Source organism: Rhineura floridana, chromosome 3, assembly GCF_030035675.1.
Source record: "Rhineura floridana isolate rRhiFlo1 chromosome 3, rRhiFlo1.hap2, whole genome shotgun sequence".
Taxonomy (NCBI): domain Eukaryota; kingdom Metazoa; phylum Chordata; class Lepidosauria; order Squamata; family Rhineuridae; genus Rhineura; species Rhineura floridana.
The window spans coordinates 209384482-209669842 of record NC_084482.1 but is presented as its reverse complement, the minus strand read 5'-3'; the positions used below and the strand labels follow the sequence as shown (position 1 = coordinate 209669842).

At 44.3% G+C, this 285361-nt stretch overlaps 11 protein-coding genes and 1 non-coding gene across 18 annotated transcripts in view; all 12 read left to right on the top strand.

Annotated features, from left to right (window-relative positions):
- LOC133381471 (zinc finger protein 420-like) overlaps positions 1-32004 on the top strand; it is a 37393-nt gene extending 5389 nt beyond the window's left edge. Inside the window, exons 6-7 of the mRNA XM_061620630.1 lie at positions 1535-2760; positions 30373-32004. Of these exons, the coding sequence (XP_061476614.1) occupies positions 1535-2760; positions 30373-31311 (2165 nt within the window). The 3' untranslated portion in view covers positions 31312-32004. The remainder of the gene's footprint in view (positions 1-1534; positions 2761-30372) is intronic.
- On the top strand, positions 1112-1230 carry LOC133382596 (5S ribosomal RNA). The gene has a single exon (XR_009761993.1). It is a non-coding gene; the product is annotated as a 5S ribosomal RNA (ribosomal RNA).
- A 1641-nt stretch (positions 32005-33645) lies between the features above and the next one.
- On the top strand, positions 33646-86821 carry LOC133378922 (uncharacterized). Its single transcript, XM_061613535.1, is given in 18 exon segments — positions 33646-33756; positions 36130-36276; positions 36516-36642; positions 37905-37987; positions 38245-38371; positions 40783-42557; positions 47715-48176; positions 48315-48414; positions 48938-49020; positions 49295-49421; positions 55446-55528; positions 55767-55893; positions 56997-58468; positions 80010-80450; positions 80624-80744; positions 81120-81202; positions 81838-81955; positions 82689-86821. Coding segments are annotated over 17 exon segments (6678 nt in total). The 5' UTR covers positions 33646-33756; positions 36130-36216; the 3' UTR covers positions 83978-86821.
- On the top strand, positions 62772-75126 carry LOC133381450 (uncharacterized). 4 transcript variants are annotated; one of them, XM_061620581.1, is made up of 7 exons: positions 62864-63025; positions 64609-64691; positions 64956-65082; positions 67162-67668; positions 71033-71146; positions 71478-71546; positions 73663-75126. In XM_061620581.1, exons 2-7 carry the CDS (start codon positions 64617-64619, stop codon positions 74013-74015), a joined length of 1245 nt encoding a protein of 414 aa, XP_061476565.1. In that variant the 5' UTR covers positions 62864-63025; positions 64609-64616; the 3' UTR covers positions 74016-75126. The 4 variants fall into 4 exon arrangements, with proteins under 4 accessions (XP_061476563.1, XP_061476562.1, XP_061476565.1 ...); XM_061620580.1 differs by having other exon boundaries at positions 62955-63021; XM_061620579.1 differs by lacking the exon at positions 64609-64691 and having other exon boundaries at positions 62772-63025; positions 73705-75126.
- Positions 86822-88731: 1910 nt separating the features above from the next.
- Positions 88732-97549, top strand: LOC133381430 (zinc finger protein 586-like). Its single transcript, XM_061620538.1, has 6 exons — positions 88732-88863; positions 91578-92081; positions 92429-92549; positions 92887-92969; positions 93229-93355; positions 95890-97549. Exons 2-6 carry the CDS (start codon positions 91665-91667, stop codon positions 97059-97061), a joined length of 1920 nt encoding a protein of 639 aa, XP_061476522.1. The 5' UTR covers positions 88732-88863; positions 91578-91664; the 3' UTR covers positions 97062-97549.
- A 4712-nt stretch (positions 97550-102261) lies between these two features.
- On the top strand, positions 102262-111423 carry LOC133381447 (zinc finger protein OZF-like). The gene is made up of 5 exons (XM_061620574.1): positions 102262-103413; positions 103572-103692; positions 104913-104995; positions 105241-105367; positions 106317-111423. Exons 1-5 carry the CDS (start codon positions 103303-103305, stop codon positions 107273-107275), a joined length of 1401 nt encoding a protein of 466 aa, XP_061476558.1. The 5' UTR covers positions 102262-103302; the 3' UTR covers positions 107276-111423.
- A 1848-nt stretch (positions 111424-113271) lies between these two features.
- LOC133378921 (zinc finger protein 93-like) lies at positions 113272-141347 on the top strand. The gene is made up of 12 exons (XM_061613534.1): positions 113272-113461; positions 115518-116024; positions 116623-116704; positions 117722-117807; positions 118445-118571; positions 120334-120967; positions 122411-122469; positions 129234-129847; positions 130360-130441; positions 132527-132609; positions 136547-136673; positions 138651-141347. Exons 2-12 carry the CDS (start codon positions 115626-115628, stop codon positions 139694-139696), a joined length of 3339 nt encoding a protein of 1112 aa, XP_061469518.1. The 5' UTR covers positions 113272-113461; positions 115518-115625; the 3' UTR covers positions 139697-141347.
- A 4414-nt stretch (positions 141348-145761) lies between these two features.
- Positions 145762-202149, top strand: LOC133378920 (uncharacterized). Its single transcript, XM_061613533.1, has 23 exons — positions 145762-146164; positions 147360-147962; positions 148126-148252; positions 149357-149439; positions 149688-149814; positions 153570-155059; positions 156328-156409; positions 158007-158063; positions 166237-166385; positions 166789-167280; positions 167479-167596; positions 167908-167987; positions 169481-169607; positions 171901-173444; positions 180702-181151; positions 181782-181863; positions 183896-184171; positions 184460-184549; positions 193145-193629; positions 194096-194177; positions 194471-194553; positions 195779-195905; positions 197816-202149. Exons 2-23 carry the CDS (start codon positions 147435-147437, stop codon positions 199105-199107), a joined length of 7971 nt encoding a protein of 2656 aa, XP_061469517.1. The 5' UTR covers positions 145762-146164; positions 147360-147434; the 3' UTR covers positions 199108-202149.
- LOC133381438 (zinc finger and SCAN domain-containing protein 31-like) lies at positions 179060-186882 on the top strand. Of its 3 annotated transcripts, none has more exons than XM_061620549.1 (6): positions 179060-179167; positions 180723-181250; positions 181782-181863; positions 182344-182426; positions 183041-183167; positions 183896-186882. In XM_061620549.1, the coding sequence occupies exons 1-6, from the start codon at positions 179111-179113 to the stop codon at positions 184729-184731; spliced, it is 1713 nt and encodes a 570-aa protein (XP_061476533.1). In that variant the 5' UTR covers positions 179060-179110; the 3' UTR covers positions 184732-186882. The 3 variants fall into 3 exon arrangements, with proteins under 3 accessions (XP_061476533.1, XP_061476530.1, XP_061476532.1); XM_061620546.1 differs by having other exon boundaries at positions 183866-186882; XM_061620548.1 differs by lacking the exon at positions 179060-179167 and adding an exon at positions 179500-179682 and having other exon boundaries at positions 183866-186882.
- LOC133381457 (zinc finger and SCAN domain-containing protein 23-like) lies at positions 190001-218279 on the top strand. The gene is made up of 6 exons (XM_061620605.1): positions 190001-190086; positions 210196-210703; positions 211050-211131; positions 211431-211515; positions 211911-212037; positions 216718-218279. Exons 2-6 carry the CDS (start codon positions 210287-210289, stop codon positions 216799-216801), a joined length of 795 nt encoding a protein of 264 aa, XP_061476589.1. The 5' UTR covers positions 190001-190086; positions 210196-210286; the 3' UTR covers positions 216802-218279.
- Positions 218280-220970: 2691 nt separating this feature from the next.
- LOC133378919 (zinc finger protein with KRAB and SCAN domains 7-like) lies at positions 220971-253831 on the top strand. Its single transcript, XM_061613532.1, has 11 exons — positions 220971-221043; positions 223281-223812; positions 225410-225491; positions 225843-225919; positions 226008-226134; positions 228648-229634; positions 246757-247232; positions 248826-248907; positions 249259-249335; positions 249424-249550; positions 252064-253831. Exons 2-11 carry the CDS (start codon positions 223396-223398, stop codon positions 253062-253064), a joined length of 3453 nt encoding a protein of 1150 aa, XP_061469516.1. The 5' UTR covers positions 220971-221043; positions 223281-223395; the 3' UTR covers positions 253065-253831.
- Positions 253832-258209: 4378 nt separating this feature from the next.
- On the top strand, positions 258210-274277 carry LOC133381440 (zinc finger protein with KRAB and SCAN domains 7-like). 2 transcript variants are annotated; one of them, XM_061620555.1, is made up of 6 exons: positions 258210-258295; positions 267141-267672; positions 269269-269350; positions 269702-269778; positions 269867-269993; positions 272507-274277. In XM_061620555.1, exons 2-6 carry the CDS (start codon positions 267256-267258, stop codon positions 273505-273507), a joined length of 1704 nt encoding a protein of 567 aa, XP_061476539.1. In that variant the 5' UTR covers positions 258210-258295; positions 267141-267255; the 3' UTR covers positions 273508-274277. The 2 variants fall into 2 exon arrangements, with proteins under 2 accessions (XP_061476539.1, XP_061476538.1); XM_061620554.1 differs by lacking the exon at positions 258210-258295 and adding an exon at positions 264832-264904.
- The last annotated feature ends 11084 nt before the right edge of the window (positions 274278-285361 follow it).

Below are 285361 nucleotides of genomic sequence, written 5' to 3'. Positions count from 1 at the left end.
AAAGTGACTTACAAAAAAATCTCAAAAACATATACAGAATAAAGATAATGGTACAAAAAGAAAACAAACCAATATACCAAGCCAAACCCAGAAAACAGTACAATGAATAAATAAATCGCAAGACAATATTCAATACAATTCAAATACAGTACAGCATACAATTAGGAGTCATCCTACAAGCCTAAGCAGATAAAAGTAATTAGATAAAGGGGCATCCTCATGGATACTCTTACAATTAACCATGGTAGAACAAAAAAATATAAAAACTTAAAAGGTATAACCCTAAAGTAAAAAGAAAAAAAATATAATAAAATATTATTTAAAATCTTTTAAAAAATTACAAACAAGAAGATTCAACGTGTGAAACAGTAATGTGAAAAATTAGATGCTGTTTCTTCCCCATTTTCTCATGAATTACATAGACACTGCATTTAGCACCATCCATGGCCCTTTCCTTTTTCGTATAGTCATATTTGTATCCTTCCATCTAACCGTGCAGAAGAAAATGCATTCGGTTGTTACATTGACCTGATCAACAACTCTGTGAAGTTGGCTAGACTTGGAGAGAGAGCGGTCGGCCCAAGACAACCCAATGAACGTCACATTTGAGCATGAATCAGGTTCTCCATAGTCCAGTTCCAGGAGTCTATAACATCCCGGTGATCAGTTATCAGTAGGCAAGAGAGGCAGTTAGATACATGGTAAGAACTGCCTCTCATCTAAGTCTTATCATTTCTTTCGTTATGACAGTGGTGGGAAACCTCCAGCCTATGGACCTAATTAGCCCCGCCACATCTCTCAGTGAGCTCCCGTGAATTGGTTTTGACTAACCCATGTCCAACTATCAATCACATGATATCATATGACATCAGGCATGGAGATCTGCTATGTCCCCCCAAAACACCATAGTGCTAACATTTATCTCCAGTTTTAGTGGTAAGTACCACAGGGCTAAACTAAAGATAAGGAAAAAGCAAGAGGGATCCCACAGTAGTATAATTAGAGATAAGAAAAAGGCTGCTTTTAACTCTTAAAGATGTCTGCTGCATGTGTGTGCATATTTTGAAATATTATAAAATATTTTGTCTTTGGTCGCACCCACTTCAGCCATTCTTACGGCCATACTACCCTGAACACGCCCAAACTCGTCTGATCTTGGAAGCTAAGCAGGGTCAGACCTGGTTAGTACTTGGATGGGAGACCACCTGGGAATGCCGGGTGCTGTAGGCTTAGGAAGGCAATGGTAAACCACCTCTGAATACTTCTTACCATGAACACGCATGAATAGATCCAAAAAAGATTCATAGGGTCGCCACATGTCGTAATCGACTTGAAGGCATATAACGACAACAAAACTTCAGACATGCCCACCTTTTGACCCTCCCACCTTCAGAAGATTGGCCAAATTTGAATCCAGCCTTGAGGCCCAAAGAGGTTTCCCACCCCTGCTTTAACACTGTTAATTTGAGTTATTCAGTGATCTGAGGCTCTGTTTCTTCTTCAGGCTCTAATTGGTTTCCTGTCTTCATTGCAGAAGTTGACAAAGGCGGTAGCTACCATGAAATTGCCATCCAAAAAAACCCAGATGGAAGACAGGAAACAAGTCAATACCATGTGATTTGGAAAACTTTCAATTCAAAACCAGAATGTAAAGCTCATTGCAAAATCTACACAGGTGAGAAACCATATCAATGCTTGGAATGCGGTAAGAGCTTCAGAAAGAAGAGTTATCTCACTTGTCATCAAAGAATTCACACAGGGGAGAAACCATATCAGTGTTTGGAGTGTGGAAAGAGCTTCAGTCAAAAGATACATCTCATATACCATGAAAGAATTCACACGGGAGAGAAACCATATAAATGCTTGGAATGTGGAAAGAGCTTTATACAGAAGACAGAATTCACTTTTCATCAAAGAACGCACACAGGGGAGAAACCATATAAATGCTTGGAATGTGGAAAGAGCTTTATTACTAGTTCTCACTTAATTAGGCACAAAAGGATCCATACAGGTGAGAAGCCTTACATATGCTTGGAATGTGGAAAGTGCTTCATTCAGAAGATACAGCTCATTTACCATGAAAGAATTCACACGGGAGAGAAACCATATAGATGCTTGGAATGTGGAAAGAGCTTCACACAGAAGACAGAACTCACTTCTCATCAAAGAATTCACACCGGGGAGAAACCATATAAATGCCTGGAATGTGGAAAGAGCTTTGTTAACAGTTCTCAGTGTATTAGGCATAAAAGGATCCATACAGGCGAGAAGCCTTACATATGCTTGGAATGTGGAAAGTGCTTCACACAGAAGACTGATCTCACTTCTCATCATAGAATTCACACAGGGGAGAAACCATATCAGTGCTTGGAATGTGGAAAGAGCTACCATCGGAAGACACATCTTGCTAGTCATCAAAAAATTCACACAGAAGAAAAACCACATACATGTGCAGAGTGCGGAAAGAGCTTCAGACATAAGACGAGTCTCACATATCATCAAAGAATTCACACCGGGGAGAAACCATATCAGTGCATGGAATGTGGAACGAGCTTCACTCGGAAGACACATCTTACTAGTCATCAAAGAATGCACATGGGGGAGATGTTTAGTTGCTTAGAGTGTGGAAAGAGCTTCACACAGAAGATACGTCTCACTTACCATCAAAGAATTCACACAGGGGAGAAACCATATCAGTGCATGGAATGTGGAAAGAGCTTCAGTCGGAAGACACATCTTACTAGTCATCAAAGAATTCACATGGCGAGAGAAATCATATAAAACCTTGGAATGTGGAAAGGGCTTCTGTGAGAAGATGACACTCAATTTTCATCAAAGAATTCACCAAGGGGAGAAACTATATCAGAGCATGGAACGTGGAAAGAGCTTTCGTCACAGTTCTTACTGTATTGTGGATAAAAAGATCCATACAGGTGAAAAACCATACAAATGCTTGGACTGTGGAAAGAGCTTTACACAGAGGATAACTCTCACTGTGGAAAGAGCTTCAGAAAGATGACTTATCTCACTTCATCAAAGGCAGTTTCAGTGCCATGGCTAGGCCTGAAGCCAGACTGGAATGCATCCAAGTAATCGGTTTCCTCTAAGGATGCTTGAAGCTGAACCGCCACCACCTTCTCAAGCACCATGCTCCAAAAAGGGATATTTGTCATTGGGCAATAGTTGTTTAACACTGCTGGGTCCGGGCAGGTCCTCTTAAGGAGGGCCCGCACCACCGCCTCCTTCAAGGCAGATGGTACCTCCTCCTCCAGTGAAGCATTAATCACTCCCTGGACCCACCCAGTCAACCCCCTATGGCTAGTTCTAAGAAGCCAAGATGGGCAAGGGTCAGGTGGTCAGCCACACTTCTTCAAGCAACTTGTCTACATCCTCCGGCTGCAATAATTAGAGCATCATATTTTGAAGACTTCAAATGTGTGTGTTTGAGTAGGGGAGGGAAAGAGAGAAAAACAAAGTTGGTATTTGGATGTTTCTCTTGAGGTGTGTATGGGGAGATATAACAAAGGATTGTGGAGAAGGAAAGCCAATCCATAATTTTGGGGCTGAGGGAGTGCATGTCTGTGGCAAAGAGTTCCATTGAACCTGATGGTTCTTGCTGCCAAATAATGTGATCAGAATTAAGGCGCAGAACTCTCTAGTGTACTTTGATGTTGGAAACCCAGGCCCAAGTCTCTGCTCAGCTAAGATTTCCAACTTAACCTACCTGTCATAACTTCAACTGGCTCCCCATCAACCTACATTAAGAAGAGAAGGTTTCGGGGGCAGAAGGCTGGTTTTTAGGTGGGTTTTAAGACTGCCACTGTTCATCTGAGTTATGCTAAGTCTCTTGACTCTTGACAACTGATACATCTCCACAAAGGCCAGTGGATTCACGCTGCTGGTTTTGGACAGGGTATAGACACACACAAAAAGACAAACCTCAAATGTAGAGATGAGCGCACATCTTAGGAGCTGGTTACTCATTGGGCCAACTGGCTGGCCACTGTGAGGATGCTGGACTCGATGGGCCCTTGGCCTGATGCAGCAGGCTCTTCTTATGTCCTTACGTTTTTATGAAGCAGGAGAGATCCTTCTTTGTGGGCTTCCCAGAGGCGTCCAGTCAGTCGTCGTGGTGTTGGATTAAAAGGGCCTGCGGGCTGGTCCACTTTTGTAGCTCAGAATGTCAGTTTGCCCTGTGTCAGCTTTGGCTGCTTTCACACATGGGGCTAATGGCGCTAGTTTAATAGATTAAAAAGGTAACGCTTCTGTCCCGATTTCTAAAATCCCTTTCACACTGCAGTGCCTCTTGCGATTAGGAGCAGTACTTTTTCAGCCGATATAGCGGCATTTCACTCAACTGTCTTTCACACAGCTTGTTTTTGTCCCTCACCCATGCCCACTGTTCCCCACTGTGTAGGAGGTCTAAGATCTCATCCCGTCGCCATGCAAGCCCTCTCCCTTTAGGATCTGACTTTTTAAATTGTTTTAGTTGTATCAAGACGGGTGTGTGGGGGAAATGCTGCTGCTATCTGTGCAGATGCCAGAATACCGGTACAACATTCGTCAGGCAAAAAACAAACAAAACCCACACGACTAAAGGGCGGGAACACACTGCATGCTGGGATGCCTGTCACATGAGCGGCTGCAGCTAGCAATAAACTCCTGCGATCTTCCAGGTTCCCAGCCTTGCTAACAGATTATTTCTGGTATCATTTATTGTGGAAATTAGCGCTATACTTGCACTACATTCCACCAGAATTCCAGAGCTACCCGGTATGTCGTGTGAAAGCTCAGATATAATGTGCAAATTACCAGGTAAGAAATCATCAGAATAACGGAATAAAGTGCAGTGTGAAAGCACCCTTTGTTAAAAATGTTTCAATGCCATCAGTTCCCAAGGCATTTTTGAAAGCGTTACATTTCTATAGAAATGTACAATTCTAAAATATGTACCAAACCGTTCCGAAACACACAAAAGTGAGGATTAAAAGAAGAAAGAAAACAAACTATAAATCATCTTTACATAACACTCTGCTTCTAAAACTTAATCCAAAACAAAAAGCAGAAAGCCACATCTTTTTAGCCTATTCCTCCCATATGAAAGACAGTGTGGTCTAATGGTTAGAGTGTTGGTCCAGAGCAGAGGAGCCCTGTATTCAAATCCTCACTCAGCCATGAAACTGACGAGGTGATCTTGGGCCAGACATTGTCTCAGCCTAGCTGACGTCGCAGGATTCTTGTGAAATAGAAAGTGGGGATAATGTGTGCCACCTTGAGCTCTCTGGAGGAAAGATGGCAAAGAACTGTAATAATAAATAATACTTGATGTCTCATGCCATCGGTTCTCTTAAGTATGTTTCCAGAAGTACTCCCACCTGCCTATAAAAATGCTAGGAATTTTCTCTAAAAGACTGAAAGCTAATTTTATTATATCATCTTAGCTTGTGTGATCTTACAAGGGGGCATGGCATGACAGTGATGAAGGCCCTCTGCACTTGTGGATTTGCCACTATGCTGTTTATAACTAACTTTTATGGGTGTTCTGGGTCTTTTATGCTGTAACTCTTAATGAGCTATTTTTAATAAAGCTATCTCTAATTCCCTGGTGTGTGTTCTTTCAGATACTGTAAGCCTTGTTGCTAAGTCCAGCATCTTGTCCAAACCTGGCTACCTGCTACTGCATAACTGGCTTTCCTGGGGCTCCTGAAAGTAAAGAGCCTGGGTTTTGCTGCTTTGGAATCCCAGGGACATCTGTTTAACTTAATGTTTGGGAATCCGTTGGCCAGATGGACAGAAGGAGTGGTGGCAGCCTACCGCCTTGCGGGGTTGGTTTTGGGCTTTTTTCCCCTAGCCCTGGTAGGTTGGCAATTACCGGGTGCCTTACAAGAGCTGGTTCCCAGTGTTCTTGGACCCAGTGATCTTCATACCATACAAATGCTTAGAATGTGGAAAATGTTTTTGTTAGAAGATGCATCCCATAAAAAAAATTTCCAGGGGAGTGTTGTGTCCTTTTTGGACTTATTTTCTGTGTTCTGGGGTGCTATATAGGAAGAGCAAACCCACCAAAATGTGAACCAGCTCATCTTCCAGGCCTTGGCCAGAGACCGTCAGAGCAAAAAAGATGCTGGCCAAGCGTTCTTGAGCATGGGGTCATTCCTGCTGTAAGACTGAGATTAAACATAGAAACAGGCCCTCTCCTTTCCTGCCAATGGAAACAGTGGCAAAGGGACTCTTAGAAAATGCAGGTCCTTCCTGTATTCCAGATAAAGGAAATGAGAGAATTTATCTCTGTGATCCTTTCAAGACTGTGTCAGAAGAACACATAATTTTTTCGTTAATTGAAAATGAAATATTAAGTCGTAAGGCTAATGGTATCTGAGTTTTGTTTTATGACCTGGTCAGCATTGGCTCATGTCAGGAATGGATGCTCGTTTGCTAAGTGGAGAAAGATAGTTTGAACCCTAAATATCTCTTTTATTCTTGGCATTGTCCTGATGGGTGAAAGTGAATTATATTATTCTATCTCTTCATTTTTAGCAGAACTTGGAGCAGGAACTGGTTTCCTATTACTTTTGAATATTTACTTGTTTGTTTTTATTCCTAGTCCAGCCCTGCTTAATTCTGGAGAAAGCCTATGTTAAATCTTTTCATTTATTTTATTTCAGGCCCCGTAAGTCAGTACTAGATCTTACTACTTTGATCCATTGGTATCTCTGGGAGTCTTTTGACTTGGCATGTTTGCTGTTTAGAGCTACCTATGTTTTTGTGTGATTTAAAGTGGAACTCAGCACATTAAAGTATACGATCCAGAGGTCCAGAATGTACAGGAGAAAGGTGACAAAGTCTGGCATGAAAATGAGGTTCTTAAATTGCTTCAATGGGCGAAACAGTAGTGACCAGTCAAGGCTCAAGAGGCTAAAATCTATTTGGAAAAAAATATTTTAAATACATCAACAGGAGACCAGTGAACACATTTCAGTTTATGAAAGATATGGGTATCTTCGAGAAGGGAAAAATAAGGAACTGTATATGCAAATAGTAAGTATATGGAACTTAAAACTGAACACTATGTTGGGCTGGTGACCAGTAGGCATTACTGTCTCTAGTAGTTTTCCATGAAGCCTGCAAGTTTGAAGACGTAACTGTGGTTAAGGGGGAGTTATGTCTTTGACCTGTCTGGGAATGGACTGCCAGGGCCGTTGCTATGGTAGCCATCTGATAGCGACTGGGAAAGTTCTAACAGAGTCTATGTGTTGTCGTCTTCTGAATTATGCCTCTGAGCTGAGAGGCTGTCTTTTGTGTTTTATCTATGGAGAGAGATGTACCAGAAGGGGGGTGACTGAAGAATCTCTACATGTATTTACTCTTAAGCCTCTGGCCTTAATGTCTTTCAATAAAGACTCTTAACATGCTCTGAAGAAGTTTCTTGCTCAACTTAACTCCAACGTAATGTATGCTGTTTCACACAACAACGCACACATGCCAACACACTACTCGGAACAATAATATGCAAGATTGAAATTAACTACCAGTTGCTGAATCCTACATTGGGCCACCTAAACTCCACCAGCCGTCTAGTTCAAGCTTTCTACATTATGCCAGCTGTCCTAGCTATGGGTAAGTGAAGAGGACAGCTACAATTCCAGAGTGACATTCCAGGAATCAGGCGTCTGTGGCCTTAGATGCATGATAGTAGAGCTCAATCTGGTGTCCAGGATATAGGATCCAGGGGAAAAAAATCCAATTAGAGAATTAGCCCAGGTAAAATAAAAGAGTAACATTAAACCCCACCCACCACAAAAGAATCAAGAGCTGTACAAAAAAAGGATATGGAAAACTCAGCAGATAAAAATTCACTCAGTGTAAAGTTACTACAAGCAGTAACGAGTGAAATCTAAAAGCAGTTTTCTTCACTATGTGTGCATTCCAGGGAAGAGATCAATTACGGCACAAAAAGACATCAGAAAAACCGGTTTGTGCGGGAAAGTTATGAGGCTCAGTTGGAGTCTCTCTGTTCCCCAACAACCCAAAAACCTTTTGCTGATTGGCTCCTTTTAAATTCTTCCCTTGCTCACAACTCACACTGGTTCTGTATTGGTAAATGGCAGGTCACAAGGCAAACACCTACAGAAACAGTACAGAAAAAATTGTTTTGGGAGCTGATGTGATTCGAAGCCTTATCAAGGCACAGGGGTACTCATGAGGGACACCCAACGCTGTTAGCCACATGAAGTAACAGATCTTGTACCTTCTTCACACAAGTGCATGGGCATTCTCTTAGCTCAACTCAGGCTTCGCCAGCATTTTGACTCCTTGCACACTTCAGACAGAAAAACGTTTCTGTCCTCCAAACCGACATTCAGGCCTATTTCCGTGATGAGTCAGAGTCTCTTGACCAAAGTTTTCTTCCATTCCATAGTCTCTGGGTGATCACCTTCACCATGCATGCAGATTTACCCCCAAAATTGAGCTCATTAACATGACATAACTTAACCCAGCAGGAAAAGGTAGCATTGAACGACCTGCAGAAGAGGGATGCTTATGTTTTTTAAACCGGAAGATAAGGGTGATGCAGTAGTCATTTGGGATATCAATGATTTTTTTAAAGGACGCACACAGGAAGTTAGGAATGTGAGCACATTATGCTCCCTGTAGCCTGGCTCCAGCTATGGAGGTCAACAGACAAATAGCAGAAATTGTGGACAAAGTGTATTAGAAAGGGTATCGACAGAAAGACATATGATTTTTTTCCCTACAGTCAGACAGCAAACCCCCTGTGTTGTAGCTGCTATCAAAAAGCCATAAAGGGGTCTTCTTGGTGCCTGGAGTCTGATTATATCAGGTTGTGTTTCCAAAATTCTGATAAAGCTCACACTGTCTTTGTTACATTAGGGCAGGGGTTCCCAAACAGTGGTTCATGGACCACCAGTGATTTGTGAGCTTCATTCAGGTGGTGTGAGCATGCCTGTGGATTTGTGGCTGAACATGGGAGGCTGTACATCCGTGGTATTAAATATTCATAATTGAATTTTAATTGAATTTTTATTGCTTCTTTCTGAAGTTTTATTGTATTACAATCTGAATTCTGGAATTAAATTGTAATGCAATGAAATACAATATACAAGTAATAAAAGAAGCAATAAAATATAGCTATAGTTTGCCACCCTGGAGGAAGTGTGGTATATAAATCAAAAAATAAATAAAAACCAGGAGCTAGCAGAACACGTTACAGTTGCTACAAAAGGCAGAAACTTTTATGTTATTTTAATTTATTAAATTGATAGTTGCTTTTCTACACAAATATGTGCACTCAAAGTGACTTACAGTTAATAAAAATTAAAAGATACATATATACACACACACAGTTTTTTTAACAGTATATAATGTGGTGCAGCAACCCCTCTTAGGAAGGCTATACAACAGAAGCCCTCCAAAAGCCTCCCAGAGTTCAAAAGCAAATGTCTGGGAGAACAGACATGTTTTTGCGTGGCACCTAAAGATGTATAATGATGGCACCAGGCATACCTCCCTGGAGAGAGTGTTCCACAAACAGGGGCCACCACTGAGAAGGCCCATTGTTGTGTTGCGCCTCTTTTGGAGTTCAATGAAGCTGAAGCTGGAAGATTCAGGACAGATAAAAGAAAGCCCTTCATGCAGCGCAGAGTTGAACTGTGGAATTCTCTCCCGCGAGAGGCAGTGATAGCCACCGACTTGGGTGGCTTTAAAAGAGGGTTAGATAAATTCATGGAGGAAAAGGCTATCAGTGGCTACTAGCCATGATGGCTGTGCTCTGCCTCCACAGTTGAGGCAGGGTGCTTCTGAAAACCAGTTGCCGGAAGCCGCAGGAGGGGAGAGTGCTCTTGCGCTCAGGTCCTGCTTATGGGCTTGCCAGAAGAGGCCTCTGGATGGCCACTGTGAGAACAAGTTGCTAGTCTAGATGGGCCATTGACCTGATCCACAAGAATCTTCTTATGTTCTTATTTACTCATTATTCTCCAAGGCTCTGATATTTATCCCAATATTAAGGATTTATGCTACAAACCCTGAATGGAAGAAATCTAAAGCTATTTACATTAATTGCTTAAAAAATATTGAGACCTAGAATCTTTGTGCCCAGGCATTGCCTAACTCATAAGATTGGACCCTGTTTTACGTGGTTGAATACCCTGAATTCCTGTTTTATGTTTTGATATTGCTGTTCCGTTGGTTTTAGACTATTTTTAATGATCATGTTGTTTTAAAACGTACTGTACGTTGCTTGGAGAGTGTTAAAATATTTAGTGGTCTGTACATGCGTTTAATTAAATAAATTCAACCTTGTACAAGTGAAAGGAACACCCAGTTCTTACTTTGGACTTCCCCCACATCTTCTGGGCAATGTTCTTTTAGGTTTGCCTCTCTCCCTCCTCAGTCCTGAAAGAGGAGAGGATTGGAGGCTCAGAAGGGCTGATGTAACCCAAAAGAATGGGACGTGCTTCCGTGTGTGTGTGTGTGTGTGTGTGTGTACATACAGTATATATATATGGCTTTGAGCCAGCACAGATAATACTCCCAAGCAGAAGCTCTGAGCTTCTCAGAATCCACAGAGGACACCCTCCCATTGGCTTGGGTGTATGATTTGTGTTGGGCCAAAGCACATTTTAAGGTGGACTCTCCCATTTTTTTCTATATCCTTGGGCTATTTTTGTTGTGTATAGATACCCTTGTCCATGCCATGCGCCCACTGGAAGCTCTGGACTAGGCGAGATGCGTTTGCATCTCACAGAGGATCCCTTCCTGTTTGCTTAAGTGTAAAATTTGTCCCGGCCCAAAGTACATTTTGTGGTGGGCATACCAAGTTACTTCTTTTCCTGTGGTTTTATGATGTCATCATGCATTCTCAAAAGTTTCACAAGCTTGATAATTTTGATACAACAACTTTTATCAATGTGCTTGAAGTTGGGAGACCTCGATCATGGAGATATATGATATGGGCTATACCAGCATTTATTTGGGTGTGCTGATCCCTTTGATTTCCCCAAATGCGAGAAACTCAACTGCATAATTTTGACTGTATTACTTTGGAGATCAGGGAGCTGTCAACTTTCCTTCTTTTTAGTGTTTCAGACTTTTGAGCAAATAAGGGACTGAAAACCAAATCCAGCATTTCATCCTTTCCTTCGTTTCTCTCCTTTCCCAGTGTTTTCTTTCCAGGGAAAACTCTCCCAAGGCCACTTCAGTTTTATTTCTGTCACTTCCTTCCGAAGTAACAATGCTTCAGCAACTTGTGAGTGCTACGCATCGCTGGATCAAGATTGACAATCCCCTTGCATATCAGCCAAAGAGGCATGGTCGCAGCTCTCTGGAGCCCTCAGTGGAGCAGAGCCACCCAAACGCAGCCTTTCCATTTGGTGGGACAATGACTGAGATGTCAGCAGAATTCTTAGTGAAGAACATGACAGTGCCTAATAGGAGTGTGGATCAGCAGAGCGTGTCCTGTAATAGGCAATCCATTATAGTCAATCAACCCTCTCCAGTCTACCGCAAGTTTCCCCAGTCACTCAAAATACCCTTAGGGGTCAGGTGAGGACAGACTGAATGGCCTCCAGACCAGTACATCCACTAACGGATGAGAGGTCACTGGAAGATGAACTGCACTATTCGTATTCCAGAAATGGAAGAAGCATCAGGTGTCCACATGGATACTTGAAGAATTTCATTTCAGGCCATTGCTTATGAAGGGCATGATAATGCTAGAATAATAATAATTTGAAAAAAATACCCTGCTCTTGAACTACACCCTACCATTTCGTCCGAGGTGGCAACCATATTAACAGTTCCCAAGCCGGTGGGGGACGGGGGGCAGGAAACAATTGCTTGAAGAGGAAGAAAAATGTCATAGCTCCAGGTTGTTTCTGGGTAGTCCCTCCCTTGGACTTTCAGTTTCTAATTTCACTCAGCCATTAAGAACATAAGAACATAAGAACAGCCTGCTGGATCAGGCCAGTGGCCCATCTAGTCCAGCATCCCGTTCTCACAGTGGCCAACCAGGTGCCTGGGGGAAGCCCGCAAGCAGGACCCGAGTGCAAGAACACTCTCCCCTCCTGAGGCTTCCAGCAACTGGTTTTCAGAAGCGTGCTGCCTCTGACTAGGGTGGCAGAGCACAGCCATCATGGCTAGTAGCCATTGATAGCCCTGTCCTCCATGAATTTGTCTAATCTTTTAAAGCCATCCAAGCTGGTGGCCATTACTGCATCTTGTGGGAGCAAATTCCATAGTTTGACTATGCGCTGAGTAAAGAAGTACTTCCTTTTGTCTGTCCTGAATCTTCCAACATTCAGCTTCTTTGAATGTCCACGAGTTCTAGTATTATGAGAGAGGGAGAAGAACTTTTCTCTATCCACTTTCTCAATGCCATGCATAATTTTATACACTTCTATCATGTCTCCTCTGACCCGCCTTTTCTCTAAACTAAAAAGCCCCAAATGCTGCAACCTTTCCTCGTAAGGGAGTCGCTCCATCCCCTTGATCATTCTGGTTGCCCTCTTCTGAACCTTTTCCAATTCTATAATATCCTTTTTGAGATGAGGCGACCAGAACTGTACACAGTATTCCAAATGTGGCCGCACCATAGATTTATACAACGGCATTATGATATCGGCTGTTTTATTTTCAATACCTTTCCTAATTATCGCTAGCATGGAATTTGCCTTTTTCACAGCTGCCGCACACTGGGTCGACATTTTCATCGTGCTGTCCACTACAACCCCGAGGTCTCTCTCCTGGTCGGTCACCGCCAGTTCAGACCCCATGAGCGTATATGTGAAATTCAGATTTTTTGCTCCAATATGCATAATTTTACACTTGTTTATATTGAATTGCATTTGCCATTTTTCCGCCCATTCACTCAGTTTGGAGAGGTCTTTTTGGAGCTCTTCGCAATCCCTTTTTGTTTTAACAACCCTGAACAATTTAGTATCGTCAGCAAACTTGGCCACTTCACTGCTCACTCCTAATTCTAGGTCATTAATGAACAAGTTGAAAAGTACAGGTCCCAATATGGATCCTTGAGGGACTCCACTTTCTACAGCCCTCCATTGGGAGAACTGTCCGTTTATTCCTACTCTCTGCTTTCTGCTTCTTAACCAATTCCTTATCCACAAGAGGACCTCTCCTCTTATTCCATGACTGCTAAGCTTCCTCAGAAGCCTTTGGTGAGGTACCTTGTCAAACGCTTTTTGAAAGTCTAAGTACACTATGTCCACTGGATCACCTCTATCTATATGCTTGTTGACACTCTCAAAGAATTCTAATAGGTTACTGAGACAGGACTTTCCCTTGCAGAAGCCATGCTGGCTCTGCTTCAGCAAGGCTTGTTCTTCTATGTGCTTGGTTAATCTAGCTTTAATCATACTTTCTACCAGTTTTCCAGGGACAGAAGTTAAGCTAACTGGCCTGTAATTTCCAGGATCCCCTCTGGATCCCTTTTTGAAGATTGGTGTTACATTTGCCACTTTCCAGTCCTCAGGCACGGAGGAGGACCCGAGGGACAAGTTACATATTTTAGTTAGCAGATCAGCAATTTCACCTTTGAGTTCTTTGAGAACTCTCGGGTGGATGCCATCCGGGCCCGGTGATTTGTCAGTTTTTATATTGTCCATTAAGCTTAGAACTTCCTCTCTCGTTACCACTATTTGTCTCAGTTCCTCAGAATCCCTTCCTGCAAATGTTAGTTCAGGTTCAGGGATCTGCCCTATATCTTCCACTGTGAAGACAGATGCAAAGAATTCATTTAGCTTCTCTGCAATCTCCTTATCGTTCTTTAGTACACCTTTGACTCCCTTATCATCCAAGGGTCCAATTGTCTCCCTAGATGGTCTCCTGCTTTGAATGTATTTATAGAATTTTTTGTTGTTGGTTTTTATGTTCTTAGCAATGTGCTCCTCAAATTCTTTTTTAGCATCCCTTATTGTCTTCTTGCATTTATTTTGCCAGAGTTTGTGTTCTTTTTTATTTTCTTCATTCGGACAAGACTTCCATTTTCTGAAGGAAGACTTTTTGCCTCTAAGAGCTTCCTTGACTTTGCTCGTTAACCATGCTGGCATCTTCTTGGCCCTGGCGGTACCTTTTCTGATCTGCGGTATGCACTCCAGTTGAGCTTCTAATATAGTGTTTTTAAACAACTTTCAAGCATTTTCGAATGATGTGACCCTCTGGACTTTGTTTTTCAGCTTTCTTTTTACCAATCCCCTCATTTTTGTGAAGTTTCCTCTTTTGAAGTCAAATGTGACCGTGTTGGATTTTCTTGGCAATTGGCCAGTTACATGTATGTTTAATTTAATAGCACTGTGGTCACTGCTCCCAATCGGTTCAACAACACTTACATCTCGCACCAGGTCCCGGTCCCCACTGAGGATTAAGTCCAGGGTTGTCATCCCTCTGGTCGGTTCCATGACCAACTGATCTAGGGAATAGTCATTTAGAATATCTAGAAACTTTGCTTCTTTGTCATGACTGGAACACATATGCAGCCAGTCTATGTCCGGGTAGTTGAAGTCACCCATTACTACCACATTTCCTAGTTTGGATGCTTCCTCAATTTCATATCTCATCTCAAGGTCTCCCTGAGCATTTTGATCAGGGGGACGATAGATCGTTTCCAGTATTAAATCCCTCCTGGGGCATGGTATCACCACCCACAACGATTCTGTGGAGGAGTCTGCCTCTTTTGGGGTTTCGAGCTTGCTGGATTCAATGCCTTCTTTCACGTATAGAGCGACTCCGCCACCAATACGTCCTTCCCTGTCCTTCCGATATAGTTTATATCCAGGGATAACCGTATCCCACTGGTTTTCTCCATTCCACCAGGTCTCCGTTATGCTCACTATATCAATGCTCTTCTCTAAGACCAAGCACTCCAGTTCTCCCATATTGGTTCGGAGGCTCCTAGCATTAGCGTACAGGCACTTGTAAGCAGTGTCTCTCTTCAAGTGTCTTTGGCACTTGTGGTTAGGCCTGTGGTAATTTTGCTCTTCTGAATTTATATCCTGTGCCCCTGCTCTCACAATGCCTACTTCTAGGCCTACCCCTTTTAAAATTTCATCATTTCTTTGGATTTTATCCCAGGGGGGAGGTTTATTCCAAACCGGACCTTTCTCAGCTCCTGTCGGGTTTCCCCCCTCAGTCAGTTTAAAAGCTGCTCTGCTACCTTTTTAATTTTAAGTGCCAGCAGTCTGGTTCCATTCTGGTTCAAGTGGAGCCCGTCCCTTTTGTACAGGCCCGGCTTGTCCCAAAATGTTCCCCAGTGCCTAACAAATCCAAACCCTTCCACCCGACACCATCGTCTCATCCACGCATTGAGACTGCGAAGCTGGGTCTGTCTGGCTGGTCCTGCGCGTGGAACCGGTAGCATTTCAGAGAAAGCCACCTTGGAGGTCCTGGCTTTCAGCATCCTACCTAGCAACCTAAATTTTGCTTCCAGGACCTCACGGCTGCATTTCCCCATGTCGTTGGTGCCAACGTGCACCACGACCACTGACTCCTTCCCAGCACTGTCTACCAAACTATCTAAACGACGGGCGATATCCGCAACCTTCGCACCAGGCAGGCAAAACACCTTGCGGTCTACACGCCCATCACACACCCCACTGTCTATGTTCCTAATGATCGAATCACCCACTACAAGGATCCCTCCAACCCCTGGAGATATATCCTCGGCACGAGAGGATAGCTGCTCATCCCCCAAGGAATGGGTCCCTTCTAAGGGATCGTTTCCCTCTTCCTCAGCTGGATGCTCTCCTTCCCCGAGACCATCATTCTCCATAATAGCAGGAGAGCTATCATCGTTGGAGTGGGACACAGCTATAACGTCCCTGAAGGCCTCCTCCACACACCTCTCTGCCTCTCTCAGCTTTTCCAGATCTGCCACCTTGGCCTCAAGGAAATGAAGTCGTTCCCGGAGAGCCAGGAGCTCATTGCACCGAGAGCACACCCACGACTGCTGTCCAACAGGCAGATAGTCGTACATGCTGCAGGCAGTGCAAAACACTGGAAAGCCCCCACACCCCTGCTGGCTACTTACCTGCATAGTTTTGTTTAAGGTTTATTACGTCAATGGGTTGGAGACTGCGGTTTAGTTGAGGTCAGGGAACAGACGGGCAGAGTAGGGGGCCCTGGCCTCCTCGCCCTGCTGCCGAACTCGCTCTGCTGCTTAACTCGCCTTGACGCTTTGTCAGCTGGGGCTCCCTCTAGCTCGTAGATTCAGACAAGTGTTACTACATCACACAGTACAGTAGCATGACACTCTCCAGAGTTCCAGGAATTTATAGTTGGCTCAGCTATACTACGTGCGAGAAGGAACTTGGAATTGTTGTTGATCACAAGCTGAATATGAGCCAACAGTGTGATGTGGCTGCAAAGGCAAATGCTATTTTAGGTTGCATTAACAGAAGTATCGTTTCAAAATCACATGAAGTATTGGCACTCCCCTCTATTTGGTACTGGTTAGGCCTCATCTTGAGTACTGCATCCAGTTCTGGTCACCACACTTTAAGAAGGATGCAGACAAACTGGAACAGGTTCAGAGGAGGGCAACAAGGATGATCAGGGGACTGGAAACCAAGCCCTATGAGGAGAGACTGAAAGAACTGGGCATGTTCAGCCTTGAGAAGAGAAGACTGAGGGGAGATATGATAGCACTCTGCAAAGTACTTGAAAGGTTGTCACACAGAGGATCTCTTGTCAATCATCCTGGAGTTCAGGACATGGAATAATAGGCTCAAGTTATAGGAAGCTGGAGGCCTTCAAGAGGCAGCTGGACAGCCACCTGTTGGGGATGCTTGAACTTGGACTCCTGCACTGAGCAGGGGGTTGGACTCGATGGCCTTACAGGCCCCTCCCAACTCTACGATTCTGTTATTCTGTGATGTTGTCATGCATCCATGAGCATTTTGCAAGCTGGATAATTTTGAAGGAATATCTTTATTGACATGCTTGAAGAGGGGAGTCCCCAAATTATGCAGATATAGGATACGGGGTATTCCAACATTCTGGGGTTCAGGGACATATAAACTTTAGGACTTCAGGAAGCTGTGAACTTTCCTTCTATTTTAGCAGCAAATAAGGAGCTGACAACTAGAAACCAATTTCAGCATCGCAGCCGACAGATCCCTCTGTGCGCCTTGCGCGTCTCCTCCACGGCTCTTGCTTTGAGAGCTGAGATTCGGCCTTCTTAGGGTTAAAATGAGCTCCACCGGATTCCTAGAGCGGGAGGAAATTTGAGGAGCGGGAAGGACTCTCCCGAGCTAAGGCACTTCCGTTGAAAGCCTCTTCCGGTCCAGCCCCTCACGTGGAGGGAAGGGGCTTCTGAAGTTATCTCCAGGGCTCCATCGGTGGCTTCTTCTGGGATCTGGTGAGAGCCCCCCCTTTCCTTTTGCATTGGGGTGCAGGGGAGGCCCAGGGGTGCAGGGAAAGGTGCCTGGGAGGGACTGCGGGGCAGAGGGGGCGAGGAGACCCTGGGGGAGATGTGGATGCCAGCCAGAGAAGGGGGGCTGGCCGATGGGGAGAGCGTAGGGGCAAAGGAGGGAAAGTGAGACCCTCGCTCCCCGCCACACAGTCCCGGGGGCGAGGCCTCTTTCTTTCCCCCTCCCTCCAAAGGGACTCCATGTGGGTCTGCAACGCTGGTTCAGTCTCGGAAGTGAATTTAGTGTTCGTGACCCCATTAATTCGGCGGGAGTTAAGAACATAAGAACATAAGAAGAGCCTGCTGGATCAGGCCAGTGGCCCATCTAGTCCAGCATCCCGTTCTCACAGTGGCCAACCAGGTGCCTGGGGGAAGCCCGCAAGCAGGACCCGAGTGCAAGAACACTCTCCCCTCCTGAGGCTTCCGGCAACTGGTTTTCAGAAGCGTGCTGCCTCTGACTAGGGTGGCAGAGCACAGCCATCATGGCTAGTAGCCATTGATAGCCCTGTCCTCCATGAATTTGTCTAATCTTTTAAAGCCATCCAAGCTGGTGGCCATTACTGCATCTTGTGGGAGCAAATTCCATAGTTTGACTATGCGCTGAGTAAAGAAGTACTTCCTTTTGTCTGTCCTGAATCTTCCAACATTCAGCTTCTTTGAATGTCCACGAGTTCTAGTATTATGAGAGAGAGAGAACTTTTCTCTAGCCACTTTCTCAATGCCATGCATAATTTTATACACTTCTATCATGTCTCCTCTGACCCGCCTTTTCTCTAAACTAAAAAGCCCTAAATGCTGCAACCTTTCCTCGTAAGGGAGTCGCTCCATCCCCTTGATCATTCTGGTTGCCCTCTTCTGAACCTTTTCCAACTCTATAATATCCTTTTTGAGATGAGGCGACCAGAACTGTACACAGTATTCCAAATGCGGCCGCACCATAGATTTATACAACGGCATTATGATATCGGCTGTTTTATTTTCAATACCTTTCCTAATTATCGCTAGCATGGAATTTGCCTTTTTCACAGCTGCCGCACACTGGGGCCAAATTTTCATCATGCTGTCCACTATAACCCTGAGGTCTCTCTCCTGGTCGGTCATCGCCAGTTCAGATCCCATGAGCGTATATGTGAAATTCAGATTTTTTGCTCCAATATGCATAATTTTACACTTGTTTATATTGAATTGCATTTGCCATTTTTCCGCCCATTCACTCAGTTTGGAGAGGTCTTTTTGGAGCTCTTCGCAATCCCGTTTTGTTTTAACAACCCTGAACAGTTTAGTGTCGTCAGCAAACTTGGCCACTTCACTGCTCACTCCTAATTCTAGGTCATTAATGAACAAATTGAAAAGTACAGGTCCCAATACCGATCCTTGAGGGACTCCACTTTCTACAGCCCTCCATTGGGAGAACTGTCCGTTTATTCCTACTCTCTGCTTTCTGCTTCTTAACCAATTCCTTATCCACAAGAGGGCCTCTCCTCTTATTCCATGACTGCTAAGCTTCCTCAGAAGTCTTTGGTGAGGTACCTTGTCAAACGCTTTTTGAAAGTCTAAGTACACTATGTCCACTGGATCACCTCTATCTATATGCTTGTTGAAACTCTCAAAGAATTCTAATAGGTTACTGAGACAGGACTTTCCCTTGCAGAAGCCATGCTGGCTCTGCTTCAGCAAGGCTTGTTCTTCTATGTGCTTAGTTAATCTAGCTTTAATCATACTTTCTACCAGTTTTCCAGGGACAGAAGTTAAGCTAACTGGCCTGTAATTTCCAGGATCCCCTCTGGATCCCTTTTTGAAGATTGGCGTTACATTTGCCACTTTCCAGTCCTCAGGCACGGAGGAGGACCCGAGGGACAAGTTACATATTTTAGTTAGCAGATCAGCAATTTCACCTTTGAGTTCTTTGAGAACTCTCGGGTGGATGCCATCCGGGCCCGGTGATTTGTCAGTTTTTATATTGTCCATTAAGCTTAGAACTTCCTCTCTCGTTACCACTATTTGTCTCAGTTCCTCAGAATCCCTTCCTGCAAATGTTAGTTCAGGTTCAGGGATCTGCCCTATATCTTCCACTGTGAAGACAGATGCAAAGAATTCATTTAGCTTCTCTGCAATCTCCTTATCGTTCTTTAGTACACCTTTGACTCCCTTATCATCCAAGGGTCCGATCGCCTCCCTAGATGGTCTCCTGCTTTGAATGTATTTATAGAATTTTTTGTTGTTGGTTTTTATGTTCTTAGCAATGTGCTCCTCAAATTCTTTTTTAGCATCCCTTATTGTCTTCTTGCATTTCTTTTGCCAGAGTTTGTGTTCTTTTTTATTTTCTTCATTTGGACAAGACTTCCATTTTCTGAAGGAAGACTTTTTGCTTCTAAGAGCTTCCTTGACTTTGCTCGTTAACCATGCTGGCATCTTCTTGGCCCTGGCGGTACCTTTTCTGATCTGCGGTATGCACTCCAGTTGAGCTTCTAATATAGTGTTTTTAAACAACTTCCAAACATTTTCAAGTGATGTGACCCTCTGGACTTTGTTTTTCAGCTTTCTTTTTACCAATCCCCTCATTTTTGTGAAGTTTCCTCTTTTGAAGTCAAATGTGACCATGTTGGATTTTCTTGGCAATTGGCCATTTATATGTATGTTTAATTTAATAGCACTGTGGTCACTGTTTCCAATCGGTTCAACAACACTTACATCTCGCACCAGGTCCCGGTCCCCACTGAGGATTAAGTCCAGGGTTGCCGTCCCTCTGGTCGGTTCCATGACCAACTGGTCTAGGGAATAGTCATTTAGAATATCTAGAAACTTTGCTTCTTTGTCATGACTGGAACACATATGTGGCCAGTCTATGTCCGGGTAGTTGAAGTCACCCATTACTACCACATTTCCTAGTTTGGATGCTTCCTCAATTTCATATCTCATCTCAAGGTCTCCCTGAGCATTTTGATCAGGGGGATGATAGATCGTTTCCAGTATTAAATCCCTCCTGGGGCATGGTATCACCACCCACAACGATTCTGTGGAGGAGTCTGCCTCTTTTGGGGTTTCGAGCTTGCTGGATTCAATGCCTTCTTTCACGTATAGAGCGACTCCGGCACCAATACGTCCTTCCCTGTCCTTCCGATATAGTTTATATCCAGGGATAACCGTATCCCACTGGTTTTCTCCATTCCACCAGGTCTCCGTTATGCTCACTATATCAATGCTCTCCTCTAAGACCAAGCACTCCAGTTCTCCCATCTTGGTTCGGAGGCTCCTAGCATTAGCGTACAGGCACTTGTAAGCAGTGTCTCTCTTCAAGTGTCTTTGGCACTTGTGGTTAGGCCTGTGGTAATTTTGCTCTTCTGAATTTATATCCTGTGCCCCTGCTCTCACAATGCCTACTTCTAGGCCTACCCCTTTTAAAATTTCATCATTTCTTTGGTTTTTATCCCAGGGGGGAGGTTTATTCCGAACCGGACCTTCCTCAGCTCCTGTTGGGTTTCCCCCCTCAGTCAGTTTAAAAGCTGCTCTGCTACCTTTTTAATTTTAAGTGCCAGTTCTTCCAAGTGTCCCGGTGAGGCGTGAAATGGCTGCGTGCATCTCCCTTTGTAAAAGGGACTTGATTGACCATATAGATGGTACTGTAACAGTCCCAGTTTATACTCATTATACCTGAGTATAATGCTGCAGTGCAGACCTCTGCATTCCGAAGTAGTCTACCACATCGCAAACATAGCAAAGAGCTGTGACTTTCTTTTACACTCAGTCATACAACTATAAAGTAAAATCGTTTTCATCAGAAATGTAGACTTTATGTAGATGAGGATTCAATGGCTCTGTAAGCTGTATCCTAGCCAGACACTGACTCAAGTAACATTCCTTAATTAAACCAATGTCCAGGTAGTTTAGTTTCAGTGAGGCTGAAGGAGATTTTGGCAGCAGCAGAAAAGGGGATAGGGCAGGGGTGCGGACGAGGTCTTTGGGTGAAGATGGGATGTGGTATCAATGGAAGGCAGACATTGGGGTGAATTATTTTTCAGAGACAGACTAGAGCATGGATGCTGCATCTTTTGAATAAAAATTTTGATCCACAAACCTCCCAAAATTTTATTTGTGTATTTAAGATTACTTACCCACTGTTCACCCTAAGGTCCCAGGACAATTCAATGTTCCACATGAAGGAACCTCCCCCACAAGTTTCTAGTCATGCACCTGCCTTTCTTTCTGGGAGGAAACTTGGGTGCTAGCCAGACACGTCCATATTTGGTCCGGCAAAGCCTTCTTGCCCCAGCATTCACCTACCCACCAATGTCTTGGCTCAGGGCGCTCTTTGGCAGAAAAGGAAGGAGTCTCTTGTAACCCGTTATAGACTTTCCAGGAGAACAGTTCAGGGATGGAAGAGGAAGACTCAGCTGGAAGAGGGTCTTGTATAATCCAGGCTGGAAGCAGTGGGGAATTCTGGGAAAGAACAGTGTGGAAGATTCCGGTTGAGAACACCCTCAGGTCAGATGTGCAGCGCCACTTTTTCAGGCATTTCCGCTACCAGGGGGCCAAGGATCCCCGAGAGGTTTGCAGCCGCCTCCACCATCTCTGCCATCAGTGGCTGAAGCCAGAGCGACACACGAAGACTCAGATCCTTGACCTCTTGGTCCTGGAGCGGTTCCTGGCTGTCCTTCCCCCGGAGATGGCAAGCTGGGTGAGGGAATGTGGAGCGGAGACCAGTTCCCAGGCGGTGGCCCTGGCAGAAGGTTTCCTCCTGAGTCTGGCTGCAGACAGGAAGCAGGAAGCGCAGCAGGTGAGAGCATTTGCTCCTGAAAGTTCCCAGGGGCTCAGAATGTGTGTGTGTGGGGGGGGTATCCCCAAACGTTCTACTAATTGCCAAACTCATTGTGGCAGGGATGTCCCAAACCTTCAAGGCCATTGCCTCTGTCATTCCTTTTTTGAATCCTTCTCCATTGCATGTTGTTGATCGTAATTGTGGTTCCAGGATTTGCCTGTAGAAGTGGCCACTGACTTCTCCATGGTCAAGAAGCCTCCATCAGACCCCAGACAGAAGCCACACTTCAGATGGATCGTACAGGAGAATGATGGAGGGGCCACTTTGCATGGTAAGAATGAATGGGGCGCCTCTCACTATGGTTTCCCTCCATGATGCATGCAGGAAATCCATGAGATGCTTTCATGTTCTCCTGAATCATTCTGCAAGGAAGGACAAACCAGCACTTTGATTTGTGGTTTTCACACACCTGAATTATAAAATTGGTATGTTGTTATGTGCCTTCAAGTCAATCATGGCTTATGGCGACCCTATGAATCAGCGACCTCCAAGAGCATCTGTCATGGACCACCCTGTTCAGATCATGTAAGTTCAGGTCTGTGGCTTCCTTTATGGAATCAATCCATCTGTTGTTTGGCCTTCCTCTTTTTCTACTCTGTTCTGTTTTCCCCAGTATTATTGTCTTTTCTAGTGAATCATATCTTCTCATGATGTGTCCAAAGTATGATAACCTCAGTTTCAACCTTTTAGCTTCTAGTGATAGTTTTGGTTTAATTTGTTCTAACACCCAATTATTTGTCTTTTTCGCAGTCCATGGTATGCACAAAATTCTCCTCCAACACCACATTTCAAATGAGTTTATTTTTCTCTTATCCGCTTTTTTCACTGTCCAACTTTCACATCCATACATAGAGATCGGGAATACCATGGTCTGAATGATCCTGACTTTAGTGTTCTGTGATACATCTTTGCATTTGAGGACCTTTTCTAGTTCTCTCACAGCTGCCCTCCCCAGTCCTAGCCTTCTCCTGATTTCTTGACTATTGTCTCCATTTTGGTTAATGAGTGTGCCAAGTATTGATAATCCTTGACAAGTTCCATGTCCTTGTTGTCAAGTTTTAAAGTTACATAACTCTTCTGTTATTACTTTAGTCTTCTTGATGTTCAGCTGTAGTCCTGCTTTTGTGTTTTACTCTTTAACTTTCATCAGCATTTGTTTCAAGATTGGTATATACATCAGTAATATATAAAACTGGGCATTTTGTAGCACCTGTTTAGACATGCACTGTGTAAATTGTAATCCTGTGCAAGTCTACTCAGAAGTGAATCCCATTGGATTCAATGGAGTTTAACCTTAGGTAAGTGGAGGTAAGATAGCAGCCTTAACCTCTGAGGCAAGCACGTGCTGAAGGCTTCCCACCACATTTGTCTCTCACAGCCGTTGGAGTGATGCCGGCAAGACCTACTCAGCCGTCTCTTCTTTCTGGCAGAGGGGAGGCAGCTGCTGTGGCATCAAATCAGGTAAGGGGGAAGGATCACCATAGAGAGACAGGCTGGAGGCAGCTGGGGTGCCTCTGTCCCCTGCTCACCTCTTGAATGAATGAGCGTCTCCCAGTCTTTTTGCTTCTTTCAAACCTGCCTGCACCAAAGGCTTTTCATGCCACTCAAGACGGCTTCAGCCCTGAGAAAAATGACCAGCCACCTCCCCTTAACTGGCCTTTTTGATGCAGCTAGTAGGAACATTGTTCTATTGGAGGGGGAAATGTTTTCTTTTTCCTTTTCTCCTTCTGTCAAAGTTGCCCAGTAGGGAGGCTCTAAAAAGCCACTAAAGAAGGTTTCAGGTCTGCAGGATGATACCTATCTATGTTGCCTTTATGAGTCTTCTGGCTAGTAGATAGGGTGGTATTATACAGCCACAGGAATGGCTATATACTATAGCCAGCATGGATTTTTAACATTCCTCATGTGAAATTGAAAATACCCCCTAAAAATCAGCCATGTTCACAGAGTGTCTGTAATCCTATTACTAACCTTGTCCCATACTCCGACCTTCATCTTCTGCAGTTTAAAAGTTAGAAAAATGCATGACTGATTTTTAGTTAATTTAAGAAAATTAACTTTGGAGGCTATGATAGCACAGGCATACTCAGAATCAACTGTCAGTATTCTAAAAGTGCAACTAACAGCTGTTTGGTTTGGTTAATCGGGGGTCACGCCCACACCAGACATTTATTCCTCTTTAAACAGGCATGGCTTCCCCCAAAGAATCCTGGGAAGTGTGGTTTGTGAAGGGTGCTGAGAGTTTTTAGGAGACTCCTGTTGTTTTGACAGAGCTCCAGTGGCCAGGGTGTTTTAACAGTCAGCCCCTCTTCCCAGAGAATTCTGGTGATTGTAGTTCTGTGAGAGGAATAGGACGTCTCCTAGCAACTCTCAGCACCCTTCATAAACTACATTTGCCAGGATTCTTTGGGGGTAGCCATGCCTGTTTAAAGTGGAATAGATGTCTGGTGTGGATATGGCCAGTGACATATTTGGTTTAAATCTGTGTGGGAAACTACATGTGTCTGTTGTAGAATAAAAAGGTGGGGGACCCCCCCCCAAATAATACTTTTTAACAATGCTTTCCTTTTGGAAAGGGTATTTCCCTTTGCCCAGTGCCCACCCACCCAGTCTCTTCCCCTTTTCCCCTCTCCTTTCTCTCTACCCTTACCCTTCCTCCTCTCCCTCTCCCCCTCCCCTTCCCCCAGTCAGTTTCACCTATCCTAAGCACGATTGCATGGGAGTAAATCCCACTGAATTCAAATAAGCATGCAAATGATTGAACCAGCCCCCCTCCTACTCCCCCCCTCCTGCCTGCTCCTATCTCCCCTCCTCCCCTCTGCCCTGCCTGTTACCAAATTTTTGCAAGCTACACAGGAATTGGATTGGACTGTGAAAGGCCAACTCAAATTTTGTTTGCATTTTTAGAGATTTATAGGGCAGTCAGTATCTCAGAGAGGAGGTCAGGTCTCTTGCTCCCCTGGTGCACTCACTATAGCTGCCCAGTCTCCCTGCTTTTTAAAGTTTGATAGAAATATCTATTGGCTATACTATAGGCATGTTCTTAAACTGCAAGGTTTTTTAATTTATTTATTTATTTATTTTATTTTATTTATAGACCGCCCATAGCGAATAGCTCTCTGGGCGGTGAACAGCAGAGTTAAAATACAAAGTTACAATAAAACATACAAGGTCACAACAAGGTAGAGTAAAAAACATTGAATATAAAACATGAACGTTAAAATGCCTGGGAGTATAACCAGGTCTTAACCTGGCGCCTAAAAGAAAGTACCGTAGGCGCCAGGCGTATCTCCTCAGGTAAGCTGTTCCATAGTTCGGGGGCTGCCACAGAAAAGGCCCTGGATCTAATAACAATCCTCCGGGCATCCTGATGGGTTGGTACCCGGAGGAGGGCCTTAGATACTGAACGAAGTGAACAGGTAGGTTCATAGCAGGAGAGGTGTTCCATCAGATATTGCGGTCCCACACCGTGTAAGGCTTTATAGGTCAAAACCAGCACCTTGAATCTGGCTCGGAAATGAATAGGTAGCCAGTGCAAACGGGCCAGGACAGGTGTTATATGCGCGGACCAATGGGTCCCCGTCAACAACCTGGCTGCCGCGTTTTGCACTAGCTGAAGTTTCCGAACGGTCTTCAAGGGCAGCCCTACGTAGAGCGCATTACAGTAGTCCAATCTAGAAGTTACCAGAGCGTGAACAACAGAGGCGAGATCTTCACTGTCCAGATAGGGGCGTAGTTGGGCTACTAAGCGAAGATGGTAAAACGCATTCCGCGCCACCGAGGCCACTTGAGCCTCAAGCGACAAGGAAGGGTCAAAAGGACCCCCAAACTACGAACCTGTTCCTTCAAGGGGAGTGTAACCCCATCTAGAACAGGCTGAACATCCACCATCTGGGCAGGTAAAGAGCTCACCAACAGTGTCTCAGTCTTGTCTGGATTGAGTTTCAGTTTATTAGCTCTCATCCAGTCCATTATCGCGGTCAGGCAACGGTTCAGCACATCAACAGCCTCACCTGAAGAAGGTGAAAAGGAGAAGTAGAGTTGCGTGTCATCAGCGTACTGATGGCAACGCACTCCAAAACTCCTGATGACCGCACCCAGAGGCTGCATGTAGATGTTAAAAAGCATGGGGGACAAGACCGACCCCTGAGGGACTCCACAATGGAGAGTCCAGGGTGTCGAGCAGTGTTCCCCAAGCACTACCTTCTGGCGACGATCCGCTAAGTAGGAGCGGAGCCACTGCCAAGCAGTGCCCCCAACTCCGCGAGCCTCCCCAGAAGGATACCATGGTCGATGGTATCAAACGCCACTGAGAGATCAAGGAGAATCAACAGAGTCACACTCCCCCTGTCCCTCTCCCGACAAAGGTCATCATACAGGGCGACCAAGGCTGTTTCGGTGCTAAAACCGGATTGAAACGGATCCAGATAATCGGTTTCATCCAAAAGCGCCTGGAGCTGGCCGGCGACCATCCGTTCCAAGACCTTGCCCCAAAAAGGGACATTCGCCACCGGCCTGTAGTTGCTCAGAACATCTGGGTCCAAAGAAGGTTTCTTCAAAAGAGGTCTCACTACTGCCTCCTTGAGACTACCAGGGACTACTCCCTCTCTCAAGGAGGCATTTATCACCTCTTTGGCCCAGCCGGTGGTTACAGCCCTGCCGGCCTTCACCAGCCAAGATGGGCAAGGATCCAGGGCGGACGTGGTCGCCCGCACCATTCCAAGCACCTTGTCCACTTCCTCAAGCTGCACCAACTGAAATTCATCCAACAATGAAGGACAAGACACTCCAATGGACACTCCAATGGAATCATCTGTAATAACATCAGAGTCTAAGTCCCGACGGATGCAAGCAATCTTATCTTGGAAGTGCTCTGCAAATTCATTGCAGCGGGCTTCTGATGTTTCTTTAGTATCATGAGGGGCAGAATGTAAGAGCCCTCGTACCACCCTAAAAAGCTCCTCTTTTTTGCTTATTAGTGAATTCAATGCTAGTCCTAATCAGAGTAGACCCATTCAAGTTAATGGATGTGACTAACTTAGGTTCATTAATTTCAGTGGGTCTACCCTTGGACCCATAATGTTTGTTATCTATAAAAAGGAAAACGTTTTCTTGCCTTTCAGGGTCCTGTGTCCTTTGAGGATGTGGTTGTGCATTTCACAGAAGAGGAGTGGGCTCTGATGAATCCTGACCAGAGAGCGCTGCATAGGGCAGTCATGGAGGAGAATTGGGGGATCGTGGCCTCTCTCAGTAAGGTTCCCTGTTTCCCTAGCTCAGCTCGTCCAGACCCGAGACCCACCTCTGACTCCCAACCTATAACGTGGGACCCCCTCTCACATTTTCACGTTTGATTTATGCTTAGTAGTGCTAATGATGCACAGTATCAATCCTAAGATGATAATTCACAGAGCAACATACATAGCATTGCTAATAAGTGAAACCCAGTAGTTTTTACACAATCTTAGCAAAAGGCCAAGAAGCATTGAAAACCAGTGATTTTTTTAAAAAAAGAGTCATGATTTCAGTTTGACAAATGGGCATGTTTGTTCTTCCAGATGTCATTCCAGTGAGGGGTGATATTAGAAAGGCTCGCTCACATCTCAATTCATCTGGCTGAACCGGTTTTTTGGTCTTGTTTTGAGGGTCACCATTGTTGAGAAGCCTTTCTCACAAAGATAGGTGGTACTCAGTGGCAGCAGATGGATGATAGTTTCACTGGCCAATTCTAGATATTATTTACTACTTGAACTTCAAAACTTTGGCAACATTAGCTACATTTCTTCCCTGCGCTGAGATATTTTATTCAAACAGCTAAGCATATCTGCAAGGTATGACAACCTTAAGAGGCTGAATGAGTCTTTGAATAAGCATACATTGTATTTCAAAAGCACACCAGTACGACATGTTGGAATTTGAACAACCTTGTGAGTACTTTTGCATGTGACAATCATTTAATTCTAGACGTAAACAACAGAGTTTTGTGTTAAGAATCCATTTCTTTGTAGAGAAGTTGCATGAAGCTTTGATGGAATTAACAATTTTCACACATTTTTGTAGAATAGATTGCAGAACTTCACCAATATGTTTGGAACCTAGTGCTTCTCTGTGGAGAAAGCAATTCATTTGTTTTGCATGTTCAGGGACTTTGTGAAAAAGCTGGAATAGTCCCTCCTATCAATGATGAAGCTGTTTTTTGTTCTTCAAAAACTTGTCCATTCTTTGGGGTGGGGAGTCAAGCAGATCTTTTTTATCACTAACATGCTTTGTTTCTAAATGCTTCTATAGGATTTAATGGTTTAAAACTTTCATTTGTTAACATCTTGCCACATTTCACACATTGAGATATTAGCATGCTGTTTTTTCCCAATACTAATGAACCTATGTTTCATGTATTGTGGGTCATATTTTCAGATCCTTTTAGTAATTGTGTCCTCCCTTTGATTTCTGGGTTTTTCTCTTCAGTGAAATCTCTTTCATATTGAGCAAGAGGGCCACTCCTTCAGATTAGAGATTCAGTGTGTGAAATAGTAATGTGAAAAATTAGACACTGTTTCGTCCCCATTTTCTCATAAATTGCATAGACATTGCATTTAGGACAATCCATGGCCTTCTCCTTTTTCATTTAGTCATATTTGTATCCCTCTTATCACACCTAACAGTTCAGAAGAAAATGCATGCGATTGTTACATTGACCTGATCAACAATCCTGTGAAGCTGGCTAGGCTAGGCTTGGAGAAACAAAGATTTGCCCAAGATGAGCCAATGAACTTCATGCTTAAGCATGAGCCTGGACTCCGTGGTCACATTCCAGCCCCTTCTGTAGCATCCCAGCTGTCAGTTATCACCACGGAAGAGAGACAGATAAGTGAGAAGATCTGCTTCTCGTCTCAATCTTATCAGTAATTGGCCCAAGACAACCCAATGAACTTAATGCCTGAGCATGTATCAGGATCTCCATGGTCCAATATCAGCATTCTATAGCATCCCAGCAATCAGTTATCACCAGCCACCAGAGATGGTTAGATATGTGCTAAGAGACGTGTGCCTCTCATCTGTCTTGCCTCTCATCCAGGGCATATGGAGTTCAGGGAGCTGCAGAGTTTCTTTCTTTTTTAGTGTTTTTAAGTTTCCAGAAATTGAGCAAATGAGTTGGAAACTAGAAACCAACTTCAGCATGGAGGCCAACACACCCCTTCTATTTAGCACAATCCTCATTTAGTCATACTTGTATACCTCCATCACTCTGAACAGTTCAGAAGAGAACGCATGTGGTTGTTACATTGACCTGATCAACATCCCTGTGAGATAGGCTAGGTTTGGTGAAACTGAGTGGCCCAAGACAACCCAATGAACTTCATGTTTAAGCATGAGCCTGGTCTCTGAGGTCCCATTCCAGCAATCTATAGCATCCCTGCTGTTAGTTATCACCACGGAAGAGAGACAGACAGACAAGTGGAAAGATCTGCTTCTCATCTCAGTCTTATCATTTCATTATGATAGTGGTGGGGAACTTTCAGCCCACAGTGTGAATAGCCTTGTTAAGCCTCTTGGTGTGCTCACATGAATCAATTTTGGTTAGCCCATGCCCATCTGTCAGTCACCTGACATCATATGACATAATGGAGATCTGCTATCTCCAATCTAAACACCATAGTGCTAACACTTATCTCTTATTTTAGTGGTAAGCACTACAGTGCTAAAATAACAGTAAGTAAAGAGCAGGAGGCGTCCCACAGTAGTAAGGTTAGAGATAAGAGACAGGCTGCCTGCATGTGTGTGCATTTTTAAAAATATTGTAAAGTATTTTGTCTTCCGTTATACCCACTTCAGCCATGCCCACTTCTGCTTTGGACTCTCTCACTCTCAGAAGGTTGGCCTAATTTGAATCTGGCCTTTGGACCAAAAGAGGTTTTTCCTCTGCTTTAAACCAAGTGTTAATTTGGATTATTCAATTATTTGAGGCTCTGTTTTTACCTCAGGCTCTAATGAGTTTCCTGTCTTCATTGCAGAAGGTTACAAAGGCAGTAACTACTGTGAAACTGCCATCCGAAAAAACCAAGATGGAAGAAAGGAAACAATTCAATACCATGTGAATTGGAAAACTTCCAAAATCTACACAGGTGAGAAACCATATCAATGCTTAGAATGTGGAAAGAGCTTCAGAAAGAAGACTTATCTCACTTGTCATCAAAGAATTCACACAGGGGAGAAACCATATCAGTGCTTGGAATGCGGAAAGAGCTTCAGTCAAAAGATACAGCTCATTTACCATGAAAGAATTCACACAGGAGAGAAACCGTATACATGCTTGGAATGTGGAAAGAACTTTATTCAGAAGATACAGCTCACTAATCATCAAAGAATTCACACAGAGGAGAGACCATATAAGTGCTTGGTGTGTGGAAAGGGCTTCACAGTGAAATCAAGTCTCACTACTCATCACAGAATTCATACAGGTGAGAAACCATATAAATGCTTGGAATGTGGAAGGAGCTTTGGTAACACTTCTCATTTTATAATGCATAAAAGGAGCCATACAGATGAGAAACCATTCAAATGCTTGGAATGTGAAAAGAGCTTCAGGCATAAGATAAGTCTCACTTCTCATCAAAGAACTCACACAGGGGAGAAACCATATAAATGCTTGGAATGTGGAAAGAGCTTTGGTCAGAGTTCTCAATTTATAAGGCATAAAAGGATCCATAAAGGTGAGAAGCCATACAAATGCTTGGGCTGTGGAAAGAACTTCATACAAAAGGCAGATCTCATTTCTCATCAGAGAATTCATACAGGGGAGAAACCATACAAATGCTTGGAATGTGGAAAGAGTTACAAGCGGAAGACACATCTTAATAGTCATCAGAGAATTCACACAGGGGAGATGTTTAGATGTTTAGAGTGTGGAAGGAGCTTCACACAGAAGACGGATCTCACTTCTCATCAAAGAATTCACACAGGGGAGAAACCATGTCAGTGCATGGAATGTGGAAAGAGCTTCAGTCGGAAGACATATCTTGCTAATCATCAAAAAATTCACATGGGAGAAATCATATAAATGTTTGAAATGTGGAAAGGTCTTCTATGAGAAGGTGACTTTTACTTGTCATCAAATAATTCACCTGGGGCAAAAATATATCAAAGCTTTGAGTGCAGAAAAGCCTTCCATTTGAACAAAGACCCCACTACTGATCAAAACATGGACATAGGGGAGAAACCATATGTCAAGAAATCCTGAGGTTTTTTTGGCCTAAGAATGTGGCTCTGCCATGCTGAATTAGGGGGTAAGATCTTCTTGCTGGGAAGCAGTTTGTTCTCATCAGCCATGTCATGATGTTATTACTGAAGCCACCTGTGATATCTGGGTGAGAGTGGCACTGAAGGTCCTCCACTCCTGTTAGCTGTGAGACTGCATGCACACTGTGAGGAAAAGGTACTGGAATGTGTTAGCCAGGGAATCTGTTACGCTTTTTTCATTAAGAATTAGTCTTTTCCTTGGTCTAATCATGCTTTGCATGTTGCCTCACCCCTTCCCTGACTCTTGCAACATCTGGGTGATGCATTGTGCTGTTCCTAGCGGGGTCAACATTCCTAAGGTATGCTGGTTTCCATGGAGCTAGGCTTAGTTTTGTTGTTTTATATTTTCCTATAATTCTCAATACTTTTCTTATTGATGGCATTTTATAACTAACTTTTATGGGTGCTCTGAGTCTTTTTATGCTGTAACTCTTAATGAGCTATTTTTAATAAAGCTACCTCAAATTCCCTGGTGTGTGTTCTTTCAGGTAAGTCTTGGTACTAAGTCCAGCATCTTGGCCAAACCTGGCTACTTGCTACTGCATAACTGGCTTTCCTGGGGCTCCCGAAAGTAAAGAGTCAGGGTTTTGCTGCTTTGGAATCCCAGGGACATCCGTTTAACTTAAGGTTTGAGAGTCCGCTGGCCCCAACTGGTGGACAGAAGGAGTGGTGGCAGCCTACTGCCTTGTAGGGTTGGTTTTGTTTTTGTTTTTTCAGCCGTGGTAAGTTGGCAGCTGCTGGGTGCCTTACAAGAGCTGGTTCCCAGGGTTCTTGGACCCTGTGATCTTGATACTGTAATAATACTTGGAACATGGAAAGAGCTTTTGTTGGAAGATGGATCCCATTTTAAAAAAAAAACCACAAGGGAGTGTTACATCCTTTTAAAACTTATCTTCTGGGTACTGGGGCACTGAACCAGATGATTTTCTGTGCCTTGGCCAGAGGCTGTCAGAGCTGAAAAGATGGTTGCTAAGAGTTCTTGAGCACAAGGAGCTATTCTTCTTGCCATAGGACTTTGAGATTAAACCCAGAAGCAAGCCCTATATTTTCCTGCCAATGGGATGTCTGAATGGTGGGGAGAGCTCTAATAACAGTGCCAAAGGGATCCTTAGAAAATGCAGGTCCCTCCTATATTAACAAATAAAAGAAAGGAGAGAATTTATTTCTGTGACCCTTTCAAGCCTGTGACAGAACAACACAGGATCAAATCAAATATTGAGTCATAAGTCTAATGGTGTCTGAGTTTTGTTTTATGACCTGGTCAGCACCGGCCCATGTCAGGAATGGATGCTTGTTGGCTAAGTGGAGAGAGATAGTTTGAATCCCAAACATCTTTTATTCTTGGGCATTGTCCTGGTGGGTAAAAGTGAATGGTATTCTATCTCTTAGTTTTTAGCAGAACTTGGAGCAGGAACTGGTTTCCTACTACTTTTGAATATTTACTTGTTTGTTTTTATTCCTAGTCCAGCCCTGCTTAATTCTGGAGAAAGCCTATGTTAAATCTTTTCATTTATTTTATTTCGGGCCCCAAAAGTCAGTACTAGATCTTACTACTTTGATCCATTGGTATCTCTGGGAGTCTTTTGACTTGGCATGTTTGCTGTTTAGAGCTACCTATGTTTTTGTGTGATTTAAAGTGGAACTCAGCACATTAAAGTATACGATCCAGGGGTCCAGAATGTACAGGAGAAAGGTGACAAAGTCTGGCATGAAAATGAGGTTCTTAAATTGCTTCAGTGGGCGAAACAGTAGTAATCGACTTGAAGGCACATAACAACAACAACATTCGCTGTGAACCAGAGAGGCAGGAAAGGAAAGAGAAGACCCAGACCAGGACTTCAGGGACCCGTGGGTTGGGGAGGGAGGAGCAACGCATGCTTCCCGGCCGGCTCCCATCCATTGCCATCACGGGGAGGGGAAATGTCTGAGCCGCCTCGCGTGCCTCCCCCCCAAACACCCTTCTGAATGGAATGCACGTGACCTCCTTGCCTCCTGCTTGGCGAGTGTTGCTGCTCGGCCTTCTAGGGGTTAAAATAAACAACTCGATTCCTAGAGAGGAAGGGAATTTGGAGAGGAAGCGGGGGTGGGCTTCTAGAGGAAAGGCTCCCCCTCCCAAATCCTTTCCTGCCCGGCTCCTCACGTGGAGAGAAGCGGCTTCTGTGTTACCCAGGCGGCTGCATCGGTCGCCGTTTCTGGGATCTGGTTGGTGAGACCCCCTCTTTTGTGCATTTGGGGTGCAGGGGAGCCCCAGGGGTGCAGGGAAGGGGGCATCGGAGGCACTGCAAGGCAGGGAAGCGAGGAAGGGGAAGAGGTGCCCAGTTTCCAAGCTAGGCAGCTATTGGGGGGAATCAGGCGATTGCTGGCGTGCCCAGGGTTGAGAAGAGCAAGCGAGACCCTCGCCCCATTTCACCCCTACGGGGAGGTGGGCTAATCCATTTGGGACCCCCCCCAAAAAAAACAGGGAGCGGAGCTTCTCCCTCCTCTCTGCAACCTCAGGAAGCCCAGTTGACATGCCAGGGGAAGGTTGTAGGTGTCACGCATAGGAGGAATTAATGGCTTAATAAATTCTGCCCAAGCCTCTACCTGCCTGGTTCTTGTACTGGAGCAAAAAGGCCTCGGATTTTCCCACAGGCTGCTTCGGTGGCCCCTTCTGAGTTTTCCAGGCTGGCCACACTCTCTCCCGTCCCCCCAATTGTGCATTTGGGTGAAGGGGAGTCAGTCCCAGAGCTGCTGGGGAGGTTGCCTAGGAGGAATAGGAAGGCCGGACAGTGAGGAGTGGGCTAGGAGACCCCTCAGGAGATGCGATTGGAAACAAGGGAGGGGATCAACTGATTGCTAGGGTGTAGGGGCTGAAAAGAGCAAATGAGACTCCCTTCCATTTCACCCCGAAAGGCTGTGGCCTGCTCAGCTGATCTGGCCAGGATCCCCCGCAACACCCACAGCAGGGGACAGAGCGTCTTTGTTTCCTCCTCAGTGCTGAATGAATCAACAGTTGTACTTCCATGAGAATTAGCGCCCACTTTGATCAGGCATGGGTGTTAATAGGCAGGGGGGTTAATAGTGTCCTGGCAGGACATTAAACGGTTGCGGGCATTTACGGGGTCAAAACGGAGCTTATCAACCACAAATGATAAAGTCCTACTTAGTTTCACAGGAATAGGTGTTTAAATTTAAATTTTCTAAATTGTGTTTTTAAATTGTTTTTTAAAAATGTGTTTTTAAATTTGTATATTTGTTTTTAATGTTTTTTTGCTGTAAACCGCCCAGAGAGCTTCGGCTATGGGGCGGTATAGAAATGTAATAAAATAAATAAATATACAGAGAACCTCCAGATGAAGAAGCAGTCTGCTGGTTCTCAGATGCAGCAGAGAACTGTTACATCAATTTACATTCAATAATGAAAAATATTTCTAAATAAAGAAAAAATAAAGAGCTAACAAACCACAGATGATAACAATCAGGTGAAGGAATCCAGCTCGGGAAGCAGGCGTAAGTGGTGCCGGTGCAAGAGAAGCCAGCGTAAAGTTCTACCGCATCCAGTTACCGTTCAGGAGCCTCTGGGTTGTCTGAATGCTGGCTTAGCTGGGTGCTGTGCACAGGGACTAGAAGGTAGAAGCCTGCTATCCCAAATACCCCTACTGGGGAGTAAGCCCCCTCTATTGACTTCTATTGTGTTTGTTTATTATTAGATTTATATCCCGCCCTTTCTCCCAGTGGGAGCCCATGTTCATAGATCTACCTTTTCCCAGTGTAACTTTTGTCTGAATTGGGACCTGCAGGAGTGCTCCGAACACAAGTTGGATGTGTCCCAAGTCCCCTCACCTTGGGCCCTCTCCTGACATGCCCCTGGAACTCCCCTTTTTCGGGACTTACGCCGGCTTCACCTACACTGAACCGGGCTGAGGGACTTACGCCGGCATAGCCAGACTGAGCCGGGACCCAGCCTGCTCAGCTGCATCCGACTCCCCTAAGCCTGGTATAAATGCGAGTTGCATTGTGCCCTTACTTAGTGATAGAACAGTGGTTCCCAAACTTCTCACCTCTCCCCAACGGACCACTGGAAAATTACTGAGGCTCTTGGTGAACTACTTAGTTATTTTTTCTGCCTGCTGTAGCAAGTGCAATGCGCTGTGCTAGATGCTGTATGGTTTTTAATTTAATTGCTGTAAACCGCCCAGAGAGCTTCGGCTATGGGGCGGTATGTAAATGTAATTGATAAATAATAAATAAATAATACATTTTTATTGCTTATTTTATTGCATTGCATAGAATTCAAATTGTAATGCCATAAAATACAATGTAAGATATATATGAGAAATACAAGAAGCAATAAAAATACAACTAAAATTCAATATGCATATTTAATGCAAACATGCCACAGACCACCTGAATGAAAGTCACAGACCACAGTTTAGGAACCCCTGTTGTAGAGGAATATGATGGCACTTTGAAGACCCTCCATAGGCAGGAGCAGTCTACTCGCTCTCAAATGCAGCAAAGAAACCTGCTTTTCCTTCTGGGAGACTTGGTTGCTCTGGTAAAATATTTCACTCATCCAACAATGTATTTGGCTTTTCAGGACTTGGTGGCACCTCCTGTCAGGGCAGCCTTTGGAAGAAGTGGCTCTTGTGCCCGGTTGAAGGCTTCCCTGGAGCACAGATCAAAGATGGAAGAGGAAGACTCACCTGACCCTGAAGCAAGAGGAGGCCCCCATATCATCCAGGCTGTGAGCAGTGGGGAACTCTGGGAAAGAAAAGCCTCTCCTGCTTACCTCCCTGGGCCAAAATGAATCCATCTCCTTTGCTTTGCTTTGTCAAACTTGCCCTCTATGAAGGCTTGAACGCCACTCCAGAAAGCTTGCATTCTATGGGATAACACCCACTTACCTTTCCTTGACGAGTCTTCTGGATTTTGCTAATAGATAATGTCTATATTATCCATAAAAAAGAAAATGTTTTGTTTTAGGGCCCAGTGTCCTTTGAGGAGGTGGATGTGTATTTCACAGAAGAGGAGTGGGCTCTGCTGGATCCTGACCAGAGAGCTCTGCATGGGGAAGTTATGTGGGAGATTTGCAAGATCATCACCTCTCTTGGTAAGGCTCCGTTTGCATCATTGATGATAATATTTATAAAGAAATTATACATAATTTTAATATCTTTTTGTAGAATTCCAATATTTCAGTACCTCAGAATGTGATTGGTTTAAAAAAGTTTTTTATATATATGTTTGCCACCCTGAGCTCCCTAGGGAAGAAGGGTGGGATATAAAATAATAATAATAATAATAATAATATAGTTATTCAATAATCATAGCCCTCCTTATTTTCATCCATAAAGGATTTTTTTAATGTCTACATGACACTTCTTACACTCAAGGATATGTTTTGTCACCCTTTTATCAGTTGAAAATGCATATTTCATTTGACAGTATTTGCAAATCACTTTTTTCTCTCAGAAAAACCTGTAGTGTGGAAATGCTTCCATATGGTACATGTTGGTCTCACCATTTTGCTGAGTGAAGGGGGAAAAAGAATTGATTTAGTGGCTAGCTTGCAACATTGAGCTACGGTTGTGTGTGGGGATTTTGCAGCAAAGTATCGTAATAGTAGGAAGTCAGTTATGAATTATGTTGGGGTTATGAAGAGAAAACAGATCTAGCTAAAATATAGTTCAGTTTTCTGAACTCAGATAAATTTAAAATCTGAAGTATACTTTGTTACTTTGTGTTGCTTTGTGCTGTCTCCCACACCCAATCTAAGGCCCAGAAACAGATGCACCAGCAATACCAACAAGAGGACGCCCACAAGCTAAGAAGGCCCTGAATCCTTCTTCCTTCTCTTTTGATAGTGGCAGTGCCCCCTAGAGGCAGGAAGGCGTCTTGCTTTGAGTGTTGTTGTCTCAGAGCACAACTCAGGACATGACTTAGCGTACAGGAATTGTAATCGTCTCATACTGTACATAATCCTAAACAAAAGTCTTCCAGTTCCATAGTTTTTACAAATCATTTGGGGGGAGGAAATATACGAGGGACTTGTTTTGAACATTTCTTCATTGTTCCAAAAGAAAATATTTCATAGTCTGTTCTGATTTTCAGAAAAGGCGTCTGGGAAAAAAATGAATTATTCAGTGTTTCCCACCACATCCCCATCTCTATACTTGATAACTTAAACAAGTACTTGGATTTCCCTTCCAGAGCTCAAATGGGGTGTATTGCATTTTCACACAACTGAACTATATAATGAGTACAAACATTCAAAACATATACTAGGGATGAGGTGTGTTGTAGTGTCAGTGTTTACTTAACCTGTCAGGCAAGCGCCTACTGATGGCTTTCCACCATCTTTGTCTCTCACAGGAGACAGAACGATGCTGGCAAGACCTATTCAGCCATCTCTTCTTTTTTTGGGATTGGAAGCAGCTGGTGCGGCACCACATCAGGTAGGGGGAGAATCACAAGGAGACTGCTGAGTGGAAACCTGGATGCCTCTGACCCACTTGCTTACCTCCCTGGGCCTAAACTAATCTCTCTTCTCTTTCCTCCTGTCAAATCCGTGTACCAGGAAAGCCATGAATGCCACTTGAGAAGGTTTAAGTTCTGTGGAATACTACCAAGCCACCTTTCCTTGACGAATCCTCTGGATTTTACTAGTAGTTCATGTTATCTATTAAGAGGAAAATGTTTCCTTCTCTTTCAGGGTCACTTGTCCTTTGAGGATGTGGCTGTGTATTTCACGGAAGAGGAGTGGGCTATGCTGGCTCCTGACCAGAGAGCTCTGCATAGGGAAGTCATGGAGGAGAATTACCATCTTGTCGCCTATCTCAGTAAGACTCTCGGTTTCCCTAGTGGATAATATTTATTTAGAAACTATATATAACTTCAGTATCTTTCTGCAGAATTCCAAAATTTCAGTAGCTCAGATCCCCCTTGCCGTCTAGCGGATAGCTATTTTTATGGATTAAAACATTTAGTATTTCTGTTTAACAAAAATCCAATCTCTGTTTAACAAAAGCCCAGTATTGCCTGCTCTGACTGGCAGCATCTTTCCAAGTTTGATGCCCAGCCTTTCTAGGGGCTCCTTCCAAGATCTTTGGCTGGAGAAATCGGGGATTGAACTTGGGGTCTTTGCATTTTTATGACATGGTCTGCCACTAAACGGCTTGACCTCTCCTCTTTTAAGACATTGTACTTTAATTCTGCCATTGATCTTCATTGATGCAGATCCTGTAAAACAACTCTGATAATCAAGGGTGCTTCGTCTTCTTCTAACAGATGGCAATTAGGATTTTTGCCCCTAGTTTATAACCCTTTCCGGATCTCTGCTCGGGTAACAAACATCCAGTTTGGGAGCTTGATCTGACCCCCGCCCCAGCAAATTCCTCTGCCCTTGTAGAATGATTTTGGTGGTAGATCAAACAATGGAGGCGAGGAACCAAGTACATGCAGCACTGTTATGAAGTGTACAGTTTGCACACAAGCCTACAGGTCTTTCCTGCAACCCTGACACTTCTTTGGGGACCTTTTGAGATTAAGACCTGAGTGTGTCTTGAAATGGGCACTTCATGGAGTCAGAGTAAGCACTCCACCTGGCTTTTGCTTATGGCTTAGGCTGCTACTCTTTCTGTGGCCAGAATTTCAGCCCCCATTCCCTGCATAGGCTACCCATAAAAAAATAATAATACTTGGGTTGTTCTCACAACAGCACGCTGCCATGATGAAGATGCAAATTGCCCCTTCCCCAATCATCAGATGAATAATTTCACGAGTAAAGAGAGGGCAATAAACGTCACGGATCACCTGCAGAGGGATTGTGTGTCTTTGTGCACATAAGAGCGTGCACAAGAGAGAGAAAGGGGTGGCCACATCTACCACTGAAATGTGGCCTCCAGAGGGAGATTGCGGCCCTTGAGCCGAAAAGGTTTAGCCATCCCTAATCTGTACTCTCTGCACATCCTTCCAAATATTTCAGTGATATTTTGATGGGTTCATTTGGGATATCATATCTGTTGTTGTTTTTATATATTTTTATTTATTTTCATAAAACCAAACATAAACATAACAATGTAAATGGGGCAGATTCCATGCCACTGAAAGAGGAAGGCAAAACAAATGAACCCCCATCCTCTAAAATAAACGTAACAAGAATAATTTGAGCGATCAGTACAATAAGGACATAACACAAGAGCACTAATACCTGGTTTTTGGTTTAATATTATTCAGTCCTGGACAAATGTTTACTTTCTGCTTCACCACACTGCAGATATTTCTTGCACTCAAGGATTTTGGTACGCCTCAATCATACCTGTTTCAACAAAATGCTATATCATGTCCTTCACATGGGCATGTAAATGTATTTGTTTACATTCGTCCACATTCCCTAAATTTAAGCACACCATCAAATTAGAGATTGTACATATGTAATAGTATCATGAAAAATTAGATATTGCTATGCCCCCACTTTTCCATAAATGACTTATTGTATTTCATGCAACCTGAGACTTTTCCTTCTTTATTCTTATCATTTTTGCAATTCTCACTTCCTCATTGCTCAAGAGAGAATGCATTTGATTGTTGCATTTACCTACTCAACAACTCTGTGAGGTAGGCTAGGCCCAAGGTAAACTGGGAGCTGAACCCAGGTCTCCATGGCCCAAGTCCAAAACTATAGTATTCCAGTTGTCTCTTAAGGCCAATTAAACTGCAATTAAAATGTGTCTTCCATCTAAATTAGAATTTTTTAAGTAAAAAGTGATATATAAGTGCTTTTAATTAACTATATTAATTATCATCTTATCAGGAGGTCCACACTGCATGACAAAGGAAGTGCTTTTAGTGTTGTGGCACCTAGCCTTTGGAATTCACTCCCCTTAAATATTAGACAGGTGTCATCTCTTTTGTCTTTTCGGTGCCTACTGAATACATTACTCTTTCAACAAGTCTTTTAAGTAGAGACTATCCCAGTCTGCATCTGTATTGGAAATTGTTTTTGAAGATGTTTTTAAAGACTTTCTTTTTAAAGATGTTTTTAACATGCATTGTTTTTAAAAGATGTTTTTTAGTATTTAATCACCTGTTTGCTGCCCTGGGGTCCTTCTGGGAGGAAGGGCGGGATATGAATTTAATAAATAATAAAATTAATACATCTTTTTAATTCTTCATTGCAAGCATTGATTCAACTTGATCTGAGACTCCATGTCTTCCTCAGGTTCTAATTAGTTTTCTGTCTCAATTGCAGGAAATGACAAATGGGAACCCAAGAATAAAGGAGAACTGGAAAGAGACACACCTAAAAACAGGGAACCACAGAGCAGGAAAACAGAAGCAGATCAGAATGGGTGGAATAAATCCTCTGCTTCTCAGGAAAGTAGCTACCATGGAATTGCAATTTTAGAAAAAGCAGAAAAAATACAGGAAAAGAGTATATACTGTGTGTATCAGAAAAGTTTCAATTGTAAATCAGAATGTGAAGCTCACTGGAACTTCCACACAGGGGAGAAACCATATGAGTGCAGGGCATGTGGAAAGAGCTTCAGACTGAAGATATATCTCACTTCTCATCAAAGAATTCATACCGGGGACAAACCATATGAATGCTTGGAATGTGGAAAGGGCTTCCGTCAGAAGATACACCTCACTTTCCATCAAAGAATTCATACAGGGGAGAAACCATACCAATGCTTGGAGTGTGGGAAGAGCTTCATTAGAAGTTCAAACCTTACTTCACATCAAATAATTCACACAGGTGAGAAACCATATAAATGCCAGCAATGTGAAAAGAGTTTCATTAGATGTTCAAACCTTACTTTGCATCAAAGGATTCATACAGGGGAGAAACCATATCAGTGTATGGACTGCGGAAAGAGCTTTAGTCAGTGTAGTGCCCTTACTACTCATCAACGAATTCACACAGGTGAAAAACCATATAAATGCTTACAATGTGCAAAGAGTTTCACGCATAAGATGACTCTCACTTTGCATCAGACAACTCACACAAAGGAGAAACCATATCAGTGCATGGAATGTGGAAATACCTTCAGTCATCGTTATACCCTTACATCTCATCAAAGAATTCACAGAGTAGAGAAACCATATAAATGCTTGGAATGTGGAAAGGGCTTCATGCAGAAGATAAGTTTCACTGACCATCAGAAATCTCATACAGGAGAGAAACCATATACATGCTTGGAGTGTGGAAAGAGCTTCATTAGAAGATCAGGCCTTTCTTCTCATGAAAGAATTCACACAGGGGAGAAACCGTATCAGTGCATGGAATGTGGAAAGAGCTTCAGTCATCGTTGTAGCCTTACTTCTCACCAAAGAATTCACACAGGGGAGAAACCATATAAATGCATGGAATGTGGAAAGAGCTTCAGTCAGCGTAGGGCCCTTACAACTCATCAGAGAATTCACACAGGGGAGAAACCATATAAATGCTTGGAATGTGGAAAGAGCTTCAGTCAGCGTAGGGTCCTTACTACTCATCAGAAAATTCACACAGGGGAGAAACCATATAAATGCATGAAATGTGGAAAGAGCTTCAGTCATCGTTATACCCTTACTTCCCATCAAAGAATTCACAGAGTAGAGAAACCATATAAATGCTTGGAATGTGGAAAGGACTTCACACAGAAGATAGGTCTTGCTGATCATCAAACATCTCATACAGGGCAGAAACCATATACATGTTTAGAGTGTGGAAAGAACTTCATTAGTAGATCAGGCCTTTCTTGTCATCAAAGAATTCACACAGGGGAGAAACCATATACATGCTTGGAGTGTGGAAAGAGCTTCATTAGAAGATCACGCCTTACTTCTCATCAAAGAATTCACATAGAGCAGAAATCATATAAATGCTTGGAATGTGGAGACAGCTTCACTAAAAGATCAAGCCTTATTATCCATCAAAGAATTCACACAGGGGAGAAACTATATAAATGCTTGGAGTAGGGAAAGAGCTTCAGCAGAAGAGCAAGCCTTACTTTGCATCAAAGTACTCACACAGGAGACAACGTATATAAATCCTTGGAAGTGTGGTAACAAGTACAATAATATAAAAATAATCAAAGACTTCACAAATGTGCTTTGAATATGCAACAAGATTCACAATTTAACTCCTGGAGAATCCACATATCCACAGATGAATGCTAAGACAGAAACAAAATTCAAAGGGACCTTGATAGGCTGGAGCACTGGGCTGAAAACAACAGAAAGAAATTCAACAGGGATAAGTGCAAAGTTCTACACTTAGGAAAAAGAAACCAAATGCACAGTTATAAGATGGGGGATACTTGGCTCAGCAATACGACATGTGAGAAGGACCTTGGAATTGTCGTTGATCACAAGCTGAATATGAGCTGACAGTGTGATGTGGCTGCAAAAAAGGCAAATGCTATATTAGGCTGTATTAACACAAGTATAGTTTCCAAATAGTGTTTAGTATTAGTTCCCCTCTACTCAACATTGGTGTCATCTTGAATACTGCATCCAGTTCTGGTCCCTGCACTTCAAGAAGGATGCAGACAAACCGGAACAGGTTCAGAGGAGGGCAACAAGGATGATCAGGGGACTGCAAACAAAGCCCTATGAGGAGAGACTGAAAGAACTGGGCATGTTTAGCCTTGAGAAGAGAAGACTGAGGAGAGATACGATAGCACTCTTCAAGTACATGAAAAGTTGTCACACAGAGGAGGGCGGGATCTCTTCTCGATCGTCCCAGAGTGCAGGACACGGAATAATGGGCTCAAGTTGCAGGAAGCCAGATTTCGACTGAACATCAGGAAAAACTCTGTAACTGTTAGAGCTATAAGACAATGGAACCAATGACCTAGAGAGGTAGTGGGCTCTCTGACACTGGAGGCATTCAAGAGGCAGCTGGACAGCCATCTGTTGGGAATGCTTTGATTTGGATTCCTGCATTGAGCAGGAGGTTGGACTTGATGGCCTTATAGGCCCCTTCCAACTCTACTATTCTATGATTCTAAGTAAAGAGCCATATAAAAATCTTGAGCAAAGACAACAAAGAAACAAGCGTTTTCTTTTTAGGCTTTTCCACTTCCAATATGGAGTGAAAAATAATTGCTGCTCCCCTCTGCCCCCCCCCCCGCCTCACTTGAGGTAGTGGTGCTTTTTTGTGGGAACATTCAGCTCCTGTCCTTCATTGGAGGGAGGATGTCAAATTAGATCTGCCACAATGCATTGCCTGACATCAGTGCTCTTATCATTGGTTGATTGGGGCTCTGTTTGGACATAAGTTAACTGTATTTTCCCATTATAGCACGTTCCTTACAAATAAAATAAAATAAATGGATTTTCCCTGGCCATTTCTTCACTGTTTCCCCAATGTTTCTATAAGGGACAACATTCGACACCCCAGGTAAGGAATGGGATATTGTTTGATCTTCCCAGTAAAATCAGAATAAATCCCACTAACGGAGTGAGATAATACCAAACACTTTGCTGTTGTCTCTCCTTCCAATCTGTCTACTTGAGAGGATCCTAAAGGCACCCTCCCTGTTCCAGCAAAACAAAGAATCCCTGAAAGGGGAAATACTTCTGGAGCTCACACAGAAGGGACCATCTCAGCTGTCCTAACTCATATAAGAACATGGTCACATCCACACCATATATTTAAAGTACATGGCTCCCAACCAAAAAATAAAGAATCATGGGAACTGTAATTTGCTGGGAACAGCTCCATGAGGGGTAAACTACAGTTCCCATGAGTCTTAGGGGGAAGCCACATGCTTTAAATGTATCGTGTGGATGTGACGCATGAGAGGAGCAATGGTCTGGATTAGATCCGAGAGGTCTATGTGGTCTACCATACCATCCCCACCATGGAGGCCAGCCAGGTGCTGCTTAGAAGCTCATAAGCTGGGCTTGTCTGAAGACAATATCCTTCCCTGGCTGTTCCCCCTTCCCCAGCAACTGGACTTGAGATACACTGCCTCTGACCATGGAGGTTCTGTATGACTATCGTGACTACAACCCGTTTATGGACCTCGCCTGCTGCTGCTGGAATTTGCCTACCCCCTCTCCCTTTACAAGCCACCTGAGCTGGTGTCCAACGCCACAGTTTTGTGGCTCTGAATTCCAAACGTCAGGAAGGCAGGATGTGAAACTGTGATGTGACTCTCCATGTCTTGGATTTACTTTCTTCCGCTCCCCCAAATAAGGTTGACACGCACGCCCTCCTCCGATAGAAACTGGAGGTTTGGGGGATTGCAGGGGGGTCGTGCAATGGAGACAATGGGCGTTTGGGATCCGCTTAGCAATTGCATTGAGGTTGCAGGAAGAAGCTTGAAAAGGGGAGTTTGGCGTCTTCTCTCTAACCCCCCCACGCCCTTTTCACCAAAAATCAGTTTCACTCCTCCCCTCCCCCGTCTCATCCCACCCACCCAATTTCACTTTTCTCCGGGGGGGGGAATAAAGAGCTGCATTCTCGATCAGAGAGGGAGGCAACCCGGGACTTCAGGGTCCAGCAGGGGGGAAAGCAACACATCCTTCCCGCCGGCTCCCTTCCTTTGGCATCCCCGGGAGGGAAAATGCCAGGACCCCCCCCCCCCCCCCGTGCAGGGCCGAATTGCGCCTTAGATCTGCTTGGAGAGAGTTGCTGCTTGGCCTTCTAAGGGTTAAAATGAACACATCTCGATTCCTAGAAAGTAAGGGAATTCGGGAGAGGAGGAGGAGGAGGGGTCTTCCAAAGAAAATGCTCCTCCCTCCCCCAAACAGTCCTTCCCTACCGTGCTCCTCGTGGGGTGAAGCCGATCCTGTCTCTCGCGAGCGCTGCGTCTGCGGCCCTTTCTGGGATCCGGTGAAGCTGCTCTCCCCATTTCCTGCATTTGGGGTGCAGGGGAGGGTGTGTCGGAGGAACTTCAAGGCAGGCAAGTGAGGAAGGGGAAGAGACCCAGTTTCCAAGCCAGGCAGCTATTTGGGGTGGGGGGGAATCAGGCGATTGCTAGGGTACCGAGGGCTTGAGAAGAGCAAGCGAGGCCCTCGCCCCATTTCACCCCTATGGGGAGATGGGTTGGTCCATTTGGGACACCCCCCAAAAAACAACAACAACAGGGAGCGAAGCTTCTCCCTCCTCCTCCTCTCTGCAGCCCAAAGAAGCCCTGCTGACATGCCAGGGCAAGGTTGTAGGTGTCATGCATGCCGGGGGGGGGGCGTGAAACGGCCTCGGTTTTTCCCACAGGCTGCTTCGGTGGCCCCTTCTCGGTTTTCCAGGCTGGGCACAGTCTCTCCCTCCCGTCTTGTGTATATGGGTGAAGAGGAGTCAGTCCCAGAGCTGCTGGGGAGGTTGCCTAGGAGGACTAGCAAGGCCGGACAGTAAGGAGTGGGCTAGGAAACCCCTCAGGAGATGCGATTGGAAACAAGGGAGGGGATCAACTGATTGCTAGGGTGTAGGGGCTGAAAAGAGCAAATGAGACTCCCTTCCATTTCACCCCGAAAGGATGTGGCCTGCTCAGCTGATCTGGCCAGGATCCCCCGCAACACCCACAGCAGGGGCCAGAGCGTCTTTGTTTCCTCCTCAGTGCTGAATGAATCAGTTGCGGGCATTTACGGGGTCAAAACGGAGCTTATGAACCACAAATGATAACAGTCCTACATAGTTACGCAGGAATATAAAGGTGCAACAGAGAACCTCCAGATGAAGAAGTAGTCTACTTGTTCTCAGATGCAGCAAAGAACTGTTACTCCAACTTACATTCAATAATGAAAAATATTTCTAAAGAAAAAAGTTTTCATATTTATATTGCGTCCATTTACATACCACTTATATTTAAATAAAAGTCATCAGAAATGTAGGAGGGGTGTTTTGTTGCACACGTGGGTTCAGTGGATCACCACACTGTCTGCAAGTCAGATATTGACTCAACTAACATGACTTAACTTACACTGATCTACCTTTGAAATTGGTTTAAGTGCCAGCAACAGAAAAGGCTTTAGAGACGGGTTGTGGCCTGGGGTCTTTGGGTGAAAAGGGGATGCTTTGTCAATGAAAAGCTAAGATGGGGGGAAGAATTTTAAGGGGTGGACCAGTGGATGGATGCTGCATGTCGAAGGAAAGTTGTCATCCATGGCCCTCCCCCACAGATCTTTTGTTTTTCCTTGAATCTTGTCATGCACCTGCCTTTCCTTTTGGGAAGAGACTGTCGAGAACACCTGATTTCTAAAATGGCTTTGAGGCAAAGAATTGTGGGGCACATTTTATCTGAGATGGGGCCTCTGAGAGGCATGACTTTGCAGTTCTCCTAGCTGAAGCTAGTTAATTAGGCTGCAAGCAAGAACACCTGCTTATCAGTGGAGACTGATATTCTAGGCCACAGTCCGGGAAGGTTCGGGAGTGAGTGAGCATTAGGCATGAAAACTTCAGAAATGTTTCATCATCTGAAAGACCCCTGATTGGCTAATTAATTCCTGGCTGTTGCTGGGCATTTTCCTATAAGAATAGGATTCAGACCTTAGGTCATTGTTCCCCACTGTTTCCTATGGTTGCTGATGTTACTTAGGTGGCGTTACATCTTCCACCCGCTATCCAGACTATACATCTCTGGGGAGATATGGAACCACAAAGTTATTTTGCTGTTTACCTCTTTGTAAATATAGACTAGGCTAGACAGTTTTGTTGTTTTGTTTTGTGACTGTATATTTTACCTAGCCCTCAGCAGTGTGGGTTTTAAGGAACCATTTTGCTGCTGTAATTGTGCACTTACATTTTATTTAACAAAGCTGCTTCTTATTTACAAGTGTGTGTTCATTGCAGGAAGGGATTTGGCTCTGAGTCCAGCACCTTGGCCATTTGATCATGGGCTACCGTATATTTGGATATTTTGCTTGAGGCTCCAAGACAAGGAGTGTAGTTTGGCTCTTGGCAGCTCTATTGCTGGCACTTTGGGTTTCCCCTTGGCCCAGAGCGGGTGACCAGATTAAGGGTGCTGGCAGTCTACCTACTTTACAAGGTTGTTGTTGGTTTACTCAGCACTAGTAAGGGGAGGGACGGGTTTGTGCCTTGTCAGGATCAATTGCCTGGGTTTGGGAAATTGAGTCCTGGGACTGGAACGGTTCATGACAGAGACCTGGTGGCTAGCCAGAGTCATCCGCATTCCCTCAGGGAATCCTGATAGTGTAATAATTGACTCACCCAACAACGTCTTGGCTTTTCAGGACTTGGTAGCCCTTCCAGTCAGGGTACCCTTTGGCAGAAGAGGCTGTTGGGCCCTGTCGGAGGCTTCCTTGGAGTACAGAGCACAGATGGAAGGATCAGCTATCCCTGAAGCAGGAAGAGGCCCCCGTAGCATCCAGCCTGGGAGTAGTGGGGAATTCTGGGAAAGAACAGAGGAAAAGATCCTGGGTAAGGAGGACACCCACAGCTCAGATGTGCAGCAGCGCTTCAGGCAATTCCTATACCAGGAGGGTGAGTGGCCCCGAGATGTTTGCAGCCAACTCCACCATCTTCGCCGTGAGTGGCTGAAGCCAGAGCAACACACGAGAACTCAGATCCTGGACCTGGAGCTCCTGACTGTCCTCCCACCAGAGATGGAGAGCTGGCTCAGGGAATGTGGAATGCAGAGTGGAGGCCAGTTCCTCCTGAGTCAGGCAGAGGATAAGAACCAGGCAGAGCAGCAGGTGAGCGCATCATTGCCAAATTCTTTGTGAAAGTCCTATAAGCAGGAATGCTGCTAGCCGCCGAGGCCTTTGCCTCTATCATTCATTTTTCATCCTTCTCCCCACTCATTGGCTTTGGGGCCCTTACTGCTGTTTCAGGTACAGGATCTGTTCACAGGAGCGAGTTCCAATTTGCGCGAGGCAGAGAAGGTTCCGTCAGACAGTGGAAAGAGTCCGTTGCAGAAGGGGAAGGTGCAAGGTAAGATTAAATTGCTCTTTCTTTCTTTGTTATGCAAGAAATCCTTCAGATGCTTTTATGTTGTATTATAATAAGCAATAAAAAGAGAAGCCCTTTCTGTTTACCCAGGCCTTTGGTGGTGCTTATCTTTTAGTGTGGTGGGTCTTAAATTCTTTCTCGTTTTCAGTTATTTTTATGTGTTGCATTTTTATTTTTGTCAAGACGCTTTGAGACTTTTTATTGTAAAAAGTGAATGATAAATGAAATAAATCAATAATAATGAAAAATGATGTTCTCCTGAATCTTTCGGGGAGGAGAATGCTTGTTTTCCGTCTTTTCCCCAGTTCAAAAAGGAGTTCCTTTTCAATACTTGACAACTTAAACCAGTACTTGGATTTCTCTCCAAGAGCCTAAATGGGGTGGATTGCATTTTCATACAACTGAAGCATACAATGTGTAGGAATGTTCTATATATATAAATATATATTAAAAACTCTTAGACAAGCACATATTGATGGCCTCCAACCACCGTTGTCTCTCGCAGGTGACGAAATGATGCTGGCAAGACCTACTCAGCCGTTTCTTCTTTATTTTGGAGCGGAAGCAGCTGATGTGGCACCAGATCAGGTAGGGAGAAGGATCACTGGGGAGACAGTCAGTGGACAGCCTCTATCTAGGTGCCTCTGTCCCCTGCTCCCCCCCCCCCGGGCCTAGGTGAATCTCCCTCCTTCTCTTTGCTTCTATCCAAACTGCCCGCCAGGAAGGTTGTGCATGCCACTCAAGAATGCTTGAATCATGCAGCATAATACTCAGCCAGTTTCTTTGGTGAATCTTCTGGATGTTGGTAGTAGATAATTTTTATGCGATCCATAAAGAGGTAACTGTTTTCCTTCTCTTTTAGGGCCCGGTGTCCTTTGAGGATGTGGCTGTGTATTTCACCCAGGAGGAGTGGGCCCTGCTGGATCCTGACCAGAGAGCTCTGCATAGGGAAGTCATGGCAGAAAATTATCATCTCGTCACGTATTTCAGTAAGACTCTCTGCCTCCCTGGTGGATGACAATATTTAGAACCCAGCAAAATGTGGACATTTATCTATTATGATCGCCCATGCCATTCTTAATATTACTTGCATTGTCAGTTTAGCAAAGCAAATTCTTTACTACTCCCAGTCTTTTGAAGGATTTCACATATTTTACAACTGATGGGCTCTGTAGCATGCCTGATCTTTCATGTTTCATGGCTGCTGTTCAAGAACTGGTTGAGGTGTTACCGCAAAGTTTATAATTCCTTCCCCCCCTTGCATTTGTCCATCCATCTGGATGGACAACAGCACATAGCGTTCTTCCTTGTGCAGATTCCATTGTTATGTGCCTTCAAGTCGATGATGACTTATGGCGACCCTATGAATCTGCGATCTCCAATAGCATCTGTTATAAACCACCCTGTTCAGGTCTTGTAAGTTCAGGTCTGTGGCTTCCTTTATGGAATCAATCCATCTCTTCTTTGGCCTTCCTCTTTTTCTACTCCCTTCTGTTTACCTGTTCATATTCTAACTCTAAAAGAGTCTTTCTCAAAGAATGTCTTTAGAGGAAACGGTATGATGGTCTTAGTAATATAAAAGCTTCCTGCCGACATGCATTTTCAGTTACTGACAACGGGGTTCAGGGCTAATATATTGATCTTACAAGAGCTAGGTCGCTTTTTTATCTTCAGGTGTCTACAAATGAAGTTATAGAGAGGTGGGTTTTTTTAATACAGTAGTCCGCAATATTTCTTTGCTTGAACTTAAGAACATAAGAAGAGCCTGCTGGATCAGGCCAGTGGCCCATCTAGTCCAGCGTCCTGTTCTCACAGTGGCCAACCAGGTGCCTGGGGGAAGCCCACAAGCAGGACCCGAGTGCAAGAACACTCTCCCCTCCTGAGGCTTCCAGCAACTGGTTTTCAGAAGCATGCTGCCTCTGACTAGGGTGGCACAGCACAGCCATCATGGCTAGTAGCCATTGGTAGCCCTGTCCTCCATGAATTTGTCTAATCTTCTTTTAAAGCCACCCAAGCTTGTGGCCATTACTGCATCTTGTGGGAGCAAATTCCATAGTTTAACTATGTGCTGAGTAAAGAAGTACTTCCTTTTGTCTGTCCTGAATCTTCCAACATTCAGCTTCTTTGAATGTCCACGAGTTCTAGTATTATGAGAGAGGGAGAAGAACTTTTCTCTATCCACTTTCTCAATGCCATGCATAATTTTATACACTTCTATCATGTCTCCTCTGACCCGCCTTTTCTCTAAACTAAAAAGCCCCAAATGCTGCAACCTTTCCTCGTAAGGGAGTCGCTCCATCCCCTTGATCATTCTGGTTGCCCTCTTCTGAACCTTTTCCAACTCTATAATATCCTTTTTGAGATGAGGCGACCAGAACTGTACACTGTACACAGTATTCCAAATGTGGCCGCACCATAGAGATTGTTTGTTGGACAGACCTTTGGCATGATGCCGATAAGACAGTAAGCTGCCTTATACTGAGTCAGTCCATTGGTCTATCTAGCTGAGTACTGTCTGCACTGACTGGCAGCGATTCTCCAGGTACAGGCAGAAGTCTTTCCCAGCCTTCCCTGGAGGTGCCAGGGATTGAACCTGGGACCTTCTGTGTGCAAGGTAGATGCTGTACCACTGAGCTACAGACCTTCCCTGTGTGTTACAGAAGGACCAGAAAGAGTTTTGGCATGAAAATGTTGGGAAAAGCTACTTTCATTATTGACTTTCAGGAAGAATGTAACAACCTTCCTGTCTGCCCAGTCGTTTAATGACTGAAAGATCAAATCAAATCTTTATTTACAGTCAACTGACCACAAATACAGAACATAACATTAGATGTTATGAAATACAAGCTACATAATAACACAACCTACAACCAACAGTATACTAGGTTGTAAAAACAACTCAGTTAATTTAATTGCAATTAACAATCATATGGGGTCTGGTCAAAATGGCCAAGTTCAGGAATTTTGCCACTTGCTCAGTAATTTCCTTATCTGACCCCTCAAGTAAAACAGTCAGAAGGGACTCAGAGGAACGGCCTGGGAATAGCTGCGTAATAGGGTGTATTAGATCTTTTCTGGCCCCTTCGTAATAACTACAATTGAACAAGACATGTGAGATAGACTCCATCATTATCACAGAGGCAACATCTGTTGTTGCTTGGAATTTTTTTGTATCTGCCATCCAGAAGTATGGAAGGTAAAACATTAAATTGAGCCAGAGAGAACGCCCTCCTATACTTGGGAATAAATAACCAACTTAGGTAGGGCATCGAATCTTTGCAAGGAAGACCTGGTAGACCCAATGACTGGGGGGAACAGGGACCTTGTGCAGCTGCAGAGAGCTCTTGGATATCAGTATCCACTAGCCTTTGTTTGACAATCACTTTAGCGCTTTCAAGTTCCATGGAGAGCAGATCAGAAGGAGAGAGACCTATTATTATTGACTTTCAGGAAGAATGTAAAAACCTTCCTGTCTGCCCAGTCATTGAATGACTGAAAGATACTGTTCCCGGCAACTCTGAGATTATTGGCTGAGAGAACATGATTATTTTAAACTCTTTTTAGAATGTTTTTAATGATATTTTTATTGATGTGTTTGCCACCCTGGGCTCCCTTGAGAGGAAGGGCGGATATAAATTGAATAAATAATAATCATGTTCCTCACATCCATGAAGGATTTTTAATGTCTATAGGACACTTCTTACACACTAGGATGTGTTTTGTTATCCGAGTAGCAGTCAGAAATGCACATTTCAGTTGAAAGTGTTTGCAAAACATTTTTTTTCCTCAAAAGAGCTTGCAGTGTGGAAATGATCCCATATAGTAGATCAGTGGTTCCCAAAGTTTTTTCCCCACAGACCACTTGAAAGTTGCTGATGGCCTTGGTGGACCACTTACATGATTTTTCTGCCTGTTGTCGCAGTTGTAATGCACTGTGCTAGATGCTGTATGGTTTTAAAATGTATTTTATTTCTTCTTTTATTTCTTATATTGCATTTCAATTTGCGTCTCACAGAATACAAATTATAATACAATAAGAAGAGACTGCTGGATCAGGATCTACTTTGATTTTTACTACAACCCCAAGGTCCATCAACCAGAGTCTGCTCAAAATAATGGCTAGTGGGGTGGGGGGTCATAATAAGGACTCTGGAGCTAGGTCGGGCCAAAAGGGGCCCATCTTGTCCAGCATCCTGTTCTCACAGTGACCAACCAGATGCCCCAATGGGAAGCCAGCATTCAGGACCTGACAGCAAGAGCATTCTCGCCCCCTGCAGTTTCCAGAAACTGGTATTCAGAAGCTTTATCCGATTTATCTAATCCTCTTTCAAAGCCATCCAAGTTGATGGCCATCACTGCCTCCTCTTGGTAGTGAATGCCATAGATTTATTTATGGAGTATCTGACCTGAATCATCCAACATTTGACTACAATAAAATACAATATAAGAAATTAAAGAAGCAATAAAAATGAATACTTCATGTGGACATGCCACAAACCACCTGAATGAAGCTTACGGACCACCGGTGGTCCATGGACCACAGTTTGCGGACCTCTGTTGTAGATGTTAGTCTCACTATTTTGCTGAGTGAGGTGGAAAGAAAGAATTAATACACTGGCTGGCAGGGCTGGCGCCAGGCATGACTGGGCCCTTGGGCACTAGCCTGCCCCAGGCCCACAGTGCTCACCCGCTTGCCCTGCCTACCTCTCCCGTTGCCTCACATGCATGCTGTGCGCACTGCGCATGCATGCGTGCCTGTACCTGGCCTGCAAGCAAAAGTATAGCTGCTATAGCCTAGGGAATGGCTGCCTTGAGGCTTGGGGGCCTGTATTCCCCCTCCAGCCTTAGTTGTCTCTAGAGTTTAGCATTCAGCTTAAGATGGGTCAAAAGGACGGGCAATGTGAGCTCAGAGCCACCTGGGGCCTTGCCTGAGCTTGCTAACCAGCTTACATTCCAGGAGCTTCTGATGCTCGGCCAGGGATGCTGTGGGATGCTGGGAAAGTGCCTCCTTAACCGGATAGTTTATACCTTGCAGCAATTAACTCTCTGCCGGGGAATTGGAGGCTTTGCTTATCAGCTGTTCTTATGCTGGGAAAGAGCCTGAATCACTGGAGTGCTATGCTGGGAAAGCAATGACTTAATCCTTTGTAGTAATTAGTTGCTCACCACTGTGCTTGTAAACACGTATCCTGTAAAAATGTTCTTGTTACCCAGTTCATGGTTCAGACTGACAATGTTTGTGCAGAGACATGCAGTTTGTTCCACTTTATTGGGTACACCTGAGCGTTGGGAGTTACTCAATAAAACTCTCCTTTTAAGTAAACCTGCTGAATCTGCCTTATTCATCTCCTTGGTATCTCCAAAACCTGGAAGCCCATCGGCCGGGGCAATACAGTGCCATCAACCAAGATGGCGGCAGGGGCTTCCATAAGGGCTGGTACCTCCACCGTCATCTTGGTGATGGCACACATGCGTGCACCGCATTCACAGCAATGGGAGAGGTAGGTGGGGCATACGTGCTTACTAAAGCCCACGTGGTCTATATGAGGGGAGTGCCTGGGAGCTTCCTGTCTGATCTGCGGCAGGGTTGAGAAAAGGAGCTCTACCCCCCCACTGTAAGGAGGGGCCCTCCAGGGGCTCCTCTGGGCTGCAGGGGCCATCTGCCATGGCCCAGCCTGGCCGCCCTCTGATGCCGGCCCTTGTGGCTGGCTTGCAACGTTAAGCTACGGTTGTGTAGGTGGGATTTTGCTACAAAGCATCAGAATAGTAGGAATTCAATTATTTACACGGGTTATGAAGATAAACGAATGCAGCTAAAATATCTTCCCTTTCAATTAAAGATAGGTTCAGCTCCTTTGTGTTGCTTTGTATTTTCTCCCACTCATAGGCCCTTGAGGCCTAGTCAAGAGAACAGAAACAGATGCCAACAAGAGAGAGCCCACAAGCAAAGAAGGCCCTAAATCCTTCTTCTCTCTTGTGTCAATAGCAGTGCCTCCTAGAAGCAGAAATGCATCTTGCTCTTGCATTTTCAGTATGGAGCTCAAGACTTGCTTGGCAGGGCTGTGGAGTCGGAGTCAGAGTTGGAAGCAATTTTGGGTGGAGTTGGAGTCGGTGTTGGTAGAAATGTACTGACTCCGACTCCGGCTTCAAAACAAATTTTGACTGACAAATTTTTTAAAATATAAATTCAAAATGTCAAAGAAGCTTCCCATGAAGCCAGCTGTAGTTGAGCATTTCACCATAACTCAGGATAGAAAACATTTTGTGTGTCAGTGTATGACACAGGACCCAGGTGAAGACAAATGCTGTGATGCCAAGATCAGCGCATATTCTGGCAGCGATAAAAATGCTCCTATGAGAGCTTCCAATTTAAAAAGATATTTACAGCCCTTTCCAGGGCTGTGGAGTCGGAAGCAATTCTGGGTGGAGTCGGAGTCGGACAGTAGAAAAATGGAGGAGTCGGAGTCGAAGGTTTGGCGTATCGACTCCACCGCCCTGTTGCTTGGCCTCACTGTATAGGAATTGTAACTACCTGATGCTATATGGAGTCTTACAGAAAAGTCTTCCTCTTGCATTGTTTTTAGAACTCATTTGGGAGGACTAAACTTCTCAACACTTTGACCTCAACATTTTATTCATCGTTCTAAAAGAAATGATTTCATAATCTAAACTTTTTCAAAATTTTCAGAAAAAAAAGAAACAAAAAAAAGGCACCAGGAAAAAAAACTTTTTTTTCTCCTGAATCTTTCAGGGTTTTTTGGGGGGTGGGGGTGGGGGTGGGGGTGGGGGCTTCACATCCCTGTACTTGACATCTTAAACATGTACTTGGATTTCTCTCCCGGGCCTAAATGGGGCGAATTGCATTTTCACACAACTTAACTATTTAATGTGTAGGAACATTAAAAATATATACAGTGGATGGGGCATGTTGCAGTGTCAGGGTGTACTTAGACATGTGTCTCTTAACCTCTGAGCACGTGCTGATGGCTTCCCACCACCTTTGTGTCTCACAGGAGAGGGAATGATGCCGGCAAGATCTACTCAGCCGTCCCTTCTTCATTTTGCAGGGGAGGCAGCTGCTCTGGCACCGGATCAGGTAGGGGGAGAATCACAGGGGAGACTGCCAAGGGGAAGCCTGGGTGCCTCTGTCCTCTGCTCACCTTCCTGGGCCTAAGTGAATCAATCTCACCTTTCAGAACTGCCCAGCAGGAAGGTTGCAGGTGCCACTAGTGAAGATTTCAATCATGCAGGAAAATACCCAGCCACCTTTCCTCGACGAGTCTTCGGGATTTTGCTATTGCCTATAAAGAAGCAAATGCTTCCTCCTCTTGCAGGGTCCCGTGTCCTTTGAGGATGTGGCTGTGTATTTCAGCCAGGAGGAGTGGGCCCTGCTGGATCCTGGCCAGAAGGCTCTGCATACTGAAGTCATGAAAGAGAATTATCATCTCATCACCTCTCTCAGTAAGAATCTCCGTTTCCCTACTTGGATGAAAAGACATTTAAAATTTATATGTAATTTTAGGATTTTTTTTCAGTACCTCAAATCCCCTTCTAGTCTACCTTCTGTTTTTATGATTAAAACATTGATATCCCGCATTTCTATTTAACAAAATATCCAATTTGTATTTCACAAAAAAGGCCAGTATTGTCTGCTCTGACTGGCAGCATCTTTCCAAGGTCTGAAGCCCAGCCTGTCTAGGGGCTTCTTCAAAGATCTTTTAATTGGAGAAGTTGGTGATTGAAGTTGGGGTGTTTTCCATGCAGATGACATGCTCTGCCGATGAATGACTTGACCTCTCCTCTTTTTAAAAAAAATCATATGCTTATCCTGCCATTGATTTTAATGCACTCAGATCCTGCAAAACTACTCTGATAACCAAGGGTGTTGCTGCTGCTTCTAATAGAAGGCAACTGGTATTTTTGCCCCTAGTTTGTAACCATTTCAATATCTCTGCTGGGTAACAAATACGCAATTTGGGAGCTTGATCCGACCACCCTCCAAGCAAATTTTTCTGCCCTTGCAGAAAGATTTTTGTAATAGATTAAAAAAAAGATGATGCAAATCAAGTACGTGCAGCACCGTTATGAAGTGTGCAGTTTGCACACGAGCCTACAAGTCTGTCATGCAGCTCTGACACTCCTTTTGGGACCTTTTGACATTGAGACCTGAGCATGTCCTGAAATTGAAGAAGCCCACAGAGTGTCATTCAAGCAATTTATTGTAATGTAAGGAAATCAGCATGTGCATTAAAAAGAGAATGACCCTGTGTCTGTGTGATGCCTAGGCAACATTTCAGGGTACGTGTTCTCCCAGGCTTTTTCCTGTGGCTCAGGCTGCTCCTATGTCTTTCGATGACTGGACTGGGTGATCAGATGTGCCTCACATCTAAATTAGTTTTTTTTCAAAATATGACGTGGTATATGAATGCTTTTTATCTAATTAATTAAATGAATAATAAAATTAATGTCTTTTTAATTCTTCCCTTGTCACAAGCATTGGTTGAACTTGATCTGAGACACCACGTGTTCCTCAGGTTCTAATTAGTTCTCTCTCTCAATTGCAGGAGGTAACAATTGGGAAACCAAGAATAAGGGAGAACTATGCTGGGTGTCACTAGAAAGAGACGCACCTAAAAATAGGGAACCATCAAGAAGGAAAGCTGAAGCAAATTGGAATGGGTGGGATAAATCCTCTCCTTCTCAGGGCAGTAGCTACCATGGAATTGCAATGATAGAAAAAACAGAAAAACTACAGGAAAAGAGTACATACCGTGTATATCAAAAAAGTTTCAACTGTAAATCAGAATGTGAAGCACATTGGAAAATCCACACAGGAGAGAAACGATATCAGTGCAGGGAATGTGGAAAGAGCTTCAGACTGAAGATATATCTTACTTCTCATCAAAGAATTCATACAGGGGAGAAACCATATAAATGCTTAGAATGTGGAAAGGGCTTCCGTCAAAAGATACATCTCACTTTCCATCAAAGAATTCATACAGGGGAGAAACCATACCAATGCATGGAATGTGGAAAGAGCTTCATTAGAAGTTCAAACCTTACTTTGCATCAAAGAATTCACACAGGGGAGAAACCATATCAGTGCATTGAATGTAGAAAGAGATTTAGTCAGCGTAGTGCCCTTACTTCTCATCAAAGAATTCACACAGGAGAGAAACCGTATAAATGCATGGAATGTGCAAAGAGTTTCACACATAAGATGACTCTAACTTTTCATCGGACAACTCACACTGGGGAGAAACCTTATCAGTGCGTGGAATGTGGAAAGAGCTTCAGTCATCGTTGTACCCTTACTTCTCATAAAAGAATTCACAGAGTAGAGAAACCATATAAATGCTTGGAATGTGGAAAAGGCTTCACACAGAAAATAGGTCTCACTGATCATCAAACATTTCATACAGGGCAGAAACCATATAAATGCTTGGAGTGTGGAAAGAGCTTCATTAGAAGTTCGGGCCTTTCTTCTCATCAAAGAATTCACACAGGGGAGAAACCATATAAATGTTTGGAATGTGGAAGGAGCTTTAGCCATCGTTGTAGCCTTACTTCTCATCAAAAAATTCACACAGGGGAGAAACCATATCAGTGCATTGAATGTGAAAAGAGCTTCAGTCACAAGAGAAGTCTCACTTATCATCAAAGAATTCACACGGGAGAAAAACCCTACAAATGCTTGGAATGTGGAAAGGGCTTCACACAGAAGATAGGTCTCGCTGCTCATCAAACAACTCATACAGGAGAGAAACCATATAAATGTGTGGAGTGTGGAAACAGCTTCACTAGAAGATCAAGCCTTAATATGCATCAAAGAATTCACACAGGGGAGAAACCATATACATGCTTGGAGTGTGGAAAGAGCTTTAGTAGAAGGGCAAGCCTTACATTGCATCAAAGAACTCATACAAGGGTCAAAGTATTTAATTGCTTGGAATGTGGAAACAGGTACAATAATAAGATAAACCTCACTTATCACCAAAGACTTCACAAAAGTGCTTTGAATACGCAACAAGATTCTGTCACTATTTAACTCTTGAGTGGGTTGTGCCTCGGCGCCATTGTGACTGTAATACTTAATTCACTAAGTCATGGGGTGGGTCAGTGTATCTTTTACTCGGGAGAGGGAATTTTATTTGGAATTTAGTGCTGACTTTACTGTATGCTGTGTTGAAATATGACTTGTTATTTTAATATGTATTTTTTATTTTCCTTTTACATGTGATGAATTGTGGTAGCCTCTGGCTCTGAGCAATAAAGATTTATTTCATATTTAACTCTTGTTTATACTAGAGAACCCACATATCAAATGCACTGAATATGTGAATGCCAAGCAAGGTGCCATATAAAGATCTTGAGCAAAGGCAGGAAAGAAACCAAATCATTTTGTTTTTAGGCTTTTCCACTTCCAGCATGAAGTGAGAAATAATTGCTGCTCCTGTTTGCCCTCCCCACTCTACCAGCCTTACCTGCATGGATAGTGGTGCTTTTGTATGGGAGCATTCAGTTCTGTCCTTGGTTGGTGGGAGCCGTCTTAGGTCTGCCACAATGTATTGCCTGATATCAGTGAGGCCTGAGGCTGTTTAAACACCAGTTGGCTATAGTTTTGTTCCCCATTATAGCATCAGTGGGTTGTAATGTGTTATAGAGCTGGCATGGTCCAGCGGTTAGAGTATCAGACTCGGACCTGAGAGACCAGGGTTCAAATCCTTGCTCGGTCATGAGCTCACTGGGTGACTTTGGGCCATTCACTGTCTCTCAGTCTAACCTACCTCACAGGGTTGTTGTAAGGATAAAATCGGGAGCAGGATAACCATGTTCATATGCCACCCTTGGAGGAAAGGTGGGATATAAATGTAATAATAATAAAATAATCTCCTTTATGAAAATAACAATAAATGGATTATTCCTGGCCATTTCTTGAGTTTTCCAGATCTTTCTAAAATCGTTTTGACAGTCAAGGAACATAGGATCTTGTTTGATCTTCCCAGTAAAATTTGAATAAATCCTGCTAACAGAATGAGATAATGCCAAATGCTTTGCTGTGGTCTCACCAGTCTACTTTAATGTGGGGAAAAGGAATCCTGAAGACTCCATCCCTGCTCCAGAAAAACATCCAATCCCCAAATGGGGAAACACCTCTGGGATGATGGAAACAAGATCAATAGCTCACACAGGGCCGAACCACAGATATGACCATCTCAACTCTCCTAACCCATATAAGAACATGGTCACATCCACACCATACATTTCATGCATATTTAAAGTACAGGGCTTCCCTACCACCACCACCAAATCCTGAGAACTCTTATTTTGTTAAGGGTTCTGAGAATTGTAACTGTGAGAGATCATAGAATAGGGGAAGGGGCCTATAAGGCCATCAAGTCCAACCCCCTGTGGAATGCAGGAATCCAAATCAAAGCATTCCCAACAGATGGCTGTCCAGCTGCCTCTTGAATGCCTCCAGTGTCGGAGAGCCCACTACCTCTCTAGGTCATTGGTTCCATTGTCATATAGCTCTAACAGGAAGTTTTTCCTGATGTTCAGTCAAAATCTGGCTTCTTGCAACTTGAGCCCATTATTCCATGTCCTGCACTCCGGATGATCAAGAAGAGATCCCAGCTCTCCTCTGTGTGACAACCTTTCATGTACTTGGAAGAGTGCTATCGTATCTCCCCTCAGTATTCTCCAGGCTAAACATGCCCAGTTCTTTCAGTTTCTCCTCATAGGGCTTTGTTTCCAGTCCCCTGATCGTCCTTGTTGCCCTCCTCTGAACCCGTTCCAGTTTGTTTGCATCCTTAAAGTGCAGAGACCAGACCTGGATGCAATATTCAAAATCAGGCCTAACCAGTGCTGAATAGAGGGGAACTGATACTTCAGGCGATTTGGAAACTATACTTGTGTTAATGCAGCCTAATATAGCATTTGCCTTTTTTGCAGCCGCATCACACTGTTGGCTCATATTCAGCTTGTGATCAACGACAATTCCAAGATCCTTCTCACATGTCGTATTGCTGAGCCAAGTATCCCCCATCTTATAACTCTGCATTTGGGTTTTTTCCTAAGTGTAGAACTTTGAATTTATCCCTGTTGAATTTCATTCTGTTGTTTTATTTATTTATTATTTATTTATTTATTTATTAAATTTATATACCGCCCGACTAGCAATAGCTCTCTGGGCGGTGAACATAAAATAGCATAAAAATACAATGAATAACAAAATAATACTAAAATACAATCATCAATCCAATACAATAAACATTTTAAAAAGTAAATCAGTGTAACTTAAAATGCTTCAGAGAATAGGAAGGTTTTGACCTGGCGCCGGAAGGAGAGCAGAGTCGGTGCGAGGCGTACTTCCTCGGGGAGACTGTTCCATAGTTCGGGGGCCACCACTGAGAAGGCCCTAGATCTTGTCATCACCCTCCGGGCCTCCCTGTGGGTTGGAACCCGGAGGAGGGCCTTCATAGCAGAACGTAGTGCACGGGCCGGTTCATATCGGAAGAGGCGTTCCGCAAGGTATCGTGGTCCCGCACCGTATAAGGCTTTATAGGTTAATACCAACACTTTGAATCTAGCCCGGAAACATATTGGCAACCAGTGCAAGCTGGCCAGAACAGGTGTTATATGCTCGGACCGCTTGGTCCTTGTCAGCAATCTGGCCGCTGCATTTTGCACTAGTTGTAGCTTCCGAACTGTCTTCAAAGGTAGCCCTACGTAAAGCGCATTACAGTAATCCAAACGCGAGGTTACCAGAGCATGTACCATTGATGTAAGGTCCTCTTTACTCAAATAGGGACGTAGCTGGGCTACCAACCAAAGTTGGTAAAACGCATTCCTAACCACCGAGGCTACTTGAGCCTCAAGTGAGAGGGAAGAGTCCCAATGCTCCAGCCTATCAAGGTCCCTTTGAATTTTGTTTATCTTCCACGGTATTAGCTATGCCCCCCAAGTTTGTATCATCTGCAAATTTGATAAACTACTGTTCCCAGGATTCTTGGGGGGGGAGCCATCTGTTTTAAATGTATAGTGTGGAAATGATCCCTGAGGGGAGCAATTCTGGATGAGAGCCAGGAGGCCCATCTGGTCCAGCATCCCATCCTCAATAAGGAGGCCAGCCAGGTGCTTCTCAAAAGCCCATCAGCCGGCCTTGAAAGCAAGCTCCTTCACTTGCCCCTCCGTTCTCAGGCAAGTGGAATTAAGAGGTACATTGCCTCTGACCATGGAGGTTCCATATAGTGACTAATACCAATTGATTGACCTCTCCTCCTGGAAGTCGTCCTTCCCCCCTCCCCTTTAAAAGTCATCTGAGCCTGGGTCCCTCGCCACGTTTTGTGGTTCTGAACTGATAACGTGTGGAAGCCACTCTTCATGTGTTGAACGTCTCTACCTGGAGACCCAGGGCCTGCAGGAAGAGAACATTGCCGCCCAGGGAAGGAGAGTCTGCTGCTGCTGCTGCTGTGGGATCACCACCTCCACCACCCTTCCCTGTGGGACTTCTGCCTGGCAGACCTGCATCCTGCAGGACCAGGCCCCAGGTACCCAGCCAGCTGGGACTGATTGCTACCACCTGTCCCTCTTTGGAGGGATACATAAGCCGGCTGGCTGGGGTGGCCTGGGTGTGTGTTTGTTTTTTGTTTGTTTTTTGTGTGCTGCTTTTTTTTTTTTTTGGTGGGATTAAGGAGGATTAATTTTATGATGTTTTAATTGGAAATTGGTTTTAAATTGTTTAGGACTGTGGTTTGTTTTTGTATATGTATATTATGTATAGCTTTTTGTTATTGTAAGTCGCCTAGAGTGTCCACTAACCTGGACAGATAGGCGACCAATAAATAAAATATTATTATTATTATTATTACCTCTCCCCCTCAAGGTTGCTCCCTTTGCACCAGGCCACCACCACCCCGGGACTGCAGAGATGGGGGCTTGCAAAGGGGCCGCGCCATGGAGTTTAGAATCCGGTTTGCAGTGTGAATGCAGGAGGAAGCCCCAGATCCTGGAAAGAGGAGTTTGGAGCCTTCTCTTTCCCGCCCCCCTTTTCACCCCAAACCAGTTTCACTCCTCGCTCTTCCTGCAGTCTCATCCCACCAACCCAATTTCACTTTTCTCGGGGACGGGGTAACAAAGAGCCGCCTTCGCTCTGAACCGGAGAGGCGGCAAAGCAAAAACAGACGAGCCCGGCTGCCGGATCAGGCCAGTGGCCCACCTAAGCCGGCATCCTCGCCTCACAGTGGCCAACCAGTTGCCAATCACGGGAATAAAAGCATTCTTCGCCGGCGGCTTCCTCCCATTTTCATCACCTGGAGGGGAAATGTCGAGGCTGCCTCCCGCCCACCCCGACGCGCAACGCGCATTTTCTCCTTGTCTCCCGCCTGGAGAGATCGCATTGCTTCTAAGGGTTAAAATGAACTGAACTCGATTCCTAGAGAGGAAGGGTATGACGGGGGAGGGGTCTTCCAGAGGAAAGGCTCCTCCCCCACCCCAAAAAGTCCTTTCCTGCCCGGCTCCTCACGTGGAGAGAAGCGGCTTCTGTGTTACCCAGGCGGCTGCATCGGTCGCCGTTTCTGGGATCTGGTTGGTGAGACCCCCTCTTTTGTGCATTTGGGGTGCAGGGGAGCCCCAGGGGTGCAGGGAAGGGGGCATCGGAGGCACTGCAAGGCAGGGAAGCGAGGAAGGGGAAGAGGTGCCCAGTTTCCAAGCTAGGCAGCTATTGGGGGGAATCAGGCGATTGCTGGCGTGCCCAGGGTTGAGAAGAGCAAGCGAGACCCTCGCCCCATTTCACCCCTACGGGGAGGTAGTCTGTTGGGCTGGTCCATTTGGGACTCCCCCCCCCCCCAAAAAAAAACCAAAACAGGGATCGGAGCTTCTCTATCCTCCTGCTTCTCCGCCCTGCAAACCCCTGAGGCTCCTTTCATATGACAGAGGTGGAGTGGGGAAACTTAAAGGAGCGCACTTGAAGTGAAGGCACAGCTTTTACTCCAGTAGGGAATTAAAAAAAACAATTAAGGCATCCCCGGTAGCCGGCATTTCCTGGGTGCAAGCGATCGAGGGTGTTCCTCACCGTTCCTCATTCCTTAGCAATCAATGGATATGATGGTGGGCAGCGGCGGGGTGCATTTCTCTCTGGCCGGTGAGTCACTGTCACGGGATATGCATCCAGAGTGGAAGGGGAATAAAGAGATGGATCGGGACCTTGTCCAGTTAGTAACCTACTACTGAGGCAAGGATACCACAAATGGGCAGTGCGTAAGACCAACTGGAGTAGTCGTGGTAAGGGTGGAAGCTTCATATTCAGAAGCAGTCCAGCAGATCTTAGATGCGGCTAAGAAATGTTAACTTGATTTTACATTAAAAATACATAAATAAAATGTAGATCTATGTCAGAAATGAAGATTTTCCGCATAGGCAGATTCAATGGACTAATAAAACTATTTTGCAAGTCTCTTCCTGCCTGCATTTGGCTCTGAAGGAAAGTAGCTTCTGTGTTTCCAAAGGTTGCTTCGGTAACCCCTTTCTGGATTCTCAGGCTGCCCACAGTCCACCCCACCCCACAGTGTATTTGGAGGAATGGGAGTCCCAGTGCTGTTGGGGAGGTTGCATTGGGCTAGATTTTATCTTCATTGTTTTTAGATTTTTAATGTCTAGGTATTGTATGCCTATTTTGTACGTCACCCAGAGTCGCTGGACAGCCAGCCAGATGGGCGACTAATAAATTCAATAAATAAATAAATAAATAGGAAGAATAGCAATGCTGGACAGTGAGGAGGGGGCTAGGAGGCCCCTGGGGGAGGCGCGATTAAGAAAATGCAGAGGGGATTGGCTGATTGCTAGGGCATATGGACTGCAAAGAGCAAGTGAAACCCCCCCCTTCCATATTACCACAAAAGGAGGATCCCCTTCAGCTGATCTGTCTGGAATCTTCCACAACACCTGCATCAGAGAAAATCTCCTGCAAAGAGGGAAGGTGCAGGGCAAGATTTAAATTCCTTTATTCATTATGCAAGAAATCCTTGAGATGCTTAATGGGGTATATTGTATTTTCACGCAACTGAACTTGTACAGATGTTTGAAATAGATACGACGGACGAGGTGTATTGGCGTTTCAGTGTCACAACCTCTGAGCATGCACTGATGGCTTCCCACCACCTTTGTCTCTCGCAGGAGGTGCAATGATGCAGGCAAGGCCTACTCAGCCGTCTCCTCTTTGTGGCGGAGGGGACGCCGCTGCTCTGGCATCGGATCAGGTAGGAGGAAGGATCACAAGGGAGACTGCTAGGGGGAAGCCTGGGTACCGCCTCCTGCTCCTCTCCTGGGACCTAAACTGATCTCTCTTCCTTCTTTTTGCTTCTGTCAAGCCCACCTGCCATGAAGGTTGTGAATGCCGCTCCAGAAGGTTTACATTCTGTGGGATAATACCTAGCCATTTTGCCTTGAAGAGTCTTCTTGATTTTGTTAGTAGATCATCTTTATGTTACCTATAAAGCGGCAATTTTCTCCTTCTCTTTCAGGGTCCCGTGTCCTTTGAAGATGTGGCTGTGCATTTCACAGAAGAGGAGTGGGCCCTTCTGGATCCTGACCAGAGAGCTCTGCATAAGGAAGTCATGGAGGAGAATTATAATCTCGTCGCCTATCTCAGTAAGACTCTTGGTTTCCACTTGAAAATTGCTAAAGGCCTTGGCGGACCACTTCATGATTTTGTTGCCTGTTGTATCAATTACAGTGCTCTGTGCTAGATGCTGCATGTTCTTTAGCTGTATTTTTTTTGCTTCTTTTTTCATATATTGCCTTACACTCTGAATTTTGTGGAATTCAAATTTTGTGATACAATGTAAGAAATAAAAGAATTTCATAGAATTCAAATTGTGACCCGAATGAAGCCCGTGGACCACTGGTGGTCTGCAGGCCACAGTTTGGGAACCCCTGACATAGGGTTTAAGATACCTGAATGCAGCTAAAATATGGTTCAATATTTGGATTTTGGATAAAGTTAAATTCTTCATTTTTTTTGAAGTAAATCTCTGAACAGCTTGTCTTGAACATTTTACTCATCATTCTAAAAGAATTTTAGGGAAGGTGATTGAGAGGGTTGTGGCGCAGCAATTGCAAGTACTCTTGGATGAAACAGATTATCTTGACCCATCCCAGTCTGGGTTCAGGCCTGGTTATGGGACTGAATCGGCCTTGGTCGCCCTGATGGATGACCTTTATCGGGAGAAGGACAGGGGGAGTGCGACCCTGTTATTCTTACTTTATCTCTCAGCGGCTTTTGATATCATTGACCATGGTATCCTTCTGGGCCGACTTCGTGAGATGGATATTGGAGGCACTGTTTTACAGTGGTTCCGATCCTATCTCCAGGGTTGCTCTCAGAGAATAGCATTGGGTGACTGTCTTTCTGCCCCCTGGCAGTTGTGCTGTGGGGTGCTGCAGGGTACCATCTTGTCCCCCATGCTGTTTAACATCTATATGAAGCCCTTGGGAGCAGTCATCAGGAGATTTGGGGCGAGTCTGAATCCTAGCAAGATGGAGGCACTGTGGGTTGGTGGTTCCCGAGTTCGGATAATTGGTCAGTTGCCTGCTTCAGATGGGGTCGTACTCACTCTGAAAGAGCAGGTCTGTAGTCTGGGGGTGCTCCTGGATCCATCTTTGTCGCTAGAGGCCCAGGTGACCTCCGTGGCTAGGAGTTCCTTTTACCAGCTTCGGCTGATAAGACTGCTGAGACCATTTCTGGACCGGGATAGCCTGACTACTGTTGTCCACGCACTGGTAACCTCCAGGCTGGATTACTGTAATGCGCTCTATGTGGGGCTGCCCTTAATGTTGGTCCAGAAGCTGCAGCTGGTGCAAAATGCGTTGGCGAGACTGCTCACTGGGGCAGAGTATTGCCAACATGTCACCCTGCTGCTGAAAGAATTGCACTGGCTGCCCATTTGCTACCGGGCTAAGTTCAAGGTTCTAGTTTTGGTGTACAAAGCCCTATACAGCTCGGGACCAGGATACCTGAAAGATCATCTTACCCCTTATATACCCAGTCGATCACTGCGCTCTGTGGGTGAGGGCCTCCTGCAGATGCCATCTTATCAGGAGGTTCGTTCTGCACAATATAGGAAACGGACCTTTAGTGTGGCAGCACCTACCCTGTGGAATTCCCTCCCTTTGAACATTAGGCAGGCGCCATCTCTGCTATCTTTTCGGCGCCTTTTGAAGACTTTTCTTTTTCAACAAGCCTTATAAGTTGAGACCTATCCCAGTCTGCATCTGTGTTAGAATTGCTTGTTAATATGTGTGTTTTTTACTATGTTTTTAACCCTTTTTTAAAAGATGTTTTTAAAGCTTTTTTAAAAAAATGTTTTTAGCATTGTTTTGTTTTAATGTATTTTAAGGTCTGTTTATGATGTTTTAAAGTGTTTTTAGTGTTTCTGTTTGCCGCCCTGGGCTCCTGCTGGGAGGAAGGGCAGGATATAGATCAAATAATAAATCAAATCAATCAATCAAATATTTCATAATCCAATTTTTTCAGAAAAAAACAAAAACAAAAAAACTTTTGGGGAAAAATCCTGTTTATTTTGTGTGGCCTTTTTTGAGGGGCCTTTACATCTCTATACCTGACAATTTAACAATTTAAATTGCCAGTTTAAACCAGTACTTGGATTTCTCCCCAAGAGCCTGAAAGGGTGAATTACATTTTTCATACAACTGAACTCCCTCCTCTAGAATGCACATCATTGTCGGACATGCGGAAAAGTGGACGTGGCGTTTCATGGCGTTACAGAGAGGTTTTGGATCTCCTAGATATATGGGGTGAAGCCAAGATCCAGGACATTCTTAAGGCCAGCTACAGAAACATAGAAACATTTGAAGATATAGCTATGCAGATGTCCTGCAGAGGACACAACAGGACCGGAGTTGAATGCAGAAATAAAACAAAGGCTCTGCGCAGTGAGTACCGCAAAGTGATTGCTCACAACCGAAAGTCTGGGAATAGCAAAGTTACATGCCCGTTCTATGAGGAACTGCACAGCATCCTTCGTGGGGATGCTAGTATAACCCCAAAAAGAATTGCGAGATGTATTCACGGTCTTCGTCGCACAAAGCAAGCACCCGCGGCACCAGCGGCTCCAGAAACATCAGCTGCTAGGCCGCCACAAAGGTCCAATATCAAATCTGAAGGTTTGCTCACAGTGGATGTTGAGGGCTACCTTGGAGAACAGATTTGTGTAGGTGAGTTGCACCAAACCCACTGATTACTTATGCTTTGTTTCAATCGTTTTTTGTTTGTTTGCTTGCTTTATATCGGTGAATGGGACCACCAGTTATTTTATTTTATTTGGAAATGGTCTGTTTCTGGCACTAGCACAATTCTTTGGGCAGCATTTTAAGGAAAGTCAATTGACCTCCATTTACCATTTCTTCCTTGCAACTGTGTGGCATTTACCTCTCCCCTTTTTTAAATTGGGCAAAAGAAATCAGTGTTCTAAGATCGATTACCTGTGCATCCATCAATCAGACATCATGAACTGGGGTTGGGGGACATGATTCTGGTCAGCCAGCATCTGACTGGCCACTGTCAATTTTGGGGTAACACAATTGTGTCTACAGAACACTGGCAGAAAAGTAATGTCAGTTGCCTGTTTTTTCACACTATTATGCCAGGAAAACCTTTAAAGTCCCAGCAGGGTTTTTTAGCGCGATCAAATTCACCGAGATGTGTAAATTGCCTTTCTAAATCATGATGATTTCATGTATATAGATAGGGATATACAGATTGCACCCTTGGGGGCTACATTTCCAGTAGGAATTCTGTTCATGGTCTGGAACTATGCATGTGGGAAGGAGTCAGGAACTATGCATGTGGGAAGGAACTTACAATGTAGGCATAATGCATGAATATGTGTTGTTTATAAAAATCTATCTTTTACCAAAGAAGGGAGCCTGTGGGTTTTTTGAACCAGCTGTATAACTGAACAGTCTGAATTCAGACTGCTCAATTGAGTCTACTGGTAAAGAACTTCCTAATAGCAACAAGTGTTTTCCGGATTCCAAGGCTCAAAGCCTTGGCGGTTGCCAGATTGGAAGCAAATGCGGTAGTGCTTCTGAATGAATGGGTCAGTCTCTGATGTTACAGCAGTCTCAAGTATTTATTGCTTCATGGAAAATATTTGTGGAAAATATTCATGGCACAAAATATTTTGGAAGACAGCATAGATAAAAGATGTAAAAACACGAAACAATGATACTTCGCAGCATGGCAATTTGCAAGTACAATGAATGGCGGCTATACATTCGCCCATTTAAACTGCTTTTCTGGGTTAGCGACGCCAGTGTCATGCCAAGCAGTTCATTGAGAAAAAGGGACACACATGACTTTTTTCTTGAATCGCTTGCTGCTACGGGAATATATTCCATTCACGTAGCGTGGCATAGGGTTTTCTGAAGGCTCCTAAGGTAAATGAATGATCACATTATTGCACTTGGTTTGTAGGTGCGGGAAAGACATTGAGTTGGTTGTGTCCCTTAACTATGAAGTGGGATTTTTTGGACTTGAAAATGTGTTTGGCCGCACCTTGCACCTGTAGTCATGCAACGGTGAAATGGCAGTCCCCGTTTTTACCCCTCACTTTCCCTTTCATTTATTGCAGACCTTTCACATAAATAGCAAGTACATTGACACCTTTGTTGTCCCTTGCCATTCACAGAAATCTTTAATGAACAGTAGACCATAAGGGTGCAAGATATATATCCATATACAAATAACATAATAAAGACTTGGATGGGCAATGTAAACATTGAATACCTGTGGATTTCGCCTAACAAGCAGAATATAGATATGGCTACAAATATATTGCACCTTGATGGTACACTTTTAAAGATTGAAATCTGTGCATGCTCTGGAACTATGCCGGTCGCACGGTGCTTTGAATGCATGTGCCATGTGGCATGTATGTGTTTTACATTGCCATCTACTTTTAACTTAAAAGCCTCGGCGGTTTCCAGTTTGTAGGCCAATGGGACCATGCATGTGAACGCCTAACTATTTAACGTTAGTGTGATCAACATTGTCAGTTGGTTCATTGATAACATTGGTTTAAAAATGATAAGGGTCTTGCAACAATTTGGGGCAGAGAGGGGGCATCATAGCCGAGAGAAAAGGTGGTAAAGAAAAAAAAAGCATGATGCTTCGCAGCATGACAATTTGCAAGAGTGATGAATGGTGGCTTTACATCCTCCAATGGGAGGTGCTTGTCCTTTCTAGGTATGCCCAGGGCTTGCCAAGCAGTTCATTGAGAAAAAGTGATGGATGTACATTTTGTGAATGAATCAAATTCTGCTGTATGCCATTAACAGCGCATTGCATAGTGTTTTCTTTAGGAAGCTGACATCCAACCTGTATTCGCACACCATATCAACGACTTTTTTTTCTCGTGAGCCACCTTTTGAGTGAGCATTCCCAGTGTTGCATGGTAATGATTTACGCCCCTGCCCCGTCTTTTCAGAAACGGAACACTTTTTGAAATAAAAACGGGTCTGTTTTAAATAGTAAGGAATGATCTGTGTCAACAGTAGTTTTCTCATGTGGCAATTTCCGCTCTGAAAAGTGACTGTTGTGTTAAGAGTAAGCAATGTAGACCTTTTTTCTTCCCCCCACCCAAGTTTTTTGATGTTATTGAGACGGCCATACCCACATAATGTTATGGATTGTGAAAGGCGCACACACAGAACATCATAGCTTTATAGGTACAAACTCAAGTTACAATGCTCAGTTATAAAAACGTTTTTGTCAGTGTGCCCAAGAACCCCCAACCCCCAAAAAGAGTTTATGTGGCTTTTATTTTACATGTTAACCTTGTTGATATTTCAATCAGTGATGTGTGTTGTTATTATAATAAAAAATAACAACAATGCTAACATTTATTTCTTTCCGTTTCTACATTTCCAGCAAAGATTTACCACTCTACAGGGAACTAGTAACCAGAGTCAATGTGTCCATGTTCCCCACATTCCACGTCAAAGCCTTGCATAGATACAAGGGTCACCGTAGTTTCTGTGTTATTTGCAGGATGAGTACACCATTAAACCTATCAGACAGAGCTTTCTTTTGTCATGCAATCGGAGGGAAAATGAGGAAACTTCCACTGTGGATATCTGTTATAGACTTGTGTATGTAGATGTATTAATTGTATGTGCAAAAGAAGAGATGGATTGATTCCATAAAAGAAGCTGCAGACCTAAACTTACAAGATCTGAACAGGGCGGTTCATGACAGATGCTCCTGGAGGTCACTGATTCATAAGTTCGCCATAAGTCGAAATCGACTTGAAGGCACATAACAACAAAAATGCGCAAAAGACAGAACAGAGTGTAATAGTGCTAACCAGCTATTTATTCTCCTGAAATATTTGTATTTGAAACAAGAGGAGAACAAATTAAAAATTAATCTTACACACCGCTATTATATGAAAAAGGGGGCTTGTATACATCGATAGTGTTCGGGCATGTACATAAAGACAATTCATCTTGTGATGTTGTTACTGTGTATTTCTTTTTCCTCCTTACTAAGTATCAATCTTCGTTTTTCTTCACACAGGGACAGACCGCCATACCCTTTCTTCTGCTGTAGATCATGCCGTTCCAGCTAATCTATTGAATGAAGAAAAGGATCCGCATTCCTTAGGAGAAACCAGCAATGGAGTAGATAGTTGTGAGTATTTAAAAAATCATGAGCCACTACTAAACCTATCTTGCCAAACCTTGCGCACTGTAACTCTTTTCCTGAAAGCAATGGGCAGAAAATGCTCCATTTGTGGCACATGTGTGATAGTTTAGGGGAATTGAACATGGTTCTGTTTTTGCAACAGACAGACACATGGAATGTCCAGCCATGCCTTTGGAGTCAATGATCTCCAAAGTAACTTGGAGACGCCACTGAATAGGCATCCTGCTTTCACGTTTTTCTTTCTTCGCCACAATAGCAAGCATTTGCCATCAACGCCCTTGTAGGAATATTACTAATGAATGTTTTCACACCACAGGTTTGGCCACAGTACAAAATATCAGCGCTGGTGACACAACAGTACCAGAAGATCCATTTGCCTCTGTTGGTGTGTATATATATGTAAATTTAATGTAAATGTAAATTTAATGTTTTGGTCGCCTATCTGGCCGAAGCCACTCTAGGCGACGTACATATTAAATTCCAATAAAATACAATAAATACAGTAAATACAATAAAATATTATATACTCAGCAATAACAAAATAACAACATATGCAGTAGATAACAACAGGCATTCAGTATGTAAATTAGCCCACCCCGGCGGTCCCAAAGGCCTGTCCAAACAGCCAAGTTTTTAAGGCTCGGCGGAAAGTATCCAGGGAAGGGGCATGCCAAAGATCGAACGGGAGGGAATTCCAGAGAGTGGGGGCCGCCACTGAAAAAGCCCTCTCTCTAGTCCCCACCAACCTAGCTACTGTTGTTGGTGGGATTGAGAGAAGGCCCTGTGTGGCTGATCTTGTCGGGCGGCATAATTGGTGGTGCTGGAGGTGCTCCTTCAGATAAACTGGGCCGAAACCGTATAGGGATTTAAAGGTTAACACCAACACCTTGAATTGGGCCCGGAAAACTACTGGAAGCCAGTGTAGATTGAATAATACTGGTGTAATATGATCACGGCGACGACTGTTTGTAAGTAAACGAGCCGCTGCATTCTGTACCAGTTGAAGTTTCTGGACCGTTTTCAAGGGTAACCCCACGTAGAGCGCATTGCAGTAGTCTAATCGAGAGGTGACCAGGGCATGTACTACCAGTGGGAGCTGATGAACAGGGAGGTAGGGTTGCAGCCTACATATGAGGTGTAATTGGTACCCGGCTGCACGGCTCACTGCCGAAATCTGAGCCTCCATGGACAGCCTGGAATCAAGAACAACCCCAAGGCTGCGGACCTGGTCCTTCAGGGGTAATTGTACCCCATTAAGCCTCAGGTCAACAGAGCCCAACCTTCCTCTGTCTCCCACAAGCAGCACCTTGGTCTTGTCAGGATTTAGCTTCAGCCTGTTCCTTCCCATCCATCCACTCACGGATTCCAGGCACTTGGACATGGTCTCCACAGCCAACTCTGGTGAGGACTTAAATGAGAGATGGAGCTGAGTGTCATCTGCATATTGGTGACACCGCAGCCCAAATCTCCTGATGATGGATCCCAGCGGCTTCATATAGATGTTAAATAGCATGGGAGAGAGGATAGAACCCTGTGGCACTCCACAAGTGAGAGGCCAAGGGTCTGAAACCTCATCGCCCAATGCTACCTGTTGATGCCTGTCAGAGAGAAAGGAACGGAACCACCGTAGAACAGTGCCTCCTATTCCCATTCCTTCCAGGCGATCCAACAGGATACCGTGGTCGACGGTATCAAAAGCCGCTGAAAGATCCAGGAGGACAAGAAAGGTGAATTCTCCCCTATCTAGTGCCCTCCTCATATCATCCACCAGAGCGACCATGGCTGTTTCAGTTCCATGTCCAGTCCTGAAACCCGATTGGTATGGATCCAGATAATCCGTTTCATCCAAGTGTGCTGACAATTGGTTAGCCACCACTCGCTCAATGATCTTGCCCAGAAATGGCAAATTCGAAACTGGGCGAAAGTTGTTCAAAATTTGGGGATCCAAGGAGGACTTCTTTAAGATAGGCTTTATAATTGCCTCCTTGAGGGCCAGTGGCATTACACCCTCCGCTAAGGATGCGTTTACCACCGCCCTAATCCCTTCGCTCAGTTTCTCCTTGAATATATATATTCATAATTTTGGCTCAATAATTGCTTTAATGAAGAAAAAATGTAACAATAAAATAGCCTTTAATTATAAAAAAAATTATCTGGGAAAAACAGAAGGGAGTAGAAAAAGAGGAAGGCTAAACAAGAGATGGATTGATTTCATAAAGGAAGCCACAGACCTAAACTTACAAGATCTGAACAGGGTGGTTCACGACAGATGCTGTTGGAGGTCGCTGATTCATAGGGTCGCCACAAGTCGTAGTTGACTTGAAGGCACATAACAACAACAAATTATAAAGTGGTCATGTAACCATCATCCCGCTATGGAAAACGTTTGACGTTAGCCCAAGTTGTACAAGACGGCCATTTGTTTGATGCCTTATGCTTTTTCAGTGCCAAAGCAACTTTCCTTTGTTTTTAATTAATTCCTTTGTTGTTGTTGGCAACAGACACCACAATCCCAAATCCAATGGCAACTCTTTTCCCAACAGAACGCCTAACCCTTCTTCGAACACAAAAAAATAAGGGTGGACGCATTGAATCGCTGCTCATGGCCATGATGGAGCAGTCCAAAAAAGAAGCAGCAGTTTCCTCTAGGCAGCGACAGCAGTTCCTTGATTTAATGCGTGTGGACCAAGCAATGAATGCAAATATGATGCGGTTGCTACGGAAAGAGTTCTCGGAAGCAAGGAAGGAGAGATTGCTCTATGAACAGCATATGAATGCAAAGGAATCTGCACTTGAGGGACTCCTTCAAAGTATTAACCTACTGGCAGATTATGTGTGCCAGGAAAAGGTCTAGACCAGAACAACAACAGCTTCACCAAATAGACCCATTGGCATCCCCCCATGTCTGACCCAACTCCCTTATCCAACCACAGGGACATCACTCACTTGCAGATGACAAATTTTACATCTGAAATTGCATTAAACACACAGAAATAGAGAGAGAGCACACTTGACAATAGGGAACCACAAGTGGACAACTGTTTGTCAACCTCTGTGGATAAGGAAGAGATTATTCCATCATCATAGTGCATACTTTCTGGCATTCCTCCAGGAACGACATGCAACCCTTCTGGGTTAGATAACAACTCCATGGGAGTACATAGCCCTATTCTACCTACTTCCCACTCACAAATGTATACTATTGACAGCCAAAGCTCATCAAGCATTGCGGCACCCCCAAGGCAGCCACTGGGTTCAACACAGACCATGTCCCCGCCCCTCATGCACAATTTGCAAAAGGGTCCCTTACAGTCCATAAGCAGAACACTCGCCACTCATAGCAGTTAAAGGCACTCGAAGGACCACATTGGCAGTCTCGAAATACCGGACGATATAGGGAAGGAACCAGAAACTGCAGCTCAGATCTATCTGATTGGTTTTTGGTGGACTATCAACAGACAGGAGAAATGCACAAAGTTGTTTGTTGTGTAAATGCAACTGAAAAGAGTGTGTTCTCTCCTTTGCTGTATCAAGGAAGTTGTATGGGGGTATTTAGGCAAAAAGTTACAGTACCAATTTATGGTGGTCCTGTGCAGATGGGCATGGTCCGTAAACAGCAACATTGGCAGGCCATGTTTTTGGCATAAAAGCGAAGGCATTTTCCATCAGGAGAGTCAAAAAAACAAAAACAACTAGGATTATTGTTGTCAGCTACACATGCTGGACACTCAGAACGAGCTGCAAACTAACCGTTTTTTACGCAAGGGCAATATGTAATATTCATGTGAATTAGATATATTTTATAACTCATATTCTTTTTTTGTTTTGTATATGATTCACTTTGTTTTCATTTTATGTACATTGTTTAGAGATTTATTGCTCAATTATGTTACTTAAAATGTGGATTATTGTTCTTATGATTAGCAACTGTATTGAATGTAGAATTTACACTGATTTTTGTTGAAATGCAAACCACTTTGAGATTTTTTGAAATATAAAGTGGTATACAAATTAAATACATACAAATACATACAATAGGAATGGTGCTTTGTGTCAGCTGAGTCAGTTTTTACTGATGTGCCAAATAATGTCACATCAGTAAAAGTTCCTGACATCAATAAGAAGTGGCATTCAGTCAATGTGCCCACAGAAGCATCATCAGCTTCAAAATAGGCACAAGGGGGCATGTGTGTTCTGTTCTGGTGTACCTTCACCGAGAGGCACTGGATGAGTAATGTGCAGTGTAAATTTGTATAACATTTACTTCATTGTCCAAAACTGCATCCAGTTCTGGTCTCCGCACTTCAAGAAGGATGCAGACAAACTGGAACAGGTTCAGAGGCTACTGTGCTGCATTTGCAGTATTTTAACTTTTTTGCATCTCAGGGGAAAAGATGGCAACGTGTGTGTGTGTGTGTGTGTAAAGTAAAATAATTGGTTACTTTCAGAGCAATTGCAATTGTAATGGTAATTACTACTTTTTGGGCCATGTAATTGTAACTGTAATTTATTACTTTTTAAAAGTAATCTTCCAAGCTCTGGACACTCCTCATGTCCATTGGAAACTATTCTGCAGAACAGTCAGTGCCATTATTCCACAATTATTTTTGGAGCTTTTTTTTAGTGTTGCAAATTGTTGCTGTACTTCACATACTCACAGAAACAGAAGCAAAGGAGAATGATTTACTATAGGAAACTTCACTAAAATTGCAAAGTAAATCAAATGTATTTAAAGTGACTATCTCAACTATATCAACTGTTTTAATATTGTTGCTTCCTCCCTGCTAAAACAAGACCAGCACAGCACATGCCTTGTTTCTGTTATTTGGGCTGATTGCAGGGGTTTCATGCTTTTTGGCTCCTAGGCACATCTGTTGTTGTGAGAGAAGGCATTGACAAGGATTTCATTCTCTGCCCAGCAGGGAAAGGGGGCAAGGGGGCGTGGCTGTGACTATCATGAAGGGCCCCTGTACTTCTGAATTTGCCGCTACACTACTGTGCACAAAAAAATGGAAATGGACTGTCTTCAACTCAATTTCACCTTACGGGGACCCTATGAACAGGGTTTTCATGGTGAGCGGTATTCAGAGGGGTTTTTACCATTGCCTTCCTCTGAGGCTGAGAGGCAGTGACTGGCCCAAGGCCACCCAGTGGGCTTCCTGTCTGTGTGGGGGATTCAAACCCTGGTCTCCCAGATCATAGTCCAACACTCTAACCACTACGCAACACTGCTTCCCTACCTCTTTGGTTCCCTGCCCTGTTCTCCTACCCCATGCAGTTCAACTGTCAGTGGGGAACCTGAAGCGTCACTGAGTTTAAGGAGCCCTGAGGCCCTTCGACCCTTAGAGCGCCAGGCGAGGGATCCAGACGCAGAAGCATTTTCCTCTCTACCTTGCGAGGAGATGGGGGGGGGGGACACGAGATTTCCTGCGCGCTGGGGGAATGACCGAACATTAAAACAGAAACAGACCTCTCACTGACAACTTCTCCTAAATTTCATCGGGGTGGGAAAATATCAGAGCCGCCCCCCCCCCAGGCCAAAACACACCCACCTGGGTGCAATGCACGTTTTTTCCTCCTCGGCTCCGGCTTCCAAAGACGCGCAGAGAGAGGTGAACCAGTGCCTTGGCCCTCGAAGGGTTAAGATAACCTGAACCCGATGCCTAGAGAGGAAGGGAAGGGGGAGGCTTCCAGAGCGAGTGCGGCGTCTTTCCCCCGCAGGGAGGGGGCTTCTGTCTCTCTCCAGCGCTGCATCGGTGGCACCTTCTAGGATCTGGTGAGTCCCCCCCCTTTGTGCATGTGGATGAAGGGGGGTCGCAGAGAGGAGGGTGCCCAGAGGAATTGCAAGGAAGGAAAGGGAGGGGGATCGAGGTAGGAGACCCCCGGAGGAGGGAGAGGTGCCCAGACTCCAATGCCAAGCTCTGGAAGAAGAGGAAAGGGGGGTCTCGAGCAGAACGGGAGGGCGCAGGGGCGGAGAAGAGCAAGCGGGAGCCTCCCCCCATTTCACCCCATGGGAAGTTGGCCTGTTCCGCTGAGCCACCTTGGGAGAGAGCCTCTCTCCGAACGCTGAGTTGATCCTTAGGGATCCCTTCCACTTAGAAGACCCTCAGGGAGTGAGAGAGGCCCACCTGATGAACGAGAGGGGGAGATCAGGAGGTGATCCCCATAGGGAAGGGGGCCCTTAAAAAGCAGGAGAAAAACCTGGATAGATAGATGGATAGATAGATAATGGCAGCCACTGGAGGCAGTTCCAAAGGCAGTTGGACAGCCACCTGTTGGGTAGGCTGTAAGTTGGATGTCTGCATTGAGCAGAGGGTTGGGCTGGATGGCCTTATGGGCCCCTTCCAACTTTTCTAGGATTCTAGGCCACTGGTCCCTGGAGCTCAGTATTGTTTACCCCAACTGGCATTGGCTTTACAGGATTTTTGACAAGCAGTCTTTCACAGCCTTACCTGGAGAGGTGGAAGACTGAACTGGGACTCTGTATCTGAGCCACAGCCCTTCCCCAAGGAGGAAAAAGTTAGGTAGATCAAAAGATAAGAGAAAGGGGGAAAGGTGGGGAGGGGGAACCAAAAGATAATTAAAAATCTATCTCAACAAAGCCCAGTCTGTGGGTCCCAGCTTTCTTTTGGAGGGGAGCAGGAACATCCTACTCATTACATCTTCCCTCCTTGGCTCCTGCTTGGTGCACCCCAGAGAAATGGCTCTGCTGCTTGGCCTAATTGCAGTTAAAAGGACTTTGGCATCCCAGGGATGCAGGGGAAGATGCGGGGGGTGGAGGCTGTGGGGAAGGCCGGACAGTAAATGGGGAGAACAGTGGGGCAGAGCTGCTGATTGGGAAGGTGGAGGGGGCCATTAATTGGGTGTGGGTCTCCACCTCTCCATGCCAACCTGTGTCCTCTGGTGTGTTTTTGTATGTAGCTGATGAGAAGGGGAGACTATTCAAGCAGGGTATGAAAGCGATCAGAAGTGGGTGCAACAAGTTTAGAAGGGATGGGGCGGAACAACGTGAGGAAACAAAACGGAGCAGAGCTGGTGGATCCCAGTTTCTGTTGGGCACAAAGCTTTTGGGCTCCTCGGAAGGAAAGACGGTACTGCTGGCAACAAGAAGCTGCCCTGAGTGAAACTTTGATCTGTCAGAGCCCTTAGCTGGGAGAGGGGTGGAACCTCCATGTGTAGAGGAAGTATACCAGACACCAGATACTGCAGAGAAAAGTCACTAAACAATTAAAAATGTCTGAATAAAAAAAAAAGGTTATAGTTTCATCTCACTTATGCATGAAATTAAAGAAATGCTAGTTGATTAAAAGCAAAACGTTAAATTTCAAAGTCATTAATAGCAGCACTTCAAACAGTAGTACGTTGGTGGAAAACACTGTGAGGATTAGACTTAGATGTGTGGTATAGAAATATATAGAATATAGCAGTGTTAGATAAAATTAAACATGATCTTTGGTACCTGCAAGGTAGGGTAAAAGCAAAGGCTTTTGGTGCCTTTTGGTGGAAATTCATGACGTACATAAATAAAAATGATTTATGTGGACAACTATCAGATGCTGCCAGAATTACTTAGGTTTCATAATGAATTTGAGGTAATAACTTGTCAAATATTTTGATTTGTAAGATATACTTGCTGTCTATGTTATTTTGATTGTAAAGGATAATAATTAAAATTTATATGAAAAATCTGGCATTTTTTTGGTTTTTTGGTTGAAGTACACCTATAATTTAAACCAACTTCACGATAGTTTAGCTTGGGGCTTTTAAACTTAGATAGAAGGCTATGAAAGAAGAGGTGACAGAGGTGTGAGAAATTATGCATGGTGGATACAGAGTTTTTCTCTCTCACTTATAACTCAGAACCCAGAGATTTCCAGTGAAGCTGAACTGTGGAACATTCAGGACAGGGAAAAAAAAGTAAATCTTGACATGCTGCATAATTAAAACTACTGAATTCCACCAACTTCAATGGCTTTAAATGGGGATTGGAGAAGAGCTTTGTGGATACCATGGACTGCGAAAAAGACAAATAATTGGGTGTTAGAACAAATTAAACCAGAACTATCACTAGAAGCTAAAATGATGAAACTGAGGTTATCATACTTTGGACACATCATGAGAAGACATGATTCGTTAGAAAAGATGATAATGCTGGGGAAAACAGCAGGGAGTAGAAAAAGAGGAAGACCAAACGAGATGGATCGATTCCATAAAAGAAGCCACAGACCTGAACTTATGAGATCTGAACAAGGTGGTTCATGACAGATGCTCTTGGAGCTCACTGATTCATAGGGTCGCCATAAGTCGTAGTCGACGGAGGCACATAACAGCAAAAGACAAATGCATGAAAGGTAAAGCTATCAATGGGTCCTAGTGATGGTGGCTACATTACTGCCAGCATTTGGGGCTGGATGCCTCTGAACACCAGTTGATGAGGGTCATGAGAAGGCAACTGCTGTTGTGCTCATGTCCTGGCTTCTGGGTTTTCTAGAGGCATCTGGATGGCCACTGTGAGCCCAGGGTGCTGGACTAGATGCACCATTGGTCTGATCTAGCAGGCTCTTCTTATGTTCCTGATTAGTTGTGGTGGGACAGGCCACTGGGAGAGATGTTGCATCTGGTGATTCTCAACCAGACTGAAGGCTTTAATCCGTGTCCCTCACTTGACCCCACAAGTCTCTTTATACCTTGTCTTTCAACTGCCTTTCTTTCTGGGACAAAACCTGCTTGCTAGAAAGACTCATTAATTCACTTACCCTACGATCTCTTGCCCTTTCAGGACTTGGTAGCACCTCCAGTTACGGCACCCTTTGGCAGAAGAGGGACAGAGCCTCCTGGGGCATCTTAGAGGTTTCCTTTGTGTCCAACAAAGATGGAAGAGAAAAACTCAGCTGACCCTGAAGCAGGAAAGGGCCCCTGTGCAATCCAGACAAGGAGCAGTGGGGAATTCTGGGAAAGAACAGCGGAGAAGATCCTGCATGAGGAGGAGACCCTCATCTCAGATGTGCAGCGCCAGCAGTTCAGGCAGTTGTGTTACCAGGAGGCTGAGGGACCCCGAGAGGCTTGCAGCCGACTCCACCATCTTTGCCGTGAGTGGCTGAAGCCAGAGCGACACACAAAGAACCAGATCCTGGACCTGGTGATCCTGGACCAGTTGCTTGCTGTCCTTCCCCCGGAGATGGCGAGCTGGGTGAGGGAATGTGGAGCAGAGAGCAGTTCCCAGGCGGTGGCCCTGGCCGAAGGTTTCCTCCTGAGCCAGGAAGAGTACAGGAAGCAGGAAGAGCAGCAGGTGAGAGTTTTTTGTACCGTTACTTCCAAAGTGCTCAGCATGTGGGGGAAGATATCCAAATACTCTCTAGAATTGCTTAATCATTTCCAGAAATCATCCAGGCCGTCCTGTGCCTCTGTCATTCTCTTTCTAATCTATTTCCTTTGCAACTGTCTTTGGCATTGCTGTTTCAGGGTCTGTTTGCAGAAGTGGCCACTGATTTCTGTGGGGCAGAGAAGTTTCCATCGGATGCCAGGGAGAGTCCCCTGCAGAGTTGGAATATGCCGGAGGGCGATGGAGGTACCACCTTGCTAAGTAAGGGTTAAGTTGATCTATTGTGATCTATTATGCAAGGATTGGATTCATGGGTCTAAGTGATCAATTAGAGGGGATTCTTTTATCTGATTCCTGATTCTTTTGGGGGAAGATCCTTGCCCTTGGCATTTTCTACAGTTCAAAGAGGAGCTCATTTTCAGTGGGTGACAACCAAAACCAGTACTTTGATTTCTGGCCATAAGACCAATTGGGGAGAGATGTGTTTACAAATTACTGAAATATAAAATGCGTATGAACAGCCAAAATATATACGATGGATGAGACATTTTATAATGTCAATGCGTACTTAGACATGAGTCACTTCATCTCTGAGACAAGGACGTGCTGATGGCTTCCCACATTTGTCTCTCACAGGTGATGGAAAGATGCTGGCAAGACCTACTCAGCCGTCTCTTCTGTGTGGTGGAGGGGAAGCAGCTGCTGTGGCACCAGATCAGGTAAGGGGAAGGATCATTGGGGAGACAGTCAGTGGACAGCCTCTGTCTAGATGCTGCCTAAACTAATCTCTCTGTTTGTTTCTCTCAAATCTGACCACTAGGGAATGATTCTCATGAAAGTGTTGAGTTTGTTTATTTATTTATGTATTACATTTATTTACCACCCCATAGGCGAAGCTCTCTGGGCAGTTTACAGTAATTAAAACATTATAAACAAATATACAAATTTTAAAACACAAAAAACAATTTAAAACACAATTTAAAAATAATATTTTTTTTTTTTAAACACATGCTAAAATGCCTGGGAGAAGAGGAAAGTCTTGACCTGGCACCGAAAAGATAACAGTGTTGGCGCCAGGTGCACCTCGTCAAAGAGATCATTCCATAATTTGGGGGCCAAAACCGAGAAGGCCCTCTCCGTTGTTGCCATTCTCCGAGCTTCCCTCGGAGTAGGCACCCAGAGGAGGGCCTTGGGTATTGAGTGTAGTGTACGGGTGGGTTCATGTCGGGAGAGGCATTCCATCAAGTTCTCGTGGAGAATACCCAGCCATCCTTCCCTGATGAATCTTCTGGGGTTTGCTAGTATATCATGTTTACGTTATCTATAAAGAGGCACATATTTCCTTTTCTTTCAGGGTCTGGTGTCTGTTGAGGATGTGGCTGTGTATTTCACCGAGGAGGAGTGGATTTTGCTGGATCCCAACCAGAGAGCTCTGTACAGGGAAGTCGTGGATGAGATCGTTGCCTCCCTTGGTAAGTCTCCTTGTTTGCATAGTAGAAAATATAAAATGAGTCTTTTTGCACATTTCCTATAGTTTAGCAGGATTTCCTCTATTAATTATTTATATTAAAACATTTATATCCTGCTTTTCGATTTAGCAGAAAAGTACAAGGGGACAAAATGTTAAAACCACAACATAATGCCAACAATTTAACAGCGGCAGGAAACAGGAAGAGTTGCAATAAATACAAATACTATCCAGTATTGCCTGTTCAGACTGGTAGCATCTCTTCAAAGTCTCGTGCGCAGCATGTCCAAGGGCTCCTTCCAAGAAGCTTTGGCTGGAGTAGTCATGGATTGAATTTGGGATTTTCTGCAGGCACATGACTTGCTCCGTCACTCGGTGATAGGACATATCTTTCTCATTCTTATCCTATCTGTATCCTGCCATTGCTCCAAACAGTTCAGGAGAGAATGCATGTGGCTGTTCTGTGGTTTTCTCACAGCAGAACCCTGTGAGGTAGGTTAGCTGGAGCGTGATTGCCCAAGACCTCCCAGGGAGCTCCATGTCTGAGCTGGGAGAGGATCTCCCGGAACCCAGTCCAACACTATAAAACAGAGGCAGATAAATGGTTGGTAAGAGCGGCCTCCTAGCAGATCTTTTCAGTTCTTCCACGATCACAAGTGTTATTTGTGATTGTTCAGTGATTTGGGGCTCCATCTCTGTCTCAGGTTACCAGTAGTTTCTTTTCTTCTTTGCAACAGGTCATGAACTGGAAACCAAGAGTAAGGGAGAACTACATGGGGTGTTCCCAGAAAGAGACACATGTATAAATGGGGAGCGTCAGAGAAGGAAATTTGAAGAAGAAGAGAAGAGAAGGCATGAATCTCCTACTTCTCTGGGCAGTGCTTCCCATGAAATCCCAGTTCAGGAAAACCTGGAAAAAGGAAAAGAAACAAATACATGCTCTGTGTGTCAGAGAGGTTTCCATTCCAAATCAAAATGCAAAGCTCATTACAAAATCCACAAAGGGGAGAAACCATATAAATGTTTGGAATGTAGAAAGCGGTTCTGTCACAAGGCGGCTCTCATCAGTCATCAAAGAATTCACACAGGAAAGAAACCATGTGAATGCTTTGAGTGTGGAAAGAGATTCCGTCAGAGTTCTCATCTGATTGCCCACCAAAGGATCCATACAGGGGAAAAACCATATAAATGCATTGAATGTGGAAAGAGCTTCAGTAGAAGAGCAAACCTTTATTTGCATAAAAAAACTCACACAGATGAAAAACCACATCAATGCTTGGAATGTGGAAAGAGCTTTAGAAAGAAGAGTACTCTCTCTTCCCATCAAAGGATTCACACAGGGGAGAAACCATATAAATGCATGGAATGTGGAAAGAGCTTCGGTGAGAAGAGAAATCTCACTTTCCACCAAAGGCTTCACACAGGGGAGAAACCACATAAATGCTTGGAGTGTGGAAAGAGCTTCACACATAGCAGAAGTCTCACTGTTCATCAGAGAATCCATACAGGTGAAAACCCATATAAATGCTTGGAATGTGGAAAGAGCTTTCGTTGCAATTCTGACCTTCTTGCCCATCAAAGAATCCATACAGGGGAGAAACCATATAAATGTCTGGAGTGTGGAAAGAGCTTCTCACACAGGACAAATCTCATCAGACATCAAGGAAGTCACACAAAGGAGAAACCGTATAAATGCTTGGAGTGTGGAAAGAGCTTCTCACAGAAAACAAATCTCACCAGACACCAAGGAACTCACACAGGAGAGAAACCATATCGGTGCTTGGAATGTGGGAAATGCTTCTCTCAGAAGAAAAATCTCACTAGACATCAAGGAAGTCACACAGGGGAGAAACCATATCAATGCTTGGAATGTGGAAAGAGCTTTTGTGACAATAGAGACCTTATTACCCATCAAAGAATCCATACAGGGGAGAAGCCATATAAATGTGTGGAATGTGGAAAGAGCTTCAGTTGCAAGAGAAGATTAATTTCTCATCAACGAATTCACATGCTGGAAAACCCATAAAATGCTTGGAATATGAAAAAATACTTCTAACTTCTGATCGAAGAATTCACACGGAGAAACACTAGAAGCAGGTGGAGGTCTGCAGAGTGGGCCTCTTGCTAGTTCTATCGCTTTGTTGTATCTGAATCAGGAGAGGTGGCTGAAGTGTTACGAGCGGTGCTTGGAGGTGGTGATGGGCTGTATGTGGGCCAATAAATTGAAGCTGAATCCCAGGGGGAAAAGGGATGTTATGTGTCACAAGTTCGGGGAAGTGGAGAGACATCCCCACAGCTTTGGGCTTCTGGATTCAATCTTGTCGCTGGAGGCTCAGGTTGCCTCAGGTAAAAGCAATGGCTTTCTCCAGCTACAGCTGGTTCACCAGCTATGATCCCTTTTGTACAGAGATGACTTGGCTACTGTACTCTAGGTTCTGGCAACTTCCATTATTACAATGTGCTCTGCATGGGGCTGCCTTTGAAGATGACTCAGAAACTTCAACTGGTCCAAAATGCAGTGGCCAAATTATTGGCTGGATTCCCATTTAGATTTCACATAACCCCTGTTTTAAAAAAAGTCTTCATTGGTTGCCAATTGGTGCTTACTCTTGTGTTTGAATCTGTAAATGACTTAGGCCCCAAATATCTGAGAAAATGCCTCCTTCCCTATAGCTCCTCTCGGGTGTTGAGATTGACAGAGGGGGCCTTTTTGGTCATTCCAATGTCCTAAGTTCAGGGGCAGGGGTTGGCCATTCTCTATGGCAGCCTCTAAGTTGTGGACTTCAACCCACAGAGATGCGTCTCACACCATCATCATCATCATCATCATTATTCTTCTTGTTATTATTATTAATTAATTACACTTGTATACCGCCCCATAGCCAAAGCTCTCTGGGTGGTTTACAACATAAAAATCAATATACATTTACATGTAGTACAACTGCTAGTAAAAAAAAGAAAAACAATAATTCACATTTTAAATAAACATAACTGAACAATAAACCTCTAAACAATATACATAACATTATACAGCTTTCATCATAAGCTGAAGTCACACCTCTTCATCGTGACCTTTGACACTTGAGACATATATTTCTAGGACTGTCTCTAGTTGTGAATGTAATTTATTTTAAACTGTTTTAAATATTATATATTAAATGGTGGTGACCTGCCTCGAACCTGCTGGTGAAGGGCAGGTAAAAAGTATTGAAGCAGGAGGAGGAGGAATAGGGAATGAGATTCTTTTACAGGGTCATTCATGGGCAATCACTCGTGACCGAATAAGATTGTCTTCCAAAATAAAGTCTTAACGGTGGGTCCATAAGTGACTGTGGAGGCCGATTCTGGATCCACACAGCCTCCCACAGTGAGGACATAGGTTTCCAGATGGAAGATGGTCACGATGAGGATTTGCTTGATGTGCCTTCCACTTAGCTCGTTTGTCCCTTTCACTCTGTATTCGTGCTTCTTCAAAGTCCACCATCACTACAAGGTGATGATCCAGCAAGGGGTTTCACGGTGTAACCCCATTTCACATTGGAGAATCCACTTTTGAGATCTGCTGTATCAATCAGCCTTCCTCAGCCTAGCGCTCTCCAGATATTTCAGGCTACAATTCTTATTAATTCCTTGACAGGTCTGATGGAGGTTGTAGTCCAAACCCTCTGGAGGGCAAACTGAGAACCCTGTTTCAAAAGCACACAAATTCATATTGATCCATTTTTTAGAAGTTACTAAATCCAACTTTTCCATCCTTGCCATTTAGTGATGGCATGACCCTGCAAAAAAATTCATGAGTGGTCATATGCTGTCCAGGCAGTTTCTCTAAATTCAGAATATGCTCTCAGACACATACCCCGTAGGCTGCCATAGATACTCTCAGACTGTAAAAGAAATAGAAATACTAAGATCCTCTAATTTACTAAACATGTTTTAATGGGTTCCAATTCTCCTCTCAGTCTTAGCAGAAACTTCTTTACTTTCCATCCATTCCATCAGGCTGCTTCCCCCACTGTCATCTAACTGTAGCCATTCCATCAGGCTGTAGGAGACTGCAAGGCCTCTCCATCCACTCTGCTGAAAGATGAGCAATGCTTGCATCTTCTTCTCCTTGACCTTTTTGTGTTCATCTGGTCCTCACAAGAACTCCGTAACTAAGAAATAGTTCCTGGGTTGGTTTTTCCCCCTCCTCCCTCCCAATACTTGACTCCCAGCTGTCCATGGAGGCTCAAGTCACGGCTGTGAGCCGGGCGGCGCTGTATCAACTCCATCTGATACGGAGGCTGCGCCCCTACCTTCCCAACCATCTGCTCCCACCGGTAGTACATGCCCTGGTCACCTCTCGCCTAGACTACTGTAATGCGCTCTACGTGGGGTTACCCTTGAAAACGGTCCGGAAGCTGCAACTGGTACAGAATGCGGCGGCTCGTCTGATTAAAGGCAGCCGCTGGCAAGATCACATCACTCCAGTGCTGAAGGAGTTGCACTGGCTACCGGTTGTTTACCGGGCCCAATTCAAGGTGTTGGTTTTGACCTTTAAAACCCTATACGGTTTTAGCCCAGTCTATCTGAAGGAGCGCCTCCAGCATCGTCAGGGATGCCGCTCAACAAGATCAGCCTCAGAAGACCTTCTCTCGATCCCACCGGTTAAAACAGCTAGACAGGTGAGGACTAGAGAGAGGGCTTTTTCAATAGTGGCCCCCACCCTGTGGAACTCTCTCCCAAATGATCTCCGCCATGCCCCTTCTATGATGAGCTTCCGCCGGGCCTTGAAAACCTGGCTCTTCAGGCAGGCTTTTGGGGTGGGTTAGGTTTTTACTGTTATGGTTTTAAATTTAACGTTTTAATGTATTGTTTTTTATCTTGTACATCGCCCAGAGTGGCTGGACAACCAGCCAGATGGGCGACTAATAAATTTAATAAATAAATAAATAAATAAATAAAAATACCTATTCCTTTTGTGCCATGTCTTTTAGATTGCAAGCCTGGTTGCAAGGTTGCTATTGATATTTCCCTTTATCAGGAAAAGGACAGGGGAGTGTCACCCTTTCTTCCCTCCCCAAACCCAATTTTATTCCTCCTATCCCAACTTTCCCTCCTTTAATTCTTTACTCCCTCTAATCTCACCAACCTAATCTCACTTTTCTCCGAAGAGCTGTATTTACTGCATCAGATATGCAGAAAAGAAAAGGGGGAGAGAGAGGCATGCACTAGTGATGAGGGAGAAATTCGATTCAGTTTGCACTTACCTGAATTTATCAAATTTGCATGAGAACCCAAACACAGCCAACCTTCAAAGTTGGCACTTGTCCAAACCAATGTTTATAAAAATGCATATAGTCGGAGAATATTTATATGAAAAAATGAACACATTACTGAACATAACAAACAAAAATTCATTACATTAGGAAATATGGCTAGCAAACAGTTGCTCCAGAAGAAGGTATGCTAAACTCTGGCCCACTTTGGTCAGTTCCATTTCACCCTATTCAAAATTCCTTTCTAAAGGCAATTACACATCCATTTGCAAAATCTCTTACAATTTGGGAAATTTAGCAAGCTAAATTATCTCCAGTTAGTTTCCCCACTGATGCCACTTCAGGCATATCCACAGAAAGGAGGTGACACATTGAAAAGATGCATTGCAAGATAGGAGGGCCATGGTTACTTCTGGTTTATTTTTATTTATTTATTATTTGATTTATATCCCACCCTTCCTCTCAGCAGGAGCCCAGGGCGGCAAACAAAAGCACTAAAAACACTTTAAAACATCACAAAGATGTTAAAATACATTAACCCAAAACATCTTTAAAAACCTTTTTTAAAAAGCATTTTTAAAAAAAGGTTAAAAACTTATTCCCCCCCCCCAAAAAAAGGTTAAAAAGATATTAAAAAGCAATTCCAACATACACAGACTAGGATAAGGTCTCGACTTAATAGGCTTGTTGAAAGAGGAAGGTCTTCAATTGGCGCTGAAAAGATAACAGATGGTGCCTGTCTAATATTTAAGGGGAGGGAGTTCCACAGGGTAGGTGCCACCACACACTAAAGGTCCATCTTCTATGTTGCGCAGAACGGACCTCCTGATAAGATGGCATGTGCAGGAGCCCTCACCTGCAAAGCGCAGTGATCAACTGGGTATATAAGGGATAAGACTGTCTTTCAGGTATCCTGGTCCCAAGCTGTATAGGGCTTTGTACACCAAAACTAGAACCTTGAACTTGGCCCAGTAGCAAATGGGCAGCCAGTAGAGTTCTTTCAGCAGTGGGGTGACATATTGGTGATATCCTGCCCCAGTGAGCAGTTTGCCTTTTCTTGAGTCACGCCAAGGGTCCATCTAGCTCAGTAGTGTCTGCACTGACTGGCAGCTCGCTTCTTGGGGGGGGGAGAGAGAGAAGGAAAGCGTACTTCGTGGTCACCTCCTTCCGAGTTTCATCAGGGAGGACAACTGTCAGAGCCCTCCCCACCCAGTAGCGGATAAAACACCCATCTGAGTGCAATGCAGGTTGGTTTTGTTTATTAAATTTATATCCCACCCTTCCTCCCAGAAGGAGCCCAGGGCGGCAAGCAAAAACACTGAAAGCTCTCTAAAACATCTTAAAAGCAAAAGACTTTAAAACATATAAGAGCAAAACATCTTTAAAAAAAAGAACTTGAAGGACATCTTGACCAGGAGATTTCTCCCTTGGCTCCTGCTTTGAGGCAGGCAGAGACAGGAGCTGCTGCTGCTTGATCTTCTAGGGTTAAAAGGAAGCGAAGGAGATTCCTAGAGAGGAAGGGAATTGGGTGGGTGGAGGGGTCGGGTCTTCCAGAGCCAATGCGCCTCCCCCGCAAAGTCCTCTCCTGCCTTGCAAGAAAGCGGCTTCTTTTTTCCTCCCAGCGCTGCATCGGGGCCCCTTCTGGGGGGATCTGGTGAGTCTCCCTCGCCCACCCTCTTTCTGCATTTGGGGGAAGGGGGGAGCCCCAGGGCCGCAGGGGAGTGTGCGGAGGAGGAATTGCAAGGGAGGAGGGGGCTGGAAGGAGATCCGTTAGTATGGGCGGCACGGGGGGGGAGATGCCCAGATTACAGCACCAGACAGTGAAAGGGGGGGCGCCCCATAGGAGGGGGGGCTTCTGTGATAGATCCCACTTGGATCCCCCACACACACACTCTTCTTTCCTCTTCTCTGCCAAGCCAGGAGGCCCCTTTGCTCTGCAGGTTGTGGGGTGGAGGGGGAGATAAAGGAGGCTTGCAATGCTGAGTCAGGTGGTCGTCAGTTCTACACAGAAAACTCCCCCCCCCGGGAGGAAGAGGGAAGCCCATCTAGTCAAGGGAGAAAAGCGGGGAGGGGGATCAGAGGTGCGTGCGCCCCATAGAAAGGCTGAATAGGAGAGATAAACGGGGAAAGCATGACCAGGAGAGGGGCAAAACACCCCACCTCAACAAAGCCCAGTCTGTGGGTCCCAGTTGGAGGGGGGAGGCGGGAGCATCCTACCCACCTGCATTTTCCCTGCCTGAAGGGCCCCCAAAGCACAAGGGCCCTGCTGCTTGGTCTGACACGGCTTACAATAGCTTCATTGAACTCAGAGTAAAAGGCAGGCGTGCTGCTAGTCCATACGAAAAAAAAAGCTGCAACCTAAATGAGGGCCCTGCCATTTTTGGTTGCGCCCCTCAAGATATCGCCTTGACAGGGATTGAACTCTACAGAAGGGAATGGTGGCATGGGGCGCGGGGGAGGGAAACGGCCTCCATAGCACCACACGCCTTCTCCAAGGGCAGCATTTGGGGTGGTGAGCTCCATGCGGAGGTGAAGAGGAGCCTCAGGCGGGGAGGGGGAAGGCCTGCTAGTAAATGAGAAGACACGTGGGGCAAAGTTACTGATTTGGAAAGAAGGAGGGCCCGATTCCTTGAGTGTCTCCTTCTGGTGCATTTTTGCATGTGGCCAAGCACTGATTAGAGGGGAAGACTGCTTAAGCTGGACATAAAAGCGTTTGGAAGTGGGTGCAACCAACTAAAAAGATGGAAAGGGGGGGGGGAAGAGGTGAGAAAATAAAACCTCCACAGAGCAGAGGTGGTGAATCTCAGTTCCTGGCAGGCACAAAGCTGAAAGTCTAGGCCCTGCTGGGAACAGCCCTGAATGAAATTTTAATCTGCCCCAGGAAGACAGTGCTCAGCTGCGAGAGCAGTGGAACCTCCATGTGTAGAGGAAGTATACCTGATCCTGCAGAGATATGTTTCATTGTAAAGAGAAAAAGGTTGTAGTTTAGCTGGAAATGAAGGTGTTATGCATAAGTGAGATCAAAAGATTAGCTGTATACAAGTCTGAAAATTATCAATTAGCCTTTCTTTAGTTGAGGGGACACTTTCAATTTAAACCAACTTCATGATAGTTTAGTTTGTGCTTTTACTTTGAGGTATTTTAACTTCAAAGGAAACAAAAGGGGAGATGATAGGCGTGTGTAAAGTTATAGCTGGTGGATACAAAGAATTTTTTCTCCCTCTCTCATAATACTGAGAGTCAGGGACATCCAATGAAGCGGAAACTAGTTGGCCACTGTGAAAACAGGATGCTGAACTAGATGGGCCATTGGCCTGATCCAGCAGGACTCTCCTTATGTTCTTAAGCTGAATGGGGGGAGATTTAGGGCAGAAACAAAAGCCTTTCTTCACATGGTGCATAGTTAAAACTAGGGATGGGATCTGTTGGCTGGTGCCGGTTCAAAAGCATTCCGTCAGCCTAACAGGCTGGTATCGATTTGATTTTGTTCTTTGTCTAGAAGTCACTGTTTTTAGTGATCTGGGGTTTTCCCCTCAGAAAAAAATATTAACACTAATACCGATATTTTAAAAGGAAATATCAACATTTTTAAAGGAAACATTGATATTTTGAAAGGAAATGTTGACGACATATCGATAAATTGGAAGGAAATAGCGATACATTGAAGGAAATATAGATAACAATATTGATATTAATATCAATATTTTAGACACGGGGGGAAATCCATTTCTGAAAATAGCTGTGGAAAATCAGTACATGGAAATCCAATCTGCAGGAATAGCGAATAAGCAAAGTAATGGAAAATTTGTACCAAATCTGAACTGGATGGAATTCTAGCACGTCCCTAGTTAAAACCATGCAGTTTGCTACCTCAGGATGTAGTGATGGCCACCAGCTTGGATTTCTTTCAATGGGAATTAGACAAATTCTGAAAGGATAAAGCTATCAGTACACATTTGTGACGATGGCTGCATTACCTCCAGCAGGAGGCAAGTGCTGTTGTCCTCATGGCCTGCTTGCAGACTTCCCATTGGGGCACCTCTCTGGCTTCTGTGAAAACAAGATGCTGGATTAGACAAGACTTTTGTCTAATTCAGCAAGGCTCTTCTTATCTTCCCAATGAGTTGTAGGGGACAGATCTTGGAGGCATTTTGAAATCTTCTCATTCTCAGCCAGATTCACTTGTGGGGCATGGAATTAAAATCCATGCCCCTCCAATTAAAGAATCTCCCCCACAGAGTCTTTAGTTTTTCTATGAACCTTGTTGTTCCTTCCAGACTGCTAGAAGGACTCATTCAGATTTGCTCAGGCAAAATCTTCCTGTCCTGACGTTGTAATTCACTACCCAACAATGTCTTGGCTTTTCAGGACTTGGCAGCACCTTCAGTCAGAGCAGCCTTTGGCCAAAAAGGGAGGCGTTCCTTGGGCCCTATTGGTGGCATTTTTGGATCACAGATGGAGGAGCAAAGCTTGACTGGCCCAATTTCAGGAAGAGGCCCAGATGGCATTCAGGCTGCAAAGGGCGGACGATTCTGGGAAAGGATGGTGCCCAAGATTCCGGGTAAGAAGGACACCCTCAGTTCAGATGTCCAGCGCCAGCATTTCAGGCAGTTCCACTACCAGGGGGCTAGGGCCCCCCGAGAGGTTTGCAGCCAACTCCACCACCTTTGTAGTCAGTGGCTGAAGCCAGAGCGGCACACAAAGGCTCAGATCCTGGACCTGGTGATCCTGGAGCAGTTCCTGGCTGTTCTTCCCCTGGAGATGGAGAGCTGGGTGAGGGAATGTGGAGCAGAGAGCAGTTTCCAGGCAGTGGCCCTGGCCGAAGGTTTCCTCCTGAGCCAGGCAGAGGAGAAGAAGCAGGCAGAGCGGCAGGTGAGATCGTTTTATGCCAGTAATTCCAAGTGGCCAGGAAAGTGAGGGAGGGTATCCTAGCACTCTCCCTAACTGTCAAACCCTTTCTGGGAATAATCTACAGACTGCAGCATTTCCCAACCAGTGTGCCTCCAGATGTTGTAGGACCACAACTCCCATCTTCCTGACCATTGGCAATGCTGGCTGAGGCTGATAGGAGTTGTGGTCCAACAACATCTGGAGGCACACTGGTTGGGAAAGGCTGCTACAGAGGAATGACCCAAACCCCCAAGGCCTTTTCCCTCTACCATGGCCTTGCAAACCCTTTTCTGTCTCAGCTGTTTTTGGTATCCTCATTCCTGTTTCAGGGTCTGTTTGCAGAAGTGGCCACTGATTTCCGTGAGGCAGAGAAGTTTCCGTCGGATGCCGGGAAGAGTCCCCTGCAAAGCTGGAACACGCAGGAGAGTGCTGGAGGTGCCCCCTCCCTGGGTAAGGATTAAGTTGCTCTATTGATTATGCAAGGAGTTCACGGGATTCTTATACGGAATTCCTGATTCCTTTTATGGGTTTCCTGAAACTGGGGGTGGGGGTGGCGGGGGAGAGATGCTTGTCTCCAGCCTTTTCTACAGTGCAAACATCATTTAATTTTCAACTTGTGAACGTCTTGCCTGGAGGCCAATCGGGGAGAGATGAGTTTGCAAAATACTGAAATATAAAATGTGCATCAACCGCCAAAATATCTATGATGGATGAGACATTTTGTAATGTCGATGCATACTTAGACAGACCCGTGCTGATGGCTTCCCACCACCTTTGTCTCTCGCAGGTGATGGAATGATGCTGGCAAGACCTCCTCAGCCGTCTCTTCTGTACAGCAAAGGGAAAGCAGCAGCTGTGGCACCGGATCAGGTAGGGGGAAGGATCACAGAGGAGATAGACAGGGACATCCTCTATCCAGACTTCTCTGTCCTCTGCTCACCTCCATGGGCCTAAATTAATATCTTTGTTTCTCTCCAGTGTGCCATCAGGGAGGCTGTGAGTGATTCCCACGGAAGTTTAAGTTCTCCTGGATAATACCCAGCCATCCTTCCTTGATGAATCTTTTGGGGTTTGCTAGTAGATCATGTTTACATTATCTATAAAGAAGCAAATATTTCCTTTTCTTTAGGGTCCAGTGTCTGTTGAGGAGGTTGCTGTTTATTTCATGGAGGAGGAGTGGGCTCTGCTGGATCCTGACCAGAGAGCTCTGCATGGAGAAGTTATGGGGGAGATTTGTGAGATCATCACCTCTCTTGGTAAGGCTCCCTGTTTATATAGTTGATGATAATATCCTTTAGAAAGTATAAAATTAGCATGTTTGCACATTTCATTTATTTTAACAGCTCAAATCCCTTTCTTCCTGCCTGCCAGGGTTCACCTATTTTGATTTTTTATTAAAACATTTATAGCCTGCTTTTCAATTTAACAAAAGAGTACAAGGGGCCAATACGTTAAAAGCACAACATAATGTTTTGTTGTTGTTACGTGCCTTCAAGTCGATTACAATGTATGGCGACCCTATGAATCAGCAACCTCCAATAGCATCTGTCGTGAACCACCCTGTTCAGATCTTGTAAGTTCAGGTCTGTGGCTTCCTTTATGGAATCAATCCATCTCTTGTTTGGCCTTCCTCTTTTTCTACTCCCTTCTGTTTTTCCAAGCATTATTGTGTTTCAACATAATATAAACAATGTTTAATGCCAATAAATAGATATGACCCTTTATTGCCTATTCTGACTGGTTTCCAAGATCCACCTCCATACCTGAGGACTGGAAAGTAGCCAATGTAACTCCAATCTTTAAATATAGCCCAGTTCCTGGGAAATTGGTAGAAAGTATTATAAAAGATAAATAAACCAAGCATGTAGAAGAACAAGCCTTGTTGAAGCAGAGCCAGCATGGCTTCTGCAAGGGAAGGTCCTGTCCCACTAACCTATTATAATTCTTTGACAGTGTCAACAAGCACATAGATTGAGGTAATGTAGTGGACATAGTGCACTTAGACTTTCAAAAAGCTTTTGACATGGTACGTCACTAAAGACTCTGAGTAAGCTTAGCAGTCATAGAATAAGAGGAGGGGTCCTCATGTGAATCAGGAACTGGTTAAGAAGCAGGAAGCAGAGAGTAGGAATAAATGAAGAGTTCTCCCAGTGGAGGGCTGTGAAAAGTGGCGTCCCCAAGGATCAGTATTGGGACCAGTGCTTTTTAACTTGTTCATAAATGGCCTAGAGTTAGGGGTGAGCAGTGAGGTGGCAAGGTTTGCTGATGACAGTAAATTGTTCAGGTTTATGAAAACAAAAAGGGACTGTGAAGAGCTCCAAAAGGACCTCTCCAAACTGAGTGAGTAGTCAGAAAAATGGCAAATGAAATTCAATGTAAACATATCTAAAGTAATGCATATTGGAGAAAAACATTAATTTCACATATACGCTTCTGGGGTCTGAACTGGCGGTGACTGACCAGGAACGATACCTTAGGGCCATAGTGGATAGCTCGATGAAGATGTCGACCCAGTGTGCGGCAGCTGTGAAAAAGGGAAATTGCATGCTAGGGATTGTTAGGAAAGGTACTGAAAATAAAACTGCCAATATCATAATGCCATTGTATAAATCTATGGTGCGGCTGCATTTGGCCTACTGTGTAGAGTTCTGATCACCCCACCACAAAAAGGATACTGTAGAGCTGGAAAAGGTTCAGAAAGGGCAACCAGAGTGATCAAGTGGATGGAGTAACTCTCCCTGTAAGGAAGGATTGCAGCATTTGGAGCTTTTTAGTTTAGAGAAAAGGCAAGTCAGAGGCGACATGATAGAAGTGTATAAAATTATGCATGGCATGGAGAAAGTGGATAAAGAAAAGCTTTTCACCCTCTCTCGTAACGCTAGAACTCTGAGACATCCAATGAAGTGGAATGTTGGAAATTCATTGGAAAGAACTTCCTCAAGCAGCGCATAGTTAAACTACGGAATTCGCTTCCACAAGAGGCAGTGATGGCCACCAACTTGGATGGTTTTAAAAGAAGATTAGACAAATTCATGGAGGAAAAGGTTATCAATGGCTGTATACTTCCAAGTATTAATGGTTACTAGCCATGATGGCTGTGCTCTGCCACCATAGCCAGAGGCAGCATGCTTCTGAAAACCAGTTACTGGAAGCCACAGGAGGGGAGAGTGCGCTTTTACTCAGGTCCTGCTTGAGGGCATCCCATGGGCACCTGGTTGGCCACTGTGAGAACAGGATGCTGGAGTAGATTGGTCACTGACCTGATCCAGCAGGCTCTTCTTATGACTTGTGCCTAGCATGTCCAAGGGCTCCTTCAAAGATCCTTCGAAAAGTTTTGAACATGGAACTTCTGCATGTGTGTGACGTCCTCTGTCACAATGACAGGGCATCTCCTTTTCGTTGATTTCGTATTGTTATCATATTTGTGTCCTGCCATTGCTCCAAACAGTTCAGAAGAGAAGGCATATGGTTGTCTTGTGGTTTACCTGCACCACAACCCTATAAGATAGGCTTATCTGAGAGACAGTGATTGCCCAAGACCTCCTGGTGAGCACCATGTCTGAGCTGGGAGGTGAACTCCAATTTCCAGGGATCCAGTCCAACATTCTATAAAACACTGACTGTCATTTAAGGTGTAGACAGAGAGCGGATAAATGGTTGGTAAGAACCGCCTCCTAGCTATGGCTTTTCAGTTCTTCCATTATCACAAGCATTGTGTGTGATTGTTCAATGATTTGAGGCTCCATTTCTATCTTGGGCTCTTAACAGTTTCCTCTTTTCTTTGCAACAGGTCATGAATGGGAAGATGAGAGTCAGAGAGAAGTACATGGAATGTTCCAACAAGGAGACACATGCATAGAGAGGAAGCAGAAGAGAAGGAAGACTGAAGAAGACAAAGATGAAGAAGAGGAGAAGGAGGGGGTGAAGAAGAACAGGAGGCATAAATTCCCTGTTTCTCAGGGCAGTAACTGCCATAAAATCCCAGTCCAAGAAAGACTACAAGAAAAAAAAGGAACAAATACATGCTGTGTGTGTAAGAGATGTTTCCATTCTAAATCAAAATTTGAAGCTCATTACAAAATGCACACAAAGGAGAAACCATATAAATGCTTGGAGTGTGGAAAGAGCTTCACATATTACAGCAGTTTCACTTATCACGAAAGAATTCACACAGGTGAAAAACCATATAAATGCTTGGAATGTGAAAAAAGTTTTCGTCTCAGTTCTGACCTTATCGTCCATAAAAGAATCCATACAAGGGAGAAACCGTATAAATGCTTGGAGTGTGGAAAGAGCTTCAGTGAGAAGAGAAATCATGCTTTCCACCAAAGGCTTCACACGGGGGAGAAACCATATCAGTGTTTGGAGTGTGGGAAGAGCTTCACACATTACAGCAGTTTCACTTATCATGAAAGAATTCACACGGGTGAGAAACCATATAAATGCTTGGAATGTGAAAAAAGCTTTCGTCACAGTTCTGACCTTATTGTCCATAAAAGGATCCATACAAGGGAGAAACCGTATAAATGCTTGGAGTGTGGAAAGAGCTTCACGCAACGCGCAAGTCTTGCTTCTCATCAAAGAATTCATACAGGGGAGAAACCATATCAGTGTTTGGAGTGTGGAAAGAGCTTCACACATTACAGCAGTTTCACTTATCATGAAAGAATTCACACAGGTGAGAAACCATTTAAATGCTTGGAATGTGAAAAAAGCTTTCGTGACAATTCTGATCTTATTGCCCATAAAAGGATCCATACAAGGGAGAAACCGTATAAATGCTTGGAGTGTGGAAAAAGCTTCACACAACGCACAAGTCTTGCTTCTCATAAAAAAATTCACACAGGAGAGAAACCATATCAATGCTTTGAGTGTGGAAAGAGTTTCACACAGAGATCTAATCTCACTAGACATCAAGGAAGCCACACAGGTGCGAAATCATATCAATGTTTGGAGTGTTGAAAGAGCTTCAGAAAGCAGACACATCTTGCTTCTCATCAAATAATTCACACAGGAGAGAAACCATATCAATGCTTGGAGTGTAGAAATAACTTTTCTAGAACCTTCTTCTAGAACCACAGACCTCCTTCATCATCAAAGAATTAACACGGGAGAATCCATATCAATGTCTGGAATGTGGAAAGAGTTTTCATTACTATTCTGACCTTATTACCAATAAAAGGTTCCATACAAGGGAGAAATTATATAAATGCATGGAGTGTGGAAAGAGCTTCAAACATAGAAGAAATCTCGCTTCACATCAAAGAATTCACACAGGTGAGAAACCATATATATGCTTGGAATGTGGAAGGTGCATCTGTCAGAAGAGAAATCTCGCTACTTATCAAAGGATTCATACTTGACATAAATCATATAAATGGAATAAGAGAAAATCTTCCGTTTCAGTGAAATACTTAATTTCACATAAAAAGAATTTACACATGGGAAAACTATGTGTGTAAAGTGCTTCAGTTATAAGATATTTCTTACTTCTGATCAAAGAATTCACACAGGAGAGAAACTATAGAAGTGGGTGGGATACAAAATGAAATTCTGTGACAGTGTAAATCCTATTTCAGATTAGAGAACCCACCTATGAGATCTACTGTATCAGTCAGCCTTCCCCAACCTAGGGCCCTCCAGATATTTCAGACTACAACTCTTATTCATCCCTTGACAGGCTGATGGAAGTTGTAGTTCAAAGCATCTTTGCGGCAGCCAGGCAGGGAAGGTGGGTATTAATTAGGGTTGCCAGGCTCAGGGCCTGAGACTGATCCTGTATCTTTAGGAGAAGAGAAAGTCAGCCAAGTGCAGGTGTTCTTGCAACACTGTAATGGCAAAAACCACAAAGTGGAATTCTCCCTTCCCCCTGCACAACTTTTAAAGATACAGAAGACCTCTTAGAGGCTGGGCCTGGCAACCAAGAGGTCTTTTGTATCTTTAAAAGTTGTGCAGGGGGAAGGGAGAATTCCACCTTGTGGTTTTTCCCATTACACTGTTGCAAGAACACCTGCACTTGGCTGACTTTCTCTTCTCCTAAAGATACAGGATCAGTCTCGGGCCCTGAGCCTGGCAACCCTAGCATAAATGAATGCCAAGGAAGGCGCTATGATAATGTCCTGAAACAAGAAAAAAGGAAGTATGGTATCCAGTACTAGTCTTACTCAGAGGAGATCTGCTGAAGTTAATGGACATGACTAACTTAGGTTCATTAATTTCAATGGGGGAGTAGAACTCAGTTGGGTACAACCCTTAGAAGATTTTTTTGTTTCCCCCACCGTTACATTAATACATAATGAGAAAAAGGTAGTATTGTATCCAATGCTAGTCTTACTTGGAGGAGACCTATTGAAGTTAATGGACATGAGTTTTGAAGACATTCTAAAGTTCTTTTAATGTTTTTGTTTGCCGCCATGGGCTCCTACTGGGAGGAAGGGCAGGATATACATTTAATAAATAAATAAATAAATAACTTGCGTTCATTAATTTCAGTGGGGGAGTAGAATGTAGTTGGGTACAACCCTTAGAGGGTTTTTTGTCCCCTCCCTCCTTACACTGATCAATACATAGTGAGAAATACTGCTGCAGGTGCCACAAGGCTTTCCTAGCCTTATTCATTTGAGCAAACAGTGGTGGTTGGGACCACTCCACCCCTATCCTGGGTCGTGGTTGGCCATCTTAGATTCCCCAGTCTGCACTGCCTGATGTCAAGATCAATTTAGGGTGGCTGCTTTCTGCTAAGCATGACGTCTGAGTGGCTCCTGTATCACAATAGTGCCTGCCCTGGTGAGTATGTCCGGAGGGGAATAGAAATAGAAGTGGAGCCAGGAGGGCAGGGAAAGGAAAAGAAGTGCAGTTGAACTACAGAGTGAGAAATCAGGCTCACGTACTCATAAAGTACTCCTGCATGCACACCAAGAAGGCACCCCGCATATGGAGATCTTTCTTGAAAAAGCATGGAACTTCATGTTGATCCATGTTTTTGAAATGACGAGATTGAACTTTACCTTCCTTACCATTTTGTGACAGGCCAGCCTCCTGCAGAAGTGTCATGATTGGTCAGACTTTCCCCAGGCTCTTTTTCTAAATTCCAGATGTGCTCTCAGGCCCCATAGATACAGCCTGACTGCAAATCTGAAGGAATTCAGATCTCCTCCCTAGCAGGTTTTACTGGGTTCCAGTTGCCTTGTTACTGTTAGCACAACCCTATTTCCTTAACATGGATTCTGCCGGGCTGCTTTCTCCACTGTCACTTAGTAGTAGTCATTCCATCAAGCTGTAGGAGTGGGGAGGCTGCAGGGCTTCTCCGTCCCCGCAGCTGAAAGACAAGCAATGTTTGTCTCCTTTCTTCCTTGAACTCTTTCTATTCCAGCTGCTCATCAAAGGAATTCTGGAACTAAGAAACAGCATCTGGGTTGGGGGTTTTTCTCTTTCCCAGTACCTTTTCCTTTTGTGATTTGTCTTTTAGATTCCAAGCCTGAGTGCAGGGGCATTCTTATTACTTATATTTGTAAGTAAGTTTTTTTTTTTTGGTCTGAACAGCATGATAAACATGCTTTTAGGATTTTTTTTTAAAATCCCAGTTATAATAGTTTCTTAAAACCTGTTTGGTCTCTTAACCTCTCCCCTGGAGATGTAGTCTTGTCGCTTGATAGGAGAAATTGGTTGCTTCTGCCTCCAGTTCTGGCCGGCAATTTGCAGGCTCTCCCTGCTGAATATATGCACATCCCCAGCTGAGCTTAGTGGAAGAAAGATGATTTCAGGAGAAAGTGACCAGTAGGAACTGCGGGAAGATCTTGCAACGGAGACCATGGGATTTGGGATCGCTTTGCATTGGACTGCAGGGAAAAACCCTCAGATTCTGAGGGGAAATTGGAGGCTTCTTCCCGTTTCCCCGTCCGTCTAATCAGCAAAGCGTTTGACAAAGTCCCCCACGACCTTCTGATTAGCAAACTGGTCAAATGCGGACTAGATGGAAATACTGTCAAGTGGATTGACAACTGGTTGGAAAACCGTACTCAAAGAGTGGTCGTCGGTGACTCTGCTTCGAACTGGAAGGAGTTTTCGAGTGGAGTGCCACAGGGTTCTGTCCTGGGGCCGATACTCTTCAACATTTTTATCAATGACTTAGATGACAGGGTGGAGGGAAGCCTAATGAAGTTTGCGGATGATACGAAACTGGGAGGGATAGCTAACACAATGAAAGACAGGAATAAAATCCAAAGGGACCTGGATAGACTAGAAAATTGGGCTGAAATTAATAAAATGAAATTCAATAAAGACAAATGCAAGATTCTGCATTTAGGCCACAGAAACAAAATGCACGGGTACAGGATGGGAAATACCCGGCTTAGCAGTAGTGCGTGTGAGAAGGACCTTGGAATTGTAGTGGATCGCAAGTTGAACATGACCCAGCAGTGTGATGCTGTGGCAAAAAAGGCAAATGCAGTTTTGGGCTGCATAAACAGAGCTATAGTTTCCAGGTCGAGGGAAATAATAGTCCCACTATATTCTGCATTAGTCAGGCCTCATCTGGAATACTGCGTTCACTTCTGGGCGCCTCATTTTAAGAAAGATATAGACAAGTTGGAGCGGGTTCAGAAGAGGGCGACGAGGATGATAGCCGGTATGGAGAACAAGTCTTATGAGGAAAGGTTGAAGGAACTTGGCATGTTCAGTCTGGTGAAGAGAAGGCTGAGGGGTGATATGATTGCACTCTTTAAGTACCTGAAGGGCTGTCACATAGAGGAGGGTACAGATTTGTTCTCTGCTGCCCCAGAGGATAGGACTAGGTCTAATGGTTTTAAGTTGCAGGAGCGTAGATTCAGATTGGACATTAGAAGGAACTTCTTGACAGTAAGGGCAGTTTGGCAATGGAACCGACTGCCTAGGGAGGTGGTGGGATCCCCTTTGCTGGATGTCTTCAAGCAGAGGCTGGACAGCTATCTACGGGAGATGCTCTAGCTGTGGATTTCCTGCTGTGAGCAGGGGGTTGGACTCGATGGCCTACAAGGCCCCTTCCAACTCTATGATTCTATGATCTCACCAACCCAACCTCACTTTTCCCAGGAGAGTTGCATTCTCTACGAATCAGAGATGCAGGGAAGAAAGGAAAAAAGACTTGCAGCACTGCACTTCAGGTTCCCCTTTGAGCGCTGTCATGTGCAGGGTAGGAGCTAACATGCACAAAGCAGAGGAGAGGTGCTTCTAAACAGTGCCGGCTGGTGGCTCCACGTCAGTGGGGCAGTGGAATCCACTTTAGGTTTTAGTCTGCACTTTCGAGGAGTTGTCCATGGTGCTGAAACCTATTCCCACAACAGATTCAGCACCTTGGACAGCTCTTTGAAAGTTTGGACTACAATCTGGAAAGGATGCCATTGCTCCACCGCCATGGAGCCCCGAGCCGCTGCTTCCAAACCTTGTTTACCTGTCCTGTTCCTTTGCGTAGGTTCCTTCCCCCGCCCGCCCCTGTATTCCCATGTCAGAATGGGAACCTGAAGTACCGCTCACTATGGGGCCCCTTGACCCTTACCGCTCCAGGGAACTGCGGGAGAGCAACGCCTTTTCTTGAGTCATGCCAAGGGTCCATACAGCTCAGTAGTGTCTGCACTGATTGGCAGTTTGCTTCTGGGGGTGGGGGGAGGAGAGAGAGGAAAATAAAGCATACATCGCTGCCCGCTCCTTCCAAATTTCATCTGCAAGGAAAAATGTCAGAGCCCTCCTCACCCAGGAGTAGATAAAACACCCATCTGAATGCAATGCAAGTTGGGTTTTATTTATGTATCAATCAATCAATAATTTGATTTATAACTCACCCTCCCAAAAGGAGCCCAGGGCGGCAAATAAAAACACTAAAAGCGCTCTAAATCATCTTAAGAACAAAAAGACTTTCAAACATATTAAAACAAACATCTTTTAAAACAGTCTAAACCAAAAGGTTTAGACATAAACTTTTTATTTTTGTAAGCTGCCCTAAGTGCCCTATTATAGGGTAGAAGGGTGGGATAGACATATTTTAAATAAATAAAAACATTTTAAAAAAACAACGTTAAGGACATCTTGAGAGGTTTCTCCCTTGGCTCCTGCTTTGTGGTCTTGTAAGGGTTAAAAGGAAGCAGAGGCGATTCCTAGAGAGGAAGGGAATTGGGTGGGTGGAGGGGTCGGGTCTTCCAGAGCCAATGCGCCTCCCCCGCAAAGTTCTCTCCTGACTTGCAAGAAATCGGCTTCTTTTTTCCTCCCAGCGCTGCATCGGGGCCCCTTCTGGGGGGATCTGGTGAGTCTCCCTCCCCCACCCTCTTTGTGCGTTTGGGGGAAGGGGAGCTCCATCTTGGGGTGAAGAGGAGTCTCAGGCTGAGAGGGGAGGGGGAGTCCAGCCAGCAAATGGGAAGAAGAGTGGGGCAAAGCTCCTGACTGGAAAGGAGACCCCCATTCATTGGGTGCTGGCCTCCACCCCACAACACCAACCTGTGCCCCTCGGGTGCACTTTAGCATGTCACAAAGCCCTGATCTGAGGGGGAGGCTATTCAAGCAGCATATGAAAGCATTAGAAAGTGGGTGCAGCACATTAAAAAGGTGGAAAGGGAGGGGAGGAAGGTGAGAAAATAAAACATCCACAGAGCAGAGCTGGTGGATCTCAGTTCCTGTCGGGCACAATGCCTGTGGACTCCTCAGAAGCAAAGGTTGGGCACTGCTGAGCACTGGAAGCTGCTCTGTGTGAATCTTTGATGTGCCCCAGGCAACAACCCTTAACTGTGAGGAGTGGAGCCTCCATGTGTGTACTAGATACCAGATCCTTCAGATGAATGTTACATTGTTTATACATTAAACAATTAAAAATATGTCTAGATAAAGGGGGGAGTTATTGTTTAGCTGGAAAGGTTGGTGTTATGCATAAGTGAGATTAAAAGATGAAGCAGCAAGACTTGGCCAGCCCGATTTCAGGAAGAGGCCCAGATGGCATCCAGGTTGCAAAGGGCAGAGGATTCTGGGAAAGGATGGTGCACAAGTTCCTGGGTAAGGAAGACACCCTCTGTTCAGATGTCCAGCGCCAGCGTTTCACTACCAGGGGGCCAGGCTCCCCAGAGAGGTTTGCAGCTGGCTCCACCACATTTGTGATCAGTGGCTGAAGCCAGAGTAGCACACAAAGGCTCAGATCCTGGACTTGGTGATCCTGGAGCAGTTTCTGGCTGTCCTTCCCCCGGAGATGGAGATCTGGGTGAGGGAATGTGGAGCGGAGAGCAGTTCCCAGGCAGTGGCCCTGGCCGAAGGCTTCCTCCTGAGCCAGGCAGAGGAGAAGAAGCAGGAGGAGGAACAGGTGAGAGAGAATTTCATTCTGGTATTTCCAAGGGGCTCAGCATCTGAGGAGGGTATCCTAACACTACGACCCAAACCCCCAAGGCCTTTTTCTTCTATCATGGCCTTTCAAACCCTTTTCTGTCTCAGCTGTCTTTGTTATCCTCATTGCTGTTTCAGGGTCTGTTTGCAGAAGTGGCCACTGATTTCCACGAGGCAGAGAAGTTTCCATTCGATGCCAGAGAGAGTCCTCTGCAAAGGGGGAACGTGCAGGAGGGCAATGGAGGTGCTACTTCCCTAGGTAAGCATTATGTTCATCTATTGATCATGCAAGAAAGTTGTTATTTTATTACTATATTATTTTTTATGTATTAAATTTATAGCCTGCCGTTCCTCCCTGAAGGAACCCAGGGTGGCAAAGAAGTGATAAAAAGCTAAAAACATCTGTAAAACATCTTAAAAAGAAAACAAATCTTTAAAACCTTTTAAAAAACATCTTTAAAACATCTAAAAACAATTCCAACACAGATGGCCTGTTGAAAGAGAAAAGTCTTCAATAGGCGCCAAAAAGATAACAGAGACAGTGCCTGTCTAATATTTAAGGGATGGGAATCCCTTACACTAAAGGTCCATTTCCTGTGTTGTGTGGAACAGACTTCCTGTTAAGATGGTATCTGCAGAAGGCCTTCACCTGCAGAGTGTAGTGGTCGACTGGGTATGTAAGGGGTAAAACGATCTTTCAGGTATTCTGGTCCCAAGCTGTATAGGGCTTTATACACCAAAACCAGCACCTTGAACTTAGCCCGGTAACTACTGGGCAGCCAGTGCAATTCCTCATCAGTGGGGTAACATATTTGTAGTATCTTGCCCTAGTGAGCAGTCATGGCACTGCATTTTGCACCAGCTGCAGCTTCCAAACCAATCTCAAGGGCAGCCTCACATCAAACCTGGAGGTTATCAGTTCATGGACAATTGTCACGCTATCGTGGTCCAGAAACGGCCACAGCTGTCTTACCAGCCAAAGCTGGTAAAAGGCACTCCTAGTCACTGAGGTCATCTGGGCCTCTAGTGACAAGGATGAGAAGCGTCCCCAGACTACAAACCTGCTTTTTCAGAGGGAGTACGGCCCCATCCAAAGCAGGCAATAGACCAATTATCTGGACTCAGGAACCACCTACGCAGAGCACCTTCATCTTGCTAGGATTCAGTCAGATTATTAAAGGGATTCTTTTATGTGATTCCTAAAAAGTGATTCCTGAAACTTTGGGCAGGGGAAAGATGCTCCTCTCCAGCCTTTTCCACATTTCAAAAATGATTCAATTTCCAATTTGTGAGTACGTCTGGCCCAGAGGCTAACTGGAATGTGTTTGCAGAGTATGGAAACATAAAATGTGTATCAACAGCCAAAACGTATACAGTGGACGAGGCCTGTGCAGTGTTAGTGCTTACTTAGAAATGTGTCACTTAACCTTGCGAGACAAGGATGTGCTAATGCCTTCCCCCCACTTGTGTTTCTCACAGGCGATGGAAAGATGCCAGCAAGACCTACTCAGCCATCTCTTGTTTGCAGTGGAGGGGAAGCAGCTGCTGTGGCACCGGATCAGGTACGGGGAAGGATCACTGGGGAGACAGACAGCAAGAGTCTTTATCTAGACGCCTTTGTCCTCTGCTAACCTTTCTTTGCCTAAATTAATCACTTTGATTCTCTCAATTATGCCATCAGAGAGGTTGTGAATGATTCTCATGAAAGTTCTCCTGGATAATACCCAGCTGTCCTTCCTTGATGAATCTCCTGGGGTTTGCTAGTAGATCGTGTGTTATCTATAATGAGGCAAATCTTTTCTTTCAGGGTCCAGGGTCCTTTGAGGATGTGGTTGTGTATTTCACCGAGAAGGAGTGGGCTTTGCTGGATCCTGACCAGAGAGCTCTGCATAGGGAAGTTATGGGGGAGATTTGTGAGATCGTCACTTCCCTTGGTAAGGCTTCCTCTTTACATATTTGATAAAATCTTTCAGAAAATAGAAAATAAGCATTTTTGCACATTTCCTTTATTTTAGCATGTCAAATCCCATTCTTGCTGCCTGTTGGGATATACCTATATTTGTTTATCAAAACATTGATTGTCTGTTTTTCAGCTAACAAAAAAGAACACAGGGACAAAATGTTAAAACCACAACATAATGACAAAAATTTAGCAGCCACAGGAAATTTGAAGAATTGCAGTAATATTGCCTATTCTGGCTGACAGCATCTCTCCAAGGTCTCCATGATCCGCCTCCATATCTAAGGACTGGAAAGTGGCCAATGTAACACCAGTCTTTTAAAAGGGATCCAGGGGGCATCCTGGAAATACAGGCCAGTTAGCTTAGCATCTGTCCTGGGAAAACAGGTAGAAATAATAATTAAAGATAAATTAACAAAGCATATAATGCACAGGATGTCCAAGGGATCCCTCCAAGATCCCTTGGCTGCAGAAGTCACAGATTGAACCTGGGATCTTCTGCATGCACATGACATTCTCTGTCACTCAGTGATGGGGCATCTCCTCACTGTAATCATATATGTATCCTGCCATTGCTCCATACAGTTCACAAGAGAATGCACGTCGCTGTTCTGTGGCTTACCTGCAGCAGAACCCTGTGGGGTAGGCTAGCTTGACAGAGATTGCTCAAGACCTCCCATGGAGCTCTATGTCTGAGCTGGGAGATGAACTCAGATCTCCAAGGACCCAATCCAATATGTTATAAAACACTGACTGTCATTTAAGGTATAAACAGAGGGAAGATATATGAAAGGTAAGATCTACTTCCCAGCTAAGGCATTTCAGTTCTTCCACGATCACAAGCATCATTTATGGTTGTTCAATCATTTGGGTTTCCACTTCTACCTCAGGTTCTCAGTAGTATCCTTTCTTCTTTGCGACAGGTCATGAATTGGAAACCAAGGATAAGGGAAAACTACATGGGGTGCTCCCAGAAAAAGACACATGTATAAAGGGGGAGGAGCAGAGAAGGAAAACTGAGGAGAAGGAAGAAGAAGAAGAGAGGAGGGGGTATAAATCCCCTGTTTCTCAGGAAAGTGACTCCCATGAAATCCCAATCCAAGAAAAACTGCAAAAAGGACAGGAAACAAATATATGCTGTGAGTGTAAGAGAAGTTTTCATTCTAAATCAAAATGTAAAGCTCATTACAAAAACCACACAAGGGAGAAGCTATATGAATGCTTGGAGTGTGAAAAGAGGTTTGCGCATAAGACAACTCTAATTTCTCATCAAAGAATTCACACAGGCGAGAAACGATATAAATGCTTGGAATGTGAAAAGAGCTTTCATCAGAGTTCTGACCTTATTATCCATCAAAGGATCCATACAGGGGAGAAACCATATAAATGTTTACAGTGTAGAAAGAGCTTCACCCATAGGACAAGTCTCACTTCTCATCAAAGAATTCACACAGGTGAGAAACCATATATATGCTTGGAATGTGGAAAGAGGTTTCCTCACAGTTCTGCTGTTATTGCAACGATTCATACAGGGGAAAAACCATATCAGTGCTTGGAATGTGGAAAGAGCTTTTCCCAGAAGACCAATCTTACTTCTCATGGAAGAATTCACACAGGGGAGAAACCATATAAATGCTTGGAATGTGGCAAGAGCTTCTGTCAGAAGACAAATCTCACTAGTCATCAAGGAACTCACACAGGTGAGAAACCATATAAGTGCTTGGAATGCGAAAAGAGCTTTCGTCACGGTTCTGATCTTATTACCCATAAAAGGATCCATACAGGGGAGAAGCCATATAAATGCCTGGAATGTGGAAAGTGCTTCAGTTGCAAGAGAAGACTAATATCTCATCAAAGAGTTCACATACAAGAAAATCCATAAAATGCTTGGAGTGTGGCAAAAGCTTGAGTGATAAAGATATTTTTGACTTCTGATCAAAGAATTCGCATGGGAGAAACTATAGAAATGGGTGGAATACAGATCCTTGCAGGCGTTAAAATCAGGAGAGGGAGCCCTCTTGGTAGTTCCACCGCCTTCAAAAGTTCAGGGTGGTGGCGGCCCAGGAGAGGGCGTCCTCTGTGGGAGCCCCTGTGTTGTAGAATTCCCTCCCCACAGAGCTGCAGGGTCAGCATCTGCAGACCCAGCAGCGTCATGGATTAGCATCCAAGATGGTGGAGGAGGGCAGGTTGACGCCCTGCCGCCATCCTGGGTAATTGCAAGCATGTATACATAGTGTGCTGACACGCTGCTGTGGCACCATAGAAATCTGTGCCAGCAGTGGGGGGTTCCTAGTAGGGGTGGCTGCCGCACAATGATCCGCATCAGCTTTGGGGCATGGAGTGCACGCTAGCACGAATCGCAGAGTGGGAGCTACACCCACCCAGCCCCAGCAGCAGGGGCCTCTCTCGGCGTCTGGGGCCCTTAGCCAGTGCACAACCTGGCCCTTCTCCGTTGCCAGCCCTGTGCATCTGCCACCTTCACTATACAGTTTTCCGTGAATGCTGAAGACACACCTATTTATCCTTGCCTTTGACACCTGAGATGTGTGTTTTCAGGACAGACCCTATTCCTATGACTGTAATTTGTTTTAACTGTTTTTAATATTGACTTTTAAATTGTTATAACCCGCCGTGGGACCTCCTGGTGAAGGGCAGGTAATATATTAACAACAACAATATGGAATGAGATACTGTCACAGTACAACTTCTATTTCAGATGGGAGAACCCACCTATGCGATCCGCTGTAGCAGCCTTCCCCATCCTGGTGCCCTCCAGATATTTCAGACTACAATGCTCATTACTCCCTGACAGGCTGTTCTAGTGGAACAGTTCTAGTCCATCTCATCTAGATGGAAGGTCTAATCAAAAATGTCTGCAGGGGACCTGGGCAGGAAGGCAATTATAAATGAATGCCTCTGAAGGAGCCATGTTAGTGTTCTGTTCTAAGTTAATGCTAGTTCTACTCTGAGGAGATTCATTTAAGTTAATGAACATAACTAATTTAGGTTCATTAATTTGTGTGAGTCTATTGGGTAGAACTGAGTTGAATAGAACCGTTAAAAATGTTCCTCCCCTCTTACATTCATTAATACTTTTGTGAGAAATACTGAGCTGCAGGTGCGTTTGGACCACTCAGCCTCTGTCCTCGGTGGCCATCTTAGATTCCCCAATCAATTTACAATGGCTGCGGCCTGGTGAGGATGGGATCTGGGTGGCTTTCCTACAGAAGTGCTGCCTGCCTCGGCGAGTACAGCCTGAGGAAAATGGAAGGGAGGAGGAGGAGGAGGAGTGGAGCGAAGTGAGAAAACATACACAGAGTCCTATGTGAACTTTTGGTCTTGCTCCAGCAAAGTAGCTCTTAGATGTGAATGAAGTGGAACCTCCTTGTGCAGAGGCAACATACCTAAACTCAGACATTGCAAAGAAATGTATTTTAATATTTTAAACAAAGTAACATTTACAATAAAGATTCCCCCCCTCCGGTAAAAAATATAAACTTCCTGTGATATGTCTGCTGATTTCATAAATGGTTGCTTCTTAATAAGTTGGAAAATTCATCATCTGCAATGGCTTTAACTGTGGCTTTGGGTAAAGCCGCATTGGACCCCCTTTAAACGGCCATGGCTTCCTCCAAAGAATCCTGGGAACTAACATTTGTGAAGGGTGCTGAGAGTTGTTAGGAGAGACTCCCATGCCCCTCAGAGAGCTACAATTCCCAGAGTTCCCTGAGAAGAGGGATTGAGTGCTACATCGCTCTGGGAGTTGTTGCCGTGTGAGGGGATCAGCTCCTTGCTGATCCTGATGACTCGGGGCACTTTTTAAGGATTATGGCAAAATAAGAACTTTAAAAGACAAAAAAAAATTATGAGGTGGATGACCCAAATTTTAGCAATAGAACAAAATTATTTCTCTCCATGGGGGGTGTTGGCATTGGGACTCCTGTGATGTGGCTCCACAGCCAGAGATGGGAGGTTTGGAGGCTTGCAGGGAGTGGTGCAATGGGCTTTGGAGGGCTCCAGATATTTCAGACTACAATTCTTTTTAATCCCTTGACAGGCTGATAGAAGTTGTACAGTAGGGCCCCACTCATACGGTGGGTTCTGTTCCGGACCCCTGGGGTAAAGCGAAAACCGCTGTAAAGCAGAACTCATTGAATAGAATGGCACGTGATGCCCAAAAACCGCCATAAAAGCAGAACAAGTGCCGTATGAGTGGGGCTTTAGTCTAATTGCGTCTAATTGAGACCGCTGTATTAGCGAAGTGCTGTAAAGCGAAGCGCCGTAAAGCAGGGCCCTACTGTAGTCCGAAACATGTTGGTGGCAGCCAGATAGGTATAAGTGTCTGTCAAGGAAGGAGCCATGATAATGTTCTGTTCTAAAACAGGAAAGAAGCAATATTATATCCAGTGCTAGTCCTACTCAGGGAAGACCTATTGAAGTTAATGGAGTAGGACTAGCACTGGATATAGCACGGAGGGCACCAGGTTGGGGAAGGCTAGTTGATACAATGGATCCTGCAGATGGATTCTTCAAACTGAAACAGGAGTTATGCTGTGAGAATTTATTTATTTATTTTATTTATTAGATTTTTATACCGCCCGACTAGCGTAGCTCTCTGGGCGGTGTACAACAAAGTGCAAAAATACAAAAATTCCATAGTAAAATACAACAACAATATAAAAGAATAAGAAAACTAAAAACAATTACAACATATATTAAAACTAAATTAAGTTAGATTAAAATGCCTTAGCAAAGAGGAAGGTTTTGACTTGGCGCCGGAAAGACAGTAATGTCGGCGCCAAGCGCACCTCATCAGGGACACTGTTCCAGAGTTCGGGGGCCACCACTGAGAAGGCCCTAGTTCTAGTTATCACCCTCCGAGCTTCTCTATGAGTCGGAACTCGGAGGAGGGCCTTCGATGCAGAACGTAGTGTACGGGCAGGTTCATATTGGGAGAGGCGTTCCAGCAGGTATTGTGGTCCCGCGCCGTATAAGGCTTTATAGGTTAAAACCAGCACTTTGAATCTGGCCCGGAAGCACATTGGAAGCCAGTGCAAGCAGGCCAGAACAGGTGTTATGTGTTTGGACCGCTTGGTCCACGTTATCAGTCTGGCCGCCGCATTTTGCACAAGCTGTAGCTTCCGGACTGTCTTCAAAGGCAGCCCTACGCAGAGCGCATGGCAGTAATCCAATCGCGAGGTTACCAGAGCATGTACCACTGATGTGAGGTCCTCCCTGCTCAGGTAGGGACGTAGTTGGGCTATCCGTATCCCCCCCGCTTCTATAGTTTCTCCTCTGTGTGAATTCTTTCATCAGAAGTGAGAAATACCTTATTACTGAAGCTCTCTCCATACACAGACATTCCAGTTTGCCCTCGCCTGGCCTTATTCATGTGAGAAGGGTATGGTGCTTCAGACCACTCGGCCCCCATCCCGGGTCGGAGATTCCTCCTGAAGAAGCATAAAAATGCATGCTGATCCATGTTTTATGAAATGGCTAGATCCAGATTTTACCTTCTTGCCGTTTTGTGCCTGGCCAGCCCACTGCAGAAATGGCACAATTGGCTGTACTCTCGCCATGCCCTTTCTCTGCATTCCAAATGTGCTCTCAGGCCCCAGAAGGTATTCAAAGACGACAGAAGGAATAGGAATATTTAGATCCTCTGCCTAATTTAAGAGTCGGTTCACGCTCATGTCTCAGCAGAAACTTATTTTCATCAGGCTGCTTCCTCCGCTGTCATCTAGGAGGAGGCATTCCATCAGGCTCTAAGAGAGTGGGGGGACAGACAGACTGTTGGGTCTCTCCATCTACTTTGCTGAAAGACCAACAGTGCTTGGTTCCTCCTCTCCTTGAACTCTTTCTGTTCCAGCTGGTCACTGCAAGAACCCTGTAACTAAGAAATAGTGCCTTGGTTGGCGTTTTTTTCCTCTTCCCTCCCGAAACTTTTTCCTTTTGTGTCATGTCTTTTAGATTGTAAGCGTGAGAGCAGGGACTACTGTCTTATTACTGGCATTTGTAAGCCACTCTGGGAGGCCTTTTTTTTCTTTGAAGAGCAGGATAAAAATGCTTTTAGTAAATAAATAGAAAATGTATTCCCAGTTATGTCACTCATCAGTTTCTCAGGGACTGTTTTGTCTCAACCTTTTCCCTAAAGAATCTTCATCTCGCAAATATTCATGCCAGAGTGGATCACCATGTTGTTGTGAACCGTGTTATATGACAGGGTGCAATTATTGACCTGAAGCAGACTTCCTCACTACATGTTATGTTCTCTTTATTTTTCAAAATTGCTCAAGTGTTTGAAAGGATTGACCCTGAGACTGCGGAACTGACTCCAGAACTTGGTTGCAGAGGGTGGAAGAGGAGGGAGGGAGGGATTGTTTTGCTTATAATGTTCTTCCAGTTCCTTTCCCTTTTTCCTGATTGGGACATTTGCTGCTTTCCCACTTGCCGCAACCTCTCCTAGAGATGTTTGCCAAGTGAGAAGATTCTTTGGCAGTTTTTAAGATTATAATGCCACAGGCACTAAAATAATAATAAAGTGGATGATCCAGGAGGCTCTACCAGTAGGAGTAAAACTTCCGTGCTGACACAGGACAGTGGTGGAGTAGCCTGGCAGGAAGTTTAGGGGAATAAATGGGAATCAAGGAACTGGTATCAGGCAAATGTGAAACAAAATCATAGAGTTGGAAGGGGCCTGTAAGCTATTGAGTCCAACCCCCTGCTCAAGGCAGGAATCCAAGTTAAAGCATGCAGGACTCAAGATGAGGCTTGACCAGTGCAGAATAAAGTTGAACTGGTACTTTACGTGATTTGGCAACTATACTACTGTTAATACAGCCTAAAATAGCAATTGCCATTTTTGCAGCCACATCACACTGTTGGCTCATATTCAGCTTATAATCAACAACAATTCCAAGATCCACCTGGCATGCAGTATTACTGAGCCAAGTATTCCCCACCAAACCAACCAAACTGTGCATTTGGTTTCTTTTTCCAAGGTGTAGAACTTTATAATCCATCTTCTGGACACCACACTGGACATCAGTTCTGGACATAATACTTTAAGAAGGATGCAGACAAATGAACTGATTCAGATGAGGGCAACAAGGATGATCAGGGAACTGGAAACAAAGCCCTATGAGCAGAGACTAAAAGAACTGGGCATATTTAGTCTTGAGAAGAGAAGACTGTAGGGAGATAATATGATAGTACTCTTCAAGTACTAGAAAGGCCAGGACCTCTTCTCGATCATCCCAGAGTACAGGACATGGACTCAAGCTACAGGAAGCCAGATTTCACCTGAACATCAGGAAAAACTTAAATGTTAGAGCGGTATGACAATGGAACCAATGACCTAGGTAGGTGGTGGGCTCTCCAACATTGGAGGCCTTCAAGAGGCAGCTGGACAGCCATCTGTCGGGGATGCTTTAATTTGGATTCCTGCATTGCGCAGGGGGTTGGACTTGATGGCCTTATAGGCCCCTTCCAACTCTACTGTGCTAGGATTCTATGTTAAATTTAATTCTGTTTGCAGCCCAATGCTCCAGCTTATCAACATCACTTTGAATTTTGTTTCTGTGTTCTGACATTGGGGGGGGGATTTTTCTGCGCCAAGTGTTTCTGTATTAAAAACCTCCCTGATTAGTAGTAGTTCATTTAACCTTCGGATTAAGAAGAAGAAAACGGGACCGCTCACACACCCCAACGTCTTTGTTATCCCGTTCCAACCATTCACTGCCAGATTCCTTCTATTTTTATAACGGGAAGGAAAAATGTCAGAGCCAGCCCTGCAGGTGAGGACAAAGCACCCATCAGAGTGTAATACCCCTTTCCTCCTGGGCTCGTGAGAGAGGCAGAGAGAGAGAGAGAGAAGGGATCCAGCTGCTTGGCCTTCTCAGAGTTAAAATGAACTCGACTGGACTCCTAGAGAGGAAAATGGTTTGGGGGGAGCTGCGTCCTCCAGAACAACCGCGCCTCTCCCCTCTTCTTCTCCCCCTCCTCACGTGGAGGACAAGAGCTTCTCTCTTCCTCCAAGCGCTGCATCGGGGTGCCCGTCTGGCAAGTGGTGAGGCACACCCCCCCCCGTTGCATGCGCATTTGGGAGAAGGATGCATGGGAGGAATTGCAAGGGAGGAGGGGGCTAGGAGACCCCCAAGGGAGATTCCAATGGCCGGCAGAGAAAGGAGGGGGGGGTTGGCCGATTGAAAGGGCGCAGAGAAGGCAAAACGAGGCCCTCCCCCAGTTCGCCCGGCAGGGCAGGGCAGGGGTGGGTAACCTCCGGCCCGCGGGCTAACTGCAGTTTCCCTCCTCATTTCTCCCCCTCCAGGCCGTTTTGGAAGTAGCGATCCTCCCCCCCCCCTCGCACGCGCCCTACACCAGGTGTGGGGTAGATGAGGGCGGGGTTTCCAAGGAACCATCGGAAGCTTAAAAGCGGGTGGTGCAAGAACCAGGCATGCTCTCAAGAGCAGCCCTGGGGAGCGGAGAAATAATAATTCTTTGCTGCCTTCCACCCTACCTCCCTCACCTGTCACATCCGCCCCAGACATTTCCAGTAGGGCCCCGCTTTACCGCGCTTCACTAATACAGGAGTCTCAATTAGACGCAATTAAACTAAAGCCCCACTCATACGGCGCTGGCGGTTTTCAGGCGTTGTGCACCATTCTATTCAATGAGTTCCGCTTTACAGTGGGGGTCCGGAATGCAACCCGCCGTATGAGTGGGGCCCTACTGCAGGCCTGCCCTTAGCATGTGCGGGGCCCGGGGCAAAAGCATAGTTGTACCCCCCACACACATTTTCTCTCTCTATATATATATTTATAGAGAGAGAGATTTTACGAGTATATGTAATTATAATATTTACATACGAGGCTAACAACCTATTAAATACAAATACGATTACCTTCACTTCAGGGAACCTGTTCCATATCCATTTCTTATTCATTCTTGTCTTCGTCCAAGGCTGTTATCTCAGCGCGTACTATGAAGGTTTTAGTGTTTAACTTACGAAAGTTGTGTGTTGACAGAGGGGTTCAGTTTACCCCCCCTTCTTCCTTCACCTTGCATTTTCCATTTTCCTTACAGTTTACTGTTTAACTTCTGTTGTTGTGAGAGTGTGTGTTGTGACTGGGGGGTTTGTTTGGTTTTGCTTCCAGTTTTCCCCTCCTTTTTTCCCTTTGAATTTTCTTTTGAGATAGTTTTGGGCGGGTTGGGCCCCCCACCCCTGTTCTTTTTTGTCCTGCTTTATTTTTGGGGATTGCGGGACTGTTTGTGCCGCCTCTGCTCCTTGGTTTCCCCCCCCATTCATTTTGCCCCAGGGGGACAGCGGGTGGCGACTTCCTCCTTTTCTGAGCCATTACGTCACCCACCATCTGTCGGGAATGGTTTGATTTGAATTCCTGCATTGAGCAGGACTTGATGGCCTTATAGGCCCCTTCCAACTCTACTATTCTATGATTCTATGAAATATTTCCAAATAAAAGAAAAAATTCAACAAAAATACAGGTTTTATGCAGGTGTGGATTTAGTGAATGAATAAATTGTCTACGAGTCAGACACTGAATCAACAAACATTTCCTCAGTTAAACCAAACTACCTGAAAAATTGGTTTTAAGTGAGGCTGATGGAGATCTTGGCTTTTCCAAATATCCTGACAGGGCATTGAATGGTTAGAGGTTATCCTTTTTTTAAAATGAAGTGTGAAAACTATAGATTATATTAGAATATAATGGCACAATCCATTCCCCCCATCCCACCAATTTCTTTATTTATAAGATTTCTTACTCACCATTCACAATAAGGTCCCAGGGCAGTTTACAACGAATAGGATATATAATTATAAAAACAAAATTATGGCAATTATAAAACAAATAAAACAGTTCCAAATGAAAGAGCCGCCCCACCAAGTCTCTAGCTTCTGCGTGAATCTTGTCATTCACCTGCTTTGCCTTTGGGAAAGAGACCTTGTGGCTGCCCAGATACATGCACATTTGCTCAGAGAAAAACCTTTGTCTCCTGACAGTGTAGTACTTTTCTCAGACAAAAGTGTCTTGGCTTCGCAGGACCTAGTATGAATGAATGAATGAATGCATTTTAATTAATTGATTGATTGATTTTCCTCCCAGAAGGAGCCCAGTCCGGCTTCAGTAGTGCCTCCAGGTAGGTCAACCTTTGGGAGAAGAGGGAGGAGGAGTCTCTCCGGTCTTGTTGGAAGCTTCTTTGGAGCACAGAAGATGGAAGAGGAAGACTCAGCTGGCCCTGAAGCAAGAAGAGACCCCAATACCATCAAGCCTGGGAGCCCTGGGGAATTCTGGGAAACCGCTATGCCAAAGTTCTTGGCAGAGGACACCCTCAACCAGCATTTCGGGCAGATCCACTACCAGGAGGCCAAGGGCCCCCAAGACATTTGCGACCAACTCCACGATCTCTGCTGTCAGTGGCTGAAGTCAGAGCCACACGCAAAGAATCAGATCCTGGACCTGGTGATTCTGAAGAAGTTCCTGACTGTCCTTCCACCGGAGATAGAGAGCTGGGTCAAGAAGTGTGGAGCACAGACCAGTTCTCAGGCAGTGGCCCTGGCCAAAGGTTTCCTCCTGAGTCAGGCTGAGGGCAAGAAGCAGGCAGAGCAGCAGGTGAGAGAGTGTTTCATCCTGGTTGTTCCAAGTGGCCCAGAATGCAAGGGAGGGTATCCTAACACTCTCTAGCAACTGCCCAATTTTTACTGGAGATCATCCAACAACGTTGCCTCTGTCATTTCTTTAATAATATTTCTCCCCATATCATCATACAGAGCAATCCAAACCACCCTCACGCTCACCTTGCTCCAGGTTGGGGAGGGGACAGAGTTTGGATTCTGCGGAGGGAGCCCTCTCCAGGCCTGGGTGGTGATTTGGCCAACCATCACTGATGTGTGCATCATGCTGTCACTACAGCACTCCCCGTCCTTCCCACTGAACATGCGGGGGGGAGGGGAAGGAATGCTGCTGGTGGGATCCCCAAGGAGAGGCCCTGAAATAGGGCACTGGAGGCGGGGAGGGATTGAGCTGGCAGAGAATGCACTGGATCCTGACCCAGTCTACATGATGTAGCATGACGGCATTAGACCCAACGCAGGTTTGATCCCTGTGCTAGCTCCAGGATGGAGCAGGGAATGGAGAGCCCCCACCTTCCACCCCAGCCACTCTGAGCTGTGTTTAGGGCTCACCTCTTAGATTCTTGTTGCTTTTTCAGGTAAAGAGTCTTTTTGCAGAAGCGTCCACTGATTTCTTGGAGACACAGAGGATGCTGCCGGACACCCAGCAGAGACCACTGGGTACGGGGTTAAATTTATTTATTTATTTGTTTATTACATTTCTATACCACCCCATAGCCGAAGCTCTCTGGGCAGTTTACAGCAATTAAAAACATTCTAAACAAATATACAAATTTTAAAACACAAAAAAAAATTTAAAAACACAATTTAATTTTTTTTAAAAACAATATAAAAACACATGCTAAAATGCCTGGGAGAAGAGGAAAGAGGCTGTATTTCAATTTCCTCTCCTTCTTGTCATGAGGCAAGAAATCCATGGACTGCATTCCCAAGGGGGAATTCATTGGCGATCACTCATGGCCAAGTAAGATTGTCTTCCAAGATAAGGTCTTTAACGGTGGGTTCGTAAGTGACTGTGGAGGCCAATTCTGGATCCACACCGCCTCCCACAGTGAGGACATCGGTTTCCAGATGGAAGACGGTTGCGATGAGGATTTGCTTGACGTGCCTTCCGCTTAGCTCGTTTGTCCCTTTCACCCTGTACTCGTGCTTCTTCAAGGTCCATAGCACCTTTGATAATGGCCGACCTCCAATTGGGACACTCCTGGGCCAGGGCTTCCCAGTTCTCGATGCTCATGTTACATTTTTTTAGATTAGCTTTGAGAACATCTTTAAATCTGACTTTTCTTTGCAAGGCATTTGCAACCCAGCTTTTTCAGACACTGGAATTCAAGTTACAGGAAGCCAGATTTCAGCTGGATGTCCGGAGAAACTTCCTGTTAGAGCAGCCCAGGAATGGAACTTTTCTACCAGAGCACTTAGAAACTTACTTTATTTTAAAATGAAAGATCAGGTTCTGGGGTTCCTGCTGGCCCTGGGACCAGTAGAAAGTGACCCTTTCTACCTTTGTGTCGGGAGCCCTGCTGCCTCTGAGAGTGAAAGTGTTACCTAACCAACATGGCTAGTAGCTAGGGATCACTTTATCCTCTTGTGGGAGCGGATTCCATAGTTTAACTGTATGCTATGTGAAGAAGTAGCTCTTTTCCTTTGCCCTGAATCTTCCACTTTTGTCTCTAGCAGGCGACGGAATGATGCTGGCAAGGTCGACTTGGCCGTCTGCTCTTTGCGGTGGACTGCAAACAGCTGTCGTAGAACCAGGTCAGGTAAGGGAAAAGGTCAGTGGGGAGAGACTTCTGGGTGCCTCTGTCCCCTGCCTCACCTCCCTAGGCCTGGGTGACTCTGTCGCACTCCTTTGTGCTTCATTCAAAGCTGCCTGCACCAAACGCAGTTAATGGCACTCAAGACGGTTTCAGTCCTGAGAATAACGACCAGCTGCCTCACCTTAACTAACCCTTTAGATTTTTTTATTTTATTATATTTAATAAAAGTATTTATATAGTACAATCTCGCAAAACATCAGGGCAGTATATAACAATATAAAAACATTTAAAAACAATACAAGTCGATCATTAAATGACTGGCTACTCAAAAAATATTTTAAACAGCTGCTTAGGCCCGTCAGCACAAAAACTCTTCAAGGGACACCTGAAAGTCAAAAAGGGAGGGTGCCTGCCCAAATCTCTGCCAAAACAGTGTTCCATAGCACGGGACCGGCGCCACTAAAGGCCCAACTTCTGATTGAGGCCAATTGGGCCTCGCTAACACTCTAAGACTGCTCCTCTGAATGATCTCGGGCTTGCGTTGGGATATAAGCGCTCCTCAAGGTATCCTGGACCCCCATTGCTAATAGATAAATGTTTATGCCATCTATGAGGAAGAAATGTTTTGTTTTTCTTTCAGGGTCTGGTGACCTTTGAGGATGTGGCTGTGTATTTCACGGAGGAAGAGTGGGCCCTGCTGGATCCTGACCAGAGAGCTCTGCATAGGGAAGTCATGGAGGAGAATTGGGGGATCCTGGCCTCTCTTGGTAAGTCTCTTTGTTACGCTAGTGGATGATAATATCCCGTTAGGAATCATATCTTGCACACAGACACTAATATTACAGAACTAATAAATCAAAGAAAGACTAATTGCATATAGTATTTTTTTTTTTGAAGTTTCCTTCTACTTCCGCTCTAGTAGGATGAGCAGAGCAATGCAGACCCCTGATCTGCCCTCAGGGCCGGCTCCAAAGGGCGGCCAGGTGGGGCCCCCTCTGCTCCCCTTCCATGATTCACAGCAGGTTTGCTGCCGCGTATCTCAGGGTGGGAGCTTCGGAGCCCCCACCATTCCCTCGCTCAACCTACCTTTCTCAGCTGTGTTGTGCGGCTGCGTACGCTGTGCACACAGAGTGCGCAGCGCTGCCCTTAACCAAGATGGCGGCTGAGGTTTCCCTAAGAGGCTGAAGCCTCTGCCGCCATCTTGGCTGATGGCAGGGATGTGCACACGTAGCACACATGTGTGCCATCAGCCAAGATGGTGGCAGAGGCTTCAGCCCCTTAGGGAAACCTCGGCTGCCATCTTGGTTAAGGGCAGCGCTGCTCACACAACACAGCCAAGCCAGGTAGGTTGAGCGAGGGAATGGCAGGGACTCCGAAGCTCCCACCCTGCAATACACGGCAGCGATCCTGCCGTGAATCGCAGAAGGGGAGGGCCGGGGCCCAGGGCAGGCTTGTGCCCAAGGGCCCTGGCATGCCTGGGGCTGGCCCTGTTTGCCATGCTGGAGGGGGACTGTATGTGGCATAGAAGTCCCTCCCTGAAGCAAATCCCATCTGGGCCAGGCTGTGCCTGTGGGCACGCTCCGCTGCCATGGAGGACCCGCTCCACCCACCAAAAGTGGAAGCTACCAAGGGCAGTGTCAGAAAAGGTGTGTGTGTGGCAGGGGAGGCAGCCAAGTCTCCACTGGTTCCTAAGCCGATCCAGTGAGCTCCATGTTGTGACGTATTACAAGTGAGGGAGCTACAAACATTGGCTGGTGAGGTTGGAATTGCACCATAATATGTATTGATAAAAACATTTCCATCTCGCCAGTCTGTGTGCCGTTGTTTAGTTTTCCAGATTTCTTGACCGATTTTTGTCAAAATTTGGACAGCTTCAGTCTCAGTAGCTTGTAGCAACTCTATTGGTATTCCATCTGATCCTGGTGATTGGTTTCTTCCAAGTATTTTAAGAGCAGCTTTCACCTCGCGTTCTAAAATTTCTGTTTCTTCTTCATATGGTGCCTCCATGAATGAATCTGTCATCCTGGCATCTCTTCAGTGTATTGCTTCCATCTTCCTTTTATTTCATCTCGGTCAGTCAGTGTGTTCCCCTGTGGATTATTCATCGTCCCTACTCTTGGTTTAAATTTCCCTTTCATTTCTCTAATCTTTTGGAACAGGGCTCTTGTTCTACCCTTTTTGTTGTCCTCTTCTATTTCTATACAATAACTATTGTAATAGTTCTCTTTGTCCCTACGTATTAGTCGCTGTATTGTTGCATTCTAATATGATTAGCAGCCTCTCTCCATGGCTAGCACATGCAAAGTCTCCTGCTAAGATCCTCTAGCTGGAGAAGTCAGGGATTTAGCTTGGGGATCATCTGCATGCAAATGACTTGCCGTACCACCAAATGGTTTGACCACTCTTCTTTTTAAAAAAATAAAATCAATTTAAAAATCAGCACAGATGTACACACAGAAAAAAAGAATTCAAGGGGGAAGATATAGTACATATTTCATGAGATTGGTTAAGAGAACCTTTATTTTTCAGCAAACAATGAAACCAGTGTAAAGCAGGAAGGAGGGGAGAAACCATATAAATGCTTGGATTGCGGAAAAAACTTCACTAGAAGCCTTGGCCTCCGTCGTCACGAAAGAATTCACACAGGGGAGAAACCATATAAATGCTTAGAATGTGGAAAAAGCTTCAGTGAGAATACAAATCTCATTTTCCATCAAAGAATTCACACAGGAGAGAAACCATATCAGTGCTTAGAGTGCGGAAATAACTTTGCTAGAAGCACAAGCCTCCGTCGTCATCAAAGAATTCACACAGGGGAGAAGCCGTATAAATGCTTGGAGTGTGGAAAGAACTTCACTAGAAGCACAGACCTCCATCTTCATCAAAGAATTCACACAGGGGAGAAACCATATCAATGCTTGGAATGTGGAAAGAGCTTTCGTTACGGTACTGACCTTGTTACCCATAAAAGGATCCATACAGGGGAGAAACCATATAAATGCTTGCAGTGTGAAAAGAGCTTCACACATAAAACAAGTCTGTTTTCTCATCGAAGAATTCACACAGGGGAGAAACCATTTCAATGCTTGGAATGTGGGAAGTGCTTCTCTCAGAAGATACATTTGGTTACTCATCAGAGAATTCACATGGGAGAGAAAACCATGTAAATGGAATATGGAAAGAGGTTCAGTTTCAAGAAAAGACTTAATTTCATATAAGAAGTCACACATTGAGAAAAACTATGAAATGCTTGGAGTGTAGAGAGAGCTTCAGTAATAAGACACTTCTGATCAAGGAATTCACAGGGGAGGAACTATAGAAGTGGATGGGGTATGGAATCAGATTCTTCACAGTATAACTCCTGTTTCAGATGAGATCCACTTTATCAGCTAGTGTTTCCCAACCTGGTGCCCTCCAGATCTTTCAGACTACATTCCTCCCATGAAGGGCTGATGGAAATTGTAGTCCGAAACATCTGGAGGGTGTCTGAGCAGAAAGGCGGTTATAAATGATTCCCACTGAAGAAGCCATGTTCGTATTGTGTTGTAAAGGGAAAAAGCTTAGTGTTGTATCTAACTATAGTCCTACTCAGAGGAGACCCATTGAAGTTGATAGACATGGCTTTGGTTAATTAATTTTAATTAGTCAACTGTGCGTAGAACTTAGATGGATATGACCCTTAAAACATAGTTCCTCCCCCTCTAACATTAATACATAGTGAGAAATACTGAGCTGCAGGTGTCACAAGGCTCCCCCTGTCCTCCCTGGTCTTAGTTGAGCAGATAATAGTGCTTGCACCACTCAGCCCCCATCTTCAGTAGACAGTGGCCATCTTAGATTCCCCCAATGAATTTACAATAGCTGTGGCCTGATAAGGATGGGTTCTGAGTGGCTTCTGTACAGAAGGGCTGCCTGCCCCGGCAAATATGGCCTGAGGGGAATGGAACGAACATACGCACACACTGAACCTTTGGAAAGCAGGCCTTATCTGGGCAAATTGGAGCCTCCATGTGCAGGGGAAGTATACCTGAACTCAGCTGTTGCAAAGAAATCTTACTTTGTTTTACATATTAAAATATGTTTACAATAAAGATCTCCCCTCCCATCAGAAATGTAAACTTCATGTGATACATCTGCTAATTTCATAAATGATTACTTCTTAATATGTCAGATAAGTCATTTCTTTGCAATGGTTTTAACTGAGCCTTAGGTTTTTGACCGAGAAAAGGGTACAGCTGGTGGTCAGGGCTGCCAACAGGGCAGAACTAGGAGTACAAATGTATTGGGCCCTATAGCCAGCAGGGCCCCCAAACTGTCAGCTTTCATTAAATGCAGTTCATCTCTGGCCTTACTGGAAAGAAAATTCTGATGCAAAGTGTGAGCTCCCCTGGCTTCTGTGAGATGAGCCAGCCTGGCTGCTCCCACCGTTCAGTGTTTTTAGCCAATGAGTGAAGTCAGATTTGTAATTGATGAGTGAGTTGTTTAGACACCAGCAATTGCTGGGGTCCTAAAGAGCCACTGCTCCCTCCCCCCTTGCCCTTTTCATTCTGGTCAGCGGCGCCTGGCTCTTTGGAATCAACTTTTGAGATTGGGTACTCCTTATAAGTTATTTTCTGCAGATTGCATTACACAGTAACTGTGGGTGGATGTCGAAGAATCCTCCAGGTAAGTGGGTACAGGATTGTGGCCTAGGCTTTCTTGTGAGGAAGGGGCAGAGAAGGGTTTATTTATTTATTTTTATTATTTGATTTATATCCCACCCTTCCTCCCCAGCAGGGGCCCAGAGTGGCAAGGGTTCATGGTGAGAGGATTCAGCACACCAACCTGGAAGTAAGCTCATTTGAATACAATTGGGACTTACTCATCTAAATACAATAATCATGCCAGATTGGTTGAAGCCTGGATGCGTACTAACTTGGTGGGGGGGGTAGATCAAAATGTGTCCTTTTACAAAGATGCATCACTTTGGTTAAATGAAGCAAAAATTGACACCTGCGGTACAGCACCCTTTTACAGTTGGTTTATACCTCCTGTATATCCAGCCAACCTCACAGGGTTGTTGTGAAGATAAAATTGGGAGTGGCAGAGAACTTTGTATGCCACTTTGAGCTCCTTGCTGGAAAGGTGGGATAGAAATGTAATAAATAAATGAAAGGGGGGTGCATGGGTGGGTGGGTAGAAGGGTTATTATGTTGGAGCTCCAACTAGAACAATCCAGATCATCCACATCAGCACCCTACTACCCACCCCCCTTTCATTTATTTATCATAGAATAGTGGAGTTGGAAGGAGCCTGAAAGGCCATCAGGTCCAACCCCCTGCTCAGTGCAGGAATCCAAATCAAAGCATTCCCGACAGATGGCTGTCCAGCTGCCTCTTGAATGCCTCCAGTGTTGGAGAGCCCACTACCTCTCTAGGTTATTGGTTCCATTGTCGTATGGCTCTAACAGGAAGTTTTTCCTGGTGTTCAGTGGAAATCCAGCTTCCTGGAACTTGAGACGACGCTGAAGTTGGTTCCTAGTTCCCAGTTCCTTATTTGCTTGAAAGTTCAAAATGCTAAAAAAGAAAAGTTGACAGCTACAGCAACTTCAAGCCAAACTTAAAAATTCTCTACCCCAAAATATATGTTGGGGTACCCTGTATGATATATCACTGTGATCGGGGGACTCTCCCCATCAAGAATAACAATACATTTATGCAATCAAAATAATCAGGCTTCTGATATTATCATAAATACATAATGATGCCATAAAATCATAAAAAATAAGTAACTGGGGGTGCTCAGCCCAAATTCTGCTGTGGGCCAGGACAAATCATACACCCCAGGAAAGGGGAGGGTGTCCTCTATGAGATATCAGTGCGTCCCACCTGGCCCAGAGCTGCTGCTGGGCACAGGGCACGAATAATAGCATCTATGGAAACCCAAATCATACATCCCAGGAAAGGGGAGGGTGTCCTCTACGAGATGCCATGGCTTCCTGACTGGCCCAGAGTTTCTTGTGGGCAGAAGGAGTGGATCTGAGCAACTATACACATCCAAATTTTTAAATAAGGTAGGGGGGAAAAGGATCTGGTGGTGCCCACCCCAAAACTTTATTCGAAGTATTATATATCATACACATATTCATACAGAACAGGGTCCTCTGCAAGATGGCATTGGTTCCAACCCAGGTCAGAGCTTTTTGTTCAGTTATGGCTCAGACAAGGTCATTTATCATTTCTGATTTTAGAGTGTTTTTAACTGTATTTAATTGTGCATGTTATAACTTTTGTGATCCGCCCGGAAATGTTTTAGTTAACTGCAGGGAATAAATCTAAACAACAACAACAACATTAATTTATGTATCAGAAGAATAGCCAAAATATATAGGAAAGATTGTAAGGAACTTGGATGCCCATCCCAAAATACGATTTGGGGCACCACAAATCATAGTTCCACACATCAGGGACACTATCTTCTATTAGATGCCGTCCATGCATAGTTTAGAGCAGCCTTTTTCAACCAGTGTGCCTCCAGATGTTGTTGGACCACAACTCTCATCAGCCTCAGCCAGCATTGCCAATGGTCAGGAAAGATGGGAGTTGTGGTCCAACAACATCTGGAGGCACACTGGTTGGGAACGGCTGGTTTAGAGTCTCATCTATGAAATTACATCTTTCTGCTTCTTGAGTGAATTGTTGTCTGGTGATCCTGCCAAGTTTCCATCTGCCATGGCACCAGATAACAGAGTCATACTTTGAGAATAATTGCTGTGCATTTGATTTTTTGATCTCTAAACAACTTACTACATACCGTATATATATATTATATTTCTCCAACAGGTAACAACCAAGTATACAAATGAACATATAAACAAGTGCAGACTTAATTAAAAAAAAATAAGGAAGTCATATTTATCAGAACTGGTAAAACAGTAAAAAACATTTTTCTTAGAAATATATTAGAACATTTTTGCCGTTTATAAAATCAACACCATTTCACATGGGCTGGAATTAAACAATTTCACCCATTCGAAATAATCTCCTGGTTTTCAAACATCTCTGAAATAGTAGGAGATTTAGAAGAGCACCTTCTAAACTGCACATTGCACATCATTGTTATTATTTGGTCCTCTATAGCCTCACTGCTACAATATGACTTGGAGTACTATTTTTCTTTGTGAAGTCTTGGAACAACTCATCTGTTGCACAAACATCACCACATCCTGTGATTTGAAGCTCCCTAATTCCATCGTAGAAGTTCCAGTCACTTGCATTTCCCAGATTGTGGAAAGAAACAAAGTGATTTCCAGTGTTGAAAGTGATCCCTACCACTTTGTACCTGGAAAAAATAGTAAACATTTTTAAAATTAAGTACATTTTTGCAGTTCACATATAGCCCAGCTTCCTGTTCTCCCAGTGACCAACTAGATGCCTTTTGGAATCCCAAAGAAGATTATGAACACAACAGCACACTCTTCACATGTGTTCTCCATCAGCTGTTTTTTTTAAAATACTCATAAATATGTTCAATAGCAACCTATACAGAGACAGTTGAGATGTTATGGCTTAATCTGTAGTTAGTTTACATACCATTACAAGGTGTGCAATTTTCCAGTTTATGTTGCACATGTGGATTGGAAAACAGTAGAAAAAATTGGAGTAGAGACTGTGGTGGAAGAGCCACCACTTCCAAAGCCATGCTGGGTTTGCACTGAACAGGAAAATTGGACTCTTCCTTTCCCCTGCCTGCCTTTTTCCCTGCCAGTACCTCTTTCTTTAAAGAATGAACACAATCTCTCCCTTCACCTCCATTGTGAGGAAAAAGAAATATTCCAGCTCATTTGCTGTGCTAATGTAGTTTTCCTCCAAATGTGGAATAATGTGACTTTGTATCTAGTGATCCAAAGCCAACTGACTTGCCCAAAATATGGGTTCTGGCTTGAGTTTAACATGGCCAAGGAAGGATCCACAACGGTGCTGTGGTTTCCCAGCTTCTCACTGACGACTCAGACCCAGAAAATTCTTTATCTTGAATCTTGCCTTGAAACTTTCAGAAAGCCGCAGAAAACCATGGCCCAATCACCATTACTTTACTGACAAGCCCCTCTTCTGTTTCTAAAGTAACTAGTCCTAGCCAGCATCCTTTTATCTTCTAATACCACCTTAACCCTTCATCTCATCCAACATCCTCCCCCCTACCCCAATCTCTGTCCCTGACTGCATCCTAGAGTTTCTATGGGTTTTCGTGCATGCTTTTTAAAACTGGTAGCCTGTATGCTTTATTTTAAGCCTATAAAATTTGTCTCTTGTTAGTATACTATTCTTGGTACAGATTATGTATTTTTCTCCCCTGCAGCCTGTGATTTTGAATCTATAGTGATGCAGCTTGTATTAGAGATACAGAAGCTGAACAGGTTACACCAATTCTGTTAACAAGTTAATTGTTTTGGCCAAACCACTCTCTTTGTGAGTTAATGGAACTGTTGAGTGGTCGATGTACATGTCTACAGATGTGGTTGACAGCGGTACTGTTGCTATATGGACTCTGACAGATCAAATTGGTATCCCCCTCCCCCCACACACAGAGAGTCTGAAGATGTACAGTTCTGTATGTTTTTCTCTGCTTTGGTTTTGCACAGATGCCCTTCTCCGTGCCCTGGACCTAGCAGGAGCTCTGGGCCAGGCAGAACACAGTGGCATCTCATAGAGGACACCCTCCCCTTTCCTGGGGTGTATGATTTGTCCTGGCCCAGAGCAGATTTTGGGGTGGGCACCCCCAGTTCCTTATTTTTTCCTGTATGTTTTTCTCTGGTTTGGTTTTGCATAGATGCCTTCCTCCATGCCCTGTGCCCAGCAGAAGCTCTGGGCCAGACAGGACGCACTGGCATCTCGAAGAGGACACCCTGATCTTTCCTGGGGTACATGATTTGTCCTGGCCCAGATCAGAGTTTGGGGTGGGCACCCCCAGTTCCTTATTTTTTCCTGTTTTTCTCTGGTTTGGTTTTGCATAGATGCCCTCATCTGTGCCCTGCGCCTAGCAGCTCTGGGCCAGGCAAAACGCAGTGGCATCTTGTAGAGGACACCCTCCCCTTTCCTGGGGTGTATGATTTGTCCTGGCCCAGAGCAGACTTTGGGGTGAGCACCCCCAGTTCCTTATTTTTTATGATTTTATGGCATCATTATGTATTTATGATAATATCAGAAGCCTGATTATTTTGATTACATAAATGTATTGTTATTCTTGATGGGGAGAGTCCCCCGATCACAGTGATATATCATACAGGGTACTCCAACATATATTTTGGGGTTCAGAGACATGTTAAGTTTGGCTTGAAGTTGCTGTAGCTGTCAATTTTTCTAATTTTTTTAGCATTTTGAACTTTCAAGCAGATAAGGAACTGGGAACTAGGAACCAACTTCAGCGTCGTCAACTTGAGCCCATTATTCCATGTCCTGCACTCTGGAACAATCGAGAAGAGATCCCGGCCCTCCTCTGTTTGGCAACCATGATTACATTTTTACATTTCTATCCCACCTTTCCAGCAAGGAGCTCAAGATCTCTTACCATTCGGTATGGGGGGGAGGAAGCTTTTTGGGACTCCTGCCATGTCTGCACCCCCAAGGTAAAGAGTGGAGGGATGGGAACTTGGGGGCTCGCAGGGGAAGGCTGTGCAATGGCCTTTGAGGGCTGCGTTTTGCATGTGGCCTGAACGGAGAAGCCCCCAGATCCTGAAAAGGGATTCTGGAAGTTTCTTCCACCACCCGCCCAAAAAAACTCTGGTTCCACTCCTCACCCCCTATTCTTTTCAGCCTTTAAAAGCTGCATTCCCTCGTTTTGAAAGACATCATCCTACAGCTTGATCTTCCAGGGGTTAAAATGAACGGAGCTGGATTCCTAGACAGGACGGGAATCTGGGTGGGCGCGAAAGTGGGGGGGGTCCTTTAGAGCAAATGGGTTTCCTCTCCCGGCCCCCTCCTGCCCGACCCTTTGGCTCTTTTCCTGGAGGAAAGGTCATGTCTCCTAAGTTCTACAAGGGGGACGGGGGCCCTTCTGGGATCTGGTGAGTCCAGCCCCCCCTCTTGGTGCTTTTGGGCGATGGGGAGTCCCAGGGCTGCAGGGGAGGCTCCGCAATGCAAAAAAGAGAGGAAGAGAAGGAGGTGGCTAGGAGATCCCGGGGGGGGGGGATGGACCGATTCCGACACTGCAATGGCAATCAATGGAGAGAAACGGGGCGCAGTCAGCCCATGGGGGGGGGGACTCAGAAGAGCAAGCCGGATTCCGCCCCGTTAAGAGGCAGCCTGTTCACCTGATCCATGCGGGATCTTCCATCCGGGATCTCCCCCCCCCGCCCGCAACAAATCAGAGATCGAAGGTTCTTTCTCCCCCTCTGCAAAGCCAGGAGGCCCCTTTGATATGCGTCGGGGGGGGGAGTCTGCAATGCAGCATTGATTGCGATTCATTAATTATTCTATTTGTGGGCCCTCCCCTTAATCAGGCACCCAGCGGAGACGTGTGTGTACGCTTTCAGACGCGCAGACGCTGACACGTGGAGGGGACCTTTTTTGCGTGGAACACAAAGCAGGACTGCAAATCTGTACCCCAAGGCAAAAGTCACTGATTGAAAGCAATGAAGCTCTTGCGGCTATGGCTGATAGGCTTTTTGATAGGCTTGTACTGTTTTTATGGAATGATACCTTTATTTGTGGTTTTTTAACAATGTTGTATGCTGCTGGGAGACTTTTGGGTACCAAGCGGCTGACAAATCTATTATTAAGATGAATATTAGTAATAAAGAGAAAGGCTCTGGCTAGGGGTTTGGGTGAAGAAAGGACAAAGGTTCAGTGGACGGCCAAGAGGGGGAGTGTGGAAGGTCTGGAAGGAATTGTAACGGGCAGGCCAGTGAAAAGCATGCTACATCTTCTCCACCCCCACCCCCAAAAAATCCACACTGAAAACTTCAGTCCACAGCCCTCACACAGAGGACTCTCCCTCCTGTACCCATCATCTGTTTGAGTCACCTGCTTTTCCTTCCAGGAGCAGACCTGCTTGCTAACCATTGTTATTATGTGCCTTCAAGTTGATTTCGACTTACAGCAACCCTATGAATCAGCGACCTCCAGTAGCACCTGTTATAAACCGCCCTGTTCAGATCTTGTAAGTTCAGGTCTGTGGCTTCCTTTGTGGAATCAATCTATCTCTTGTTTGGCCTTCCTCTTTTTCTACTCCCTTCTGTTTTTCCCAGCATTATTGTCTTTTCTAGTGAACCAAGGCTTCTCATTATGTGTCCAAAGTATGATAGCCTCAGTTTCATAATTTTAGCTTCTAGTGATAGTTCTGGTTTAATTTGTTCTAATACCCAATTATTTGTCTTTTTCGCGATCCATGGTACTCGCAAACCTCAGGGAAAACCTTCCAGCCCTGACAATAAGAAACAATTCTCTAACAAGTCTCTGATCTGGGCCACCTTTGCCCTGAGACAGAAACTGTCTCAAACAGGAAGAAGGACAAGCAGGGGGCTCCCTTTGAGCACAGATCGAAGATGGAAGAGCAAGACTCAGCTGGCCCTGAAAGAATAAGATGCCCTGAAGTCACTGAGATTGGGAGCAGCAGGGAATTCTGGGGAAGAACCATGCAGAAGATCCGGAGTGAGGAGGACACTCTGAGCTCAGAAGGACACCAACAATGTTTTGGCCATATCGCCCAGGCTGGGAGCAGTGGGGAATTCTGGAGGGAAACAGTGCTGGAGATCCCAGATCAGGAGACCTTTGGCTCAGGTGCACAGAGCCAGCGTTTCAGGAATTTCCGCTACCCGGAGGCTGAGAGGCCCCGAGAGGTTTGCAGCCGACTCCATCATCTTTGCCATCGGTGGCTGAAGCCAGAGCAACACACAAAGAAACAGATCTTGGACCTGGTGATCCTGGAGCAGTTCCTGGCTGTCCTCCCACTGGAGATGGCGAGCTGGGTGAGGGAATGTGAGGCAGAGACCAGTTCCCAGGCAGTGGCCCTGGCCGAAGGTTTCCTCCTGAGCCAGGCAGAGGAAAAGAAGCAGGCAGAGCAGCAGGTGAGAGAGCAAATTTCATTTCGGTAGTTCCAAGGCACTCCAAATGTCAGGGAGAGTGTCCTAACACTCTACTAGTCACTCAACTTATTCTGATGATCCAAGAATGTTGTCTCTATCACAATCTTGTTGGACAGAGCAATTCAACCCCCCTCCCCACTGCAGGCTGGGAAGGCGACGGAGTTTGGATTGGGCATCATTGATCTGTCACTACAGCACTCCTGGTCCTGCCCACTGAACATGCCGGGGGGGGGGGAGGAATGCTGCTGTTGGGATCCACAAGGAGAGGGCCTGAAAGAGGCCACTGTGGAGGCGGGGAGGGACTGAGGTGACCCAGAATGCACTGGATACTGACCCAGTCTCCATGCTGTCGCATGATGCAGTTGGACCCAATGTTGGTCCGATCCCTATGCCAATTCCGGCCTGGAGCCATGACCTGAGAGCCCCCACCTTCCACCTCAGCCACCCTGAGTGGTGTTTAGCGCTGACCTCTTAGATCCTCATTGCTGTTTCAGGTAAAGCATCTTTCTGGAGAAGCGGCCAGTGATTTCTTTGAGGCAGAGAGGATGCCTTCGGACACCGAAGAGAGACCATTGGGTAAGGGCTTTAGAAGGCTTTATTGCAAGAAATCTGTGGGCTGCTTTTATCTGGAAGGGGAACACACTTGCCTTCAGTCCGTTGCTGACACATAGTGTCAGGAAATTAGGTCTTACCAATGAACCCAAAGCCACTCCTGGGTGGTCAGGCCAGGAGATAATGGGATTGAGCAGAAGGAACGTTGGGACCACACCGAGATAAAAGTTATTGAAAGATGTCCAATTGACATAGCCAGAGGTGCGCTTGTGAGCCACCCATTGCAGGAATGGTAAAATGCAAAATTAGATATGCCCAATAGTCTTGATCTTTCATACTCACACACTCACGGCACTGGCTGGTGGCCAACCAGTACTGTAGCGAGGAAGAAGAGACCTGGAGGAGAGGAGGCGTGCTCACAGGGTCTCGGGTGGTAGCTGTGGTAGAAAACTTCTCAAATCTTCTGGTGAAGCTGGGGTGTCTTTGTAGTCAGATAATGTTTTGATGTCCTTTTGATATCTTCAGTGAGTTCCGGGGTCTCATCCATCAGTCGGTCAGCTGGCACTTGCAGTGATGTCAGCCTCTTGTTACGTCTGTGTTCTCAGGACTGTATTTCCGCTTTCTCATACCAGCTTGGTGCCTATCGAGGGTGCTGGTCACGGGATCTCTTTTAGGGTACTCAGACTTCCATTAGAATTATAACATTTGTTTATGGCTGATGTATTCCAGTTGTTGTTGCCTTAATAACCTTCAGCGCCACCAAGCCTCGTTTCAGCCATAAGCCCTAGAAAGAGACATTCGTTTACACCCACACATCCTCCACATGTTACCATTACAGAGACCACTCTGTCATCGGTGGCCTTCGGTAACTAGCTGGTTCTGTAGGACATACAAGCAATGTAACGGACACTGCCCTTTGTTTTGCAAACAAGATGGAGAAAGATAGAGTCGTTCCTGGCTTTATCTCAAACATTGCATTTCTTGACATTTTCAATACTGAGAGCACTTCCTGTATATATTTGAAAGATACAATTATAAATGTTATTTATAGTAAATGCAAAGCAGTGCAGAGGCATATAGTAATATTTCAACAGCAGTATCAATAATAAATGGCATGAATATATAAGCATTGATGCATATAAGAAGGAAGCATACAGGAAATATACTTTAATTCGTGTCACTGCACAGCTCAAAAATCCCTGTATGCACAACACTTGAAGACATTACACCTAAAGCCAGTACCTTAATTTGCAGTGGAAAGCCCAACTGGGGAGGGGTGCATTTTCGCTACAGCCAAAATATATAAAATGGGTATAAATCTCAGGAGGGCATAGAACAGACAAAACATTCTGTAGCACCCCTGTGTACTTTAGATGTGCGTCACTTAATCTGAGACAAGCATGTGCTCAAGAACACTAGGACACTTGTGAATGTAAGCACTGCCTCTAGACAACATGGCTAGTAGCCAGGGAGGGCATCTCATTGTTGCGCTGTGTGTAGTTGTGTTGCTTAATTTCATTTAAAAGCAGCACCACAGCAGCAGAGAGTAACAGCAGATGTTGAAATGCGAGTGTGGCAGTGTGTGCATGCGTTTGCCTAAGAAAGCAGGCTTTTACCCCGCATCAGCATCACTGAGACTGGAGACTTGGTAAAATAAGAAAAGCTACGTTATTTAGAGAAATACATAGTAGATAGAAAAGGCATACCTAGTTCTAACTAACTAGCTAAGTTGGAGGTGTAACGCCCAGGTGTAGGAGTCAGCCCCATGCTTGGAGAGAGCAGAGACAAAGGGATGTCTCCTGTCTCCCGGACAGTCTGAGAACAAAGAAAAAGTGGAAAGGCAGGAGGAGGAAGGGCAGGTAAGCTTCCCTAAAGACATCACAGTCTAGCGACAGAAGGAAGTCAGTCAGAGCATCACAGGTAAAAGGTAAACAAAGCCTATCTATCTGGAGGACCCTAGCTCTATCTTCCCTCTGGAGCTTAAACAAAAGAACAAAAAAGGAGTTGCTCTTGTCCCACTTCCAACACTCATGTGGAGGGCATAGTTTATGTGCTGTGTGAAGAAGTAGCTCTTTTTCTCTGTCCTGAATCTGCCACGTTTGTCTCTAGCAGGCAACAGAATGATGCCAGCAAAACCTAGTCAGCCGTCTTCTCTTTGTGGAAGGGAAGTAACTGTTGTAGCACTGGATCAGGTAAGGGGAAGGGTCACTGGGGAGATTGCTAAGGAGCAGCCAGAGTGCCTCTGTTCCCTGCTCACCTCCCTAGGCCTGAATGACTCTGTCGCACTCCTTTGTGCTTCATTCAAAGCTGCCTGTGCCAAATGCAGTTAATGGCACTCAAGACGGTTTCAGTCCAGAGATGATGACCAGCTGCCACACCTTAACAAACCATTTAGGTGGCTTTAAATTATTTTATTATTATTAAAAGAATGTATATATTACAATCTCACAAAACCTCAGGGCATTAACATAAAACCCTTTTAAAATTAATACAAAACAATCATTAAGATGACAAGCTACTCAAAAAATGTTTTAAACAGCTGCATAGGCCTGTCTGCACAAAAAAGTCTTCAGGGAACACTTGAAAGTCAAAAGCAAGGATGCCTGCCTGATCTCTGCCGGAAGAGTGTTCCGTAGCATTCATTCATTGGCGATCACTCATGGCTGAGTAAGATTGTCTTCCAAGATAAGGTCTTTAACAGTGGGTCCGTAAGTGACTATGGAGGCCAATTCTGGATCCACACAGCCTCCCACAGTGAGGACATAGGTTTCCAGATGGAAGATGGTCGCGATGAGGATTTGTTTGACGTGCTTTCTGCTTAGCTCGTTTGTCCCTGTATTCGCGCTTCTTCAAAGTCCACAGCACCTTTGATAATAGCCAACCTCCATTTGGGACGTTCACGGGCCAAGAATTCCCAGTTGTCGATGTTTATGTTACATTTTAAAAAATTTGCTTTAAGTACATCTTTAAACCTCTTTTGCTGTCCACCAATGTTCCATTTTCCATCCTTAAGTTGGGAGTAAAGTAGCTGCTTTGGAAGATGGTGATTAGGAATTCGAACAACATGGCCAGTCCAGCAAAGTTTATGTTGAAGGATCATTGTTTCAACACTGGCAGTCTTTGCTTCTTCCAAAACCCCAACATTAGTCAGTCTGTCTTCCCAAGTAATTTGCAGAATTTTCTGGAGGTAGCGTTGGTGGAATCTTTCAAGAAGTTGTGAGTGGCGTTTATAAATGGTTCATGTTTCACAGGCATACAATAAGGTCGGTAGTACAATAGCTTTGTAAATAAGCATTTTGGTCTCCCTGTGAATATCCTGATCCTCAAACACTCTACGCTTCATTCGGGAGAATGCGGCACTCGCAGAGCTCAGACGATGCTGAATTTCAGCATCGATGTCAGCTTTTACAGAGAGATGGCTGCCGAGATAGGGGAAGTGATCAACCTTCTCCAACGTCACACCATTAAGCTGGATTGATGGTACTACAGAGGGACTAGTTCACACCTGTTGATGAAGCACTTTGGGTTTTTTGATATTAAGTGAGAGGCCAAGCTTTCCATATGCTTCTGCGGAGACATTTAGGATAGTTTGACTACATTATCATCGGCATATTGAAGTTCTACGACAGAGGTTGACATTACCTCATTTTTTGCTTTCAGCCTACTGAGATTAAAAAAAAGCTTTCCATCTGTTCGATATATGATTTCCACACCAGTAGGAAGTTCCCCCTCAATAAGGTGTAGAATCATAGCAATGAAGATAGCAAATATGGTAGGAACAATGACGCATCCCTGTTTTACGTCTGATCCGACTCTGAATGGATTGCTCTGAAAGCCATTGTTGTCCATAATTGTTGCTGTCATGTTGTCATGAAGGAGTCGCAAAATATTCACAAATTTATCAGGGCATCCAGTTTTCAGAAGGATGGTCCAGAGAGCTGTTCAATTCACAGTGTCAAAGACCTTAGTCAGATCAATAAACACCATATTTATTTATTTATTTATTTATTTTTAAAACTTATATACCGCCCAACTAGCAATAGCTCTCTGGGCGGTGAACATAGATACAATAAAATACAATATAATACAAAAACATCAGTCTAAAATCAAATTTCACAATCTAAAAACAGCAAAGGCTAAAATCAAATTACAAACATTACAATCATTAACTAAAAATTAAAAGGTCGATTCTGCTCCCAGCATTTTTCTTGAAGCTGTCGTGCGGTAAAGATCATGTCCACTGTCCCCCTAGAAGGGGGTAAACCATTTTGAGATTCGGGGAGGCCATCCTCTGAGATAGGTAGGAAGCGATTTGCGAGGATCCTTGCAAGGATTTTACCTGAGGTAGCAAGAAGAGAGATACCTTGATAGTTCCCGCAAGTCTTAAAAAGGGTGATAATTATAGCGTCCCTAAAGTCCTCCGGGATCTCCTCCGTCATCCAGATTTTTTCGATGAGCTTATGAAGTTGTTGTGTAAGTTCAGGCCCACCTTCTTTAAAGACTTCAGCAGGAATCCCATCAGGTCCACTAGCTTTGTTGTTCTTCATTTGATTGATGGCTTTACTGACTTCATCCAGATTAGGGGATACTGCAAGCTCATCTCTAGTTTGTTGTTGTGGAATTTGTGAGAAGACCTCATCAGCCATGATAGAGTTACAATTAAGGAGGTCATGGTAATGCTCTTTCCAGTGCAGTGCAATAGTCTCTTTATCCTTAAGGAGTTTGCTACCATCCATTGAACATAATGGATTTGTACCATAATTTTTGTGGCATTAAAAAAGCCCTGTGCATCATGAGCATCTGCAAAATGCTGGATCTCTTGAGCTTTCTTTATCCACCAGGCATTCTTAAGTTCTCTAGTTCTTCTTTGGACCTCAGCCTTTGCACTGGCATAATTTTTTTCTTAGCAGCACAGTCAATGTCTTTCTGCCATATCTGGAAGGCTTTCTTGTCGATATGTTCAATCTCACTATCATTCTTATCAAACCAATCCTGATGTTTCTTAGTTTGGTATTGAATGATTTGTTCATAGATGTCTTCAGTTTAATCCAGTGTTCCTCGACATTTTCAGGGAGTTCCGTCAGTAGATGTTTCTTGAGAGTTGTTTGAAAACAGGCTCACTTAATAGGATCTTGAAGGGCGTGGATGTTCATTTTACACCTTGGTTTTCTTCCTTGAAGCCTACGTTGAGGAACAATATTAATGGCCAGAAGTGGATCGAATTAATCAGTGATCTGTCCAGCAGCCAGCAGCACTCGTCATGGCCCTAGTGAGGAGTACATCACAATGATCTCCGGCACGGACAATTACATAATCCAGGAGATGCCAGTGTTTTGACCGAGGGTGCTTCCATGATGTTTTAAATTTATTTTTCTGACAAAAGTGTGTGTTTGTAATAACAAGATTATGCTCTGCACATTTAGGCAGAAGTAGAATTCCATTCAGGTTGCTATTGCCAACTCCTTCTTTCCCAATGGTTTCTGGCCATAAATCGAAATCATGCCCAACTCTTGCATTGAAATTGCAAATTGATAATTTTATCCTCCTTAGGTATCTCTGATAAGATGGTGTTTTTACAATAGTTGCCTGCTGGGTTTTGGCAAGTTTTAACTGGAGAGTTGAGAGTTGTTCATTAATGCCAATAGGAACTTCTGACAAGAGCTTCACAAGTTTATTTTTAATAGCAAAGCCTACTCCATGTATTTGTCGTTCTTGCTCAGGCAGTCCTTTCCAGAAGAAGGTACAACCTCCTTTTTCTTCCTTCAGTTGTCCTTCTCCTGCTCTTCGAGTTTCTTGGAGTGCTGCTATGTCAATATTAAAACGTCTCAACTCCCTCGCAATGATGGCAGTTCTGCATTCAGGACGTTCACTATCTGTATTGTCCAGCAATGTCTGTATATTCCACATTCCAAAATTCAATTGTCTTTTGCGACCGCCAGCAAAATAAAAGGCCCGACTTCTGATTTAGGCCAGATGGGCCTCTGCAACATGGGCGAAAACTAAGAGCTCTCCTCTGTATGATCTCAGTGATGAGGCTCAGGCAGTTAATAAGGTATCCTGGCCCCTCGTTGCTAATAGATAATGTTTATACTATTTATGAGGAGGAAATTTATTTATTTTTTATTTTAGGGTCCCGTATCCTTTGAGGATGTGGCTGTGTATTTCACGGAGGAAGAGTGGGCTCTGCTGGATTCTGACCAGAGAGCTCTGCGCAAGGAAGTCATGGAGGAGAATTGGGGGATCCTGGCCTCTCTCGGTATGTCTCACTGTTTCTCTAGTGGGTGATGATATCCCTTTAGGGATCATATATCTTGCACACACTCAAATATTACAGGACAAATAAATCAAAGAATAATTGCATATAGCATTTTTTGCACATATCCTAAACTTCAACACCTCACGTTCCTTTCTACTTCCTGTCTAGTAGGATGGGCACAGCAATCCAAACCCCCAATCTGCCATGCTGGAGGGGGATTGGATGAGACAGAGGAATCTCTTCCTGAAGCAAATCCTGGCTGTGCCAGGTTCTGCTTGTGGGCAGGATGCACTGCTGTGGAGGTCCCCACTTCGACCACCAGAAGCACGGATGGATGGAACCTACCAATGGGAGTGTCAAGTTTAAAACCCAGAAAAAGTAGGGGGTGGGGCCAGGCAAGTCTCTGCGGGTTCCTATGCCGATCCAAGAAATGGGGCTACTGATCCTGACTGGTGTAGGTCAGGATTGCACCATGTTGTTGTTGTCCTGTAATATTGCCTTCATGTCAATTATGACTTATGGCAACCGTATGAATCAGCGACCTCCAAGAGCATCTGTCGTGAACCACCCTGTTCAGATCTTGTAAGTTCAGGTCTGTGGCTTCCTTTGTGGAATCAATCCATCTCTTGTTTGGCCTTCTTTTTCTACTCCCTTCTGTTTTTCCCAGCATTATTGTCTTTTCTAGTGATTGCACCTTAATTTGTTTGTATTGATGAAAACATTTACATCTCACCTTTCTGTGTAACAAAAATCCACAAGTAGGTTGGGCCATCTAGTTGAGCACTGTGTGGTATGACTGGCAGCCTTTCTCCTAGGTCTCATACCCAGGATGTCCAAGGGCTCCTGCCAAGATCCTTTAGCTGGAGAAGTCAGGGTATGAGCTTGGGGATCATCTGCATAAGAATGACTTGCCCTGCCACTGAATGATTTGCCCTTCCCTTTAAAGAAAAAATAGTTATTTTAAAATCCATACAAAAATCAGCATAGATATACACACACAAAAAAGTCAAGGGGGGAAAAGGGTGGGGAAAAATAGAGTACGTATTTAATGGGATTCGTTAGGACTATAACTTGTAATGAAGGGAGTTTTTATGTCATTGCCAAATCTGTCTTTCCAAATATTGATAAAAAGTGACATTTCTTAAGAAATGGAGCTTGAGCCTGAATATAATCATGTTAATTGCTACATTATAGCTGCAGCTAAGATCCTGTAAAATGACTCTGATGCTGCATGAACCACTCCTTCAAATTAGAGATTCAACACGTGAAATCCTCATTTCCCCATGAATTACACAGACATTGCATTTAGCACTATCTGAGGCCCACTCCTATTTCATTCTCTAATTTGTATCCTTCCATCACTCCTCCCAGTTCAGAGGGGCATCTGGTTGGCCACAGTGAGAATAGGATGCCAGCAGACTCTTCTTATGTTCTTAAGAGAATGTATGTGCTTGTTACATTGACGTGCTCAACAACCCTGTGAGGTAGACTAGGCTGGAAAAGACTGTGATTGACCCAAGATAACCCAATAAAGTTCAGGTCTGAGCATGAACCCAGGTCTCCACAGTCTAATTCCAACAACCTATAGCGTTGCCAGGCAAGGGATGCAGTTGCCTCTCATCTAAGTCTTATCATTTCTTCCTTAATGATAGTGATGGGGATTATCTGACCTGTGGGCCTAATTAGGCCTTCAGGACCTCTCCACCTGGCCCATGAAGCAGTTTTGACTCATCTGCCAATCACCTGCTATGTCCAATCGAAGCACCATTGTGCTAAGACTGAGGATATGGGATGTCTTATCTCCAATTTTAGTGGAAAGCACCACAGTGCTAAGATAGAGATAAGTAAAAAAAACAAGAGGGGTGTCACAGTGCTAAGGTTGGAGATAAGCAAAATGCTGCTTTTAACCCTTAAAGATATCTGCCTGTGTGTGTATTTTGGGTTAATCAGTGATTTGAGACTCTGTTTCTTCTTCAGGCTCTCATCAGTTTCCTGCCTTCGTGGTGGAAGGTGACAAATGGCAAACCAAAAATTACAGAGAAGTATTGTTGCCAGAAAGGGAAATCCATAAAAAGAGGAAACAGCAGAGAAGGACAACTGAAGCAGATCAGAGGAGCAGGAATAAATCCTCTTCTTCTCAAGGCAGTAACTACCATGAAACGGCCATGCAAAAACGGGATGGAAGAAAGGAAACATGTCAATACCATATGGATTGGAAAACTTTCACTGCGCACTGCAAAATCAGCACAGGTGTGAAAACATCCAACTGCTTAGAATACAGAAAGAGCTTCAGTGAGAGCACATATGTCATGTTCCATCAAATATTTCACACAGGGGATAAACCATATAAATGCATGGAGTGCGGAAGGAACTTCACTAGAAGCATAAGCCTCCATCGTCATCAGAGAATTCACACAGGGGAGAAACCGTATCAATGTTTAGAATGTGGAAAGAGCTTCAGTGAGAAAACAGATCTCATTTTCCATCAAAGAATCCACACAGGGGAGAAACCGTATCAATGTTTGGAGTGTGGAAATAAGTTCACTAGAAGCACAAGCCTCCGTCGTCATCAAAGAATCCACACAGGGGAGAAGCCATATAAATGCCTGGAGTGCGGAAAGAACTTCTCTAGAAGCACAGACCTCCACCTTCATCAAAGAATCCACACAGGGGAGAAACCATATCAATGCTTGGAATGTGGAAAGAGCTTTCGTTACAGTTCTGACCATATTACCCATAAAAGGATCCATACAGGAGAAAAACTGTATAAATGCTCGGCATGTGGAAAGAGCTTCACAAAGAAGTGCAACCTCTCTTACCATGAAAGAATTCATACAAGGGAGAAACCGTATCAATGCTTGGAGTGTGGAAAGAGCTTCACGCATAAGTCAGGTTTCACTTCTCATCAAAGAATTCACACAGGGGAGAAACCCTATCAATGCATGGAATGTGGGAAACGCTTCTCTCAAAAGACACATCTTGCCACTCACCAAAGGATTCACAGGAGAGAGAAAACCATATAAATGGAATATGAAAAGACTTTCTGTTTCAAGAAAAGACTTAATTTCATGTAAAAAGAATTCACACTTGGGAAAACCTATTCGATGCTTGGAGTGTGGAGAGAGCTTCAGTAATAACATACTTCTCACTTCTGATCAAAGGATTCACACGGGAGGGACTATAAAAGTGGGTGGGATACGGAATAAGATTCTGTCACAGTATAACTCCTATTTCAGATTGGAGAACCCACCTACGAGAGTCACTGTATCAGTCTGCCTTCCCCAAACTGGTGCCCTCCAGATAATTTCAGACTACAAGTCTTTTTCCTCCCTTGATAGGCTTATGGAATTTGTAGTCTGTAACATCTTGGCAGTACCCAGGCAGGAAGGCCGTTATAAATGAGTGCCACTGAAGGAGCCATGTTAGTGTTATGTTCTAAGGGGGGAAAAACATAGTATTGCATCCAATGCTAGTCCTGTTCTGAGGAGACCCATTGCAGTTAATGGACATGACTAACTTAGGTTCATTAATTTCAATGAGTCTTCTCTGAGTAGAACTGGGTTGAATAAAACCCTTAAAAATGTTCCTTCCCTTACATTAACCAATACTTTGTAAGAAATACTGAGCTCCAGGTGCCACAGGGCTTCTGCCACAGAGCTACCCCTGCCTTCCCTGGCCTTGTTCACTTGAGCAGAAAGTGATGCTTCAGACCACTAAGCCTCCGTCCTCAGTAGGCAGCAGCCATCTTAGATTCCCCAGTCAATTTACAGTGGCTGCAGTCTGGTAAGAATGGGATCCAAGTGGCTCCCGTACAGAAGGGCTGCCTGCCCTGATGAATATGGCCTGAGGGGAATGGAAAGGGGGAGAAGGGGAGCAGGAAAGGAGGTAAAATTGAACTACAGAGTGAGAAAACAATAAAGATCTCCCCGCCCCTCCTCAGAAATGTAAATTTCCTGTGATATGTCTGCTGGTTTCAGAAATGAATTCAGATTTCAGGACAGACAAAGTACTTCTTCACACAGCGCATAATTAAACGATGGAATTTGCTACCACAAGAGGCCAGGATGGCCACCAACTTGGACGGCTTTAAAAGAGACAAATTCATGGAGAAAAAGGCTATCAGAGGCTACTTGCCGTGATGGCTATGCTCTGCCTTCACAGTCAGAGGCAGTATGTTTCCGAATACCATTTGCCGGAAGCTGTGGGAGGAGAGAGTGAGCTTCCACTCGGGTCTTAATTTTTTTTATCTGTTGTTGTTATGTGCCTCCAAGTCGACTACGACTTATGGCGACCCTATGAATCAGTGACCTCCAAGAGCATCTGTCATGAACCACCCTGTTCAGATCTTGTAAGTTCAGGTCTGTGGCTTCCTTTATGGAATCAATTCATCTCTTGTCTGGCCTTCCTCTTTTTCTACTCCCTTCTGTTTTTCCAAGCATTATTGTCTTTTCTAATGAATCATGTCTTCTCATTATGTGGCAAAGTATGATAACCTCAGTTTCATCATTTTCGCTTCTAGTGACAGTTCTGGTTTAATTTGTTCTGACACCCAATTATTTGTCTTTTTTGCAGTCCATGGTATGCACAAAGCTCTCCTCCAACACCACCTTTCAAATGAGTTGATTTTTCTCTTATCTCTGTTGTTTTTAAAATGTTTTAATTACTTGTTTTTAACTGTTTTATCGATACGTTTTTTGTAAACGGTTTAAAGGGTTTGTTTGTTTTTTATAATCCAGTGGTTTATAAATATTAATAAAGTCCAGCGGTCAAAAGCAGGAATACACAACCCAGGAAAAGGGAAAGAATAGCGAATGAAGAAAGCAAGGTAGCTAAGGTCACATCCACACCATACATTTAAAGCACACTTCACACACGTTTAAAGCACATGGCTTCCCCCCAAGAATCCTGGGAAGTCTAGTTTGTTAAGGGTTATGGGAATTGTAGCTCTGCTAGGGGTAAAACTGCAGTTCCCAGGATTCTTTGGGGAAAGCCATATGCTTTAGGCGTATGTGTGGCTGTGACCAGGGCCGGATTATCTATTAGGCTTAGTAGGCTGAAGCCTAGGAGTCCGGAGCTCTTGGGGGCCTACGATCCGCTGAAGCAGGACAGGAGCTGCAGATCGTGGGACAAGAGCTTCCAAACCACCCGCAATCCCCCCGCTTCACTTACCTTTTTCTCTGCTGTTTTTTGCGGTTTGCCATCAGTCAAGATGGCGGCCGAGGTTTCCCTAAGGGGCTGAAGCCTCTGCCGCCATCTTGGTTGATGGCACACATGCGTGCTACACGTGCGCATTGCTGCCATGAACCAAGATGGCGGCAGAGGCTTCAGCCCCTTAGGGAAACCTCGGCTGCCATCTTGATTGATGGCAAACCTGCATGCGCAGTGTGTGCAGCTGCAAAAAAGGCAGAAAAGTAGGTGAAGCGGTGGGGATGGGACGGGACGGCGGGCGGCTCAGAATCAGCCTAGGGGTCCTCCTCAGCTTAATCCGGCCCTGGCTGTGACCAGTGTCAGGACATTTTAAACTCAAAATGTTCTGCATGAAGAGGGATCACTTTTGTCATGCACACCTCCAATTTCATTCCAGGACACTTGCACAACCACTTTTGCTCTTATTACATGAATAAGGTGGCACTTATGACCAGAGTAGTTCAAAGGAGAGCAACGGGTATAAGGACATTTTCCCAGCAACACAATACTAGTCCTGCTTGAATGGCGCTGGAAATGTGGGTGCTGAAGAACGGATGCTGGAGGTAGCAGGACATCAATGTATTCAGTGCGGTGGTTAGAGTGTCGGGCTGGGACCTGGGCGACTAGAGTTCATATCCTCACTTGGCCATGAAGCTCACTGGGTGATCTTGTACCAGCCACTGCCTCTCAGCCTAACCTACCTCACAGGGTGGTTGCATGGATAAAATGGAGCTGGGGGGGGGATAGAACTACGTATGCCACCTTGCGCTCCTTGGAGAAAAGGTGGGATACAAATGTAATAATAAATAAGGAGAGGGGGTTAGAAGAATTCTGATGTTTGATGAACTGGATGGTTTTAGCATAGGGTTGCCAGGCTCAGGGCCTGAGGCTGATCCTGTATCTTTAGGAGAAGAGAAAGCCAAGTGCAGGTGTTCTTGCAATGCTATAATGAGAAAAACTACAAGGTGGAATTCTCCCTTCCCCCTGCACAACTACAGAATACCTCTTGGAGGCTGGGCCTGGCAACCAAGAGGTCTTCTGTATCTTTAAAAGGTATGCAGGGGGAAGGGAGAATTCCACCTTGTGGTTTTTCCCATTACTGAGTTGCAAGAGCACCTGCACTTGGCTGACTTTCTCTTCTAAAGATACAGGATCAGTCTCAGGCCCTGAACCTGGCAACCCTATTTTAGCAGCAGAACAAAACTCACTCCAGGCCTTTTACCATTTGGTCTGGGGGAGGAGGCTTTTGGGGACTCCTGCCATATCTGCACCCCCATGGCAGAGAGCTGAGGGATGGGGGCTCACAGGGGAAGGTGGTGCAATGGCCTTTGGGGGCTGTGTTTTGCATGTGGCCTGGAGGAAGAAGGCCTCACATCCTGAAAGGGGACTTTGGGGGTTTATTCTCTGTTTCTCTCCCCTCCCCCGCAAAATAAATCTGGCTCCACTCCTCATCGCCCCCCAGACATTCTTTTTTAGCCTTTAAAACGGGGCATTTTAAAGGAATTATTCCTGAGTGTTCATTTTTTCATTCAAATGGCTTGTACGTGGAAGCCCTCACATTTGGATTTGAGGAGAAAGTTGTTCAAACAAATAAACATAGGAAGTGAACACAGAAAAGGCATTTCCACAAGTTACTTTGTTGTTATGTTCCTTCAAGTCGATTACAACTTATGGTGACCTGGTGAATCAACGACCTCCAATAGCATCTGTCATGAACCACCCTGTTCAGATCTTGTAATTTCAGGTCTGTGGCTTCCTTTATGGAATCAATCCATCTCTTGTTTGGCCTTCCTCTTTTTCTACTTCCTTCTGTTTTTCCCAGCATTGTCTTTTCTAGTGAATCATGTCTTCTCATTAGGTGTCCAAAGTATGATAACCTCAGTTTCATCATTTTAGCTTCTAGTGACAGTTCTGGTTTAATTTATTCTAACACCCAATTATTTGTCTTTTTTCGCGATCCATGGTATGCACAAAGCTCTCCTCCAACACCACATTTCAAATGAGTTGATTTTTATCTTACCCGCTTTTGCCACTGTCCAACTCTCACATCCATACATAGAGATTGGGAATACCATGGTCTGAATGATCCTGACTTTGGTGTTCAGTGATGGATCTTTGCATTTGAGGACCTTTTCTAGTTCTGTCATAGCTGCCCTCCCCAGTCCTAGCCGCCTTCTGATTTGTTGACTATTGTCTCCATTTTGGTTAATGACTGTGCCAAGGTATTGATAATCCTTGACGAGTTCAATATCCTTGTTGTCGACTTTAAAGTTACATAAATCTTCTGTTGTCATTACTTTAGTCTTCTTAACGTTCAGCTGTAGTCCTGCTTTTGTGCTTTCCTCTTTAACTTTCATCAGCATTAGTTTCAAATCATTACAGGATTCTGCAAGTAGTATGGTATTGTCTGCATATCTTAAATTATTGATATTTCTCCCTCCAATTTTCACACCTCCATCTTGGTCCGATCCTGCTTTCCGTATGATATGTTCTGTGCATAGATTAAACAGATAGGGTGATAACAAATAGGGTGAGCCACCCTGGGCTCCTGCTGGGAGGAAGGGCGGGATATCAATCAAATAAATAAATACATAAATAAAATACACCCCTCTCTCACACCCTTTCCAATGGGGAACCAATTGGTTTCTCCATATTCTGTCCTTACAGTATCTTCTTATCCAGAGTATAGGTTGTGCATCAGGACAATCAAATGCTGTGGCACCCCTATTTCTTTTAATGCATTCCATAGCTTTTCACAATCTACTTAAAAAAGCAAATTAAAATTAAAAACTGCTGCTTATGATCCATGCCCTGCTGTAGCGAAAAAAATAATGAAGGTAACAGAGGACCAGACATCACAGTGGACAGGGAGATTTTTAGAAGTTTTTCAAAGACTGGTGGTTTGTAATAATCCTAGGAATGGTTGTGTAACTTGCCCTATGCATTTCTTTGGAGAAGGGGTGTAGCACAGTAGCAGAGCATCTGCCTTCAATGCAGACAGTCCAAAGTTCAATCCCCAGCAGCATCTCCATTTAGAGCTGGGAGAGACTCCTGACTGAAACCCTGGAGAGCCGCTGCCAGTCAGTGCAGACAATACTGAACTAGATGGAACAATGGTCTGATTCCTATATTCCTGTGCACTGTTTCTACTCAATTTCACCAAAAATTGCATCCCTCTAATCAGTGTTTCGAGAGCCAGTGTGGTGTAGTGGTTAAGGTGTTGGACTAGGACCTGGGAGACCAGGGTTCGGATCCCCTAACAGCCACGGAGCTCACTGGGTGACCTTGGGCCAGTCACTGCCTCTCAGCCTCAGAGGAAGTCAGACCCCCTCTGAATACCGCTTACCATGAAAACCCTATTCGTAGGGTCGCCATAAGTCGGGATCGACTTGAAGGCAGTCCATCATCATCAATCAGTGTTTCAGCGCCTTCCAGTCTGAATTCATGTTCTTTGATTCACTGACTAAATTTTATGCGTCTGCGTCCACTGGGTGTCCAAAAGCTAGGACTGGGAGCATTCGCTTGTGTTTGAAAGAGAGAGAGCCTCCTGCAGCTTGATCTTCCAGGGGTTAAAATGAACGGAGCTGGATTCCTAGACAGGAGGGGAAATGGGGTGGGGGCGAAGGTGGTAGTGGTGGGGCCCTTCAGAGCAAATGGGTTTCCTCCCCCCGACCCCCTCCTGCCCGGATCTTTCCCTGGAGGAGAGCCCGTGTCTCCCAATTTCTGCAACCGGGCAGGGGGGACCCTTCTGGGATCTGGTGAGTCCACCCCCTCCCCCGGATCCCCAAGGCTGCAGGGGAGGATCCGCAATGCAGAAAAGGGAGGAGAAGGAGGAGGTGGCTAGGAGATTCCGGGGGGGGGTGGGTGGAGAGATTCCGACACTGCAATGGCAAGCATGAGGGAAAAGGGCGTCGTCAGCCCGTGTGGGGGGGGGGGTCTGAGAAGGGCGAGCCAGATTCCGCCCCATTAAGAGGCGGCCTGTTCCCCTGATCTATCCAGGATCGCTCCGGCCCTCCCATCCCCCCACCCACATCAGGGATCGGAGGTTCTTCCTCCCCCTCGGCCTTTGATGTGCAGCCGGTGCGTGTGTGAGTGAGGGGGTGGAGTTCTGCAGTGCGGCGTCGATGGATGTGATCGCTTCATCCATTGTTCTAGGATTCGAATTTGCGCCCCCTCCCCTTCATCCGGTGCCCGGCGGAGACGCGTGGGCACGCTTTCAGACGTGCTGCCGGTGACGCGTGGAGGGGGTCGCTCGCCGTGGAACGCAACGCGCGTGGCGGAAGACTTGCCCCCAAAGGGAAGAGGTGCAGATGGAAAGCCGGGGAGCTTGCGCGGCTGGGGAGCATCTTTTTTTCCCCCAGGCTTGCTGATAGGCTAAGGGGATAACGACAGAAAACTTAAATCAAAGGCGAGAGACCCTGATTGAAAGCGACGAAGTTTGTGCGCTTTGGTTGATTTCAGTACCTTTTTTCCTCAGACTTTTTGATAGGCTGAGGTGATACTGTTGGTTGTTAGGGTGCTGCCAAAGCTTCCTGGGGCTGTATGGGGTGGTTGTTGCATTATTGTTTTTGTGCTTAGGGTGTTGTTATGTGCCGTCAAGTCGATTTCGACTTATGGCGACCTTATGAATCAGCGACCTCCAAGAGCATCTTGTCATGAACCACCCTGTTCAGATCTTATAAGGTCTGTGGCTTCCTGTATGGAATCAATCCATCTCTTGTTTGGCCTTCCTCTTTTTCTACTCCCTGCTGTTTTTCCAAGCGTTATTGTCTTTTCTAGCGAATCGTGTCTAATAATAATAATAATAAAATAATAATAATAATAGAGAAAAGCCCTGATGAGAGGCCTTGGGTAAAGAAGGAATAAGGGCTCAGTGGAAGGCCGAGAGAGGGATTTCTGAGAAGGGTTCTGCAACCAAGCACTGCCTGGTTGGCTCCAACCAATGGCAGGACCTTTTCAGTGTTGGCTCCCTGTTTGTGGAATGCCCCGCCCAGTGAGGTGCCTGTATCTCCATCACTATTAATTTTCTGGAGGAATTTGAAAACGTTCCTGCTCACCCAAGCATTTTGATGGCTGAAGGGGGCTGTTCCTGATGATCACTCATATAAAGAATGTTTTTAAGTTATGTTTTAGAATCTTTTAACTCTGTGTTACAACATTTTTAACTGTGTTTGAGAAAGTCTTTAATCATAATTGTGTTTTGGAATGTTTTAAACTGTTTTTAGTATGTTTTCCTTGTGAAATTGTTCTATTTATGTTTATCATCTTTTGCCTCCCACCCCACCCCACCCCCAACCAAAAACCAGACTGACGTCTTCAGTCCACAGCCCTCACACAGAGGACTCTCTCTCCGGCCTCCATCATCTGTTTGAGTCACCTGCTTTGCCTTCTGGGAGCAGACCTGTTTGCTAGCCAAACATCCATATTTGCTCAGGGAAAATCTCCCCACCCCAACAATAAGTAATAATTCTCTGACAAGACATTGTCTTGGCTTTACAGGTCTTGGAAGTGTCTTAGTCAGGACCATCTTTGCCTTGAAACAGACACTGGAAGAAGGACAAGCAGGGGGCTCCCATGGAGCACAGATCGAAGATGGAAGAGCAAGACCCAGCTGGCCCTGAAAGAATAAGATGCCCTGAAGCCACTGAGATTGGGAGCAGCAGGGAATTCTGGGGAAGAGCCATGCAGAAGATCCGAAGTGAGGACACTCTTGGCTCAGAAGGACACCAACAACGTTTCGGCCATATCGCCCAGGCTGAGAGCAGTGGGGAATTCTGGAGGGAAACAGTGCTGGAGATCCCAGATCAGGAGACCTTTGGCTCAGATGTGCGTTTCAGGCAGTTCCGCTACCCGGAGGCTGAGGGGCCCCGAGAGGTTTGCAGCCAACTCCACCATCTTTGCTGTCAGTGGCTGAAGCCAGAGCAGCACACCAAGAACCAGATCCTGGACTTGGTGATCCTGGAGCAGTTCCTGGCTGTCCTCCCACCGGAGATGGCGAGCTGGGTGAGGGAGTGTGGAGCGGAGAGCAGTTCCCAGGCGGTGGCCCTGGCCGAAGGTTTCCTCCTGAGCCAGGCAGAGGAGAAGAAGCAGGAAGATCAGCAGGTGAGAGAGCTTCACCCTGCTGATTATCATCAGACAAGCATGTGAGCGAGGGTCTCCAAAAGCCCTCTGTAATTTTCAAGCTTTTTCTGAAAATGTCCCAAACTCCATAAGCCTTTGCCTCTAACACTCCTTTTCTAACCTTTCCCCACCTGCCCTGTTTCAGGTAAAGGGTCTGTTTTCAGAAGCGGCCACTAATTTACTTGAGGCAGTGGAAGCTCTACCAGACACTGGAGAGAATACCCTGAGAAGAGGGAGTGCCCAGGAGAGCAATGGAGATAGCCTCTTGCTGGGTAAGGATGAATGGGGCATGCCCTTCAACTTGGTCTCCCCCCAGGTATTATAGAAGAAATCCACGGGATCCTTTTGTTTTCAGTAATCAGCACAGTGATTTTATACAAGGAGGCTGACACATTGATTTGTTGCCAAGGCCCCAAATGGGGAGAGGCATGTTTACACACACCTGAAATGTAAAATGGCTCTAAACGTTCAAACTGCACAGAATGGATGAGACATTTTGTCATGCCCATGCGTACCTAGACATGTGTCTCTACATTTAAATGCACTTTAAACAATCATGGCTTCCCCCAAAGAATCCTGGGAAGTGTATATACAGTAGGGCCCGGCTTTTCAGCAGCCTGCTTTTCAGCAGCCCCCTAATACAGCGGCTTTCAATTAGAGTAAGGCCCCACTCATACGGCGCTTGTTCTGCTTTTACGGCGTTTTTCGGGCATCGGGCGCCATTCTGTTGAATGAGTTCCACTTTTTGGCAGGTTTTTATTTTAGGCAGGGGTCTGCAATGTAACCCGCCGTATGAGTGGGGCCCTACTGTATTTTATTTTATTTACTTATTTATTTGTTTATTAAATTTTTATCCCACCGTTACTCCCGGAAGGAACCCAGGGCATCAGACAAAAACACTAAAAGCACCTTAAAACATCTTAAAAAGAAAAATTTAAAAACATACTAAAACAAAAGTCTTAAAAACATATTTAAAAAGCAGCTTTAAAAGCAAGTGTAGTTTGTGAAGGGTTCTGAGAGTTGTTAGGAGAGCCCCTATTCCCCTCCAAGGGCTACAGTACCCAGAGTTCCCTGGGAAAGTGGGATTAATTGTTAAACTGTGAGAATTGTAGCACTGTGAAGGGAACAGAGGTCTTCGAACAACACTGTGCCCCCTTAACAACTACGGTTGCCAGGATTCTTTGGGAGAAGCCTTGACTTTGTTTATGGACTCAATCCATCTCTTGTTTGCCCTTCCTCTTTTTCTACTCCCTTCTGTTTTCCCCAGCATTATTGTCTTTTCTAGTGAATCATGCCTTCTCATTATGTGTCCAAAGTATGATAACCTCAGTTTCATAGGGTCGCTAATGGCTTCCCACCACCTTTGTCTCTCACAGGTGATGGAATGATGCCAGCAAGACCTCCTCAGCCGTCTCTTCCATGTGGTGGAGGGGAAGCAGCTGCTGTAGCACCGGATCAGGTAGAGGGAAGGATCAGTGGGGGGAGAGAGGCTGGAGGCAGCCTAAGTGTCTTGGTGTCCTGGGCCTGAGCAGTTTTCTTTGCTTCTGGCAAAGCTGCCTACAATAAGGCTGTGAATGTGACACACACAAAAAAGTTTAAAGCATACGGGATCATTTCCAGATGCCTTTCCTTAATGAGTCTTCTGATTTTGCTAGCAGATAACTTAAATACGATCTCCAAAGAGGCAAATGTTTCTTTTTCTTCCAGGGTCCCGTGTCCTTTGAGGAGGTGGCTGTGTTTTTCACGCAGAAAGAGTGGGCTCTGCTGGATCCTGACCAGAGAGCACTGCATTGGGAAGTCATGGAGGAGAATTATCAGCTTGTCGCCTCTCTTGGTAAGACTTTCTAGTGGGCGATAATATGTATTTAGAAACTATATTGTAGCATTTTCTTGCAGAACCCTGATATATCAGTGCCTCAGATCCCCGTCTTCCAGTCTAGCAGGATGTATCTGTTTATTGATTAAAACGTGGATATCCTGCATTGTCACTTAACAGAAATCCACCTGCTGGCTAACAGTGTTCAGACGTCGGTACAAACTATTAAAGCCATAACATAATCAAAGCAACTTTTTAAAAACCATCTGCAGGAAACACAGAAGAGCCACAATAAGCAGGAATCCGAAAAACAGATCAGAGTCATCATAGAATACAGGAAGATAGAAGGCTGCCTTGTACTGAGTCATACCATTGGCTGTGTAGCTCACTATTGTCTACACGGTGACTGGCAGCAGTTTATTAATTAATTTATTTTTGAGGGTTTCAGATGGGGAGTCCCTCCCAGCCCTAAACTGGAGATGCCAGGGATTGAACCTGGGACCAAGAAGTTCTACCACTGAACTATGGTCCTTCCCTGGAAGCCTGATGGAACAGTCTTGCTATAAACATTGGCCCATCTAATCCAACACTGTCTGCTCTGACTGGCACCTTCTCTCCAAGCCCTCGTTCCCAGCGCATCCAAGGGCTCCTTCCAAGATCCTTTTGCTCAGGGCTGAGGAACCTTTTTGGTCCAACAGGCCAGATCCTTCTCTGTCCCCACCCCTGCGGACCAACTTTCGACAGGTGGCAGGACAACCCACCTGTCAATCAACTGAGGTCATAATGATTCACTGGTGGGTTGTTCTGTCAAAATCTGTTGGATAGCAGCTCCCAGGCTCTGGGAACTGCAGCACAAGGGGCTTTGCTGCTCCAGTAGCACCAAGTGGTTTGCATCGAAATCGCTCTTAAAACAGAACAAAGGGGAAAAGCTCTGTCTTAGCATGCTTTTTGTGCAAGGTGCTTGGTGCTATTGGAGCAAGGCGCACACCTACAGTCTGTCAACTGATGGAAAGTGGGAGCACGCCTTGCTCCAGGAAAGGAACAATTGGGGGTTCATTATTTTATTTTATTTATATCCCGCCCTTCCTCCCAGCATGAGCCCAGGGCAGCAAACAAAAGCACCAAAAACTTTAAGACATCATAAAACAAACTTTAAAACACATTAAAACAACACTATTATTAGACTGCCTTTTAAAAAAACCTCAAAGCAACTTACAAAAACAAACATGAAAAATAAATATCAACACAAAAATCAAAGCTACCTAAAATACTCACAATAATGTGCATCAGAGAGCAAATGCAACTCAACCCATGAAAAAATGTGCAGAGAATTAAGCTCCAATGGCCTGGGTGAATAAAAATATTTTTATCTGGCGCTTTAAAATAGATAGTGATTGGGCCAAGGCTGCCTCTCTGGGGAGAGCATTCCACAACTGGGGAGCCACCACGGAGAAGGCCCATTCTCATGTCGCTGCTCACCCTACCTCCCTCAGTGGGGGCACACAGAAATGGGCCTCAGATGATGAACGCAGAGTCTGGGTTGGTTCAGGTGGGGAGAGGTGCTCCTTTAAGCTCCCAATTGTTCCTTTAGAGCCACGTTGGTACCTGCCCTACAGCTTGTTAGAGTTTTTTGATACTGCAGTGGAGTGCAGAAATAACTGGTCTGTTAAAACTGGTAGCTGTAGGAATAAAACACCTTAAGGTTTATTACTACATGGTGAAGCAGCCATGCAGCTTGTACACTGCTAACTGAGAACAAAGACAGGAAGATAAGGGAGGATGGGGGGGCAAAGCCTGCAAAAACAAAAAACACTTTAGAGGAGGAATCAGCAGAGGGGAGAATAGATTGCCTTTCTGTCTATCACACGCCACTGGTTCAGGGCATGTATAACATGTGTTGGTGCTTTACTCCCAACACACCTGACTTCACATATGATATCAGGTGTAGGGCAGTTGGGGTGGTTTAAGGAAAACGGCCCTACGCAGGCCAAGTGGGAAGGCCTGGTGGGCCAAATGTGGCCCGTGATCTGGAAGTTCCCCATCCCTGCTTTAGCTGGAGAAGTTTGGGATTGAATTTGGGGTCTTCTGCATAGTAATGACATGCTCTGCCACCAAATGACCTCTCTCTCTCTTTTTAAATTCACACTTCTATGCTGCCAATGATCTTCATTCACTAATCTTCATTCATTCTTCTTCCGATATATGGCAATTGCCATTTTCCCCACTACTAATAAATTTGTACGCTTCTCCACATCTATACCAGAGGTAGTAAACATCTAGTATGGGGACTGGCTTTTTACCCCTCCCCCGTGCAAATGGTTCTGCCCCTGCAAGGCCACATCAGTTTGGGTGGCAGAGGAAATGCAGAGTGGAATTAAAGCAGGCCCGGCACTGAGAGCGCTGCTGTGATGAAGCTGCAAATCGCCCCTTCCCCAGTGATCAGACTGATTCCATGAGCACAGAGGGGGTGATAATGGCACGAATCACCTGTGGAGGGATTGTGTGCGTTTGTACGTGTGATACGGAGGATGTGTACGCATTACTGGCCTAAAGCACAGCTAGGTTGCTCTTTTTATCAATGCGGATGGAAGCTGGTTTGGGGAAATATGCGTCAAATTGCAGCATTTCATAAGCGGCAGGATAGATACGGATTGTGGATAATGCCATGTGTACACCGCCTCCCAAACCAGCAGCGCGCTCCCACTAGACGCAAAGCAAATGGGAGTAGGTACACAGCCTGAGCATGAGAGAGAGGTGCCCACACCCAATTTTGGCCCCACCCACAACTGAAATGTAGCCCTTGTAGGATAGGCCAATGGAGAATGTGGACCTTGGGCCACAAAGGTTTAGGCACCCCGATCAATAATCAGCTCACATCCTTCCAAATAATTCCATAGTATATTGATTGGTTCATTTGGAATAGCGTATCTGCCTATCTGTTTTTAATATTATACCACACATGCAGCAAAAATGATTGCATTTCCAAAACGTGCTTAGTCTGCATAGGTTATCCTGAGGCAAGTTAATACATCCATTTTAATTTATAATACCAGTGATACAAACGTTTACATAATGTTTCCTTACAAATTAACAGCAGCAGTTAATATGTTTCATGGTGACAGTTCTGGGCAAGTTTTTGCTTTCTTCTTTACCCAGACTACAGATGTCGCGCTCACAAAATCTTCGGTATGCCTCGGTCATCATTTTTTAAACAAAATGCCATATCATGTCCCTCACGTGGTGATCTAAATACATTAGTTCACATTCTTCCACTTTCTTTGAATTTAACTACTCCATCAAATTAGAAACTCAATATGAATAACAGTAACATAAGGAATTAGATACTGCTATCCCCCCATTTTTCCATAAATGACACATTGTCTTTAGTGCAATCTGAGACCTCTTCTTTTTTATTCTGATCAGATTTGCAATCTTTCATCGCTTCTAACAGTTCAGGAGAGAATGCATCTAATTGTTGCATTTACTTCCCCAACAACCTTGTGAGGTAGGCTATGCTGAAAGAGAGTGATTGACCCAAAATAAACCAATGAACTTCATGTCTGAGCTGGGAGCTGAACTCAGGTTTCCATGGCCCTAATCCAACAGTCTGTAGTACCCCAGTTGCCACTTAAGGCCAGCCAAGGCAGTTACTGTGGGATAAGATGTCTCTGCCATCTAATTCATGTTAGTTCTTCTTTTATCATAAGCATTGATTGAATTTGTGCAATGATTTCAGGCTACATTTCTTCCTCTGTTCTCTGTCTCCATTTCAGAGGATGACAAATGTGAAACCTCGATTAATGGAGAACCACATGAGCTGTCACCAGAAAGAGATGTATGTAAAAAAGGGGAACAGCAGAAAACTGAAGCAGATCAGAACAGCTGGAATAAATCCTTTGCTCCTGAGGACAGTAACTACCATGAAATTGCAATAAAAGAAATAACAGATGAAATAGGGGAAACAAGCACAGCCTGTGTGTATTGGGAAAGTTTCAATTCTCAATCAGAATGTACAGCTCATTGCAAGATCCACACAGTTGCAAAATCAAATAAAGGTTTGGAATGTGGAAACAGCTTTGATCAGAAGATAACTGTCACTTCTAATCAAATAATTCACAAAGGGGAGAAACCGTTTCAGTGCATGGAGTGTGGAAAGAGTTTCAATCAGAAGATACATCTCACTTCACATCAAATAATTCACACAGGGGAGAAACCGTTTCAATGCATGGAATGTGGAAAGAGCTTCAATCAGAAGATACATCTCACTTCCCATCAAAGAATTCACACAGGGGAGAAACCGTATCAATGCTTGGAGTGTGGAAAACGCTTCAGTGAGAAGACGAATCTCATTGCTCATCAAAGAACTCACACAGGGGAAAAACCATATCTATGCATGGAATGTGGAAAGAGTTTCAGACTGAGGTCTACCCTTACTTCTCATCAAAGAATTCACAGAGTTGAGAGACAGTATAAATGTTTGGAATGTGGAAGGGGCTTCAGTCAGAAGATACATCTCACTTCGCATCAAAGAATTCACACAGGGGAGAAACCATATCAATGCATGGAATGCGGAAGGAGCTTCATTAGGTATTCAAACCTTACTTCTCATCAAAAGATTCACACAGGGCAGAAACTATATCAGTGCATGGAATGTGGAAAGAGCTTTAGTCAGAGTTCTACCCTTAGTTCTCATCAAAGGATTCACAGAGTGGAGAAGCCATATAAATGCTTGGAATGTGGAAAGGGCTTCACACAAAAGATACATCTCATTGCCCATGAAAGAATTCATACAGGGGAGAAACCATATCAGTGCATGGAATGTGGAAAGAGCTTCATTAGATGTTCAAACCTTACTTCACATCAAAGAATTCACACAGGTGAGAAACCATATCATTGCTTGGAATGTGGAAAGAGCTTCAGTCACAAGATCAATCTCACTTCCCATCAAAGAATTCACACAGGGGAGAAACCATACCAGTGCATGGAATGTGGAAAGAGCTTCAGTCAGAAGAGTAATCTCACTTCTCATCAAAGAATTCATACACAGGAGAAACCATATCAATGCATAGAATGTGGAAAGAGCTTCAGTAGTAAGATGAATCTCAGTTATCATCAAAGAATTCACAGAAGTGCTTGGAATATGGAACAAGATTCTCCCAATTTAACTCTGTTTCACGTTGAAGAACCTACATATGAAATGCACTATTTAGATGAATATCAAGCAAGGAGCCATATAAATGTTCTGAGCAACAATGACAAACAATATTAAGCATTTTCTTTTAGTTTTTCCGTTCTTCCAATAATTGCTGCTCCCCTCTGATGCCCCAGCAGGCAGTCGTGCTTTTGTATGGGTGCATTCAGCTCCTATCCTTGGTCAGCGATGGCCATCTTAAATCAGCCACAATGTATCTCCTGACATCAAGATCAGGGAATGCACTTTGGGAAATGTAAGGTGGCCACCACCTGCAGAGGATGGTATCCAAGAGGTTCCCATACAGTGCTGCCTGATCAGGTGTGTATGTCCTCAGCAGAATAGAAAAGGGGGGAAGGAGAAAAACAGAGAGAGGGAATGCTCAGCACCCATGCATGTGTGCTTACATGCAAAGAAAAAGCCCAGCCGCAGACACACAGAAACACTCCTATACAGAGAGAGAATCATAGAATAGTAGAGTTGGAGGGGGTCTATAAGCCATCGAGTCAGCCCCCTGCTCAATGCAGGAATACTCAAAGCATACCTGACAGATGGCTGTCTGGAACACCACCTACATATGCACTCTTTGCTTTTCCATGGGATCTGGGTAAAATCAGATCCAGAAGAATTAAAACTGATCCACTTGGTGGATTTTTACGTAGCATTCCCTCACAACCACCTTCAGATTAGAGCTTACATTGATGCCTGCAGTCTGCACGCTACAAATCACAGATCTGGTGCTTCCCTGCACCACACTAGTCCAACAACACTTATCTGAGGCATGGGTCATTATACAGCCTCATGAGTTTTACACAGAATCCCCCCATAACACCATCACATCTTAAGTAAGCTGTCTTTCTACAGATGTGTTCTATGATTTGATGACGGGGGTTTGTTTCTTTCTTTTTGCTTCATATAAAAAGCATGAAGATCCATGGGGTCCATTCTTTGGACCCATGCTCTTGTACCACGGTGGTGTTGACAAGCACTGGATCTATGATTTATTTATTTTTTACTGAACAGTCTGCAGCTGCCAAAGGAGGGGATGTGTTCTGTTTAATCATAATCCAAATTATAGGTGACCCATTTCTACCTCCTTGATCTCGTCACCTTGTCATCTCCTCAATCTTGAGCCATCCCCACCACAGCAGCTTCTTCATGATTGGTCACACATCTCCACAGCAGGTATTTTATGGTGGCACCCATGTCACTTTTTCTAAATTCCAAATGTTCCTAGAGGCTTAAAAAGGTGGAGACGCCTGCTATAGGTATTTCCAGACTGCAAAGAGAATAGAATTATTCTGATCCCCTTACTGCTTCTTCTTATATATTTATCTAAGGCTGTCATCATGCAGCATGACAATAGCCTTTCATGGTGGCTAGTGGGCTCAGCACAGCGGGTGAACAGGCAAGGCATGGCAGGTGAGTGAGGGGGCATGCAAGTGAGTGGGAGGTGGGAGAGCAAGTGGGGGTGGGCGTGAGTGAGTAAGAGGGTGGGCGAGTGAGTGAGCAAAGAGGGTGAGCAAAGAGGGTGAGCAAGTGAAGAGGGTAGGCAAGCAGGCATGAGGAGGGTGAGTAAGCAGAGTGGTTATGAGGTGGGCAACCACGTGAGAAGAGGAGGCATGGCAACCTATAAGGTGAAGAGGAGGAGGCTTGATTATTTGTAGAGGCAGGAGAAGGAGGCTTGGCCAGGTCTAAGGGGAGGGGAAATCTGGCAAGGCCTGGGGGCAGTGGTGGGTTGGGGATGACATTCCTAGGGTTAGGTGGCAGGGTAGGCGAGTGAAGTGAAATGAGCAGGGGTAGCAGCCCCTACTTATCAAACATTTTTAAATGTCCTCCAGTGAATGTCTCGGTGTAAGCAAAAGTGTATTTCCTTGCAATTGTGTTGGGGGGGGCATGGTGGATGTTCTCCATTAAGTGAATAATATTTACTTTTTTAGAAAGAAGTTAAGAAGAAAATGTGGATAAATGTAAATAGTACATATTGCAGTATCAAATATGCATGGTCAGTTAAATGAAGACGAATATTCATGTATTCAGATTTGCGTACTTATGAAAAAGGGAGTTGAAATATAAACCTTCTGCCTTTTACTAAAGAAATACTTCAGGTTGTAATTGACTCCCCCACCCCAGATCTGTAGTCTGTCATATATGTTCTTATCCCCAAATGTATCTTCTGCTTGTGTTCTTCAGTACACTTTTGATGCTTTATATATGATAAACAACAACTAATCATAATAATCCTGTGTTTGTTCTCTTTTCCTGATTTTCACAAAATCGTGTCGCTTGGCAGATGTTTTCCCCTGACCGTAGCTGGCGAGGAGGAATAAGCAGGTCTTCCTGTTCCCTGTGCACTAAAATCAAATTCTGTGCACACACAAAAAGCTATGTTTGTCCCAAAGGAGCACATTTTGCAGAAAGATCTTCCAAGTCATGGGGAGGGACAAGCCCTCCTCTCTGACCCCTGGAGTTCCCATTTCAACAAGCCTTTTAAGAAGAAACCTTATCCCTGTCTGCATCTCTGTTGGCATTGTTTTAAATATATATTTAAAGATCTTTTTGAAAAGATGTTTTAAAAATGTTTTAAATATGTTTTTAGTGTTTTATTGCTTGTTTGCTGCCCTGAAAGGGCAGGATAGTAAATTTAATAATAAACAAACAAATAAATAAAATTCAGCTATGGATTTCAGAGCCATTGTCCACCCCCTTTCAGACATTTGCTCCACATCAAGGGCTGGTAACTTGATGCTTTTGGGGGAAAAAAACCCTGGAAGTTGAGAGTCCCAGGAAATTCCATTTCCTTCACCCAGTACCAAGCTCTGTGCTCTTATTGTGCTCCCCTGGAGTTGCAGGGTCCGCCCGGCCCATGTTCCTAACCAGCCCTTCTGTGTGTGCCACTGAGTGAGCTGAAACATAATCTGCTCCCTGGGACTGGTTCTTTTCAGAGTGGCTGAAGCTTGTGAATTATTTTGAGAGGTCACCCAATGTCAGGAGCCTTCCCTTTTTCACTTGCCCCCAGAGTATCAAAGAACAGATGGATGGGTGAAAAGGTGCTGCATGGCCCAAGACCTTCAAGGTATGAGTTTGATGGTCCAGGTGCTCCCACAGGAAATCATTCAGTGGAGATTCCTCTTAATCAGTCAAGACCCATTATAGCGTAGTGCAGGGGTTCCAAAGCACTGTGGCCCACAAACCACCAGGGGCCCATGGGTTTTATTAAGGCGGTCCATAGCATGTCTGTGGATTTGCAGTTGAAGATGAGAGACAGCGCATCGATTGCATTAAATATCTATATTGATTTTTAATTGTTGTTCATTGTTTCTTTTATTTCTTATGTATTATATAAAAGAAGCAATGACAATACAATTAAAAACCATACAGCACCTAGCACAATGCATTACAGTTGCTATAACAGACAGAAAAAAATATTGTGCAATCTTCAAGTGGTCCATGGGGGGGGGGAGGAATTTGGGGACCACTAATGTATTTATTGCACTTGCCCTGTCTGAAGTCTGATGAGGCCTGAGGCTCTGTTTGGCCACAAGTCAACTGTAGATTTAGTCTCCCTTTTACAAAAAAAACACATTTTTTTTACTCACCATTTTTTATCTTTACCCCCCTGATCTTTCTACAGTGGCTGACAATATTCGACAACCCAGGTCAGGAAGGAAATACTGTTTCATCTTCCTGATGGAAATGAAAGCAATTCTATTAACATTCTGACAAACTCCCTGCTGTGGTCTCCCTATCTCCTTTGAAGTTGGGGGCAGAATCTTCAAAACTCCCTGCTTCAACAGAACACAGATAACGACACAGGGGAAATAATTCTGGGGTGGTAGAAACCAGGTCCAAAGCACAGAGCCGTGAACTACGGAGTGGGTGGATGGAACCATTCCAGCTCCTGTCACTTTACAGAAGAGGAGCAATGCTGGATGAGATCCAGGAAGTTCATCTGGTCTAGCATCCCATCCCCCCCCCCCGTGGAGGCCAACCAGCAGTTTCCTGGACACTCACAAGCCAGGCCTGTAGGCACTGCCATTTCCCGTACTGTTGCTCCTCTTCCCCCCTCCTCCCGTAAGTGGAATTCAGAGATACACTACCTCTAAGTATGGAGGTTCCATTAGTTGTCACAACTAGCATCTGTTGATGGATCCTGCCTCCTAGAATTGTCGAGGCCCATTTCAGAGTTGTTGAAGCCTGTGCCTGTCACCACATTTTGTGGTTGCGAATTCCATGTTAACTAGGCATGGTGTGAAGAAGTCAGTAACAGGCCTTCGTATCTTGGTTTATTGTCTCCCCTTCCTCCCCCCCTCCCACTCTGTTCCTCTGGACAGGACTTCCTTCTTCCACTTTGGTATGCTTTAATTTGGATTTCTGCACTGAGCAGGGGATTGGACTCAATGGCTTTCCAACTCTATGATTTGATGATTCCCTTTCAAAGCTCAGTTCCAAAAAGCCTTTCCTGGCCCGCCCAAAGATTCACCTTTCCTCCTGCAACATTTTCTGGCTCAATGGCTACTAGCCAAGATGCCTACGTTCTGCCCCTCCACTATCTGAATACCAAATCACATGAGGAGAGCGTTCCGCTGTTGCATTCAGGTCCTGTTTACAGGCTTCCCCTTGGGGCACCTGATTGGCCGCCGTGAGAACAGGATGCTGGATGATGATGGGCCATTGCCTCATCCAGGAGGGCTCTTCTTATATTTTTATGCCAACTTCCTTCTCCCATTCCAGACTTCCCCAATGTGGTGCCCTCTAGCCATTTTGGACTACAACAGCCCCAGGCACCATGGCCAACTGGAGGGCCCAGACTGTGGAAGGCTAAGCTATTAGTTCCTCAGTCCTGTTCCCTGTCTGATGTAAAAGTATCAGCATGCAAGGTGAGAGATTTATGAATTGCATTAAAGGAATGACCTTGCAGGTGATCACAAGGAGCCCACAACTTTCAGACACCCCAAGAGAAGACAAGAGTTACATAGAGAACATAATGAGTGGGGGAGAAATTTTAAGGGTGGTCTGCCATGCTAGTCCCCCCCCCCATCCTACAAGCCTCTGTCCTGGAAGTGGATTTGTGCAAGTGCCCAGCAGTGGGGGGAAGGGGGAATGATTCAGTCAGGCCACAGAAGTGTTAAAAAGGAGGAGAGGTTGGGACAGGACAGAGCCAAAGCAGCACAGTTGAGGAATCTCAGTTAGCTTGCAGGCCCCTCTGAAGCAGAGGCTGGTCACTGCTAGAAACAGGAGGCTCTTGGTCTGGCAAGACAGCGCTTAGCTGTAGGAGACATGGACCCTCCATGCGCAGGGGAAGTATACCTTGTCAAAGACTGTCCCCCTGGGGTCCCTTGACCTCAGCACCCTAAGGGGGTTCTTTGCTTCTGATAACAGTCCCAATTCCCTTGGGTCACTGCTTCCCAGGCAAACTCTCCCAAGATTAGTTTTACGGTAGAACTGCCACCACCCCTTTTCTAGCTCCCTACTCTGAAGAAGGGAACCTCAGAGTGCTAACGGAGATCCTAGAGCAGACCTATTTATTTATTTATTTATTAAATTTCTATACCGCCCCATAACTGAAGGTCTCTGGGTGGTTTACAACATAAAAATCAATATACAATATATAATATACAATTCATATTTGGTACAATTAAAAGGAAAATACATCACATTTTAAATAAACATAAGTAAACAATAAATCTCAACAATGTACATAACAGAATAAATAAAACAAACCGAACATAACATATTGTTACACCCTCTGCTCTAGGGCATTAACCCACACTAATCAACAGTAGTCAGTAGCGTCCATTAATCAAGGCCTGAATTTAGAGTCATGAGCCCCAAGCAATACACACCATTAATAAAAGGGTAGTTTATTTAAAAGAAAAGAAAGGTACATACAAAAATCTGTTTCCTTAAAAGCTAATAGCCCTCAACCCGGCTAACAAGAAACACATTGGCATAACAATAGTGAGAGATTCAAACAGACAAAAGAAACAACAAACCTCTGCATAACCTAGCTAGGTCACTTACTTCAGTAATGCTTGGTTCCCAAACAGCATCGTCAGGCAGGTCCACGTAGTTGGAACTAGGAAACGGGAATGGGAACAAGTACCTGAAGGATCACCCTTCATTTTTATAGGATTTAGCTGGCAACAGGGAGGGGGGCCAATTAGCCATCTTAGGTGCCCCTTCTGTGATCAGCTTCTTTGAAGATAAGGGGAGCTAGACTAGGGTTGCCATATTGCCCAGTTAGCCGGGTTTTACCCAGATTCTATGCATGCCACCCGGCGCCCGGCTAGCCCTTTAGGTGGCCCGGATTCTCAGCTTTAATTAAAAAAAAAATTAAGTTTCTAGGTGGTCTGGTTCTCGAGATAACGTCAGCCCCCCCCCACTGTTAAATCTTTCTTTAAACAGTACTGTATAGCACTTCCTAGCTTTAACCCCGCCCGTTCAGGATTGCAGCCAATCAGGGATTGTGTTTCAGTTTCATTGACCTTAGGCAGTGTCTAGAAAACAAAATGGTGGTTTCACCCCGTTTATCTGAAAATCTCATAAATTGGGTAAGTATATACATTTCAGGTTTTTTTCCTCTTGTGTGCAGGAGTCAGATCTTGGGCAGTGTTTTGAAAACCTTCCCAATGCTTGCTTTTTGTAAAAGCAATGCTAATCCCATATGCCCAGAGTAAATCCCATTGAATTCAATAGGACTTACTTTTGAGTAGACATGGTTATGAATGTGCTGAAAATCAATGGGACTTTGGAGTGAATGTAAAAAAGAATTGTGTTTGTGCCCTCCAGTCCTATTTTAAAGCAAGTAGGCAGGGCTTACTTAGGTATTACAGTTTTTATTCTGTAGGAAAGTAATACTGATTTTTTAAAAACTAATACTGATTTTTCTGCAATGACCAACTGGTTTGACAATAAACTATTATATGGGCTGTATGTATTTATACATCTGCAGTGTGTGCGTGTGCGTGTGCGTGTATGGAGTCTTTCCAACACCCCTGTGAGGTAGGGTTGGAAAGCAAGGCAGCTCACAACAAGAAATAAAGCCATTTAAAATCCAATGACCATAAAAACAAGTATAAACAGTTGCAAAACAGCGTAAAGTGGCATGATTCGGAATTTTGGGATGTGTGAATGAAGTTGCTTATCATTTGAAGTTGCATTTCTGTCCCTGTTTGAGTAAGCCCCACTGAATACCCTGGGACTTGCTTCTGAATAAATAAACCTAGGTTTGCACTATAAATATCTTTACAGTTTGTGTAAATAATAAATATATTTGATAGTCATGCTTTTATATAAATATTTCTTCATTTATCATATTTTTGGTTGTGAGACGCTTAGTTTTCTGCCTTACTCATAGGAATCTTGTTGTGGTTGGTATGGTATTACATTTAGGAAAGTGTTACTGCCTTTTGTGTTGTTTTTTTCCTATTTGCATTTCACTTATCTTTAACCTCACTCCGTTACAGCCATAGAAGCAACAGCAGCATATGCAAGATAATTAACTCCCATTAGTGATAAGAACAAGAATTTATAATTATTATTTCAATTAAAACAAGAGGCTTATCAATACTTTGAAGAGGACCAGATATTTATTTTCTTTCTGAGCCCAGGACTGGGTATTTCATGATGCCCGGGGGGGGGGGGGAAGCAGGAGAGTAGTCGATAAGAAAGACATCCTGGCATTGGTAATCTAATTAGCAAGGTATGTGTGGGGTTGTTGCACACTTCCAGGCCCAGTTTCATTTTGAGTATGGAGGTGGAACCTGTGTAGATGTGGTTGATCAAAGGGAGAAGAAATTTTGAGTTAAGCAAAGCTCTGCTTTTATAAAACCTAAGAAACATACAGATACTTTGAATGTCTGAGTGCCTGTGTGATGTTCCTATATTAATGTATATATGGTAAGTGTTGGTTGTTTAGAAGATACATGGTAAGTGGAGTGAAAGAGGAGGGGGAGTGAATGGGCAGTAGAATGAACGTATAAAAGGAAGAGAGACAGTGGAATCTGGGAGGTGGTGGTGGTGGATGAGGTGAACTGAGTGGGTTGCTTGGTGGGGTTTAGAGAGTTGTTTGCCAGGAGAGAGTGGAGAAGGAGGGGGGTGGAGTTCGGATTAGTATTGAGTAAAACCATATGCTTATGTGCCTTAAGAAGAAATCTTGTTAATCTTGTTAGCTTTGTTATCTTTAATAAAGACTTAATTTGGTTTACCAAAGGCCTGATCCTTGGCTGGGGTTTCACAGACCAGAAGGGAGGGTAAGGTAATGACCAAGGCTGAAGGGGAACTGTAACAAATGGTGGCAGCGGTGAAGAGAATAACAATACCAGTATTCAGAGTCTCTGGGAATACCAGTATTAGGACGTGACTGGTGGTTGCCTAGCAGGGGGATCTGTTGAGATCTGTGCTAGAGCGGGGAGAGAAACAATAAAATAAAGGACAGTCCGGACTGGTGGAGTCCCTGGTGGTGCCTAGTGACAGGCAGTAGCCACGCGCAGGTAGGAACCTGACAGGGAGAGCCAGGGAGGGGTGTCACAGCCTGCACCAGTGGAATACTGGAGGAACTTGTAAAGCTTGCTGCAACAGTATTTACAACTGAGCATGTGGTGTGAAAGACTCCTTTTCCTAACATTTTGGCTTCTTGTTTTTCTCCACCCACCACATCTTTGAAATATATCGTATATGGTTAACCGAACTGTTGCCCTGACTTACTTTATGTTTGTTGCTATTTTGTGTTTTTATTATGTTTTTATATTGATTGTGTATTTTTATTGTTTTTATTATATTTGTAAGCTGTGCTGAGCTCTGTTTTTAACAGCAAAAGGGCAGGATATAAATTCTCTTAATCAATCAATAAATACTCCATAGTGTTGGAAACTAGAGTCTAGGCATTTAAGGCTAAAAATGTTGCTTTTAAAAAAAAGATTTCTCACATCTTTCCCCAGTTTTTGGTGGTAATTCCTAGGCACAAAAACAAAACGACTGGACAATCCAAGTATTAACATGCAAATATTTGCATAATATGCAAATACTTTGCATAATATGCAAATTAACCTGCCCGGATTTGTGGAACTGGAATATGGCAACCCTAAGCTAGACAGTCCCACCCAGTGGTCCTGATCTGCAATACCCACTCTCCCTGACTTTGATCTCAGGAAGCAGATAAGAGATAACAGATAAGGTTCAGTTGCATCTTCTTGACATTTGCAAATTGCCTGTCTGGCACTGAAGCCTTGGACTTCTCCAGCAGAGTGTCCCAGGTATCAGCAAGCTCCCAGAATTCCCTCTGGATGAACCATTTTAGCTTGACCAACTTTAACTCAAAGTTAGCTATTCTTGACATACCTGATCTCAGATGCTGCAAAGCAACGTGCACGCATTCAGAGCTTGGAAAAGTTACTTTTTTTGAACTACAACTCCCATCAACCCCAGCCAGCATGGCCACTGGATTGGGCTGATGGGAGTTGTAGTTCAAAAAAAGTAACTTTTCTAAGCTCTGCATACTGTGTGTCTCATGCATGCAGAGGAGTGACCAGGATGTGCATGACATCTCTCAAATCTGTCTGGGTGGCACGAATTAAAGTATATTTACTGTATATTTCCTCCTTCATATATGTATCATTGACTGAACACTTCTATGCACTTCTACATGCCATTTATTATTGATACTGCTATTGGAATATTTCTATATGCTTCTGCACTGCTTTGCATTTGCTATAAATATTATGTTATTCTATCATTGTATTCACGTTTATAATTGTATCTTTAATATATATATAAGAAATTTTAGTATTGAAAATGTCAGAAATACGGTGTTTGAGATAAGCCAGGAATGTTTATAACTTTCTCCATCTTGTTTCTAAAACAAAGTGCAGTGTCTGTTGTTAAATTGCTTGTATGTACTACGGAGCCAGCTAGTTACCCAAGGCCACCGATGACAGCATGGTCTATGTTATGACAACATGTAGAGGATGTGTGGGTGTGAATTAATTTCTCTTTCTGGGTCTATGAGGGTTTCAGAATAACGATCGTCTTGAAGGAATAAAATTACTGCTGGGCTCGAAGGAGCGGGGGAGTCCCTCAATCATGAAAATATATGATATGGGGTATCCCGAAGCTTATTTTGGAGTTAAGAACACAAGAAGCGCCTGCCGGATCAGGCCAGTGGCCCACCTAGTCCAGCATCCTGTCCTCACAGTGGCCAACCAGATGACCTGAGCTCAACAGTGCTCTCCCCTCTTGCAGCTTCCGGCAACTGGTATTCGGAAGCACACTGCTTCTGATTGTGGAAACCGAGCATGGCCATCATGGCTAGTAGTAGCCATTGATAGCCTTTTCCTTTTCCTCCACGAATTTGTCTCATCCTCTTGTAAATCCATCCAAGTTAAGGGACAAATGAACTTTTCTCTCTCTCTCTTTTTTTTTTTTTTGCTGTTTCAGACTTTCAAGCAAAGAACTGGGAACTATTAACCAATATCAGCATCAACGGGGCAACGCCAGCTTTTTGGAGGAGGGGGCAATGCTGGCTGCTTGGCCTTGGGAGGGTTAAACAGAGCGAGCTGGATTCCTAGAGAGGAAGGGAATTGGAGGGGGGGGGAGAGGGGATTCTTCTCTATAGCAACTGCAAGCCTGAAAGCCGCTTCCTGCCCAGCCTTCTTTACTGGGGGAGGGGGCGTGGACGGACTTGTTTGTTTTCTTGCAAGGGCTGCGTTGGTGTTTTCCTTCTGGGATCAGGTGAGCCCCTCGTGGTGGTTTTGAATGGAGTCCCAAGGATGCAGCAGGGGAGGTGCCTGGGAAAGCGAGGAGGGGGTGGGAGGGAAGGCCATCTTAAAAATGGGGAGAAGGGGGCAGATCTTCTGAATGGGCAAGTGAAGGGTCCCATCAATGGGGCAGCTGTTAATTTGGAGATCCGATGAAGGCCCGCGCCTCCCATGCCAAGTCCTGGCTAATGCACTAATTGGGTCCTTCAATTGGGGGTGAGTGGGTGGGGGGTGTCCAGAGGTGCTGATTGGGAAGGCGGAGGAGCCCGTTAATCCGGTGCTGGTCTCCCCCACCCCCAACATTTTATTTAATTAATTAATTAATTAATTGATATCCTGCCCTTCCTCCTAGTAGGAGCCCAGGGCGGCGAAATTCCAAATGTTGCCCTCTGGTGCATTTTTCCATTTGGCCAAGCCCTGATCAGAATAAGGAGTTTTTTTTCAAGCAGGGCCTGAAAACGTTGGGAAGTAGGTGCAAAACATTCTAAAAAGGCAGGAAAGGGAGCAGGGAGGAAAGGAAGAGAGAACATACCTCCACAGAGCACAGATCGTGGATCTCAGTTTCTGCGGGACTCAAAGCTTGTGGGCTCCTCGGAAGGAGAGGCCGAGCACTGCTGGGAACAGGAGGCCGCCCTGTGTGGGTGAGTCTTTACTCTTGCCCCCCGCAAAGCAGCTCTTGCTTGTAAGAGGAGTGGAACCTCTATCTGTAGAGGAACTGTACCAGATATCAGGGGCAGCAGAGAAATGTCATGATGTTTTTGCATTGAATATTTAAAATTAAATAAAGGGGGTGGGAGTTACGTTTTAGCCAGAAATATTTGTTTTATGCATAAGTGAGGTTCTAGATTAATAAACGTTCCTCACATGAAGGAACTCCCCCTTCCACAAGTCCCTCATTTCATTTTTGTGTCATAGCATTCATCTGCCTTTCTTTCTAGGGAATGATCTGGTGGCTACCCAGATTCATCCACATTTGCTCAGGGAAAATCTTCTTGTTCTGACAGAATAATAATTTACTCAGAGAACAATGTCTTAGCTTTGTAGGACGTAATAGCGCCTCCAGGTAGGGCAGCCTTTGGCAGAAGAGGGAGGAAGAGGTGCTTGGGTCCAGTTGGAAGCTTCCTTGGAGCACTGAAGATGGAAGAGGAGAACTCAGCTGGCCCTGAAGCAAGAAGAGACCCTGATACCATCAAGACTGGGAGCCCTGGGGAATTCTGGGAAAGAGCCATGCCAAAGATCTTGGCAGAGGACACCCGCAACCAGCATTTCGGGCAGATCCGCTACCAGGAGGCCAAGGGCCCCCAAGACGTTTGTGACCAGCTCCACAACCTCTGTCGGCAGTGGCTGAAGTCAGAGCCACACACAAAGAATCAGATTCTGGACATGGTGATCCTAAAGAAGTTCTTGACTGTCCTTCCACCAGAGATAGAGAGCTGGGTCAGAGAATGTGGAGCGGAGAGCAGTTCCCAGGCTGTGGCCCTGGCCAAAGGCTTCCTCCTGAGTCAGGTCGAGGACAAGAAGCAGGCAGAGCAGCAGGTGAGAGAGAGTTTCATCTTGGTTGTTCCAAGTGGCCCAGAATGCAAGGGAGGGTATCCTAAAACTCTCTAATTATTGGCCATCCTTTTCTGAAAGTCCTACATAGAAGGATGTCGCAAACCACAGAGGTCTTAACCGTTGCCATGCCTTTTCTTATCCTTCTCATTTCCCTCTCTTGGATTTTCATTGCTGTTTCAGGGTCTGTTTACAGAAGCGGCCACTGGTTTTCCTGAGGCAGAGAAAGTTCTGTTGGACACCAGGGAGGGTCCCCTGCCAAGTAGTGTCCAGGAGGGTGACAGAGGTGACCCATCGATTGGTAAGAATGGATAAGGCTAGAAATTAATGGGATTCTTTTATGTCCTCCTGAGTCTTGGGGCGGGGGAAGATGCTTGTCTCCAGCCCTTTCTATAGTTCCGAGACGAGTTTATTTTCAATGGTTGAGTACCTAAACCATTACTTGGATTCCTGGCCCAGAGCCCAAAAGGGGAAAGATTCACAGAAGTGAAATATAAAATGTGTAGGAATGTCCAAAATACATATTGCAGTGTCTGTGTGCATGCAGTCAATGTGTCACTTAACCTCTGAGACAAGCGTGTGCTGATGGCTTCCCAACCTTTGTCTCTCAAGGAGATGCAATGATGCCAGCAAGACCTATTCAGCCATCTCTTTATTGTGGAGGGGAAGCAGCTGCTGTGGCACCAGATCAGGTAGGGGGAAGGATCACTGGGGAGAGAGGCTGGGGGCAACCCGGGTGCCTCTATCCCCTGCTCACTTCCCGGGGCCTGAACAAATTTATTTCCTTCTTTGCTTTTGCCAAGACTGTTCCTAGGAAGCCTGTAAAAGCCACATCCTTGAGATTCCGGGGATTGAACCTAGGACCTTCTGCATTCAAGACAGATGCTCTACCAGTGAGCTACAGCCCATGCCATATATAAACAAAAATTAAAAGCAGTGTAGTAGGCCCCTTTAAATAATATATGTATTGTATAAGTCTACATAGTTAGAGTGTTTTGCCCCCTTCAGAGTTGAAATAAAAGACTTTGAAAAGACAAGTGTTCCTGTACCCATTCTCCCCCTCCACAAAGTCTGGGCATACAGCCAAGGTGTAGCTCTTAAATCAGCAAGTCTGAGCTTGATTGTAAACGCCTGATGAGGCTGGGAGAATACCTTATTAAGTTTCTCCAGATGGCCAGTGGTAATCTTACCTCAGATTTGATTCAGATCTGTGAGAAATGTCTGTGAGAATGGAAAGGTGGTTGTCTATGAGAACATCTGAGAAATGTCTGTGAGGACAGAAAGGTGATGCAGTTCCTGATTAGGTGATCTAGATGAGAGACTATAAAAGAGAGATCTCCCCTGCAGTTTGTTATCGTTCATTATGGATTGAGCTGATGCTACTACCAGTTTGCTTAATTGCTAAGGCTTTTTCCAAGGGTTAACTGAGCCCGCATGAGTGAGATTTAAATTGTCATTCTTTTCTGTTTCTGTGTTAAGATATCTAGCCTGTATAAGCATATTATGAGATATTCTTAAAGCATATATTGTATTAATAACTTTTGGTTTTGTGTTGTGTTACTAATCCTGACATTAATTTACTGGCTATGCCCAGTGTGTATGCTCATATATATTCATATAGAAATGTGTAGTCAACAAAAAGCATGACTTCCTTCCACTGTGGAACTCTGTTCTTTTTTACTCTGATTTATCCCTAGTCCTGAGATAAGTCTCTGGTGAGAGTTTCCTCTTTAAGTCTGCATGTTCAGATTTACTTTTGGGGCAATGGCACAAGCCCAGGTGAGTGCAGTTGCTACATACAAGGACTCTGAACAGCTCTAGGCTTAAGGGAAAAGTGAAGAATCCTTGAATCTGTGTGTGGGCACATAAGAGGTGAAACAATGACAATACAAAATCCATAAAATGCTCATTTATCAACATGTTGATAAGGACGGAGTCCTACCCACCACACCAGGAAATGAGCACCAACATAGCAGGAATTTTGCACTAGCTGTAGTTTCCAAACTGTCTTCAAGTGCAGCCCCACATATAATGCACTGGAGTAATCTAATCTAGAGGTTACAAGAGTATGGAGAACTGAAGTTAGGTTATCCCAGCCATCTTTCCTTTATGAGTCTTTTGAATTTTGGTAGTAATTAATGTTCATGTTATCTGTAAAAAAGGCAAATATTTTATTTTATTTCAGGGTCTAGTGTCCTTTGAGGATGTGGCTGTATATTTCTCGGAAGAGGAGTGGGCTCTGCTGGATCCAGACCAGAAAGTGCTGCACAGCGAAGTCATGGAGGAGAATTATCAGCTTGTTGCCTCTCTTAGTAAGGCTCTCTATTTCCCTGTATATTATATTCATTTAGAAGTTATGTATAATTTTAGCATTTTTTGTAGATTTCCAATATTCCAGCCCCTCAAGTCCCCTTGGTCCAGTCTCACTGGATTTGTATATTTTTTATTGATTAAAACATTTATATCCTGCAAGGGAGTTAACAACCCTCAACATAAAACATTAAACCCACAGGATAATCAAACTAAAAATGTAACAATAACCAACAGCTGTTCCCAGCTGCTATCAAAGTATGAGATTGCCCAGAAAGTGGGTGGTGGTGGTGGATGTTTATTTTCAGATAAAGATTTTGTGTGCATGTGAGATTGTGGGTGCTACAACTGCATCAAAGCATCTGTCCTCCTGGTAAAAGAGGCAAAGGGGCATGTTGGCCCAAAATTATAAAGCACGTATACATTGAGGACAGTGAGGTCCTGCTACAACAAGGTGGAGAAAAGATCTTGGCTTTATTATCTCTGACTAAAATGGTTTGGAGACTAATAAAAACCCACTGAGTCTTATCAGTACAGTAGGGCCCCGCATTACGGTGTTCCGCTGATGCAGCAGCTTTCAAGCAGGGGAAATTCCCCGTTTTAAAGCCGATTTTGCAGTTTTGGCATCATTTTTTTGTGCTGCGGCCCATTATAGTCTGTGGGGCCCCACTTTATGGCGATTTCCGCTTTACGGCGGGGGCCTGGTCCCTAACCTGCCGTATTAGCAGGGCCCTACTGTACAAGGAGCTGAGTACACATTATTATTATTATGGCGGCGTCTAACACCAGCCAGGGTTAATAAAATGAGTTCAGATATGCTGTTGGAAGTGTTCAGCCTCAAATGCACATTTTCTTCATATACGATGGAAGTGTCAGATGTCACATAAGTTTTGGAGGGAAATAATACCTCTCATGATGGAAATTAAGAACATAAGTAGAGTCTGCTGGATCAGGCCAGTAGCCCATTTAGTTCAGTTTGCTGTTCTCACAGTGGGCAACCAGAAGCCCCAATGGGAAACCCGCAATCAGGACCTGCGCACAAGCACTCTCCCTGCCTGCCATTTCCATCAGCTGGTATTCAGAAGCATCCGACAGTGGAGGCAGAACAAAGCCTTTATGGCTAGGCACCATCAATAGCCTTACCCTCTATGGGGATTACACCAGGACTTAGTCCAATGTTGGTTTTGTTTAACTGGCTAGAGGAGGATATTCCAAAAGAAATGGAATCCTTGATGATAACCATGTTAATAGCAGCAAAAATTCTGCAGGCACACAAGTGGGAAAGGGAACAAGTTTCATCTATATGGTAATGACTGATGTCACGTCTGAAGTGGCAGAAATTGATAAATTAATATTTGAATATTAGGCAGGCACCATCTCTGGTATCTTTTCGGAGCCTTTTGAAGACTTTCCTCTTTCAACAAGCCTTTTAGGTTGAGACCTATCCCAGTCTGCATCTGTGTTAGAATTGCTTGTTAATATGGGTTTTTTAAATAATGTTTTTAACCCTTTTTAAAAAAATGTTTTTAACGCTGTTTTGTTTTAATGTATTTTAGGATCTGTTTTATGATGTTTTAAAGGTTTTTAGCACTTTGTTTGCCACCCTGGGCTCCTGCTGGGAGGAAGGGCGGGATACTAACTAAATAATAAATAAATAGAGTAAATAAATAAATAAACTGACCAGATTTGTGGGAGAAATAGTAGTTCTTAGTATTTCATGTTTTGGAGAGATGGACATGGTTTTGCTAATTGGAATGTAAACTAGGGAAACGTAAGGCCTGATAGCATTTTGTTTTTGTAAATAATGAAATGTCCCTAGCTTCTGTTTTGTAATTATCGTTTATCATTTTTAAAAAATCAGATACTGCTACCCCTCTATTTTTCAACGAATTACGCATTACGTGTAACCCAATCTGAGGTCTCTCATTTTTCTTTTTATCATACTAACATCCTTCCATCACTCCTTAACAGCTCAGAAGATAGTGCATGTGATTGTTTTGTTTCCCTGCACAAAGCCCTGTGAGGTAGACTAGGCTGAGAGAGAGTGTGATTGGCTCAGGTTTACCAAATGAACTTCAGGTCTGAGCTGGGAACCAAAACTGCATCTCTATGGTCCAAATCCAACATTCTGTAGCATGCCAGCTGTCAGTTAATGCCAGTCAGCAGAGGCAGTAAGTGTATGGTAAGATCTCTAAGTCTTTCAGTTCTTTTATCTGTAGCATTGATTGAATTGTTCTGTGATTTGAGACTCCATTTCTCCCCAAGGCTCTAATCAATTTTTTGACTTCATTTCAGAAGGTGATGAATGGGAAGCCAAGAATAACAGAGAATTATGTTACTTGTCCCTGGAAAGAGACAGAGGTAAAAAGAGTAAACATCAGAGAAGGAAAACTGAAGCAAATCAGAGCATGTGGAATACATGCTCTGCTTCTCGGAACAGTAACTACAAGGAAATTGCAATCAAAGAACAAAAGGATAAAAGAAAGGGAACAAGTAAATGGTGTATTTATTGGGAAAGTTACAGTTATGACTCAGAATGTAAAGCTGTTTGCAAAATCGATACAGGGGAGAAACCATATCAGTGCTTGGCGTGTGGGAAGAGCTTTAGTCAGAAAAAAATTCTCACTGCTCATCAAAAAACTCACACAGGGGAGAAACCGTATAAATGCTTAGAATGTGGAAAGAGCTTCAGCTGGAAGCAAAGTCTCACTGATCATCAAAGAATTCACACTGGGGAGAAACCATATAAATGCTCAGAATGTGGAAAGAGTTTCAGTTCGAGTTCCCATCTCACTTACCATCGCAGAATACACTTTGGGGAGAAGCCATATAAATGCTTGGAGTGTGGAAAAAGCTTCACACAGAAGATACATCTCACTTACCATCAAAGAAATCACACAGGGGAGAAACCATATAAATGTTTGAAGTGTGGAAAGAGCTTTAGTGAGAAAAAAATTCTCACTGATCATCAAAAAACTCACACAGGGGAGAAACCCTATAAATGCCTGGAATGTGGAAAGAGCTTTAGTCAGAAAAAAACTCTCACTGATCATCAAAAAACTCACACAGGGGAGAAACCATATAAATGCTTGGAGTGCGGAAAGTGCTTTACACAGAAGATAAATCTCACTTCTCATCAAAGAATTCACACAGGGGAGAAACCATATAAATGCTTGGAATGTGGAAAGTGCTTTACACAGAAGATAAATCTCACTTTTCATCAAAGAAATCACACAGGGGAGAAACCATATCAGTGCTTGGAGTGTGGTAAGAGCTTTAGTCAGAAAAAAACTCTCACTGCTCATCAAAAAACCCACACAGGGGAGAAACCATATAAATGCTTGGAATGTGAAAAGAGCTTCATGCAGAAGATACATCTCACTTATCATCAAAGAAATCACACAGGGGAGAAACCATATCAGTGCTTGGAGTGTGGAAACCGCTTCACACAGAAGATACATCTCACTTATCATCAGAGAAATCACACCGGGGAAAAGCCATATCAGTGCTTGGAGTGTGGAAAGAGCTATAGTCAGAAAAAAATTCTCACTTACCATCAAAGAAATCACACAGGGGAGAAACCATATAAATGCTTAGAATGTGGAAAAAGCTTCAGTTGGAAGCAAAGTCTCACTGATCATCAAAGAATTCACACAGGTGAGAAACCCTATAAATGCTTGGACTGTGGAAAGAGCTTTGGTACAAGCTCCCATCTCACTTCTCATCGCAGAATTCACACCGGGGAGAAACCATATAAATGTTTAGAGTGTGGTAAGAGATTCACACAGAAGATACATCTCACTTATCATCAAAAAACTCACATGGAGAAACCATATAAATGAATGAAGTGTGGATGGAGCTTTAGTGAGAAAAAAAATTCTCACTGATCATAGTAAAACTCACAAACGGGAGAAACTATATAAATACCTGGAGTGTGTAAAGCGCTTCACACAGAATATAAATAACACTTGTCATCCAAGAATTAGTTTCCAGGGTCAATTCAAAAGTGCTGGTTTTGACCTAAAAGGCCTTATGTGTCTCAGGACCTCAAGAACCGCTTCTCCCTGTATGAGCCGACCAGGACCCTGCATTTTGTCATCAGAGGCCCTTCTTGTTGTGCCCCCTCCATGGGATGCTCAGAGGGTGACAACACAAGAATGGGCCTTTTCAGTGGTGGCCCCCCAGCTATTCTTTACCCATCTTTAGATGCCAGGCAAAGACCTTCCTCTTCACGCAGGCCTTTGGCCCTTGATGTGTGGTGTTGCAGTTATTCTGTTGTGTATTTGAGGGGTTTTAAAGTTTGTATTGACTATTATGTACGTCCTGTGCTTTCTTTATTAATAAATAAGGTGCTGGTTCTCATACCTTGATAAGTGCTTTGGACGCCAGCAAAAAATGATTGCAGTGGGCAGCCAAAAAAGAAGCGCCAGTACTCCATATCAGTGAGTACCATCTCAAAAAAACAAAACCCTGTGTATGTCTTTGTCTTGCTTCTAATGTATTGATGAGTTTTAGATTTTATTGATTGTGTGTGTTTTTATCCAGTTTTTAAATGTAAGTTGCTTTGGGTTACTAAGCATCTGATAAATGATAATAAAGTAATAAAAAGAATTTGCACAGTGGAGAAACCATATGAATGCTTGGAATGTGTAAAGGACTTCACAAACAGTTCTAACCTTTCTTCACACCAAAAAAATCATACAGGGGAGAATATTAATAAAGCCAGCTAAATAGTGAGAGTTCTTGAAGTGTGGAAAGAGCTTAATGCAGAAGATACAGTAATCATCAAAGAATTCACACAGGAGAAACCACATAAATGCTCCGAGTGTGGAAAATGCTTCAGTCAGAGTTTTAGCCTTACTTCCCATTAAAGGATTACCACAGGGGAGAAACCCTATCAATGCTTGGAAGGTGGAATGAGCTTTCGTCACCATTCTTGCCTTCTCATCTCAGAATTCACATGGCTTAGAAATCATAGATGTGCTTGGCATGTGGAGGGAGATTCTATCACAATATACCTCGCATTTTGCAGTGGAGAACTCACCCAGGACAAGGTTCCATATTCCCCGCCCCCCCCCCCCTTATTCAAATATTGCCTAAACGTTTGAAAGGGTTGGTTCTGGTCACACTCATTGCAGCAGTTGTTTGCAGGGAGCGATGGTGGTGGAAGTACAGGATCCTTCTTCCTTTCCCTCTGTGACACATTTGCTACTCATCCAATTGCCACCACTCAGCCTGGAGATGTTTGCTGATGAAGAAGACTCCTTGCTGTTTTCAAGATTACAGTAACTCTATGAGCTAATTGATACAGGGAGGTGGTTCTAACCAGGAGCAGTAAAGCTTGAATCTTCATAGATGACCACAGTGGAGTAGCTGAGGAGGTGGTTTTGAAATCACTGGAAATCCAGGAATAAGGGTCAAACAAATATGAATTGGGGGAGGGGGAGTGTACAGGTAGATTTTTTCCTCTTGTGTTTCTGCATTGAAAATCTCTCTGATTAATATTCCATTTATTTTTATGAAAGGGTTAAGAACAAGAAATGCATAGCTGTAAAAACATAGTACAACACTGAAGCCATAGGAGTCCCTTTGATTTAGGGCCGTTCAAAGTAGAGACCACATTGATGCCATATATTTATTCAGTCATGCCTCCCCCCGAAGACTCCTGTGAACTGTAGTTTGTGAAGGGTACGGAGAGTTGTTAGAAGACCTCCTATTCCCCTCACAGAGCTACAATTCCCAGAGTTCCCTGGGAAGAGGGATTGACTGATAAACCACTCGGGATTGCTAGGGTGTAGGGGACAAGAAGTGCAAGTGGAGGAATAGTGGAATAAATGTATGGTGTGAATGTGGCCCTATCTTATCACTGAAGCGTCCAATACTTGGGCTTGCAATTAAAAGCCCACCCCACAGACCTGCGTCCGCTGTTTAAGCGAGACACTTGAACAGTGTCAAGAGGCAAGAGAAAGACAGAAGGGGGGAGACAAAAAAAGGAGGGGGCAGGAAAGACCCCCAAAAGAGTCCAGCTGGTAGATATTTGTTATGTGTGTGTGTGTGGGGGGGAACAAAGCTTACAGACTCCTCCAAAGTAGATGCTGGTCACTGCTGGGGAGAGGATGCTATCTTGTGTGAACCGCTGGTCTTACTCCTAACCTACCTCACAGGGTTGTTGTGAGGATAAAATGGAGAGAGGGGGCAGAACTATGTATGCCACCTTGAGCTGCTTGGAGGAAAGGTATAATAATAATACTTTGTTACATAACATAATACATTATTAGACCAGTAGACTAGCAGCAGAGGAAGTAAATGATTCATGGCGTATCACTGAACAATTGTCATGCAAGACGTGTGGGGTGGATTTTAAGTGCTTCTGGGTTGCAAACCTAATACATGCTTCATTTATCATTGTTAAAGGTTTAGGAAGGAAAGAAGACAATCTGCATTTCAATACTGAAAAGAAATGTGCTACTGGAAAACCAAAGACAGATGCTGCCCAGGGTGGCACTTGAAAAGCAGGATAGAAAGCGAATGTGTGTGCATATATACATTCATACATATGTAAATTTTTAAAAAGTACAAAACGATGTTTCTGGATGCGTACACATGAACCGACTTGTAGTTTTTCTCAGTCTGGAATCGTTTGTGCTCGTCCTCACCATGCTTTCAAACTAGATCGATTCTATATCCTCCTGTCCACAAAGGTGTAGTTGGTTCCTTTAGGGGAAGGGCTACAGCTCACAGGTAGAGCATCTGCTTGGCATGCAGAAGGTCCCTGGCTCAATCCTCCTGGCATCTCCAGGAAGGGCTTGGAATGTCCTGTGTGAAACCCTGGAGAGCCCCTGCCAGTCAGTGTAGGCAATACTGAGTGAGAAGGGCCAATGGTCTGACTCAGTGAAGGCAGCATCCTGTGTTCCTGTGCATTTGAAAACCTTCCCTTTGATCAGAGTATTCACTCCTTTTCCTGCCTGCACATGCCCCAGGTGAATGAAAAAGGAAGTGGTGATTGCAGCCTTAGAATCATAGAATAGTAGAGTTGGAAGGGGCCTATAAGGCCATCAAGTCCAACCCCCTGCTCAATGCAGGAATCCAAATCAAAGCATTCCCGACAGATGGCTGTCCAGCTGCCTCTTGAATGCCTCCAGTGTCAGAGAGCCCACTACCTCTCTAGGTAATTGGTTCCACTGTCGTATAGCTCTAACAGGAAGTGTTTCCTGATGTTCAGTTGAAATCTGGCTTCCTGCAACTTGAGCCCATTATTCCATGTCCTGCACTCTGGGACGATCGAGAAGAGATCCCGGCCCTCCTCTATACGCCCATCCATGTCATTGGAACAGGTGTGGATACACCCACTATTGCTGGAACCGCCTGCCTCCATTTTCAGATGGGCACACTGCAGGGTAATGTAGACTCAATCTGCAATAAGCTTTTATTTTCAGAGAGGCTTCCTGTCTGAAACCTTGGAGAGTTGCTGCCAGTCAGTGCAGGCAGTACTGAGCTAGATGGAGCCGATGTTCTGATTCGGTGTTAGGTGGCTTCCTGCGTTCCTGTTTATGTTATATGTAGCCAACTGGCAACCAATACCATCCGCATCAAAAGAACTCTGCCAAGGGGAAAGGAAAAGTAAAACAATGGGGGGGGAGAGCAAAATTTAGCAGTTTCACTTTTCTCCATCTGTGAATTGGCCCTCTGAAAATAGATTCTGGGCTAGATTCAAAATAAAAATCGTACAACAGCAGAGTTAGAATGGGCCTATAAGGCCACAGAGACCTGGAGGGGGTTGTAGCGCAGGCTGCCAACTTGGAAGGCTTTAAAAGAGGATTAGGCAAATTTGTGGAAGGCAAGGCTGTTGATGGCTACTAGCTACAATTGCCATGCCCTTCGTCCACTGCTGGAAGTGATATGCACTTGAATACCAGCTACTGGGAATCACAAGTGAGGAGAGTGTTGCTGGCGGGGTTTCCCATAATGGGCATCTGGTTGGCAACGGTGAGAAATCGAACAAAAAGGAGAAGCGCATCTCAAAGTTGCCAGAACAACAGGAGTGTGTTATTGTTGAATATGGCCGCTGAGTTTCTGCAGGATTACCTTTCTCAAAGGCAAATCTAAAATGAAATTATAACAGTTGCGAGACCGCACACATAAAAACCTTTCAAAAGGTTTTAAAATATACTCGTGTATTATGAAAACTCAGTAAACGGTAAAAAAACCCTTCAACTAGATCTAGCCAAATCTTATAGCCCCTATAAACATACTCTGATTTGTTTGCAAACACATAAAAAAACAACACAAAAAACTCTGTTTCAAAAGAACTTGGAGGTCAAGAGCACCTAAGAGACACCCCCCCTCCACGAAGTTCACTGGGTAACCTTGGTCCATTTGCTGGCTGTGAACACATTAGTCACCTACAGCAAAGTGTTTCCATTGGCCACACCTGGAGGGGGAAAGGGTTGATCTACTGATCAGCTGCAAATCTCTTTGAAGCTATTTTTTTAAAAAAACTGCACTGGAGCTGATCCCAGCAGGTTTTACAGTAAAAAGAGGCAGGTTTGACTAGCCCCTCTGCCCCCCGCCAGTAGTGTAGTGGTAAATTCAGAAGTGCAGGGTCCCTTCATAATAGTCACAGCCATGTCCTCACGGGCCCCACCCCACTTTTTTCCTGTGGGGTTGAGAATGAGATGCTTCTTGACACTAAGAGCGTTAGCACTGAGAAGAATCTTCTCAGTTTTTTACTCATCTCCTTTCACTGGCTCCTGCCATCAGGAAAAAACAAGGAAGCATGTTAGAAGACTCTTCGCAGTGGCTTTTCAGGCTGATTGGCTTGTAGGATGCTGGAGACATTGGGACCCTGCTCCAAAAAAAGTAAATGATCTAAGACACACACACCCAAGACCCTGCACGACTACACCCCTGCCCCCCGCTTTCTGAAGGCAGAGGTGAAGACTCACTGGAACCGGCAGAACAGGAAGCGTGTTTCTACCCACTGTCTCTCAGCCTAACCTACCTTACAGGGTGGTTGTCAGGATAAAATCGGGAGGGGAAACCCACGTACAAAGCCTTGAGTTCCTTGGAGGAAAGGTGAGATACAAATGTAACAAACAAACTTCTAAAGGGAGACATTTTCTCACTCACTCGGTGAGTTGTGATCTCACTGGGTGGGAGAGTATGGGAACTCCCTGCTTCTTGGGGAAAGCAAAGCTAAGCAAAGCGAGGGGGGAACCACAAATCAGAATCTCAAGGCGTCCTGCTTTGGTCTGGAGCAAGCCAGCACGCCCTCCCGCTCTAAATCTGCGCCGCAAGGCACGTTTCCTCTTCGGCTCCTGATTGGAGAGAAGCAGAGAGCGCTCCAGTCGGCTGATCGGCCTTCTAAGGGTTAAAACCATCTAGGCTTGATTCCTAGAGAGGAAGGGGGAAATCTGGGGAGGAGGAAAGGGCGGTGGTTAACCTGAGCAAGTGCGCCTCCTTGCAAAGCGCCTTCCTGCCTTTCTCTCCGGGAGGAAGAAAAAAAATGGCTTTTGTCTTCCCCGAGTGCTGTCTCGGCGCTTCCCTTCCGGGATTTCCTCTGGTGAGACATCCCCGCCCCCTTTGTGCATTTGAATTAGGGTGTGTAGGGGGGCTGCAGGAGAGGGGGCGCGGGAAACCGAGGAGAGGGGAGGGCCGGCCAGTGAGCGGAGGGAGAAAACAGTCAGGAGGACCGTCATCCGATTGGGAGTGAAGGGGGGCTGAGAAGAGCCAGCTAGCCTCCGCTCCAATAGTTCACCCCATAGGGAGGTGAGGGTTGGTAGGGCGGGGCGATGGAGAAGGACAAGATGCTGTATATATACCATGATTTTCCAAGGTGGTGGCCTCCAAATGTTTTTGGAGTACGACTCTCCTGTCAGCAGCCAGCCAGCCAGCCAGCCAGGCCAGTGGTCCACGATGATGGGAGTTGTGGCCCAGCCGTGTCTGGAGGGCACCACATTGGCTGCTCACTGGGCCAGCCTCTGTCTGTCAGTCTAACCTACCTCACAGGGTTGTTGTGGGGATTAAAAGAGGAGGGAGAGAACAATGCACGCCACCTTGAGCTCCTGGAGGGAAAAGGTAGGCTATAAATGCAAACAACAACAATCATCATCCTTCGATACATGAGCCTTGTCCCAGCAGCAGCTCTCTGGTTGGGAAGGAGTAGCACCTCCATATGCAGAGACTGTATACCGAATCCCACATGGAGCAGAGAAGTTAACTTTGCTTTACCTTAATTCAGGTAAGGTGGGGACCCTTTGGCGCACCAGACGTCTCTGAACTCCACCTCCCATCACGCCCGGCACATTGCCCATGCTGGCTGGGGCTGATAAGAGCTGGAGTCCACCAACATCTGGAGGACCAAAAGGTCCCCAACTGCTGCCTTAAATAATTGAAGATACGTCTCAGATAAAAATAGGGTTACATTTTCATCGGAAATGTAGGCTTTATGCATATGCAAGTTCAAAGTTTGAATAAGTTGCTGAAGTCAAATAATTAATCAACGAAGATAGGAGCACAGGATGTGGCCTTATACTGAGTTGGACCATTGGTTCGTCTGGCTCAGTGCTGTCTGCACTGACTGGCAGCAGCTCCAAGGGTTCAGGCAGGGGTCTCTCCTAGCCTGGGACCTTCTGCATGCTAAGCAGGTGTTCTGCCGTGGGCCGTGGGCCTTCCCCTAAATTGCACGCCCATTTCCCAGGGCAGAGCAGAGTTCCCTTGCATGTCTTAATCATTGCGCACCAAAGTTGAGACACCAGACTAAGATGCATCCAGACTCAGAGGAAAACCACCTCTGAATACCTCTTACCACGGAAACCCTATGAACAGAGTATCCAGAATGCAACCCATAAAGGAAGCCACAGACCTGAACTTACAAGATCTGAACAGGGTGGTTTATAACAGATGCAATTGGAGGTCGCTGATTCATAGGGTCACCATAAGTTGTAATTGACCTGAAGGCATATAACAACAACAAAGTTTCTCTTTCAATTTTGCTTCTTCTCCTGGAAGAAAAACCTGACTACTAGCTGGAGTCATCCACGTTTGCTCAGGGAAAAATAATTCCCTTCCTGACAGTATCATAATTCTCTTAACAGAACAATATCTTGGCTTTGCAGGACTTGGTTGAACCTCCAATTCTGCCAGTCTTTGCCTGGAGGCAGTCAATGGCCGAAGAAGTGAGAGCTCATTCAGCCTTCACGGAGGCTTTCTTGGGGCACAGATCAAGGATGGAAGAGGTAGACCCAGCTGGCCTTGAAGCAGGAAGAGGACCTCATATTGTTCAGGCTGGGAGCCGTGGGGAATTCTGGGAAAGAGTCATACAGAAGAACATGAGCGAGGAGGACACTCTTATTGCAGATGTACAGCGTCGGCGTTTTCGGCAGCTCCGCTACCAGGAGGCTGAGGGGCCCCGAGAGCTTTGCAGCCGACTCCATGATTTTTGCTGTCGTTGGCTGAAGCCAGAGCAACACACAAAAACTCAGATCCTGGACCTGGTGATCCTGGAGCAGTTCCTGGCTGTCCTTCCCCCGGAGATAGAGAGCTGGGTCAGAGAATGTGGAGCAGAGACCAGTTCCCAGGCGGTGGCCCTGGCCGAAGGTTTCCTCCTGAGCCGGGCAGAGGACGAGAAGCAGGCAGAGCGGCAGGTGAGAGAGAGTTTCACCCTGGTAGTTCTTAGGGGCAGAGGATGTGGGGGAGGCAGGGCCCACTTATCCATTAGACACAGTAGGCACAGTGCCTAGGGCCCACAATACTTTTAGGGGCCCATGAAAATGTTTTTAAAATCAGAAGAAGAAAAATGAAATTTTAGGGTTGAAGAAAATCTTTGAATTTTTTTCTCACATCAGAAAAAAATGAAATTTTTAGGGCCCATGAAAATCTATTAAATTTTTCCTAAAACAGAAAAAAAAATGTTGAAGTATTTAAAGTTATATCAAAAATAATTGTTAATATTGATATTATTATGGAGGAAGGGGCCCACAAAGGCAAAAGTGCCTAGGGCCCATGAAAGTCATAATGCGGCCCTGGAGGGAGGTACCCTAACGCAGTCTACCAGTTGCCCAGCTTTTCCTGCAAATCCATGGAAGGGTACCCTTTATCCCGAAGGCTTTTGCTTCTGTTGTTCCTTCTCTAACCCTTCTCCCCGTTCCTTGTTTGAATCCTCACTCCTCTTTCAGGTAGAGGGTCTCTTTGCGGAAGTGGCCACTGATTTCTTTGAGGCAGAGAGGACTCCACTGGACACCAGGGAGGGGCCACAGGGTAAGGAGCAAAGGAGTGTGTGTGTGTGTGTGTGTGTGCGTGTACGTATGTATGTACGTATGTATGTATGTATGTATTATTGCATCTATATCTCACTTTTCCTCCAAGGAGCTCAAAGTGGCGTATGTGGTTCACTCCCTCCTAATTTAATCCCCACAACAACCCTGTGAGGTAGGTTGGGCTGAGAGGCAGTGACTGGCCCAAGGTCACCCAGTGGGCTTCATGGCTGAATGTGGATTTGAACCCTGGTCTCCCAGGTCCTAGTCCAACACTCTAACCACTACGCCGCATTGGCTTTCTACCATCCATTCACACAACCACTTCACTTTGGTCTCCCTCTATGGGTATAAACATCCAGAAATTACATTCAGCGGGAAAAGACGTTTTGTAGCGCCTGTGCCTGTCTCTACCCTTGCCTGTCTGTTCTGTCTCTGAGACGAGCAGGTGTTACTGGCTTCCCTGCATCTCTGTCTCTCACAGGTGATGGAATCATGCCGGCAAGACCTGCTGAGCCACCTCTTCTGTTTGGTGGTGGAGAAAAAGCAAATGTGGAACCTGATCAGGTATGGGGAAGGATCACTGGTGAGACAGGCAGGGGGCAGCGTGGGTCCCTCTGCTCCCTCCTTGCTCCGTGGATATGGACAAACCTCCTTCTCCTTGCTTTTGTCAAAGCTACCAACTAATGCATTGCGCTAGGGGTTGGACTTGATGGCCTTATAGGCCCCTTCCAGCTCTACTATTCGATGATTCTAATGGTTGCTGCTGCCCATTGGGACCAGAGGGGCGACAGGTAGGGAGCCCAGCAATAGGTGGTGCCAGAGCTGATGGCAGGCAAAGCCAGCTAATTCCTAGTTTTGTCCCCATCCTCTTTCCTGCTGGGTTCTACAAGGGGCGATGCTGAGATTAAGGAGGAGGAATCTGGCAGGCAATGGCACCCCTTGGACTAGTTGCAACTCAGGCGGGCAGAGCAGGCAGACTCGGCTTGGTGGCAGGTAGTGTCCCGTTTTCCCAAACGGACCAGCCTCCACTGCAAGGAAGGCTATGAATGTCACACATGAAGGGTTAAATCATGCGGGATAATATCTGGCCACCTTTTTTGGATGAGCCTTCTGGATTTAGCTGGTAGATCATCTTTATGTTTTCTATAAAGAGGAAAATGCTTTCTTTTTTCCTTCAGGGTCCGGTGTCCTTTGAGGAGGTTGCTGTATATTTCACCGAGGAGGAGTTGGTTCTGCTGGATCCTGACCAGAGAGCTCTGCATAGGGAAGTCATGGAGGAGAACTATGGGATCGTGGCCTCTCTCAGTAAGGCTCCTTCTTTCCCTGGCTGATGCTAATATCTATTTTCTGGCTGAAACAATGACAATAATTTCAGCATTTATATATTTTGTACACTTCCACACCCCAACTACGCTTTTTCCAGTCTAATTTATCTTTCTTACCCTAATCATGTCTACACAGTATTAAGTTTGATTCAGTTCAATGGTGCTTATTCCCAGGTAGGCAGAGTTAGGATTGCAACCTTATACTTAGACTAGGGTCTGCACCCTTGCTCGCTTTGCTTTGCTTGCCAGCCCTGCCTTCCCTCCTTGCCAACACCCCTCCCTTTACACCTTGCCAAAAACCAGCCCTCCCTCCCTTTACACTTTCCTCAATCTTCCAGCAGCTCTCAGATTTCTATTGTCACGCTGAAGATCACAGCAGCACCTGCTGGCAGCCAAGCAAACTGCTTTGTAATGACAGCCTTACCTTCTTATTATGTGTAAGAAAGTAGTTAAAAACAGTGTCTGGTCTAGATGTTGTCGGGTTATGTCTGAGCTGGAAGCTGAACCTAGGTCATCTTTGTCCAAATCCAACAGTCTATAGCATGCCAGCTGTCAGTTAATGCCAGTTATTAAATGCATGGTACGATCTGCCTTCTGTATAAGTAATTTCAGTTCTTCCTATTATAACAAGTGTTAACTGTAGTTGTTCAGTGATTTAAGGCTCCATTTCTTCCTCAGGTTCTTATCCGTTTCCTGTCTTCATTGCAGCAGGTGACAAATGGGAAACACAGAAGAGTGACCTGCTGCCTAAAGTGTCACCAGAAAAAGGCAGATGTAAAAAGAGCAAACTGCACATAGGTCAGCAGCCATATAAATGCTTGGAGTGTGGAAAGAACTTCAGACTGAGTGCAAGCCTCACAAACCATCGAAGAACTCATATGGGGGAGAAACCATATAAATGCATGGAATGTGGAAAGGGCTTCAGTCTGAACAGAGACCTTGCTTATCATCAAATAATCCATACTGGAGAGAAACCATACCAATGCATGGAGTGTGGAAAGAGCTTCACTAGAAGCACAAACCTCCGTGGCCATCAAAGAATTCACACAGGGGAGAAACCCTACCAATGCTTGGTGTGTGGAAAGAGCTTTGGTCAGAAGAAATATCTCACTTGTCATCATAGAATTCACACAGGAGAGAAACCATATAAATGTTTGGAGTGTGGAAAGTGCTTCATTCTGAACAAAGACCTTACTTGTCATCAAAGAATCCACACAGGAGAGAAACCATTTCAATGTTTGGAATGTGGAAAGAGCTTCCGTCTGAATAAAGACCTTGCTTGTCATCAAAGAATTCACACTGGCGAGAAACCATACCAGTGCTTGGAATGTGGAAAGAGCTTCAATAGGAGCACAAATTTCCGTTGTCATCAAAGAATCCACACAGGGGAGAAACCATATCAATGCTTGGAGTGTGGAAAGAGCTTCAGTCGGAAGATACATCTTACTTCTCACCAAAAAAAGTCACACTCGGGGGAAATTATAGAAGTGCTTGGAGATGAGCTGTTCCAGGATTCCTTTGAAATACTTACTGTGGGCATATGAAAAGGAATTCAGTGAAATAAATTCTGCTCTAAAGTCAAACCCAACTATAATAGCTTGTTCTGCAGACATGGGACAGATATAGGAATATATTGCCTTATAAAAGTTCTTGTGCAATCTTTTTTTGTTTAATAATGGTTTTCAATTAGTTGTTGACACAACAGAGTGGTCCGGAAGTAAACTTACCTACTGACATATTACAGAAAACTAAATCAATAGCAATAGTTGAATTGGCAGGTAAAATGAGAAGAAGAAACCCTCTTACATAGGAAGCTGCCTTATACTAAGTAAGACCATCAGTCCATCTAGCTCAATATTGTCTACACAGACTTGGCAGCAGCTCTCCAAAATTTGTGATGGGGATGTTCCCAACCCTAAGCGGAGATATCGGGGACTGAATCTGGTATCTGTAAAGCAGGTGCTTAATCACTGAGCTGCTATCCTTTCTTGAGGATTCTTGTACCACTCTCCAAGGTTTCAGTATCAGGTAAAGTGTTTCTAGATTAAAAATGTAAGAGGTGGAAATATTGGTAAAGGGCTGCATTTGTTTTAAAGGGAAAAACTGCTAGCCAAGGATTTAAATTTTTTAATATATTGTTTCAGACATATCAATAATTCATTGTATTGGATGAAAGCAAAGGAAACCAGCTTAAAATAGGGAAAAAATGCTGGTATAGAAGTTTCAGATGATCAATGGAAAAATATAATACATATTTGTAATGGACCAAACATCTTGCCATACGTTAATCTCAAAAGGAAATGTTTATAATATTTTTTTAGTTTGCTGGTGCTGGACACCACAAAAACATAACATGACACTAGCAGTACCTGTTGGACATCTGGGGAAACCATGCAAATTTCATTCATACATGGTGGACTTCAGATATAAAGCCAACAGTTTCTGAGATAACGTTATAGCTCAAATAAACAAAATTACTGGATATTCCCCATCTGCTAATCCTGTGTGTATTTTACCTGGTTGTCTTCAACAGAGACTGTTGGTAGGGACAGACTACTGCCACCTTATAGCCCTGATGCTGTTCTTGTATCACTGTATAAGACCCTTAATAACTTTGCTCCAGAATACTTTAAGGACGGCCTGATTCCTTATATTCCTGCCCGATCACTGAGGTCTTTAGTGGAGTCACTGTTAATGGTCCCCCAGGACTCAGATGCATGGCTCATAACAGGGGCCCTGCATTCAGTATTGTGGACCCAATTCTGTAGTGATCCATCCCAGCTGCGGTCAGGCCTGTTGAACTTTCAGCGCCTAGTGAAGACTTTTTTTATTTCAACAGACATTTGAAGTAAGCATTTCTGATTTTATGGTTAGTTTTATTTTATCTTTTATCGCATCTTTTTTACCTGACTCTGCACCGCTTAGAGGTTATGACGTTAAGTGGTATAGAAATGGTTGAAATAAATAAATGGTAAGAAGGGACCATTTGGAATTAGTTTTGTTGTTACGTGCCTTCAAGTCGATTACAACTTATGGGGACCCTATGAATCAGTGACCTCCAATAGCACCTATTATAAACCACCCTGTTCAGATCTTGTAAGTTCAGGTCTGTGGCTTCCATTATGGGTTGCATTCTGGATACTCTGTTCATAGGGTTTTCGTGGTAAGAGGTATTCAGAGGTGGTTTACCATTGCCTTCCTCTGAGTTTGGATGCATCTTAGTCTGGTGTCTCAGCTTTGGCTATTCCGCCTTGGGTGCCCCTGCTAGGAGACTAGCCTCTTGGTCTAGACTCCTGACGGTATTGCTGTCAGCTTCTTCGACACTCTCAAACCGCCTCACCACGTTAAGGTGTGCATCCTATAGGAGGTTGGAATTAGTAGGAAGCCTTTGAGCAGCAGTAAGAGTGGTTATAGCCATCAAATGGAGGCTCTCTGCACTCCCACATTAAAGGAAAGGTTTAATAAGGTGGTATATAGCTTCAGTGGTAAAGTTAACAGAATTCGTTCGTTTATATGAAGATAAAAGAAACAAATGTTTGAACAATTTGGAATGCCCTTTATTATTTGAAACAATGTAACATGGATATTTAAATAGTCCGATTGCTTAAGATATCGGACTGTGTCACTTTGTATATATTAACTTTTATAAAAAGCAAAAATAATGGAAATCCAAATTAAGTTGGTAGCACCTATTGATAACATGAATAATATTATCTGTTATGTGTATATATGGTGAATTTTGTGATATTTGTGTTTTGTATATTTATAATAAAAATTTTCTTAAGTGCTTGGAGTATGGAATGAGAATCTATTACAATTTAGCTCCTTTTTTCACATTAAGTGCATCTCATAAGTCGATTCTCTAAAGTCATACTGTGAGGAAGCACTGCGGGTCAGATCATGCCTCTGTGAGTGTTTGTAGGATGTTTCTCCGGCAAGATCCTGCTGGAGAGCACACTTCTGCTGTTAGCAGAGCAAAAACAGAAATACTGAGAGGCAGGTGTGGGCTTGAGGGGGAGAAAAGGAAGAGATGGAACATAGGAGGCCACCATCAACTGAATCAGACACTGATTCATCTAGCTCAGTACTGTCTACATCAGTGGTTCCCTCCCTTTCTGAGTACGGGACCCCTTTTGTAAGCTGAAATTTTTTTTTGCATGACCTGACACCCCCCCCCCCACTAATTGTAATGTTAGTCTCTGTTATTGGAAAAAAATGGTGCATGGCAAAATCACATCTCCAAATATCCCTTTCCATAAAAAGCTCCCTGCAGACAGGGAGGTGTTGCTTTCTTAATGCAAAGGTCCAATAAAAAAAAATCCTCTTGCATATTTTTCATATTTTTCTAAGATGTTTGTTTCCTAGTAAAGCTAGTCAAACAACAACTTAAACTGAAAAAGATCAAAAGATCCCTTCCAAGTCTCAGGAGGTGCATGTCTGAATGGGCACAAATGTGTAAGCCAGGAAAGTGAATGGGGGGCATGAATTCTAATCAAAGTGCAACTGATGAGTCACACCCACCACTTGACTCAGCCTTGCACACTTATCTTAAATCTCAACAACTGCTTCCCAAGTGCCCATCATCAGAGTGGCCTCCTGGCTTTGCTGAGAGAAAGAAGCTCTGCTCCCTGATTTGGAGGAATCTGCTGTAGAGGCTCACTCCGCACCCTCCCCCTGCGGCCCTGAGACACACCTAAAACCAAATGCAGAAAGGGAGGGAACTCACCAGATTTCAGGAGGAGCTGCTGATGGATGCAGTGCTTTGGAGAGCCAGAGGCTTCTCCCCCACCCCCTGAAGCTAGACAGGGAGGGGCTCTTGCTCTGGGGGAGGCATGGTCTCTTTCTCCTCTGCAAATTCCCTCCCTCTGCAGGATTACAGTTCATTTTAACCCTTAGAATGCTAATGCTTAGGATTGCTTTGAGAGCCAAGGAGGAAACCTCATGCCCTGCAAGCACATAGGGCAGCTTGGGCCACAGCTGGCCTTGTGACGACACTGTGACACTTCAGGTTTCCAAACCAACATGGCAATGGGGGGGGCGGAAGAGCAAGGGGGTACAAGAATGAAACAGAACCAGAGAGGACCAAAGAGGTTTGGAGGTAGAGCAGCCCCTCCCTGTTGTCCATGGTGTGTCTGCTCCACACATGCAAATGGGAGCTTGAAGTTGTTGTTATATGCCTTCAAATCTATTACGACTTATGGCGACCCTATGAATCATCTGATTGCATCTGATTGTCCTGATGCGCAACCTATACTCTGGACATGAGGCTACTAGAAAAGACAATAACGCTGGGAAAAAGAGAAGGGAGTAGAAAAAGAGGAAAGCCAAACAAGAGATGGATTGATTCCATAAAGGAAGCCACAGACCTGATCTTGTATCTGAACAGGGTGGTTCATGACAGATGCTTTTGGACTTCACTGATTCATAGGGTCGCCTGAACTCGTTCCAGTGTATATGCATCCTTGCTAAAGTGCCATGTCCAGAACTAGACGCAGTACTCAAGATGAGGCCTAAGCAGTGCCGAATAGAGGGGAACTAGTACTTCATGTCATTTGGAAACTATTCTTCTGTTAATGCAGCCTAAAATAGCATTTGCCTTTTTTGCACCCACATCGCACTGTTGGCTCATATTCAGCTTGTGATCAACAACAGCAACCTCTCTGGGTTCTAGTCCTGCCTTCATCTCCTTGCCGCCCTGCCCCCTGTTGTCATGTTCATTTGGGAACCTGAAGTGTCACAAAATCTTTTCGAGGCCAGCAGAGGCCAAAACACTTATGTATCTACAAGGCTTGTTTCCTCCAGGCTCCTGGAATCAGAGAAAGGGAGGGAGAGTTAATCCTTACTGATTGGAATTAATGCCAGTGTGGTGTAATGGTTAAGGTGTTGGACTATGACCTGGGACACCAGGGTTTGAATCCCCACACCCATGAAGCTCCCTTGGTGACCTTGGGCCTGTCATTGCCTTCCAGCCTCAGAGGAAGGCAATGGTAAACCCCCTCTGAATCCTGCTTACCATGAAAACTCTATTCAGAGGGTCAGCCTAAGTCGGAATTGACTTGAAGGCAGTCCGTTTCCATTTTAATCAGACACTGGCATTATCAAGCCTCCTGGATGACACGGGTGTGCCCATTCAGACATGCACCTCCTGAGGCTTGGAGGGGAGCTTTTGAGATCTTGTTTCAGTAGTGCCTTCTTTTCAGTCTTTTAATCAAACGAAGGAGAACCCAGTTGAAACTAAAGGAAAGTATATATGACTGGTACAGTCCCTTAGCCTTAGCCTGCAAGCCAATACGTGTACACTCAGAAGTAAACTCCACTGGGTTCAACAGGATCTTCCTGGGATCCTGGTCCTGAGCTGTTTCGAGAAAGTGCCTTGAGAGAGGAGCACCTCAGCCTGTGTAAGGCTGAGTCTCTTGGCCATCTGGAAAGGTCTCTGCCAGGATCAGCTAGCCCAAGAGTGGCCAATGATGTGCCCTGAGCATGTTGCTGGAGTCCAGGTCCCACCAGCCCCAGGCAGCATGGCCCAGGGTCAGGGCTGATGGCTGAAGGTTTCCCACCTTTTCATTCCTCGTCATGTGCAGGGCAGACACATCACGAACGACACGCTCTGAGGCCCCAAACGCACATCTGCGTCTGCAGGGCACGTCTCCTTTGCCTCCGGATTGGAGAGAAAGGCGGAGAGAGGCAATCCTACTCTTTGCCATGCCAAGGGTTAAAATGAACTGAGCCGGATTCCTAGACAGGAAGGGGATTTGGGGTGGTGGGAGGGGGTGGTCTCCTCCAGAGCAAGATCCCCTCCCTCCGAAGCCCCTCCCTGCCTGGCTTCTGACTTGGGGTGCGAAGGAGCCTCTCTGTCTTTCCCAGGCGCTGCACCCGTCGGCGAACCCTCCTGAATTCTGGTGAGTTTCTCCCCATTTTGTGCATTTGGTTAAAGGGGTGTCCCGGATCCGCTGCGGAGGGCGCAGGGGAGTCCTGTTGGGCTGACCCATCCAAATCTGCACCCCCCAGCAGAGCCAGGAGGCCACTGTCATGGGCTACTGGGATTGAAAGCAGGGCTTTCTCGGCAAGGCTGCGTTGAGGGGCGGGTGTGACTCATCCATTGTCCTTGGTTTTAGAATTAATGCCCCCCCCCCCCGAATCAGGCACTGGCGCTCTCCTCGTGGCTGACACGCGTATGCTCATTCAGACAGGCAGCACCTGAGACTTGGAGGGAATCTTCGGAGGCTGCCAGTTTTCAGTAGTGCGTCCTATCCAGTTTTTTTTTAAAATAAATCAAATGATGGAGAACCCGGTTGAAACCAAATAAGCACATATATTTATATATAAGGGAAATTAAAGTAAAATAGAGCAGATCCAAAACCCGACTGCCTAGCGGCACAGAGCAGGGTTACGCCTCCTGCATCCTCAGCGGATACCAAATATTTGTTTATTTATTAAATTTATATCCCGAGCTTCCTCCCAGTAGGAGCCGCCAATGCAGCCTCTTCCCCTCCCAGCCTAAGGTGTTAAAGGGTGAGCGATTTAAAAGGTTAAAAAAATCAGGGCATTTAAACCAGAGGTGATCACAGTCATAGTTCATCATACGTGGATATAATTTTGGAAGGTACCTGGATGGAGACGTGATGCGCGTTTTTCTCTGGCTCCTTTCTTTCTGGACAAAGAAAGGAAGGGGAAGGACTGTCCTGATCTATGCTTTTGGGTGGCTGTTGGCCTCTGAGTTTGTTGCTCTGAGGATCGCTTGTTATTGCTGGTGTTTTATAATATGATGGTCTAGTTTCATTATGTATTTTAAATGTATTTGATTGTAACCTGCTCTAGGATTGCTCTTAGTAATGGAAGAGCGAGTGAGAAATATTTTAAAGAAAACAAATCTAACATCAAAATATTGCCCCAGGGGTACTACAAAAGTGGTGTGAGAGTCATGTGTAGGGTTGCCAGGTTCAGGGCCTGAGACTGATCCTGTATCTTTAGGAGAAGAGAAAGTCAGCCAAGTGCAGGTGCTCTTGCAACTCTGTAATGGGAAAAACCACAAGGTGGAATCCTCCCTTCCCCCTGCACAACTTTTAAAGATACAGAAGACCTCTTGGTTGCCAGGTCCAGCCTCCAAGAGGTCTTCTCCTAAAGATACAGGATTAGTCTCAGGCCCTGAACCTGGCAACCCTAGTCATGTGAGTAGCTGTCGGAAGAATGAAACCTCCATGTGCAGAAGCAGTATACCAGATCTCAGATGCAGGGAAGAAATGTTGTTTTGCTTTATATTCAATAATTAAAATGACTAAATAAAGAGAAAAAATAAGTTACCATCACAGTCTCTATATACACAAATGGCTGAAATTCAACCTTATCTGTGGGAATTTGTGTATATACAGAGTGATTGTATAGTTCATTTAAGTTTGTTGCCATTGACTAGTAAAACATAAAATGTAATTATTTTTACTTTTTGCGGAGTTAGTAAAATGTACAGACAATTTAGAAACCAGGGGGTGGGGGAAAAGAGTTCCCAGTTTTTTCAGGGGGGAAACTGAAAAATGTAATATATTCAAGTTTGTTACCTTTGACATTTTCATTTTACATTCTTGTTTTACTAGTCAGGGATTACTTTTCCTTATTTTGGTTTGTTTTAGATCCTCATAGAAATGTGAACTTTCTGGAAATTGTGAAGCCATGCTGAAAAAGCCAGTCTTTTCTGAGTTTTTTTCAGGGTTGTGTGGAAATTTTGGGGAAAATGGAAAAATATGCAATACTTCTTTTTAGCCCCTTTTACAGATTGAAAGTAACTGTTTTACTTTAGGAACATAAACCAGATTATGTATAACTTGGTTTGCCATTAAATTATCATGTTTGGTATATTAAAAGTTCAGTTTATTCAGACAATAATTACACACTGGAGTTACTTCATAAATTTCTTCAAATTGTGGTTTCAAATGGAGCTACTAGCTGATGAGCTGTAAGGAATGTGGCATCTCTTTTGTTTTGCCACTATATAGGGAGCTGGCACACACAAAAAAGGAGAGATCATCAACATTATACTAAAAAAGAAAATCATTATGTATTTTGAAAATTATTTTGTCTCCTAGAGCAAGGGAACCAAAGCTAAGTGAATACTGCATGAAATTTTCTGAACTATCATTATCAGTTTCTGCTTCTAAATGTTTATACCTGAAAGATTGTCTTACCCCTTATATACCCAGTCAATCACTGTGGTCTGTAGGCGAGGAGCTCTTGCAGATACCATCTTATCAGGAGGTCCGTTCTGCACAACGTCAGAAGCGGACCTTTAGTGTAGTGGCACCGACCCTTTGGAATTCCCTCACCTTAAATGTTAGACAGGCGCCATCTCTGTTATCTTTTCGGTGCCTACTGAAGACCTTCCTCTTTCAACAAGCCTTTTAAGTAAGAGACCTTATCCCAGTCTGCGTCTGTGTTGGAATTCCTTTTTAAGATGTTTTTAAAGATGTTTTGTTTTAATATATTTTAACGTCTGTTTTTATGATGTATTATAGTGTTTTTCGTGTTTTTGTTTGCCGAGAAAGGGCGGGATATAAATTTAATAAATATTATAATTAACTGTAATCATATTTATCATGGACTTCAAAACAAATTGCCCAAATACAAAGAAGCTTCTATACCCGTTCACATGTCATAGCCCAACATTTTTTAATTTTTTTTGGGGGGGGGGAATAACAAAAAGGCTTTGAGAGAAAATGAAGGGGGGGAAAACCCATCCCCTCTTCTTCTGTTGTTGCTTTTTTCCAGACCTTCACATCTCGGGGCCCACACCTTGAGGAACCTCCACATCCCCCTCCAACAATATAGTTTCTCTTTCGTTGTCATCATTCATCATTTCCTTCCTGGAGAAGATCTGGTTGATAGCCAGACACATGTTCCTTACAAAGTAATATTTCTACAACAGAACACTATCTTGGTTTTGCAGAACTTGGTAGCACCTTCAATAAGGACTACCTTTGCCCTTAGAGAGATATCGGCCGAAAAAGGAAGAGGCTTCCTTTGAGCACAGATCAAAGATGGAAGAGGAAGATCCTGCTACCTCTGAAGCAGGAAGAGGCCCCAATACTCTCAAGATTTGGAGCAGTGGGGAATTCTGGGAAAGCTTTGTGCAGAAGATTCTGAATGAGGGAGACACCCTCAGCTCAGACATACAGTGCCAGCTTTTCAGGGAGATCCGCTACCAGGAGGCCGAGGGACCCCGAGAGGTTTGCAGTCACCTCCACCGTCTTTGCAGTGAGTGGCTAAAGCCAGAGCGACACACAAAGAACCAGATCCTGGACAAAGTGATCCTGGAGCAGTTCCTGACTATCCTTCCCCCGGAGATGGAGAGCTGGGTCAGAGAATGTGGACCAGAGACCAGTTCCCAGGCAGTGGCCCTGGCCGAAGGTTTCCTTCTAAGTAAAGAAAAGGACAAAAAGCAGGAAGAGCAGCAGGTGAATGTTTCATCTAGATCATGTAGAGTCAAAGTTGTGCCCTGCAAATGCTGCTGGACTGCAACTTCCATCATCCCTGAGCATTGTCCATGTTGAGATGATGGACTGATGGGATGTGGAGTCCAGCAACATCTGGAGGGCACCACATTGGCTACCCTTGATCAAGATTACCTAGGGAGGTGGTGGCCTCTCCAACACTGGAGGCCTTCAGGAGGCAGCTGGACAGCCACCGGGTATGCTTTGATTTGGATTCCTGCATTGAGCAGGGGGTTGGACTCACGGCCTTAGAGGCCCCTTCCAGCTCTACTGTTCTATGATCATATTATAAAATCCTCTATTCATTTCCCCACTGTCTCTGCTAATGGCCCAAGTGAGGATATCAAATACCGCTAAGGTTTTTGCCTCTGTCATTCCTCTTCTAAGCCTTCTCCCCATTTCCTGTCTTCAATCCTTGTTGCTGTTTCAGGTAAAGGATCTGCTAACAGAAATGAGAACTCACTTCCCTAAACCAGAGAGGACTCCATCAGACCCCAGACACAGGCCTCTGGGTAAGGATCTCTTTGTGGTGTCTCTGTGTTGATTTTGAAAGAAATCCAGGGACTCCTTTAATCTTTTGGGGGGAAGATGTTTGTCTCCAGCTTTTTCCGCAGCTCAGATATGCCTTTATTTACAATACTTCACATGCTTTGATTTGTGGTCAAGAGCCCCCAAAGGGTGATATGTGTTTTTACACAACTGAAATTCAAAATGGGTATGAAAATCTGAAATGCATTCAACAGACAAGAGTAATCTCTGAGAAAACCAAGTGCTTATGGCTTGCCGGTACATTTGTCTCTTCCAGGTGATGGAATGATGCCTGCAAGACCCCCTCATCCATCTCTTCTTTGTGGTGGAGCAGAAAGAGCGGCTGTGGAACTGGATCAGGTAGGGAGAAAGTTCCCTTGGGGGAAGAGGCTGGGGGCACTTTGTCCCTTGCTCACCTCCCTGGGCACCCCTCTCTCCTTCTCTTTGCTTCTGTCAACGCTGCCCTCAACAAAGGCTGTGAATGCCGCTGAAGAAGGTATCAATCCTGAGAATAATTACCAGCCTCCTCATCTTAACTAGCTTTTTGTGTTGGAGAATTATTGTATTTCTCTTGTGGGATCTTTGCTGGGGGTCCTTTAAATAATCCATGACACAGGCTTAAAGCAAAAGGGTAGGCCTTTATTTCTACAAGCTTATGCAAGGTCAGTCCCCCAGAACACATCCAGGAAGTATCCAGGAGAGACTGCAATGAGATATGGTGTGCATAGATCTTTTATACCTTAAAATTACAGCATGTGACAATAATTAACCAATCCCCAAAGTTCTTTTCTATGTAACATAACAGTTTCTTCCCTCTTGAAATATTTCCAACCAACCAGATAACTTTATTAAAATGAATACATGTACATTCATAATCAAGCAGATACCTCCCATCCTCACTGTATTCACTGATGTCAATCTGTCCCGTTAGCTGATATTACCACTATTCAACTGTCATATATTACTGATGATCTTGTAGTGTTCTGAAACCAATATGTACCATTACATTTCATTCTATCATGGCTCCTGACCAGTCAAGCTGGTCGAGATTATCTCTTAGGACATAACAGCATGTTCCTTGGGTGATTGGCTCTCCTTAGAATAACTGAAAGTTCCATACACTGCTATAGAAGATTAATTTCAGATCACCATATTATAGCTGAAGGCCACATCTCAAGCTTAAATTTCTATCTCCTTTCACCTAGATTTCCATTATAAAACTTCCCTTTAGCTGAAGCCATTTGCTCTATTAGTAAAAGAGATCAGAAGCCCTGTTTCCAAGATCACATAATAAAAAACAATGTCAGATTAATGATCTGCGGCCATGCATTAGCCATTTGGCACCGAAAGATGCTCAGGAATTTTGTAGCAGGGTGAGCTTAACCCTTTTCCCGCTTTCCGCACCTGCAGGCCTGCTTTTAATGCCTGCTGTGTGTGACATAGGGAAAGAAATCCATTTCTCCTTTTATCAGTTTTCAAGGGCCCATATTGCCTGGGGCCAGGACCCCTTAAGGGGTTCTCCATCATTTGGAGGTAGCTAGAAGATCATCTTTTTCTATGAGGAAATGTTTTCTTTGATTTTCAGGGTCCTGTTTCCTTTGAGGATGTGGTTGTGTATTTTACAGAAGAGGAGTGGGCCCTGCTGGACCCTGACCAGAGAGCTTTGTATGAAGAAGTCATGGAGGAAAATTGTGGGGTTCTGGCCTCTCTCGGTAAGGGTCTCTCATGGATCATAATACCTGTCTCAAACGGCAATTATTTTTATATGTGATGAATCCTAATATTCTGATGTAGCTTAGCAGTGCCACTCCAGCAGCCTCTGGGTTTCTTACACCTTTGCAGGTAACCTTGAATGGACAGCTATCTTCTGTATTCAACTAACATTTTCTCAGAGTAGACCCACTGAAATAAATGGACATAAGATAGTCATGGTCCTTAATTTTAAAAGGTGTACCCAGTGTGCTGTAATGGTAAAGGTATTGGACTACGACCTGGGAGACCAGGGTTCAAATCCCCACACAGCCACGAAGCTCACTGGGTGACCTTGGGCTAGTCACTGCCTCTCAGCAGTGAGGCAATGGCAATGGTAAACCATCTCTGAATATACTGCTTACCATGAGAACCCTATTCATAGGGTCACCATAAGTCTGGATTGACTTGAAGGCAGTTTCCATTCCATTCACCCTTGGGTAAGGGTTAGTTGAATACAACCCTTATCCTCCAGTTATGCCGCTGTCAACAATGGCCCACCTCGCCAAGCCTTTTTGAAAAGTGAGTCTTAAAGTGGTTAAGGAGGTGGAACAGCCCTCTCAAGTCATTTTCTGGTTGGCCCGAGCAGACTGACATCAGAGATGGAGTAGATTTCTTGACTGGGCCAATCAACAATCCATCCCAGAAAGGAGGTTGGGTATTACTGGTCTCAGATGCCCATAAATATGTGAGGGTTTTGCTTCCCTGGAAACAGCTGATCAGAAGTCCAAAGATCCTCTCTCCCAGTATAAGATTTATGTTTTTCACCTCTTCCCCAGTAACACAGTTCTTTGTATTTTGTTTATTGTTTGCTTTACATTTAGTTTGAAAGGGAATTCTCTGGAATTTCTCGCTAAACCTTTCGTCCAAGGGCTAAGATTGCAGAGCTAAGCTCTGGTTTTGTTTGCGTTTTGGTCTTTGGGAACACGGGTAACTTCAAAGCTCCCATTGTGTTTATATTTTTTCCTAGAGATGGGATGAAGGGAGGGGTCCTGGGAAATAAGGCTCGGACAATCTCTCCTACACTTGGAGAGACTAAAGCGTGGAAGGAAGGTCATCCTGCCCAGTGGCAGCCTACCACAGTTCTTGTGTGTGTGGATGGGAAGATCCTTATGGGATTGGGGTAGCCAATATGGTGCCATGCTGAGGTTGTTGGCTTACCCATCATTCCTGACCATTGTCCATGCTAGCTGGGGCTGATGGAGAGTGGGAGTCCAGTAACATCCAGAGACCATTGTGTTGGCTGTTCCTGTTACTGGAAAAGGGGAAAATAGCCAGTAAGAATTCTCCCATCTGCCACTATATATAATTTCAACGTCCCCTTCCACAACATAATCAATGCAACAATTTATCAGTCATCCAGAGAAAACATTAAGAGCCATAAATGCAAACACAGGTCCGAGCCATTGTAGAATCACGAAGCCCTGCTATAGCCCTTAGTTCATATAGTCCAGGATTGTCTACTTGGCTTAGCTGGAGGTTAGGAATGCCACTGAATGATGGCACCCTACCTTTTTATTATGTCTCATTTGTATCCTCCACTTGCTTCCATTGCTCCTAACAGGTCAGGAGAGAATCCACATAGTTGTTCCATTTGCTTGTATAACAAACTGGTGAAGTTGGCTAGGCTGAGAGTGATTGGCCCAAGACCATACAATGAGCTCCATTTCCGAGATGGAAACTGAACCCAGATCTTTGTGGTTGAATGTAACAGTCTTTAGCATGCTAGCAGTCAGTTAACGAGAGTCAAATCTGCTGTAAGATCTACTACCCATCCAACTGTCTCCAGATCTTCTTTAATGCCAAGCATTCCTTGAATGTTTGGTGATTTGAGATTCCATTTCTTCTTTGTAATCAGTTTTCTGTCTTGCAGAAGGTGGTGAATGTGGAACCGAGGATAAGGGAGAAGTACTTGGAAAACAGACACAGGAAAGAGGCAGATGTAGAAAGAGGGAAGATCAGAGAAGAAAAACTGAAGCAGGAGAGAAGATGAGGAAGAAATTGACTGCATCTCAAGGAAGTGACTGCCATGAAATCGTAGACAAAGAAAAAGCAGATAAAAGAAAGGAAACAAGTAATTACAAAGTACATTGGGAAAGTATTGTTTCTGCAACAAGATGTAAATCGTACTGCAAATTCCACACAGGGGAGAAGACTTATAGATACTTGGAGTGTGGAAAGACTGTCAGCGAGAGCTCCCATGTCAGTTTTCATCAGAGAATTCACACTGGGGAGAAACCATGCTTGGAATGTGGGAAGAGTTTCAGAGACAGTTCTAAACTTTCTATCCACCAAAGGATCCATACAGGGGAAAAACCATATAAATGTTTGGAATGTAAAAAGAACTTCAGTCAGAAGATACATCTCACTGATCATCAAAGAATTCATACAGGGGAGAAACCATATAAATGCTTGGAGTGTGGAAAGAGCTTCAATCGGAGCTGCCATCTCAATTACCATCAGAGAGTCCACACCGGGGAGAAACCTTATAAATGTTTTCAGTGTGGAAAAAGTTTCAGTCAGAAAGTAAATCTCACATATCATCAAAGAATTCACACAGGGGAGAAACCATATAAATGTTTAGAGTGTGGAAAGGGCTTCAGAGACAGTTTTAAACTAACTTGTCATCAAAGAATTCACACAGGGGAGAAACCATATATATGTTTGGAGTGTGGAAAGGGCTTCAGAGACGGTTCTAAACTTTCCACACACCAAAGAATTCATACACTGGAGACACAATATAAATGTTTGGAGTGTGGAAAGGGCTTCAAAGATGGTTCTAAACTTTCTGCCCACCAAAGAATTCATACGGGAGAAAAACGATATATATGCTTGGAATGTGGAAAGAGGTTCAGTAAGAGCTCCCATCTCACCTCCCATCACAGAATTCACACAGGGGAGAAACCATATAAATGTTTTGAGTGCGGAAAGGGCTTCACTCAGAAGATTAATCTCACAACTCACCTTAGAATTCATACTGGGGAAAAACCATATAAATGTTTGGAATGTGGAAAAAGTTTCAGTCAGAAGAGAAATCTGACAAATCATCAAAAAGTCCACACAGGGGAGAAACCATATAAATGCTTGGAATGTGGAAAGAGCTTCAGTAGAAGCTCCTACCTCACTTCCCATCAAAGAATTCACATAAGGGAGGAACTATTTTAAAAAAGTCTGTGTGTGGTGGTGGAATAGTGTGAAAAGAGTTTTCGAAGGAGTACAAATGTCTGTTGTCATCAACAAACTTAGCAAGGGAGGAAAACCGTATTTATGCTTGAGTTAGTAAAACTCTCAGTAAGAAGAAAGAGCTCATTTCTCATAAATGAAGTCACATGTGGAGAATCCATATAAATGCTTATGAAAGTGAGGTCTTTAATCTGCCCCAATAGGGAAGAGGGTGGTGACCAAACAGAACCTCAGAGGCTAAAATTCGATTGGAAATACTTGTTTTAAATACATCTTCAGAGAACCAGTTAATGCATTTTGTTTAGGAAAAGCGTAAGCATAATACAGTGAAAGAGAAATCAACAGCACTTAATGTATAAATTAATCTTAGGTAAGGGAGAAATATTGAGGAACAGTATATGCATTTAAATTAAAGTTATTAGATTTTATTTTACATGCATATACTGTTCATCATATCTCATGGGAAAATACAGAGGGAAATAAAACATCAGATAAAGTTGCTGTCCATGCAAGGATTACATGTAAGGTTATAATTAAAAACATTTAACCACTGCTAAATTCTACATTGGCCCGCCTAAACGCCATTAGCCCTCTTGTTAAACTGTACTAAATCCCCAGCTATCCTGACTAAGAGAGCCAGTGTGGTGTAGTGGTTAAGGTGGTGGACTACGACTTGGGAGACCAGGGTTCGAATCCCCACACAGCCATGAAGCTCACTGGGTGGCCTTGGGCCAGTCACTGATCCTCAGAGGGGGCAATGGTAAACCCCCTCTGAATACCGCTTACCAGGAAAACCCTATTCATAGGGTCGCCATAAGTCGGGATTGACTTGAAAGCAATAAAATAAATAATATCCTGACTAAATGGCCTTTTCATTTAAACACTGGTGGGGAAAACTCTGGCCTGTGGGCCAATCTAGGCCTGCCAGCAGGTCCAGTTTGGCCCAGGAGGGAATTTTCCCCAAACTATGCCTTCCCGTCCATCTGCTGACATCACTCATCTCACATTTCACCTTTAAACCCAACAGCAAGGGCTTTTGACTGGTGGATGGGACAACACATGTAATTGGCAGGGTATAGCCCCACCTACCTATCAGATTTGGCTTATGAGGTCAATCCTGATAAGGATCTGGCCCACGGAGCCAAAAACGTCCCCAATCCCTTATTTAAAAGCACAACATTGCTACCAATCCAGAATGGAATTCCAAGGCACAGACTCCCGTGGTCTTAGATGAAACGTATGCATGTTAGTGGCAGAGCAGATGCAGTGGTTCTCTGGATCCATTTCCATTTGGGTTCAGGCATGGTTTGGGGATTGAATCAGTCTTGGTCACTTTGATGGATAATTTATATCAAGATTGGGACAGGGAGAACAAACCTCTGCTCCTGCTTCTCTGTCTTTCTGTGGCTTTTGGTACTGTTGCCCACAGTATCTACCTGGATCGGCTCAGTGGGATGGGTATTGGGGGCACTGTCTGTCATTGGTTCCATTCCTACCTCCAAGGTTGTGTCCAGAGAATAGCACTGGGGATCAGGGATGTGGAGTTGGTACGCCAAACCTTCGACTCCGACTTCTACTGCCTGACTCCGACTCCACCCCAAAATGCTTCTGACTCCACAGCCCTGGAAAGTGCTGTAAATGTCTTTTTAAATTGGAAGCTCTTGTAGGAGCATTTTTATCGCTGCCGGAATATGTGCTGATCTTGGCATCACAGCATTTGTCTTCATCTGGGTCCTGTGTCATACACTGACACACAAAATGTTTTCCACCTTGAGTTATGGTGAAATGCTCAACTACAGCTGACTTCATGGGAAGCTTCTTTGACATTTTGAATTTATATTTTAAAAAATTTGTCAATCAAAATTTATGTTGAAGCCGGAGTCGGAGTCAGTACATTTCTACCGACTCTTGACTCCACCCAAAATTGCTCCCGACTCCGACTCCACGACTCTGACTCCACAGCCCTGCTGGGGATTGTGTCGTGGCCCCCACGGTCCTTGTGTTATGGTGTGCCGCAGGGCACGATCCTGCCTCCAGTGCTGTTTAACATCTATAGCCGTTGGAAGCAATCCTTGTGGGACAAAATGTCGTCAGTACTCTGATGATATGCAGGTCTGTTTCTCCATAACATCTGAGCCAGGAGAAGCTGAATATGGTCGAGAGCATTGCCTGGATGCAGCTGTGGAATGGATGAGGGTTAATAAACTGAGCTTAAACCCTGGAAAGACAGAAACGCTGTGGGTGGATAGTTCCAGTGTCCGGGATATTGGCCCTTTGCCTGTTCTGGATGGGACTACTCTCCCTTTGAAAGAACAGGTGCGTAGATTGGGGGGCGTTCCTTAATCCATCTTTTCGCTTGAGGCTCAGGTAGCATCAATGGCTCAGAGAGCCTTTCACCAGCTCCAACTGGCATGCCAGCTACAACCACTTTTGGACAAGGATAGTCTGGCTACAGTGATTCTTGCAATGGCAACCTCAAGAATTGTAATGCACTCTACCCTTGCACCTGGTCCTGAAGCACCAGCAGGTACAAAATGCTGTGGCGAGACTCTCGGGGGCAGACTGCCACCAGCATATTAACTGTGGTGCTGAAATGCTTTCACTGCTGCCCATAAGTTACTGGGTCAGGTTCAAAGTTCTTATATTAATTTTCAAAGGTCTTAACAACTTGGGCCCAGGATAACTTAAGGGACGCTTGATCCCTTATACCTCAACCCAATCACTGAGATCTTTGGGGTGTCACTGCCTGTGGTCCCCCATGACTCAGATTATTAGAATTTATTACGTGCCCTTCACCCCAAAGTCCCATGGTGGGTTACTACAATTTTAAAATACAAGGTTCATAATTACTAGAAGCCATGCATTCAATGTTGTGGACCCAAGTGGAACTCCTTCCCAAATGAGATTAGACAGGCACCCTATGGGTGAACTTACCGCACAGGACTAAAACTTTCTTGTTCCAGCAAGAAATACTAAAGGTATTTGTAGTGTTAATGTTCAGTTTTGTGATATGTTATGGTTTCACTGCTTCATTTCCTGTTTTTGTTGTTGCGTATGCCACATTAGAAATGTGGTTAATTAAGCAGCATATAAATGTCTTAAATAAAATAAAGAACAATAGTAGAGATCTGTCTGATGTCCCTGTCAAAAGTAACCTGTGGGAGGTGGGGGACAGATGGATCTAGCCCCCATCTCTGCTGTAGTAGACGGAAATGCTGAAGTGACGAGTGTTAATGAGTTCAATTTTGGGGACACAACCATGTGTATGGTAAAGATGATCACCCCAGAAGTTGTGGAACAGAATGGAAGAAAACTTTGATCAAGTGACTCTGGCTCATCACGGAAATAGGCCTGAATGCTTATTTGAAGAGCATAAATGTTTTTCTGTCTGGAGTGTGTGAGAAGCAGAAATGCTGACAAGGCCAGAGTAGAGCTAAGACAATGCCTTTGAAGAAGGCACAAGATTTGTTATTCCATGCACCTAGCAGTGCTGGATGATCTTCATGAGACTCTATACCGATAAGGCTTGGAATCACGTCAAATCTCAAAACAATGGAAAACTGTCAACCAAGATGTCGGCAGAGGTGTCAGCCCCTCAGGAAAGCCTCGGCTGCCATTTTGGTTGAAGGCAGGTATGTATCTCAACAGGAGTAGATGGGGCGAGCTGGAGTTGGGGGCCCATGCTTTTTGTTGGGGTGGGTGCCTGGGAGCTCCCTCTCTGCGATCCTTGGCAGGGTCAGGAGCTGCGGCTGCCACGGATCATGGGATGGGAGCGCTACCCTTCCACTCTAAAGAGGGGCTCCTCTGGGCCATGGGGACCTCGGCCAAGACCCGACCTGGCCGCCCTCTGGTGCCAGCCCTGAAAACTGTTGCTGTAGGTGTGCGTCCTGTAATTTGGTAAATTGGTCATTTAGCAATACAGAGCCAATTTTAGTTGTGAAGAAGGGGCAAATTAAAAAGGAGCCAATCAGCAATCAGGAAAAGATTTCTGGGATGTTGGGGAACACAGAGAAGGGGCACTTCCTTCTCTGGACTCCATCTTGGCTTTATATCTTTTCTACATGAGCCGGTTTTTCTGATATCTGTGCTGTAATCTATCTAGAACACACCCACAGAGAAGAAAACTTTGCTTTTGGTTCCTACTCTTGCTGCTTGTGATAATTAACTTGCTCTCTGTGCTGAGTCCAAAAGCTATGGCTTTGACCCCCCCGCCGCACCCATCCATCCCTGGCCCTGAGAGGTGATGTACTTCCAGAAACCAGCTGTTTCTGGCTGCTAAGAGGGGCAGACCTGCCAGGCTTGTTTTAGGAAGGGGAAACTCCCGGCTCTTCTGTTTCCTCTCTTTGGCTCCCAGGAGGCAGACTCTTGTCTAGACAGGTCTATTGAAAAAGCCTAGCTAGCAGGGTGGCCATTTTGGCGCACCATCAGTTCATTGCCACTATACTGAACAGTGACTTGCAAATGAAGTCGGTGTTAAGGGGGGGAAGTCTTTATCCTAAACAGGCCTGATTTTCCTTTGTTCATCCTACCATGATGGATGGAAAAAAGCAGATAAGAGAAACATTAACTCGTTTGAAATGTGGTGTTAGAGGAGACATTTGCGCATACCATGGACTACGAAAAACTAAGGACTGCGAAAAAGACAAATAATTGGGTGTTAGAACAAATTAAACCAGAACTATCACTAGAAGCTAAAATGATGAAACTGAGGTTATCATACTTTGGACACATAATGAGAAGACATGATTCACTAGAAAAGATAATAATGCTTGGAAAAACAGAAGGCAATAGAAAAAGAAGCCACAGACCTGAACTTACAAGATCTGAACAGGGTGGTTCATGACAGATCCTCTTGGATGTAACTGATTCATAGGGTTGCCATAAGTCGTAGTCGACTTGAAGGCACATAACAACAAAGCCCATCTGGGGGCCTGAAGAACAGTCTCTATAAGAACTTTATAAACTTTCAAAAGACTGGAGCCCCAAAATCTGCTTCTCACCCTCTCCCAACTTCTCTTTCCCCATGTTCCTTTCCTGTTTATTTATTCATTTATTTATTTCCTCCTTCCAGCAGGAGCCCAGGGCGGCAAACAGAAACACTAAAAACACTTTAAAACATCATAAAAATGTGTTGTGTGTCTTGTAAGCTGGGAGCGTCTTGTCTTTTTAATCTTAGAATCATAGAACAATAAAGTTGGAAGGGGCTTATAAAGCCATCAAGTCCACCCCCCATCAATGCAGGAAAGATTTTTTCATCTGTCTTTTTTATTCTTTCTGGGAACCTGAAGGGTGAGGTAAACCTGCTTTAGACCAAAAACTAGACAAAATAAGCTGAGATGTATTTGCGATTCTGTAACTGGATGTCAGTGGTGTGCTGGTAAATATTTAACAACCGACTCTCCGGAAAAAAAAATCCAAGTTGGATTTAGAAAGGGAAGAGGCACCAGAGATCATATTGCAAGCATACGCTGGATAATGGAACGGACCAAGGAATTTCAGAAGAAAATCACCCTGGGCTTTATAGATTACAGCAAAGCCTTTGATTGTGTAGATCATGAAAAACTATGGAATGCTTTAAAAGAAATGGGGGTACCACAGTATCTGACTGTTCTGATGCCCAACCTATACTCTGGACAAGAGGCTACTGTAAGGACAGAATATGGAGAAACCAATTGGTTCCCCATCAGAAAAGGTGTGAGACAGGGGTGTATTTTATCACCCTATTTGTTTAATTTATATGCAGAACACATCATGCAGAAAGCGGGATTGGACCAAGATGAAGGAGGTGTGAAAATTGAGGGAGAAATATGTAGATGATACCATACTCTTAGCAGAAACCAGTAATGATCTGAAAGGAATGCTGATGGAGGCACATAGCAACAACAACAGAAGTAGTGATAACTTTCTCTTTCTCTTTATTTAGTCATATTTTAATGATTTAATATAAAGCAAAAAAATTCTTCCCTGCATCTGAGATCTGGCATACTGCTTCTGCATATGGAGGTTTCATTCCTCTGACAGCTGCTCACATGACTCTCACACCAACCATCTGTAATAGCCCTGGGACAATATTTTGATAATGGATTTATTTTATTTGAAACATTTATTTAAAGTATTTCTAGCCCGCTGTTCCATTACTAAGAGCAAACCCTCAGCAGGTGACAATCAAGTACATAAAAATACATAATGAAATGGAGACAATAATCAAGAAATCAGAAGAAGGCTAGGACTGGGGAGGGCAGCTGTGAGAGAACTAGAAAGGTTCTCAAATGCAAAGATGTATTACTGAATACTAAAGTCAGGATAATTCAGACCATGGTATTTCTGATCTCTATATATGGATGTGAAAGTTGGACAGTGAAAAAAACAGATAATGTATTTTTTTTTTAATAAAATCTTTCAAAATTTCTTAAAAACAATTCCAACCAAATGCAAGCTGGGACAAGCTGTCTGCTTAAAAGGCTTGTTGGAAGTGGAAGGCCTTCAACAGGGCAACAGAGAAGGCCCCTGCCTAATGTTTAAGCGGAGGGAATTCCACAGGGTAGGGGCCACCACGCTAAAGGCCCTCTTCATGAGATGGCATCTGCAGCAGGCCCTCACTTTTAGGGCTCAGTGACTGACTGGGCATGAAAGGGGTGAGTCCATCTTCCAGGTATCCTGGTCCCGAGCTGTTTAGAGAAAGTGCCTCGAGAGAGAAGCACCTCAGCCTGTGTGAGGCTGAGTCTCTTGGCCATCTGGAAAGGTCTCTGCCAGGATCAGCTAGCTCAAGAGTGGCCAATGATGTGCCCTGAGCATGTTGCTGGAGTCCAGGTCCCATCAGCCCCAAGCAGCATGGCCCAGGGCCAGGGTTAATGGCTGAAGGTTTCCCATCTTTCACTCATTTCTCCCTCCGTCTCGTGGCCAAGAAAAGAGGCAAACAGCGCTCTACTTCAAGCTCTCTCTATGTACGGATGTGAAAGTTGGACAGTGAAAAAAGTGGACAAGAGACAAATCAACATTTGAAATGTGGTGTTGGAGGAGAGCTTTGCGGATACCATGGACCACGAAAAATACAAAAAAGTTACTTGTTTGAACTGCAGCTCCCATCAGCCCAATCCAGTGGCCATGCTGGCTGGGGCTGATGGGAGTTGTAGTTAGGGTTGCCATATTGCCCGGTTAGCTGGGTTTCACCCAGATTCTTTGCATGCCACCCAGTGCCCATTTAGCCACTTAGGTGGTCCGGATTCTCAGCTTTAATTAAAAAAAAAAAGTTTCTAGGTGGTCCGGTTCTCGGGATATATATAAAAACGTCAGCCACACCCACTGTTAAATCTTTTTTAAAAACAAATCTGTCCTTTATAGCACTTTATAGCTCAGTCTAACCCCGCCCATTCAGGATTGCTGCCAATCAGTGTGAAGCCAGTTTGGTTTACCTGGGCAGTGTCTAGAAAACCTCAATGCAATGTTAGAAAATGGTGGTTCCCCCCCCCCCCGTTTATCTGAAAATCTCATAAATTGGGTAAGTATATACATTTCAGTTTTTTTCCCTCTTGTGTGCAGGAATCAGATCCTGGGCAGTGTTTTCAAAACCTTCCCAATACTTGCTTTTGTGCGGGTAAAAGCATGCTAATCTAATATGCCCAGAGTAAATCCCATTGAATTCAATAGGACTTACTATTGAGTAGACATGGTTATGAATGTGCTGTAAATTAATGGGACTTTTGAGTGAATGTAAAAAAGAAATGTGTTTATGTTCTAACTCTTTCTGTCCTTCTCCAGTCCTATTTTAAAGCAAGTAGGTAGGTATTATAGTTTTTATTCTGTAGGAAACTAATACTGATTTTTTTAAACTAATACTGATTTTTCTGCAACGACCAACTGGTTTGACAATAAACTATTATATGGGCTGTATGTATTTATACATCTGCAGTGTTTTTCTGTGTATGGAGTCTTTCCAACAACCCTATGAGGTAGGGTTGGGAAACCAAGGCAACTCACAATAAGAAATAAATCCCTTTAAAATCTAATAACCATAAAGCAAGAGTAAACAGTTGGAAAACAGCCTAAAGAGGCATGATTCTGAATTTTGGGTTGGGTGAATGAAGTTTATTTATTTATTATTTGATTTATATCCCACCCTTCCTCCAAGTAGGAGCCCAAGGCGGCAAACAAAAGCACTAAAAGCACTTTAAAACATCATAAAAAACAGACTTTAAAATATATTAAAACAACTTTGAAAATATTTTAAAAGCTTTAAAAAGACATCTTTTTTAAAAAAAGAAAAGGCTTAAAAACATATTAAAAAGCAATTCCAACACAACAACAACAAGACTTTATTGCATATAGCCATAGGCCTTTGCAAGATACAAAAGAAATTTAAAATAGATGGGCAAATAAGACATCAGGAGGGCTAAAGTTAGTCCAGACTTTTTTAAAAAAACAATCACAAGACATTGTAGGTCATGATATGTCTCGCTGGCAGCTTCCTAGCTGCCAAGGCAAAGTTGGCCACTGTGACTGTTATTTGTTTGAAGTTGTCGGCTAAAATATTGACTATCAACGCCCAGGAGCTTGTCTCCAGGTGCGAGCAAATATATTGGGCCAAAAATTTCCTTCTAGGATCCTCGTACAAGGGGCAGTGTAACAGGTAATGGGTGATGTCCTCTATCCGGTTACACCCAAAAATACATCTCCGTTCTTTGGCTGGAATTCCCAGATATCTCCTGTCGAGGTATGCCGAGGGCATCATTTGGAACCTAAGTTCCGTGAATGCCCTACGCAATTGAGCGTGTGTCAAAACCTCGAAATAATGTGGTCTGGCATGGTTAACCTTGAATAGGGGGAACCAGGTAGAGAAGGGGGCTACTGCAATTGCTGCCCGGTCTTGACACGTGTCGTGGTCAAAGATCCAGTTCCTGAGCGTGTGTGGGCTGAAGCTTAAATATTTCCCCATAGAAAGATTATAAATCTCTAATTTTGTTTGGCACTGGTGGGCCCATCCCCCGATTCTGTGTTGCTCAGACCAACAGAGTTTGGGAAGGGAGTAGTCATCCATCCTAGATAGTCTCCGCCAGTATCTGAGGTACGCTAGATCAATTCTTGCTGAAAGGGATGGAAGGCCAAGCTCCGCTGTGAGGTGGGCTGAAGGAGCCCCATGAATTCCAACACAGACTCAGACTGGGATAAGGTCTCAACTTAAAAGAACAAGTTGAAAGAACAAGTTCCTTATCACTTGAGGCTGTAGTTCTCTGTACACTTCCCAGTTTCAGTAAGCCCCATTGAATACAGTCGGATTTGCTTCTGAGTAAACAAACATCGGATTGCACTATAAATATATTTACAGATTGTGTAATTCATAAACATATTTGATAGTCATGTTTATATAAATATTTCTTCATACTGTGTCCCAATAAGTATTTGATTTCACACTATGGTTGTAGATGATTTTTTCCTCTACATTTAAGTGTGCCCTTAATCAGCGTCCTCCAAGAGCATCTGTCATGAACCATGCTGTTCAGATCTTGTAAGTTCAGATCTGTGGCTTCCTTTATGGAATCAATCCATCTCTTGTTTGGCCTTCCTCTTTTTCTACTTCCTTCTGTTTTTCCAAGCATTATTATCTTTTCTAGTGAATCATGTCTTCTCATTATGTGTCCAAAGTATGATAACCTCAGTTTCATCCTTTTAGCTTCTAGTGATAGTTCTGGTTTAATTTGGTCTAACACCCAATTATTTGTCTTTTTTGTAGTCCATGGTATCCGCAAAGCTCTTCTCCAACACCACATTTCAAATGCGTTGATTTTTCTCTTACCAGCTTTTTTCACTGTCCAACTTTCACATCCATACATAGAGATCGGAAACACCATGGTGTGAATTATCCTGACTTTAGTGTTCAGTGATACATCTTTACATTTGAGGACCTTTTCTAGTTCTCTCACAGCTGCCCTTCCCAGTCCTAGCCTTCTTCTGATTTCTTGACTATTGTCTCCATTTTGGTTAATGACTGTGCCAAGGTATTGATAATCCTTGACAAGTTCAATGTCCTCATTGTCAACTGTAAAGTTGCATAAATCTTCTGTTGTCATTACTTTAGTCTTTTTGACGTTCAGCTGTAGTCCTGCTTTTGTGCTTTCCTCTTTAACTTTCATCAGCATTCGTTTCAAATCATTACTGGTTTCTGCTAGTAGTATGGTATCATCTGCATATCTTAAATTATGGATATTTCTCCCTCCAATTTTCACACCTCCTTCATCTTGGTCCAATCCTGCTTTCCGTATGACATGTTCTGCGTATAGATTAAATAAGTAATGTGATAAAATACACCCCTGTCTCACACCCTTTCCAATGGGGAACCAATCGGTTTCTCCATATTCTGTTCTTACAGTAGCCTCTTGTGCAGAGTATAGGTTGCGCATCAGGACAATCAGATGCTGTGGCACCCCCATTTCTTTTAAATTTCACTACTTCTATGTGCACAAAATCAAATGGCTGAAATGTCCATAGATACGTTGACAAAATTTATGGCATGAAAATGGAGTTCAGCCTTATGGGAATTTCAACCATATGATGTTGTGTATATACAGACTGTTTGTAGAGTTCATTTAAGTTTGTTGTCCTTGATTTTTTCATTTTATGTTGTTGTTCTGCTAGTCAGGATTACTTTACATAAATCTGTAAAATCTACAGAACATTTTGAAGCCTGGGGGGGGGGGGAACTAGTATTTTCCAAGTTTTTTCAGGGGAAAATTAAAAGTTTGGGGGAAATGGAAAAATATGCAATACTACTTTTTTTTTAGACCCTTTACAGACTGAAAGTCACATTTTACTTTAAGAACATATAATATATTATGTATAACTTGCTTTGCCATTAAAGTATCACATTCAGTATATTAAAAGTATTAAAAGTACGATTCATTAAGACAATAATTACAAATAGAATGTCATAATTCATTAACCAATGACATTAATCAATGTCATAATTCATTAACCATTTCCTCCCTTGGGAAGACCTTGATAGCTAGACTCATATAACTATCTTGGGTAAAACGTTTCCTGAAAGTTCTATAACAAAACAATATATTGGCTTTGCAGAACCTGGTAGCACCTCCAGTCAGGACAGGCTTTGACCTGAGAAAGAAATTGGCCAAAAAAAGAAGTGTCTTCCTTGGTGCACAGATCAAAGATGGAAGAGAAAGATTTTGCTACCCCTGAAACAGGAAGAGGCCCCAATGCTATTAAGATTTGGAGCAGTGGGGAATTCTGGGAAAGCTCTGTGCAGAAGATCCTGAGTGAGGAAGACACCCTCAGCTTAGATGCACAGCACCAGCGTTTCAGGGAGATCCGCTACCAGGAGTCTGAGGGACCCCGAGAGGTTTGCAGCCGACTCCATCTTCTTTGCCATCGGTGGCTGAAGCCAGAGCGACACACAAAGAACCAGATGCTGGACCTGGTGATCCTGGAGCAGTTCCTGACTATCCTTCCACCGGAGATGGAGAGCTGGGTGAGGGAATGTGGAGCGGAGACCAGTTCCCAGGCGGTGGCCCTGGCCGAAGGTTTCCTCCTGAGCCAGGCAGAGGAGAAGAAGCAGGAAGAGCGGCAGGTGAGAGTGTTTCATCTAGATCATGGACAGCCAACATGCTGCCCTCCAGATGTAAGTGGACTGCAGCTTCCATAATCCCTGAGCATTGTCCATGTTGGCTGGGGCTGATTGTATTTTGCATCCAGCAACATGCGGAGGGCACCACCATAAGCTAACCCTGATCAAGCTATTCCCAAGGGACTCAGAATGTGAGGGGACATATTCCAAAATCCTTTATTAATTTTCCAACTTTCTCTGGAAACCATCCAAGGAAGGATATCCAGTACCCCAAAGGTTTTCCCCCTCTGCCATTCCTCTTCTGATCCTTCTCTCCGTTTGATGTCTTCAACCCTTATTGCTGTTTCAGGTAAAGGAACTGTTGACGGAAAAGAGAACTAATTTCCCTGAACCAGAGAGAACTCCATCAGACAGCAGACAATGGCCTTTAGGTAAGGATCAATGGGATGTATCTCAGTTTGATCTCTCTGTGTAAATTTTGAAAGAAATCGATGGACTCCTTTAATCTTTTGGGGGAAGACACCAGTCTCCAGCCTTTTCCGCAGCTTTAAAATGCAGGAAAAAGAGCGCCAACAGGGTGAGTTGCGTTTTTACACGTCCGAAATATAAAATGGGTATCAACATCTGAAATGCACTCAACAGATAAGACTTTTCCTAAGTTAGACATGCAACCTTTAATCTCTGAGTCACGCATGTGCTCACGGCTTCCTGGCACATTTGTCTCTTCCAGGCGATGGAATGATGCCAGCAAGACCTCCTCACCATCTCTTCTTTGTGGTGGTGAAGCAGAAGGATCTGCGGTGGAACCGGATCAGGTAGGAGGACAGATCCCTTTGAGGAAGAGACTGGGGGCAGCCTGGGTGCCTTTGTCCCTTGCTCACCTCTCTCCCTTGCTCACCTCTTTTGAAAAGCAAATTGCCAGTGTTTCAAGGAGACATGATGTAGGAGTAAGTAATGGGGGATGTCAAATACCCCAATATCTGTTGGGAGACAAATTCTAAACATGGCTCCTCCAAAAAATTCCTGACTTGTGTTGCTGATAACTTTCTCCTACTTCTCTCAAAGCTGCCCTCAGCAAAGGCTGTGAATGCCACTGATGAAGGTTTCAGTCCTGAGAATGATGACCAGCCACCTCACCTTAAGTAGCGTTTTGCATCTAGCTAGTAGATTGTCTTTATCTATGCGGAGGAAATGTTTTTTTGACTTTCAGGGTCCCGTTTCCTTTGAGGATTTGGTTGTGTATTTCACAGAAGAGGAGTGGGCTCTGCTGGATCCTGACCAGAGAGCTCTGCACAAGGAAGTCATGGAGGAGAATTGCAGGTTTCTGGCCTCTCTCGGTAAGGCTCCTTGTTGCAAAATATTTATCTGTTTCCAAATTCCATATTTCTATATTTGATAAATCCCAATATTCTAGTGTAGCCCAGGAAGGCCACCCCCACAGTCTCTAGGATTCTTACCTCTCTTCAGGTAACCTTAAAGAGAGAGGTTCTGTATCCTCAATGAATGAATGAATGAAACTTTATTTTTACCCCGCCCCTTTTCCAAACTGGAACTCAGGGCGGCTTACAAATAAAACTACATGTAATTAAAAACATACAAAAATATACAATTAAGGTATACAATTAAACTATACGCAACCTTACAACCATGAAACAGGCACTTAAAATACTAAAAAACAATTTAGAATAATACAAATAACAGCATAAAACAATAAACAAACCTTGTAGAGCCCACTGAATGCACATCTGCTAGTTATGCCCTTCGATCAACAGCCTTTTGAAATCTTTCTTTCATAGTTGTCAGTTTGTGGTAGCCTTGCGGTAGTTTTCTCATTGGTCTTTTTTTTTTTACAATAATTTTTATTCAAATTTTCATAAAACATAGAAAACAAAATCATAAAACATTCAAAGACAAAAAACAAAACAAAACAAAAATGATTAAACAAAAAAAAATAAAATGTTGACTTCCCATTTGTCACATATCAAATCAGTTATAGGTCTACAATATATAACAATCCTGTCTCTTAAATCATATTATAAAATCACTTTCCTCCAGTAGTTATCTTAATTAATCATCAAATCTCATAAACATTACTTTATTCTTTCCACAAAAAGTCAAAGAGAGGTTTCAATTCTTTAAGAAATATATCTATCAATTTTTCTCCAAATAAACATGTCAATTAATCCATCTCGTTAATAATTATAATAATCTTATTGTCATAATCATAGTCCAAATAAACATTTCGATTAATCCATCTCATCAGAATCTGTTAGGTCCAATAATTTCAATAGCCATTATTCCATTATCCCTATTAGTTCCATCTTCCATCTTCAATAGTCCTGTTAAGTCCAGTAATTTCAGTGTCCAATCTTCCATTATCAGTATTCCATAATAATCTTGCTGTTGTAGCCATAGTCATATAATAAGAGTCTGATGGGAATTTCCTCTATCCCAAATATTTTCTTGCCATCCATTCTGAATAAGTTGCTGAAACATTGTTGTAAATTCATATCTGTGTTCTTCTTTTTTAGAAAATGCACTGGCTCATCTCTTAAGAGTTTTTCCATTGTCACATGACTGCAGTTAATTCCATAGATTTTCTCTATATCAAGCTCCATCACATCATTCCAGTCCAGAAGATTATCCAAGCCATTGATAACTTTATCTCTAATATCTTCATTAATTTCTTCAGAGATAACGTTAAATTCCAAACAGTAGATTTTATTTCTAAAATCCATAAACTCCAGATCTTTTTCCAATTCCACATTTGTTCCAATCTCCAGGGCTTGTATCTTCCCTTTATTTTTTCTTTTCTCATCTCTGATCTCATTCTCCTCTCTCACAGGGTCCCCTATTTCTTTAAACTCCTGCGTCATTTTGCTCAGTTCAATTTTCAGCTCCTTACTACCCTGTCGCAGGGTTTGTTTCGTTATCTCAATCTCATCCATTATTTTCTGAAACATAATTACTTCCAGATTCTCAGCCACTTTCTTGATTGCCATTTTTAAAACCACGAAAACAAAGCAAAACAAAAATAAAGAAGAACCACTTCTTATTTCAGCAACAATTGGGTTAATATTCCAGGCTTGATGACATCACAGTATAAACAGAGCAACCTGCCTTATCTCTCTATGTTCAAGAATGCAAAATAAATTTAGTTCCCAGCATCAAAACAGTTAGTGGCGTCGTGAAGAAGCAGATTCGTCAAAATAAAATAGACCAAAAAGAGAATAGTCCCAGACAATATAATATTCCTCGGAATAGAAATCAGGAATAGAAATCCCTCTTCTGTTTATTATCTTTAGAATGCACTTCCAGGACAGCTTTTTGCGACAGAAACAGAGATAAGCTGTTAATTTCGTGAATAACAGAGAAGAGCTATATCTCACCCAGAAGTTGTCCAAAGCCGATCAATCTGACAAATCTCCTTTTGCTGCAACAATTTAAACCAAGTAAAAAAAATAATAGAAAGAAGGGTGCTTGCCTGTTAGTCCGTTCTCTCTTTCAAGAAAAGATAAACGTATCGCTTAAGCAGATAGAGCTTGTTAGGAAGTCCGTCCGGCATTGTTGGCTGGACCTTATCTCATAAATTAATGAAATCCAGTCCTCCCAACAAAAACAGGCTTTGAGGTTGATCTCTACGTTTCTCCCTGCCCGGGAGAAATTTCATCAGTCAAAAAAAAAAAATGTTCTGACTGATTTATATCTGAATAAGCTTCTTTTGAGGCGGGAGCCCGTCCCAAAAGCAGGCACAAGCGAAGTCACCCTTCCCGGAAGTCCGGTAGTTTTCTCATTGGTCAAAGAGAGTATGAGTTATGCCCATGAATCTTTATTGGCCAGCTATAAACGACTACAGTACAAGAGGGTAGAAATAAGTAATGTTAACATATTTCCGCAAACACACGTACGGAAGAGATCTAAGGAATACCACTTCCCCTCCAAAACAAAACGCACAGTGACTGACCCTCCACATAAACAGCATGGATGCATCTCACTTGTTATGTGCCTTCAAATTGATCATGACTTATGGCGACCCTATGAAGCTCACTGGGTGACCTTGGGCCAGTCACTGCCTCTCAGCCTCAGAGGAAGGCAATGGTAAACCACCTCTGAATACTGCTTACCATGAAAACCCTATTCACAGGGTCGCCATAAGTCAGAATCAGCTTGAAGGCAGTCCATTTCCATTTTTATGAATCAGCAACCTCCAATAGCATCTGTCATGAACCATCCTGTTCAGATCTTGTAAGTTCAGGTCTGTGGCTTCTTTTATGGAATCAATCCATCTCTTGTTTGGCCTTCCTCTTTTTCTACTCCCTTCTGTTTTTCCCAGCATTATTGTCTTTTCTAGTGAATCAGGTCTTCTCATGAATGTCCAAAGTAAGATAACCTCAGTTTCATCATTTTAGCTTCTAGTGACAGTTCTGGTTTAATTTGTTCTAACACCCAATTACTGGACTTTTTCGCAGTCCATGATATGCACAAAGCTCTCCTCCAACACCACATTTCAAATGAGTTTATTTTTCTCTTACCTGTTTTTTTCACTGTCCAACTTTCACATCCATACATAAGAGATTGGGAATACCATGGTCTGAATGATCCTGACTTTGATGTTCAGTGATACATCTTTGCATTTGAGGACCTTTCCTAGTTCTCTCACAGCTGCCCTTCCCAGTCCTAGCCTTCTTCTGATTTCTTGACTATTGTCTCCATTTTGGTTAATGACTGTGCTGAGGTATTGATAATCCTTGACAAGTTCAATGTCCTCATTGTCAACTTTAAAGTTATATAAATCTTCTGTTGTCATTACTTTAGTCTTTTTGACGTTCAGCTGTAGTCCTGCTTTTGTGCTTTCCTCTTTAACTTTCATCAGCATTCATTTCAAATCATTCTGGTTTCTGCTAGTACTGTATCTCACCTACCCCGCTTGATTTGTTTTATGACTGGCTCTTTTATTTTACTCTGGCTTCACATTTGGTTTGCAAGGGAATCCTGGAATTTCTCACTAAAACTTTTCCCCTTGGGCTAAGCCCGCAGAGCTAAGCTTTATTTTGGTTTCTGTAGGATTTTGCCTTTTGATCTTTGGGATCAAATTCCAAAGTGCCCCTCTGTGTTTACATTTCTTCCAAAAGGTGGGATGGAGAAAAGGATCCTGGAAAATGGGGCTTGGAAATTCTCTCCTACATCCGGAGAGATTAGGAAGTGGAAGGAAGATCATCTTGACCAGTGGCAACTCACCTTTATTTTTTGGGGGTGTGGATAGGGAGGACCCTTATAGGATAGGGGTAGCCAATATGGTGCCCTGTTGTTGGATATCAGCTCCCTTCATTCCTGACCATTTTCCTTTTATTTTTTATGTATTAAAACATTCCTAAACCTTCATTCCATTAAATAAGAGTTCATATTTTGGGGAAAATATTTGACATCAATACAAAATATTAAAACCACAACATAATACAACAGTTTATCAGTCAGCTGGAGACATTAAGAGCCACAATAACTGCAAATACAGATGAGATCTATCATAGAATCCTGGAACCCCAACTTAACTGCCCAGCACAGCTGAGGGCTTCTTACAAGATCCTTTGGCTGGAGCAGTTAGGAATGGACCTTGGGATATGCTGTGCCACTGAATGATGGATTTTTGATTATATCACACTTGTATCCTCCACTTCCTTTCATTGCTCTTAATAGTTCAGAAGAGAATCTACATGGTTGTTTTATTTATTTGTATAAGAATCTTGTGGATTTGGCTTGGCTGAGAGTGATTAGCCCAAGAGCCCAATCTCTGAGATGGAAGCTGGACCCAGGTCTTCATGGTCAAAATCTAACAGACCCTATCATGCCTGCTGTCAGTTAATGCCAGTCAAGAGAGGCAGTTAAATCTGCAGTAAGATCTACCTCCCATCTAACTCCTTCCAGATTTTCTTGTATCCCAAATATTCATGGAAGTTGTTCAGTGATTTCATGCTCCATTTCTTCCTCAGATTCTAATCAGTTTTCTGTCTCCATTGCAGAAGATGACGAATGTGAAACCAAGAATAAGGGAGAACTACTTGGGAAAAAGACACAGGAAAGAGGCAGATGCAGAAAGAGGTTAGAGCAGAGAAGGAAAACTGAATCTCACTGCAAATTCCACACAGAGAAGAAATAAATGCCTGGAATGTGGAAAGACCTTCAGAGCCAATTCTAAACTTTTTATCCACCAAAGAATTCATACAGGGGAGAAACCATATAAATGTTTTGAGTGTGGAAAAGGCTTCAGAGATGGTTATAAACTAAGTCGTCATCAAAGAATTCACACCGGGGAGAAACCGTATGTATGTTTGGAGTGTGGAAAAGGCTTCAGAGATGGTTCTAAACTAACTTGTCATCAAAGAATTCATACTGGGGAGAAACCATATAAATGCTTGGATACATCTCACACATCATGAAAGAATTCATACAGGGGAGAAACCATATAAATGTTTTGAGTGTGGAAAAAGTTTTAGTCGGAAGAAAAATCTCACAAAACATCAAAGAATTCACACCAGAGAGAAACCATATAGATGCTTTGAGTGTGGAAAGGGCTTCATTCAGAAGATATTTTTCACTAATCATCAAAGAATTCACACAGGGGAGAAACCATATCGGTACTTGGAATGTGGAAAGAGCTACAATCAGAAGGGACAACTCACTGTCCATAAAAGAATTCATACAGGGGAGAATCCATATAAATGTTTTGAGTGTGGAAAAGGCTTCAGAGATGGTTATAAACTAACTTGTCATAAATTCATACTGGGGAGAAACCATATAAATGCTTGGAATGTGGAAAGAACTTCGGCCAGAAGATACATCTCACACATCATGAAATAATTCATACAGGGGAGAAACCATATAAATGTTTTGAGGGTGGAAAAAGTTTCAGTCGGAAGAAAAATCTCACAAATCATCAAAGAATTCACACGGGAGAAACTGTATCAGTGCTTGGAATGTGGAAAGAGCTACAATCAGAAGAAACAACTCACTGTTCATAAAAGAATTCACACTGGTGAGAAACCAAATCAATGCTTGGAATGTAGAAAGAGCTTCAGTCACAGTTCTAGCCTTTCTTCCCATCAAAAAATCCACACAGGAGAAGCCATATAAATGCTTGAAATGAGAAGAGAGCTTTCATTGGAAAGAACAGCTCACTACTCATCAAAGAATTCAAATGGGAGAAAAACCAAATAAATGCTTGTAATGTGGAAAGAACTTCAGTAGAAGGTCCTCTCTCAGTTCCCATAAAAAAATTCACATACGGGAAAAGCTCTTTTTTAAAAAAAGGTGTGCAGAGGGGAGGAAGTGTGAAAGAGTTTCAAAAGGAGTGCAAACTTTTGTTGTCATCAACAAATTCACAAAGGACCCAGTCAGGTACTTCACACCATTAGGTAGTGAGGCTGGCAGATTGATTCACTGTACTTGCATATCTTTGTGTGCTGAGATCTCTATTGTTTTTATCTTCTTCCTTTGCTGTGAGTGTAACGAGCACTGTACTCTGTTCTTCTTTTCTGTTTTAATGTTCTTTTTATGCGCTTCTTGGAAGATCAATAAGATATATTTCCCAAAAAAAATTCACAAAGGGAGAGAAACGATATTAATGCCTGAGTGTAGTAAAAGATTCAGTAAGCTCATTTCTCATCAAAGAATACACACAGGATGATTCCATATATATGCTTGTGAAAGTGAGGGCCATAATGTGCCCCAGTGGGCAAGAGGGTGGTGACAAAACAGACCCTGAGAGGCTAAAATCCATTTGGAAATATTTGTTTTCAGTCCTGCAGCAAAAAAACCAGTGAATGCATTTTTGCCTATGAAAGGTGTAAACATAGCAGGGCTGTGTATACAGAAGAGGGTTAAATGCACATGTGGCTCTCAGAGATGCGCATTCTTCCATACATGAGAGCTTTAAATTGAACTATATTTCTTCTCCTTACTAGTGAGCGGTACTTGATGGGATGTATTCATATTGTGTGTGGGGTTTTGTTCCCATCCCTCTATTTTGTTCCCCACCCTCCCTGAGTTCTAGAAACCAGAGTCACTGTGGGCACGTGTGCAGGTTTATTTATTTATTTTTGAGATACAACGGGCTGTATTCGACATAGCCATAAGCAGATAATTCTGTTAGCCCACAGATTTCTCCTTGCACAACGGAACAATCTCCCCCGATCCTTCCCCCTTGTGCCCCTAAATCTCTTCTGCGTTTTCCCTCAGACCTCCAGAGCAGATTGGGGGTCGGTGCGGGGTGCAAATGGGGGAGGGAATTCCATTACGCTACCTCTACAATAGGTAAACTTTTTCACTGAATGCTTTCCTAGTTTTCCTGTTATAGCAGACTTGCACAAAAGTGGGTTAATTTTTTTTAATGTGCTAGCCTCACCAGTAGCCCATCCTCCCTGAGAGCCAGAAACTTGACATTCATTGCCTGCAGGTATTATTTATTTATTTATATGCAGAACCACTAAGGAGAAACCATATCAATGCTTGGGATGTGGAAAGGGCTTCAGAGACAGTTCAAACCTTTCTTCTTGTAAATGACTTCATATAAACTCATACAGAAGAGAATCCGTATCAGTTCTTGGAGTGTAGAAAGAGCTTTGCTAGAAACACAAACTTCTGTTATCACAGAATTCATAAGGTGTGTGTGGAGGGAGGAAACATTAATGCTTGGAGTGTAGAAAAATCTTCAGTAAGAAGGTAGAGCTTATTACTCATGAAAGTGCTATTGCTGTTTTATTCATTTTAGACTGTTTTCATGAAATTTAAATAAAATATTGCACACCATTTAGAGATTTTAAAAATATTAAGAGGCCTATTTTTAAATAAATAAATGTATTTTATTTATTAAATTTATATCCTGCCCTTCCTTCCAGAAGGAGTCCAGGGTGGCAAACAAAAACACTAAAAACACTCTTAAAACATCTTAAAGCAAAAGACTTCAGTAGTGTAGCGACAAATTTAGAAGTGCAGGGTCCCTTTTGATGGCCATGCTAAGTCCCCTCACAGCCAATCCTTCTCACTCACTCGCTTCCTCTCTGTTGTCATCTCCACACTCCTCAGATTTTCCCATGTGCAACTTCTCCCACAACTACAGATGCCCCTAGGAGCCAATCAGCATGAAAGGGGAGGGTGTTAGCTACTGAGGAGAGTCTTCTCAGTGGCTGACTCATCTCCTTTCACTCTGGCTCCAATCAGCAGGGAAGGACAAGAAAGCATGTTAGAAGACTCTTCTGAGTGGCCAACATACTCCCCTTTCATGCTGATTGGCTCATAGGATGCTGGTGACGTTGCTTCCAGAAAAGGAAAGGGTGTGACCCCCTGAGACCCTGGACCACTACACCCCTGAAAGACTTTAAAATATATTAAAACAAACCATCTTTCAATACATCTTTAAAAAAACACACCAACACTTTAAAAACATCTTAATAAGCAGTTCCGACCCAGATGCAGTTAAAGGATCTAAGGCAGCCTTCCCCAAGCCTCAATAAAAATGGACCAGAACCTGACACAAGAGAAAGCCAATTCCTTGTCTCTTTCCCTCACAAATAGGCTTGGTTACAGCTGACAGAGACAAGCAGGCGTCAGGAATAGCTGTCCTCTCTCGTTCCAAAGTCGCCTGACTCAGGGCCCTTGAATTCAGTTGACAGAGGATGGATCCTAAAATACAGCAGACAGAAGGTCCTGCTTTGCTGACCGTTTAAAAGGCAGAAGGCCAGGTTCCTGGCACCCATGTTGCACACCTCTGCAGCGAACCCTCTCCCCTTCCTTGCTTATGGGCTCCTAAGGACATCTGTTGTTGTGCGAGAAGCATTCACAAGGATCTCATTCTCAACCCAGCAGCAAAAAAGGGGTGTGTGACTGTGACTATTGTGAAGGGACCTACTGATGTAGGGAGATGATGGGAATTTGCTGCTACTTGCGGGTGGGTGGTGATGGAGAACTGATCATAAGACAGGAAGGCTAGCTTACAGCCTTCTCTGCCAGCTTCCTACGACTTGGGGGGGGGAGGGAAGAGTCTGAGTACCCCCCTGAGGGGTCAAGCCAGCCGCCATCTCTGTGCAATTCATGTTTCCTCCTAGACTCTGGCTTTGAGAGAGGCATCGAGAGTGATCTGACAGCTTGGCCTTCTAAGGGTTAAGGCCAGCTTAACTAGACTCCTAGAGAGGAAGGGAACTGGAGGACAAGGTGGAGGATGTGTCCTCTAGAGCAAATGCATCTCCCCCCTCCCCCCCAAAAACAGTCTCTTCCTGCCTGGTTCTTCCCTTGCAAGAAAGTGGCTTCTCTTTTCCTCCAAGCGTTGCATGGGTGGCCCCTTCTGGGATCTGGTGAGACCCTCCCTCTTTTGTGCATTTGGGTGAAGGGGAGTCCCAGGGGTGCAGAGGAGGTCAGTTGGTCCATCTGGGATCCCCCCCCCCAAAAAAAACCCCAGATCAGGGAGCGAAGCTTCTTTCTTGCCGCCTCTCTGCAGAGCCTGGGAATCAAAGGCAGATAATGAACAAATTTTCATTCAAGAGTGTTTTAAAAAAACCAATTCAGGCATTTAATGATAGCAGGCATTTACAGGTTTAAAACGAAGCTGCAAAAGCCTGCCATTTTCATGATGATTTCATATTGCTTTCCCATGGTTTTTATGTCGCTGTATTCTTATTCTTATTCTTTATTTATATCCCGCCATCCTTCCAACACTGGAACTCACGGCGTCTTCCAGATAAAAACACATATAATTAAAACATACAAAATCTACATTACAATAGAATTAAACTATATCCAGTATTAAAACCATTCAAACTGATAGCTAAAAGAGAATCAAAGCCAATTTAAAATAATGATATTTGGCATTAGCAGTGCAGGTCCCAGCAGTCCTGTCTTTAGCATAAATCAGTACCAAAAGCTTGTTGAAATAGGAAAGTCTGTGTGCTTGACGCTGGAAGGACTACAGGGAGGGGGTCATTCTTATATCCTTAGGGAGAGAATTCCACAGCCTAGGGGCCGCCACCGAGAAGGCCCTATCCCACGTCCCCACCAGTCGAACTTGAGAGGAAGTGGGTATGGAGAGAAGGGCCTCTCCTAAAGATCTCAGGGCCCAGGCAGGTTCATACCCGGGCAGGTTCATATCCGTGTGGCGTAGTGGTTAGAGTGTTGGACTACGACCTGGGCGACCAGGGTTTGAATCTCCACACAGCCATGAAGCTCACTGGATGACCTTGGGCCAGTGACTGCCTCTCAGCCTCAGAGGAAGGCAATGGTCAACCCCCTCTGAATACCATTTACCATGAAAACCCTATTCATAGGGTCGACATAAGTTGGAATCGACTTGAAGGCAGTCCATTTCCATTCCACCCCGCGCTGATGTTTTCAGAAAGGGAGGAATATAAATGCTTTTATAAATGAATGAATAAACTATAGCCCGATCAGGAACATGTGCAGCAACGTTTATCAAAGCCTTTCCTCAAACTATGGAAAAGTACGAACTGTAAGATTATGGTGAAGATGTATATACAGAAATTTTCGAGTTGTCAATAGATCTTAACAGAAGTGCTTACTTACACATAAAGAGGAAAAAATACGTTAAGCACATTGCCTTCTGTTAGTAATTACACAATAGAACTCTTTTTAATTTTTGTTGCTGTTGGGTTTTTTTCTGTTTTGGAAAGGATTAAAACACACACACACCATAGATGATGACAGTCCTGCAATGCAACTGGATGGACATGTGTCCCCCGCCCTCCAAAAAAAAGGAAGGGTAAGAGGAGGCTATGAGGAGAGACAGAAAGAACTAGGCATGTTTAGCCTGGAGAAGAGAAGACTGAGCGGAGGTATGATAGCATTCTGCAAGTACAGTAGGGCCCCACTCATATGGCGGGTTACGTTCCAGACCTCCGCCTAAAAGCGAAACCCACTGAAAAGCGGAACTCCGTCAATAAAATGGTGCCCAACGCCCAAAAAACACTGTAAAAGCGGAACAAGCACCGTATGAGTGGGGCCTTACTCTAATTGAAAGCCACTGTATTAGCAGGCTGCCAAAAAGCGGGCTGCCAAAAAGCAGGGCCCTACTGTAGTTGAAAGGTTGTCACACAGAGGAGGTCTGGGATCTCTTCTTGATCGTCCCAGAGTGCAGGACACAGAATAATGGGCTCAAGTTGCAGGAAGCCAGATTTCGACAATGTCAGGAAAAACTTAACTGTTAGAGCGGTACAACAATGGAACGAATTACCTAGGAAGGTTGTGGACTCTCCAACTCTGCAGACATTCAAGAGGCACCTGGCAGCCACCTGTCGGGGATGCTTGAACTTGGATTCCTGCATTGAGCAGGGGGTTGGACTTGATGGCCTTACAGGCCCCTTCCAACTCTACTATTCTGTGATGCTGTGACCCATGTTAGTCCATGACCTTCACACGGCATAGCCCCCGGCCCATCTGTAGTTTCTCTTAGCATTCATTTACTTTTCTTTCCAAGACAAGACCTAGTTGCAAGCCAGACTCACTGACGCTAGCTCAGGGAATGTTTTCCTGTCCTGACAGTATCACAATTCTATAACGGAACAACGTCTTGGCTTTGCAGGACCTCATAGCATCTCCAGTTAGGGCAATCTTAGCCTTGAGGCATAAATTAACTGACAACAACAAAGTTCCTTGTGCCCTGTTGGAGGCTTCCTTGGAGCACACCCAAATCAAAGATGGAAGAGGAAGACTCAGCTGCCCCTGAATCAGGAAGAGGCCCCAATACCATTGAGACTGGGAGCAGTGGGGAATTCTGGGAAAGAACCATGCAGAAGATCTCTGGTGAGGAGGACACCCTCAGCAAAGATGTCCAGTGCCGTCGGTTCAGGAAGTTCTGCTACCAGAAGGCTGAGGGCCCCCGAGTGGTTTGCAGCCAACTCCACCATCTTTGCCATCAGTGGCTGAAGCCAGAGTGGCACACAAAGAAACAGATCCTGGACTTGGTGATCCTGGAGCAGTTCCTGGCTGTCCTGCCCCCAGAGATAGCGAGCTGGGTGAGGGAGTGTGGAGCGGAGACCAGTTCCCAGGCGGTGGCCCTGGCCGAAGGTTTCCTCCTGAGCCTGGCAGAGGACGAGAAGCAGGAAGAGCAGCAGGTGAGAGGGTTTCATCTGGGTCATTCCAAGGGACTCAGCATGTGAGGGAGGATATCCCAAAACTGTACCTCTGCCCAGAAGAAAGAGGCAAGGCACAGGTAGCTGGATGAACTAGGGCCATGTCTTTCCCAAAGAGATTACAAAAGAGACCTGCAGAAACCTGTCTGTGTAGAAACGGTGTAGATGGGTCTGAGTTGCATGCAGACTCATCTGCCTGCTTCCCGGAGGTCATACCTTTGGATGCAGAGGGAGCCCAATTTACTGCGCCCAGCCCCAAAGGGTCAGTTCTTTGAGCCATGAAACTCACTGCGTGACCTTGGGCCAGTCGCCAGCTCTGAGCCTAACCTACCCCACAGGGTTGCTCTGTGGATAAAATGGGGGGGGGGAACCATGTCTGCCACCTTGAGCTCCTTGGAGGAAAAAGTCGGATATGAATGTCATAAATGAAATAAAAGTAACCCTAAGGAGCCAGTCTCAAGATCCCCCTAGGCTCATAAAGGAGGGTCAGGATGTTGCCCCATAAGTCTGCTTACACTATTTCCTACTCTGTTCCTCTATTGTCATAATTGACGTCGTTTTATTCATCACTTTGAGTGTAAGTTCCCGTGGCAATGTACAACACGTGACAGGGGGATAAAATCGCAGGAGTAGGAAGATAGTACAAAATGGACGCTTGTGGCCGAGGACCTCTTCACCCCCGTTGGGACAGCGCGATGGAACAAAGATGTCTTCAGTTGTTCCCAGCAGTTGTGGCCAAACCTACTTAAGTCAGGTGCCACCAAAGCGAGTTCTCCATATCACTAACCCCCCCCCCCAGCTGCAAGTAGGCAACCCCCCCACCCCCCTCAGCACCCCAGGCCAGTCAGGGTGCTGGGCACAACTGTTCCGAATTGGCCCTGCAGCATATGGAATTGCTTATACTGCCAACTGTAGGGTGGAAGGGTGAAATGAAGAGAAAGTGAACTGGGACAGTGACAGATTATTATTGTTGTTGTTATTTATTATTTATTTATTATTATTATTATTACCCACCCTTCACCAGAAGGTCCAAGGCATGTCACAACATTAAGAACAGTTTAAAACAAGCTACAAGCTATAAAGCCAGGTGACATACTCCTCACCCTTGGCGCACATGAAGCCTCGGCATGTGTGTTTATGAATCATCCAAGGAGTAGTGTAGCGGCAAATTTAGAAGTGCGGGGTCCCTTCATGATAGTCACCCCATGCCCCATCACAGCCATGGCCTTTTCCCACTTTCCCTGGCTCTCCCTGTCATCTCATGAGTCCACACTCTGCTACAACAGACACCCCTAGGAGCCAAGCAGTATGGAAGTGTGTGTGTGTGTGTTAGCTACTGGGAAGAGTCTTCTCAGTGAGCACAAAAAGACAAGGACTCTTCTAAGTGGCTAATTCACTCCCTTTTCCTGTGATTTCACCCTGCTCCCAAAAAAGTAATGGGTCAATGACCCCCCGTGACCTCGGATGACTATGTCCCTCCATTCAAAGGAGGATATCTGATACCACTCAGAATCTTGTCTTTGTTATTCCTTTTCTAATCCTCCCCATTTGATGCCATCACTTCTTATTGCTGTTCCAGGTAAAAAGTCTGTTTGCAGAACTGGGCACTGATTTCCCTGAGGCAGAGAAGGCTCCATCAGACCCCAGGCAGAGGCCGCTGGGTAAGGATTAGTGGGATGTATCTCAATTTGGCCCCTGTTGATTTTGCAGGAAACCCATAGGCTCCTTTCACCTTTTGGATAGAAGAAGCCTTTCCCATGGCTCAAAAATGCCCTTATTTGCAACTCTTCACTCACGTTATGCATGGCAACCGGCACTTTGATTTGTGGCCAAGAGCCCAAAGCAGGAGAGAGATGTTTTTCCACAACTGAAACCTCGATGTGGGTGCAAACATCTGGAATGCACTCAACAGATAAGGTGTTTTCTAATGCCAATGTGTAGTTATACATGCATTGCTCAATCTCCAAGGCGAGCATGTGCAACTGGCTTCTCATCACCTTTCTGTCTCGCAGGCGATAATGGCGTGATACCTACTCAGGTATCACATCTCCATCGCGGAGCGGAAGCAGCTGCTGTGGACCTGGATCAGGTAGGTGGACTGATGAGTGCCTCTCCTTAATATCGCTAATAGATAATCTTTATGCTATCTCTGAGGAAATGTTTTATTTTTCTTTTAGCATTTAGTCACCCTCGAAGATGTGGCTGTGTACTTCACAGAGGAGGAGTGGGCCCTGCTGGATCCTGACCAGAGAGCTCTACATAGGGAAGTCACGGAGGAGAATTGTGGGACTCTGGCCTCTCTCGGTAAGACCCCCTCTTGGATCATAATATCTGTTTCAGAATTGAACATTTTTATAGGTGAATGAACCTCAGTAGTTTGATGTAGCTCTACAGCATCTGGGATTCTTACCTCCTTCAGTTAGCCTTGAATGGACAGCTATCTTGCTGCTGTTGTTATGTGCCTTCAAGTTGATTACGACTTATGGCAACCCTATGAATCAGCGATCTCCAATACCACCTATTATAAACCACCCTGTTCAGATCTTGTAAGTTCAGGTCTGTGGCTTCCTTTATGGAATCAATCCATCTCATTTGGTCTTCCTCTTTTTCTACCCCCTTCTGTTTTTCCCAGCATTATTGTCTTTTCTAGTGAATCATGTCTTCTCATTAATTGTCCAAAGTATGATAACCTCAGTTCCATCATTTTACTTCTAGTGACAGTTCTGGTTTAATTTGTTCTAACACCCAATTATTTGTCTTTTTCGCAGTCCATGGTATGCGCAAAGCTCTTCTCCAACACCACATTTCAAATGAATTGATTTTTCTCTTATCCACTTTTTTCACTGTCCAACTTTCATATCCACATGGTCTGAATGATCCTGACTTTGGTGTTCAGTGATACATCTTTGCATTTGAGGACCTTTTCTAGTTCTCTCATAGCTGCCCTCGCCAGTTCCCTTCTACAGCTATCTATTGATTGTCTCTGAATAACCATCCTCCAGTTACGGCTTTCTAAATAATGGCCCAAATGGTGTGAATTGGCCAGGCCTTTTGAAATATAAATCTTAAAAATTGTTAGGAAGGCAGAACAAGCCTCTAGTCATTTTCTGGTTAGTTAAGGACACTGACTTCTACTGGTTTCAGATTCCCATAAAGAAGTGAAGCTCTGCCTTCAGCTTTTGCCTTCTTGGAAACATCAGAACCCTAATTCAAATATGTACTCTTTCAGAACTATGTTCTGCAAGGAACTCTACACAAGATTTATTTAACAGAAGGGAGTAGAAAAAGAGGAAGACCAAACAAGAGATGGATTGATTCTATAAAGCAAGCCATAGACCTTCACTTACCAGATCTGAACAGGGTGGTTTAAAACAGATGCTATTGGAGGTTGCCAATTCATAGGGTCACCATAATTCGTAATTGACTTGAAGGCACATAACAGCAATTTCCCTCTTTATTTTCCCATGTGATGATTGTATTTTTCATGCTATCCAAATTTCAGCACTTCAAGCTCTCTTCTTCTGGACTAATATGATTTCCCTATTTTTATTGATTAGAACATTTATATCCTGACTTTCCATTGAGCAAGAATTCACAAGGGGGCAAAAAAAACGGGTTAGGTACCAGTGCAAAATGTGTAAATCACAACATAATCGAAACAACGGTGTATCAATCAGCAGGACATGACATGAAGAGGTGCGATAAATGCAAGTACAGGCTGTTGCCACTCTAGAATCTCACAACCCAGAAAGAAGAGCCTTGCTGTAGCCGTTGGCCCAACTATCCCAGTAATGTCTGCTCTGAGTAGCAGAATCGCTTCAAGGTCTCATCCCTAGCACATCCAAAGGCCCCCTTCCAAGATCATTTAGCTGGAGAAGCTGAGGATTGACCTTATGTATGCAAATGACATGCTCTGCCATTGAATTACAAGGCCTCACCTTTTTATTTTATATTTGTATCCAGGGGTGTAGTCATCCAGGGTCTTGGGGGGTCTTAGACCCTTTACTTTTTTGGGAACAGGGTCCCAATGTCTCTGGCATCCTACAAGCCAATCAGCATGAAAGAGGAGTGTGTTAGCCACTGAGAAGTGTCTTCTAACCTGCTTCCCTTCCTGCTGATTGGAGCCAATCAGAATGAAAGGTGAGTCAACCACTGAGAAGACTCTTTTCAGTAGCTAACACTCTCATTCTGACTGGGCTCCTAGAGATGTTATGGGAGAAGGCATTAACAAGGATCTCATTCTCAACCCAGCAGCAAAACAACGGGGGTGATGGTGGTGGCGGTGACTATCATGAAGGGACCCTACACTTCTGAATTTGCCACTACAGTACTGTTTGTATCCTTCCATTGGTCCAAACAGTTCAGAAGAGAATGCATGTGGTTGTTTGATTTACTTGTACAACAATCTTGTGAGGTAGGCTGAGCTGAGAGAGAGTGAGTGGCCCAAGACTGCCCAATGAGCTTCATCTCTGACCTGGAAGCTAAACTCAGCTGTCCATGGCCTAAATCAAGTATGGGAAACCTTTGGTCCTCCAGATGTTGCTGAACTACAACTCTCACCATCCCCAGCTATTCGCCATGCTTGCTGGGGCTGATGGGAGTTACTGTTCAGCATCATCTGGAGGGTCAAAGGTCCCCCACACCCCGTCTAAATGTAACAATAATAGTACAACAGCTTTCATTTAATGTCAGTCAACAGAGGCAGCCTGCCATCTAAATTCGTTCAGTTCTTTATCACAAGCGTTAATTGAAGTTATTGAGTGATTTAAGGCTCCGTTTTCTCCTCAGACTCTTATCAGTTTCTCTCTTCATTGCAGAAGGTGATAAATGGGAAACTAGGAATAAGGAACAATGTGGGAAAGAGACACAGGAAAGAGACAAATATACAATGAAGAAATGGCAAAGAAGGAAAACTGAAGAGAAGAGAAGGAATAAATCTTCTGTTTCTGAGGATAGTGACTACCATAAAATTACACTCAAACAATGTTTGGAATGTGGAAAGAACTTCCATTACAGTTCTACCCTTACTTCACATCAGAGAATTCACACAGGGGAGAAACCATACAAATGTATGGAATGTGGAAAGAGCTTCAGTCAGAAGATACATCTCACTAATCATCAACGAGTTCACACCGGGGAGAAACCGTATAAATGTTTGGAGTGTGGGAAGGGCTTCAGAAGCTGTTCTGGCTTTGCTTACCATAAAAAAATTCATACAGGGGAGAAGCCATATAAATGCTTGGAATGTGGAAAGGGCTTCTTTCAAAAGGTTGACCTTTCTTCCCATCAAAGAAGTCACACAGCAGAGAAACCATATAAATGCCTGGAATGTGGAAAGGGCTTTCGTCATATTTCTAGCCTAGCTTACCATCAAATAATTCACATGGAGAAACCATATAAATGTTTAGAATGTGGAAGGAGCTTCTGTCAGAAGACAAATCTTGCTACTCATCAAATAATTCACACAGGGAAGAAGTCATTTAAATGTTTGGAGTGTGGAAAGAGTTTCCCGTACATTTCTAATCTTACTACCCATCAAAGAATTCACACAGGGGAGAAGCCATATAAATGCTTGGAATGTGGAAAGAGCTTCACTCGGAAAATACATCTCATTAACCATCAAAGAATTCATACTGGGGAAAAACCCTATATATGCTTGGAATGTGGTAAGAGCTTCAGTCAGAAATCAAATCTCACTTCTCATCAAAGAATTCATACTGGGGAGAAACAATATAAATGCTTAGAATGTGGAAACAGCTTCAGTAGCAAGATGAGTTTTGTTGCCCATCAAAGAATTCACATGGGCGAGAAACCATAAAAGTGCTTAAAGTGTGGAAAGAGCTTCAAAAGAAGCACAAACTTTCAGTGTGTTATCCAAGAATTCACAAAGGTGGGAAGCCATATTAATACTTGAGTATAGAAAAAGCTTCAGTAAGAAGATACAGCTCAAAGAATTCTCACGGGAAAATCAGTCTAAAAGCTTGGAACCTGGAGATGCTTTTGTCACAGTTCTTGCCTTTCTCCCCCTCAAATAATTTGTACAGGAGGGAAACTGTGTAAAAGCTTTGAATGTGGAAAGAACTTCAATCACAGTTCTAACCTTCTATCAAAGAACTCACACCTGTTTGGGGGGCATTAAATACATTGGCAGTAAGAGCTGTTGTCTGTAGGTCTGGGACAGACCTCTTCAAGGGAAGGGGTGGTATTATAGGACTGGAGATTAGACTGCATGTAAGCTGTGAGTTGCTCCCAAGCCTGTGGTTTTACATCTGTATGGTGAGATTCTGTAGTGGAAGGAACTTGAAGTTGTCGAACCAGTCTCTTTGTTACAATGGTCCTAGTTAAGTTTGTTAAGCATTTGTTTGCATGACAAAAGGAGTTGGCCAAGTACAAAAAAAAAAAAAGTACAAGTACAAAAGAGGCAGACTCCTCCACAGAATCGTTGTGGGTGGTGATACCGTGCCCCAGGAGGGACTTAATACTGGGAACGATCTATCGTCCCCCTGATCAAAATGCTCAGGGAGACCTTGAGATGAGATATGAAATTGAGGAAGCATCCAAACTAGGAAATGTGGTAGTAATGGGTGACTTCAACTACCCTGACATAGACTGGCTGCATATGTGTTCCAGTCATGACAAAGAAGCAAAGTTTCTAGATATTCTAAATGACTATTCCCTAGACCAGTTGGTCATGGAACCGACCAGAGGGACGGCAACCCTGGACTTAATCCTCAGTGGGGACCGGGACCTGGTGCGAGATGTAAGTGTTGTTGAACCGATTGGGAGCAGTGACCACAGTGCTATTAAATTAAACATACATGTAACTGGCCAATTGCCAAGAAAATCCAACACGGTCACATTTGACTTCAAAAGAGGAAACTTCACAAAAATGAGGGGATTGGTAAAAAGAAAGCTGAAAAACAAAATCCAGAGGGTCACATCACTCGAAAATGCTTGGAAGTTGTTTAAAAACACTATATTAGAAGCTCAACTGGAGTGCATACCGCAGATCAGAAAAGGTACCGCCAGGGCCAAGAAGATGCCAGCATGGTTAACGAGCAAAGTCAAGGAAGCTCTTAGAGGCAAAAAGTCTTCCTTCAGAAAATGGAAGTCTTGTCCAAATGAAGAAAATAAAAAAGAACACAAACTCTGGCAAAAGAAATGCAAGAAGACAATAAGGGATGCTAAAAAAGAATTTGAGGAGCACATTGCTAAGAACATAAAAACCAACAACAAAAAATTCTATAAATACATTCAAAGCAGGAGACCATCTAGGGAGACAATTGGACCCTTGGATGATAAGGGAGTCAAAGGTGTACTAAAGAACGATAAGGAGATTGCAGAGAAGCTAAATGAATTCTTTGCATCTGTCTTCACAGTGGAAGATATAGGGCAGATCCCTGAACCTGAACTAACATTTGCAGGAAGGGATTCTGAGGAACTGAGACAAATAGTGGTAACGAGAGAGGAAGTTCTAAGCTTAATGGACAATATAAAAACTGACAAATCACCGGGCCCGGATGGCATCCACCCGAGAGTTCTCAAAGAACTCAAAGGTGAAATTGCTGATCTACTAACTAAAATATGTAACTTGTCCCTTGGGTCCTCCTCCGTGCCTGAGGACTGGAAAGTGGCAAATGTAACGCCAATCTTCAAAGAGGGATCCAGAGGGGATCCCGGAAATTACAGGCCAGTTAGCTTAACTTCTGTCCCTGGAAAACTGGTAGAAAGTATGATTAAAGCTAGATTAACTAAGCACATAGAAGAACAAGCCTTGCTGAAGCAGAGCCAGCATGGCTTCTGCAAGGGAAAGTCCTGTCTCAGTAACCTATTAGAATTCTTTGAGAGTGTCAACAAGCATATAGATAGAGGTGATCCAGTGGACATAGTGTACTTAGACTTTCAAAAAGCGTTTGACAAGGTACCTCATCAAAGGCTTCTGAGGAAGCTTAGCAGTCATGGAATAAGAGGAGAGGTCCTCTTGTGGATAAGGAATTGGTTAAGAAACAGAAAGCAGAGAGTAGGAATAAACAGACAGTTCTCCCAATGGAGGGCTGTAGAAAGTGGAGTCCCTCAAGGATCCGTATTGGGACCTGTACTTTTCAACTTGTTCATTAATGACCTAGAATTAGGAGTGAGCAGTGAAGTGGCCAAGTTTGCTGACGACACTAAATTGTTCAGGGTTGTTAAAACAAAAAGGGATTGCGAAGAGCTCCAAAAAGACCTCTCCAAACTGAGTGAATGGGTGGAAAAATGGCAAATGCAATTCAATATAAACAAGTGTAAAATTATGCATATTGGAGCAAAAAATCTTGTTCAGTCCCCACACGACCGCTAGGCACTCCTTTTGGACCGACGAATAGTTTTTCTCCCTCGGCGTCAGCTTGCGACTCAGATACGCCACTGGATGTCTGGTGCCTTCTCTCTCCTGCAGCAAGACGACTCCCAGCACGAGGTCTGACGCATCTGTAGCCACGATGAATGGTTGCTCATAGTCTGTTGCTATTAATATGGGTCCTTGGCACAAGGCTTGCTTCAGCAGATCAAAAGCCTTCTGACATTCATCCGTCCATACCACACGCTCAGAACACTTTTTCTTGGTCAATTCATGCAAGGGGATAGGCCACGATTGCACTGCCTCTACCTTGCTCCATAAGGGGGTGACTTTCCCACTCCCCACCTTATGTCCTACACAGATTACTTCACTCACAACTTTCCCATTCACACAGTATGGCATAGATCTGATTGGGGCATGATCTCCAGTATTAATGGAATGTTTGGCTATACTGGTTCGGCCAGGTTTATTACTAAAGAGATTCCCATAGTTTTTCAAAACTCTCAGAATCTCTTCTTTTACTTCCTCCTCCACCTCCTCTGACCATTCCACTTGATCTACCCCTCCTTTGTCTTTGCTTTCCTGTACCAAATCTGGAATTTCAGGCCCACTTCCCTCAGGGAATAAGGTAACTTGCAACACCTGTGCATCCCTGGTATGGTAAGGCTTTAACATATTTACATGAACCACTTTGTTTTTGTTTAATTGGTCTGTGGTGATTACATACGTCACTGTGTCAAGCCTTTCTCTGATGGTATATGGTCCTTCCCAGTTAGCCTGTAATTTGTCATGTTTCCTGGGTATGAACGCCATAACCATATCTCCCACATCATACACACGTTCCCTGGCTGTTCTGTCATACCAGTAACTGCTTCTGCTGTGCTTGACTCAAATTCTTTTTCACCACCTCCATCACTGATGTTAATTTATTGCGGAATTCCAATACAAAATCTACTACAGATGTTTTGTACTCTCCCAGGGTTCCTTCCCATGAATTTTTTAACAGTTCCAAAGGTCCCCTCACTTTTCTAGTGAACATCAGTTCAAAGGGTGAGAAGCCTGTTGACTCTTGAGGGACTTCTCTGTATGCAAATAAGAAGCATCCCAAACGTTCATCCCAGTCTTGTGGGTGATCTTGAACATAGCTTCTTATCATGCCCTTCAAAACTCCATTGAATCTCTCTGTTAACCCATTAGTGGTGGGATGGTAAGTAGTGGTCTTTAGATGTTTTAGACCACAACATTTCCACATACATTGCATCACTTCTCCCATGAATACACTGCCTTGATCCGTCAGCACTTCATGAGGGAAACCCAGCCTCATAAAGATTTTTAGTAAAGCCTCTGCTACTACAGGGGCTTCTACAGATCTTAGTGCTTCCGCGTCTGGGTACCTGGTGGCAAAATCCACCACCACCACTAGATATTTCTTGCCATGCCTTGTGGGTTTGGAAAAAGGGCCCACCAAATCTATTCCCACTCTATAAAAGGGTTGTCCAATTATAGGAAGGGGCTTTAAGGGTGCCTTAGTCTTTACTCCACTTTTTCCCACCTTTTGGCATATACCACAAGATAGACAATGTTGTTTTACATCTTTGGAGATATTTGGCCAATAATAGCGTGCAGCCAAACTCCTCTTGGTCTTTTTTATTCCCAGATGTCCTGCACATGGAACATCGTGGGCTACCTCTAGCAATCTGGTTCTGTATTTGCTAGGTACTATCAATTGCTTCACTGGTTCACATTCATCCTTTCTCTCAGCAGGCATCCACAGTCTATATAAAATCCCATTCTCACACACAACTTGATTCCTCAGTTTGTCAGTGAAAGGAATCTGTTGGGTCAGGGCTTGCGCCTTTATTTGATTCAAACTGGTATCCTTATTCAGTTCTTCTCTGAAATGCTCTGTCTCTTCCCCAGAGACCAGCTGATACAGTTTGTCTCCTTCAGCAGGCCTGCTAGTGGTTGTTATGGCGACCTGAGGCTCCCTAACAGTTTCCACCCTGTTTGCTTCAGCCCCCCTTAACATGGCTTCTTTTTCTCTGCCAAGTTGCTGTCTGGTCACCACATATATTTTCCCTTGGGCTCCCATAACATCTCTTCCCAGTATTACTGGTTCTTGTTGCTGGGCATTAATGCCTACTTTATATCTGCCCTCTCGGCCTCTCCACGCCATTTTCACCAGGGCCACAGGCAAACTTTCTGGTTGACCCCTCACTCCTTGGATATTCACAGTTTCCTGAGGTAATATTTCCTCAGATTTTATTAAATCTGGCCTCAGTAATGTCTGAGCGGCACCAGTGTCAAGCAATGCCCAATAATTTGCCCCTTGTACACTCACTTCCTCTCTCAGACTTGAATCAAGGTCTGTTACTTCTGTCCAGTTTATCTGGCAAAACTGAACCTTTTTCGCTGTTTCTAAAGCCTTGGGCTCTGTTTTCACTGCCCTTGTCTGAGCAGGATTACTAATGGGGTTGGCAACCTCACATTGAAAACGTAGATGCCCCGGTCTACCACATTTGTAGCATAATTTCTCCTCTGTTTTAGGGTACACAGATCCACTCTGGGGTGTCCTGTGCCCTTCAGATTTTATTGGAGGACTCACTCGCTGTGGTACCACATCCCTTCTGCCAGCATTATATGGTCTGGGTTTAAAATCTCTTGATGTTTTCCCCACCCAGCCAGTTCTGTTGGAGGCGAAGTGATCCGCCATCTCTGCGGCCTCCTGCACCGATGTAGGGGAACGGTCTTTGACCAGGAGCCTTATTTCTGGTGGTAACTGATGGTATAATTGATCCAGTATCATGAGGTTTTTCACCTCCTCCACAGACTGAGCTTTTGCACTTGTCAGCCATTTCCCAAATATGTCCATCAGTTTTGCTCCCAGTTCAACAAAAGACCTCCCTGCTTGTATCTGGCAGTTTCTGAAAAGCTTTCTAAAATAATCAGGCCCCAGTCTGAATCTTTTGTAGACTGCCTCTTTAAACTCAGCACAGGTGATGGGCCTGTCTGAGGGGAAATATTGGTATATCTCTGCCAATTCCCCTTTGATCAGGTTTGATAAATACTGCATGTATTTATCTTCAGGTAGCCCCCACAATTGAGCTGCCTTTTCAAAGGTTGTGAGATAAATTTGAGGATCTTGACCAGGCTCATAGACAGCAAAGTCCTTTGGAGTAATTTTTATTTTTGCTCCATCTCTGTCTTTCCTTGTCTCCTCAGAGCGAAATCTCTCTCTATCCAATTTTAATTTTTCTGCCTGTAATTCCGCATCCACTCTCATTCTCTCAGTTTCCATCCTCAATCTCTCAGTTTCCAACTCCCTCTGCTTGTCTTTTTCCTCAGCCTCCATCCTCAATCTCTCAGTTTCCAACTCTCGCTGTTTATCTTTCCCATCAGCTTCCATCCTCAATCTCTCAGTTTCCAACTCCCTCTGCTTGTCTTTCTCATCTGTTTCAAAGACCCTCTGCTTGTCTTTTTCCTCAGCCTCCCATCTTAACTTCTCTCTCAAATACTCTATATAAGCGGGATTGCTTAAGTATCCTTCTGGGGTCTCTTCTCTGACAGGTTGTTTTTGCTGGGCAGTTGCAAATCCTATAAGTGCTACCCTCAATTCATCTACCCCTTTACCCTCGTGAGGTAAATTGAATGTTATGCACTTCTCCACCAGCTCCTCTCTTTTCATTTTTATATATTCAGCCATGGTGTTTGAGTTCACTCACTCTTTGCCACACACTCTTTGCCAGTCACTCTCACAAGTAATCTTGTTGTGTTATTTCTGTTTGCCACACCACTGTTAGGGATTCTCTAGTATTCGTACCACTGCTACAGCCAACACCTGTGACGTAGTCTCCTTTGTCACCACGTGTCTTTGGGACTCTCTTTGGTTCGTATCCCTCCGCTACTGCCACCACATGTGAGGCGTCCTTCCCTGGCTCTCCCTGTCAGGTTCCTACCTGCTCGTGGTTACTGCCTGTCACTAGGCACCACCAGGGACTCCACCAGTCCGGACTGTCCTCTCTTTTGGTTTCTCTCCCCACTCTAGCACAGATCTCAACAGATCCCCCTGCTAGGCAGCACCACCAGTCACGTCCTATAACCAGTAGTCCCAGAGACTCTGCCTGAGTCTCCCTCAATTAGGTTACCTCTGTGACTGCGTGCTTAAGCTGTCCCAATCCCTTTGATTTACTCAGACTGCTTATAATTCTGGTTTGCTCTGAATACTTGTGGTGTTATTCTTCCCTTCCCCGCTGCCACCATTTGTTATAGTTTCCCTTCAGCCTTGGTTATTTACCTCACCCTCCCTTCTGGTCTGTAAAACCCCAGCCAAGGATCAGGCCTTTGGTAAACCAAATTAAGTATTTATTAAATAACACAGATAACAAAGATAACAAGATTACTTCATAAGGCACATAAGCATATGGTTTTATCTAATACTAATCCGAACTCTACCCCCCTCCTTCTCCACGCTCTCCTGACAAACAACTCTCTCAAACCCACCAAAACAACCTATCAACATCCACTCCAACGTTCACCACCTCCAGATTTACCTGACATCCTTCCATTTATACCCTCAGCCATTTTAAAACATTCAGCCAATCATCCAGCATTCTACTGCCCATTCACTCCCCCTTCCTCTTTCATTCTACTTACCATGTATCTCCTATACAAACAGCACTTACCCTATTTACACTAATACAGGAACATCACAGTGTCTTCCTGGGTGTCAGAGAACAATACGTTCAGGCCCCTTCTTGTCTAGTCTTGTTGCCTTGGGCTAGGGTTGGGAGATACAGGCCTGACTTACTCTCTATGCCTAGTCCAAAGCTATGGCTTCATTCTGCAGGTACAGAAGTGAGGGGGCCAGATCTGTTGGAGGGTTCGTGCTGTGAGCCCTCTCCACCTTATGTTCAGCCTGTGTATATGTACAAGTAAAACCACATATCACAAAGACACCACCGTCTCCAGCTGCCTTCATTCTACAGAAACCAAACCCGAGGCGTGTTGTGGAACCCCTGAAGCCTCTCAGTGCTTGGAGTCTGGGATGTTTGCAACAGTAAGGATTTGAGGCGTGGCATCTGTGAATTCTTCTTCTGGTGGGGCATTACCTCTCTCCACTAGCCCCAATTTCACTCATGTAGATTGTAAAATCTGTTTGGTTTAAATTAAATAGAAACAGATTAGTAGTCCTATTTCTTAGCAGAATATATATTTTGCAAAGCTGAATGAGCATTGACCAGCCCATCTTCCCCTTATACAGACTAGCTGAATGAAAACAACAGACAGTCTTCTTTGGTAAAAAGTATTAAGAATGTTTACTCACAACCATTCATAGGCTCTAGCTTGGAGAGAAAAGATAGAAGGAGGTAGTAGATTTAGTCCATGATTGGCATCACCTGTGGAGGCTTCTCTCTCCTGTGGCTTAATGGAGGATATGTGGATAAGACAGCAACATCTCTTAACAAAGAAGAGGAAGAGAAGAAGCGAAATACCACCTATAAGTAGGAAGTTACATCACAGTAAGCAAGCATAGAGGTGTCCCCAAATTCTGGGTAGAAGGGACATCTCCCTATTATAAATGCATGCAAGCTTGCTTATCCCAACAAAATCCACCAGAGTACATTTTAGATAGGGCAGATCTGTTCATCTGGGAGTCAATCTGTTTGTGTTCCTAGCCGACTTCAAGGTGAGCAGGATTTTCTCCAGATGCCAGTCAGAGGGATGCACTCGCAACCCTGTGAAAAATGCATTTTGTCTTCATTTTCTACCCATGGCCATGCTGCAAGAGTTTGTTTTTTCACCCAAAAAGTTGGGTTCAAAGAGCCTTCCAGCCAACTCCCTTTCCCTCCTTGGATTCTCCCAACAAAGCTCAGTTCCTCAAAGCCTTTCCTGGCCCACCAAATGATTTTCTTTTTCTCCTGCAGCATTTTCCATCTCCTGCTGTTCTAGGCTTTCCCAACCTGGTGCCCTCCAGGCGTTTTGGATTATCAACTCCCATCAGCCCTAGCCAGCATAGTCATCTGGGAAAGGCTGTGTTTTTAGTTCATCAATCCTGATCCGTCTGTAATTAAAATGTATCGGCACGCAAGGCAGGAGTTTTCTATATTAGTAATAAAGTTACACAGGAAGCTGCCTTCTACTGAGCCAGACCATTAGTCCATCTAGATCAGTATTGTCTACACTGATTGGCAGCTGCTTTCCAGGATTTCAGGCAGGGATGATCAGGGAACTGTAAACAAAGCCCTACGAGGAGAGATTGAAAGAACTGGGCATGTTTAGCCTTGAGAAGAGAAGGGGGGGGGGTATGATAGCACTGTTCAAGTACTTGAAAGGTGGTCACACCGAGGAGGATCTCTTCTCGATCGTCCCAGAGTGCAGGACATGGAATAATGAGCTCAAGTTGCAGGAAGCCAGATTTCGGCTGAACAGCAGGAAAAACTCCTAACTGTTAGAGTGGTACGACAATGAAACAATAACTTAAGGAGGTTGGGAGCTCTCCAACATTGGAGGCCTTCAAGAAGCAGTTGGATAGCCACCTGTCTGGTATGCTTGAACTTGGATTCCTGCATTGAGCAGAAGGTTGGACTCGATGGCCTTAGAGGACCCTTCCGATTCTATGATTCTAAGCCTCCCAGTCTTACCTTGAGATGTTGGGGATTGAATCTGGGGCCTTCTGCGTACAAGGCACACACTGTACCACTGAGCTATGGCCCTTCCTTTATTAGATAGCTTACCGGCCTTTCACACCGTAAGGGGTGGTTACAACAATGTACTGTAAAAATACAATCTTAAAGTCAGTTGAAACAATCTACAATGAAAACAACAGGGTGGGTCCTAAAGATGTGTCTCTCGGATGTCGAAGGCCAGGGTAAACAGAATCTTCCTTAGCATATGATAAAGCCTAGCAAAGAGTGGGGGAAGATAGGATAGCACTCTTCAAGTACTTGAAAGGTTGCCATATAGAGGAAGGCTGGGATCTCTTCTCGATCGTCCCAGAGTGCAGGACACGGAATAATGGACTCAAGTGGCGGGAAGCCCGATTTCGGCTGAACATTAGGAAAAAAGTACTATTAGTGCAGTACGACCTCCTCTTCGGATGCACACCTTAACGTGGTGAGGGGGTTTGAGTGTGTTGAAGAAGCTGAGAGCAATGCCGTCAGGAGTCTAGACCCAGAGGCTAGACTCCTAGCAGGGGCACCCAAAGTGGAATGGTCAAAGCTGAAACACCAGACTAAGATGCATCCAAACTCAGAGGAAGGCAATGGTAAACTACCTCTGAATATCTCTTACCACAAAAACCCTATGAACAGAGTATCCAAAATGCAACACGAGATAGTGCTGGAAGATGAGACCCCCAGGTCAGAAGGCACTCACCCCAGTAGAAGGCTACTGGGGAAGAACAAAGGACAAGTACGAGTAGCACTGTGACTAATGACGCAGCTGGGTCAAAACCGAAAGGAAGCCCAGAGGCTGATGCGCACAGATGTGAAAGGAGAGTCCGGAGTTGTACGACGCACACAATAGGAACATGGAATGTGAGAAGCATGAACCAGGGAAAGTTAGAAATTGTCAAGCAAGAAATGCAACGCATCAACATTACAATACTTGGCGTGAGCAAACTAAAATGGACGGGAATGGGACATTTCCAATCAGGCAACTACAAAATATTTTATGCAGAAAATGAGAAATTAAGAAGAAATGGGGTTGCTTTAATAGTGAGAAGTGATGTAGCAAGAGCAATTAGGAGCTACAACGTAAAGTCTGAGCGAGTGATATCAGTGAGATTAAACAGAAAACCTATTAACATAACCATCATCCAAGTCTACGCTCCAACAGACAACAGAGAAGAATAGAAATTGGAGAGATTTTATGCAGAAGTACAGGATTAAATGGGAAACCTATCAACATAACCATCATCCAAGTCTAAGCTCCGACGGCAAACGCAGAAGAAGAGGAATTGGACAGATTTTACGCAGAAGTACAGGAAGAAATTGATCACACACCAAAACAAGATGGGCTGATAATCATGGGGGATTGGAATGCAAAAGTAGGGAACAGAGAAGAATTAGGAATTGTGGGGAAATGGGGCCTAGGAGACAGAAATGAAGCAGGAGAAAGACTTATTGAATTCTGTGAAGCCAATAATTTGTTTCTTGTGAAAACATTTTTTGAACAACCGAACAGACGACTATACACGTGGACATCACCAAATGGTCAATACAGGAATCCAATTGATTATATAATTGGTAGCAGAAGATGGAGAAGTTCCATACTTTCTGCAAAAACAAGACCAGGAGCAGATTGCGGTACAGATCATGAACCGGTCATATTGAAAATCAGAGTAAAGCTAAAGAAGAACAACAAAGCACCCATAATGCCAAAATAAAATTTAAATGCAACAATACAGTGACATGTACGTAGGGACAAAGAGAACTATTACAATAGTTACTGTATAGAAATAGAAAAGGACAACAAAAAGGGTAGAACAAGAGCCCTGTTTCAAAAGATTAGAGAAATGAAAGGAAATTTAAACCAAGAGTAGGGATGTTGAATAATCAACAGGGGAACACACTGACTGACTGAGATAAAATAAAAAGAAGATGGAAGCAATACACTGAAGAACTCTATAAAAGAGATGCCAGGATGACAGTTTCATTCACGGAGGAACCATATGATGAAGAACCAGAAATTTTAGAATGTGAGGTGAAAGCTGCTCTTAAAATACTTGGAAGACAGAAATCACCAGGAATAGATTGCATACCAATAGCGTTGCTACAAGCTACTGAGACTGAATCAGTCCAAATTTTGACTAAAATCTGTCAAGAAATATGGAAAACTAAACAATGGCCCACAGACTGGAAGCGTTCTGTATACATCCCAATTCCAAAGAAAGGGGATCCCAGGGAATGCAGTAATTATCAAACTATTGCCTTAATATCCCATGCAAGTAAAGTAATGCTCAAGATTCTACAACAAAGGCTCTTGCCATATATGGAGCGAGAAATGCCAGACGTCCAAGTTGGATTTAGAAAGGGAAGAGGTACCAGGGATCATATCGCAAACATACGTTGGATAATGGAACAGACCAAGGAACTTCAGAAGAAAATCACCCTGTGCTTTATAGATCACAGCAAAGCCTTTGACTGTGTAGATCATGAAAAACTATGGAATGCTTCAAAAGAAATGGGGGTGCTACAGCATCTGATTGTCCTGATGTGCAACCTATACTCTGCACAAGAGGCTACTGTAAGGACAGAATATGGAGAAACCGATGGGTTCCCCATCGGAAAGGGTGTGAGACAGGGGTGTATTTTATCACCTTATTTATTTAATCTATATGCAGAACATATCATACGGAAAGCAGGATTGGACCAAGAAGAAGGAGGTGTGAAAATTGGAGGGAGAAATATCCATAATTTAAGATATGCAGATGATACCATACTACTAGCAGAAACCAGTAATGATTTGAAACGAATGCTGATGAAAGTTAAAGAGGAAAGCACAAAAGCTGGACTACAGCTGAACGTCAAAAAGACTAAAGTAATGACAACAGAAGATTTATGCAACTTTACAGTGGACAATGAGGACATTGAACTTGTCAAGGATTATCAATACCTTGGCACCATCATTAACCAAAATGGAGACAATAGTCAAGAAATCAGAAGAAGGCTAGGACTGGGGAGGGCATCTGTGAGTGAACTAGAAAAGGTCCTCAAATGTAAAGATGTATCACTGAACACCAAAGTCAGGACAATTCAGACCATGGTGTTTCCGATCTCTATGTATGGATGTGAAAGTTGGACAGTGAAAAAAGCAGATAAGAGAAAAATCAACGCATTTGAAATGTGGTGTTGGGGAAGAGCTTTGCGGATACCATGGACTGCGAAAAAGACAAATAATTGGGTGTTAGAACAAATTAAAACCGAACTATCACTAGAAGCTAAAAGGATGAAACTGAGGTTATCATACTTTGGACACATCATGAGAAGACATGATTCATTAGAAAAGATAATAATGCTTGGAAAAACAGAAGGAAGTAGAAAAAGAGGAAGGCCAAACAAGAGATGGATTGATTCCATAAAGGAAGCCACAGCCTTGAACTTACAAGATCTGAACAGGGTGGTTCATGACAGATGCTCTTGGAGGTCACTGATTTATAGGGTCGCCATAAGTCATAGTTGACTTGGAGGCACATAACAACAACAGTGCAGTACGACAATGGAAACCATGACCTAGGGAGGTTGTGGACTGTCCAACACTAGAGGCATCCAAGAAGCAGCCAGGCAGCCACCTGTCCGGGATGCCTGAACTTGGATTCCTGCCTTGAGCAGGGGTTGGACCGGATAGCCTTAGAGGCCCCTCCCAACTCTATGATTCCATGATGCAGAATTAAGGTGCCAGGTGTATCTCTGCGAGGAGAGAATGCCACAGCTTAGGGGCAGCACAGAGAATGCCCTTTCCCACAACACCCTGCTTCTAATGAGGTTGGTGGAATGACCAAGAAGGGCCCTCTCTGCTTAACACCCCGGGAAGAAGGTGGTCTTTCAAATATTTGGGGCCTAAGGCATTTAGGGGTCTAATCACTTAAGGTGAGCACCTTGGATTGGGCCTGGAAATGGACTAGCAACCAGTTTTAAAACGGGTTATGTGAGTTGTAAATGGATTCTCAGTTAGTAATCTGGCTACTGCATTTTCAACCAGCTGAACCTTTCCAGGTCTTGTTGGGCTTCAGTTCCCATCAGTCCCAGCCACCATGGCCAGTGATCAGGGTTCATGCGCTGGCGGGGGTGAGGAGGAATGTCGTGCAGGAACATCTGGAGGGCTGCCTGTGCGCTACACAGATATTTCCTTCACAGATCTTAAAAACACTCAGGCTCAGTCTGTAATAGTTGCAGAGAGAGCTGAGTAGCCTTCAGTTCGAATCTCACCTGTGCCATGAAATCCTGATTGGGAGGTTGTTGACAGGGGTGGGGTGAGGTTCCCCTGTATTTACAAGGCAGCAATGCTGTCTACTGAGCAAGGAGGAGGTGAGAGGAGCACCTCTGCATTCGTGAAACGGCCTGGGGACTTGCAGCCAAGTACAACAGGCTGTAGCATGTTGTCATGTGCCTTCAGGTCGATTACCTGGCCTTTGGTTCTTTCACATCATTTATATACCGCTTGAATGGAAAGGCCTTTAAGCGGTTTACAAATCATTAAAGCTACCAGTAAAACAGCGATGCATTCTACTATTCCCGTTTGCACGCTGTCATGCCTGGGACAGAAACCAAAGGTGCGAGGTCTCAGGAGGCCCAACATTCCCCTCCGAGAGCGCCCATTCGCGGAGTTCGCCTAAGAAGAGGGATGGATGGATGGTGGAGCCGCTCTGCTGCTCTGCCTCCCAACCTCTTTGGTCCCTCTTCAGTTTCTGCCCCCTTCCCTTTCTGCATCGCCATCTTCGTTTGGGAACCTGAAGTGTCGCGGAGTCTGCAGCAGGCCAGGAGAGGCCAAAACTCCCACCTGCGTGCTGAGCACGTCTCCTGCTTGGGCTCCAGTTGACAGAGACAAGCAGGCGTCAGGAATAGCTGTCCTCTCTCGTTCCAAAGTCGCCTGACTCAGGGCCCTTGAATTCAGTTGACAGAGGATGGATCCTAAAATACAGCAGACAGAAGGTCCTGCTTTGCTGACCGTTTAAAAGGCAGAAGGCCAGGTTCCTGGCACCCATGTTGCACACCTCTGCAGCGAACCCTCTCCCCTTCCTTGCTTATGGGCTCCTAAGGACATCTGTTGTTGTGCGAGAAGCATTCACAAGGATCTCATTCTCTACCCAGCAGCAAAAAAGGGGTGTGTGACTGTGACTATTGTGAAGGGACCTACTGATGTAGGGAGATGATGGGAATTTGCTGCTACTTGCGGGTGGGTGGTGATGGAGAACTGATCATAAGACAGGAAGGCTAGCTTACAGCCTTCTCTGCCAGCTTCCTACGACTTGGGGGGGGAGGGAAGAGTCTGAGTACCCCCCTGAGGGGTCAAGCCAGCCGCCATCTCTGTGCAATTCATGTTTCCTCCTAGACTCTGGCTTTGAGAGAGGCATCGAGAGTGATCTGACAGCTTGGCCTTCTAAGGGTTAAGGCCAGCTTAACTAGACTCCTAGAGAGGAAGGGAACTGGAGGACAAGGTGGAGGATGTGTCCTCTAGAGCAAATGCATCTCCCCCCTCCCCCCCAAAAACAGTCTCTTCCTGCCTGGTTCTTCCCTTGCAAGAAAGTGGCTTCTCTTTTCCTCCAAGCGTTGCATGGGTGGCCCCTTCTGGGATCTGGTGAGACCCTCCCTCTTTTGTGCATTTGGGTGAAGGGGAGTCCCAGGGGTGCAGAGGAGGTCAGTTGGTCCATCTGGGATTCCCCCCCCCCAAAAAAAACCCCAGATCAGGGAGCGAAGCTTCTTTCTTGCCGCCTCTCTGCAGAGCCTGGGAATCAAAGGCAGATAATGAACAAATTTTCATTCAAGTGTGTTTTAAAAAAACCAATTCAGGCATTTAATGATAGCAGGCATTTACAGGTTTAAAACGAAGCTGCAAAAGCCTGCCATTTTCATGATGATTTCATATTGCTTTCCCATGGTTTTTATGTCGCTGTATTCTTATTCTTATTCTTTATTTATATCCCGCCATCCTTCCAACACTGGAACTCACGGCGTCTTCCAGATAAAAACACATATAATTAAAACATACAAAATCTACATTACAATAGAATTAAACTATATCCAGTATTAAAACCATTCAAACTGATAGCTAAAAGAGAATCAAAGCCAATTTAAAATAATGATATTTGGCATTAGCAGTGCAGGTCCCAGCAGTCCTGTCTTTAGCATAAATCAGTACCAAAAGCTTGTTGAAATAGGAAAGTCTGTGTGCTTGACGCTGGAAGGACTACAGGGAGGGGGTCATTCTTATATCCTTAGGGAGAGAATTCCACAGCCTAGGGGCCGCCACCGAGAAGGCCCTATCCCACGTCCCCACCAGTCAAACTTGAGAGGAAGTGGGTATGGAGAGAAGGGCCTCTCCTAAAGATCTCAGGGCCCAGGCAGGTTCATACCCGGGCAGGTTCATACCCGTGTGGCGTAGTGGTTAGAGTGTTGGACTACGACCTGGGCGACCAGGGTTTGAATCTCCACACAGCCATGAAGCTCACTGGATGACCTTGGGCCAGTGACTGCCTCTCAGCCTCAGAGGAAGGCAATGGTCAACCCCCTCTGAATACCATTTACCATGAAAACCCTATTCATAGGGTCGACATAAGTTGGAATCGACTTGAAGGCAGTCCATTTCCATTCCACCCCGCGCTGATGTTTTCAGAAAGGGAGGAATATAAATGCTTTTATAAATGAATGAATAAACTATAGCCCGATCAGGAACATGTGCAGCAACGTTTATCAAAGCCTTTCCTCAAACTATGGAAAAGTACGAACTGTAAGATTATGGTGAAGATGTATATACAGAAATTTCCGAGTTGTCAATAGATCTTAACAGAAGTGCTTACTTACACATAAAGAGGAAAAAATACGTTAAGCACATTGCCTTCTGTTAGTAATTACACAATAGAACTCTTTTTAATTTTTGTTGCTGTTGGGTTTTTTTCTGTTTTGGAAAGGATTAAAACACACACACACCATAGATGATGACAGTCCTGCAATGCAACTGGATGGACATGTGTCCCCCGCCCTCCAAAAAAAAGGAAGGGTAAGAGGAGGCTATGAGGAGAGACAGAAAGAACTAGGCATGTTTAGCCTGGAGAAGAGAAGACTGAGGGGAGGTATGATAGCATTCTGCAAGTACAGTAGGGCCCCACTCATATGGCGGGTTACGTTCCAGACCTCCGCCTAAAAGCGAAACCCAATGAAAAGCGGAACTCCGTCAATAAAATGGTGCCCAACGCCCAAAAAACACTGTAAAAGCGGAACAAGCACCGTATGAGTGGGGCCTTACTCTAATTGAAAGCCACTGTATTAGCAGGCTGCCAAAAAGCGGGCTGCCAAAAAGCAGGGCCCTACTGTAGTTGAAAGGTTGTCACACAGAGGAGGTCTGGGATCTCTTCTTGATCGTCCCAGAGTGCAGGACACAGAATAATGGGCTCAAGTTGCAGGAAGCCAGATTTCGACAATGTCAGGAAAAACTTAACTGTTAGAGCGGTACAACAATGGAACGAATTACCTAGGAAGGTTGTGGACTCTCCAACTCTGCAGACATTCAAGAGGCACCTGGCAGCCACCTGTCGGGGATGCTTGAACTTGGATTCCTGCATTGAGCAGGGGGTTGGACTTGATGGCCTTACAGGCCCCTTCCAACTCTACTATTCTGTGATGCTGTGACCCATGTTAGTCCATGACCTTCACACGGCATAGCCCCCGGCCCATCTGTAGTTTCTCTTAGCATTCATTTACTTTTCTTTCCAAGACAAGACCTAGTTGCAAGCCAGACTCAGTGACGCTAGCTCAGGGAATGTTTTCCTGTCCTGACAGTATCACAATTCTATAACGGAACAATGTCTTGGCTTTGCAGGACCTCATAGCATCTCCAGTTAGGGCAATCTTAGCCTTGAGGCATAAATTAACTGACAACAACAAAGTTCCTTGTGCCCTGTTGGAGGCTTCCTTGGAGCACACCCAAATCAAAGATGGAAGAGGAAGACTCAGCTGCCCCTGAATCAGGAAGAGGCCCCAATACCATTGAGACTGGGAGCAGTGGGGAATTCTGGGAAAGAACCATGCAGAAGATCTCTGGTGAGGAGGACACCCTCAGCAAAGATGTCCAGTGCCATCGGTTCAGGAAGTTCTGCTACCAGAAGGCTGAGGGCCCCCGAGTGGTTTGCAGCCAACTCCACCATCTTTGCCATCAGTGGCTGAAGCCAGAGTGGCACACAAAGAAACAGATCCTGGACTTGGTGATCCTGGAGCAGTTCCTGGCTGTCCTGCCCCCAGAGATAGCGAGCTGGGTGAGGGAGTGTGGAGCGGAGACCAGTTCCCAGGCGGTGGCCCTGGCCGAAGGTTTCCTCCTGAGCCTGGCAGAGGACGAGAAGCAGGAAGAGCAGCAGGTGAGAGGGTTTCATCTGGGTCATTCCAAGGGACTCAGCATGTGAGGGAGGATATCCCAAAACTGTACCTCTGCCCAGAAGAAAGAGGCAAGGCACAGGTAGCTGGATGAACTAGGGCCATGTCTTTCCCAAAGAGATTACAAAAGAGACCTGCAGAAACCTGTCTGTGTAGAAACGGTGTAGATGGGTCTGAGTTGCATGCAGACTCATCTGCCTGCTTCCCGGAGGTCATACCTTTGGATGCAGAGGGAGCCCAATTTACTGCGCCCAGCCCCAAAGGGTCAGTTCTTTGAGCCATGAAACTCACTGCGTGACCTTGGGCCAGTCGCCAGCTCTGAGCCTAACCTACCCCACAGGGTTGTTCTGTGGATAAAATGGGGGGGGGAACCATGTCTGCCACCTTGAGCTCCTTGGAGGAAAAAGTCGGATATGAATGTCATAAATGAAATAAAAGTAACCCTAAGGAGCCAGTCTCAAGATCCCCCTAGGCTCATAAAGGAGGGTCAGGATGTTGCCCCATAAGTCTGCTTACACTATTTCCTACTCTGTTCCTCTATTGTCATAATTGACGTCGTTTTATTCATCACTTTGAGTGTAAGTTCCCGTGGCAATGTACAACACGTGACAGGGGGATAAAATCGCAGGAGTAGGAAGATAGTACAAAATGGACGCTTGTGGCCGAGGACCTCTTCACCCCCGTTGGGACAGCGCGATGGAACAAAGATGTCTTCAGTTGTTCCCAGCAGTTGTGGCCAAACCTACTTAAGTCAGGTGCCACCAAAGCGAGTTCTCCATATCACTAACCCCCCCCCCAGCTGCAAGTAGGCAACCCCCCCACCCCCCTTAGCACCCCAGGCCAGTCAGGGTGCTGGGCACAACTGTTCCGAATTGGCCCTGCAGCATATGGAATTGCTTATACTGCCAACTGTAGGGTGGAAGGGTGAAATGAAGAGAAAGTGAACTGGGACAGTGACAGATTATTATTGTTGTTGTTATTTATTATTTATTTATTATTATTATTATTACCCACCCTTCACCAGAAGGTCCAAGGCATGTCACAACATTAAGAACAGTTTAAAACAAGCTACAAGCTATAAAGCCAGGTGACATACTCCTCACCCTTGGCGCACATGAAGCCTCGGCATGTGTGTTTATGAATCATCCAAGGAGTAGTGTAGCGGCAAATTTAGAAGTGCAGGGTCCCTTCATGATAGTCACCCCATGCCCCATCACAGCCATGGCCTTTTCCCACTTTCCCTGGCTCTCCCTGTCATCTCATGAGTCCACACTCTGCTACAACAGACACCCCTAGGAGCCAAGCAGTATGGAAGTGTGTGTGTGTGTTAGCTACTGGGAAGAGTCTTCTCAGTGAGCACAAAAAGACAAGGACTCTTCTAAGTGGCTAATTCACTCCCTTTTCCTGTGATTTCACCCTGCTCCCAAAAAAGTAATGGGTCAATGACCCCCCGTGACCTCGGATGACTATGTCCCTCCATTCAAAGGAGGATATCTGATACCACTCAGAATCTTGTCTTTGTTATTCCTTTTCTAATCCTCCCCATTTGATGCCATCACTTCTTATTGCTGTTCCAGGTAAAAAGTCTGTTTGCAGAATTGGGCACTGATTTCCCTGAGGCAGAGAAGGCTCCATCAGACCCCAGGCAGAGGCCGCTGGGTAAGGATTAGTGGGATGTATCTCAATTTGGCCCCTGTTGATTTTGCAGGAAACCCATAGGCTCCTTTCACCTTTTGGATAGAAGAAGCCTTTCCCATGGCTCAAAAATGCCCTTATTTGCAACTCTTCACTCACTTTATGCATGGCAACCGGCACTTTGATTTGTGGCCGAGAGCCCAAAGCAGGAGAGAGATGTTTTTCCACAACTGAAACCTCGATGTGGGTGCAAACATCTGGAATGCACTCAACAGATAAGGTGTTTTCTAATGCCAATGTGTAGTTATACATGCATTGCTCAATCTCCAAGACAAGCATGTGCAACTGGCTTCTCATCACCTTTCTGTCTCGCAGGCGATAATGGCGTGATACCTACTCAGGTATCACATCTCCATCGCGGAGCGGAAGCAGCTGCTGTGGACCTGGATCAGGTAGGTGGACTGATGAGTGCCTCTCCTTAATATCGCTAATAGATAATCTTTATGCTATCTCTGAGGAAATGTTTTATTTTTCTTTTAGCATTTAGTCACCCTCGAAGATGTGGCTGTGTACTTCACAGAGGAGGAGTGGGCCCTGCTGGATCCTGACCAGAGAGCTCTACATAGGGAAGTCACGGAGGAGAATTGTGGGACTCTGGCCTCTCTCGGTAAGACCCCCTCTTGGATCATAATATCTGTTTCAGAATTGAACATTTTTATAGGTGAATGAACCTCAGTAGTTTGATGTAGCTCTACAGCATCTGGGATTCTTACCTCCTTCAGTTAGCCTTGAATGGACAGCTATCTTGCTGCTGTTGTTATGTGCCTTCAAGTTGATTACGACTTATGGCAACCCTATGAATCAGCGATCTCCAATACCACCTATTATAAACCACCCTGTTCAGATCTTGTAGCTTCAGGTCTGTGGCTTCCTTTATGGAATCAATCCATCTCATTTGGTCTTCCTCTTTTTCTACCCCCTTCTGTTTTTCCCAGCATTATTGTCTTTTCTAGTGAATCATGTCTTCTCATTAATTGTCCAAAGTATGATCACCTCAGTTCCATCATTTTACTTCTAGTGACAGTTCTGGTTTAATTTGTTCTAACACCCAATTATTTGTCTTTTTCGCAGTCCATGGTATGCGCAAAGCTCTTCTCCAACACCACATTTCAAATGAATTGATTTTTCTCTTATCCACTTTTTTCACTGTCCAACTTTCATATCCACATGGTCTGAATGATCCTGACTTTGGTGTTCAGTGATACATCTTTGCATTTGAGGACCTTTTCTAGTTCTCTCATAGCTGCCCTCGCCAGTTCCCTTCTACAGCTATCTATTGATTGTCTCTGAATAACCATCCTCCAGTTACGGCTTTCTAAATAATGGCCCAAATGGTGTGAATTGGCCAGGCCTTTTGAAATATAAATCTTAAGAATTGTTAGGAAGGCAGAACAAGCCTCTAGTCATTTTCTGGTTAGTTAAGGACACTGACTTCTACTGGTTTCAGATTCCCATAAAGAAGTGAAGCTCTGCCTTCAGCTTTTGCCTTCTTGGAAACATCAGAACCCTAATTCAAATATGTACTCTTTCAGAACTATGTTCTGCAAGGAACTCTACACAAGATTTATTTAACAGAAGGGAGTAGAAAAAGAGGAAGACCAAACAAGAGATGGATTGATTCTATAAAGCAAGCCATAGACCTTCACTTACCAGATCTGAACAGGGTGGTTTAAAACAGATGCTATTGGAGGTTGCCAATTCATAGGGTCACCATAATTCGTAATTGACTTGAAGGCACATAACAGCAATTTCCCTCTTTATTTTCCCATGTGATGATTGTATTTTTCATGCTATCCAAATTTCAGCACTTCAAGCTCTCTTCTTCTGGACTAATATGATTTCCCTATTTTTATTGATTAGAACATTTATATCCTGACTTTCCATTGAGCAAGAATTCACAAGGGGGCAAAAAAAACGGGTTAGGTACCAGTGCAAAATGTGTAAATCACAACATAATCGAAACAACGGTGTATCAATCAGCAGGACATGACATGAAGAGGTGCGATAAATGCAAGTACAGGCTGTTGCCACTCTAGAATCTCACAACCCAGAAAGAAGAGCCTTGCTGTAGCCGTTGGCCCAACTATCCCAGTAATGTCTGCTCTGAGTAGCAGAATCGCTTCAAGGTCTCATCCCTAGCACATCCAAAGGCCCCCTTCCAAGATCATTTAGCTGGAGAAGCTGAGGATTGACCTTATGTATGCAAATGACATGCTCTGCCATTGAATTACAAGGCCTCACCTTTTTATTTTATATTTGTATCCAGGGGTGTAGTCATCCAGGGTCTTGGGGGGTCTTAGACCCTTTACTTTTTTGGGAACAGGGTCCCAATGTCTCTGGCATCCTACAAGCCAATCAGCATGAAAGAGGAGTGTGTTAGCCACTGAGAAGTGTCTTCTAACCTGCTTCCCTTCCTGCTGATTGGAGCCAATCAGAATGAAAGGTGAGTCAACCACTGAGAAGACTCTTTTCAGTAGCTAACACTCTCATTCTGACTGGGCTCCTAGAGATGTTATGGGAGAAGGCATTAACAAGGATCTCATTCTCAACCCAGCAGCAAAACAACGGGGGTGATGGTGGTGGCGGTGACTATCATGAAGGGACCCTACACTTCTGAATTTGCCACTACAGTACTGTTTGTATCCTTCCATTGGTCCAAACAGTTCAGAAGAGAATGCATGTGGTTGTTTGATTTACTTGTACAACAATCTTGTGAGGTAGGCTGAGCTGAGAGAGAGTGAGTGGCCCAAGACTGCCCAATGAGCTTCATCTCTGACCTGGAAGCTAAACTCAGCTGTCCATGGCCTAAATCAAGTATGGGAAACCTTTGGTCCTCCAGATGTTGCTGAACTACAACTCTCACCATCCCCAGCTATTCGCCATGCTTGCTGGGGCTGATGGGAGTTACTGTTCAGCATCATCTGGAGGGTCAAAGGTCCCCCACACCCCGTCTAAATGTAACAATAATAGTACAACAGCTTTCATTTAATGTCAGTCAACAGAGGCAGCCTGCCATCTAAATTCGTTCAGTTCTTTATCACAAGCGTTAATTGAAGTTATTGAGTGATTTAAGGCTCCGTTTTCTCCTCAGACTCTTATCAGTTTCTCTCTTCATTGCAGAAGGTGATAAATGGGAAACTAGGAATAAGGAACAATGTGGGAAAGAGACACAGGAAAGAGACAAATATACAATGAAGAAATGGCGAAGAAGGAAAACTGAAGAGAAGAGAAGGAATAAATCTTCTGTTTCTGAGGATAGTGACTACCATAAAATTACACTCAAACAATGTTTGGAATGTGGAAAGAACTTCCATTACAGTTCTACCCTTACTTCACATCAGAGAATTCACACAGGGGAGAAACCATACAAATGTATGGAATGTGGAAAGAGCTTCAGTCAGAAGATACATCTCACTAATCATCAACGAGTTCACACCGGGGAGAAACCGTATAAATGTTTGGAGTGTGGGAAGGGCTTCAGAAGCTGTTCTGGCTTTGCTTACCATAAAAAAATTCATACAGGGGAGAAGCCATATAAATGCTTGGAATGTGGAAAGGGCTTCTTTCAAAAGGTTGACCTTTCTTCCCATCAAAGAAGTCACACAGCAGAGAAACCATATAAATGCTTGGAATGTGGAAAGGGCTTTCGTCATATTTCTAGCCTAGCTTACCATCAAATAATTCACATGGAGAAACCATATAAATGTTTAGAATGTGGAAGGAGCTTCTGTCAGAAGACAAATCTTGCTACTCATCAAATAATTCACACAGGGAAGAAGTCATTTAAATGTTTGGAGTGTGGAAAGAGTTTCCCGTACATTTCTAATCTTACTACCCATCAAAGAATTCACACAGGGGAGAAGCCATATAAATGCTTGGAATGTGGAAAGAGCTTCACTCGGAAAATACATCTCATTAACCATCAAAGAATTCATACTGGGGAAAAACCCTATATATGCTTGGAATGTGGTAAGAGCTTCAGTCAGAAATCAAATCTCACTTCTCATCAAAGAATTCATACTGGGGAGAAACAATATAAATGCTTAGAATGTGGAAACAGCTTCAGTAGCAAGATAAGTTTTGTTGCCCATCAAAGAATTCACATGGGCGAGAAACCATAAAAGTGCTTAAAGTGTGGAAAGAGCTTCAAAAGAAGCACAAACTTTCAGTGTGTTATCCAAGAATTCACAAAGGTGGGAAGCCATATTAATACTTGAGTATAGAAAAAGCTTCAGTAAGAAGATACAGCTCAAAGAATTCTCACGGGAAAATCAGTCTAAAAGCTTGGAACCTGGAGATGCTTTTGTCACAGTTCTTGCCTTTCTCCCCCTCAAATAATTTGTACAGGAGAGAAACTGTGTAAAAGCTTTGAATGTGGAAAGAACTTCAATCACAGTTCTAACCTTCTATCAAAGAACTCACACCTGTTTGGGGGGCATTAAATACATTGGCAGTAAGAGCTGTTGTCTGTAGGTCTGGGACAGACCTCTTCAAGGGAAGGGGTGGTATTATAGGACTGGAGATTAGACTGCATGTAAGCTGTGAGTTGCTCCCAAGCCTGTGGTTTTACATCTGTATGGTGAGATTCTGTAGTGGAAGGAACTTGAAGTTGTCGAACCAGTCTCTTTGTTACAATGGTCCTAGTTAAGTTTGTTAAGCATTTGTTTGCATGACAAAAGGAGTTGGCCAAGTACAAAAAAAAAAAAAAGTACAAGTACAAAAGAGGCAGACTCCTCCACAGAATCGTTGTGGGTGGTGATACCATGCCCCAGGAGGGACTTAATACTGGGAACGATCTATCGTCCCCCTGATCAAAATGCTCAGGGAGACCTTGAGATGAGATATGAAATTGAGGAAGCATCCAAACTAGGAAATGTGGTAGTAATGGGTGACTTCAACTACCCTGACATAGACTGGCTGCATATGTGTTCCAGTCATGACAAAGAAGCAAAGTTTCTAGATATTCTAAATGACTATTCCCTAGATCAGTTGGTCATGGAACCGACCAGAGGGACGGCAACCCTGGATTTAATCCTCAGTGGGGACCAGGACCTGGTGCGAGATGTAAGTGTTGTTGAACCGATTGGGAGCAGTGACCACAGTGCTATTAAATTAAACATACATGTAACTGGCCAATTGCCAAGAAAATCCAACATGGTCACATTTGACTTCAAAAGAGGAAACTTCACAAAAATGAGGGGATTGGTAAAAAGAAAGCTGAAAAACAAAATCCAGAGGGTCACATCACTCGAAAATGCTTGGAAGTTGTTTAAAAACACTATATTAGAAGCTCAACTGGAGTGCATACCGCAGATCAGAAAAGGTACCGCCAGGGCCAAGAAGATGCCAGCATGGTTAACAAGCAAAGTCAAGGAAGCTCTTAGAGGCAAAAAGTCTTCCTTCAGAAAATGGAAGTCTTGTCCAAATGAAGAAAATAAAAAAGAACACAAACTCTGGCAAAAGAAATGCAAGAAGACAATAAGGGATGCTAAAAAAGAATTTGAGGAGCACATTGCTAAGAACATAAAAACCAACAACAAAAAATTCTATAAATACATTCAAAGCAGGAGACCATCTAGGGAGACAATTGGACCCTTGGATGATAAGGGAGTCAAAGGTGTACTAAAGAACGATAAGGAGATTGCAGAGAAGCTAAATGAATTCTTTGCATCTGTCTTCACAGTGGAAGATATAGGGCAGATCCCTGAACCTGAACTAACATTTGCAGGAAGGGATTCTGAGGAACTGAGACAAATAGTGGTAACGAGAGAGGAAGTTCTAAGCTTAATGGACAATATAAAAACTGACAAATCACCGGGCCCGGATGGCATCCACCCGAGAGTTCTCAAAGAACTCAAAGGTGAAATTGCTGATCTGCTAACTAAAATATGTAACTTGTCCCTTGGGTCCTCCTCCGTGCCTGAGGACTGGAAAGTGGCAAATGTAACGCCAGTCTTCAAAAAGGGATCCAGAGGGGATCCCGGAAATTACAGGCCAGTTAGCTTAACTTCTGTCCCTGGAAAACTGGTAGAAAGTATGATTAAAGCTAGATTAACTAAGCACATAGAAGAACAAGCCTTGCTGATGCAGAGCCAGCATGGCTTCTGCAAGGGAAAGTCCTGTCTCAGTAACCTATTAGAATTCTTTGAGAGTGTCAACAAGCATATAGATAGAGGTGATCCAGTGGACATAGTGTACTTAGACTTTCAAAAAGCGTTTGACAAGGTACCTCACCAAAGGCTTCTGAGGAAGCTTAGCAGTCATGGAATAAGAGGAGAGGTCCTCTTGTGGATAAGGAATTGGTTAAGAAACGGAAAGCAGAGAGTAGGAATAAACGGACAGTTCTCCCAATGGAGGGCTGTAGAAAGTGGAGTCCCTCAAGGATCCGTATTGGGACCTGTACTTTTCAACTTGTTCATTAATGACCTAGAATTAGGAGTGAGCAGTGAAGTGGCCAAGTTTGCTGACGACACTAAATTGTTCAGGGTTGTTAAAACAAAAAGGGATTGCGAAGAGCTCCAAAAAGACCTCTCCAAACTGAGTGAATGGGTGGAAAAATGGCAAATGCAATTCAATATAAACAAGTGTAAAATGCATATTGGAGCAAAAAATCTGAATTTCACATATACGCTCATGGGGTCTGAAGTGGCGGTGACCGACCAGGAGAGAGACCTCGGGGTTGTAGTGGACAGCACGATGAAAATGTCGACCCAGTGTGCGGCAGCTGTGAAAAAGGCAAATTCCATGCTAGCGATAATTAGGAAAGGTATTGAAAATAAAACAGCCGATATCATAATGCCGTTGTATAAATCTATGGTGCGGCCGCATTTGGAATACTGTGTACAGTTCTGGTCGCCTCATCTCAAAAAGGATATTATAGAGTTGGAAAAGGTTCAGAAGAGGGCAACCAGAATGATCAAGGGGATGGAGCGACTCCCTTACGAGGAAAGGTTGCAGCATTTGGGGCTTTTTAGTTTAGAGAAAAGGCGGGTCAGAGGAGACATGATAGAAGTGTATAAAATTATGCATGGCCTTGAGAAAGTGGATAGAGAAAAGTTCTTCTCCCTCTCTCATAATATTAGAACTCGTGGACATTCAAAGAAGCTGAATGTTGGAAGATTCAGGACAGACAAAAGGCAGTACTTCTTTACTCAGCGCATAGTTAAACTATGGAATTTGCTCCCACAACATGCAGTAATGGCCACCAGCTTGGATGGCTTTAAAAGAAGATTAGACAAATTCGTGGATGACAGGGCTATCAATGGCTACTAGCCATGATGGCTGTGCTCTGCCACCCTAGTCAGAGGCAGCATGCTTCTGAAAACCAGTTGCTGGAAGCCTCAGGAGGGGAGAGTGTTCTTGCACTTGGGTCCTGCTTGCGGGCTTCCCCCAGGCACCTGGTTGGCCACTGTGAGAACAGGATGCTGGACTAGATGGGCCACTGGCCTGATCCAGCAGGCTCTTCTTATGTTCTTATGTTCTTATGTACAGGGCAAGTGCGTTGCTTGTCACAGAAACAACTAGCCAGTAATACGTCCAGAAGAGGGAGTCCTTTCCTCCCACCTGGCTGGAGTTGGTGTCTGTGAGGCGTCCTTCCCTGGCTCTCCCTGTCAGGTTCCTACCTGCTCGTGGTTACTGCCTGTCACTAGGCACCACCAGGGACTCCACCAGTCCGGACTGTCCTCTCTTTTGGTTTCTCTCCCCACTCTAGCACAGATCTCAACAGATCCCCCTGCTAGGCAGCACCACCAGTCACGTCCTGTAACCAGTAGTCCCAGAGACTCTGCCTGAGTCTCCCTCAATTAGATTACCTCTGTGACTGCGTGCTTAAGCTGTCCCAATCCCTTTGATTTACTCAGACTGCTTATAATTCTGGTTTGCTCTGAATACTTGTGGTGTTATTCTTCCCTTCCCCGCTGCCACCATTTGTTATAGTTTCCCTTCAGCCTTGGTTATTTACCTCACCCTCCCTTCTGGTCTGTGAAACCCCAGCCAAGGATCAGGCCTTTGGTAAACCAAATTAAGTATTTATTAAATAACACAGATAACAAAGATAACAAGATTACTTCATAAGGCACATAAGCATATGGTTTTATCTAATACTAATCCGAACTCTACCCCCCTCCTTCTCCACGCTCTCCTGACAAACAACTCTCTCAAACCCACCAAAACAACCTATCAACATCCACTCCAACGTTCACCACCTCCAGATTTACCTGACATCCTTCCATTTATACCCTCAGCCATTTTAAAACATTCAGCCAATCATCCAGCATTCTACTGCCCATTCACTCCCCCTTCCTCTTTCATTCTACTTACCATGTATCTCCTATACAAACAGCACTTACCCTATTTACACTAATACAGGAACATCACAGTGTCTTCCTGGGTGTCAGAGAACAATACGTTCAGGCCCTTTCTTGTCTAGTCTTGTTGCCTTGGGCTAGGGTTGGGAGATACAGGCCTGACTTACTCTCTATGCCTAGTCCAAAGCTATGGCTTCCTTCTGCAGGTACAGAAGTGAGGGGGCCAGATCTGTTGGAGGGTTCGTGCTGTGAGCCCTCTCCACCTTATGTTCAGCCTGTGTATATGTACAAGTAAAACCACATATCACAAAGACACCACCGTCTCCAGCTGCCTTCATTCTACAGAAACCAAACCCGAGGCGTGTTGTGGAACCCCTGAAGCCTCTCAGTGCTTGGAGTCTGGGATGTTTGCAACAGTAAGGATTTGAGGCGTGGCATCTGTGAATTCTTCTTCTGGTGGGGCATTACCTCTCTCCACTAGCCCCAATTTCACTCATGTAGATTGTAAAATCTGTTTGGTTTAAATTAAATAGAAACAGATTAGTAGTCCTATTTCTTAGCAGAATATATATTTTGCAAAGCTGAATGAGCATTGACCAGCCCATCTTCCCCTTATACAGACTAGCTGAATGAAAACAACAGACAGTCTTCTTTGGTAAAAAGTATTAAGAATGTTTACTCACAACCATTCATAGGCTCTAGCTTGGAGAGAAAAGATAGAAGGAGGTAGTAGATTTAGTCCATGATTGGCATCACCTGTGGAGGCTTCTCTCTCCTGTGGCTTAATGGAGGATATGTGCATAAGACAGCAACATCTCTTAACAAAGAAGAGGAAGAGAAGAAGCGAAATACCACCTATAAATAGGAAGTTACATCACAGTAAGCAAGCATAGAGGTGTTCCCAAATTCTGGGTAGAAGGGACATCTCCCTATTATAAATGCATGCAAGCTTGCTTATCCCAACAAAATCCACCAGAGTACATTTTAGATAGGGCAGATCTGTTCATCTGGGAGTCAATCTGTTTGTGTTCCTAGCCGACTTCAAGGTGAGCAGGATTTTCTCCAGATGCCAGTCAGAGGGATGCACTCGCAACCCTGTGAAAAATGCATTTTGTCTTCATTTTCTACCCATGGCCATGCTGCAAGAGTTTGTTTTTTCACCCAAAAAGTTGGGTTCAAAGAGCCTTCCAGCCAACTCCCTTTCCCTCCTTGGATTCTCCCAACAAAGCTCAGTTCCTCAAAGCCTTTCCTGGCCCACCAAATGATTTTCTTTTTCTCCTGCAGCATTTTCCACCTCCTGCTGTTCTAGGCTTTCCCAACCTGGTGCCCTCCAGGCGTTTTGGATTATCAACTCCCATCAGCCCTAGCCAGCATAGTCATCTGGGAAAGGCTGTGTTTTTAGTTCATCAATCCTGATCCGTCTGTAATTAAAATGTATCGGCACGCAAGGCAGGAGTTTTCTATATTAGTAATAAAGTTACACAGGAAGCTGCCTTCTACTGAGCCAGACCGTTAGTCCATCTAGATCAGTATTGTCTACACTGATTGGCAGCTGCTTTCCAGGATTTCAGGCAGGGATGATCAGGGAACTGTAAACAAAGCCCTACGAGGAGAGATTGAAAGAACTGGGCATGTTTAGCCTTGAGAAGAGAAGGGGGGAGGTATGATAGCACTGTCCAAGTACTTGAAAGGTGGTCACACCGAGGAGGATCTCTTCTCGATCGTCCCAGAGTGCAGGACATGGAATAATGAGCTCAAGTTGCAGGAAGCCAGATTTCGGCTGAACAGCAGGAAAAACTCCTAACTGTTAGAGTGGTACGACAATGAAACAATAACTTAAGGAGGTTGGGAGCTCTCCAACATTGGAGGCCTTCAAGAAGCAGTTGGATAGCCACCTGTCTGGTATGCTTGAACTTGGATTCCTGCATTGAGCAGAAGGTTGGACTCGATGGCCTTAGAGGACCCTTCCGATTCTATGATTCTAAGCCTCCCAGTCTTACCTTGAGATGTTGGGGATTGAATCTGGGGCCTTCTGCGTACAAGGCACACACTGTACCACTGAGCTATGGCCCTTCCTTTATTAGATAGCTTACCGGCCTTTCACACCGTAAGGGGTGGTTACAACAATGTACTGTAAAAATACAATCTTAAAGTCAGTTGAAACAATCTACAATGAAAACAACAGGGTGGGTCCTAAAGATGTGTCTCTCGGATGTCGAAGGCCAGGGTAAACAGAATCTTCCTTAGCATATGATAAAGCCTAGCAAAGAGTGGGGGAAGATAGGATAGCACTCTTCAAGTACTTGAAAGGTTGCCATATAGAGGAAGGCTGGGATCTCTTCTCGATCGTCCCAGAGTGCAGGACACGGAATAATGGACTCAAGTGGCGGGAAGCCCGATTTCGGCTGAACATTAGGAAAAAAGTACTATTAGTGCAGTACGACCTCCTCTTCGGATGCACACCTTAACGTGGTGAGGGGGTTTGAGTGTGTTGAAGAAGCTGAGAGCAATGCCGTCAGGAGTCTAGACCCAGAGGCTAGACTCCTAGCAGGGGCACCCAAAGTGGAATGGTCAAAGCTGAAACACCAGACTAAGATGCATCCAAACTCAGAGGAAGGCAATGGTAAACCACCTCTGAGTATCTCTTACCACAAAAACCCTATGAACAGAGTATCCAAAATGCAACACGAGATAGTGCTGGAAGATGAGACCCCCAGGTCAGAAGGCACTCACCCCAGTAGAAGGCTACTGGGGAAGAACAAAGGACAAGTACGAGTAGCACTGTGACTAATGACGCAGCTGGGTCAAAACCGAAAGGAAGCCCAGAGGCTGATGCGCACAGATGTGAAAGGAGAGTCCGGAGTTGTACGACGCACACAATAGGAACATGGAATGTGAGAAGCATGAACCAGGGAAAGTTAGAAATTGTCAAGCAAGAAATGCAACGCATCAACATTACAATACTTGGCGTGAGCAAACTAAAATGGACGGGAATGGGACATTTCCAATCAGGCAACTACAAAATATTTTATGCAGGAAATGAGAAATTAAGAAGAAATGGGGTTGCTTTAATAGTGAGAAGTGATGTAGCAAGAGCAATTAGGAGCTACAACGTAAGGTCTGAGCGAGTGATTTCAGTGAGATTAAACAGAAAACCTATTAACATAACCATCATCCAAGTCTACGCTCCAACAGACAACAGAGAAGAATAGAAATTGGAGAGATTTTATGCAGAAGTACAGGATTAAATGGGAAACCAATCAACATAACCATCATCCAAGTCTAAGCTCCGATGGCAAACGCAGAAGAAGAGGAATTGGACAGATTTTACGCAGAAGTACAGGAAGAAATTGATCACACACCAAAACAAGTTGGGCTGATAATCATGGGGGATTGGAATGCAAAAGTAGGGAACAGAGAAGAATTAGGAATTGTGGGGAAATGGGGCCTAGGAGACAGAAATGAAGCAGGAGAAAGACTTATTGAATTCTGTGAAGCCAATAATTTGTTTCTTGTGAAAACATTTTTTGAACAACCGAACAGACGACTATACACGTGGACATCACCAAATGGTCAATACAGGAATCCAATTGATTATATAATTGGTAGCAGAAGATGGAGAACTTCCATACTTTCTGCAAAAACAAGACCAGGAGCAGACTGCGGTACAGATCATGAACCGGTCATATTGAAAATCAGAGTAAAGCTAAAGAAGAACAACAAAGCACCCATAATGCCAAAATACAATTTAAATGCAACAATACAGTGACATGTACGTAGGGACAAAGAGAACTATTACAATAGTTACTGTATAGAAATAGAAAAGGACAACAAAAAGGGTAGAACAAGAGCCCTGTTTCAAAAGATTAGAGAAATGAAAGGAAATTTAAACCAAGAGTAGGGATGTTGAATAATCAACAGGGGAACACACTGACTGACTGAGATAAAATAAAAAGAAGATGGAAGCAATACACTGAAGAACTCTATAAAAGAGATGCCAGGATGACAGTTTCATTCACGGAGGAACCATATGATGAAGAACCAGAAATTTTAGAATGTGAGGTGAAAGCTGCTCTTAAAATACTTGGAAGACAGAAATCACCAGGAATAGATTGCATACCAATAGCGTTGCTACAAGCTACTGAGACTGAATCAGTCCAAATTTTGACTAAAATCTGTCAAGAAATATGGAAAACTAAACAATGGCCCACAGACTGGAAGCGTTCTGTATACATCCCAATTCCAAAGAAAGGGGATCCCAGGGAATGCAGTAATTATCAAACTATTGCCTTAATATCCCATGCAAGTAAAGTAATGCTCAAGATTCTACAACAAAGGCTCTTGCCATATATGGAGCGAGAAATGCCAGACGTCCAAGCTGGATTTAGAAAGGGAAGAGGTACCAGGGATCATATCGCAAACATACGTTGGATAATGGAACAGACCAAGGAACTTCAGAAGAAAATCACCCTGTGCTTTATAGATCACAGCAAAGCCTTTGACTGTGTAGATCATGAAAAACTATGGAATGCTTCAAAAGAAATGGGGGTGCTACAGCATCTGATTGTCCTGATGTGCAACCTATACTCTGCACAAGAGGCTACTGTAAGGACAGAATATGGAGAAACCGATGGGTTCCCCATCGGAAAGGGTGTGAGACAGGGGTGTATTTTATCATCTTATTTATTTAATCTATATGCAGAACATATCATACGGAAAGCAGGATTGGACCAAGAAGAAGGAGGTGTGAAAATTGGAGGGAGAAATATCCATAATTTAAGATATGCAGATGATACCATACTACTAGCAGAAACCAGTAATGATTTGAAACGAATGCTGATGAAAGTTAAAGAGGAAAGCACAAAAGCTGGACTACAGCTGAACGTCAAAAAGACTAAAGTAATGACAACAGAAGATTTATGCAACTTTACAGTGGACAATGAGGACATTGAACTTGTCAAGGATTATCAATACCTTGGCACCATCATTAACCAAAATGGAGACAATAGTCAAGAAATCAGAAGAAGGCTAGGACTGGGGAGGGCATCTGTGAGTGAACTAGAAAAGGTCCTCAAATGTAAAGATGTATCACTGAACACTAAAGTCAGGACAATTCAGACCATGGTGTTTCCGATCTCTATGTATGGATGTGAAAGTTGGACAGTGAAAAAAGCAGATAAGAGAAAAATCAACGCATTTGAAATGTGGTGTTGGGGAAGAGCTTTGCGGATACCATGGACTGCGAAAAAGACAAATAATTGGGTGTTAGAACAAATTAAAACAGAACTATCACTAGAAGCTAAAAGGATGAAACTGAGGTTATCATACTTTGGACACATCATGAGAAGACATGATTCATTAGAAAAGATAATAATGCTTGGAAAAACAGAAGGAAGTAGAAAAAGAGGAAGGCCAAACAAGAGATGGATTGATTCCATAAAGGAAGCCACAGCCTTGAACTTACAAGATCTGAACAGGGTGGTTCATGACAGATGCTCTTGGAGGTCACTGATTTATAGGGTCGCCATAAGTCATAGTTGACTTGGAGGCACATAACAACAACAGTGCAGTACGACAATGGAAACCATGACCTAGGGAGGTTGTGGACTGTCCAACACTAGAGGCATCCAAGAGGCAGCCAGGCAGCCACCTGTCCGGGATGCCTGAACTTGGATTCCTGCCTTGAGCAGGGGTTGGACCGGATAGCCTTAGAGGCCCCTCCCAACTCTATGATTCCATGATGCAGAATTAAGGTGCCAGGTGTATCTCTGCGAGGAGAGAATGCCACAGCTTAGGGGCAGCACAGAGAATGCCCTTTCCCACAACACCCTGCTTCTAATGAGGTTGGTGGAATGACCAAGAAGGGCCCTCTCTGCTTAACACCCCGGGAAGAAGGTGGTCTTTCAAATATTTGGGGCCTAAGGCATTTAGGGGTCTAATCACTTAAGGTGAGCACCTTGGATTGGGCCTGGAAATGGACTAGCAACCAGTTTTAAAACGGGTTATGTGAGTTGTAAATGGATTCTCAGTTAGTAATCTGGCTACTGCATTTTCAACCAGCTGAACCTTTCCAGGTCTTGTTGGGCTTCAGTTCCCATCAGTCCCAGCCACCATGGCCAGTGATCAGGGTTCATGCGCTGGCGGGGGTGAGGAGGAATGTCGTGCAGGAACATCTGGAGGGCTGCCTGTGAGCTACACAGATATTTCCTTCACAGATCTTAAAAACACTCAGGCTCAGTCTGTAATAGTTGCAGAGAGAGCTGAGTAGCCTTCAGTTCGAATCTCACCTGTGCCATGAAATCCTGATTGGGAGGTTGTTGACAGGGGTGGGGTGAGGTTCCCCTGTATTTACAAGGCAGCAATGCTGTCTACTGAGCAAGGAGGAGGTGAGAGGAGCACCTCTGCATTCGTGAAATGGCCTGGGGACTTGCAGCCAAGTACAACAGGCTGTAGCATGTTGTCATGTGCCTTCAGGTCGATTACCTGGCCTTTGGTTCTTTCACATCATTTATATACCGCTTGAATGGAAAGGCCTTTAAGCGGTTTACAAATCATTAAAGCTACCAGTAAAACAGCGATGCATTCTACTATTCCCGTTTGCACGCTGTCATGCCTGGGACAGAAACCAAAGGCGCGAGGTCTCAGGAGGCCCAACATTCCCCTCCGAGAGCGCCCATTCGCGGAGTTCGCCTAAGAAGAGGGATGGATGGATGGTGGAGCCGCTCTGCTGCTCTGCCTCCCAACCTCTTTGGTCCCTCTTCAGTTTCTGCCCCCTTCCCTTTCTGCATCTCCATCTTCGTTTGGGAACCTGAAGTGTCGCGGAGTCTGCAGCAGGCCAGGAGAGGCCAAAACTCCCACCTGCGTGCTGAGCACGTCTCCTGCTTGGGCTCCAGTTGACAGAGACAAGCAGGCGTCAGGAATAGCTGTCCTCTCTCGTTCCAAGTCGCCTGACTCAGGGCCCTTGAATTCAGTTGACAGAGGATGGATCCTAAAATACAGCAGACAGAAGGTCCTGCTTTGCTGACCGTTTAAAAGGCGGAAGGCCAGGTTCCTGGCACCCATGTTGCACACCTCTGCAGCGAACCCTCTCCCCTTCCTTGCTTATGGGCTCCTAAGGACATCTGTTGTTGTGCGAGAAGCATTCACAAGGATCTCATTCTCAACCCAGCAGCAAAAAAGGGGTGTGTGACTGTGACTATTGTGAAGGGACCTACTGATGTAGGGAGATGATGGGAATTTGCTGCTACTTGCGGGTGGGTGGTGATGGAGAACTGATCATAAGACAGGAAGGCTAGCTTACAGCCTTCTCTGCCAGCTTCCTACGACTTGGGGGGGGAGGGAAGAGTCTGAGTACCCCCCTGAGGGGTCAAGCCAGCCGCCATCTCTGTGCAATTCATGTTTCCTCCTAGACTCTGGCTTTGAGAGAGGCATCGAGAGTGATCTGACAGCTTGGCCTTCTAAGGGTTAAGGCCAGCTTAACTAGACTCCTAGAGAGGAAGGGAACTGGAGGACAAGGTGGAGGATGTGTCCTCTAGAGCAAATGCATCTCCCCCCTCCCCCCCAAAAACAGTCTCTTCCTGCCTGGTTCTTCCCTTGCAAGAAAGTGGCTTCTCTTTTCCTCCAAGCGTTGCATGGGTGGCCCCTTCTGGGATCTGGTGAGACCCTCCCTCTTTTGTGCATTTGGGTGAAGGGGAGTCCCAGGGGTGCAGAGGAGGTCAGTTGGTCCATCTGGGATCCCCCCCCCCAAAAAAACCCCAGATCAGGGAGCGAAGCTTCTTTCTTGCCGCCTCTCTGCAGAGCCTGGGAATCAAAGGCAGATAATGAACAAATTTTCATTCAAGTGTGTTTTAAAAAAACCAATTCAGGCATTTAATGATAGCAGGCATTTACAGGTTTAAAACGAAGCTGCAAAAGCCTGCCATTTTCATGATGATTTCATATTGCTTTCCCATGGTTTTTATGTCGCTGTATTCTTATTCTTATTCTTTATTTATATCCCGCCATCCTTCCAACACTGGAACTCACGGCGTCTTCCAGATAAAAACACATATAATTAAAACATACAAAATCTACATTACAATAGAATTAAACTATATCCAGTATTAAAACCATTCAAACTGATAGCTAAAAGAGAATCAAAGCCAATTTAAAATAATGATATTTGGCATTAGCAGTGCAGGTCCCAGCAGTCCTGTCTTTAGCATAAATCAGTACCAAAAGCTTGTTGAAATAGGAAAGTCTGTGTGCTTGACGCTGGAAGGACTACAGGGAGGGGGTCATTCTTATATCCTTAGGGAGAGAATTCCACAGCCTAGGGGCCGCCACCGAGAAGGCCCTATCCCACGTCCCCACCAGTCGAACTTGAGAGGAAGTGGGTATGGAGAGAAGGGCCTCTCCTAAAGATCTCAGGGCCCAGGCAGGTTCATACCCGGGCAGGTTCATATCCGTGTGGCGTAGTGGTTAGAGTGTTGGACTACGACCTGGGCGACCAGGGTTTGAATCTCCACACAGCCATGAAGCTCACTGGATGACCTTGGGCCAGTGACTGCCTCTCAGCCTCAGAGGAAGGCAATGGTCAACCCCCTCTGAATACCATTTACCATGAAAACCCTATTCATAGGGTCGACATAAGTTGGAATCGACTTGAAGGCAGTCCATTTCCATTCCACCCCGCGCTGATGTTTTCAGAAAGGGAGGAATATAAATGCTTTTATAAATGAATGAATAAACTATAGCCCGATCAGGAACATGTGCAGCAACGTTTATCAAAGCCTTTCCTCAAACTATGGAAAAGTACGAACTGTAAGATTATGGTGAAGATGTATATACAGAAATTTCCGAGTTGTCAATAGATCTTAACAGAAGTGCTTACTTACACATAAAGAGGAAAAAATACGTTAAGCACATTGCCTTCTGTTAGTAATTACACAATAGAACTCTTTTTAATTTTTGTTGCTGTTGGGTTTTTTTCTGTTTTGGAAAGGATTAAAACACACACACACCATAGATGATGACAGTCCTGCAATGCAACTGGATGGACATGTGTCCCCCGCCCTCCAAAAAAAAGGAAGGGTAAGAGGAGGCTATGAGGAGAGACAGAAAGAACTAGGCATGTTTAGCCTGGAGAAGAGAAGACTGAGGGGAGGTATGATAGCATTCTGCAAGTACAGTAGGGCCCCACTCATATGGCGGGTTACGTTCCAGACCTCCGCCTAAAAGCGAAACCCACTGAAAAGCGGAACTCCGTCAATAAAATGGTGCCCAACGCCCAAAACACACTGTAAAAGCGGAACAAGCACCGTATGAGTGGGGCCTTACTCTAATTGAAAGCCACTGTATTAGCAGGCTGCCAAAAAGCGGGCTGCCAAAAAGCAGGGCCCTACTGTAGTTGAAAGGTTGTCACACAGAGGAGGTCTGGGATCTCTTCTTAATCGTCCCAGAGTGCAGGACACAGAATAATGGGCTCAAGTTGCAGGAAGCCAGATTTCGACAATGTCAGGAAAAACTTAACTGTTAGAGCGGTACAACAATGGAACGAATTACCTAGGAAGGTTGTGGACTCTCCAACTCTGCAGACATTCAAGAGGCACCTGGCAGCCACCTGTCGGGGATGCTTGAACTTGGATTCCTGCATTGAGCAGGGGGTTGGACTTGATGGCCTTACAGGCCCCTTCCAACTCTACTATTCTGTGATGCTGTGACCCATGTTAGTCCATGACCTTCACACGGCATAGCCCCCGGCCCATCTGTAGTTTCTCTTAGCATTCATTTACTTTTCTTTCCAAGACAAGACCTAGTTGCAAGCCAGACTCACTGACGCTAGCTCAGGGAATGTTTTCCTGTCCTGACAGTATCACAATTCTATAACGGAACAACGTCTTGGCTTTGCAGGACCTCATAGCATCTCCAGTTAGGGCAATCTTAGCCTTGAGGCATAAATTAACTGACAACAACAAAGTTCCTTGTGCCCTGTTGGAGGCTTCCTTGGAGCACACCCAAATCAAAGATGGAAGAGGAAGACTCAGCTGCCCCTGAATCAGGAAGAGGCCCCAATACCATTGAGACTGGGAGCAGTGGGGAATTCTGGGAAAGAACCATGCAGAAGATCTCTGGTGAGGAGGACACCCTCAGCAAAGATGTCCAGTGCCATCGGTTCAGGAAGTTCTGCTACCAGAAGGCTGAGGGCCCCCGAGTGGTTTGCAGCCAACTCCACCATCTTTGCCATCAGTGGCTGAAGCCAGAGTGGCACACAAAGAAACAGATCCTGGACTTGGTGATCCTGGAGCAGTTTCTGGCTGTCCTTCCAGCAGAGATAGCGAGCTGGGTGAGGGAATGTGGAGCAGAGACCAGTTCCCAGGCAGTGGCCCTGGCCGAAGGTTTCCTCCTGAGCCTGGCAGAGGACGAGAAGCAGGAAGAGCAGCAGGTGAGAGGGTTTCATCTGGGTCATTCCAAGGGACTCAGCATGTGAGGGAGGATATCCCAAAACTGTACCTCTGCCCAGAAGAAAGAGGCAAGGCACAGGTAGCTGGATGAACTAGGGCCATGTCTTTCCCAAAGAGATTACAAAAGAGACCTGCAGAAACCTGTCTGTGTAGAAACGGTGTAGATGGGTCTGAGTTGCATGCAGACTCATCTGCCTGCTTCCCGGAGGTCATACCTTTGGATGCAGAGGGAGCCCAATTTACTGCGCCCAGCCCCAAAGGGTCAGTTCTTTGAGCCATGAAAATCACTGCGTGACCTTGGGCCAGTCGCCAGCTCTGAGCCTAACCTACCCCACAGGGTTGTTCTGTGGATAAAATTGGGGGGGGAACCATGTCTGCCACCTTGAGCTCCTTGGAGGAAAAAGTCGGATATGAATGTCATAAATGAAATAAAAGTAACCCTAAGGAGCCAGTCTCAAGATCCCCCTAGGCTCATAAAGGAGGGTCAGGATGTTGCCCCATAAGTCTGCTTACACTATTTCCTACTCTGTTCCTCTCTTGTCATAATTGACGTCGTTTTATTCATCACTTTGAGTGTAAGTTCCCGTGGCAATGTACAACACGTGACAGGGGGGGGAAATCGCAGGAGTAGGAAGATAGTACAAAATGGACGCTTGTGGCTGAGGACCTCTTCACCCCCGTTGGGACAGCGCGATGGAACAAAGATGTCTTCAGTTGTTCCCAGCAGTTGTGGCCAAACCTACTTAAGTCAGGTGCCACCAAAGCGAGTTCTCCATATCACTAACCCCCCCCCCCAGCTGCAAGTAGGCAACCCCCCCACCCCCCTCAGCACCCCAGGCCAGTCAGGGTGCTGGGCACAACTGTTCCGAATTGGCCCTGCAGCATATGGAATTGCTTATACTGCCAACTGTAGGGTGGAAGGGTGAAATGAAGAGAAAGTGAACTGGGACAGTGACAGATTATTATTGTTGTTGTTATTTATTATTTATTTATTATTATTATTATTACCCACCCTTCACCAGAAGGTCCAAGGCATGTCACAACATTAAGAACAGTTTAAAACAAGCTACAAGCTATAAAGCCAGGTGACATACTCCTCACCCTTGGCGCACATGAAGCCTCGGCATGTGTGTTTATGAATCATCCAAGGAGTAGTGTAGCGGCAAATTTAGAAGTGCAGGGTCCCTTCATGATAGTCACCCCATGCCCCATCACAGCCATGGCCTTTTCCCACTTTCCCTGGCTCTCCCTGTCATCTCATGAGTCCACACTCTGCTACAACAGACACCCCTAGGAGCCAAGCAGTATGGAAGTGTGTGTGTGTGTGTTAGCTACTGGGAAGAGTCTTCTCAGTGAGCACAAAAAGACAAGGACTCTTCTAAGTGGCTAATTCACTCCCTTTTCCTGTGATTTCACCCTGCTGCCAAAAAAGTAATGGGTCAATGACCCCCCGTGACCCCGGATGACTATGTCCCTCCATTCAAAGGAGGATATCTGATACCACTCAGAATCTTGTCTTTGTTATTCCTTTTCTAATCCTCCCCATTTGATGCCATCACTTCTTATTGCTGTTCCAGGTAAAAAGTCTGTTTGCAGAACTGGGCACTGATTTCCCTGAGGCAGAGAAGGCTCCATCAGACACCAGGCAGAGGCCGCTGGGTAAGGATTAGTGGGATGTATCTCAATTTGGCCTCTGTTGATTTTGCAGGAAACCCATAGGCTCCTTTCACCTTTTGGATAGAAGAAGCCTTTCCCATGGCTCAAAAATGCCCTTATTTGCAACTCTTCACTCACTTTATGCATGGCAACCGGCACTTTGATTTGTGGCCAAGAGCCCAAACCAGGAGAGAGATGTTTTTCCACAACTGAAACCTCGATGTGGGTGCAAACATCTGGAATGCACTCAACAGATAAGGTGTTTTCTAATGCCAATGTGTAGTTATACATGCATTGCTCAATCTCCAAGACAAGCATGTGCAACTGGCTTCTCATCACCTTTCTGTCTCGCAGGCGATAATGGCGTGATACCTACTCAGGTATCACATCTCCATCGCGGAGCGGAAGCAGCTGCTGTGGACCTGGATCAGGTAGGTGGACTGATGAGTGCCTCTCCTTAATATCGCTAATAGATAATCTTTATGCTATCTCTGAGGAAATGTTTTATTTTTCTTTTAGAATTTAGTCACCCTCGAAGATGTGGCTGTGTACTTCACAGAGGAGGAGTGGGCCCTGCTGGATCCTGATCAGAGAGCTCTACATAGGGAAGTCACGGAGGAGAATTGTGGGACTCTGGCCTCTCTCGGTAAGACCCCCTCTTGGATCATAATATCTGTTTCAGAATTGAACATTTTTATAGGTGAATGAACCTCAGTAGTTTGATGTAGCTCTACAGCATCTGGGATTCTTACCTCCTTCAGTTAGCCTTGAATGGACAGCTATCTTGCTGCTGTTGTTATGTGCCTTCAAGTTGATTACGACTTATGGCAACCCTATGAATCAGCGATCTCCAATACCACCTATTATAAACCACCCTGTTCAGATCTTGTAAGTTCAGGTCTGTGGCTTCCTTTATGGAATCAATCCATCTCATTTGGTCTTCCTCTTTTTCTACCCCCTTCTGTTTTTCCCAGCATTATTGTCTTTTCTAGTGAATCATGTCTTCTCATTAATTGTCCAAAGTATGATCACCTCAGTTCCATCATTTTACTTCTAGTGACAGTTCTGGTTTAATTTGTTCTAACACCCAATTATTTGTCTTTTTCGCAGTCCATGGTATGCGCAAAGCTCTTCTCCAACACCACATTTCAAATGAATTGATTTTTCTCTTATCCACTTTTTTCACTGTCCAACTTTCATATCCACATGGTCTGAATGATCCTGACTTTGGTGTTCAGTGATACGTCTTTGCATTTGAGGACCTTTTCTAGTTCTCTCATAGCTGCCCTCGCCAGTTCCCTTCTACAGCTATCTATTGATTGTCTCTGAATAACCATCCTCCAGTTACGGCTTTCTAAATAATGGCTCAAATGGTGTGAATTGGCCAGGCCTTTTGAAATATAAATCTTAAGAATTGTTAGGAAGGCAGAACAAGCCTCTAGTCATTTTCTGGTTAGTTAAGGACACTGACTTCTACTGGTTTCAGATTCCCATAAAGAAGTGAAGCTCTGCCTTCAGCTTTTGCCTTCTTGGAAACATCAGAACCCTAATTCAAATATGTACTCTTTCAGAACTATGTTCTGCAAGGAACTCTACACAAGATTTATTTAACAGAAGGGAGTAGAAAAAGAGGAAGACCAAACAAGAGATGGATTGATTCTATAAAGCAAGCCATAGACCTTCACTTACCAGATCTGAACAGGGTGGTTTAAAACAGATGCTATTGGAGGTTGCCAATTCATAGGGTCACCATAATTCGTAATTGACTTGAAGGCACATAACAGCAATTTCCCTCTTTATTTTCCCATGTGATGATTGTATTTTTCATGCTATCCAAATTTCAGCACTTCAAGCTCTCTTCTTCTGGACTAATATGATTTCCCTATTTTTATTGATTAGAACATTTATATCCTGACTTTCCATTGAGCAAGAATTCACAAGGGGGCAAAAAAAACGGGTTAGGTACCAGTGCAAAATGTGTAAATCACAACATAATCGAAACAACGGTGTATCAATCAGCAGGACATGACATGAAGAGGTGCGATAAATACAAGTACAGGCTGTTGCCACTCTAGAATCTCACAACCCAGAAAGAAGAGCCTTGCTGTAGCCGTTGGCCCAACTATCCCAGTAATGTCTGCTCTGAGTAGCAGAATCGCTTCAAGGTCTCATCCCTAGCACATCCAAAGGCCCCCTTCCAAGATCATTTAGCTGGAGAAGCTGAGGATTGACCTTATGTATGCAAATGACATGCTCTGCCATTGAATTACAAGGCCTCACCTTTTTATTTTATATTTGTATCCAGGGGTGTAGTCATCCAGGGTCTTGGGGGGTCTTAGACCCTTTACTTTTTTGGGAACAGGGTCCCAATGTCTCTGGCATCCTACAAGCCAATCAGCATGAAAGAGGAGTGTGTTAGCCACTGAGAAGTGTCTTCTAACCTGCTTCCCTTCCTGCTGATTGGAGCCAATCAGAATGAAAGGTGAGTCAACCACTGAGAAGACTCTTTTCAGTAGCTAACACTCTCATTCTGACTGGGCTCCTAGAGATGTTATGGGAGAAGGCATTAACAAGGATCTCATTCTCAACCCAGCAGCAAAACAACGGGGGTGATGGTGGTGGCGGTGACTATCATGAAGGGACCCTACACTTCTGAATTTGCCACTACAGTACTGTTTGTATCCTTCCATTGGTCCAAACAGTTCAGAAGAGAATGCATGTGGTTGTTTGATTTACTTGTACAACAATCTTGTGAGGTAGGCTGAGCTGAGAGAGAGTGAGTGGCCCAAGACTGCCCAATGAGCTTCATCTCTGACCTGGAAGCTAAACTCAGCTGTCCATGGCCTAAATCAAGTATGGGAAACCTTTGGTCCTCCAGATGTTGCTGAACTACAACTCTCACCATCCCCAGCTATTCGCCATGCTTGCTGGGGCTGATGGGAGTTACTGTTCAGCATCATCTGGAGGGTCAAAGGTCCCCCACACCCCGTCTAAATGTAACAATAATAGTACAACAGCTTTCATTTAATGTCAGTCAACAGAGGCAGCCTGCCATCTAAATTCGTTCAGTTCTTTATCACAAGCGTTAATTGAAGTTATTGAGTGATTTAAGGCTCCGTTTTCTCCTCAGACTCTTATCAGTTTCTCTCTTCATTGCAGAAGGTGATAAATGGGAAACTAGGAATAAGGAACAATGTGGGAAAGAGACACAGGAAAGAGACAAATATACAATGAAGAAATGGCGAAGAAGGAAAACTGAAGAGAAGAGAAGGAATAAATCTTCTGTTTCTGAGGATAGTGACTACCATAAAATTACACTCAAACAATGTTTGGAATGTGGAAAGAACTTCCATTACAGTTCTACCCTTACTTCACATCAGAGAATTCACACAGGGGAGAAACCATACAAATGTATGGAATGTGGAAAGAGCTTCAGTCAGAAGATACATCTCACTAATCATCAACGAGTTCACACCGGGGAGAAACCGTATAAATGTTTGGAGTGTGGGAAGGGCTTCAGAAGCTGTTCTGGCTTTGCTTACCATAAAAAAATTCATACAGGGGAGAAGCCATATAAATGCTTGGAATGTGGAAAGGGCTTCTTTCAAAAGGTTGACCTTTCTTCCCATCAAAGAAGTCACACAGCAGAGAAACCATATAAATGCTTGGAATGTGGAAAGGGCTTTCGTCATATTTCTAGCCTAGCTTACCATCAAATAATTCACATGGAGAAACCATATAAATGTTTAGAATGTGGAAGGAGCTTCTGTCAGAAGACAAATCTTGCTACTCATCAAATAATTCACACAGGGAAGAAGTCATTTAAATGTTTGGAGTGTGGAAAGAGTTTCCCGTACATTTCTAATCTTACTACCCATCAAAGAATTCACACAGGGGAGAAGCCATATAAATGCTTGGAATGTGGAAAGAGCTTCACTCGGAAAATACATCTCATTAACCATCAAAGAATTCATACTGGGGAAAAACCCTATATATGCTTGGAATGTGGTAAGAGCTTCAGTCAGAAATCAAATCTCACTTCTCATCAAAGAATTCATACTGGGGAGAAACAATATAAATGCTTAGAATGTGGAAACAGCTTCAGTAGCAAGATAAGTTTTGTTGCCCATCAAAGAATTCACATGGGCGAGAAACCATAAAAGTGCTTAAAGTGTGGAAAGAGCTTCAAAAGAAGCACAAACTTTCAGTGTGTTATCCAAGAATTCACAAAGGTGGGAAGCCATATTAATACTTGAGTATAGAAAAAGCTTCAGTAAGAAGATACAGCTCAAAGAATTCTCACGGGAAAATCAGTCTAAAAGCTTGGAACCTGGAGATGCTTTTGTCACAGTTCTTGCCTTTCTCCCCCTCAAATAATTTGTACAGGAGAGAAACTGTGTAAAAGCTTTGAATGTGGAAAGAACTTCAATCACAGTTCTAACCTTCTATCAAAGAACTCACACCTGTTTGGGGGGCATTAAATACATTGGCAGTAAGAGCTGTTGTCTGTAGGTCTGGGACAGACCTCTTCAAGGGAAGGGGTGGTATTATAGGACTGGAGATTAGACTGCATGTAAGCTGTGAGTTGCTCCCAAGCCTGTGGTTTTACATCTGTATGGTGAGATTCTGTAGTGGAAGGAACTTGAAGTTGTCGAACCAGTCTCTTTGTTACAATGGTCCTAGTTAAGTTTGTTAAGCATTTGTTTGCATGACAAAAGGAGTTGGCCAAGTACAAAAAAAAAAAAAAAAAGTACAAGTACAAAAGAGGCAGACTCCTCCACAGAATCGTTGTGGGTGGTGATACCGTGCCCCAGGAGGGACTTAATACTGGGAACGATCTATCGTCCCCCTGATCAAAATGCTCAGGGAGACCTTGAGATGAGATATGAAATTGAGGAAGCATCCAAACTAGGAAATGTGGTAGTAATGGGTGACTTCAACTACCCTGACATAGACTGGCTGCATATGTGTTCCAGTCATGACAAAGAAGCAAAGTTTCTAGATATTCTAAATGACTATTCCCTAGACCAGTTGGTCATGGAACCGACCAGAGGGACGGCAACCCTGGACTTAATCCTCAGTGGGGACCGGGACCTGGTGCGAGATGTAAGTGTTGTTGAACCGATTGGGAGCAGTGACCACAGTGCTATTAAATTAAACATACATGTAACTGGCCAATTGCCAAGAAAATCCAACACGGTCACATTTGACTTCAAAAGAGGAAACTTCACAAAAATGAGGGGATTGGTAAAAAGAAAGCTGAAAAACAAAATCCAGAGGGTCACATCACTCGAAAATGCTTGGAAGTTGTTTAAAAACACTATATTAGAAGCTCAACTGGAGTGCATACCGCAGATCAGAAAAGGTACCGCCAGGGCCAAGAAGATGCCAGCATGGTTAACGAGCAAAGTCAAGGAAGCTCTTAGAGGCAAAAAGTCTTCCTTCAGAAAATGGAAGTCTTGTCCAAATGAAGAAAATAAAAAAGAACACAAACTCTGGCAAAAGAAATGCAAGAAGACAATAAGGGATGCTAAAAAAGAATTTGAGGAGCACATTGCTAAGAACATAAAAACCAACAACAAAAAATTCTATAAATACATTCAAAGCAGGAGACCATCTAGGGAGACAATTGGACCCTTGGATGATAAGGGAGTCAAAGGTGTACTAAAGAACGATAAGGAGATTGCAGAGAAGCTAAATGAATTCTTTGCATCTGTCTTCACAGTGGAAGATATAGGGCAGATCCCTGAACCTGAACTAACATTTGCAGGAAGGGATTCTGAGGAACTGAGACAAATAGTGGTAACGAGAGAGGAAGTTCTAAGCTTAATGGACAATATAAAAACTGACAAATCACCGGGCCCGGATGGCATCCACCCGAGAGTTCTCAAAGAACTCAAAGGTGAAATTGCTGATCTACTAACTAAAATATGTAACTTGTCCCTTGGGTCCTCCTCCGTGCCTGAGGACTGGAAAGTGGCAAATGTAACGCCAATCTTCAAAGAGGGATCCAGAGGGGATCCCAGAAATTACAGGCCAGTTAGCTTAACTTCTGTCCCTGGAAAACTGGTAGAAAGTATGATTAAAGCTAGATTAACTAAGCACATAGAAGAACAAGCCTTGCTGAAGCAGAGCCAGCATGGCTTCTGCAAGGGAAAGTCCTGTCTCAGTAACCTATTAGAATTCTTTGAGAGTGTCAACAAGCATATAGATAGAGGTGATCCAGTGGACATAGTGTACTTAGACTTTCAAAAAGCGTTTGACAAGGTACCTCACCAAAGGCTTCTGAGGAAGCTTAGCAGTCATGGAATAAGAGGAGAGGTCCTCTTGTGGATAAGGAATTGGTTAAGAAACAGAAAGCAGAGTGTAGGAATAAACGGACAGTTCTCCCAATGGAGGGCTGTAGAAAGTGGAGTCCCTCAAGGATCCATATTGGGACCTGTACTTTTCAACTTGTTCATTAATGACCTAGAATTAGGAGTGAGCAGTGAAGTGGCCAAGTTTGCTGACGACACTAAATTGTTCAGGGTTGTTAAAACAAAAAGGGATTGCGAAGAGCTCCAAAAAGACCTCTCCAAACTGAGTGAATGGGTGGAAAAATGGCAAATGCAATTCAATATAAACAAGTGTAAAATTATGCATATTGGAGCAAAAAATCTTGTTCAGTCCCCACACGACCGCTAGGCACTCCTTTTGGACCGACGAATAGTTTTTCTCCCTCGGCGTCAGCTTGCGACTCAGATACGCCACTGGATGTCTGGTGCCTTCTCTCTCCTGCAGCAAGACGACTCCCAGCACGAGGTCTGACGCATCTGTAGCCACGATGAATGGTTGCTCATAGTCTGTTGCTATTAATATGGGTCCTTGGCACAAGGCTTGCTTCAGCAGATCAAAAGCCTTCTGACATTCATCCGTCCATACCACACGCTCAGAACACTTTTTCTTGGTCAATTCATGCAAGGGGATAGGCCACGATTGCACTGCCTCTACCTTGCTCCCACCTTATGTCCTACACAGATTACTTCACTCACAACTTTCCCATTCACACAGTATGGCATAGATCTGATTGGGGCATGATCTCCAGTATTAATGGAATGTTTGGCTATACTGGTTCGGCCAGGTTTATTACTAAAGAGATTCCCATAGTTTTTCAAAACTCTCAGAATCTCTTCTTTTACTTCCTCCTCCACCTCCTCTGACCATTCCACTTGATCTACCCCTCCTTTGTCTTTGCTTTCCTGTACCAAATCTGGAATTTCAGGCCCACTTCCCTCAGGGAATAAGGTAACTTGCAACACCTGTGCATCCCTGGTATGGTAAGGCTTTAACATATTTACATGAACCACTTTGTTTTTGTTTAATTGGTCTGTGGTGATTACATACGTCACTGTGTCAAGCCTTTCTCTGATGGTATATGGTCCTTCCCAGTTAGCCTGTAATTTGTCATGTTTCCTGGGTATGAACGCCATAACCATATCTCCCACATCATACACATGTTCCCTGGCTGTTCTGTCATACCAGTAACTGCTTCTACTGTGCTTGACTCAAATTCTTTTTCACCACCTCCATCACTGATGTTAATTTATTGCGGAATTCCAATACAAAATCTACTACAGATGTTTTGTACTCTCCCAGGGTTCCTTCCCATGAATTTTTTAACAGTTCCAAAGGTCCCCTCACTTTTCTAGTGAACATCAGTTCAAAGGGTGAGAAGCCTGTTGACTCTTGAGGGACTTCTCTGTATGCAAATAAGAAGCATCCCAAACGTTCATCCCAGTCTTGTGGGTGATCTTGAACATAGCTTCTTATCATGCCCTTCAAAACTCCATTGAATCTCTCTGTTAACCCATTAGTGGTGGGATGGTAAGTAGTGGTCTTTAGATGTTTTAGACCACAACATTTCCACATACATTGCATCACTTCTCCCATGAATACACTGCCTTGATCCGTCAGCACTTCATGAGGGAAACCCAGCCTCATAAAGATTTTTAGTAAAGCCTCTGCTACTACAGGGGCTTCTACAGATCTTAGTGCTTCCGCGTCTGGGTACCTGGTGGCAAAATCCACCACCACCACTAGATATTTCTTGCCATGCCTTGTGGGTTTGGAAAAAGGGCCCACCAAATCTATTCCCACTCTATAAAAGGGTTGTCCAATTATAGGAAGGGGCTTTAAGGGTGCCTTAGTCTTTACTCCACTTTTTCCCACCTTTTGGCATATACCACAAGATAGACAATGTTGTTTTACATCTTTGGAGATATTTGGCCAATAATAGCGTGCAGCCAAACTCCTCTTGGTCTTTTTTATTCCCAGATGTCCTGCACATGGAACATCGTGGGCTACCTCTAGCAATCTGGTTCTGTATTTGCTAGGTACTATCAATTGCTTCACTGGTTCACATTCATCCTTTCTCTCAGCAGGCATCCACAGTCTATATAAAATCCCATTCTCACACACAACTTGATTCCTCAGTTTGTCAGTGAAAGGAATCTGTTGGGTCAGGGCTTGCGCCTTTATTTGATTCAAACTGGTATCCTTATTCAGTTCTTCTCTGAAATGCTCTGTCTCTTCCCCAGAGACCAGCTGATACAGTTTGTCTCCTTCAGCAGGCCTGCTAGTGGTTGTTATGGCGACCTGAGGCTCCCTAACAGTTTCCACCCTGTTTGCTTCAGCCCCCCTTAACATGGCTTCTTTTTCTCTGCCAAGTTGCTGTCTGGTCACCACATATATTTTCCCTTGGGCTCCCATAACATCTCTTCCCAGTATTACTGGTTCTTGTTGCTGGGCATTAATGCCTACTTTATATCTGCCCTCTCGGCCTCTCCACGCCATTTTCACCAGGGCCACAGGCAAACTTTCTGGTTGACCCCTCACTCCTTGGATATTCACAGTTTCCTGAGGTAATATTTCCTCAGATTTTATTAAATCTGGCCTCAGTAATGTCTGAGCGGCACCAGTGTCAAGCAATGCCCAATAATTTGCCCCTTGTACACTCACTTCCTCTCTCAGACTTGAATCAAGGTCTGTTACTTCTGTCCAGTTTATCTGGCAAAACTGAACCTTTTTCGCTGTTTCTAAAGCCTTGGGCTCTGTTTTCACTGCCCTTGTCTGAGCAGGATTACTAATGGGGTTGGCAACCTCACATTGAAAACGTAGGTGCCCCGGTCTACCACATTTGTAGCATAATTTCTCCTCTGTTTTAGGGTACACAGATCCACTCTGGGGTGTCCTGTGCCCTTCAGATTTTATTGGAGGACTCACTCGCTGTGGTACCACATCCCTTCTGCCAGCATTATATGGTCTGGGTTTAAAATCTCTTGATGTTTTCCCCACCCAGCCAGTTCTGTTGGAGGCGAAGTGATCCGCCATCTCTGCGGCCTCCTGCACCGATGTAGGGGAACGGTCTTTGACCAGGAGCCTTATTTCTGGTGGTAACTGATGGTATAATTGATCCAGTATCATGAGGTTTTTCACCTCCTCCACAGACTGAGCTTTTGCACTTGTCAGCCATTTCCCAAATATGTCCATCAGTTTTGCTCCCAGTTCAACAAAAGACCTCCCTGCTTGTATCTGGCAGTTTCTGAAAAGCTTTCTAAAATAATCAGGCCCCAGTCTGAATCTTTTGTAGACTGCCTCTTTAAACTCAGCACAGGTGATGGGCCTGTCTGAGGGGAAATATTGGTATATCTCTGCCAATTCCCCTTTGATCAGGTTTGATAAATACTGCATGTATTTATCTTCAGGTAGCCCCCACAATTGAGCTGCCTTTTCAAAGGTTGTGAGATAAATTTGAGGATCTTGACCAGGCTCATAGACAGCAAAGTCCTTTGGAGTAATTTTTATTTTTGCTCCATCTCTGTCTTTCCTTGTCTCCTCAGAGTGAAATCTCTCTCTATCCAATTTTAATTTTTCTGCCTGTAATTCCGCATCCACTCTCATTCTCTCAGTTTCCATCCTCAATCTCTCAGTTTCCAACTCCCTCTGCTTGTCTTTTTCCTCAGCCTCCATCCTCAATCTCTCAGTTTCCAACTCTCGCTGTTTATCTTTCCCATCAGCTTCCATCCTCAATCTCTCAGTTTCCAACTCCCTCTGCTTGTCTTTCTCATCTGTTTCAAAGACCCTCTGCTTGTCTTTTTCCTCAGCCTCCCATCTTAACTTCTCTCTCAAATACTCTATATAAGCGGGATTGCTTAAGTATCCTTCTGGGGTCTCTTCTCTGACAGGTTGTTTTTGCTGGGCAGTTGCAAATCCTATAAGTGCTACCCTCAATTCATCTACCCCTTTACCCTCGTGAGGTAAATTGAATGTTATGCACTTCTCCACCAGCTCCTCTCTTTTCATTTTTATATATTCAGCCATGGTGTTTGAGTTCACTCACTCTTTGCCACACACTCTTTGCCAGTCACTCTCACAAGTAATCTTGTTGTGTTATTTCTGTTTGCCACACCACTGTTAGGGATTCTCTAGTATTCGTACCACTGCTACAGCCAACACCTGTGACGTAGTCTCCTTTGTCACCACGTGTCTTTGGGACTCTCTTTGGTTCGTATCCCTCCGCTACTGCCACCACATGTGAGGCGTCCTTCCCTGGCTCTCCCTGTCAGGTTCCTACCTGCTCGTGGTTACTGCCTGTCACTAGGCACCACCAGGGACTCCACCAGTCCGGACTGTCCTCTCTTGGTTTCTCTCCCCACTCTAGCACAGATCTCAACAGATCCCCCTGCTAGGCAGCACCACCAGTCACGTCCTGTAACCAGTAGTCCCAGAGACTCTGCCTGAGTCTCCCTCAATTAGATTACCTCTGTGACTGCGTGCTTAAGCTGTCCCAATCCCTTTGATTTACTCAGACTGCTTATAATTCTGGTTTGCTCTGAATACTTGTGGTGTTATTCTTCCCTTCCCCGCTGCCACCATTTGTTATAGTTTCCCTTCAGCCTTGGTTATTTACCTCACCCTCCCTTCTGGTCTGTGAAACCCCAGCCAAGGATCAGGCCTTTGGTAAACCAAATTAAGTATTTATTAAATAACACAGATAACAAAGATAACAAGATTACTTCATAAGGCACATAAGTATATGGTTTTATCTAATACTAATCCGAACTCTACCCCCCTCCTTCTCCACGCTCTCCTGACAAACAACTCTCTCAAACCCACCAAAACAACCTATCAACATCCACTCCAACGTTCACCACCTCCAGATTTACCTGACATCCTTCCATTTATACCCTCAGCCATTTTAAAACATTCAGCCAATCATCCAGCATTCTACTGCCCATTCACTCCCCCTTCCTCTTTCATTCTACTTACCATGTATCTCCTATACAAACAGCACTTACCCTATTTACACTAATACAGGAACATCACAGTGTCTTCCTGGGTGTCAGAGAACAATACGTTCAGGCCCCTTCTTGTCTAGTCTTGTTGCCTTGGGCTAGGGTTGGGAGATACAGGCCTGACTTACTCTCTATGCCTAGTCCAAAGCTATGGCTTCATTCTGCAGGTACAGAAGTGAGGGGGCCAGATCTGTTGGAGGGTTCGTGCTGTGAGCCCTCTCCACCTTATGTTCAGCCTGTGTATATGTACAAGTAAAACCACATATCACAAAGACACCACCGTCTCCAGCTGCCTTCATTCTACAGAAACCAAACCCGAGGCGTGTTGTGGAACCCCTGAAGCCTCTCAGTGCTTGGAGTCTGGGATGTTTGCAACACTAAGGATTTGAGGCGTGGCATCTGTGAATTCTTCTTCTGGTGGGGCATTACCTCTCTCCACTAGCCCCAATTTCACTCATGTAGATGGTAAAATCTGTTTGGTTTAAATTAAATAGAAACAGATTAGTAGTCCTATTTCTTAGCAGAATATATATTTTGCAAAGCTGAATGAGCATTGACCAGCCCATCTTCCCCTTATACAGACTAGCTGAATGAAAACAACAGACAGTCTTCTTTGGTAAAAAGTATTAAGAATGTTTACTCACAACCATTCATAGGCTCTAGCTTGGAGAGAAAAGATAGAAGGAGGTAGTAGATTTAGTCCATGATTGGCATCACCTGTGGAGGCTTCTCTCTCCTGTGGCTTAATGGAGGATATGTGGATAAGACAGCAACATCTCTTAACAAAGAAGAGGAAGAGAAGAAGCGAAATACCACCTATAAGTAGGAAGTTACATCACAGTAAGCAAGCATAGAGGTGTCCCCAAATTCTGGGTAGAAGGGACATCTCCCTATTATAAATGCATGCAAGCTTGCTTATCCCAACAAAATCCACCAGAGTACATTTTAGATAGGGCAGATCTGTTCATCTGGGAGTCAATCTGTTTGTGTTCCTAGCCGACTTCAAGGTGAGCAGGATTTTCTCCAGATGCCAGTCAGAGGGATGCACTCGCAACCCTGTGAAAAATGCATTTTGTCTTCATTTTCTACCCATGGCCATGCTGCAAGAGTTTGTTTTTTCACCCAAAAAGTTGGGTTCAAAGAGCCTTCCAGCCAACTCCCTTTCCCTCCTTGGATTCTCCCAACAAAGCTCAGTTCCTCAAAGCCTTTCCTGGCCCACCAAATGATTTTCTTTTTCTCCTGCAGCATTTTCCATCTCCTGCTGTTCTAGGCTTTCCCAACCTGGTGCCCTCCAGGCGTTTTGGATTATCAACTCCCATCAGCCCTAGCCAGCATAGTCATCTGGGAAAGGCTGTGTTTTTAGTTCATCAATCCTGATCCGTCTGTAATTAAAATGTATCGGCACGCAAGGCAGGAGTTTTCTATATTAGTAATAAAGTTACACAGGAAGCTGCCTTCTACTGAGCCAGACCATTAGTCCATCTAGATCAGTATTGTCTACACTGATTGGCAGCTGCTTTCCAGGATTTCAGGCAGGGATGATCAGGGAACTGTAAACAAAGCCCTACGAGGAGAGATTGAAAGAACTGGGCATGTTTAGCCTTGAGAAGAGAAGGGGGGAGGTATGATAGCACTGTCCAAGTACTTGAAAGGTTGTCACACCGAGGAGGATCTCTTCTCGATCGTCCCAGAGTGCAGGACATGGAATAATGAGCTCAAGTTGCAGGAAGCCAGATTTCGGCTGAACAGCAGGAAAAACTCCTAACTGTTAGAGTGGTACGACAATGAAACAATAACTTAAGGAGGTTGGGAGCTCTCCAACATTGGAGGCCTTCAAGAAGCAGTTGGATAGCCACCTGTCTGGTATGCTTGAACTTGGATTCCTGCATTGAGCAGAAGGTTGGACTCGATGGCCTTAGAGGACCCTTCCGATTCTATGATTCTAAGCCTCCCAGTCTTACCTTGAGATGTTGGGGATTGAATCTGGGGCCTTCTGCGTACAAGGCACACACTGTACCACTGAGCTATGGCCCTTCCTTTATTAGATAGCTTACCGGCCTTTCACACCGTAAGGGGTGGTTACAACAATGTACTGTAAAAATACAATCTTAAAGTCAGTTGAAACAATCTACAATGAAAACAACAGGGTGGGTCCTAAAGATGTGTCTCTCGGATGTCGAAGGCCAGGGTAAACAGAATCTTCCTTAGCATATGATAAAGCCTAGCAAAGAGTGGGGGAAGATAGGATAGCACTCTTCAAGTACTTGAAAGGTTGCCATATAGAGGAAGGCTGGGATCTCTTCTCGATCGTCCCAGAGTGCAGGACACGGAATAATGGACTCAAGTGGCGGGAAGCCCGATTTCGGCTGAACATTAGGAAAAAAGTACTATTAGTGCAGTACGACCTCCTCTTCGGATGCACACCTTAACGTGGTGAGGGGGTTTGAGTGTGTTGAAGAAGCTGAGAGCAATGCCGTCAGGAGTCTAGACCCAGAGGCTAGACTCCTAGCAGGGGCACCCAAAGTGGAATGGTCAAAGCTGAAACACCAGACTAAGATGCATCCAAACTCAGAGGAAGGCAATGGTAAACTACCTCTGAATATCTCTTACCACAAAAACCCTATGAACAGAGTATCCAAAATGCAACACGAGATAGTGCTGGAAGATGAGACCCCCAGGTCAGAAGGCACTCACCCCAGTAGAAGGCTACTGGGGAAGAACAAAGGACAAGTACGAGTAGCACTGTGACTAATGACGCAGCTGGGTCAAAACCGAAAGGAAGCCCAGAGGCTGATGCGCACAGATGTGAAAGGAGAGTCCGGAGTTGTACGACGCACACAATAGGAACATGGAATGTGAGAAGCATGAACCAGGGAAAGTTAGAAATTGTCAAGCAAGAAATGCAACGCATCAACATTACAATACTTGGCGTGAGCAAACTAAAATGGACGGGAATGGGACATTTCCAATCAGGCAACTACAAAATATTTTATGCAGAAAATGAGAAATTAAGAAGAAATGGGGTTGCTTTAATAGTGAGAAGTGATGTAGCAAGAGCAATTAGGAGCTACAACGTAAAGTCTGAGCGAGTGATATCAGTGAGATTAAACAGAAAACCTATTAACATAACCATCATCCAAGTCTACGCTCCAACAGACAACAGAGAAGAATAGAAATTGGAGAGATTTTATGCAGAAGTACAGGATTAAATGGGAAACCTATCAACATAACCATCATCCAAGTCTAAGCTCCGACGGCAAACGCAGAAGAAGAGGAATTGGACAGATTTTACGCAGAAGTACAGGAAGAAATTGATCACACACCAAAACAAGATGGGCTGATAATCATGGGGGATTGGAATGCAAAAGTAGGGAACAGAGAAGAATTAGGAATTGTGGGGAAATGGGGCCTAGGAGACAGAAATGAAGCAGGAGAAAGACTTATTGAATTCTGTGAAGCCAATAATTTGTTTCTTGTGAAAACATTTTTTGAACAACCGAACAGACGACTATACACGTGGACATCACCAAATGGTCAATACAGGAATCCAATTGATTATATAATTGGTAGCAGAAGATGGAGAAGTTCCATACTTTCTGCAAAAACAAGACCAGGAGCAGATTGCGGTACAGATCATGAACCGGTCATATTGAAAATCAGAGTAAAGCTAAAGAAGAACAACAAAGCACCCATAATGCCAAAATAAAATTTAAATGCAACAATACAGTGACATGTACATAGGGACAAAGAGAACTATTACAATAGTTACTGTATAGAAATAGAAAAGGACAACAAAAAGGGTAGAACAAGAGCCCTGTTTCAAAAGATTAGAGAAATGAAAGGAAATTTAAACCAAGAGTAGGGATGTTGAATAATCAACAGGGGAACACACTGACTGACTGAGATAAAATAAAAAGAAGATGGAAGCAATACACTGAAGAACTCTATAAAAGAGATGCCAGGATGACAGTTTCATTCACGGAGGAACCATATGATGAAGAACCAGAAATTTTAGAATGTGAGGTGAAAGCTGCTCTTAAAATACTTGGAAGACAGAAATCACCAGGAATAGATTGCATACCAATAGCGTTGCTACAAGCTACTGAGACTGAATCAGTCCAAATTTTGACTAAAATCTGTCAAGAAATATGGAAAACTAAACAATGGCCCACAGACTGGAAGCGTTCTGTATACATCCCAATTCCAAAGAAAGGGGATCCCAGGGAATGCAGTAATTATCAAACTATTGCCTTAATATCCCATGCAAGTAAAGTAATGCTCAAGATTCTACAACAAAGGCTCTTGCCATATATGGAGCGAGAAATGCCAGACGTCCAAGCTGGATTTAGAAAGGGAAGAGGTACCAGGGATCATATCGCAAACATACGTTGGATAATGGAACAGACCAAGGAACTTCAGAAGAAAATCACCCTGTGCTTTATAGATCACAGCAAAGCCTTTGACTGTGTAGATCATGAAAAACTATGGAATGCTTCAAAAGAAATGGGGGTGCTCCAGCATCTGATTGTCCTGATGTGCAACCTATACTCTGCACAAGAGGCTACTGTAAGGACAGAATATGGAGAAACCGATGGGTTCCCCATCGGAAAGGGTGTGAGACAGGGGTGTATTTTATCACCCTATTTATTTAATCTATATGCAGAACATATCATACGGAAAG

Bases quoted from the DNA above. Each gene is read 5' to 3' on its own strand.
- LOC133378921 (XM_061613534.1), top strand. From the start codon at position 115,626: ATGGAAGAGGAAGACTCAGCTGGCCCTGAAGCAAGAAGAGACCCCAAT. The intron at 116,025-116,622 runs GTGAGAGAGTGT...TTGCTTTTTCAG, and splicing joins AGAAGCAGGCAGAGCAGCAG to GTAAAGAGTCTTTTTGCAGA. The intron at 130,442-132,526 runs GTAAGGGCTTTA...GTTTGTCTCTAG, and splicing joins CACCGAAGAGAGACCATTGG to CAGGCAACAGAATGATGCCA.
- LOC133381450 (XM_061620578.1), top strand. From the start codon at position 62,885: ATGACGGGGGAGGGGTCTTCCAGAGGAAAGGCTCCTCCCCCACCCCAA. The intron at 63,026-64,955 runs GTGAGACCCCCT...CTTCTCTTTCAG, and splicing joins CCGTTTCTGGGATCTGGTTG to GGTCCCGTGTCCTTTGAAGA. The intron at 71,547-73,662 runs GTGTGTATATAT...TGTTGGCAACAG, and splicing joins AGATCCATTTGCCTCTGTTG to ACACCACAATCCCAAATCCA.
- LOC133381438 (XM_061620546.1), top strand. From the start codon at position 179,111: ATGGCTTTTGTCTTCCCCGAGTGCTGTCTCGGCGCTTCCCTTCCGGGA. The intron at 182,427-183,040 runs GTATGGGGAAGG...TTTTTCCTTCAG, and splicing joins CAAATGTGGAACCTGATCAG to GGTCCGGTGTCCTTTGAGGA. The intron at 183,168-183,865 runs GTAAGGCTCCTT...TTTCTTCCTCAG, and splicing joins TGGGATCGTGGCCTCTCTCA to GTTCTTATCCGTTTCCTGTC.
- LOC133381440 (XM_061620555.1), top strand. From the start codon at position 267,256: ATGGAAGAGGAAGACTCAGCTGCCCCTGAATCAGGAAGAGGCCCCAAT. The intron at 269,779-269,866 runs GTAGGTGGACTG...TTTTTCTTTTAG, and splicing joins CTGCTGTGGACCTGGATCAG to AATTTAGTCACCCTCGAAGA. The intron at 269,994-272,506 runs GTAAGACCCCCT...TCTTCATTGCAG, and splicing joins TGGGACTCTGGCCTCTCTCG to AAGGTGATAAATGGGAAACT.
- LOC133381457 (XM_061620605.1), top strand. From the start codon at position 210,287: ATGGAAGAGAAAGATTTTGCTACCCCTGAAACAGGAAGAGGCCCCAAT. The intron at 211,132-211,430 runs GTAAGGATCAAT...TGTCTCTTCCAG, and splicing joins CAGCAGACAATGGCCTTTAG to GCGATGGAATGATGCCAGCA. The intron at 212,038-216,717 runs GTAAGGCTCCTT...TCTCCATTGCAG, and splicing joins CAGGTTTCTGGCCTCTCTCG to AAGATGACGAATGTGAAACC.
- LOC133378919 (XM_061613532.1), top strand. From the start codon at position 223,396: ATGGAAGAGGAAGACTCAGCTGCCCCTGAATCAGGAAGAGGCCCCAAT. The intron at 225,492-225,842 runs GTAAGGATTAGT...TCTGTCTCGCAG, and splicing joins CCCCAGGCAGAGGCCGCTGG to GCGATAATGGCGTGATACCT. The intron at 247,233-248,825 runs GTGAGAGGGTTT...TTGCTGTTCCAG, and splicing joins AGAAGCAGGAAGAGCAGCAG to GTAAAAAGTCTGTTTGCAGA.
- LOC133381447 (XM_061620574.1), top strand. From the start codon at position 103,303: ATGGAGATCTGGGTGAGGGAATGTGGAGCGGAGAGCAGTTCCCAGGCA. The intron at 104,996-105,240 runs GTACGGGGAAGG...CTTTTCTTTCAG, and splicing joins CTGCTGTGGCACCGGATCAG to GGTCCAGGGTCCTTTGAGGA. The intron at 105,368-106,316 runs GTAAGGCTTCCT...TCTTTGCGACAG, and splicing joins TGAGATCGTCACTTCCCTTG to GTCATGAATTGGAAACCAAG.
- LOC133378920 (XM_061613533.1), top strand. From the start codon at position 147,435: ATGGAGCACAGATCGAAGATGGAAGAGCAAGACCCAGCTGGCCCTGAA. The intron at 167,988-169,480 runs GTAGGGGGAAGG...ATTTTATTTCAG, and splicing joins CTGCTGTGGCACCAGATCAG to GGTCTAGTGTCCTTTGAGGA. The intron at 181,864-183,895 runs GTAAGGAGCAAA...TCTTCATTGCAG, and splicing joins CACCAGGGAGGGGCCACAGG to CAGGTGACAAATGGGAAACA.
- LOC133381430 (XM_061620538.1), top strand. From the start codon at position 91,665: ATGGAGGAGCAAAGCTTGACTGGCCCAATTTCAGGAAGAGGCCCAGAT. The intron at 92,082-92,428 runs GTGAGATCGTTT...TTCCTGTTTCAG, and splicing joins AGAAGCAGGCAGAGCGGCAG to GGTCTGTTTGCAGAAGTGGC. The intron at 92,550-92,886 runs GTAAGGATTAAG...TGTCTCTCGCAG, and splicing joins TGGAGGTGCCCCCTCCCTGG to GTGATGGAATGATGCTGGCA.